Source organism: Rattus norvegicus, chromosome 1, assembly GCF_036323735.1.
Source record: "Rattus norvegicus strain BN/NHsdMcwi chromosome 1, GRCr8, whole genome shotgun sequence".
Taxonomy (NCBI): domain Eukaryota; kingdom Metazoa; phylum Chordata; class Mammalia; order Rodentia; family Muridae; genus Rattus; species Rattus norvegicus.
In genome coordinates this window covers 79,088,480-79,376,837 of record NC_086019.1, presented here as the reverse complement: position 1 = coordinate 79,376,837, position 288,358 = coordinate 79,088,480, and the positions used below count along the sequence as shown (strand labels likewise).

The window sequence follows — 288,358 nt, the reverse complement described above, 5'->3', positions numbered from 1 at the left end:
GAAAGCAGTGTTTCACATAAGCTCGGTTGGAAAGCGTGATGGAGGTCAATATTCCTGTTTATATGAGACCACTGCTGGCTGGTCAGTGCACAGTGACAAACTGGAGCTGGTAGTGACAGGTAAGTGGATACCAAGAGGTATCACCCTGGTTCCTAACTTCAAGTGGAGGTGTCTGGCCACTGGATGTCCCTCTATTGGCAGTTTAGCATTTTTTGCAAGGTGGTCTTTTGTGAGCATGTTTAAAACTCTAACTCTTTCTCTCTCCAAGGATTCTTTGACAATAAACCCAGCCTATCAGCCTTACCCAGACCTATGGTGACATCAGGAGAGAGTGTGACCCTCAAGTGTTTCTCACAAGAGAAATATGACAAGTTCATTGTGACCAAGAAAGGAGAACAGAAGCACTTCATGATAATGAAGTCACAGAAGACATATGTTGGACAGTTCCAGGCCCTGTTTTCTGTGGGTCCTATGACTCCAAGCAGTAATGGAACATTCAAATGTTATGGGTACTACAAGGCAAATCCACAGGTTTGGTCAGAACCCAGTGACCACCTGGTTATATATGTCTCAGGTGAGGCAGCCCCACCACAAACCCAATCATATTTTAAAATTCTAAGCTACTTTTTTTGAACCCTCCTGAGAGGTAGTTGAGGACTTTTGAGACCTAGTATCAGAAAGAGTCCCAGAGTGTGAGAGACAGTATCATAGGCAAGACAAGCTGGTAGGGAGAAAATGCTTGGCAGGACTTGACTCTGTAATCACATGCTTATGTTTCTTCCAGGGCTGTCTCGGAAGCCCACCCTATTGATTCAGAAAAACCATATCATGGCCCCTTTAGAGACACTGATCACCCACTGTACTGGTTCTATAATGGACTTTTTTGCCCAAGGAAGGGAAAACTTACCTTTCTAGCACTGTGGAATACACAGCAAGAATGGACTTTCCTAGGCTAACTTTACTCTGGATTCTGTGATCAGCTTCCATGGGTACCAGTTAGAGAAGAAAATGTATACAAAATCTCTACTCAAAAGTAGTCAGCTCCTAGTCACCCTGTGGATATCTGTTCACAGGTGAGAAGTCTTGTAAGTCAATTCAGGGACTCAGACTTCACGGGAACATCTATATAAATCTAAGAAATTATAGAATGAAAGTAGAGGGTCTTGAAAAGGAACCAACTCTAAGACTAGAAAGGGAGGGAGCAATAGGGTCAAGATTATAAAACATAAACTATTTTCTTGCAGACAGCCCCAAAATATGGTGGACAGCTCCTCATATACCCTTGTTTCTAGAAAAATTCCCTATGACACCATCTATTTCAGTGCAGCCTGCCTCTACAGTGCCCACAGGAAAGAATATTAAACTGGTGTTTAAGGCAAGGAACCCAGTGGACACCTTTATTCTGTACAAAGAAGGAATAGTACATCCACCCTTGTAACCAAATTCAAAGTTTAATGTTTAGCAGTTCCAGACAGAATTCCCCATCAGTGATGTGACTTCAGCAATTTGGAGTACCTAGAGATTCTATACTTCACAAAAATTGTTGCCCTAGCCATTGTCACTGCAGAGTGCCCTAGGAGAACTGCTGGTTCCGTGTGAGATAACCCAGAATTCTATAAGCTGAAAAGGTTATTCAGTATCCTGCATTACAAGGACTTTTTATTAGGGCAAGAATAAGAGACTCCAGGGGATTCTAGTCAGTAAGATATTCATCCTTCATGAGAGTGGAGGCCAAGAGAAGAGTTCATTAAAGAATACCCACAACGCTTCCCCTTTCTATAGTGAAATCCAGAAAATCCAAGGTACTCCGAAGGAATTACTGGCAGCCACAGGGAGTAGGTAAAACAATGTTGCCTCTGTTCAGATCTTTTGTTGAAAGATACCTCTATACAACACTATGCATGACAAACTCACACACCTTGATCATACAAAATCCATATTAAATGTGAGAAGAAAAGTGATGAGGAACAATCTATATCAGATTGATTTCCTTCCTATATTGCATGGACATAAAAATGTCTCTACGTCTTATAGGAGAAAGAACATAAGAACAACTTTGATAATAAGAAACAGGAGTTCCTCTTGTCTTCTTGCTCTAGCTCTGTCCTCTCCCTCCTGCTCACCCTCTCTCCACATTCACCTCTCCCTTCTTCTCCAGTGCTCATGATCAGCCTTTTCTCCTCTACTCTATCTTTGCCTTTCTCTGTCTCTACTACCTCTCAACTCCCTTCCCCATGCCCTTAGTAAACTCTATTCTCTAGTTTAACAAAAGAAACAGGAGCTCCCCTATAACAGATCATTTCTTACTTCTAAAAATCTAGCAGATACATCTCCCTTCCATATATACATATATATATATATATATATGTACATATATAATCTTGTTTCTGGAAACTTAGAAAAAGCCAGGGAGCTACTCACATCTTGCTGGGTCTGTGTAAGGGAAACACTGGGGAGAAATACACATTTAGGAGACCTCCAAGAGTATGGGTTTGAGTCTACACAGATCCTGCTGAGGACACTGCAAATGCCATAATTAAGGGCACTCATAAAGATGAAAGGATGGGAGTCATGTGTTTTCTTATGCAGTGACTTGAGATTTTTGCCTGTAACACATTCATCAAACTGTTCACTCTCAATGTTCTCCTTTCACTGTTTGTATTACTGTTTGAAACTGTCCAGAAAATACTTCTTATAAATGTTTTGTTTAAGGTTCATGGATTTTTATCTTAAGACATTAAAAGTCTCTAAATCTATTGCAAACTTCAGAACATCAGTTGATATTTAATTTCACATTTTATTTAATGTTTGTACCTGAATATGTTGCAGTCTAGTCAGAGTCCTAACCTGCCTGAGACTATGAAACCCAGATGGAGCTCATCTTTATTGAAGGAAGATCTTCCCACTCTTTCAGGAGTTATTAAAGGCCTGTAGCTATTTGTATAGTGATTGAGCCATATAAGAGTTCTCCCATCTACACTGGTACATTATTCATATTGCCATGGTACAGGTTGTCTTTCAATAACCATAACTTTAAGGAATTTTCACTACTTTTTAAATTGGATATTATATTTCAAATGTTATTCCCTTTTCTGGTTTCCCCTCTGGAAACCCCCATCCCATCCCCCTCCCCCTGCTATTGTGTGTGTGTTTCCCCACCAAATGCAGCTTCCTACCATATATAAGAAACACTATCTTCCAGGAGATGGTCTGATCCCCTGGCTCTTGCAATATTTCCACCATTTAACCAATATTTTTAAGCCTTGGATTAAAGCATTTGGCTGTATATATGTCAACTGGGGTTGGACAAACCATGTTCTGTGCATTTCTGGCCAATTGTGGATTTCTGTAATGATCTTCATGTTCTGCAAAGATAAGCTTGAGATACATATAGTAAGAACTACTCTTATTTGTAGATATAAGGATAGGTATTTAGAATTATATTTATCTAAAAAATGGTTTTTCCTCTAGGTACTTAACCTAATCAACCATGGGTATTTGGTTAGAATTACAGTACCTGATATGAATTCCCTCATTATTTAGTAACACTAAAGTCCTAATTGTCTGCTGTTGTTTACCCTTAATATTTAAGTGGCACTATTTCACCTTTCTGTACACCTTACCATAACAGACAATTTTGTAGTTAAATCCCACTAATTGTAAAGTTCATAAAATCATTTTTCTACATATTTTAAATGCATTTACTAATCCACCAAAAGTTCTTAAGATTTTTAAAGTTTTCATTATTTTAAGTATATGGATGTTTCTCTCTCTGTCTCTCTCTCTCTCTCTCTCTCTCTCTCTCTCTCTCTGTCTCTGTGTGTGTGTGTGTGTGTGCGCGCGTGTGCATGTGCATGTGCATGTGTATGTGTGTGTGCGTGTGCATGTGTGCGCATGTGCATGCCTAGTGTCTATGGAGGGTAAACAAGGAATTCCAAGTACACATGCTTGTGAGATGCTATCTGAGGTACAGAAATTTGAACCAAAGCCCTATGGAAGAACAGTCAGTGTTTTTCAACACTGAGTCCTCTATCCAGACCAAAATTTTTAGTTTTTAGACAAAAATATGTACATTACTGTACATATCTCATAACATAACTATTGAAATATTTCAAAATCTTGTACATAATGTAATTGAGTGCTTTTAATTTTCTAAGGAAATATAGAGATAACTTGGTTTGCATATATTAACTTCATTTCACACATACATCATGCTCTTTCCTTCCAAATGCCTCTCAATATTTCTTTGATTTGTTGGTAAAAGTCATGTCAATCACAACTTGGTCAAAATTTTACTCAGAATACTTTTCATTCACCTCCGGAACCTGAAGGAAACAGACCGGATAAACAGTTCTCTGCACCCAAATCTCGTGGGAGGGAGAGCTGAACCTTCAGAGAGGCAGACATGCCTGGGAAACCAGAAGAGATTGCACTCTGTGCACATCCAGACGCCAGAGGAAAACACCAAACGTCATCTGGAACCCTGGTGCACGGAGGCTCCCGGAAAGAACGGCGCAGATCTTCCCGGTTGCTGCCGCCGCGGAGAGGACTTAGGCAGGACCCCACGAGCAAACTTGAGCCTTGGAACCACAGGTAGGACCAACTTTTCCCCTGCAAGAAACCTGCCTGGTGAACTCAAGACACAGGCCCACAGGAACAGCTGAAGACCTGTAGAGAGGAAAAACTACACACCCGAAAGCAGAACACTCTGTCCCCATAACTGGCTGAAAGAAAACAGGAAAACAGGTCTACAGCACTCCTGACACACAGGCTTATAGGACAGTCTAGCCACGGTCAGAAATAGCAGAACAAAATAACACTAGAGATAATCTGATGGCGAGAGGCAAGCGCAGGAACCCAAGCAACAGAAACCAAGACTACATGCCATCATCGGAGCCCAATTCTCCCACCAAAGCAAACACGGAATATCCAAACACACCAGAAAAGCAAGATCTAGTTTCAAAATCATATTTGATCATGATGCTGGAGGACTTCAAGAAAGACATAAAGAACTCCCTTAGAGAACAAGTAGAAGCCTACAGAGAGGAATCGCAAAAATCCCTGAAAGAATTCCAGGAAAACACAATCAAACAGTTGAAGGAATTAAAAATGGAAATAGAAGCAATCAAGAAAGAACACATGGAAACAACCCTGGACATAGAAAACCAAAAGAAGAGACAAGGAGCTGTAGATACAAGCTTCACCAACAGAATACAAGAGATGGAAGAGAGAATCTCGGGAGCAGAAGATTCCATAGAAATCATTGACTCAACTGTCAAAGATAATGTAAAGTGGAAAAAGCTACTGGTCCAAAACATACAGGAAATCCAGGACTCAATGAGAAGATCAAACCTAAGGATAATAGGTATAGAAGAGAGTGAAGACTCCCAGCTCAAAGGACCAGTAAATATCTTCAACAAAATCATAGAATAAAACTTCCCTAACCTAAAAAAAGAGATACCCATAGGCATACAAGAAGCCTACAGAACTCCAAATAGATTGGACCAGAAAAGAAACACCTCCCGTCACATAATTGTCAAAACACCAAACGCACAAAATAAAGAAAGAATATTAAAAGCAGTAAGGGAAAAAGGCAGACCTATCAGAATCACACCAGACTTTTCGCCAGAAACTATGAAGGCCAGAAGATCCTGGACAGATGTCATACAGACCCTAAGAGAACACAAATGCCAGCCCAGGTTACTGTATCCTGCAAAACTCTCAATTAACATAGATGGAGAAACCAAGATATTCCATGACAAAACCAAATTTACACAATATCTTTCTACAAATCCAGCACTACAAAGGATAATAAATGGTAAAGCCCAACATAAGGAGGCAAACTATACCCTAGAAGAAGCAAGAAACTAATCATCTTGGCAACAAAACAAAGAGAAGAAAAGCACACAAATATAACCTCACATCCAAATATGAATATAACAGGAAGCAATAATCACTATTCCTTAATATCTCTCAACATCAATGGCCTCAACTCCCCAATAAAAACACATAGATTAACAAACTGGATATGCGGGAGACCCTCCGCCCAGAGATCACCGACCACCCACCGGGAGGTCTTCTTTACCACCCAGGAAAGACAGAATCCTACTAGAGGCCTGAAAGAATGTTCCAGACATGGATAGAAGGCCCTCACTTCTGCCTGCTCTCTTCAGACGCCTGAAGGTAGGGAGTGCCAGGTCTGCCCCCAGGCTCCAAGGGTGGGTCTCCTAGGGGCTGGAAAATGCCCCACCAATCTGGCTAAGATAAGGAAAGGGTATGAAGAGAAAGTTACAGAAATTTGAAGGGTTAAGCTAAGTTGCTGAGAGTTAGTATAAGTTACAGAGAAAGTAAGGTTAAACAAAGAGAAAGAGAAAAGAAGGTAAAAAGAGCAGAAAGCTAGGGAAGAAAAGAGACAAAAAGAAGAGGAAGCTAGAGAGCTAAAGAGAGATAAAAGACAAGAGAGGAACATATACTGGCCACAGTAGTTAGGGAACCTAGGAAGACAGTACCTGGCAACAGAAGAGAATTCCTGGCTAAAGATCAGTGTGCCTAATGCAAAGGAAAAAAAGACACTGGGTCAGGGACTGCCCCAGAAAGAACAAGAGGGGACACTGGAGAGCCTCTCGGTCCTGGAGTGCTGGCTATGTGCAGAGATAGGAGGGAAGCCTGCCCAGTTGTTTTATAGATACAGGGACCCAATGCTCTGTGCTCCTATGCTCCAGTGGGCCAGTATCCAAAGACCTTGGGTACAGGGGCCTACTGGCAACAAACAATACTTATGGACTGCCCGAAGAACAGTGGACCTTGGCGTGGGCCGGGTAACCCACTAGTTCATAGTCATCCCTGACTGCCCCCATCCCTTGCTCATGAGAAAATTGCTCCCCAAAATGGCTTGCGTGGGCTGAAATGGCTGGGTGAGGCCATGTGTATGCATATCTACAGACTGTGTATGCGGAGCTTAAGACCTGTCTCAGTGCACCAGTACCTGATGCTGGGAGATGAATGGCTTAGCGCTGTTCTACTTGGAACATATCACTCCTGCCAGCCGGGCACTAACAATTATCACCCAATCCAGGACTTAAACTGTGATAGAGTGGCTGATGTTTGCCTTTGAATAGAGTGTCCCAAAAGATGGGACCACTGGTCAGCTGCCATGGACTAGATTCTCCACCTGTTGGGGGCAATCTGGTCAACTTGCTGCCCAATCCTGACCTGGAGCCACCACAGCACGAGTGTCAAGCACTGGCAGAAGCACATGGGTGGAGGAAAGACCTCTGTGACTGGCTGATTGACCCCTGCTGAAAGCCGAGGCTACCTTGTCCACAGACGGGAACAGTTCTCTCCATGAAGGTCAGAGATAAGTGGGTGCTGCCATGGTGGACAACACAATGTCATCTAGGATGGCTGAACCTCAACCCCCCAGTACATCAGTGCCGCAGATGCCTTTGCCATCTCTTGGATGCCCTGGTGAAGCCAACAACTGTGAGTACTATTCATTGCTCAGGATATCAGGAGGGAAGAGATTCAGTGGCATTGGGCAGTAACAAAGCAGATAAAGTGGCTCAGGAAATGGCTATGCAGGATCCTATCCTGGTTGCAGGCCTGCAAGAGACAGCCACTGAGAACTAGGATCGGACTAAGGGATGGCCTCACTTAGAAAAGGCCCAAATTGCTTAAAAGATAAAGGACAATGGCACACTTGAGGGGAAAGCTATACTTCCCAGAGAACAAAGAAAAGACTCACTTTGCCAAATACAGAAATGGACTCATTTAGGAGATAAAAAGTTTGTCCAAGTAGTTAAGTGTATGTAATAGACTTTAAGATTTTAGCCAGAGAGGCAGTAGAAAGTATAAGGTATGTCAGTAAGTGAATGCTTAGCAAGCAAACAGGGCAAAGAGACCTAGAGAGTTTGGTGAAAAGTCGAAGTGAAATTCACTGAGATAAAACCAGAAAAATATAATCACAAGTATCTCCCAGTGCTTGTAGATACTTTTTCAGGAATAGATAGAAGCTTTCCTCACCAAACGAGAGACGGCCTCTGCAATCATCAAGAAGATACTGGAAGAAATCTTCCTCCGATTTGGAATGCCCAAGGTAATCTGGTCAGACAACGGCCCTACTTTTGTTGCCAAGGTAAGCCAGGGTGTGGCCAAGTATTTAGAGGTCGATTGGAAATTACATTGTATTTACAGACCTCAAAGTTCAGGACAGGTAGAGTAAATAAATAGAACTCTAAAAGAGACCCTGACCAAATTAACCATGGAGACTGGCGCAGACTGGGTGACACTCCTTCCCTCTTGCTCTCTTCAGAGCAAGAAATACCCCTTCCAGATTCAGCCTTACCCCCTTTGAGATCTTAAATGGGGCCTCAGCCCCCCTGACTGTATTAGATGATGTTACTGAACCAACATGTCATAGTAATAATGATTTGTGTGCCAGGCTAAAAGACCTACAGGTGATACAGAAAGAAATCTGCTCAGAGCTGGCAGCAGCCTATGCCCTGGGGACCCCTGAGACATCTCACCACTTCCAGGTCGGAGACTCGGCTATATACGATGGCACCGAACCCAGATACTCACTGGAAAGGACCGTACCTGGTGCTGCTGACCACCCTGACAGCCATCAACTCTCAGCCCTCACCAGCCGTGTACTAGCTGTTGGGGCTGAGAGCTGGGACCTAGAGGGAAACTCAGATCTTCAAAAAGCTCCCTAGACTTAATTTCATGTTTGCCCCGGGTTTTATCAAGATAGGTGTGGGGATAGGCTTGATTTCTATTACAAATGATGTAACATTGCATATGTTAGTACTCCTAACACTTCTTGGGACTGTGCCTCAGGGATCACAATCTGTATAAGTTTAGAAGTTCTAAAAGCTAGTCATGACCTTGGTGTGTAGGTTTAGATAGTGTCCAGATTGGAATCCTGATGCTAAAGACTTAGTAAGACACAAAAAAAGGAGTTGAGAATTACTTAGGGCTAAGGCTATCTAGGTGCTTCAAGGGCAGCACAAGGACATCTGCTGTTGCAATGCAAGGCTTATAGAGAATTCAGAACTGCCATTCAGGAGTAATTAAAGACTCCATGAATAAACTTAGAGAAAGGTTAGACAAAAGGCAGACAGAGAAGCGCATCAGGGATGGTTTGAGAGCTGGTTTAGTAGATCTCCTTGGATGACTACTCTGGTATTTTCCCTTATGGGACCCTTCTTAGTTTTGCTTCTGCTTCTGATTATAGGTCCATGTGTGTTAGAGAAACTAGTTAATAGGTTTGACTCCTACAAAAAGATAGAGACGCTCACAAGGTTGGTTTGAGTCTTGGTCCATTCGGTCTCCCTGGATGACTACCCTACTCTCTGCTATATGGCTGGGCCATTACTAATAATTTTCTTGGTTTTAGTTTTTGGACCCTGCGTGACAAACAGGTTAATTGCTTTTGTTACAAATCGAGTGAATGCTGTGCGGTTGGTTCTGAGACAACAGTACCAGTCAGTTAGGACAACTGGTGAGACCAAATACGAGACTTGATATCAAAATTCTAAGATTAGAATTACTTAGTAGAAGAAGAGGGGAATGAAAGGAAAATTATACAGATTTAAGGTTTAAAAATATGAAGTTAAAAGAGTATGTTTCAACTCAGGACTAAACACTGTGAAAAGCAAGTCCAGGCAGCCCCGCCCTGCCGCTAGAAGTAACAGACCATAAAAGGAAAGGAAAGCAGAACAGACCAGGAGTACCGGATCTGACTCACAGGCCACCTGGCAGGAAGAGATAAGCCCCCAGCCCCCGACATCCAGGACGCCCCAAACCTGCCAATGTGTGTAGCTATACCTTATTACCTCATCATGTGAAATAGCCAATCATATGTGAACATGTCTATGTGCCTCGTTTGAATCCACCAATCCCCATAACTAGGCATCTGCTTCTGTACGCCCGCTTCTGCTTCCCCAATCCCTGTAAAAGCCCCATGCTGGAGCTGCTGGGCACGCAAGTCCTCCGAAGAGACTGTGTGCCCGCAGGTACCTGTGTTTTCCAATAAACCCTCTTGCTGATTGCAAAAAAAAAAAAAAAAAAAAAAAAAACTGGATATGCAATGAGGACCCTGCATTCTGCTGCCTACAGGAAACACACCTCAGAGACAAAGACAGACACTACCTCAGAGTGAAAGGCTGGAAAACAACTTTCCAAGCAAATGGTCAGAAGAAGCAAGCTGGAGTAGCCATTCTAATATCAAATAAAATCAATTTTCAATTAAAAGTCATCAAAAAAGATAAGGAAGGACACTTCATATTCATCAAAGGAAAAATCCACCAAGATGAACTCTCAATCCTCATCTTCGGTTGGTTTATATACAAGTGTGCAATTTCTAGGCTTGAAAGTAAAATGATGCTATCTGGTGCTGGATAGAGGAGCCTTATTTTTTATTATGGCAGCTTGCTATTTTTGTAACGTGGTGATTTGGTTGAACACAATAAAGTACAGTAGTAACTGATCTCCCCTTCTTCCTGGATGAGTGAGAAGATGAATAAATGTTGATGTCAGCATCCTTGAGCATATTCAAATGAGCTTCTGCTTCTGTTGAAAAGGATGCTGTGTTTGATTGTGGTCCGAAGCTTTGAAGCACTACTTGGCATCTCCTTCCTTGGAGGTCTCACTGTTTAAACATAACAGATTTGATAGCTTGTTGGTAAGGTGAGGTCCAGCTTGTCTCCACTAGGTCATCTTCATGTGAATCCGGTGGTTATACGGTTTTGTTCTAGGGATATTTCATTTTTTTAATAACGGTTTTAGCTGACATTCATGGAGAGAATGAATCCTTAGAACTGTGCCACTAGTGAAAGGAAATCCTGCCTAGAGTATGTTTCTTTACAAAGCTGTGTCACACCATCCTTAGGGCCCTCTGCTGGAAAAGTAGAATCAAGTCTCAAATAATGCCTTTTAAATTGTATCCTCTAGTATTATAGATGTAGGACAGTACTGTATCATACCTCTGTGGATGTAAAATAGCTTGTACCTGCTTTATGATACGTAGTAGTGACCGTGCTTTATCAGAGCTGTTTTTAATGATGTTGCTCAGAACGTTTTCTTTCCAGATGATGATTGAGAAGCTAATTTTAAAAAAAATGGTGCCAGGTACCACAAGAGTAACAGAACTGTGCTGTTTTCTCGGGCTTTTTTTTTTTACTTTTTTTTTTTTTTGCTTTTTTTTTCATATTATTAACTTGAGTATTTCTTATATACATTTCGAGTGTTATTCCCTTTCCCAGTTTCCGGGCAAACATCCCCCTCCCCCCTCCCCTTTCTTATCGGTGTTCCCCTCCCCACCCTCCCCCCATTGTCCCCCTCCCCCCAACAGTCTAGTTCACTGGGGGTTCAGTCTTAGCAGGACCCAGGGCTTCCCCTTCCACTGGTGCTCTTACTAGGATATTCATTGCTACCTATGAGGTCAGAGTCCAGGGTCAGTCCATGTATAGTCTTTAGGTAGTGGCTTAGTCCCTGAAAGCTCTGGTTGCTTGGCATTGTTGTACATATGGGGTCTCGAGCCCCTTCAAGCTCTTCCAGTTCTTTCTCTGATTCCTTCAACGGGGGTCCTATTCTCAGTTCAGTGGTTTGCTGCTGGTATTCACCTCTGTATTTGCTGTATTCTGGCTGTGTCTCTCAGGAGCGATCTACATCCGGCTCCTGTCGGTCTGCACTTCTTTGCTTCAATCTTGTCTAATTGGGTGGCTGTACATGTATGGGCCACATGTGGGGCAGGCTCTGAATGGGTGTTCCTTCAGTCTCTGTTTTAATCTTTGATTCTCTCTTCCCTGCCAAGGGTATTCTTGTTCCCCTTTTAAAGAAGGAGTGAACAATTCACATTTTGATCATCTGTCTTGAGTTTCATTTGTTCTAGGCATTTAGCGTAATTCAAGCATTTGGGCTAATAGCCACTTATCAGTGAGTGCATACCATGTATGTCTTTCTGTGTTTGGGTTAGCTCACTCAGGATGATATTTTCCAGTTCCAGCCATTTGCCTATGAATTTCATAAAGTCGTTGTTTTTGATAGCTGAGTAATATTCCATTGTGTAGATGTACCACATTTTCTGTATCCATTCCTCTGTTGAAGGGCATCTGGGTTCTTTCCAGCTTCTGGCTGTTATAAATAAGGCTGCGATGAACATAGTGGAGCACGTGTCTTTTTTATATGTTGGGGCATCTTTTGGGTATATGCCCAAGAGAGGTATAGCTGGATCCTCAGGCAGTTCAATGTCCAATTTTCTGAGGATCCTCCAGACTGATTTCCAGAATGGTTGTACCAGTTTGCAATCCCACCAACAATGGAGGAGTGTTCCTCTTTCTCCACATCCTCGCCAACATCTGTTGTCCCCTGCGTTTTTGATCTTAGCCATTCTCACTGGTGTGAGGTGAAATCTCAGGGTTGTTTTGATTTGCATTTCCCTTATGACTAAAGATGTTGAACATTTCTTTAGGTGTTTCTCCACCATTCGGCATTCCTCAGCTGTGAATTCTTTCTTTAGCTCTGAGCCCCATTTTATAATAGGGTTATTTGTTTCCCTGTGGTCTAACTTCTTGAGTTCTTTGTATACTTTGGGTATAAGGCCTCTATCTGTTGTAGGATTGGTAAAGATCTTTTCCCAATCTGTTGGATGCCGTTTTGTCCTAACCACAGTGTCCTTTGCCTTACAGAAGCTTTGCAGTTTTATGAGATCCCATTTGTCAATTCTTGATCTTAGAGCGTAAGCCATTGGTGTTTTGTTCAGGAAATTTTTTCCAGTGCCCATGTGTTCCAGATGCTTCCCTAGTTTTTCTTCTATTAGTTTGAGTGTGTCTGGTTTGATGTGGAGGTCCTTGATCCACTTGGACTTAAGCTTTGTACAGGGTGATAAGCATGGATCAATCTGCATTCTTCTACATGTTGACCTCCAGTTGAACCAGCACCATTTGCTGAAAATGCTATCTTTTTTCCATTGGATGGTTTTGGCTCCTTTGTCAAAAATCAAGTGACCATATGTGTGTGGGTTCATTTCTGGGTCTTCAATTCTATTCCATTGGTCTATCTGTCTGTCTCTGTACCAATACCATGCAGTTTTTATCACTATTGCTCTGTAATACTGCTTGAGTTCAGGGATAGTGTTTCCCCCTGAAGTCATTTCATTGTTGAGGATAGCTTTAGCTATCCTGGGTTTTTTGTTATTCCAGATGAATTTGCAAATTGTTCTGTCTAACTCTTTGAAGAATTGGATTGGTATTTTGATGGGGATTGCATTGAATCTGTAGATTGCTTTTGGTAAAATGGTCATTTTTACTATATTAATCCTGCCAATCCATGAGCATGGGAGATCTTTCCATCTTCTGAGGTCTTCTTCAATTTCCTTCTTCAGTGTCTTGAAGTTCTTATTGTACAGATCTTTTACTTGATTTGTTAAAGTCACTCCGAGGTACTTTATATTATTCGGGTCTATTATGAAGGGTGTCGTTTCCCTAATTTCTTTCTCGGCTTGTTTCTCTGTTGTATAGAGGAAGGCAACTGATTTGAGTTAATTTTATACCCAGCCACTTTGCTGAAGTTGTTTATCAGCTTTAGTAGTTCTCTGGTGGAACTTTTGGGATCACTTAAATATACTATCATATCATCTGCAAATAGTGATATTTTGACTTCTTCTTTTCCGATCTGTATCCCCTTGACATCCTTTTGTTGTCTGATTGCTCTGGCTAGAACTTCAAGAACTATATTGAATAAGTAGGGAGAGAGTGGGCAGCCTTGTCTAGTCCCTGATTTTAGTGGGATTGCTTCAAGTTTCTCTCCATTTAGTTTAATGTTAGCAACTGGTTTGCTGTATATGGCTTTTACCATGTTCAGGTATGGGCCTTGAATTCCTATTCTTTCCAGGACTTTTATCATGAAGGGGTGTTGAATTTTGTCAAATGCTTTCTCAGCATCTAATGAAATGATAATGTGGTTTTGTTCTTTCAGTTTGTTTATATAATGGATCACGTTGATGGTTTTCCGTATATTAAACCATCCCTGCATGCCTGGGATGAAGCCTACTTGGTCATGGTGGATGATTGTTTTGATGTGCTCTTGGATTCGGTTTGCCAGAATTTTGTTGAGTATTTTAGCGTCGATATTCATAAGGGAAATTGGTCTGAAGTTCTCTTTCTTTGTTGTGTCTTTGTGTGGTTTAGGTATAAGAGTAATTGTGGCTTCGTAGAAGGTATTCGGTAGTGATCCATCTGTTTCAATTTTGTGGAATAGTTTGGATAATATTGGTATGAGGTCTTCTATGAAGGTTTGATAGAATTCTGCACTAAACCCGTCTGGACCTGGGCTCTTTTTGGTTGGGAGACCTTTAATGACTGCTTCTATTTCCTTAGGAGTTATGGGGTTGTTTAACTGGTTTATCTGTTCCTGATTTAACTTCGATACCTGGTATCTGTCTAGGAAATTGTCCATTTCCTGCAGATTTTCAAGTTTTGTTGAATATAGGTTTTTATAGTAAGATCTGATGATTTTTTGATTTTCCTCTGAATCTGTAGTTATGTCTCCCTTTTCATTTCTGATTTTGTTAATTTGGACGCACTCTCTGTGTCCTCTCGTTAGTCTGGCTAAGGGTTTATCTATCTTGTTGATTTTCTCAAAGAACCAACTTTTGGTTCTGTTGATTCTTTCTATGGTCCTTTTTGTTTCTACTTGGTTGACTTCAGCTCTGAGTTTGATTATTTCCTGCCTTCTACTCCTCCTGGGTGTATTTGCTTCTTTTTGTTCTAGAGCTTTTAGGTGTGCTGTCAAGCTGCTGACATATGCTCTTTCCTGTTTCTTTCTGCAGGCACTCAGCGCTAGGAGTTTTCCTCTTAGCACAGCTTTCATTGTGTCCCATAAGTTTGGGTATGTTGTACCTTCATTTTCATTAAATTCTAAAAAGTTTTTAATTTCTTTATTTATTTCTTCCTTGACCAGGTTATCATTGAGTAGAGCATTGTTCAATTTCCAAGTATATGTGGACATTCTTCCTTGATTGTTATTAAAGACCAGTTTTAGGCCGTGGTGGTCCGATAGCACGCATGGGATTATTTCTATCTTTCTGTACCTGTTGAGGCCCGTTTTTTGACCAATTATATTGTCAATTTTGGAGAAAGTACCATGAGGAGCTGAGAAGAAGGTATATCCTTTTGCTTTAGGATAGAATGTTCTATAAATATCCGTTAGGTCCATTTGGCTCATGACTTCTCTTAGTCTGTCTACATCTCTGTTTAATTTCTGTTTCCATGATCTGTCCATTGATGAGAGTGGGGTGTTGAAATCTCCCACTATTATTGTGTGAGGTCCAATGTGTGTTTTGAGCTTTAGTAAGGTTTCTTTTACATATGTAGGTGCCCTTGTATAGATATTTAGGATTGAGAGTTCATCTTGGTTGATTTTTCCTTTGATGAATATGAAGTGTCCTTCCTTATCTTTTTTGATGACTTTTAGTTGAAAATTAATTTTATTTGATATTAGAATGGCTACTCCAGCTTGCTTCTTCTGACCATTTGCTTGGAAAGTTGTTTTCCAGCCTTTCACTCTGAGGTAGTGTCTGTCTTTGTCTCTGAGGTGTGTTTCGTGTAGGCAGCAGAATGCAGGGTCCTCGTTGCGTATACAGTTTGTTAATCTATTTCTTTTTATTGGGGAGTTGAGGCCATTGATGTTGAGAGATATTAAGGAATAGTCGTTATTGCTTCCCGTTATATTCATATTTGGATGTGAGGTTATGTTTGTGTGCTTTCGTTCTCTTTGTTTTGTTGCCAAGACGATTAGTTTCTTGCTTCTTCTAGGGTATAGCTTGCCTCCTTATGTTGTGCTTTACCATTTATTATCCTTTGTAGTGCTGGATTTGTAGAAAGATATTGTGTAAATTTGGTTTTGTCATGGAATATCTTGGTTTCTCCATCAATGTTAATTGAGAGTTTTGCTGGATACAGTAACCTGGGCTGGCATTTGTGTTCTCTTAGGGTCTGTATGACATCAGTCCAGGATCTTCTGGCCTTCATAGTTTCTGGCGAGAAGTCTGGTGTGATTCTGATACGTCTGCCTTTATATGTTACTTGACCTTTTTCCCTTACTGCTTTTAATATTCTTTCTTTATTTTGTGCGCTGTGTTTTGACAATTATGTGACGGGAGGTGTTTCTTTTCTGGTCCAATCTATTTGGAGTTCTGTAGGCTTCTTGTATGTCTATGGGTATCTCTTTTTTTAGGTTAGGGAAGTTTTATTCTATGATTTTGTTGAAGATATTTACTGGTCCTTTGAGCTGGGAGTCCTCACTCTCTTCTATACCTATTATCCTTAGGTTTGATCTTCTCATTGAGTCCTGGATTTCCTGTATGTTTTGGACCAGTAGCTTTTTCCGCTTTACATTATCTTTGACAGTTGAGTCAATGATTTCTATGGAATCTTCTGCTCCTGAGATTCTCTCTTCCATCTCTTGTATTCTGTTGGTGAAGCTTGTATCTACAGCTCCTTGTCTCTTCTTTTGGTTTTCTATATCCAGGGTTGTTTCCATGTGTTCTTTCTTGATTGCTTCTATTTCCATTTTTAATTCCTTCAACTGTTTGATTGTGTTTTCCTGGAATTCTTTCAGGGATTTTTGCGATTCCTCTCTGTAGGCTTCTACTTGTTTATTAATGTTTTCCTGTGTTTCCCTAAGTGTGTTCATGTCTTTCTTGAAGTCCTCCAGCATCATGATCAAATATGATTTTGAAACTAGATCTTGCTTTTCTGGTGTGTTTGGATATTCCATATTTGTTTTGGTGGGAGAATTGGGCTCCGATGATGGCATGTAGTCTTGGTTTCTGTTGCTTGGGTTCCTGCGCTTGCCTCTCGCCACCAGATTATCTCTAGTGTTACTTGTTCTGCTATTTCTGACAGTGGCTAGACTGTCCTATAAGCCTGTGTGTCAGGAGTGCTGTAGACCTGTTTTCCTCTCTTTCAGTCAGTTATGGGGACAGAGTGTTCTGCTTTCGGGCGTGTAGTTTTTCCTCTCTACAGGTCTTCAGCTGTTCCTGTGGGCCTGTGTCTTGAGTTCACCAGGCAGCTTTCTTGCAGCTGAAAAGTTGGTCTTACCTGTGGTCCCGAGGCTCAAGTTTGCTCGCGGGGTGCTGCCCAAGGGCTCTCTGCGGTGGCAGCAACCAGGAAGACCTGTGCCGCCCCTTCCGGGAGCTTCAGTGCACCAGGGTTCCAGATGGCCTTTGGTGTTTTCCTCTGTCGTCCGAGCTGTATGTACACAGAGCAGTCTCTTCTGGTTTCCCAGGCTTGTCTGCCTCTCTGAAGGTTCAGCTCTCCCTCCCACGGGATTTGGGTGCAGAGAACTGTTTATCTGGTCTGTTTCCCTCAGTTTCCGGCGGTGTCTCAGGCAGGGGTCCTGCCGCTCCTGGGCCCTACATTTTTTTTTAATGGAGTGTGCTGGATGTCTCTACAGTTTTGTTCAGATGACTGCAGAACCTGGAAAAGCTGTTGCTGCTGTTGATGCATAACACACTGCTATTATTCGTCTTCTTATATAAATATAAATATATATATACAGATATATAATTTGAATTTTTTGAAACTTTAGCTGTGCTGTCAACTTTGGAAAAAAGTATACCCGTTTACTGTGTTGAGTTGGCACTGTACAGAAATTAACAGCCATATTGGTCTAGAAATGTTGAACTTAAGTTTTTTCCATTTGTACAGGGGTAACACACTGTATTAAATATTTAAGGTCTTATCTACGTGGGTTTGATTACAAAAACTAATAAAGTATTCTCTAAATTTAAAAAAAATACTTTTCATTAGCATATATCCATTGTTTGGTTTATGAAGACATTTCCAAATGATAACATCATGAAAAAAATTAGCATTTTCAATCTTCAACGCCTCTCTTTTCCCTACCTTTTGCTTTGACCATGAGCAAAGAAGTGACCAGTCTCACTTCTGTGTTAAATCACAGACACACAGTCTGGGTGTGTTTGTGTGTGTTTGTGTGTGTGTGTGTGTGTGTGTGTGTGTGTGTGTGTGTAGCATGAATGATGTGTGTATATGTGTGTGTGTATATGTATGATGTGTGTGTGTGAGTTGTGGTGTGTGTATATGTGGTGTGTGTGTGTGTTTGTGTGTGTGTGTGTGAGAGAGAGAGAGAGAGAGAGAGTCTGAAGATGAGAAATGACATAAGTGTCTAGTAATTATGAGTCTGATTGATTTGACTTACTACAAAAACCTCCAATACATCAACTTTCACACAGACATTTCTTTTTCTTGCCCACCAATTATTCTTGCTACAAATATATATGGCACATATTATATATAACATTATAGAAATATAATGTGCTTCCATACCGTATATATTGTATGTTTCATATCCTTATATTAACAAAACTTCAATCCATTATTATTGTCCTACTAATACTTCAGCAGTTTGATATTTTTTTGCTCTATAGATTCACAGAACTACACCTTACAGCATGTATGCATAGATAGTGCATGGGCATTTTTGAATCTCGATGGGTCTCATTGAGTGTATTTCTAATTGTATGATTATTAGTTAGTGAACTATTAAGGAAATCTATAACACCTAAAGAACTAGCTGTATTCAGGTCCATTGGTATTCAGATAAATAGTTGTTCTAAAGTTACTTAGTCATAGGTTTTGACTTTAAAGAATACAGTAACACTGAGGATTTTAATAAGCATGCCAGAGGGATACTTATTCACCTGTTACAGTAGGAGTATGATTAATCACAGACATTCATGAGTTTATATAATGAGAATGTTAGGCATTTAAGTACTTCATACATATTACTTCTCTTTTTCTGTCCTCAGAATCACCTGGAACCATCAGTCCATCACAGAACATGTCTAAACCCAAGCCAGGTAAATCAGAGACTTCAAATTCATAGTACTGGATGCAGAAAGTTCATGTCTTATCCAGAGAAGGCAGACTGTCTGGGTAGATAGCCAGTTATTGTGCAAAATATTGATCTCTTTTAATATTTGTGACTTCATAGCTTCAGAGACCCAGGTTCATACGGTGGAAAATCTCATCAGGATGGGGATGGCTAGTTTGGTCTTCATAATCCTTGGAATTCTGCTGTTTGAAGCTTGGCACAACCAAAGACAGACCCACCATGCACCTGGGAGGTAATCAGAAGAGAAAAAGTACATCTTTCTAGGTTCCAGAGTCTGAGCAGTAGATACAATAATCTCAAACTTTTGTGTAAAAAAATCCAAGTCCTTATGTTGGAAAACTGTTCTGAGAAGGTGTGGGGAGCAAATGTGTTTGGGGTTGCAGGGAAAGATGTGGGCTTTGTGATGAGATCCTTCATCACTATATGAAGTTTCTGTTCTTCCATCTACTATGAGCATTTGCTGACTGACTCAACTGTACTCTGTATAAACAATATGAGGAAAGTCCTCACATCTGTGCATCCTCTGCTTCCCATCCCTCTTATGTGACATTCTCTATTATTACAAACTACCATATTCATGATGACAGTAGACTCTTTATTTTGGACTACAAATAAAGATTCTGCCTCAATAAAAATAGACTACTAGAGTCAGAGTCCAGAATGAAAATCTCTTCATGCCTAGAATGATACAGTCCCAAGAGTTGAAAATGCAGATCTTCACCCTCAGTTAGCCTCTATCTCTATCATCATGGGAAATGTTCTTAGGCTTCTCATAATTTCATCAGAACATAGCAGTTTTATAGAGGTAGGACACATTTTTTACATCCAGATCTGTCATATTTGAAGTTAGCTATCCAGCCTGAAGCTCTAACAGTCACATGAGAGGTCAATAAAAGACAGTTTAGTGAGCATGGTCCTTACGTGCTGCCATCCACCTAAGGGGCTCCAGAATTCTCAGTGATTTGTGAATAACATTGGGTCCCAGAATGTCATGCAACATGTAAATAGTGGTAGATGGTAAATGAGCAGAATTCATTTTCCTTGCATTAAAAAATAAAGTGTCACCCTGACTTTACCCATTCCCAGTATTTTCTTATACCTCAGAGACCACTGCCTGAAGCTGTGAGAGAAAAGATGAGTAACATCAATGTAAAACAAGAAAGGAAGGGCAGGATGGATCCAGTTGAATTATTCAGGATTCCGAGAGTCCCATATCCACATCCTATAACTAGATCAGCCAACTACATTCTGGGATTAAGTAATGGTAGTGGCTCTGCCATAAGTTCCAGTATTTAGACCCCTGTCTTGTACTCTGTGTTGAACGGTAAAGAGCAACATTACTGAGGTCAGCTTGTACCATTAATTAAAAAGATATTTTATCTACAAGTAAACATGATCAAGGCAATTTCTTAATAGAGCATCCCTTTTCCAAAGTAACCCTAATTTGTGTCTAGTTAAAAAGAGCAGCACACTCTTTTTAATCTTGGGAATTATAAACTAGATTGCATGTTCCTGGGTTGAGTGTCACACTAGTCCAGAAAAGAAGGTTATTACCTTATTTTCATTTTTCTTGTAGCTTACATGGAATAAAATGTATTTCTCCTTCTAATCATTGATATCTGAGACATTGAGATAGAGCATGAAAAGTCAGATTGAAGATGCAGCCAGGAGAGAACAAAGGCTGAGAAAACAGAATTCCTAAAGAAATTTATATGCAGAGATGGGAGGGAGACAAGTTGGTCCATACAGAAATTAAGAATTTAGAAGAAAAAACAGAAAATACTCATTAAGAATGTACAGTCCCAGGACAGAGAGATCAACTCTCAGTGGGTCACTACAGCTTTAAAACTCTCCTTAAACTTTCTCTGGTACTGACTGTATAGCCAATTATGATCTTAAAATCAACTGAAGCAGGCAACAAGGGGTCATCCTCATCTTCTCCTCCTTTTCACATTCTGACATTAAATCCAAACAGTCCTAACCTTACTGTCAGTCCAGTCCAGGCACAGTGAAGAATCAAGGCATCAATACTATTATACCATCTACCTCCTGCATTTCTTTAGGCCCTGACTCAGTTCATGCTACTATCCACAACAGATCAGATACCATTTCAACAGTATACTATGGTTCATACCCTCCATCATGCAGAATCCTCTGTAGGGCTCTGTTTTCTGCATTATCACATGTAATATCCATGTAACATTCACAGTCAACAGATAATCTCTCCCTGAAGCGAATTCACATCTTGCTGCAAATCAAACTCATTCCAGAATACAAACTACTTCTACCACACATACACCAAACTCTCTTTCTCTCTCTCTCTCTCTCTCTCTCTCTCTCTCTCTCTCTCTCTCTCTCTCTCTCTCTCTCTCTCTCTCTCTCTGAAACATGCACATGCCCAGGCAGACACAGTGAGACAGATTCAGTTCATAAAATTTTGTGCTTTTAACAGTTGCTTCCCAGAGATAAGAGAGAACATAAAACATCACTGAAACCCTTGTCACTCTGATAAGGTCAGATGAACATCTTTAACTTAATTCACTGAATGTAATCCACTGAATGTAAATACATTCATGAACTCAGTTCCATAAAATGGATAAACTTGAAATTGACCTAAAAACTTACTATACTGATGGGAACATCATCTGTGTTCAGATTATTACTGGAAATGTATTAAGTTTCTATCAATAAGATCTTCCATCATCACTCCATCACAGTGATCTCCTCAGAGTATTAAAGTGGTCATATTCCTTTGCCTAAATATTTTCCATTGTTTAAAGGTCAAATCTTACAACACAATCATTGTATAAAGAGGAGATAATACCCTGGAAGAATTTCACTTCTTAGAGAAGCTGCTGATACTCATCAATGAGTAAGCACTCCTACATCTGTCTCCTACTCTTCTCAAGTCATCACTTGACATTTCTTAATGCAGTTTCAATTCAGAATTCACTAAATTTCCAATTTTGGAGTGATTTAACTTCCCCATATCTCTAGAGTCCCAATTTGTACAAAGCTGTGGCTGATTTACTCATCATTTCTGACTTTGCAAGTGTTTGCCTTCCTCAGTCTACAGAGCTGACCACTTTTCAGAACCAGTGACTCTCTGGTCTAGCACCAAGTGGATGTGACTTGAGCTCAGGAGACAACCATAACTATCTGGTTAATGGAAGGAATAGTTCTTGTCCTTAGAAAGACTGGGAAAAAGGACTGCACTCAAGTATTCAATCTGTCTCTGCTGCTTTGCAAGCTTCCTATATTACTGGCTTTTATATTCTCCAGACTAAAATTTTAAGGCTAGAAAGATAACAAATTATGCTATAAACTGAGTGCTGTGAAAATATTTGACGTGAAGGAAGGACACTTAGGAGGAACTTTGAGAGTCTAGCAACAATGCTCACTCACACTCATAGGGAAGTAACTGGCTTATGAAGAGAGAAGTTCTATCTGCAGCTATTTGTGATTATAGAGAAATGAGGTAGATGAAGCATGGCTTAAAGTGAAACCTTCTTGCTATCCATGGTGTCAGTAAAGGACTGGTGTTTATTCCACTAGCTAGGGTAATAAGAGCTTTGTTGTATTAATTAATTAACTGATTAATTAACATTCCAAATGCTGTCCCTTTTTGATGCACTCTCATAGCGCCCCTCCCTTCATCCCCCTATCCTAGTCTCTGAGAGGATGTGGCCCCATAGGTATCCTCCCAACTCTGGCACATCAAGTCTCTACAGCATTAGGTACACCCTCCCCACTGAGGCCAGACAAAGCAGTCCTATGCTATAAATATGCCGGGGTGGGGGTGTCAGTCTAGCCTGTATACACTCTTTGGTTGGTGGCTCAGACTCAAAGAGCTCCCAATGTCCAGATTAGTTGACAATCTTGGTCTCTTTCCAGGGTTTCTATCCCATTTAAGGCCTTTAATCCTTTCCCCAACCCTTCCATAAGGGTCCACAACCTCTGTCCAATGTTTTGGGTGTGGGTATTTGTATGTTTCAGTCAGATGTTAGGTAGAGCTTCTTAGAGGACAATATGCTAGGTACATATCTGTAAGCATTACAGAATATCATCAATAGTGTTAGAGACAGATGCTTGCCCATAGGATGGGTCTCAAGTTGGGCTGGTTATTGGTTGACCATTCCTTCAGTCTCTGCTCCATCTTTGCCCCTGCATTTCTTTTAGATAATATAAATTTTTGGTCAAAAAATTTTGTGGGTGGGATGGTGTCAATCTTCCTCCACTGGATGTCTCCCGCCTGTTATAGTAAGTGGTCTCTTCAGGTTCTATGCTCCTACTATTAAGCATCTCAGCTAATATCACCCTCATTGATTCCTAGGAGACTCATCCATCCCAGGTCTTTGGGAATTTCTAGGATTTCTATCCAACCCCCAACCCATGTAGCTACAGCTTCCCATTAATTCTTCTGGCACTATGGGCCTCTCTCCTGCCTTTCCACACATATTATCTTGCCTTCTATGCAACTCCTTTTCCATTGTCCCACTCAGTCCTCTCCCTCTGCCTCCCATGACTATTTTGTTCCCCATTCAAAGTGATATTCAAGCATACACATTGAGCTTTCCTTCTTGTTTAACTTCTTTGGGTCTATGGGATGTACCATGGGTATCTTGTACTTTTTGGTTAGTATGCACTTATCAATGAAGACATACCATGCATGACTTTTTGCGTCTGGGTATCCTCACTCAGAATGACCTCTACTAGTTCCATCCATTTGACTACAAAACTTATGATGCACTTGTTTTTAATAGCTGAATAGTATTACATTGTTTAAATGTACCACATTTTTTCTTTATCTATTCTTTTGTTGAGGGATATTTGGGTTGTTTCCAATTTCTAACTATTACAAATAAAGCTGCTGTTAATATAGTAGAGCATGTCCCTGTGGTATGGTGGAGCATGGTTTGGGTATATCCCCAGGAGCAATATAGCTGGCTCTTCAGGTAGAACTATTTCCAATTTTCTGAGAAACCACCAATTGGATTTTCAGAGTGGTTGTACAAGTTTGTTATCTTATCAGCAATGGAGGAGTGTTCCCCTTTCTCCATATCCTCACCAGAATGTGCTGTTGCTTGTGTAGGGTTCTAGCCATTTTGATGGGTATAAGATGGAATCTCAGATTCATTTGATTTGCATTTCCCTGATGACTATAAACTTAAAATTTCTTAAAGTTCTTCTTGGCCATTGGAGATTCCTCTGTTGAAAGTTTGCTGTTTAGCTCTGTGTCACATTTTTAATCAGATTATTTGGTTTGGAGGAGTCTAGCTTCTTGAGCTCTTAATATATTTTGGATATTAACCTGTCAGACATAGGATTAGTGGAGGTCTTTTCCTATTCGATAGGGAGGCTATTTGTCCTATTAACAGTGTCCTTTGCCTTATGGAAGCTTTTCAGTTTTAAGAGGTCCCCATTATCTTAAAGCCTCAACCATTGGTATTCTGTTTGGGAAATTTTCTCCTGTACCAATGCCTTAAAGACTGTTTCCCATCATTTTCTATTAAATTTTCTATTAAATTTAGTGTGCCTTATTTTATGTTGAAGTCTGTCAGTCATGTGGACATGAGTTTTTGTACAGTGATAAGTATGGTTTTATTTGTATTCCTTTACATGCAGACATCCAGTTAGATCGGCATCACTTAGTGAAGATGTTTTTTCCCATTGTATGCTTTGGAATTCTTTGTCAAAAAATGAACTGTCCTTGTGTGTATGAATTCATTTTTGGTCTTTGATTCTTTTCCTTTGAATAACCTGTCTGTCTCTGTACCAATGCCATGTGGTTTTTAATCACTATTGTATTATAGTTAAGGTTGAGGTCAGGGATGGATATGCCTCCAGAACTTCTTTTACTATTTAAGACTGTTTTGGCTATTCTGTGTTTTTTATTTTTCCATGTGAAATTGAGAACTGCTATTTCAAACTCTAAAAAAAATACTGTGTTGCTATATTGAATCTAATTGTATTGAATCTGTAGATTGCTTTTGGCAGGATGGCCAATTTCACTATTTTAATCTTACCAATCTATGAGCATGTGAGATCTTTCCAACTTCTAATATTTTCTTAAATTTCTTTCTTCGGGGACTTGAAATCTGTCACACAGATTATTCAACTGCTTGGTTCAAATTACACCAAGGTATTATTTTAATTTTATTTTTCTTGGATATTTTATGTATTTACATTTCAAATGTTATCTCCTCCCTCCTCCCATATCCTCTTCCTCCTTCCCCTACTTCTATGAGGATGCTCCCACTCCCATCCACCCACTCACACCTCAATACAGTGGCATTTCCCTACATTGGGGAAATAAGCCATCACAGGATTAAGGGTTTTTCCTCCTATTGATGCTGGACAATGTCACCCTTTACTACATATGTGGCTGGAGTCATGGGTCCCTCCATGTGTTCTCATTGGTTGGTGGTTTAGTCCCTGGAGCTCTGATGGGGTCTGGTTGGTTGATATTGTTGTTCTTCCTATGGTATTCTAAACCCCTTCACCTCCTTTGATCTTTTCTCTAACTTCTCCATTGGGCTTCCCTTGTTCAGTCCAATAGTTAGTTGCAACCACCTTCATCTGTATCAGTAGGGCTCTGGCAGAGGCTCTCAGGAGACACCCATATCTGGCTCCTATCAGAAAACACTTCTTGGTATCAGCAATAGTGATTCAGTTTGGTCGATGCATATGGGATGGATCCCGAGTTGAGGCAGTCTCTGGATGACCTTTTTCTTCAGTCCCTGCACCTCTCTTTGTCCTTGTATATCCTCCCATGAGTATTTTGTTCTCCATTCTAAAAAGGAATGAAACATTCACACTTTGGTCTTCCTTTTTCTTGAGCTTTATATGATCTGTGAATTTTTTCTTGGGTATTCCAAGCTTTTGGGCTAATATCCACTTGCTAGTGAGTGCATACCATGTGTGCTCTTTTGTGACTTGGTTACTTCACTCAGGATGATATTTTCTAGTTCCATTCATTTGCCTAAGAATATAGATGGTCATTGACACCAAGGTATTTTGTGCTATACGTAACTATTTTAAAGGGTGTTATTTCCCTAATTTTTTCTCAGTCCATTTATCCTTTGTTTAAAGGAAGGCTGCTCATCTGTTTGAGTTAATTTTATATCGAGCCACTTTGTTGAAGCTGTTTTTCAGCTGGAGCAGTTTTCTAGTACAATGTTGATGGTTAGTTATATATACTACCATATCAACTGTGAATAGCAAAATATTGACTCTTTCCAAGTTGTATGCCATAGACATCCTTTTGTTGTCTTACTGCTCTTGATTCAAGTATGACACTGGATAGTAGGAAGAATTTGTGCAGCCTTGTCTTATCCCTGAATTCAGGCATATTGCTTCAAGTTTCTCTGCATTTAATTTTATGTTATTTATTGGCTTACTATATATTGCTTTCTATTATGTTTAGTTATATGCCTAGAATCCCTGATCTCTTCAAGACCTTTACCATGAAGGGGTGTTGGGTTTTGTTGAAGACTTTTTCAGCATCTAATGAGATGCTCATGTGATCTTTTTCCCTTTGAGTTTTTTATATTGAGAATTACATTGATTGATTTTCTTATATTGAATCACCCCTGCATCCCTGGGATAAAGCCTACTTGATCATGATGTATGATGTTTTTATGTGTTCTTGAATTTGGTTTGTTTGTTAGAGTTTTACTGAGGTTACACATCAATATCCATAAGCAAAATTGGTCAGATGTTCTCTTTCTTCAGTCTTTGTGTGGTTTAGAGTAATTGTGTAATCAGGTAATTGTGAATAATCAGAGTAATTGTGGCCTTATAGAATGACTTAAGTAATGTTCCTTCTGTTTCTGTTTTGTGAAATAATTTGAGGAGTATTGGTATTAGCTCTTCTTTAAAAGTATGAAAAATTCTTCAGTAAGATCATCTAGCCTTGGCCATTTTTGGTCAGGAGGCCTTTTTTTTAATCTTTAAAACTTGAGTATTTCTTATTTACATTTCAGTTATTATTCCTCTTCCCACTTTCCGGGCCAACATCCCCCTAACCCCTCCTCCTCCTCTTCTATATGGGCTTCCTCTCCCCATCCTCCCCCCATTACCACCCTCCCCCCAACAATCACGTTCACTGGGGGTTCAGTCTTGGCAGGACCACGGGCCTCCCCTTCCACTGGTGCTCTTACTAGGCTATTCATTGCTACCTATGAGGTGGGAGCCCAGGGTCAGTCCATGTATAGTCTTTGGGTAGTGGCTGAGTGCCTGGAAGCTCTGGTTTATTGGCATTGTTGTTCATATGAGGTCTCCAGCCCCTTCAAGCTCTTCCAGACCTTTCTCTGATTCCTTCAACGGGGATCCCTATCTCAGTTCAGTGGATTGCTGCTGGCATTCGCTTATGTATTTGCTGTATTCTGGCTGTGTCTCTCAGCAGAGATATACATCCGGTTCCTGTCAGCCTGGACTACTTTGCTTCATCCATCTTATCTAATTAGGTGGCTGTATTTGTATGGGCCACATGTGGGACAGGTTCTGAATGGGTGTTTCTTCTGCCTCTGTTCTAAACTTTGCCTCCCTATACCCTGCCAAGGGTTTTCTTGTTCCCCTTTTAAAGAAGAAGTGAAGCATTCGCATTTTGGTCATCCCTGAGTTTCATGTGTTCTGTGCATCTAGGATAATTCAAGCATTTGGGCTAATACCCACTTATCAATGAGTGCATACCATGTGTGTTTTTCTGTGACTGGGTTACCTCACTCAGGATGATATTTTCCAGCTCCATCCATTTGCCTATGAGTTCCATAAAGTCATTGTTTTTGATAGCTGAGTAATATTCCATTGTGTAGATGTACCACATTTTCTGTATCCATTCCTCTGTTGAAGGGCATCTGGGTTCTTTCCAGATTCTGGCTATTATAAATAAGGCTGCTATGAACATAGTGGAGCATGTGCCTTTGTTATATGTTGGGGCATCTTTTGGGGATATGCCCAAGAGAGGTATAGCTGGGTCCTCAGGTAGTTCAATGTCCAGTTTTCTGAGAAACCTCCAGACTGATTTCCACAATCATTGTAACAGTTTGCAGTCCCACCAGCAATGGAGGAGTGTTCCTCTTTCTCCACATCCTCGCCAGCATTTGCTGTCACCTGAGTTTTTGATCTTAGCCATTCTCACTGGTGTGAGGTGAAACCACAGGGTTGTTTTGATTTGCATTTCCCTTATCACTAAAGATATTGAACATTCCTCAGCTGTGAATTCTTTGTTTAGCTCTGAACCCCATTTTTAGTAGGGTTATTTGTCTCCCTGCGGTCTAACTTCTTGATATAAGCCCTCTATCTGTTGTAGGATTGGTAAAGATCTTTTCCCAATCTGTTGGTTGCCATTTTGTCCTAACAACAGTGTGGTCAGGAGGCTTTTCATGACTGACTCTATTTCCTTTGAGGTTACAGGCTCTGGTTTAGATATTTTACCTTGTGTTTGTTTAACTTAGGTAAGACATATCTGTCTTGAAAAGTCATCTATTTGGCTTAGATAATTTTCTTAGATTTTTTTTAATTTCCTAATTTTTTGTTTTTCTGTCTCCTGTTTCACTTCCGATTTTGTTAATTTGAGTATTACATCTACTCTTTTTAGTTAGTTTATCTAAAGGTTTATTAATCTTGTTAGTTTTCTCATAGAACCACCTCTTGGGTTTGTTAATTCTTTGTGTTGCTCTCTTTGTTTCTAATTGATTAAATTGAACCATGAGTTCTACCATTGCTTAATATCTATTCCTCTCATGTGTGACTGTTTCTTTTGTTCTAGAGCTTTCAGGCATGCTGCTAAGTCGGTAGTATGAAATCTCTCCATTTTCTTCATAAAGGCATATAGAACCATGAATTTTCCTCTTAGCAATGTTTTCCTTGTTCTTGATAAGTTTGAGTATGTTTTGCCTTTATTTTAATTGAATTATGGAAAACCTTTAATTTCTTTCTTTATTTCTTCCCCAAAGAAGTGATCATTGAGTATAGAGTCGTTCAGTTTTTATGAGTATGTGGACTTTTTATTGTTTCTGTTTTTGTTGAAGTCCAGTCTTAATCCATGGTGGTCTGATAGAATTGAAGGTATTACTTCGATCTTGTTCCCAAATATATGATCAGTTTTGGAGAAGCTTCTGTGCAGTGCTGAGAAGAATGCATACATCTAGTATTTGGGTGTGAAGTTCTGTAGATATCTGTTAAATCTATTTAGTTCATAACACCTGTTAGTTTTCCTGTTTCTCTGTTTAGTTTCTTTTCAATAACCTCTTCCTTGATGAGACTGGAATATTGAATCTCCCACTATCATTGTGCCAGGTTCAATGTGTGAGTCAAGCTTCAATACATTTTCCTTTATGAATTTCATTGTCCTTGTATTTCAGGCACAGATATTCAGAATTGAGATGTCTTGGTGGGTCTTTCCTTTGATGAGTGTTCTTCCTTTTATGTACTCTTCCCCACCTTTTTTCATGAATTTTTGTTGAAAATCTATTTTATTAGATATTAGAAGGGCTACTACAGTTTGTTTCTTGGGTGTATTTGTTTGGAAAATTTTTTCAAATACTTTGATCTGAGGAAGTTTCAATTTTTGTTGCTGAGGTACACTTGCAAGGATGTGTTTCTTGTATGCAGCAGACTGATGGATTCTCTTTATATATCTAGTCTTTTAACATGTGTCTCTTTTTTGGTCTAGTGATTTATCTATTTAAAATTTTCTCTATTAAATACAAAAGAGTCTTCACATTCAAGGAGTGTTGCCCCTAACTAATAATTAAAGTGTGATATTCAACAAAAATATACATGCTATATCAGCATCTCTCTCCTAATTTTCGTTTCCTCTGATGCCCCTTGCATCAGAGCTTTCTGCTCTTCAGAGATTCTTGTGCTTTTTTTCTTTTAAAGTTAGATTTTACTTCTTAAGATTATTCACTTTACATCCTGCTCACCGCCCAACTCTCAGACACCCCACCCAACAATCCATCTCCCATCTCACCTCCCCTTATCCTGAGAGCTGATGGGGGGGCCCTGAGTATCCCCACCCAGTACCTTTAAATCTCGGCGAGGTAGACATTTCTTCTCCCACTGAGGCCAGCTAATAAAGCCCAAATAGCAAAACATATCGTATGTTCATAAAACAGCTTTGGGGATACTTCCCATTACAGTTGTTTGAAATCCGTATTAAGGTCAAGCACACATGTGTTACACATGTGTGGTGAGGCCTATATCCATATCATGTATGTTCTTTGGTTGGAGGTTCAGACTCTGAGAGACCCAAGGATCCAGGTTAGTTAATTTTGTCAGGACCTACCTATAGAGTTCCTACCTCACTCATCTGGATGAAAAATGAGCTCCAATCTTTATTCCATAGAGAAAGAAAAAGGTTCTACCACTTTATTGCTAAATGAATTAAAAGCAAGTCTGCATAAAGAAAGCCTTGTTCTCTTTAGTAATACTAAGCCTGCCTTGCTATTAAGAAAAGACCTGTTCTGTCCATTAGTAAGAAATCTGCCTGCACCTTCTGATTTCACTCTAGCTTCTTTTTTCCTCTGTCATCTCCATATTGCTCTCTTAATCTCTAAGTTATTCCACTCTGCACTATCCTTTTGATCTTGCTCTCTTGCCCTGCTCTGATGTAACAATTCTCTTGCTGCCAATACCTTACTTCCAAAAAGTATTCCTTTACCTCTAAGTTCTTGTTTAGTTCAACTTGTCTTTTAAAAATTTCTTTCCCTGTATGTCATCAGTACTTATATATTTTGCACAATACATGATCATATGATAAAACTTTATAAGAAGTTTACACACAAATTCAAATTATATATTGAATAAGAAGTTTACAACAGAGAATGTTTACATGCCTATCCATTAAGAACAATTATCTCCTTTAGATTTCTACCTGCTCCTGAAGCTAAATTGGTTCCACAGCTCTCGGTACTCAAATACTGTGGGAGAAAGAGCTAGATTCTCAAAAGTAGACACATTCCTGAGCGCTCATGGGAGACCTCCATGTATGCTCACATTCCTGGTCCAAGGGGAACTCACATAGTGCCCTCTGGACACAAGAAGATAGAAGCAGTCAGACAGGAACCTTCAGTTTCTTCCTGCACCCAGAACTGAAAGCCAGTCATCAGGATCCCTGACACACCTGAGAGCAAAAGTAAGACCAACTCATCTACACCTAGCAACCTGCCTGGAGGCTTCAGGTCGCACAAAACCAGGAGCAGCCCTCTGTTCCAGATCCAGCTGAAAGAAAATAGATCTACAGGAGTGCTGACACACAGGCTTATAGAAGTGTCAAGCCACTGTCAGAAACAATAAGACAAGCTAACACCAGAGATAACCTGATGACAAGAGACAAGCGCAGGAACCTAAGCAACAGAAACCAAGACTGCATGGCATCATCAGAGGTCAGTTCTCCTACCAAAGAAATTACTAGATATCCAAATATACTGGAAAAACAAGATTTGGATTTAAAATAATATCTCATGGCGAAGATAGAGGGCTTTAAGAAGAACATAAATGACCCCCTTAAAGAAATGGAGGACAACACAGGTAAAAAGGAAGCCCTTAAAGACAAAACAGAAAAACCCTTAAAGAATAATAGGAAAAAAACAACCAAACAGGGAAACAAAAAGAAGAAAACCATCCAGAATTTAAAAATGGAAATGGAAACAATAAAAAAAACACAAAGGCTTCCTGGTTGCTGCCGCTGCAGAGAGCCCCTGGGCAGCACCCCACGAGCGAACCTGAGCCTCGGGACCACAGGTAAGACCAAATTTTCTGCTGCAAGAAAGCTGCCTGGTGAGCTTGGGACACACGGAAGCAGAATTTCTCTAGGACCGGGCACGTTCTGTGTTTACCGGAAGTCCCACACCCGCGGATCCCGGCCCGCAGCAGCTCTCTGCTCCCAGACCCAGTGAGAGAGAGAGACCCAACCGCCTGGTCAGGTGGGCACTCCTGAGGCTGCAGAGCAGAAGAGACCACCAACACTGCTCACCCCTACCCACATCCCTGGCCCAAGAGGAAACTGTATAAGGCCTCTGGGCTCCCGTGGGGGAGGGCCCAGGAGCGGCAGGACCCCTGCCAGAGACACCGCCAGACCCTGAAAGAAACAGACCGGATAAACAGTTCTCTGCACCCAAATCCCGTGGGAGGGAGAGCTAAACCTTCAGAGAGGCAGACAAGCCTGGGAAACCTGAAGAGACTGCTCCCTGCACACACATCTCGGACGCCAGAGGAAAAAGCCAAAGACCATCTGGAACCCTGGTGCACTGAAGCTCCCGGAAGGGGCGGCACAGGTCTTCCTGGTTGCTGCCGCTGCAGAGAGCCCCTGGGCAGCACCCCACGAGCAAACCTGAGCCTCGGGACCACAGGTAAGACCAAATTTTCTGCTGCAAGAAAGCTGCCTGGTGAACTCAAGACACAGGCCCACAGGAACAGCTGAAGACCTGTAGAGAGGAAAAACTACACACCCGAAAGCAGAACACTCTGTCCCCATAACTGACTGAAAGAGAGGAAAACAGGTCTACAGCACTCCTGACACACAGGCTTATAGGACAGTCTAGCCACTGTCAGAAATAGCAGAACAAAGTAACACTAGAGATAATCTGATGGCGAGAGGCAAGCGCAGGAACCCAAGCAACAGAAACCAAGACTACATGCCATCATCGGAGCCCAATTCTCCCACCAAAACAAACATGGAATATCCAAACACACCAGAAAAGCAAGATCTAGTTTCAAAATCATATTTGATCATGATGCTGGAGGACTTCAAGAAAGACATGAACACACTTAGGGAAGCACAGGAAAACATTAATAAACAAGTAAAAGCCTACAGAGAGGAATCGCAAAAATCCCTGAAAGAATTCCAGGAAAACACAATCAAACAGTTGAAGGAATTAAAAATGGAAATAGAAGCAATCAAGAAAGAACACATGGAAACAACCCTGGATATAGAAAACCAAAAGAAGAGACAAGGAGCTGTAGATACAAGCTTCACCAACAGAATACAAGAGATGGAAGAGAGAATCTCAGGAGCAGAAGATTCCATAGAAATCATTGACTCAACTGTCAAAGATAATGTAAAGCGGAAAAAGCTACTGGTCCAAAACATACAGGAAATCCAGGACTCAATGAGAAGATCAAACCTAAGGATAATAGGTATAGAAGAGAGTGAAGACTCCCAGCTCAAAGGACCAGTAAATATCTTCAACAAAATCATAGAAGAAAACTTCCCTAACCTAAAAAAAGAGATACCCATAGACATACAAGAAGCCTATAGAACTCCAAATAGATTGGACCAGAAAAGAAACACCTCCCGTCACATAATTGTCAAAACACCAAACGCACAAAATAAAGAAAGAATATTAAAAGCAGTAAGGGAAAAAGGTCAAGTAACATACAAAGGGAGACCTATCAGAATCACACCAGACTTCTCGCCAGAAACTATGAAGGCCAGAAGATCATGGACTGATGTTATACAGACTCTAAGAGAACACAAATGCCAGCTCAGGTTACTGTATCCAGCAAAACTCTCAATTAACATTGATGGAGAAACCAAGATATTCCATGACAAAACCAAATTTACACAATATCTTTCTACAAATCCAGCACTACAAAGGATAATAAATGGTAAAGCCCAACATAAGGAGGCAAGCTATACCCTAGAAGAAGCAAGAAACTAATCGTCTTGGCAACAAAACAAAGAGAATGAAAGCACACAAACATAACCTCACATCCAAATATGAATATAAAGGGAAACAATAATCACTATTCCTTAATATCTCTCAATATCAATGGCCTCAACTCCCCAATAAAAAGACATAGATTAACAAACTGGATACGCAACGGGGACCCTGCTTTCTGCTGCCTACAGGAAACACACCTCAGAGACAAAGACAGACACTACCTCAGAGTGAAAGGCTGGAAAACAACTTTCCAAGCAAATGGTCAGAAGAAGCAAGCTGGAGTAGCCATTCTAATATCAAATAAAATCAATTTCCAACTAAAAGTCATCAAAAAAGATAAGGAAGGACACTTCATATTCATCAAAGGAAAAATCCACCAAGATGAACTCTCAATCCTAAATATCTATGCCCCAAATACAAGGGCACCTACATACGTAAAAGAAACCTTACTAAAGCTCAAAACACACATTGCACCTCACACAATAATAGTGGGAGATTTCAACACCCCACTCTCATCAATGGACAGATCATGGAAACAGAAATTAAACAGTGATGTAGACAGACTAAGAGAAGTCATGAGCCAAATGGACTTAACGGATATTTATAGAACATTCTATCCTAAAGCAAAAGGATATACCTTCTTCTCAGCTCCTCATGGTACTTTCTCCAAAATTGACCATATAATTTGTCAAAAAACGGGCCTCAACAGATACAGAAAGATAGAAATAATCCCATGCGTGCTATCGGACCACCACGGCCTAAAACTGGTCTTCAATAACAATAAGGGAAGCATGCCCACATATACGTGGAAATTGAACAATGCTCTACTCAATGATAACCTGGTCAAGGAAGAAATAAAGAAAGAAATTAAAAACTTTTTAGAATTTAATGAAAATGAAGATACAACATACTCAAACTTATGGGACACAATGAAAGCTGTGCTAAGAGGAAAACTCATAGCGCTGAGTGCCTGCAGAAAGAAACAGGAAAGAGCATATGTCAGCAGCTTGACAGCACACCTAAAAGCTCTAGAACAAAAAGAAGCAAATACACCCAGGAGGAGTAGAAGGCAGGAAATAATCAAACTCAGAGCTGAAATCAACCAAGTAGAAACAAAAAGGACCATAGAAAGAATCAACAGAACCAAAAGTTGGTTCTTTGAGAAAATCAACAAGATAGATAAAACCTTAGCCAGACTAACGAGAGGACACAGAGAGTGTGTCCAAATTAACAAAATCAGAAATGAAAAGGGAGACATAACTACAGATTCGGAGGAAATTCAAAAAATCATCAGATCTTACTATAAAAACCTATATTCAACAAAATTTGAAAATCTTCAGGAAATGGACAATTTCCTAGACAGATACCAGGTATCGAAGTTAAATCAGGAACAGATAAACCAGTTAAACAACCCCATAACTCCTAAGGAAATAGAAGCAGTCATTAAAGGTCTCCCAACCAAAAAGAGCCCAGGTCCAGACGGGTTTAGTGCAGAATTCTTTCAAACCTTCATAGAAGACCTCATACCAATATTATCCAAACTATTCCACAAAATTGAAACAGATGGAGCACTACCGAATTCCTTCTACGAAGCCACAATTACTCTTATACCTAAACCACACAAAGACACAACAAAGAAAGAGAACTTCAGACCAATTTCCCTTATGAATATCGACGCAAAAATACTCAATAAAATTCTGGCAAACCGAATTCAAGAGCACATCAAAACAATCATCCACCATGATCAAGTAGGCTTCATCCCAGGCATGCAGGGATGGTTTAATATACGGAAAACCATCAACGTGATCCATTATATAAACAAACTGAAAGAACAGAACCACATGATCATATCATTAGATGCTGAGAAAGCATTTGACAAAATTCAACACCCCTTCATGATAAAAGTCCTGGAAAGAATAGGAATTCAAGGCCCATACCTAAACATAGTAAAAGCCATATACAGCAAACCAGTTGCTAACATTAAACTAAATGGAGAGAAACTTGAAGCAATCCCACTAAAATCAGGGACGAGACAAGGCTGCCCACTCTCTCCCTACTTATTCAATATAGTTCTTGAAGTTCTAGCCAGAGCAATCAGACAACAAAAGGAGATCAAAGGGATACAGATTGGAAAAGAAGAGGTCAAAATATCACTATTTGCAGATGACATGATAGTATATTTAAGTGATCCTAAAAGTTCCACCAGAGAACTACTAAAGCTGATAAACAACTTCAGCAAAGTGGCTGGGTATAAAATTAACTCAAATAAATCAGTTGCCTTCCTCTATACAAAAGAGAAACAAGCCGAGAAAGAAATTAGGTAAACGACACCCTTCATAATAGACCCAAATAATATAAAGTACCTCGATGTGACTTTAACCAAGCAAGTAAAAGATCTGTACAATAAGAACTTCAAGACACTGAGGAAAGAAATTGAAGAAGACCTCAGAAGATGGAAAGATCTCCCATGCTCATGGATTGGCAGGATTAATATAGTAAAAATGGCCATTTTACCAAAAGCAATCTACAGATTCAATGCAATCCCTATCAAAATACCAATCCGATTCTTCAAAGAGTTAGACAGAACAATTTGCAAATTCATCTGGAATAACAAAAAACCCAGGATAGCTAAAGCTATCCTCAACAATAAAAGGACTTCAGGGGGAATCACTATCCCTGAACTCAAGCAGTATTACAGAGCAATAGTGATAAAAACTGCATGGTATTGGTACAGAGACAGACAGATAAACCAATGGAATAGAATTGAAGACCCAGAAATGAACCCACACACCTATGGTCACTTGATTTTTGACAAAGGAGCCAAAACCATCCAATGGAAAAAAGATAGCATTTTCAGCAAATGGTGCTGGTTCAACTGGAGGGCAACATGTAGAAGAATGCAGATCGATCCATGCCTATCACCCTGTACAAAGCTTAAGTCCAAGTGGATCAAGGACCTCCACATCAAACAAGACACACTCAAACTAATAGAAGAAAAACTAGGGAAGCATCTGGAACACATGGGCACTGGAAAAAATTTCCTGAACAAAACACCAATGGCTTATGCTCTAAGATCAAGAATCGACAAATGGGATCTCATAAAACTGCAAAGCTTCTGTAAGGCAAAGGACACTGTGGTTAGGACAAAACGGCAACCAACAGATTGGGAAAAGATCTTTACCAATCCTACAACAGATAGAGGCCTTATATCCAAAATATACAAAGAACTCAAGAAGTTAGACCGCAGGGAAACAAATAACCCTATTAAAAAATGGGGTTCAGAGCTAAACAAAGAATTCACAGCTGAGGAATGCCGAATGGCTGAGAAACACCTAAAGAAATGTTCAACATCTTTAGTCATAAGGGAAATGCAAATCAAAACAACCCTGAGATTTCACCTCACACCAGTGCGATTGGCTAAGATCAAAAACTCAGGTGACAGCAGATGCTGGCGAGGATGTGGAGAAAGAGGAACACTCCTCCATTGTTCGTGGGATTGCAGACTGGTAAAACCATTCTGGAAATCAGTCTGGAGGTTCCTCAGAAAATTGGACATTGAACTGCCTGAGGATCCAGCTATACCTCTCTTGGGCATATACCCAAAAGATGCCTCAACATATAAAAGAGACACGTGCTCCACTATGTTCATCACAGCCTTATTTATAATAGCCAGAAAATGGAAAGAACCCAGATGCCCTTCAACAGAGGAATGGATACAGAAAATGTGGTACATCTACACAATGGAATATTACTCAGCTATCAAAAACAACGAGTTTATGAAATTCGTAGGCAAATGGTTGGAACTGGAAAATATCATCCTGAGTGAGCTAACCCAATCACAGAAAGACATACATGGTATGCACTCATTGATAAGTGGCTATTAGCCCAAATGCTTGAATTACCCTAGATCCCTAGAACAAACGAAACTCAAGACGGATGATCAAAATGTGAATGCTTCACTCCTTCTTTAAATGAGGAAAAAGAATACCCTTGGCAGGGAAGGGAGAGGCAAAGATTAAAACAGAGACTGAAGGAACACCCATTCAGAGCCTGCCCCACATGTGGCCCATACATATACAGCCACCCAATTAGACAAGATGGATGAAGCAAAGAAGTGCAGACCGACAGGAGCCGGATGTAGATCGCTCCTGAGAGACACAGCCAGAATACAGCAAATATAGAGGCGAATGCCAGCAGCAAACCACTGAACTGAGAATAGGTCCCCTATTGAAGGAATCAGAGAAAGAACTGGAAGAGCTTGAAGGGGCTCGAGACCCCAAAAGTACAACAATGCCAAGCAACCAGAGCTTCCAGGGACTAAGCCACTACCTAAAGACTATACATGGACTGACCCTGGACTCTGACCCCATAGGTAGCAATGAATATCCTAGTAAGAGCACCAGTGGAAGGGGAAGCCCTGGGTCCTGCTAAGACTGAACCCCCAGTGAACTAGTCTATGGGGGGAGGGTGGCAATGGGGGGAGGGTTGGGAAGGGAACACCCATAAGGAAGGGGAGGGGGGAGGGGGATGTTTGCCCGGAAACCGGGAAAGGGAATAATACTCGAAATGTATATAAGAAATACTCAAGTTAATTAAAAAAAAAAAAAGCACAAAGGGAGACAAACCTGGAGATAGAAAACCTAAACACCAACAGACTACAAGAGATAGAAGAGAGAATCTCAGGGGCAGACGATACCATAGAAAACATCAACACAACCATCAAAGATAATGTACATTGCAAAAAGCTCCTAATTCAAAACATTCAGGAAATCCAGGACACAATGGGAAGATGAAACCTAAGGATAATAGGTGTAGAACAGAGAAAAGACTCTTAAATTAAAGAGCCAGTAAATATCTTCAACAAAATTATAGAAGAAAATGTCCCTAACCTAGAAAGAGATGCCCATAAACAAACAAGAGGCCTGCAGAACTCCAAATAGATTGAACCAGAAGAGAAATTTCTCCCATCAAAAAATAGCTAAAACACCAAATGCACAAAACAAAGAAAGAATATTAAAATCAATAAATGGAAAAGATCAAGTGACAAATAAAGGTAGATCTATCAGAACGACACCAGACTTCTAACCAGAGACTATGAAAACCAGAAGATCCTGGGCAGATGTCACACAGACAGAAAGAGAACAGAAATGCCAGCCGAAGCTACTATATCCAGGAAACTCACAATTAGCATAGGTGGAGAACCAAGATAACCAATGCAAAACCAAATTTACACAATATCTTTCTATGAATCCAGCCATAAAAAGAATAATAGATGCAAAACTCCAACCCAAAGAGAAAACAACACCCTAGAAAAATCAAGAAAGTAATCTTCTTGCAACAAACCCTAAAGAAGAGAGCCACCTCCAACAACAAAAAAACAAAAACAACAGTCACTATTCCTTGATATATCTTAACATCAATGGACTCAATAACACAATAAAAAGACATAGACTAATAGACTGGATAGTAAAAAGGATTTTAGTGGATCCAGGAAACACACAGAAGTGACAAGACAGACACTATCTCAGAGTAAAAGGAGAGAAAACAATTTTCCAAGCAATTGGTTCCAAGAAAAAAGCTGGAGTAGCCATTCTAATATGGCATAAAATCGACTTTCCATGAAAAGTTATCAAAAAAAGATAAGGAAGGATACTTCATATTCATCAAAGGAAAAATCCACCAAGATGAACTATCAATCCTAAATATCCATGCTCAAAATGCAAGGGCACTTACATTCATAAAAGGAACCTTAGTAAAGATCAAGGCACACATTGCTCCTCACAAAATAATAGCAGATTTCAAAACCCCACTCTCATCAATGGACAGATCATGGAAACAGATATTAAACAGAGACATAGGGAGATTAACAGAAGTTATGAACCAAATCGACCTAACAGATATTTATAGAACATTCCATCCTAAAACAACAGGATATACCTTCTTCTCAGCACCTCATGATACCTTCTCCAAAACTGAGCATATAATCAGTCACAAAACAGGCTTCCTAAGATACAGAAAGATACAAGAGTCCCATGTATCCTATCAAACCATCATGGACTAAGGATGGTATTAGATAACAAAAATAATGACAGAAAGCCCATATATACTTTGAAGTTGAAGAACGTTCCACCCAATGATAACTTGGTCATGGAAGAAATAAAGAAAGAAATTAAAGACATTTTAGAGTTTAATTAAAGAGAAGGCACAACATACCCAAATTATGGGACACAATAAAGCAGTGCTCAGAAAAAAACTCATAGTTCTGAGTGCCTCTAAAAAGAAACTGAAGAGAGCATACACTAACAGTATGACAGCACACCTGAAAGCGCTAGACAAAAAGAAGCAAATACAATCAAGAGTAGTAGAATACAGGAAATTATCAAACTCAGGGCTAAAATCAACCAAGTTGAAACAAAAAGGACTGTACAAAGAATCAACAAAACAAGAGCTGGTTCTTTGAGAAAATCAACAATATAGATAAACCCTTAGCCAGACTAACTAGAGGGCAAAGAGAGTATACCCAAATTAACAAAATCAGAAATAAAAAGGGGGACATAACAACAGATTCAGAAAAAAATCAAAAAAAATCACAAGATCCTGCAAAAAAAAAGTCTTCATTCAACAAAACTGGAAATTCTGGATGAAATGAACAATTTTCTACACAGTTACCAGGTACCAAAGTTAAATCAGGATCTGATAAACCTTCTAAACAATCCCATAACTACTAAAGAAATAGAAGCAGTAATTAAAAGTCTCCCAACCAAAAATAGCCCAGGACTTAGTGCAGAATTCCATCAGACCTTCATAGAAGACCTCATATCAATACTGTCCAAACTCCTCCACAAAATAGAAACAGAAGGAGCATTACCTAATTCTTTTTTATTAAGCCAATTTTACGCTTATATCTAAACCACACAAAGACCCAACAAAGAAAGAGAATTTCAAACCAACATCCCTTATGAATATCAATGCTAAAATACACAATAAAATTCTCACAAACTGAATCCAAGAACACATCAAAATGATCATCCAACATGATCAAGTAAGCTTCATCCCAGGGATGCAGGAATGGTTCAATATACACAAATCCATCAATATAATCCAATATGTAAACAAACTCAAAGAAATAAAGCCACATGATCATCTCATTAGATGCTGACAAAGCATTTGAAAAAATTCAACACCCCTTCATGTTAAAAGTCTTAGAAACATCAGGAATTCAAAGCCCAAACCTTAATATAGTAAAAGCAATATACAGAAAACCAGTAGTAACAAACTCAATGGAGAGAAACTTGAAGCAATCCCACTAAAATCAGGAATGAGACAAGGCTGCCCACTCTCTCCCTTCCTATTCAAGTCCTAGCCAGAGCAATCAGACAACAAAGAGAGTTACAATAGTATAATTAAATGACCCCAAAAGTTTCACTGCAGAACGACTAAGCCTGATGAACAACTTCAGCAAAGTGGCTGGGAATAAAATTAACTCAATCAAATCAGTAGCCTTCCTCTATTCAAAGGACACAGAAGCTGAGAAAGAAATTATAAGGAAATGACACCCTTCACAATATTCAAAAAATAACATAAAATATTTCAATGTGACTCTAATCAAGCAAGTTAAACATCTGTATGACATGAACTACAAGTCTCTGAAGAAAGAAATTTAAAAATATCTCACAAAATGGAAAAATCTCCCATGACCATGGATTGGAAGAACTAATAGAGTAAAAACAGCTATCTTGCCATTAGAAATATGCAGATTCGATGTGATCCCCATCAAAATTCCAACTTAATTCTTCATAGAGTTAGAAAGAGCAATTTGAAAATTTATTTAGAATAACAAAAAGCATGGGGTAGAGAAAACTATCCTCACAATAAAAGCATTTCTGCAGGAATCACCATCTCTGACCTCAAGCAATATTACAGAGCAATAGTGATAAAAACTGCATGGCATTGGTACAGAGACATTGAAGATCCAGAAATGAACCCATATACCTATGGTCACTTGATCTTTGACAAAGGAGCTAAAACCTACCAGTGGAATAAACATAGCATTTTCAACAAATGGTTCAAATGGAGGTCAGCATGTAGAAGAATCCAAATCAACCCATACTTATCACCCTGAACAAAGCTTAAGTCCAAGTGGATCAAGGACCTTCACATCAAACCAGATACACTCAAAATAATAGAAGCAAAAGTGGGGAAGAATCTCAAACACATGGGCACTGGAGAAAATTTCCTGAACAAAACACCAATGGCTTATGATCTAAGATCAAGAATCAACAAGTGGGACCTCATAAAACTGCAAAGCTTTTGTAAAGCAAAAGACACTGTCATTAGGACAAAGCAGCAACCAACAGATTGGGACATGATCTTTATCGACCCTACATCTGATAGAGGGCTAATATCTAAAATATACAAAGAACTCAAGAAGTTTAACTCCAGAAAGACAAACAACCCTATTAAAAATGGACTACAGAACTAAATAAAACATTCTCAGCTGAAGATTATCGAATGGCCAGAAAGCACCTAAAGAAATGTTCAACATCCTTAGTCATCAGGGAAATACAAATCAAAACAACCCTGAGATTCCACCTCACACCAGTCAAAATAGCTGAGATAAAAAAATTCAGGTGACAGCAGATGCTGGCAAGGATGTGGAGAAAGAGGAACACTCCATTTTTTGTGGGACTGTGCACTGGTACAACCACTCTGGAAATCAGTCTGGAGATTCCTCAGAAAATTGGACATTCCATTATCTGAGGGCCCAGCTATACCTCTCTTGGACATATACCCAAAAGATGCTCCAACATACAACAAAGACACATGCTCCACTATGTTCATAGCAACGTTATTTATAATACCCAGAAGCTGGAAAGGACACAGTTGCCCTTCAACAGAGGAATGGATTCAAAAAATGTGATACATCTACACAATATAATACTTCTCAGCTATCAAAAACAATGACTTTATGAAATTCATAGGCAAATGGAATTAACTAGAAAATATCATCCTGCACACCGGCGGATCCCGGACCGCAGCAGCTCTCTGCTCCCAAACCCCGTGGGAGAGAGACCTCACCGCCTGATCAGGTGGGCACTCCTGAGGCTGCAGAGCGGAAGAGACCACCAACACTGCCCACCCCTGCCCACATCCCTGGCCCAAGAGGCAACTGTATAAGGCCTCTGGGTTCCCGTAGGGGAGGGCCCGGGAGCGGCAGGACCCCTGCGCCTGAGACACTGCCGGAACCTGAAGGAAACAGACCGGATAAACAGTTCTCTGCACCCAAATCCCGTGGGAGGGAGAGCTGAACCTTCAGAGAGGCGGACACACCTGGGAAACCAGAAGAGACTGCACTCTGTGCACATCCAGGCGCCAGAGGAAAACACCAAACGTCATCTGAAACCCTGGTGCACGGAGGCTCCCGGAAGGAGCGGCACAGATTTTCCCGGTCGCTGCCACAGCGGAGAGGACTTAGGCAGTACCCCACGAGCAAACTTGAGCCTTGGAACCACAGGTAGGACCAATTTTTCCCCTGCAAGAGACCTGCCTGGTGAACTCAAGACACAGGCCCACAGGAACAGCTGAAGACCTGTAGAGAGGAAAAACTACACGCCCGAAAGCAGAACACTCTGTCCCCATAACTGGCTGAAAGAAAACAGGAAAACAGGTCTACAGCACTCCTGACACACAGGTTATAGGACAGTCTAGCCACTGTCAGAAATAGCAGAACAAAGTAACACTAGAGATAATCTGATGGCGAGAGGCAAGCACAGGAACCCAAGCAACAGAAACCAAGACTACATGGCATCATCGGAGCCCAACTCTCCCACCAAAGCAAACACGGAATATCCAAACACACCGGAAAAGCAAGACCTAGTTTCAAAATCATATTTGATCATGATGCTGGAGGACTTCAAGAAAGACATAAAGAACTCCCTTAGAGAACAAGTAGAAGCCTACAGAGAGGAATCGCAAAAATCCCTGAAAGAATTCCAGGAAAACACAATCAAACAATTGAAGGAATTAAAAATGGAAATAGAAGCAATCAAGAAAGAACACATGGAAACAACCCTGGACATAGAAAATCAAAAGAAAAGACAAGGAGCTGTAGATACAAGCTTCACCAACAGAATTCAAGAGATGGAAGAGAGAATCTCGGGAGCAGAAGATTCCATAGAAATCATTGACTCAACTGTCAAAGATAATGTAAAGCGGAAAAAGCTACTGGTCCAAAACATACAGGAAATCCAGGACTCAATGAAAGATCAAACCTAAGGATAATAGGTATAGAAGAGAGTGAAGACTCCCAGCTCAAAGGACCAGTAAATATCTTCAACAAAATCATAGAAGAAAACTTCCCTAACCTAAAAAAAGAGATACCCATAGACATACAAGAAGCCTACAGAACTCCAAATAGATTGGACCAGAAAAGAAACACCTCCCGTCACATAATTGTCAAAACACCAAACGCACAAAATAAAGAAAGAATATTAAAAGCAGTAAGGGAAAAAGGTCAAGTAACATATAAAGGCAGACCTATCAGAATCACACCAGACTTTTCGCCAGAAACTATGAAGGCCAGAAGATCCTGGACAGATGTCATACAGACCCTAAGAGAACACAAATGCCAGCCCAGGTTACTGTATCCTGCAAAACTCTCAATTAACATAGATGGAGAAACCAAGATATTCCATGACAAAACCAAATTTACACAATATCTTTCTACAAGTCCAGCACTACAAAGGATAATAAAGGGTAAAGCCCAACATAAGGAGGCAAGCTATACCCTAGAAGAAGCAAGAAACTAATCGTCTTGGCAACAAAACAAAGAGAATGAAAGCACACAAACATAACCTCACTTCCAAATATGAATATAACGGGAAGCAATAATCACTATTCCTTAATATCTCTCAATATCAATGGCCTCAACTCCCCAATAAAAAGACATAGATTAACAAACTGGATACGCAACGAGGACCCTGCATTCTGCTGCCTACACGAAACACACCTCAGAGACAAAGACAGACACTACCTCAGAGTGAAAGGCTGGAAAACAACTTTCCAAGCAAATGGTCAGAAGAAGCAAGCTGGACTAGCCATTCTAATATCAAATAAAATCAATTTTCAACTAAAAGTCATCAAAAAAGATAAGGAAGGACACTTCATATTCATCAAAGGAAAAATCCACCAAGATGAACTCTCAATCCTAAATATCTATGCCCCAAATACAAGGGCACCTACATATGTAAAAGAAACCTTACTAAAGCTCAAAACACACATTGCACCTCACACAATAATAGTGGGAGATTTCAACACCCCACTCTCATCAATGGACAGATCATGGAAACAGAAATTAAACAGAGATGTAGACAGACTAAGAGAAGTCATGAGCCAAATGGACTTAACGGATATTTATAGAACATTCTATCCTAAAGCAAAAGGATATACCTTCTTCTCAGCTCCTCATGGTACTTTCTCCAAAATTGACCATATAATTGGTCAAAAAACGGGCCTCAACAGGTACAGAAAGATAGAAATAATCCCATGCGTGCTATCGGACCACCACGGCCTAAAACTGGTCTTCAATAACAATAAGGGAAGAATGCCCACATATACGTGGAAATTGAACAATGTTCTACTCAATGATAACCTGGTCAAGGAAGAAATAAAGAAAGAAATTAAAAACTTTTTAGAATTTAATGAAAATGAAGGTACAACATACCCAAACTTATGGGACACAATGAAAGCTGTGCTAAGAGGAAAACTCATAGCGCTGAGTGCCTGCAGAAAGAAACAGGAAAGAGCATATGTCAGCAGCTTGACAGCACACCTAAAAGCTCTAGAACAAAAAGAAGCAAATACACCCAGGAGGAGTAGAAGGCAGGAAATAATCAAACTCAGAGCTGAAATCAACCAAGTAGAAACAAAAAGGACCATAGAAAGAATCAACAGACCCAAAAGTTGGTTCTTTGAGAAAATCAACAAGATAGATAAACCCTTAGCCAGACTAACGAGAGGACACAGAGAGTGCGTCCAAATTAACAAAATCAAAAATGAAAAGGGAGACATAACTACAGATTCAGAGGAAATTCAAAAAATCATCAGATCTTACTATAAAAACCTATATTCAACAAAACTTGAAAATCTTCAGGAAATGGACAATTTCCTAGACAGATACCAGGTATCGAAGTTAAATCAGGAACAGATAAACCAGTTAAACAACCCCATAACTCCTAAGGAAATAGAAGCAGTCATTAAAGGTCTCCCAACCAAAAAGAGCCGAGGTCCAGACGGGTTTAGTGCAGAATTCTATCAAACCTTCATAGAAGACCTTATACCAATATTATCCAAACTATTCCACAAAATTGAAACAGATGGAGCCCTACCGAATTCCTTCTATGAAGCCACAATTACTCTTATACCTAAACCACACAAAGACACAACAAAGAAAGAGAACTTCAGACCAATTTCCCTTATGAATATCGACGCAAAAATACTCAATAAAATTCTGGCAAACCGAATTCAAGAGCACATCAAAACAATCATCCACCATGATCAAGTAGGCTTCATCCCAGGCATGCAGGGATGGTTTAATATAAGGAAAACCATCAACGTGATCCATCATATAAACAAACTGAAAGAACAGAACCACATGATCATTTCATTAGATGCTGAGAAAGCATTTGACAAAATTCAACACCCCTTCATGATAAAAGTCCTGGAAAGAATAGGTATTCAAGGCCCATACCTAAACATAGTAAAAGCCATATACAGCAAACCAGTTGCTAACATTAAACTAAATGGAGAGAAACTTGAAGCAATCCCACTAAAATCAGGGACTAGACAAGGCTGCCCACTCTCTCCCTACTTATTCAATATAGTTCTTGAAGTTCTAGCCAGAGCAATCAGACAACAAAAGGAGATCAAGGGGATACAGATCGGAAAAGAAGAGGTCAAAATATCACTATTTGCAGACGACATGATAGTATATTTAAGTGATCCCAAAAGTTCCACCAGAGAACTACTAAAGCTGAAAAACAACTTCAGCAAAGTGGCTGGGTATAAAATTAACTCAAATAAATCAGTTGCCTTCCTCTATACAAAAGAGAAACAAGCCGAGAAAGAAATTAGGGAAACGACACCCTTCATAATAGACCCAAATAATATAAAGTACCTCGGTGTGACTTTAACCAAGCAAGTAAAAGATCTGTACAATAAGAACTTCAAGACACTGAGGAAAGAAATTGAAGAAGACCTCAGAAGATGGAAAGATCTCCCATGCTCATGGATTGGCAGGATTAATATAGTAAAAATGGCCATTTTACCAAAAGCAATCTACAGATTCAATGCAATCCCCATCAAAATACCAATCCGATTCTTCAAAGAGTTAGACAGAACAATTTGCAAATTCATCTGGAATAACAAAAAACCCAGGATAGCTAAAGCTATCCTCAACAATAAGAGGACTTCAGGGGGAATCACTATCCCTGAACTCAAGCAGTATTACAGAGCAATAGTGATAAAAACTGCATGGTATTGGTACAGAGACAGACAGATAGACCAATGGAATAGAATTGAAGACCCAGAAATGAACCCACACACCTATGGTCACTTGATTTTTGACAAAGGAGCCAAAACCATCCAATGGAAAAAAGATAGCATTTTCAGCAAATGGTGCTGGTTCAACTGGAGGTCAACATGTAGAAGAATGCAGATCGATCCATGCTTTTCACCCTGTACAAAGCTTAAGTCCAAGTGGATCAAGGACCTCCACATCAAACCAGACACACTCAAACTAATAGAAGAAAAACTAGGGAAGCATCTGGAACACATGGGCACTGGAAAAAATTTCCTGAACAAAACACCAATGGCTTACGCTCTAAGATCAAGAATTGACAAATGGGATCTCATAAAACTGCAAAGCTTCTGTAAGGCAAAGGACACTGTGGTTAGGACAAAACGGCAACCAACAGATTGGGAAAAGATCTTTACCAATCCTATAACAGATCGAGGCCTTATATCCAAAATATACAAAGAACTCAAGAAGTTAGACCGCAGGGAAACAAATAACCCTATTAAAAAATGGGGTTCAGAGCTAAACAAAGAATTCACAGCTGAGGAATGCCGAATGGCTGAGAAACACCTAAAGAAATGTTCAACATCTTTAGTCATAAGGGAAATGCAAATCAAAACAACCCTGAGATTTCACCTCACACCAGTGAGAATGGCTAAGATCAAAAACTCAGGTGACAGCAGATGCTGGCGAGGATGTGGAGAAAGAGGAACACTCCTCCATTGTTGGTGGGATTGCAGACTGGTAAAACCATTCTGGAAATCAGTCTGGAGGTTCCTCAGAAAATTGGACATTGAACTGCCTGAGGATCCAGCCATACCTCTCTTGGGCATATACCCAAAAGATGCCTCAACATATAAAAGAGACACGTGCTCCACTTTGTTCATCGCAGCCTTATTTATAATAGCCAGAAACTGGAAAGAACCCAGATGCCCTTCAACAGAGGAATGGATACAGAAAATGTGGTACATCTACACAACGGAATATTACTCAGCTATCAAAAACAACGAGTTTATGAAATTCGTAGGCAAATGGTTGGAACTGGAAAATATCATCCTGAGTGAGCTAACCCAATCACAGAAAGACATACATGGTATGCACTCATTGATTAGTGGCTATTAGCCCAAATGCTTGAATTACCCTAGATCCCTAGAACAAAGGAAACTCAAGACGGATGATCAAAATGTGAATGCTTCACTCCTTCTTTAAATGAGGAAAAAGAATACCCTTGGCAGGGAAGGGAGAGGCAAAGATTAAAACAGAGACTGAAGGAACACCCATTCAGAGCCTGCCCCACAGGTGGCCCATACATATACAGCCACCCAATTAGACAAGATGGATGAAGCAAAGAAGTGCAGACCGACAGGAGCCGGATGTAGATCGCTCCTGAGAGACACAGCCAGAATACAGCAAATACAGAGGCGAATATCAGCAGCAAACCACTGAACTGAGAATAGGTCCCCCGTTGAAGGAATCAGAGAAAGAACTGGAAGAGCTTGAAGGTGCTCGAGACCCCAAAAGTACAACAATGTCAAGCAACCAGAGCTTCCAGGGACTAAGCCACTACCTAAAGACTATACATGGACTGACCCTGGACTCTGTCCCCATAGGTAGCAATGAATATCCTAGTAAGAGCACCAGTGGAAGGGGAAGCCCTGGGTCCTGCTAAGACTGAACCCCCAGTGAACTAGACTATGCGGGGAGGGTGGCAATGGGGGGAGGTTTGGGAGGGGAACACCTATAAGGAAGGGGAGGGGGGAGGGTGATGTTTGTCCGGAAACCGGGAAAGGGAATAACACTTGAAATGTATATAAGAAATACTCAAGTTAATAATAAAAAAAATAAAGAAAAAAAAAAAGAAAATATCATCCTGAATGAGATTACTCAATCACAGAAAAACACACTTGGTATGCATTCATTGATAAATGGATATTAGCCAAAAAGTTCAAATGCACAATAGATGCAATCAACAGACCACAGGAAGATTAAGAAGAAGGATGACCAAAATGTGGATGCTCCCACTCCTTCTTAAAAGGGGAAAAATAGCATAAGAGGGGATATGGAAACAAAATTTAGAGCAGTGACTCAAGGAATGGCCATTCAGAGCCTCACCCACATGTTGCCCATGTATATACAGCCACCAAAACTAAGTAAGATTGGTGAAGCTAGAAAATGCATGCTGAAAGGGACCAGATATAGATCTCTCCTAAGAAATACATCCAGATCATGTCCAATACAGAGGTCAATGTTAGCAGCAAACCACCGAACTGAGAATAGGAACCCCTTGGGGGGATTTAGAGGAAGTAATGAAAGAGTTGAAGGAGCTTGCAACCCCATAAAAACAACAATGCCAAACAACCAAAGCTTCCAGGCACTAACGCCTACCAAAAGACTATACATGGACTGACCCAGGGCTCCAAATGCATATGTATCAGAGAATAGCCTTGTTGGGGCACCAGTGGAAGGGGAAGCCCTTGTTCCTGCCAAGGTTGGGCCCCCAGTGTAGGGGAATATGGGGGAGGGGCAATAAGGTGGATGTATAGAGGGAACACCAGTATGGGAGATGGAGAGGGGAGGGAATGGGGGCTTATGGATAGGAAACTGGGAAGGGGAATAACATTTGAAATGTAAGTAAAGAAACATATCTAATAAAAAATTTTTTAAATGAATAGAAAAAAAGGAAACCATGACTTTTACTTCCTGAGTATTAATACCCATGGCATGGAGAGAAGATCTGCAGTGTCTCATGAGGAACTGTCACCCAGAGATAAGAGGAACTAAGCAAAGATCGGCTTTGTGGAGTTTTAGTCTTAAAAATATAAGTAGGAGTTTCTGATTCTTACAGAAATGAGGAACTCTTTGTTGAGGGATGGGGCCACCCACCCATCTCTAAAATTTTAACCTCAAATTGCTCCTGTCTAAAGGAAATTCAGGGACCAAGAGTGGAGCAGAATCTGAAGGAAAGGCCATTAACAGACTGCCCCACCTGGGGATCCATCCCACATGTAGACACCAAATTCAGACTCTATTTCTGATGCCAAGAAGTGCTTGCTGATAGTAACCTGATACACCTGTCTCCTGAGAGGCTGTGCCAGATCCTGACCAATATAGATGTGGATGATTCAAAACCAACCATAAGACTGATCTCTGGGATCCCAATGGAGGAGTTAGGGAAAGGACTGAAGGTGCTGAAGGGGCCTTATCTGTCTTCGATGGGAGCAGTGCCCCTTGGTTCTATGAAGGTTTGATGCTTCAGCATAGAGGAATGCTTGGCCAGTGAGGTAGTAGTGGGTGGGTAGGTAGGGGAGTACCCTCAAAGAAGCAGGGTAAGGGGGATGGGATAGAAGTTTTGCAGAGGGGAAACCGGGAAAGGGAATAACATTTGAAATGTAAATAAATGAACTAGCCAAATAAGAAAAAAATAAGGAACTTGGGGAAATAAGGAAAATCCAGGTACAGGCTAGAAGATAAGTCATCTCCCCCATTTGAATCATCTATGGCTCTCTGATCATTTTCTTGTACTGTCTGACTATGGTAGCAATATTAGATCATCAATCATCCCCAGCAATAAAGAAGCATCCTAAGATTCTCCATTCTTCCATCTTCATTCGAAGATTAACTTCAAATAGTCCCAATCTGATCTGTTGCTCTCACTGTCCACTGGCATCAGCACAGTCCATGATCCACAAACTCAAACCATCTGTCCATACTATCAATCCAGCAATATTATGCAGCACTCCATGTTCCTGCCCATATTTATCACATTCCACTCAACTTTCTCAGTCTTCTAATACTCCAGTCTGATCCCTACCCTCTTCAATGCTGAGTCCTTCATTCATGACATTCTTCCTGTAGCATCACACAGAATCCATTCCATATGTTAATAGTCAACAAAGTCTATGTCTCCCCAAGCTAATAGACTTTCTATGAAAACAAAAACAAGATAAAAAAACAAAACTATTTCCAGAGCACAGTTGCTTCTACTAAACATACATGCACATATCCACGTGTACACACACATGCACCCGCGCGAACAGACATACACACACACAGAGATGGAGAAAGGGGGGGCAGAGAAAACAGACAGTGACAGAGAAAGTGAGCCATATTATTGCTTTGGGTGCTAAAATACTTGTGACTAGTACATTTGTGTAACAGGTACAAAGAGGAACTACAAAACATAATTGAAGACTACATATTTATTTGGGCAGAGAAGTATTCTTGTCTAGACCCATTAAATGGGTATATATTTATGAGATCAGTTCCATAATAGGGGGCATCTGAAACCCACATACACAACTAACCACATGGATGGTCAGATTGGTTGGGTTTAGATTATTGCTAGAGATTTATTGTTTACTACCAATATGTCCTTTATACCATCATCTCTACTTAACATTGGATTCCCTAGAGCAGTAACAAGGTCAAATATTCCTTTGCCTAAATATTACCCTTTATTTTGAGATGAAACCATGGATCACAATTATTGTGCAAAACTAAGACAGTGCCAAAACACTCTGTAAAAGTTTCAGTTCTCAGAATTTCTCATTCTTCTGAGTTAGCAATCCTAATTGTGTACTATCTTCTGTCCTGGTATGGAATACACCGATGTTCTATACAGCCTCAACCTACAACTTACTTGTTTTCCTTTATGAGAGAGACTTAATTTTTCTTTCCACATAACTCCCTGAAGTGAAGAAACCTGTATTTATTTCAACTACACCTTAGCACCTGTGTAAATACATGTTTTACCATCCCAGTAAGGAACTACTTGTTCACATCAGTCATTCTCCAGAAAGGAATAAGTAGATGTGACAATAGGTCATTAGCGATGTTTACATGAGTAATGGAAGAAAGGAACAATACTTGTATTGGCAAGAGCTTTGGAAGAAAAGATTTGGCTCAACATGAAGTGCATTCAGGGATCAGTGTATGTCTGCTGTTCTGCAAACTATGCACAGCATCAGCCTTCATTTTTGCCAAAGTATTTTTAAAACAAGAAAGATGACTACTTAAGATAAGGATACAAAAACTTTGTAAATGGACAGGCTGAAGGAATAAGGGATACACAGGAGGAGATTTTGGGAGAGTAGGACAACCCCTAACTCATAATCACTTAGAACTGGTTGGCTGAGAAACAGGTTCTTTCTGTAGATATTTCTGGCCTTCAGACAATATAAAGAAATAAGACACTAATCAGGGATTGTAAGGATACCTTGTTAATGTCTACAGTGTCAGTGAATATCTGATGATTGTTCCAGACCCAAGTCAGTAAAAACTGTCACCAAGAGTAAAGATTTTCCATGTCTCTAAGAACAACACAATATCAAAAGAAATAGAAAGATATTACCAAAGTGACAAGAAGGTAACGTTAGGGCATGAATAAGAAAGTTTTTTATGGTCAGTCTTAATGTGGAAGGAGACAACGTAGTTCATTTAGCATTACTTGCAGATACATTTTTTAGCACATTTCTTGCTTTTTCTAAGACCCTGATCATGTACCCTACATCAGGGTTCATTGAGTCCTATTAGGTCAGAATAGTTTCTGATTGTGAGACTATATGGAGCATCCTTGGCCTTTACATGCTTCAGAATAATCCAGAGTGACTTAGCAATGAATTTCTTTTCTCTGGACACATAATATGCACTCACCCAACAACAGGTCAATTTAGAGTTTTTAGAAAAAGACATTTCACTGACAAATGCTGTGCATGTGTCTTAATAAAGACATGAACCTTAGCTCTTGATGCATCTTTCCTCTGCATCATTCAACCTGCATAGTTCAATGCCAAGCCATGCATGGGGAATCCAAGAGAGACAAAGATCTTTTCCATATTTTCTGACAATCATTACTTACCACAGGAGTCCAGAGACTGGCACTGTCCACTCACTGGCCCTATTTTTCCTGTGAGCCATGGTACTAGATGCCCATCCTGTATGTACCAAGAACACCTCAAACATCATGTAACATGATGAAGAAGGCATCTGGAATAACATGTAAGAAGACTCTGATCCAACAGAATGGCATTTCTGAGAGCACTTGATAATAGAGATTCTGATCAAGAATCTAAAATCAATGTAAACATAAACAGAGTGCTTTTACCCTGTGTTCTGCATTTTGAAGATTCAAGCTGATTGATCTGCTTAAGTATACCTTAGAGATGGTAGATTTGTGTAGTTTAGATTTAGTTTATAATGTTTAATTAATTAGTTTTATGAATTAAATTAATTCCATGAGAACTCTTGGAAGTGTCTAGTGGTTTGAATAAAAAATGGCTCTACAGGTTAATATATTTGAATGCTTGATTATCAGGGAGTGGCACTACTTAAAGGGGAATAGGAGTTATGGCTTTGGTGGAGGAAGGGTGTCTCTGAAAGAGATATTTGAGGTTTCAAAAGCCCAATCCAGGCCGCGTCTATCTCCTCCTGCTACCTGTGGATCTGGATATAGAAGTATCAGCTGTCGTGTCTGCCTATGTGCCACCATGCTTTGAACCATAAGGATAAAGTATTAAAACTTTGATACTGTAAGTTAACAGCAATTGAATGTTTTCCTTTATAAGTACTGATAACTCTTCACAGCAACTAAAAACTGATTAAAGGTTTGTAAAAGATATGTGACTGTCCTAATCACATGGTATATGGATTTGGGAACTTTAAATTAAGATAGCAGTTGAATAGTTTAAGCAAGGTTGAATGGGCCATCATAGTAGGGAAAAGGGAGACAGTGGTGCTTGGAATATTATGGATTTATACATTTGAATGTTTGGTTATCTTGGCATGACACCACTTGAGAGGCATTAGTAGATGTGGCCCTGTTGGACTAGATGGAATAGATCCACTTGATGGAAAAGTGTCTCATTGAGGATTAGATTTGGGTTTTCATAATCCCAAGTCAGGTCCAGTGTCTTTCTTTTGCTGCTGTCTGTAGATACAAATAGAGAACTCTCAGCTGTTAAGTCTGCCTGTGTGTCATCTTGCTCCCTGCCATGACAATAATGAAATAAATTCTGAAATCATAAGCAGGTCCATGTTAAATGTTTTACTTTCTGTGGTCATGCTGACTCTTTATAGCAGTAGAACACTAAGAAAGCAAAACTAGTGTTTGCAGATATATAAAGTTACTTACATCATTGAACAAGGTAAGTTGGCCAATTTCACACCTACTTGAGAATCTGAGAGGTTTACAGGGTTGACAACTTACTCCATCAATATGTAGTTCTTCCCCTGGTATCATAGCCATGGAAACTTTTGCTATATGCAGAAACCTTATCCCCTCTATTTTACATATATATTTACTCTGACTTTGATCATTCACTATCCTTGTCAAATGTATATGAACTCCTCTCTTCTGTATTACTCTTTGTTAAACTTCTTTAAATAGAACAACTCTACAACTTAACTGTAACCACATAGCAAATTCTAATGCAAAACTTTTCTTTCTGAGATTCCATTTGACATGAAAAAAAAAATAATGCAACAATTATAACCTGTATACTTCCTTGTGGACCCAAGAGTCAGGACAGCTCATTTCTTTCAGGAAAGAGCTTAGCCTTAACTCTCCCATCATGGAGACACGCATGTAAATGTAAAGATTTGCATTTACTTCTAGTAAACAAAACCATCCAGTATATTGCCTCCCACAATAGATAAACATCCCAAAAATATGAATTCGAAATCAGTTCTGCACCTGACCTTTGTGATGCATGTTCTATCACTGTTAAAATGTATATAAAAGATTTACTGAGCCACACCCGCGGATCCCGGCCCGCAGCAGCTCTCTGCTCCCAGACCCGGTGAGAGAGAGACCCAACCGCCTGGTCAGGTGGGCACTCCTGAGGCTGCAGAGCAGAAGAGACCACCAACACTGCTCACCCCTGCCCACATCCCTGGCCCAAGAGGAAACTGTATAAGGCCTCTGGGCTCCCGTGGGGTAGGGCCCAGGAGCGGCAGGACCCCTGCCAGAGACACCGCCGGACCCTGAAGGAAACAGACCGGATAAACAGTTCTCTGCACCCAAATCCCGTGGGAGGGAGAGCTTAACTTTCAGAGAGGCAGACAAGCCTGGGAAACCAGAAGAGACTGCTCCCTGCACACACATCTCGGACGCCAGAGGAAAAAGCCAAAGACCATCTGGAACCCTGGTGCACTGAAGCTCCCGGAAGGGGCGGCACAGGTCTTCCTGGTTGCTGCCACTGCAGAGAGCCCCTGGGCAGCACCCCACGAGCGAACCTGAGCCTCGGGACCACAGGTAAGACCAAATTTTCTGCTGCAAGAAAGCTGCCTGGTGAACTCAAGACACAGGCCCACAGGAACAGCTGAAGAACTGTAGAGAGGAAAAACTACACGCCCGAAAGCAGAATACTCTGTCCCCATAACTGACTGAAAGAGAGGAAAACAGGTCTACAGCACTCCTGACACACAGGCTTATAGGACAGTCTAGCCACTGTCAGAAATAGCAGAACAAAGTAACACTAGAGATAATCTGATGGCGAGAGGCAAGCGCAGGAACCCAAGCAACAGAAACCAAGACTACATGCCATCATCGGAGCCCAATTCTCCCACCAAAACAAACGTGGAATATCCAAACACACCAGAAAAGCAAGATCTAGTTTCAAAATCATATTTGATCATGATGCTGGAGGACTTCAAGAAAGACATGAACACACTTAGGGAAACACAGGAAAACATTAATAAACAAGTAGAAGCCTACAGAGAGGAATCGCAAAAATCCCTGAAAGAATTCCAGGAAAACACAATCAAACAGTTGAAGGAATTAAAAATGGAAATAGAAGCAATCAAGAAAGAACACATGGAAACAACCCTGGATATAGAAAACCAAAAGAAGAGACAAGGAGCTGTAGATACAAGCTTCACCAACAGAATACAAGAGATGGAAGAGAGAATCTCAGGAGCAGAAGATTCCATAGAAATCATTGACTCAACTGTCAAAGATAATGTAAAGCGGAAAAGGCTACTGGTCCAAAACATACAGGAAATCCAGGACTCAATGAGAAGATCAAACCTAAGGATAATAGGTATAGAAGAGAGTGAAGACTCCCAGCTCAAAGGACCAGTAAATATCTTCAACAAAATCATAGAATAAAACTTCCCTAACCTAAAAAAAGAGATACCCATAGACATACAAGAAGCCTACAGAACTCCAAATAGATTGGACCAGAAAAGAAACACCTCCCGTCACATAATTGTCAAAACACCAAACGCACAAAATAAAGAAAGAATATTAAAAGCAGTAAGGGAAAAAGGTCAAGTAACATATAAAGGGAGACCTATCAGAATCACACCAGACTTCTCGCCAGAAACTATGAAGGCCAGAAGATCCTGGACTGATGTCATACAGACCCTAAGAGAACACAAATGCCAGCCCAGGTTACTGTATCCTGCAAAACTCTCAATTAACATTGATGGAGAAACCAAGATATTCCATGACAAAACCAAATTTACACAATATCTTTCTACAAATCCAGCACTACAAAGGATAATAAATGGTAAAGCCCAACATAAGGAGGCAAGCTATACCCTAGAAGAAGCAAGAAACTAATCGTCTTGGCAACAAAACAAAGAGAATGAAAGCACACAAACATAACCTCACATCCAAATATGAATATAAAGGGAAGCAATAATCACTATTCCTTAATATCTCTCAATATCAATGGCCTCAACTCCCCAATAAAAAGACATAGATTAACAAACTGGATAGGCAACGAGGACCCTGCATTCTGCTGCCTACACGAAACACACCTCAGAGACAAAGACAGACACTACCTCAGAGTGAAAGGCTGGAAAACAACTTTCCAAGCAAATGGTCAGAAGAAGCAAGCTGGACTAGCCATTCTAATATCAAATAAAATCAATTTCCAACTAAAAGTCATCAAGAAAGATAAGGAAGGACACTTCATATTCATCAAAGGAAAAATCCACCAAGATGAACTCTCAATCCTAAATATCTATGCCCCAAATACAAGGGCACCTACATACGTAAAAGAAACCTTACTAAAGCTCAAAACACACATTGCACCTCACACAATAATAGTGGGAGATTTCAACACCCCACTCTCATCAATGGACAGATCATGGAAACAGAAATTGAACAGTGATGTCGACAGACTAAGAGAAGTCATGAGCCAAATGGACTCAACAGATATTTATAGAACATTCTATCCTAAAGCAAAAGGATATACCTTCTTCTCAGCTCCTCATGGTACTTTCTCCAAAATTGACCATATAATTGGTCAAAAAACGGGCCTCAACAGGTACAGAAAGATAGAAATAATCCCATGCGTGCTATCGGACCACCACGGCCTAAAACTGGTCTTCAATAACAATAAGGGAAGCATGCCCACATATACGTGGAAATTGAACAATGCTCTACTCAATGATAACCTGGTCAAGGAAGAAATAAAGAAAGAAATTAAAAACTTTTTAGAATTTAATGAAAATGAAGATACAACATACTCAAACTTATGGGACACAATGAAAGCTGTGCTAAGAGGAAAACTCATAGCGCTGAGTGCCTGCAGAAAGAAACAGGAAAGAGCATATGTCAGCAGCTTGACAGCACACCTAAAAGCTCTAGAACAAAAAGAAGCAAATACACCCAGGAGGAGTAGAAGGCAGGAAATAATCAAACTCAGAGCTGAAATCAACCAAGTAGAAACAAAAAGGACCATAGAAAGAATCAACAGAACCAAAAGTTGGTTCTTTGAGAAAATCAACAAGATAGATAAACCCTTAGCCAGACTAATGAGAGGACACAGAGAGTGCGTCCAAATTAACAAAATCAGAAATGAAAAGGGAGACATAACTACAGATTCGGAGGAAATTCAAAAAATCATCAGATCTTACTATAAAAACCTATATTCAACAAAATTTGAAAATCTTCAGGAAATGGACAATTTCCTAGATAGATACCAGGTATCGAAGTTAAATCAGGAACAGATAAACCTGTTAAACAACCCCATAACTCCTAAGGAAATAGAAGCAGTCATTAAAGGTCTCCCATCCAAAAAGAGCCCAGGTCCAGACGGGTTTAGTGCAGAATTCTATCAAACCTTCATAGAAGACCTCATACCAATATTATCCAAACTATTCCACAAAATTGAAACAGATGGAGCCCTACCGAATTCCTTCTATGAAGCCACAATTACTCTTATACCTAAACCACACAAAGACCCAACAAAGAAAGAGAACTTCAGACCAATTTCCCTTATGAATATCGACGCAAAAATACTCAATAAAATTCTGGCAAACCGAATTCAAGAGCACATCAAAACAATCATCCCACATGATCAAGTAGGCTTCATCCCAGGCATGCAGGGATGGTTTAATATACGGAAAACCATCAACGTGATCCATCATATAAACAAACTGAAAGAACAGAACCACATGATCATTTCATTAGATGCTGAGAAAGCACTTGACAAAATTCAACACCCCTTCATGATAAAAGTCCTGGAAAGAATAGGAATTCAAGGCCCATACCTAAACATAGTAAAAGCCATATACAGCAAACCAGTTGCTAACATTAAACTAAATGGAGAGAAACTTGAAGCAATCCCACTAAAATCAGGGACTAGACAAGGCTGCCCACTCTCTCCCTACTTATTCAATATAGTTCTTGAAGTTCTAGCCAGAGCAATCAGACAACAAAAGGAGATCAAAGGGATACAGATCGGAAAAGAAGAGGTCAAAATATCACTATTTGCAGATGACATGATAGTATATTTAAGTGATCCCAAAAGTTCCACCAGAGAACTACTAAAGCTGATAAACAACTTCAGCAAAGTGGCTGGGTATAAAATTAACTCAAATAAATCAGTTGCCTTCCTCTATACAAAAGAGAAACAAGCCGAGAAAGAAATTAGGGAAATGACACCCTTCATAATAGACCCAAATAATATAAAGTACCTCGGTGTGACTTTAACCAAGCAAGTAAAAGATCTGTACAATAAGAACTTCAAGACACTGAGGAAAGAAATTGAAGAAGACCTCAGAAGATGGAAAGATCTCCCATGCTCATGAATTGGCAGGATTAATATAGTAAAAATGGCCATTTTACCAAAAGCAATCTACAGATTCAATGCAATCCCCATCAAAATACCAATCCGATTCTTCAAAGAGTTAGACAGAACAATTTGCAAATTCATCTGGAATAACAAAAAACCCAGGATAGCTAAAGCTATCCTCAACAATAAAAGGACTTCAGGGGGAATCACTATCCCTGAACTCAAGCAGTATTACAGAGCAATCGTGATAAAAACTGCATGGTATTGGTACAGAGACAGACAGATAGACCAATGGAATAGAATTGAAGACCCAGAAATGAACCCACACACCTATGGTCACTTGATTTTTGACAAAGGAGCCAAAACCATCCAATGGAAAAAAGATAGCATTTTCAGCAAATGGTGCTGGTTCAACTGGAGGGCAACATGTAGAAGAATGCAGATCGATCCATGCTTATCACCCTGTACAAAGCTTAAGTCCAAGTGGATCAAGGACCTCCACATCAAACCAGACACACTCAAACTAATAGAAGAAAAACTAGGGAAGCATCTGGAACACATGGGCACTGGAAAAAATTTCCTGAACAAAACACCAATGGCTTATGCTCTAAGATCAAGAATCGACAAATGGGATCTCATAAAACTGCAAAGCTTCTGTAAGGCAAAGGACACTGTGGTTAGGACAAAACGGCAACCAACAGATTGGGAAAAGATCTTTACCAATCCTACAACAGATAGAGGCCTTATATCCAAAATATACAAAGAACTCAAGAAGTTAGACCGCAGGGAAACAAATAACCCTATTAAAAAATGGGGTTCAGAGCTAAACAAAGAATTCACAGCTGAGGAATGCCGAATGGCTGAGAAACACCTAAAGAAATGTTCAACATCTTTAGTCATAAGGGAAATGCAAATCAAAACAACCCTGAGATTTCACCTCACACCAGTGCGATTGGCTAAGATCAAAAACTCAGGTGACAACAGATGCTGGCGAGGATGTGGAGAAAGAGGAACACTCCTCCATTGTTGGTGGGGTTGCAGACTGGTAAAACCATTCTGGAAATCAGTCTGGAGGTTCCTCAGAAAATTGGACATTGAACTGCCTGAGGATCCAGCTATACCTCTCTTGGGCATATACCCAAAAGATGCCTCAACATATAAAAGAGACACGTGCTCCACTATGTTCATCGCAGTCTTATTTATAATAGCCAGAAAATGGAAAGAACCCAGATGCCCTTCAACAGAGGAATGGATACAGAAAATGTGGTACATCTACACAATGGAATATTACTCAGCTATCAAAAACAACGAGTTTATGAAATTCGTAGGCAAATGGTTGTAACTGGAAAATATCATCCTGAGTGAGCTAACCCAATCACAGAAAGACATACATGGTATGCACTCATTGATAAGTGGCTATTAGCCCAAATGCTTGAATTACCCTAGATCCCTAGAACAAACGAAACTCAAGACGGATGATCAAAATGTGAATGCTTCACTCCTTCTTTAAATGAGGAAAAAGAATACCCTTGGCAGGGAAGGGAGAGGCAAAGATTAAAACAGAGACTGAAGGAACACCCATTCAGAGCCTGCCCCACATGTGGCCCATACATATACAGCCACCCAATTAGACAAGATGGATGAAGCAAAGAAGTGCAGACCGACAGGAGCCGGATGTAGATCGCTCCTGAGAGACACAGCCAGAATACAGCAAATACAGAGGCGAATGCCAGCAGCAAACCACTGAACTGAGAATAGGTCCCCTATTGAAGGAATCAGAGAAAGAACTGGAAAAGCTTGAAGGGGCTCGAGACCCCAAAAGTACAACAATGCCAAGCAACCAGAGCTTCCAGAGACTAAGCCACTACCTAAAGACTATACATGGACTGACCCTGGACTCTGACCCCATAGGTAGCAATGAATATCCTAGTAAGAGCACCAGTGGAAGGGGAAGCCCTGGGTCCTGCTAAGACTGAACCCCCCGTGAACTAGTCTATGGGGGGAGGGCGGCAATAGGGGGAGGGTTGGGAGGGGAACACCCATAAGGAAGGGGAGGGGGGAGGGGGATGTTTTCCCGGAAACCGGGAAAGGGAATAACACTCGAAATGTATATAAGAAATACTCAAGTTAATAAAAAAAAATGCTAAAAAAAAAAAAGATTTACTGACATTATCAAGGATCTTACATAATTCAAAAAAAAAAAAAAAACATTGTGTGCTTCCTAAATGTTTGCCGCTGTGATAATGTATTAAGGGTATATGCAAATTTCACCTAGCAGTAGATAGTTAGGGAATACATCAGGTTTGTTCACTATAATCACTGTCACTGAATAGGATGAGCACAGATGAGGCAGACATTAATAGTGTCATAGAACCATCATTTATGTAAGCACTGATTGCAGAGAGTCTACTATCAGACCTAGCAAGAGCACTAGTAGCACAAGAGCCTGGTACTTGAGAAGGACAGTTCCCTTTCCTGTGGGACTACTAAAGAACAACAACGTACTCAGGACTGCCCTGCCTCCAAAGACCATACCATGTTTTCTGTTACACCAGACATTCTTTGTATTTCTGCCTATAAGCACGCTACAGCCTCTGGGTGGGGATGTCATGACCTTTACCTTCACAGCACTGTTTGGATGAGGTGGGAAGAAAGGAGGGGATCTTGACCCTGACACATAACTGAGAACTCACTAATCATTAAACCACAGGGTCTTGGAAGGTTCATCTAATGGAAAGATGAACTCTAGCTTCAGGAACAAAATTTTCATGATTAATTCTTCCAGGTCTAACTCTAACTTGGGAATGTAGTACTAGCAGGTGAGTGTCTGCAGCTATCTTGTTCTTTTTATTATAACCTGGATCCATGCCTGGGAAATGAGGATGGAAAACAATGCCTGTATGCTGATAATTGGCATATCTGGAGAGTCTTGGAATTGAGACCTGCATTATCAAAAAGGGTATTTTTGGGTCGTAGCTGTCATTTTCTTGCAGGCATCCTCTCTATGACTATCATCAGAACATAGCCAGATACTGTAGACTGCAAGCAGAGTAAGATAATGATCTTGACTGAGGAGACCACAGAAGTCAAAGAGCACTGTATCTACAAACAGAGAGACCCATATAAAAGGTGCAAACAGAGTCCACTGTAATTTTAAATAGGGCTGGATTCTCTATCTGAAAAATTGTGCAGCACCATGCACTGTAATGTTATTCTTACTATCAAATTTGTGCTAGAGAACCAGAGGACAGTGAACCTCTATAGAACTACTGGTAACAAGTGAGAAAATACACAGTGTCTTCAGAGTCACATTTGACTGTAAGGAAATTGGCTTGCCCTGAAGACTGCACTTCACCTCAATATCCTAGAGTATAAGGATATATCTGAGTACATGGGCCTGGTTTTTCCTTCTCTCCTAGGAGCCTACAATAAACTCAGACTGCTGGCCTTGCCAAGCTCACTGGTGGCCATAGGAAGGAATGTTATTGTCCAATATGTCTCAAAACAACAATGTGACAGGTTATTCTGATTAAGCAAGAACCACAGAAGTTCTCATGGACCATGAACTCACAGTATAACCAGTCTTCTGAGCAGATTGAAACCTTGTTCTCTCTGAACTCCTTGACTCCCAACTAGAAGTGGACTGTCAGATGCTACAGCAATTACAGAAGCAGATCATAAGTATGGTCAAAACCAAATCTTTCTCTACAATAATGTTAAACTTGATACAGGTTCACATAGAGGACCAGGCATGTGGTGTATACAAGAATTCAAATATCTTTAGCCCATTGATGCAGAGCACAAGAGACAAGGAGACCCAAGATATATTATTGCAGACAGACAATGAGAGTAAAATAACAGGACGTCCAAGACAGAAATATAGACTCAGAAATTAGTCTATGTTGTACTCTCTCTTACTTTGGATCACCTTAAGTGACATCTCATTTTCAGTCAAACATACCTCCTTGTCTCCTATGTCTTGTAGGGACACTCCATAAATCCACCATCAAAGCTGAGTCAAGCTCTGTGATCACCTCAGGATTCCCCATGATTAACTGCAGTCAATGGACCATAGATTCAGAAATGTATGTTTTGCATAAAGAGGGAATCCCCCAAACCTGGACCACCCAAACCCAGGAATTGACTGGGAACAAGGATAAGTTTTCCAACCATTCTGTGACCATGCCAGATGATGTCATTGCTAATGTTATAGCTCAGCTTCTTTGTCAAACCATAATGTTATCCTTGAACTGGAGGAACAGTCAGGGTCTTAGGCCAATGCTCTGTGCTCCATGGGTATTTCCCTCCCAAAAGTCTAGCCATGGAGAGCATTGTGGGCTTGTGACAACATGTAGTTAGCTGTTTCTTTCTCTCCTAGGAATCTTCTACAATAAACCCAGCCTATCAGCCCTTCCCAGCCCTGTGGTGATTTTAGGAGGTAATATTAGAGTCTAGTGTCTCTCATAGGAGGGCTATAAAAAGTTTATTCTTGTGAATGAAGAGAAAAAGTTCCTCAATCCCCTGAACTCACAGTACATACACTTTATTGGGCAGTACCAAGCCTTGATATCTATGGATAACATGACCCCAGACCACAGAGGAACAGTCAGATGTTATGATTACTACAAGAATTTCCCACATTTGTTATCACTACCCAATGACACTCTGAAAATACACATCTCTGGTGGGTCAGATGCAACACTAAGCAAACTCTTTTTGAGGGTCTAAGCTCTTTGCCACAGCTTTGGCCTTTTTGGGGAGTTCCATGTAGAGAATGACTATTGAACAGCATGATTTCTTAGCAAAAGCCACACAGCTGGTTAAAGGCCATGACATGTGAAATGCAAGATGGGGGGGGGGAATACATCCTTGTAAAATCTAATTTCACAGTCCCTAAGCCATCTTCTTCCCTCGTGGGCTATTCCCAAACCCTTCCCATCAATACCACATACTGGGACTTGGAAGCACATTGGCCCTGCAGTGTTTCTTTGGCATCGACTATGGCATGTTTGATCTGTACAAAATGGGTGAGCTAGTCTCAGCCAACATTGTAGCCAACAGACAAAGATGGTTTCTCTTTGGGAAATTTATGCTTGGCAATTTGAACTGCTCCTTTGGGGTCCAATACAGAGGTTATGGTACATACAGCCTCTCTTCTGAGTGATCATATTCTATTGAAACTTTTAGTACCCTGGTCATAGGTGAGAGTCTAATAGATTCAATAATTTATTTGGATTCTGCATAGGACCTGACAGAGGGTCCAGGAGGAATGGATATCATAGATAGGAACTGATGAAAAGAAAGAGTTGATAAACAGAAGGGATGTAAGTCAGAGGAAAAAAAACATACCCCATGTTGTGAAAAGCAGGTTTTGATGATGTCTCAGCACAGAATAATAAAAATATCCCCTCATTTATTCTCTTCTCTTTAGGGCAGCTCTATTATACCATCCTTCTTAGTACATTAGTACTTAGTATATTGTTGACACAAGAGGAGATAGTCCTATTGCATTAACCAAGAAGCATTCTAGACCTTCCTTCTTTACTAACCAGGGATACATGATCATTTGCATCTACATAAGATCCATAGCTCAATCTTACCAGACAGAATAACCCCACTGCTCCTATCCCATCTTCCAATAGGTATATCAAGGAATTCCAACAGGAATGACTCAGAAAGAATCTGTCCTGGCACTGGTCCATCCAGTGTTTTTCTGTGATGGATTATCTTCATTCAAATATGGAGAAACTAATATCTCTATGTTCTCTGGCTTAAAGTCCTAGACTAGGTTCACTTTGAAGCCTTCTTCTGGGACCCCATGAGCAGAAATCAATTGATGAAAGTAAAATGCTATGATACACGTTGCTCTCTACCCCTCAGGGAGATGCTGAACATTCTATCAGAAAGTGGGATTCCATCCAGTCTAGACAAAGGTCTAAGCACAGTTAATATAGTAGCCACTGGGGGATTCCAGAAGGTGATGGCCGTGCTAAAGGTTAATTTTTTAATGGAAGAAGAGTTTTAAACATCAGAGTGATGGTGATAGAAAAGTAGGAGTAACCACAGAGACTCAAGTCCTCAGAAATGTGCAATAATTAGGTTTCACCTGAGAACATGTTAAGAAGTTCTTAAGCCATCCCTCTTCTCTCTCATACAGCTTTAAAAAAACCTTTTTCTCTGTCATTGCAACCAGGCCCACTGGTGTCCTTATGAAAAAATATGATCCTCCTCATTCAGTAATGGAACTGGATGAACAGTGTTTTCCTGTCCAATGATATAAACAAAATCTTTATCTAAATAATTGTAGGTAACACAACGTGGCATATGAGATGAAAAACATAAAAAGATCAACAGGAGTGTACTCCAGAAGTCGAGGATGGTTTAAAAGTGTAAAACTCCTCTCTCTCTCTCTCTCTCTCTCTCTCTCTCTCTCTCTCTCTCTCTCTCTCTCCCATCTATCTATCTATCTTTCCTCCCTCTGTGTATTTCATCCACAGAAATAAAGGGAAATGTGTTTTCTCAAGTAAAGAAAGAAACAATATTTAACTATAGGTGAATAATCAAGATCAAAACCCACTTACTCCCTTGGAGAAAGACAAAAATCCCCTCACTGTTCAAACCAACAAATTTCTGGATACAGTGAGTATACTCCATAAGGCAAGGTTTGCTTAAGAATGTGCTAAAGAATCATAAAGCTCACCTCTGTGTATGTATTTCATCCATAAAAGTAAAGGAGAAATGTTCCCTCAAATAAATGAAAAAGAAATGTTTGACAAAAAGTCAATAATCAAGATCTGAATCAGTTACCCACTTGGAGGACAGAAATTCTCTTGCTGCCCAAATCAACAAAACCTGGGATACAGGGTGACTGCACAGAAGTCACACAAATGTAGATTTGGCACTCAAAATCCAGCCATGTTATCCTACACAAGACTGACTGATTCAGGTCAGAGAATCCCCTACTTTCCATCATAACATTTCATGGGTAGCAACAGGTGCCATCTTTGGCTGATAAAACTCTAATGAATACATTGGACTGCAGGTCATACCCAGCAGAATCTATCTTATATATGCACAGTGATTTTGGTGTGTGAAGGGTGACAGGAATCAATGGAGTTATGTTGCATGTTTGGAGAATAAGCATGACCCAAAATACTGGACAATTCCATTCTACCATCAAATATGATGCCTTTAAGGGCTCTGTACATTTAATCCATCTGCATTAAAGTCATGTGTGGCTTTCAGATATCTGAAATGAATTCATCACATGGAGCTCACCTACCAGAAGAGGGCAGCATGTATTCACATTAAAGTTGTTTCCTGTGACCTAACCTGGCAGACTTGAAGTGTTAGGGGGGAAGGAAAAACCAAGGGGGGTCCCAACCACTTAGAGAAGAGGGTATGGAAGGGAGTATAAGGGAAGGATTGTGGGAGGGGGTAACCAGGAGGGAGGAAGTGAGCAAGGAAGTGAGCAGAATATAAAGTAGATAAGTAAAAAGGATTAAAAACAAAACAAAACAAAACAAAATCAGAATGCTTTCTGTGAAGAGGATGGTGTGAATAAGATCCCAGCAATGAGTGCATTGTCTGAGTGGCTCATTTGTAATGCCCCATCACTTATTTTCAAGTTAAGAAAATCAGCTGGTCATGAAATCTGTAAGAAAGAGATACCACATTTGTCTGAAACACTGGGCATATCAAGCCACAGAGATTCATAAGGCTGGGGTAAAAATGGAAATAATGAAATGCTTTGGATAAACTCCAAGTGTAAGAGACTTACAGAAATTATATTTTTAACTCTTTGAAGATAAACACATAATGTATTTGCTTGTGTAGACTAAATACTTCTACGCATATTTATTTCTCTTATGAGACAAGGCCTTAAATCGGGTGATTTCAAGTTTACATTAATAAGGATGACCTTAACCTTCTGATCCTCCTCATTGAACCTCCTAAATGCTAAAATTACAGACTTCAGAAAGCATATCAAATTTATTCAGTTCCAGGGGTCAAACAATGTCTTTGAGGATGTCAGACAGGTATTCTATAAACTAATATTCGTTCTTATTTAATAAAGGACATATCGATGAATATGCAAGGGGCAATGAAACAGTTTTTGAGTTCAGGAACATTTCTACATGCTGCATGAAACATGCAAAATAAGTTTTTGTCCAGTGCCCATCTTTTGCAGGGATGTTAAATTTGAATACTTACCTCATGTAAAAAAATTCCTAGTGTGGGGTTATTACTGGAGAACAAGCTCCAAAACTTTTTTATGGCCAGAGATGGTGTATGACTTCAAGAAAACTCTTCTGGAACCTGCAAAGTGGTTGTACATGTAAGATCACAGTGGTTGTAACAGTGCCTACAAGCCTAAAGGAAATGTAATTCATCCAAAGTCCAGCATGGAGGTGGGAGAGTGGGGCAAAGTCCCACCTGCAAATAAAGAATTATTTGAGTCTAATTCTTACTGGAAGAGAGAGAAAGAATAAGTTTTCTTTAAGGGTCTGGCTCTAGGTAGGATTTCCAAGACTATGGGCCACACAAATTGAGCTACAAGGGAAAACAGAGACAAGTTTGTATGAAGGGGTTGTTGAAGAGGCGGTTAAATCAAAACACATTTTGTAAAAATCTAAAATAACAGGTTTCTAAAAGCAAGGAAGAAAAATGGGAGTATTTAGTAAACGACTGAGGCTATACATAAACTTGAACTTCATTGAGAATTTGTACCTGTTACACAGGGATAATCAGATTATTCCTACGACAGAAAAATATTGTGTCAAACTACATATTTCCTGGTTTGCAATCACATATAACTTGGTTTCAGACAACACAATGTCCTCTGCTGTACACCACTAGCACAAGGAACATATGTGGTGCACATACGTAGCACATTCAAATATTCAAAAAAATAACCATGATATAAAATAAATACATAATTAAGATATTAAGACATAAACACCCACATAAAAGCATGCACTGGCTTCTGGTTTGCTTCTGTGCCTGGGAGCTTACAATGCACACCAGACCTTCCCATCCAAGTCATATGCAGAGACAGCTTGAGCCCCAGAACTTCTGACACACCCAGGCTCATAGGTGAGTCCACCACTACTGCCAAAACACCTGGACTAACTGGGACCACAACAGGGCCCAGGGAACACAGGAAACTCCACCAAGCTGATGACATATGATACAGGATACTTCTCATTTGCATATGCACTCTAGAGTGGACCCTGGGCTCCAACCGTCCCCAATACAATCACGCCCAGAGACAGTGAGATACCATAGAGTTCTAACACACCCAGACTCACAGGATCACAGGAAGGACTGGTTCCAGTCAGAGACAGCAAGGCCAGCTAACACCAGAGAAAATCAGATGGCAAGAGGCAAGCACAAGAACATACTCAATAGAAACCAATGTTAACTTGGCATCATCAGAACCCAGAACTCCCAACTCAACAAGCCCTGGATACCCCAACAGACCTGAAAAGCAAGAATCTGATCTCATATGACACTTCATGATAATGATAGAGGACTTTAAGAAAGACATATATATTTCCCCTAAAGAAATACAGAAGAACACAGGTAAATAAGTAGAAGCCCTTAAAGAGGAAACACAAAAATCCCTTAGAGAATTACAGGAAAGAAGCCCTTGGTACTGCCAAGACTGAACTCCCAGTGAACAGGATTGTTGGAGGGGAGATCTGTAATCGGAGGAGGATGGGGAGGGGAACACCAATATAGAAGGGGAGGGGATAGGGGGATGTTTGCCTGGAAACCGGGAAAGGTAATAACAATTGAAATGTAAATAAGAAATACTCAATTTAATAAAGATAGAGAAATAAAAGAGTTACAGGAAAACACAAACAGGTGATGGAATTGAAAAAGAACAATCTAGCTTCTAAAAATGGAAATCGAAACAATAGAGTTCCCTGCACCCAAATTCCCTGGCGAAGAGAGCAGACCACCCAGGAATACAGACATTCCGAGGCCACAGGACAGACTGCCACCTCTGCACACCTCGACCTACATCCCTGGTCCAAGGGGAAACTGCACAGTGCCTTTGGACAGAGGGATATAGGAACAGAGAGCTTCCAGTACACGCAGGCCTGTTCCATGCCCAGGACGGAACTAATCCCACAAAAGAGCTCCCTGCACCCAAATCCCATGGGGGAGAGAGCTGGAACCTCAGAATACTCGTGAGAAGTCAGAGAACACCAGACCAGACCCAAGAGGGAATCGCATAGTGCCAACTGTGCCCAAGGGGTGCAAGGACCTACACAAGCAATCAGGGGCAGAAACCTTTGATTCCTGCCCATGCCTAGAACTGGAAGACAGTCTCCAGGAGTGCCGCCACACCTGAGAGCAGAGGTAAGACCCACTTTTCTGCTACCAAGTGACCTGCCTGGTGGATTCAGTATACACAGAGGCTGACAGGAGCCTGGTACAGCTGTTCCCTGAGAGGTCCTGCTAGCACCTGACTAATACAGATGCAGATACAGCCAACCATCAGACTGAGCCCATGTATCCCAATAAAAGAGCTAAGGGAAGGAATGAAGGAGCTGAAGGGATTGCAATACCATAGGAACAACAACAATATCAACTAACCTAACCCCCCCCCCAGAACTCCCAGGGACTAAACCACCAACCAAAGAGTATATGTGAAGGGATCAATGACTCCCACTATATATGTACCAGAAGATTGCCTTATCTGGCATCAATGGTAGTGGAAGCCCTTGGTCCTGTGGAAGTTTGATGTCCCAGCATCGGGGGATGCTAGAGCAGTGAGATGGGAGTGGGTGGGTAAGTGAGGAGCACCCTCATAGAGACAAAGGGAAAGGAGGAAGGGATGAGGGATTTGTGAAGGGGAGACTGGGAAAGAGGAACAATAATTGAAATGTAAATAAATAAAATAGGTAATAAAAAAGTTGCCCTGGTCATATTGTCTCTTCACAGCAATGAAACTATAAAACACCATTGTTTCTTTTTTTTTACTACTTTAATTTACTTTCTTTGTAGATTTGTAGGTAAATGTCATAGTGGGGATTCTGTAGCAAAAATTTTCTCTATAAATTTATGAAAAATAATTTTTGGAACAAATTAAGAAACTATTTACTGTCACCACTATTCTCCAGTATTACATTTAAGTGCAAAGCGGTTTCTGGATTTTAAATCCCATTACTATATTTTAAAACTATTAGTTTTGTAATGCTGTGTGTTACACCTATATAATGGACCACACAGATCAACCAAGTGCTATATACTCCAAGCTCACTACCTGTTACTGTTCATGCAATAATTCATAATGAGTGTATGAGTCATTGTAGGATTAATGGCAGGGCAAGGAGGAAGGAGGGTATCCCATGTCCACTCCACCAAGCAGGAACTTTGACCACCATTTTTTTTCTTTTTGGGCATGATTATTGAACAGATTTTTTTAAATTTTTTTATCAGAGATATTTCTTTACTTATATTTCAAACGTTATTTCCCTTCTCGGTTTCCTGTCCATAAGCTCCCATCCCCTCCCTTCCCCCTCCCCCATACGGGTGTTCCCCCTAAATATCCCCCTTATTGCCTTCCCCTGCACTGGGGGTCCAATCTTGGCAGGACCAAGGGCTTTCTCTTCCCCTGGTGCCCTAACAAGTCTATTCTCTGCTACATATGCAGTTGGAGCCCTGGGTCAGTCCATGTATAGTCTTTTGGTAGTGGTATAATCCCTGGAAGCTCTGGTTGGTTGGCATTGTTGTTTTTAATGGGGTTGCAAGCTCCTTCAATTCTTTCTTTCTTTTTTTTACCCAATTGGTAAGATATAATTGCCCACCTAAATATACAAAGCCCAGTACCACACATCCCTTAAGAACATTAAGAACAACCTGTAAATACACAGAGCAGAATCTTAATGTCATCTGACATATTGTCATGCCATGGCTTCTCTCCCTCTCCCTCCTGTCTCTTCCTCCTTTTTGTTCCAGTCTCCTCCTCTTTCTACAAACTTCTCTCCCATCCATCCTTCCTTCTCCTCCAATGACAGGCCTCCTCCTACCCTGTACCTGCCACTCACCTATATTTTACAAATTCAACAGGGAGAAGGTTTTGGTGAAGTCACCTCAGTCCTGAGCACGTGACTAGGCAGCTGATGGGATTAACATCAAAATACAGATAACTCCAGGGCAAACCATAACATTTCCCCCTTTTTGTCCAGTTAAAAGGCCTTTTTACTTATATATAAATTGAGTACAATTATTACCATTCTACAATTTATAAAACATATGATACACTCAACACCCAGTCCATCAATTTTGTCCATTACCTAAAGCACCTTGTCACCTATCCCAAAAGACTATAATTCTATACCTGACTTATATCCTCGTTTGAGATTGTACACCATCTGAAAAACCATCTTTTCAAATTTATTAACTTTTTCAATGCTAAACAGCTTGGGTTGTCTGTAAGACTACCAGTTTTCAATCATGTCAGAAAGCTTTGAATGACCAAATATCTGTACACATAAGTCTAACACGGCTTGCAGAACTGAGAGGTTGTAGAGACATATCTCCACTAACACAGTCCTCTGTTAGCAACATGTGAACACAAGTCTCCAGCCTTCTGGCCCAAAATCAACTGACAGACTGTTGAAATGCAGATTTTGAAGGGCCAATCACAGAGTTGGGGATTTAGCTCAGTGGTAGAGCGCTTGCCTAGGAAGCGCAAGGCCCTGGGTTCGGTCCCCAGCTCTGAAAAAAAAAGAAAAAAAAATCATTGAAGGGCCGATCACCCTGTCTTGGCAGGGTTTATCAGTCAACTATTCTGCATAATTTGTCCTTTTCTGGACAGCATTAGTCTGCGGATGAAACAAGCAGTTCTGTCTAGTGGCTGCCTAGCCCCAAAGTATTGCCTCACCTGGAGGTAGAGATGTGCAAATTCTTCATTGAATCCACCAAAGGGGAACTGTTAGGAGCAGATATGCCTAAACAAAAGATAAAATAACTTTAAATCTCAAATTATGTGGATTTCTGACATTTCTGAAAACCATCTATCTATATAAGATAATCTGAACTGTTGTCTTTGTATCTTAGTATTATTTTGAAAGTACTCTCACAAAGTCAGAGCCATGAATTTGCTATTTGGCCTTTAACTCACATGTGTAATCAACTCAGAAGTTTGTAGTGACATCAATAGAATGACTGGTTCTAAACCTTGTACTTTTAAACTTGTTTGACAAATAAATTCTATACCAAAACAAAGGTATGATTTTAGCTTACTTACCAAATGAGATTATGACTGTACAATTCAATCTAGCTAATGCCTCCCTGTTAAATTACAATCAATTTTAAATTCCTCATAAAAACAACTTTAGAGTAACCACTTTCAGCCCCCCAAAAATCCAGAGAATTAGGGCAACAACTCCTCCATAACTTCTTCAAGCTGTACATGGGTGTTGAGATAGCCTTGTGGGTAGGGGATAACAAGAATGAAGAAATTGCTGTAGCAGGATGTATCCTGACTGGACCCACCTGAAAGTCCTTGAGACCAGGAATCCAAGTAGGCACACTCTGTAAAATACAACTCTCAAGACAAAAGTTTAGAATCGAGATATCTTTTTGTTTGATTCTCCTGAATCAATTTTTTCAGGTGATCTACCTCTTTTTGTTTGATTCTCCTGAATCAATTTTTTCAGGTGATCTACCTCTATCAAATCTGACCAGTATGAATCTGTCATGTTTCCAGAGCCTAATCACACTTTTTTAGAAACACAAAGGCAAAATCTTTCTCCCAAAATACTGTGTTCCTTAGTCTGGAACCAAAAAAAGCTTGTATCTTGCACTCTCTCCCAGAGTAATAATGTAACCATAAAACTCAAAGTCACACCCATTATGAAGATTAAACAATTTTTTTAAAAAGGAAGTAAGTTAAATAATGAGCCTGATAGGCTTTTGTACTCTATAATATCAGGAAATGAATCCAAAATTCCCATGGAGTTCACATTAAGAGAATCCAAACTTCCTGTTGTAGTAAATATCAAAAGTAACTACAACCCCTCACTAGCCTGCATCAATGAGCCACGTGGCCTTTAGCGGAGTGCTTCATAAAACAAACTAAACACCTTCTATCAGTTCTAGTACCAATAAGCAACTTAAAAATCAGGACTTTAGCCCAAAATATATCCATCTGTTAAGCTCTCTACCCGGAGCCACAGATTTTTATTTAACCTTAATAACTTCTATAATATATCTCTGTTTTCACTCTGCCTGGTGTTATAGACATTTATCACAACTCTCTACTTGGAGTTAGTGACCAATTTTTTCCTAATTTCCGAACCATGGATGAAAATTCCCATATGATTTGGATAATCTCTGTACTCTCCTTAAAACAAACTTAAACACCTTCTATCAATTCTAATACCAATAAGCAGCGTATCAAACAAGGACTTTAGCCCAGAATATATTCATCTGTTAAGCTTTCTACCCAGAGCCACAGATTTTTCTTTAACCTTAATTACTTGTAAATTCCTTCTATCAATTCCAACATCAACAAGCAACTTAAAATCAGGACTTTCATCCAAAATATATCCATCTGTTATGCTCTCTACCTGGAGCCACATATTTTTATTTAACCTTCATAACTTCTATATATCTGCATTCACTCTGCCTGGTGTTACGGACATTTATCACAACTCTCTACTTGGAGTTAGCGACTAACTTTTCCCTATCTAAGTTCTGAACCGTGGGTGAAAATTCCCACCTGATTCAGGTAATCTCTTTACTCTCTTCTTTCTAAAAACAAACTTAATCACTTTTTAATAATACCTGTCATTAAGAAGTAGCTTGTCTAACTAGGATTTCAACCCAAAATTCTCGTGGAGTCCACGTTAAAGGGAATATGAGTATCCTGAAAGACTTTCTAAACAACTTTCTTTAAAAGGTAACTTAATCTTTTACTCCTGATCTGCCATTACTATCACACAGCAGGGGACCTACAGTCTACCAGCCCAGGCTGCTTCTGTGTTTCTTTGTTTAAATTCCCCCATGCTTGAGATAGCACCTGGCTGGCCTCCTCTTACTTAGGAAACTTTCTCTCAACTCTTAGAATTACTAGTGGATTCTTGCCCACAGGTTGGTTTGCCATCTGTTGTTGTAAAATACAAAAAATAAAAAAGTAAGGTTGTCTTTTATCATCCTTAGTTCTGGCACCTCAGTGCCCCAAGATATCTGCTGGATATCTTGCCAGAAGCACACATTCCAATCCCGTGGCAGCCTAGAATAGCCGCCCCACATTTCATTACACTTAAATCTACACATGAAAGAACACACAACACAATAACCTTAGACCCAATTGCTAAGATATAATTGCCCACCTAAACATACAAAGCCCAGTACCATCCATCCCTTAAGAACATTAATAACAACCTGTAAATACACAGAGCAGAATCTTAACGTCACCTGCCATATTGTCCTGCCATGGCTTCTCTCCCTTCAACTCTTTCAATACTTCCTCTAATTCCTCCCAAAGGGGTCCTATTCTCAGTTCAGTGATTTGCTGGTAGCAATGACCTCTGTATTGGACATGTTCTGGATGTGTCTCTCGGGAGAGATCTATATCCATTCCCTCTCAGCATGCATTTTCTAGCTTCATCAATCTTATCTAGTTTTGGTGGCTATATTCTTACCCCACGGCCACTGCCAGGCAGGTGTCAGGCTGTGGGAAGTGGTGGGACACCGATGGGGATGGGAAGCATTGACTAGAAGCAGGACACAGCCATGGCTGGCTCTGGGATCCCCGGGCCTGCAAGGAGGCCAGCCCTGTCTGGTTCTCGGGCTCTTGGGCATCCAGGTGCTGCTGGGATGCCATGGAAAAGCTAAAAATGCAGTCGGGTCCATGGGGCTGGATCTAGCCTGGGGCTGAGAGGGAAAAGATGAGGGAAGTTCCCGCTGGTCCCGTGGGAGAGTCCGTGGCTGGACTGTGGTAGACTTGAACTTGGTGCTGCCACTGCTGGGAGCACAGTGAGGCCATGTTCAGGAGATTAGATGGAGGCTCTGTAAGTGAAGGCCTTCTCTGTGGCTCCCCTAGGTGGATCCTGATAAAAAGAGGCAATCTATGGTTTCAAGGCATTTATTGTCATGGAGGAAGGTGGATAAGTAAAACTGTACCCCACTTCTCAGAGTGAGCCTGAGAATAAATACATTTTGCAGGGAGGAGTGTCTGAAAAGGGAAATTGATTGGCTAAGTCTCCAGGCCTTTAAGTACCTCACTGTAATGGAGATCTGTCTTGAGCCTATGGGACTTGTGGTCATGTCCTATACCTGTGAAGGGACTTAAGACATTGCCTTTATGTGACTGACAGTCACAAATCTATGGAGGGCTGCAGGTTAATGACTGGCCTGGATTCCTGGGAGTTAGGCAAAATGCCTACCATCCCTCAGGGTCACCCGGGTTTCAAACATCCTCAACTAGGAACCAGGGCCCTTCACTGTCCCATAAGTCATCTCTTCTCATAGGCTGATCTATGTGTTACTGCAATGTTATACTTTGTGTGACCAAAATGCTATCATATGATTATTTGGCATCTGTCCCAATACCTTTCTCTGTTTTCCACGTTCTTTAGTCTTTTTTTTAAGATTTGAACTATCCCTCATCATATGTATGTTTCTGTTTCACTGACTCTGGGATCTGATTTTCAGAATTTTTCTCTCTCGCTGCCAGCTATTCATTCTGCTAATACAACACTTTCTCTCTTATGTTTTTATTGACTTTACATTTGAATCACAGCCTCCCTCTCTCTTTTCTTTCAAGTCTTACACTTACAAATCTCTCCTGCACTGCTTCTCCCCTTCTCTAGAAAAGGGGAAACCCCTTAGGTACCACTCCACCGTGGAGCATCTAGTTCCAGTGAGTCTATATACATCCTCTCCCACTTAAACCCAATGAGGCAGTCCAAGTAGGGATAAGGGGATCCTATGGCAGAGAACAGAGATGGAGATAGCCTAGCTGCACTTGCTAAGGAACTCACATGAACACCAAGCTGCACATTTGTTGCAAATGTGTAGCAGGCCTAGGTCCAGTTGCTTGATTTTCACTAGTTGATGGCTCAGTCTTTGTGAGCCACAAAGATCCCAGGTTAGTTAACTGTGTGTGTCTTCTTGTGGAGTCCATGACCCCACTGACTTACTTACTTCTTTCCTCCACTCTTCACAAGATTCTGGTGCTTTCTGCATCTGCCTCTATCTGCTGTTGGATGAAAACTCCCAGGAGACAGGTTTACTAGGTTCCTGTCTGCAAGCATAGCAGAGTATTATTAATAGTTTTCAGGGTTTGTTATATCTATATCTAGCTCATGGAATGGGACTCAAGTTATGGCAATCATTGGTTGGCTCTTCCCTCAGTCTCTGCACATCTTGTAGGTAAGACAATTTTTGGGTGGATTGATATCCCCTTTCCTCCTCTGGAAATCCTTCCTGGCTACAGGACATGATCCTTTCAGTCTCTATATTCAACTCTCAAAGCTAGAGCCACTCCTCCCTTATTTTTCATTCTGTGTGTGTGTGTGTGTGTGTGTGTGTGTGAGAGAGAGAGAGAGAGAGAGAGAGAGAGATCATATCTCCTCTTCCTTCTGCTCTTCCTATCTCTTATCTCTGACTCTTTCGAGTCCCTTCCCACATCTCTCTATTCCATGTATCTGACTTATCTGATCTTTCCTATCTCTGGTAGCATTGTCTCCAAAAGGTTTTTCTCTTTATTCACTGTTATGGGGGGAGGGAGTGTAGGTATACTTTTATAATGGAAGATTCAGCCACACAGGGATTGGTGTTTTTTCTTTCACCCAGAAAGATAATATTCTGGCATTAATTGTGGCTCAACACCATGAAAGAAAGTAGTGTTAAATTAAACACAGCATTTTTTTACTGCCAACTACACTTAGGGTCCATATTGACCAAGCTACCCTGTAATACAATTGAGATATGGAGCATGAATAGTTTTTCTGGAAAAGAATAAGATATTCTAAATTGATAACCTAATCTTTGAATTATATTAACAGTGTTAGAGTAGAATGACCCTTTCTCTGATGGGTCAGTATCTATAGTTGTGTCGTTCTTTGCCTTTATCTCTTTCTTAATTAGGGTTTATACATACTGACAAAAAAACAAGTCAGGGAAGAAATGGTTGATTTGGCTTACACTTTCATGTTGCTCTTTGTCTTAGTTATGGTTTTATTGCTGTGAACAGACACCATGACCAACAATGTAAGTTTTATAAACCAACATTTAATTGGGATTGGCTTACAGGTTCAGAGGTTCAGTCCATTATCACCAAGGAGGGAGCTTGGCAGCATCCAGGCAGGCATGGTGCAGAAGGTGAGCTCTACATCTTCACCCGAAGGAAGCCAAGAATAGATTCAGCATCCTCAGAAAGCTAGGAAGAGGATATCTAAGTCCACCCCCACAGTGACACACTTCCTCCAACAAAGCCACACCTTCTAATACTGCCATTCCCTGGACCAAACATATGCAAACTATCAGGCCAGAAACCTGGATGTATGTAGGAGCTGAGACAGAGGATATAGATGGGTGCTGCTTGCTGACTTGTACCCAATGGCTTTCTCAACATGCTTTCTTATTGAACCCAGCACCACTAGTCCACAGATAGAACCACCCAAAATTGATTGGGTTCTCCTCTATCAATCACTAATTATGAACATATCTTACAGCTGGATTTTATAGAGGTATCTTCTCTATAGAAGTTCTGTCCTTTCAGATAACTCAAGTTTATGTGTCAAGTTGGCATAAGACCAGCCAGTGCGAACTCCTTTCATGATTCCTCTGAAATGGCTGTATCCATACTTTATTGATGACCATATAGTGCATTCCTATGTCTCCTTTTCCACTTCTGTCTTTACATCTACCATCAAGACTACGTATCTCCATAGTAATCAAAACGTTTCAAATTAATGCCTTTCCAGAGCATCCAAAATTTACAAAGACCTGTTTACTAAAGAAAATGCAGAACAAATATCTCACCTGTGATCTTGACGTTCATGGCATTACTGAAATCTGACCATTCATAGGGTTGATTACTGACAGAACCATGTACCAAAGTCAGAGATGCTATGAAGATGTCAGCCTGGAAGACTCTTATCATAAGGAAAGGTACAAGGATTCATGCTTAGCCCATTTTTGTGCAGAACCAGGATGAAGGTCTCAAATACAGCCTTTGAGGAGCATTAGTATGTCACTGTTTCTCCTGATTTCATTTTCCACTTTTAAGGAGTGGGAGCATCCGCATTTTGGTCATCCTTATTCTTGAGCTCCCTGTGGTCTGTGGATTGCATCTCGAGTAATTTGAGACTTTTGGCTAATATCCATTTATTAATGAGTGCATACCAAGTGTGTTTTTCTTTAATTGGGTTGCCTCACTCAGGATGATATTTTCTAGTTCATTCCATTTGCCTATGAATTTCATGAAGCCATTGTTTTTGATAGCTAAGTAGTACTCCATTGTGTAGATGTACCACATTTTTTTAATCCATTCCTCTGTAGAAGGGCATCTGGGTTCTTTCCAGCTTCTGGCTATTATAAATAAGGCTGTTATGAACATAGTGGAGCATGTGTTTTTGTTATATGTTGGAGCATCTTTTGGGTATATGCCCAAGAGAGGAACAGCTGGGTCCTCAGGTAGTGGAATGTCCAATTTTCTGAGGAACCTCCAGACTGATTTCCAGAGTGGTTGTACCAGTTTGCAGTCTCACCAACAATGGAGGAGTGTTCCACTTTCTCCACATCCTAACCAGCATCTGCTGTAACCTGAATTTTTTTATCTTAGCCATTCTGACTGCTGTGAGGTGGAATCTCAGGGTTGTTTATCAGGTTAAGTAGTTCTCTGTGGAAATTTGGGGGTCAATTAAGTACACCATCATATCATCTGCAAATAGTGATATTTTGATTTATTCCCTTCCAATTTGTATCCCTTTGACCTGCTTTCACTGTCTGCTCTGGCTAGGACTTCAGGTACTTATATTGAATAAGTAGGGAGAGAGTGGGCACCCTTGTCTAGTCCCTGATTTTAGTGGGATTGCTTCAAGTTTCCTCCATTTAGTTTGATGTTAGCTACTTGTTTGCTGCATATTGCTTTTACTATGTTTAGATATGGGCCTAAAATTCTTGATTTTTCCAGGACTTTTACCATGAAAGCATGTTGAATTTTGTCAAATGCTTTCTCAGCATCTAATGAAACGTTCATGTGGTTCTTATCTTTGAGTCTGTTTATTTAGTGGATTATATTGATGGATTTTAATATATTAAACCATCCTTGCATCCCTGAGATGAAGCACACTCGATAATGATGGATGATCATTTTGATGTGCTCTTGGATTCGATTTGCAAGAATTTTATTGAGTATTTTTGTGTCAATATTCATAAAGGAAATTGGTCTGAAGTTCTCTTTCTTTGTTGGGTCTTTGTGTGGTTTTGGTATAAGAGTAATTGTGGCTTCATAGAAGAAATTTGGTAGTGCTCTGTCTGTTTCTGTTTTGTGGAATAGTTTGGATAGAATTGGTATGACATGTTCTATGAAGGTCTGATAGAATTCTGAACTAAACCCATCTGGTCCTGGAATCTTTCTGGTTGGGAGACTTTTAATAACTGCTTCTATTTCCTTAGGAGTTATGAGGTTGTTTAGATGGTTTAATTTGTTTTTTATTTAACTTTGGTACCTGGTATCTGTCGAGAAATTTGAACATTTCCTCCAGATTTTCCAGTTTTGTTGAATATAGGCTTTTGCAGTAGGATATGATGATTTTTTAATTTCTTCAGATTCCATTGTTATGTCTCCCTTTTCATTTTTGATTTTCTTAATTTGGATACACACTCTGTGACCTCTGGTTAGTGTGGCTAAGGGTTTACCTATCTTCTTGATTTTCTCAAAGAACCAGCTTGTCGTTTTGATGATTCTTTGTGTAGTCCTTTTCATTTCTACTTGGTTGATTTCAGCCATTCGTTTGATTATTTCCTACATACTATTCCTCTTGGTTTCATTTAATTCTTTTTGTTCTAGAGCTTTAAGGTGTGCTCTCAAGGTGCTGACATATGCTCTCTCCTGTTTCTTTTTGCAGGCACTCAGAACTATGAGCTTTCTTCTTAGTACCACTTTCATTGTGTCCCATAAGTTTGGGAATGTTGTATCTTCATTTTCATTAAATTCTAAGAAGTCTTTTATTTCTTTCCGTACTTCTTCCTGGACCAAGTTGTCATTGAGTAGAGCATTGTTCAACTTCCATGTATATGGGGGCTTTCTGTCATTATTGTTGTTTTTGAAGAACAGTCTTACAGTGAGGTGATCTGACAGGATGCATGAAGTTATTTTTTTCTTACTGTATCAGTTGACACCTTTTTTGTGACTGATTATATGGGCAATTTTGGAAAAGATACCATGAGGTGGTGAGAAGAAGGTATATCCTTTTGTTATAGGATGGAATGTTCTATGAATATCAGTTAAACCCATTTGATTCATAACTTCTGTTAGTCTCTTTATGTCTCTGTTTAACTTCTGTTTCTATGATCTGTCCATTGCTGAGAATGGAGTGTTGAAATCTCTTCCTATTATTGTGCAAGGTGCTTTGAGCTTTAGTAAGGTTTCTTTTATGTATGTAGGTGCCCTTGTATTTGGAGCATAGATTTTTAGGATTGAGAGTTCATCTTGGTGGATTTTTCGTTTAATATATATGAAGTGTCCTTCCTTATCTTTTTAGATAACTTTCGGTTGAAAGTTAATTTTATTTGATATTAGAATGGCAACTCCAACTTGTTTCTTCTGGCCATTTGCTTGTTTTCCAGCCATTTACCCTGAGGTAGTGTATGTCTGTCTCTGAGGTGTGTTTTCCGCATGCAGCAAAATGTTGGGTCCTCTTTATGTATCCAGTCTCTTAGTCTATGTCCTTTGACTGGGGAATTGAGTCCTTTGATGTTGGGAGATATTAAGCAATAGTGATTGTTGATTCCTGTTATTTCCTTTGTAAGAGGTGGAATTATGTTTGAGTGTCTCTCTTTTGCTTTGATTGCAAGGAAATTAAATTCTTGCTTTCTGTATGGTGTAGATTCACTCCTTGTGTTGGAGTTTTCCGTCTATTATCCTTTGAAGGACTGGGTTTGCAGAAAGATACTGTATAAATGTGGTTTTGTCGTGGAATGTCTTGGTTTCTCCATCTATGTTAATTGAGAATTTTGCTGGATACAGTAACTTGGACTGGCACTTGTGTTCTCTTAGGGTCCATGTGACATCTGTCTACAATCTTCTGGCTTTCATAGCCTCTGGTGAGAAGACTGGTGAAATTCTTATAAGTCTGCCTTTATATATCATTTGACCTTTTCCCATTGCTGCTTTTAATAATCGTTCTTCATTTTGTGCATTTGTAGTTTTGACTATAATGTGACAGGAGGAATTTCTCTTCTGGTCCAACATACTTGGAGTTCTGTGGGCTCCTTGTATGTTTATGAGGATCTCGTTCTTTAGGTTGTGAAGTTTTCTTCTATAATTTTGTTGAATATATTTACTGGCCCTTTAACTTGAGAGTCTTCACATTCTTCTATACCTATTATCCTTAGGTTTGATCTTCTCATTGTGTCATGGATTTCCTGTATGTTTTGGGTTAGGAGCATTTTTATTTTACATTATCTTTGACAGTTGTGTCTATGTTTTCTTTTTTCTTTTTTTTTATCTTTATTAACTTGAGTATTTCATATTTACATTTCTGTTGTTATTAGCCTTCCTGGTTTCCGGACCAACATCCCCCTAACCCCTCCACCTTCCCTTCTATATGGGAGTCCCTTCTCCATCCTCTGTCCATTATCACCCTCCCCACAACAATCACCTTCACTGGGGGTTCATGCTTGACAGGACCAAGGGCTTCCCCTTCTACTGGTGCTCTTACTAGGCTATTCATTGCTACCTATGAGGTTGAAACCCAGGATCAATCGATGTATAGTCTTTTGGTAGTGGCTTAGTCCCTGGGGGCTCTGGTTGGAAGGCATTGTTGATGATATATTGTCTCCAGCCCCTTCAAGCACTTCCATGCATTTCTCTGATTACTTCAACGGGGGTCCCGTCTTACTACAAAGGATTACTGCTGGCATTCGCCTATGTATTTGCGGTATTCTGACTGTGCTTTCAGGAGAGATATACATCCAGTTCCTGTCAGCCTGCACTTCTTTGCTTCATCCATCTTATCTACTTTGGTGGCTGTATATGTATGGGCCACATGTGGGGCAGGCTCTGAATGGGTGTTCCTTCTGCCTCTGTTCTAAACTTTGCCTCCCTATTACATGCCAAGGATATTCTTGTTCCCCTTTTAAAGAAGGAGTGGAGCATTTACATTTTGGTCATCCTTCTTGAATTCCATGTGTTCTGTGCATCTAGGGTAATTCGAGCATTTGGGCTAATAGCCATTCATCAATGAGTGCATACCATGTGTGTTTTACTGTGATTGGGTTACCTCATTCAGGATGATATTTTCCACTTCCATCCATTTGCTAATGAATTTCATAAAGACATTGTTTTTGATAGCTGAGTAATATTCCATTGTATAGATGTACCACTTTTCTGTATCCATTCCTCTTTTGAAGGGAATCTGGGTTCTTTACAGCTTCTGGCTATTATAAATAAGGCTGCTATGAAAATACTGAAGCATACGGCTTCTGGGACCCCGTAGATAAGGGCACTGGAGCAGCAGGTCCCCTGCGCCCAAGACATCACCTGAACCTGAAGGGACCGACCAGATAAACAGTTCTCTGCACCCAAATCCTGTGGGAGGGAGAGTTAAACCTTCAGAGAAGCAGACACACCTGGGAAGTCAGAAAAGACTACACTCTGCCCACATTTCTGACTCCAGAGGAAAACACCAAAGGCCATCTGGGACCCTGCTGCATGGGGGCTCCCGGAAAGGGCAGCGCAGGTCCTCCTGGTTACTGCCCTCAAGGACACATCATAAACAACACCCCATGAGCAAACTTGAGCCTCTGGACCACAGGTAAGACCAACTTTTCTGCTCCAAGTTACCTGACTGGTGGTCTCAGGACACACAGAGGCAAAATTCCTCTAGGACCAGACACTTCCAGTTTTTAGCGTGATTCCCACCTCAGGATCTCCGCCCGCAGGTCACTGCTCCCAAACCCTGTGGGAGAGAGAGCTCACCGCCTGGACAGGTGGGCACTCCTGAAACTGCAGAGCGGAAGAGACCACCAACACTGCCCACCTAAGCCCACATCCCTGGCCCAAGAGGAAACTGTATACAGCCTCTGGGACCCTGTAGATAAGGGCACTGGAGCAGCAGGTCCCCTGAGCCCGAGACACCGCCAGAACCAGAAAGAACCAACCAGATGAACAGTTCTCTGCACCCAAATCCCGTGGGAGGGAGAGCTAAACTTTCAGAGAGGCAGACACGACTGGGAAGCCAGAAGAGATTACTCTCTGCCCACATTTCTGACTCCAGAGGAAAACACCAAAGGCCATCTGGGACCCTGCTGCATGGGGGCTCCTGGAAAGGGCGGCGCAGGTCCTCCTGGTTGCTGCCCTCGAGGACAGCTCATAAGCAACACCCCACAAGCAAACTTGAGCCTCAGGACCACAGTTAAGACCAACTTTTCTGCTCCATGTGACCTGACTCATGAACTCAGGACACAGGCCCACAGGAAAAGTTGAAGACCTGTAGACAGGAAAAACTACACGCCCGGAAGCAGAACACTCCGTTCCCATAACTGGCTGAAAGAAAACAGGTCTACAGCACTCCTGACACACAGGCTTATAACACAGTCTAGCCACTGTCAGAAATAGCAGAACAAAGTAACACCAGAGATAATCTGATGGCGGGAGGCAAGTGCAGGAACCCAAGCAACAGAAACCAAGACTACATGGCATCATCGGAGCCCATTTTCCCACCAAAGCAAACAGTGAGCATCCAAACACACCAGAAAAACAAGATCTAGATTCAAAATCATATTTGATCATGATGCTGGAGAACTTCAAGAAAGACATAAAGAACTCCCTTAGAGAAACGCAGGAAAACACAAATAAACAAGTACAAGTCTATAGACAGGAATCACAAAAGTCCCTGAAAGAATTCCAAGAAAACACAATCAACCAGTTGAAGGAATTAAAAATGGAAATAGAAGCAATCAAGAAAGAACACAGGGAAACAATCCTGGATATAGAAAACCAAAGGCAAAGACAAGGAACCGTAGATACAAGCATCACCAACAGAATAAAAGGGATAGAAGAGAGAATCTCAGGAGCAGAAGATTCCATAAAAATCATCGACACAACTGTCAAAGATAATGTAAAGCGGAAAAAGCTACTGGTCCAAAACATACAGGAAATCCAGGACTCAATGAGAAGATCAAACCTAAGGATAATAGGTATAGAAGAGAGTGAAGACTCCCAGCTCAAAGGACCAGTAAATATCTTCAACAAAATCATAGAATAAAACTTCCCTAACCTAAAAAAAGAGATACCCATAGGCATACAAGAAGCCTACAGAACTCCAAATAGATTGGACCAGAAAAGAAACACCTCCCGCCACATAATAGTCAAAACACCAAATTTACAAAATAAAAAAAGAATATTAAAAGCAGTAAGGGAAAAAGGTCAAGTAACATATAAAGGCAGACCTATCAGAATCACACCAGACTTTTCACCGGAGACTATGAAAGATCCTGGACAGATGTCATACAGACCCTAAGAGAACACAAACGCCAGCCCAGGTTACTGTATCCTGCAAAACGCTTAATTGACATAGATGGAGAAACCAAGATAACCCATGACAAAACCAAATTTACACAATATCTTTCTACAAATCCAGCACTACAAAGGATAATAAATGGTAAAGCAAGCTACACCCTAGAAAAAGGAAGAAACTAATAGTCTTGGCAATGAAACAAGGGGAAGAAAAGCACACAAACATAACCTCACATCCATTATGAATATAACAGGAAGCAATAATCACTATTCCTTAATATCGCTGAACATCAATGGTCTCAACTCCCCAATAAAAAGACATAGATTAACAAACTGGATACTCAATGAGGACCCTCCATTCTGCTGCCTACAGGAAACACACCTCAGGGACAAAGACAGACACTACCTCAGAGTGAAAGGCTGGAAAACAACTTTCCAAGCAAATGGTCTGAAAAAGCAAGCTGTAGTAGCCATTCTAATATCAAATTAAATCAATTTAAAACTAAAAGTCATCAAAAAAGATAAGGAAGGACACTTCATATTCATCAAAGGAAAAATCCACCAAGATGAACTCTCAATCCTAAATATCTATGCCCCAAATATAAGGGCACCTACATACGTAAAAGAAACCTTACTAAAACTCAAAACACACATTACACCTCACACAATAATGGTAGGTGATTTCAACACCCCACTCTCATCAATGGACAGGTCATGGAAACAGAAATTAAACAGAGACATAGACAGACTAAGAGAAGTCATGAGCCAAATGGACTTAACAGATATTTATAGAACATTCTATCCTAAAGCAAAAGGATATATATTCTTCTCAGCTCCTCATGGTACTTTCTCCACAATTGACCATATAATTGGTCAAAAAACAGGCCTCAACAGGTACAGTCAGATAGAAATAATATCATGCGTGCTATTAGACCACCACGACCTAAAGCTGGTCTTCAATAACAATAAGGGAAGAACACCCACATATACATAGAAGTTGAACAATGCTCTACTCAATGATAACCTGCTCAAGGGAGAAATAAAGAGAGAAATTAAAGACTTCTTAGAATTTAATGTAAATGAAGGTACAACATAACCAAACTTATGGGACACAATGAAAGCTGTGCTAAGAGGAAAACTCATAGCTCTGAGTGCCTGCAAAAAGAAACAGGAGAGAGCATATGTCAGCACCTTGACAGCACACCTAAAAGCTCTAGAACAAAAAGAAGCAAATACACCCAGGAGGAGAAGAAGGCAGGAAATGATCAAACTCAGAGCTGAAATCAACCAAGTAGAAACAAAAAAGACCACAGAAAGAATCAACAGAACCAAAAGTTGGTTCTTTGAGAAAATCAACAGGATAGATAAACCCTTAGCCAGACTAAGGAGAGGACACAGACAGTGTGTCCAAATTAACAAAATCAGAAAGGAAAAGGGAGACATGTCTACAGAATCAGAGGAAATTCAAAAAATCATCTGATCTTCCTACAAAAGCCTATATTCAACAAAACTTGAAAATCTGCAGGAAATGGACAATTTTCTAGACAGATATCAGGTACCGAAGTTAAATCAGGAAGAGATCAACCAGTTAAACAACCCCATAACTCCTAATGAAATAGAGCAGTCATTAAAGGTCCCCAACCAAAAAGAGCCCAGGTCCAGAAGGGTTTAGTGCAGAATTCTATCAGACCTTCATAGAAGACCTCAAACTAATACTTTCCAAACTATTCCACAAAATTGGAACAGATAGAGCACTACTGAATTCCTTCTATGAAGCCATAATTACTCTTATACCTAAACCACACAAAGACCCAACAAAGAAAGAGAACTTCAGACCAATTTCCCTCATGAATATCGACGCAAAAGTACTCAATAAAATTCTGGCAAACCGAATCCAAGAGTACATCAAAACATTCATCCACCATGATCAAGTAGGCTTCATCCCAGGCATGCAGGGATGGTTTGATATATGTAAAATCATCAACGTAATCCATTATATAAACAAACTGAAAAATAAAAACCACATGATCACTTCATTAGATGCTGAGAAAGCATTTGACAAAATTCAACACCCCTTCATGATAAAAGTCCTGGAAAGAATAGGAACTCAAGGCCCATACCTAAACATAGTAAAAGCCATATACAGCAAACCAGTTGCTAACATTAAACTAAAAGGAGAGAAACTTGAAGCAATCCCACTAAAATCAGGGACTAGACAAGGCTGCCCACTCTCTCCCTACTTATTCAATATAGTTCTTGAAGTTCTAGCCAGAGCAATCAGACAACAAAAGGAGATCAAGGGGATACAGGTTGGAAAAGAAGAAGTCAAAATATGACTATTTGCAGATGATATGATAGTATATTTAAGTGATCTCAAAATTTCCACCAGAGAACTACTAAAGCTGATGAAAAACTTCAGCAGAGTGACTGGGTATAAGATTAACTCAAATAAATCAGTAGCCTTCCTCTACACAAAAGAGAAACAAGCCGAGAAAGAAATTAGGGAAACGACACCCTTCATAATAGTCCCAAATTATATAAAGTACCTCGGTGTGACTTAAACCAAGTAAGTGAAAGATCTGTACAATAAGAACTTCAAGCCTCTGAAGAAAGAAATTGAAGACCTCAGAAGATGGAAAGATCTCCCATGCTCATGGATTGGCAGGATTAATATAGTAAAAAATGGCCATTTTACCAAAAGCGACCTACAGATTCAATGCAATCCCCATCAAAATACCAATCCACTTCTTCAAAGAGCTAGACAGAACAATTTGCAATTTCATCTGGAATAACAAAAAACCCAGGATAGCTAAAACTATCCTCAACAATATAACGACTTCTGGGGGACCCACTATCCCTGAACTCAAGCAGTATTACAGAGCAATAGTGATAAAAACTGCATGGTATTGGTACAGAGACAGACAGATAGACCAATAAAATAGAATTGAAAACCCAGAACGGAACCCATACACCTGTGGTCACTTGATTTTTGACAAAGGAGCCAAAACCGTCCAGTGGAAAAAATTGCATGTTCAGCAAATGGTGATTGATCAACTGGACTTCAGCATGTAGAAGAATGCAGATCGATCCATGCTTATCACCCTGTACAAAGCTTAAGTCTAAGTGGATTAAGGACCTCCACACCAAACTACATATATTCAAACTAATAGAAGAAAGAGTGGAGAAGCTTCTCGAACACATGGGCACTGGAGACAATTTCCTGAACAAAATACCAATGGCTTATGCTCTAAGATCAAGAATCGACAAATGGGATCTCATAAAACTGCAAAGCTTCTGTAAGGCAAAGGACACTGTTGTCAGAACAAAATTGTAACCAACAGATTGGAGAAAGACCTTTACCAATCCTACAACAGACAGAGGACTTATATCCAAAATATACAAAGAACTCAAGAAGTTAGACCACAGGGAGACAAATAACCCTATTAAAATGGGGTTCAGAGCTAAACAAAGAATTCACAGCTGAGGAATGCCATATGGCTCAAAAACACCTAAAGAAATGTTCAACATCTTTAGTCATAAGGGAAATGCAAATCAAAACAACCCTGAGATTCCACTTCACAACAGTGAGAGTGGCTAAGATCAAAAACTCAGGTGACAGCAGGTGCTGGAGAGGATGAGAAGTAAGAGGAACACTACCCCATTGTTGGTGGGATTGCAGACTGGTACAACCATTCTGGAAATCAGTCTGGAGATTCCTCAGAAAATTGGACATTGATCAATGTGAGGACCCAGCTATACCTCTCTTGGGCATATCCCCAAAAGATGCCCCAACATATAAAAAAGACACGTACTCCACTATGTTCTTAGCTGCCTAATTTATAATAGCCAGAAGCTGGATAGAACCCAGATGCCCTTCAACAGTAATGGATACAGAAATTGTGGTACATCTACACAATGGAACATTATTCAGCTATCAAAAGCAATGACTTTATGAAATTCACAGGCAAATGGATGGAACTGGAAAATATCATCCTAAGTGAGGTAAGCCAATCACAGAAAAACACACATGGTATGCACTCTTTGATTAGTTGCTATTAGCCCAAATGCTTGAATTATCCTAGATGTACAGAACAAATGAAACTCAAGAAGGATGACCAAAATGCGAATGCTTCACTCCTTCTTTAAAAGGGGAACAAGAAAACCCTTGGCAGGGAATAGGGAGGCAAAGTTTAGATCAGAGGCAGAAGGAACACCCATTCAGAGCCTGCCCCACATGTTGTCCATACATATACAGCCACCCAATTAGATAAGATGGATGAAGCAAAGAAGTGCAGGCTGACAGGATCTGGATGTAGATCTCTCCTGAGAGACACACCCAGAATACAGCAAACACATAGGCAAGTGCCAGCAGCAATGCACTGAACTGAGATCGGGACCTCCATTGAAGGAATCAGAGAAAGGTCTGGAAGAACTTGAAGGGGCTGGAGACCTCATATGAACAACAATGCCAACTAACTAGAGCTTCCAGGGACTAAGCCACTACCCAAAGACTATACATGGACTGACCTTGGCCTCCAACCTCATAGGTAGCAATGAATAGCCTAGTAAGAGCACCAGTGGAAGAGGAAGCCCTTGGTCCTACCAAGACTGAACCCCACATTTAAGGTGATTATTGGGGGGAGGGTGGTAATGGGGGGAGGATGGGGAGGGGAACACCCATGTAGATGGGGAGGGGGAGGGGTTAGGTGGATGTTGGCCCGGAACCCAGGAAGGGGAATAATAATCCAAATGTAAATAAGAAATACTCAAGTTAATAAAGATTTAAAAAAAAGAAAAAGGGTTGGGGATTTAGCTCAGTGGTAGAGCGCTTGCCTAGCAAGCGCAAGTCCCTGGGTTCGGTCCCCAGCTCCGAAAAAAAATAAAAAAGAAAAGAATAAAAAAGAAAAAGAATCATTTAACTGGGGACTTGCTTAAAGGTTCAGAGTGGTAGTTCGACATCATTATGGCAGGGAGTGTGGCAGCACATAGGTATGGTGCTAGAGAAGTGGCTGAGAGCTCACATCTGACCTAGAGAAAGACACAGAGTTTGACATCGGCATTTGAAACCCCAAATTCCAACCCCAGTAACAGGCCTTATCCAATGAACCTACTAAATCCTCCCAAACAGTTCCCCTCGGGGCATCCACTACCAGGCAGAAGGGAAAGGCAAAGTTCAAGACAGGGGCTCAACTCGGTTAGAGTCTGAGTGAATGCCGAGAGTATGGAGGTGTTGGGGGAGAAGACTTCTCTGGGAGATTTAAATGAAGGCATTCCCTGCAGTGATCCTTGATGAAGAGAAGATTCTTGCTTGTTGTTACTGCTTTATTTGATGGCAGATGTGAATTCATACACTTTACTCAGGATAAACCAGGAATTAAATACCATTTGTGGCAAGAAATGGCCAGGGAGGAGAGGTCATTAGCTGAAAAGTCCGTGGCTAGATACCTCATTAGCATGGAGAACTCCAAATGCTTGAGACTTACTTTTATTGGTCCTCTCAGTGGGGCATCATGAATACCTGTTTCAGAGCAGGTACAGAAATGGATAGGGAGCAGCTCCATTCCTGCCCATCTCAATTCTCTGAAATTTTTTAAATCTGAGTTCAGTTGACCTTACCAGTTCTTATGTCTGTCTGGAAACAAGGTCCCATAGGCCTTCTAAAAGGAGTGTCTGAAACCTGCACAAAAGTCAGCACAGACATGAGCTTAGAAAGGCAAAACATCAGCTGTTCTGAGAAATAAAGCTGAACAAGCATGTTCTTGATCCACCTCACAGACTCCCTCAAGTTTATTTTGTGTTATTTGGGGGGGTTGTTTGTTTGTTTGTTTTTGTTTTATTTTGTTTTGGATGGGAGGTCTTTTAATGACTTCCTCCATTTCCAAATGGGATATGAACCTGTTTAGATCGTTTACCTGCTTTTTTTACCTTTGGTACATGTCATCTGTCTAGAAAATCACCCATTCAATTTACATTGGTAAAGATCTTTTCTATCTGTTGGTTGTCATTTTGTCCTAATGACAGCATACTTTGCCTTACATAACCTTGGTAGTTTTATAAGTTCCCATTTGTCAGTTCTTGAACATACAGCATAAGCCATTGGTGTTTTGTTCAGGAAATTTTCTCTGGTGCCCATGTATTCAAGGTTCTTCCCCACTTTTTCTTCTACTGGTTGGAATGTATCTGGTTTTATGTGGAAGTCCTAGATCCACTTGGACTAAAACTTTGTAGAAGGTGATAAGAATGGATCGATTTTCATTCTTCCACATGCTGACCTCCAATAGAACCAGTATGATTTGTTGAAAATGATATATTTTCCCCCTGGAACATTTTAGCTCCTTTGTGAACAAGTGACCATAGATGTATGGGTTCAGTTCTAGGTCTTCAATTATGTCCCACTGATCTACCTGCCTGACTCTGTACCAATACCATACAATTTTTATTACTATTGCTCTGTAATACTGCTTTAGGTCAGGGGTGGTGATTGCTCCAGAAGTTCTTTAATTATTGAGGACAGTTTTTGCTATCCTTTATTTTTGTTATTCCAAATGAATTTGCAAATGGCTCTTTCTAACCCTATGGAGGATTGAGTTAGAATTTTGATGGGAATTGCATTGAATCTGTAGATTGCTTTTGGCAAAATGGTCATCTTTACTATATTAATTTTGCCAATTGTGGAGCATGGGAGATCTCTCAATCTTCTGAAATCTTCTTCAATTTCTTTCTTCAGAGACTTGAAGATCTTGTCAAACAGATCTTTTACTTGCTTGGTTAGTCACACCGAGATATTTTATGTTATTTGGGGCTATTGTGAAGGGTGCCAGTTCTCTATTTCTTTCTCAGCCTGTTATCCTTTGAGGAGAGGAAGGCTACTGATTTGTTTGAGTCAATTTTATACCCTGACACTTTTCTGAAGGTGTTTATCCGGTTTAGTAGTTCTCTGGTGGAACTTTTGGGGTCACATAAGTATACTATCTTCTCATCTGCAAATAGTGAAATTTTGACTTTTTCCCTTCCAATTTGTATCCCTTTGAATTTCTTTTGTTGTCTGCTTTCTCTGGCTAGGATTTGAATAATATATTGAGTAAGTAGGCAGAGAGTGGGCAGCCTTGTCTAGACCCAGATTTGAGTGGGATTGCTTCAAGTTTCTCTCCACTTAGTTCAATGTTGCCTACTCATTTGTAGTATATTGATTTTACTATGTTTAGGTATTGGCCTTCAATTCCTGATGATTCTAAGACTTTTATCATGAAGGGGTGTTGAATATTGTCAAATGCATTCTGAGCATCTAATGAAATGGTCATGTGGTTTTCTTCTTTGAGGTTGTTTATACAGTGGGTTGCTTTCATGGTTCCATATACTGAACCATCCTTACACCCCTGGGATGAAGCCTACTTAATCATGATGGATGATTGCCTTGGTGTGTTCTTGGATTGGGAATGTGAGAATTTTATTGAGTACTTTTGTGTTGATATTCATAAGGGAGATTGGTCTGAAGTTCTCTTTCTTTGTTGTGTCTTTGTGTGGTTGAGGTATTATAAGCATAATTGTGGTTTTATAGAAGGAATTGGGTACTGTTCCTTCTGTTTCTGTTTTGAGTAATAGTTTGGATATTATTGGTATGATGTCTTCTATGAAGGTCTGATAGAATTATGCATGAAACTCATCTGGTCCTGGACTTTGTTTTTGGTTGGGAGACTTTTAATATCTGATTCTATTTCTTTCCTAGTTATGAGACTGTTTAGATGGTTTATCTGATCCTGATTTAAATTTGGTACCTTGTATCTGTCTAGAAAATGTCCATTTCATACAGGTTTTCAAGTTTTGTTGAATATAGGCTTTTGTAGTAGGATCAGATGATTTTTTTTAATTTCCTCAGATTCTGTTTCTATATCTCCCTTTTCAATTCTGATTTTCTTTTTTTATTCCACCACATTTATTAAATTGGGTATTTCTTATTTACATTAAAATATTATTGCCCCTCACAGAGAGTTGAAACACAGATCTGAGAAGTGACACGAGGCCTGAGGCCACAGGTAAGACCACCTTTTCTGCTCCAAGTGACCTGCCTGGTGGATTCAGGACACACGCCCATAGGAACACCTGAAGACTAGTAGACAGGAACGGCTACACGCCTGAAAGAAGAACACTCTGTTCCCATAACTGGCTGAAAGAGAACAGGAAAACAGGTCTACAGCAATCCTGACACACAGGCCTATAGGACGTTCTAACAACTGTCAGAAATAGCAGAACAAGGTAACACCAAAGACAAAGTGAGAGCAAAAGGCAAGAGCAGGAAACCAAGCAACAGAAACCAAGAATACATGGCATCATGAGAGCCCAACTCTCCAACCAAAGCAAACACTGAATATCCAAACACACCAGAAAAGCAAGACCTAGATTTAAAATCATATTTGATCATGATGATGGAGGACTTCAAGAAAGACATAAAGAATTCCCTTAGAGAAATTCAGGAAAATACAAATAAAGAAGCAGAAGCCTATAGAGAGGAAATGCAAAAGTCCCTGAAAGAATTAAAGGAAATCACAATAAAACAGGTGAAAGAATTAAAAATGGCAATAGAAGCAATAAAGAAAGCACAAAGGGAGACAACCCTGGATATAGAAAACCAAAGGAAGAGACATGGAGCTGTAGATACAAGCATCACCAACAGAATGCAGGAGATAGAAGAGAGAATCTCAGGAGCAGAAGATTCCATAGAAAATATCGAAAACTGTCAAGGATAAGGTAAAACAGAAAAAGCTACTGGTCAAAAAATACAGGAAATCCAGGACACAACGAGAAGATAAAACCTAAGAATAATAGGTATAGAAGAGAGTAAAGACTCCCAACAAAAAGGACCAGTAAATGTTTTCAACAAAATCATAGAAGAAAACTTCCCTAACCTAAAGAAAGAGATGCCCACAAACATACAAGAAGACTACAGAACTCCAGTTAGATTGGACCAGAAAAGAAACTCCTCCTGTCACATAATAGTCAAAACAGCAAATACACAAAATAAAGAAAGAATATTAAAAGCAGTAAGGGAAAAAGGTCTCTCCCGAGAGACACAGCCAGAATACAGCAAATACATAGGGGAATGCCAGCAGCAAACTACTGAACTGAGAACGGGACCCACTTTGAAGGAATCAGAAAAAGGACTTAAAGAGCTTGAAGGGTCTTGAGATGCCATATGAACAACAATGCCAACCAACCAGAGCTTCCATGGACTAAGTCACTACCCAAAGACTATACACGGACTGACCCTGGCCTCCAACCGCATAGGTAGCAAGGAATAGCCAAGTAAGAGCACCAGTGGAAGGGGAAGCCCTTGGTCCTGCCAAGACTGAACTCCCAGTGAACGTGATTGTTGGAGGGAGAGTAGTAATGGGGGGAGAATGGGGAGGGGAACACCCATGTAGAAGGGGAGCGGGAGGGGTTAGGGGGATGTTGGCCTGGAAACCGGGAAAGGGAATAACAATCAAAATGTAAATAAGAAATACCCAAATTAATAAAGATAAAAAAACTCATGTTTCTCATGTGACAATTTTTCTCTAACCCTAATGCAAAGAATAAACATACATTTTACTTATGGCTTATATTATCATACCTACCATGTTAAGTGAAATAAGACAATTACCACATCTTTTTGTTCACTTGTGAAATCAAGAAAACATCAACATAGATATACCATTTTTATTATTAAGAAGAAATGGATAATGAGAGTAGTAGGGTAATAAGATAAAGTGTGTTATATGTATAAATTAAAATGTCATAACAAAATCCATTATGTATATAATTAATATATAACAATTAAATTTATTCCATTATCTAACATACTTGCATATCACAGGGGTGTTAGACACATTGAGATCTCACACCTGATTTGTATTCTGTTTCCTAAGGTGGCTTTCCCATAGGTCAGCTATCAGGCCCTTCATTCTACCCACCTCAGGTAACAAAGACAGAGACTGTGGCCATCAAATATCCCTCATATGAGCTGAAAGCCCTTTTCTACAGACCAAAAAGCACTGAGATACTATGGGGCATTTACTTATGAGAAGAGTTTTTAGCACTGCCCAGTTTACAAAAATTCAAATAGATCTGATGTAGTACTGGCTTCTTAACTACAATACTAGACCCTCTGTGGTCCATTTATGGTACAGAAGAAAAACACAGTGTACACATCAGAGTGACCTTGTAACCTCATCCCCAACAACTCTGAGTCACTCAACACATCCTCTTTTTCCTTTTCTGTTAGACCTCCTTTGCTTTCTCCCATGGTTCTCATGTACATGATGCTTAGGATCTCAGGATAGTCACTAGGATGTGAGATCTTTACCATGGGGTCTCTGTCCAATAGTATGCTATTACCTCTTTCTCATTTCCCTCAAGTCTTGAGACATTATTCACTAGATGAACCTTCACTTCACTGTGTCCCAGAGGTATAGACAGATGGTATCTACACAGATGGTATTCTCTTTCAAGGAGCTCAGTGACACTCTTAGACTATTCTCCTCTACATCTCTCAAGGGAACTTGTAAATGGGGCTTCAAGTGAATGTTTCTCTCTCCTGCTTGCTTAACCCCACAAAGATGCTGTAGCCTAGCACTGCACTGGGCACTCTACAGATGGCACTCCAATGAAGGCATTGAGAATGTACCAACTAGACTTGGGAGCTCCCTAAATCTTGGCACATGCCAAGGCTCAGCCTCAGCATGAGGAGGGTCCTGGGAAAGGGGGAAATGGGAGCAGCGCTGATTCAATAATGACTCAGTCAGTAGTAGATGCAAGCTGTCAGTTCAGGTACTCTCTCTGTTCCCTAAAGATTCTCATCATTCATCCTTATTCTCCTTTCTGACCAGAGAGCCTGAGCTACTCTTTTATTTTTTACTTACATCATTATTAATTATTTTCAAAAACTTAAATGTTCATAAATTCTATGAATTCTACATCAATAGTTTCAATTCCCATTTCCTTAGAGCACAAACTAAAAACAAAACAAAACCACATTTCCATGCAGGTTTACACAGTCTGTTCTTCATGGGTAGCTCTTGCTATTTCCGGGTACAGCAGAGAGCATTCTTTAGTAACTATTCTCGTGTAAAAACAGAAAGATGACAGGCTACTAAAATTAAAATGATTCCTCACAAAGTTTTAAAATTTATGTAAGTAAAGTGATTAGCTCTCTCTAATATCTTTCCAGGCATTATCATCTCCCATTTTTCAAGCATTAGAGCAAAGCATTAACTTTTTATGTGCTTCTATATCATCTTTTAATTCTCTAATCTTCTTTTCCTCATCCTAGCAATTCCATAGCCTTATGCACTCTCTTTTAATAATATTTGCTCCTAAATCAAACATAAATTCCTATTTTTCTATCCATACTTTTCCTTCATGACAACACGTTAACTCTCTATCCTTGATATACCCAAGTTCACACTAGCTAGTTAAGGCAGCAGTCAGTGGATCAGAGGGTACATGTGTCTCCTCATGATTCCAAAATCAAGGCCCTATCTGGCAGTGAACTATTTATACAAAGGATCATGTAGGCTTTTATGGTTATGTTGTCTAGATGCTTTCCCATAGCCCTAAAGGCCAAATGGAAGGCCTGTTCCTCATCCTCCACAGCCTCATGACCAGTTCCATCCCTCATACTTGAAAACTGCACCTGTTTCACTTACAGATGTTTCATTCATTGGCACAACTAGCTCTGAGTAATGGAGGAAGTATATTTCCCACAAAGAAAGACTGAAGGTAGCATACTAAAGACAGCAGACCAGCTTCAGGGCAAAAACAACCATCATCATACATGGGGATCATGGAAATCAATGACCTGGCGATGCTCCAAGGGCAGTAAGTGTGTCACACCTCCCCTTATGCAGCCATGCCAAACCCATAAGGTACATGTGTCAAGTGGATGGAAGTCAGAGAAAGAAAGGTCAACACCAAGTTTGTTTTGCTCTTATGTCCTGTCTCTGCTTCTGCCTCCTTTCCTTCTTCCCACAAAAAGGAAAAAAAACTTTTCTCTTTATGTATAATTTCTGTCTCATCTTCCCCAGAGGCCTTGCTACTTGCACTGGCAACACTGAATAAGAAATGGTTCTACTCATTGTTTGTGGGCTGGCAGGAGCTGTGGTTCCACAGGTCTTATTTGTCCATGCTGCTGTCTCTCCTAAGAGCCACTTTGCCACCTAGCACCTCTGCCCACATGACTTTGGGAGAACCCAAGGAGATCATATTGAAAACTAATAAGAGACAGACACACACATGGAGAGGAGAAGGATATTGTGATACAGGCTGATATCATAGAATATTATGAAGAAAATAGAACGAGTTTGGAAAGCAGATACCTAGAGAAATTAAACATGTCATGTAACAAAAACAAGAATGTTTGGCATAAATAAAACACTTTGTGGCTGGACATCTACCTCTGACCCTGAACAGAAGCTCCCAGCAAAAGAAGCACAACCTGATTGGTTCAGGACAGTCAGACATCCTACATCCGGGAGCCCTTAAACCTGCCTTCTTTAGTGACTTGAAAATGAACCCTAGTGTTCCCACAGTAGGTGAGAGGGCTGTGCAGCATAAAGAACAACACAGAAAACTATGGCCTAATGGATGACCCCTGCTGAGATATTTATTCATTAATTTATTAATTCATCCAAAAGGGCTCTATATAGCCCCGGTCAAAACTGCTCAGAGATCCACCTGCATCTGCCTCCCAAGTGCTGCAATTATATACATGTACCATTATATCTGACACTTTGTTTTATTTTAATAGTGTTTCTTCATATACATTGCTAGTATACCAATTTCTTTTCTCTTCTTTTATTTAATGATTTTTTGCTTTTATTTATTTTTTCACAGAAGAAAGCATTTATTTTGGCTTGAAATTCAAGAAGGTAAGACTCCATCATCATGGGGAGACATGTTGCAAGTGGCAACTGTGTGGCAGGAGTGAGAAGCTGAGATATCACTTCTCAAATGCTGGCCCAAAGCAGAGAGTAAACTAGGCCTGAGTGAGACTACAGACTCCCCAAGTGCACCCCTAGCAACATACTTCTTCCAGCAAGGCCACAAACCCTAAACCTCCCCCAAACAGTGTCACCAACCAGAGGCCAAGTATTCAAATGCCTGGGCCTGTGGAATAGATTTCTCAGTCAACTACCACAAAGTTTTGGTGCTGCACAACCTATCTGAACCACTTGCTATATATTTTTCCAGACTCGGGTTTCGTCATTCTGACTGAGTGGGAAAAACAAATATTATCTGAACAGAAGAGCTGAACAATAGCCATGCTGCAGGTACCAGCACTGTACAAAGCCTGCCTTAACCCTGGATGCTATTGTTCTCTACAGCATGAGATAAGATGCTTGGGCTAGAAGGCCTTCCCTCCTTGAGGAATCCAGGGAAACATTTGTCTGTATGGGTGATGGAAATAGCAGTGACTTGTGCAGGATTTTAATTGTGTGTCTTGGGGACTGTATTTATTTATGGGTCTGAGTAATATTGTTTAGTAATTGGGTGACTGTGTGGAGAACAGTGGAGGTAACATGATTCTCAGCTTGGAGATATAAAACCTAAGAGGTTACAGGTCCTAATCTCAGCAAGGACAAACTCTGCTCTCCTTCTTTCACATTATTTGTATACCAGCATCCTTTAACAATTTTTTACTTATGTATTGGTTCTTATTTTTTAAATTTAATTTTTTAACTTTTTCTGTGTGCACACACACATGTATTAGTGCACCTGTTGAGGTGAGAGGACAACTTTTTGTATCATGTCCTCTTCCATATACAGATCCCAGGGATCAAAGTCAGGTCACTAGCATTGGTGGCAAGTACCTTTACACACAAAAGCATTTTGCAGGCCCTTAGGTTATTTTTTATTCTTTGACTAGTGCACATATGTTCACATTTTACATAAAATTATATGTAATTTATATATTAATATGAGCTGGATCCACAGGTGGTACAGGTTCTGAATGGTCATTCCTTCAGTCTCTGATCCAAAATTTGTCTCCATATCTCTTCCTGTGAATATTTTATTCCCCATTTTAAGAAGGACTGAAGCATCCATACTTTGGTCATCCTTCTTCTTGAGTTTCATGTGGTCTGTGGATTGTACCTTGAGTAATTTGAGCTTTTGGGCTAATAACCACTTATCGGTGAGTGCATAGCATGCGTTTTGTGTGTGTGTGTGTGTGTGTGTGTGTGTGTGTGTGTGTGTGTGTGTGTGTGTGAGAGAGAGAGAGAGAGAGAGAGAGAGAGAGAGAGAGAGATTGGGTTACTCACTTAGGATATTTTCTAGTTCCAGCCATTTGCCTATGAATTTAATGAAGTCATTGATTTTCATAGCTGAGTGATACCCCATTGTGTAAATATACCATATTTTCTGTATCCATTCTTCTAATAAGGGACATATGGGTACTTTCCAGTTTTGGGGCTAGTATAAGTAAGGCTGCTATGTACATAGGAAAGCATGTGTCCTTGTTAGATGTTGGAGCATCTTTTGGGGATACAACCAGGAGAGGTGTAGTTGGGTCCTCAGGTAGTATTAATATGTTCAATTTTCAGAGGGACCTCCAGACTGATTTCCAGAGTGGTTGTACAGTGTCCAATCCCACCAACAATGGACGAGTGTTCCTCTTTCTCCACATCCTTACCAGCATCTGTTGACACCTGAGTTTTAGATCTTAGCCATTCTGACTGGTGTGAGGTGCAATCTCAGGGTTGTTTTGATTTGCATTTCCCTAAAGACTAAGGGTGTTGAATATTTCTTTAGGCACTTCTGAGCCATTCGATATTTCTCAGATGAGAATTCATTGTTTAGTTTTGTATCCCATTTTTATAGTGTTATTTGATTCTCTGGAGTCTAACTACTTGAGTTATTTGTATATATTGGATATTAGCCCTCTATCAGATACAGGATTGGCAAAGAACTATTCCCAATCTTTTGGCTGCCATTTTGTCCTGATGACAGTGTCCTTTGCCTTACAGGAGCTTTTAAATTTTATGAAGTTCAATTTGTTTATTCTTGATCTTAGAATATAAGCCATTGATGTTCTGGTCAGAAAATTTCCTACAGTGCCCATCTGTTTGATGCATTTCCCCAATTTTTCTCCTATTAATTTGAATGTATCTGATTTTATGTGGAGGTCCTTGATCCACTTGGACTTGAGCTTTGTACAGGGCAATAAGAATGAATCGATTTGCATTCTTCTATGCGCTGATCTCCACTTGAACCAGCATCATTTTTTGAAAATGCTATCTTTTTTCCACTGGATGGTTTTAGCTCCTTTGTCAGAGATAAAGTGACCATAGGTGTGTGGGTGAATTTCTGGGTCTTCAATTCTATTCCATGGATTTACCTGCCTGTCTCTGTACCAATACCATACAGATTTTATGACTATTGCTCTGTAATACTGCTTGAGGTCAGGGATGGTGATTCTCCAAGATGTCCTTTTATTGTTGAGAATAGTGCTCACTGTCCTGGGTATTTTGTTATTCCAAATGACTTTATCTAACTCTATGAAGAATTGATTTGGAATTTTGATGGGAATTTAATTGAATCTGTAGATTGCTTTTGGCAAGATGGTCACTTTTACACTATTTATCCTGCCAATCCATGAGCATGGGAGATCTTTCCTTCTTCTGAGATCTTCCAAAATTTCTTTCTTCATAGACTTGAAGTTCTGGTCATCCAGATCTTTCACTTGCTTGGTTAGAGTCACAACAAGGTATTTTATATTATATTCATGACTATAGTGAAGAGGTCATCTCCCTAAATTCTTTCTCAGTCTGTTTAACCTTTGAGTAGAGGAAGGCTACTGATATGTTTGTGTTAATTTTATACACAGCCACTTTGCTGAAGCTGTTTATCAGGCTTAGTAGTTCTCTGGTGGAACTTTTAGTGTCACATAAGTATACTATCATATTCCTTTGCAAATAGTGATATTTTGACTTCTTCCTTTCCTATTAGTATACATTTGACCTACCTTCTTTTGTTGTCTGATTGCTCTGGCTAGTACTTCGAGTACTATATTGAAGAGGTAGGGAGAGAATGGCAGCCTTGTCTAGCTCCTGATTTTAATGGGATTGCTTCAAGTTTCTCTCCATTCAGTTTGATATTGGCTACTGGTTTGCTGTATATTACTTTTACTGTTTCCAGATGGGCCTTCAATTCCTGATCTTCCCAAGACTTTTAACATGAAGGCTTGTTGAATTTTGTCAAATGCTTTCTCATAATGATATGATCATGTGGGTTTTCTATTTTAGTTTTTTTACATAGTGTATTGAATTGATGGTTTTAAACCCCCTGCAAAACTAGGATGAAGCCTACTTGTTTTGTTGAATGATGATTTTTTTTCTGTTCTTGGATTTGTTTTGTGAGAATTTTATTGAATTTTTTTGCATAAATATTCATTTATTAGGGAGATTGATCTGAAGTTCTCTTTCCTTTTTGCATCTTTCTATTAAGCGTAATTATGGCTTCATAGAAAGAATTAAGTAGTATTCCTTCTGTTTCTATTTTGTGGAATAGTTTAGATAATATTGGTATTAGGACTTTTATGAAGGTCTGATAGAATTCTGCACTAAACCCATCTGGTTCTGAACTTTTTTTTTGTTGGGAGATTTTAATAACTGCTTCTATTTCTTAGGAGTTATAGGACTGTTTAGATGGTTTATCTGATCCTGATTTAACTTTGGTAACTGGTATCTGTCTAGAAAATTGTCCGTTTTCTTCAGATTTGTTGAGTACAGACTTTTGTAGTGGGATCTGATGATTCTTTGAATTTCCTCAGATTCTGTTGTTATGTCTCCCTTTTCATTTCTGACTTTGTTAATTTGGATACTCTCTCTGTGTGTCCTCTCGTTAGTCTGGCTAAGGGTTTATCTATCTTGCTGTCTACTCCTCTTGGGTGTATTTGCTTCTTTTTTCTAGTGCTTTTAACTGTGCTGTCAAGCTTGTAATGTATGCTCTGACAAGTTTCTATTTGGAGGCACTCAGAACTATGAGTTCTCCTCATACCACTATTTTCATTATGTCGCATCAATTTGGGTATGCTGTCCCTTCATTTTTATTAAATTCTAAAACGTCTTTAATTTCTCTACTTCTTTTTTGACCAAGTTATCACTGAGTAGAGTGCTGTTCAGCTTCCATGTGTCTGTGGTCTTTCTGTCATTTTTGTTGTTACTGAAGACAAGTCTTAGTCTTTGGTGATCTGAAATGACGCATGGGATTATTTCATTCTTCTTGTATCTGTTGAGGCCTGTTTTGTGTCAACTATAAGGGCTTTTTTGGAGAAGGTACCATGAGGTGCTAGAAGAAGGTATATTCTTTTGCTTTAGGATAAAATGTTCTATAGATATCTGTTAAATACATTTGGTTCATAACTTCTGTTAGTTTCTCTGTGTCTCTGCTTAGTTTCTGTTTCCATGATCTGTCCCTTGATGAGAGTGGGGTGTTGAAGTCTCTCACTATTATTGTGTGAGGTGCAATGTGTACTTTGAGCTTCAGTAAGGCTTATTTTATGAATGTAGGTGCCCTTGCATTTGGAGGCTAGATATTCAGGAATGAGAGTTCACCTTGGTGCATTTTTCCGTTGATGAATATGAAGTGTCGTTCCTTATCTTTTTGGACGACTTTTGGTTGAAAGCCAGTTTTATTCAATAGTAGAATCATTACTCCAGCTTGTTTGGGACCATTTGCTTGGTATATTGTTTTCCAGCCTTTTACTCTGAAGTACTGTCTGTCTTTGTCACCTTAGTGTGTTTCTTGTATGTAACAAAATCCTGGTTCCTCTTTTTATTTTGGGAATCCAGTCCATTGATATTGACAGATATTAGGGACCAATGCTTGTGGCTCCCTGTTATTTTTGTTGTTAGAGGTGGAATTATGTTTGTGTGCCTATCTTTATTTTGGTTAATTGAAATTATATTAACTTCTTGCCATTGTGTTGTCTCTGGTGTTTGCTTGTCTTGCTGTTTCTGGGAGTGATTTGACCCTGCTGTAGGCCTCTGTGTCAACACTCCTGTAGAACTGTTTTCCTGTTTTCTTTCAGTCTTTCCTGAGAACAGGTGCTCTGATTTCAGATATGTCAGCACTCCTGAAGACTGTCTTCCAGTTCTAGGTATGGGCAGAAATCAAAGGGTCCTGCCCCTGATTGCTTCTGTAGGTCCTTGCACCCCGCTGGCACGGTTGGCACTATGTGATTCCCTCTTGGGTCTGGACTGTGCGCAGAGGGTATTCTCTTCTGACTGCTCAGGAGAATCCACACTTCTGAGGTTCCCATTCTTTCCCCCATGGGATTTGGGTATAGAGAAATGTTTGACCAGATCATTTCTGTCCTGGGCGCAGACCAGAACCTAGGGTACCAGCGGCTGTCTGGTCCTATATCCCTGTGTCCAGAGGCACTGTGCAGTTTCCCCTTGGACCAGGGATATGGGCTGAGGTGTGCAGAGGTGGCAGTCTGTCCTGCAGCTTTGGAATGTCTGCACTCCTAGGTGCTGTGCCCCCTCCCCACAGGATTTGGGTGCAGGGAACTCTGTCCTGCATTTTTTTAAGGGAGTTATTTATGTACTTCTTAAAGTCCTCTAACATTATCATGAATTGTGATTTTAAATCAAAATCTTGCGTTTCCAGTTTGTTGGTCTATCTCGGGCTTCCTATCATTGGATAACTGGACTCTGATGATGCCAAGTACACTTGGTTTCTGTTGCTTAGGTTCTTGCGCTCTGCTTATCTCAGGTGTTAACTGGTCTTGCTGCCTCTGACAGTGGCTTGGCCCTCCGGTAAGCCTGTTTGTCAGAGTCCTGGAGACCAGCTTTCTTTTGGTGGCATCTGGGTACAGAGAGCTGTGTCACAGAATTATTCCTGAGCATAGGTGAAAACTGGAAGGAACCTGTCCCATACTGCTCCTCTGTTCCCATGTCCAAAGGGTTCTAGGGAGATTCCTCTTGGACCAGGAAATGTGAGCAGAAGTGGTGGTCTCACCTGTGCTCAGGATTGTCCTCACTTCTGAGAATCCAGCTCTCTCCCCAGGGGTTCTGAATATAGAGATCTGTGTCAAAGGATCAGCTCCAGGTGCAGGCCTACTTTTTATTTTTAATTAATTATTTTACTTATTTACATTCCAAATGTTGCCCCCCCCAGTCTCCTCTCCCAGAGGTCTTTGCCCCTCCTCCCCCCACCCTTTGCCTCTGAGAAAGTGCTCTCCATCCCTGTTCCCAGGCATCTGCCTTCCCTGGGGCAGCAAGCATATACAGGAATAGGCAATATTTATTTACTTATTTATTCATTTATGAAGCACAGTTCATAGTGAGATTTATTTCTAAATTTGCATTAGATTTATTTATTTTATTTTATGTGTGTTTTGCCAGAATGTATATCTGTACACCATATGCATGATAGGTGCCTGAATAGCTCCTTGTTTCTTTCCTAGATTTCAGGTAAAAATCTTGCTCTTCAGGTGTGTTAAGGTATACAGGGCTTGCTGTGGTAGGATAAATGGGTTCTGATGGAGTCAACTAACAGATTTTTGTTGCTTATGTGCTTGTGCTGGGTGGGAGAAGAGAGGGGAGGGAAAAGGGGGACGAGGTCATGTATGGGGAAGACAGAAGAGAAGCCCAGAAGGCCAGAACAATAAATAGAAATATGCAGCTGTAGGGGGTCGAGGTAAAGGAAAACCTCTAGAAAGTCTAAGAAACCTGAATGTGAGAGGTGTCCAGGACTCAATGGAGATTACCTTAGCCAAAATGCCCAACAGTATGGAGATGGAACCTAAAAAAACGACCTCCAATAGATAGACAGGGCCCACAGTGAAAGATTGGGGCACTCATCCATTTCAAAATAAGTGACCCAGAATTGTTTTTGTCTAAAACAACTTACCAAGCAAATGGTTGGAAGAAGCAAGCTGGAGTAGCCATTCTAATATCAAATAAAATCAACTTTCAACCAAAAGTCATCAAAAAAGATAAGGAAGGACACTACATATTCATCAAAGGAAAAATCCACCAAGATGAACTCTCTATCCTAAATATCTATGCTCTGAATACAAGGGCACATACATACATAAAAGAAACCTTGCTAAAGCTCAAAACACACATTGCACCACACACAACAATAGCAGGAGATTTCAACACCCCACTCTCATCAATGGACAGGTCATAGGAACAGAAATTAAACATAGATGTAGACAGACTAAGAGAAGTCATGAACCAAATGGACTTAACAGATATTTATAGAACATTCTATCCTAAAGCAAAAGGATATACATTCTTCTCAGCTCCTCATGGTACTTTCTCCAAAATTGACCATATACTTGGTCATAAAACAGGCCTCAACAGATGCAGACAGATAAAAATAATCCCATGCATCCTATCAGACCATTTAAACTATCAGGCTAAATCTGGTCTTCAATAACAATAAGAGAAGAACTCCCACATATACATGGAAGTTGAACAATGCTCTACTCAACGATAACCTGGTCAAGGAAGAAATAAAAAACAAATTAAAGACTTCTTAGAATTTAATGACAATGAAGGTAAAACATACCCAAACTTATGGGACACAATGAAAGCTGTGCTAAGAGGAAAACTCACAGCTCTGAGTGCCTGCAGAAAGAAACAAGAGAAAGCATATGTCACCACCTTGACAGAACACCTAAAAGCCCTAGAACAAAAAGAAGCAAATACACCCAGAAGGAGTAGAAGGCAGGAAATAATCAAACTCAGAGCTGAAATCAACCAAGTAGAAAGAAAAAGGACCATAGAAAGAATCAACAGAACCAAAAGTTGGTTCTTTGAGAAAATCAACTCAGACTAACGAGGGGACACAGAGAATGTGTCCAAATTAACAAAATCAGAAATGAAAATGGAGACATAACTACAGATTCAGAGGAAATTAAAAAAAATCATCAGATCCTACTACAAAATTTTATATTCCACAAAACTTGAAAATCTACAGGAAATGGAAAATTTCCTACACAGATTCCAGGTACCAAAGTTAAATCAGGAACAGATAAAACATTTAAACAACCCCAAAACTCCTAGTGAAATAGAAGCAGTCATTAAAGGTCTCCCAACCCAAAAGAGCCCAGGTCCAGACGGGTTTAGTGCAGAATTCTATCAGACCTTCATAGAAGACCTCATACCAATAGTATCCAAACTATTCCACAAAATTGAAACAGATGGAGCACTACTGAATTCCTTCTATGAAGCCAAAATTACTCTTATACCTAAACCACACGAAGACCCAAGAAAAAAGAGAACTTCAGACCAATTTCCCTTATGAATATCAACAAAAACAACTCAACAACATTCTGGCAAACTGAATCCAAGAGCATATCAAAACAATCATCCACTATGATCAAGTAGGCTTCATCCCAGGCATGCAGGGATGGTTTAATATACAGAAAAAAATCAACGTGATCCATTATATGAACAAACTGAAAGAACAAAACCACATGATCATTTCATTAGATGCTGAGAAAGAATTTGACAAAATTCAACACCCCTTCATGATAAAAGTCCTGGAAAGAATAGGAATTCAAGGCCCATACCTAAACATAGTAAAAGCCATATGCAGCAAACCAGTTGTTAACATTAAATTAAATGGAGAGAAACTTGAAGCAATCCCATTAAAATCAGGGACAAGACAAGGCTGTCCACTCTGTCCCTACTTATTCAATATAGTTCTTGAAGTTCTAGCCAGAGCAATCAAACAATAAAAGGAGATCAAGGGGATACAGATTGGAAAAGAAGAAGTCAAAATATCACTATTTGCAGATGATATGATAGTATATTTAAGTGATACCAAAAGTTCCACCAGAGAACTACTACAGCTGATAAACAACTTCAGCAAAGTGGCTGGGTATAAAATTAACTCAAATAAATCAGTAGCCTTCCTCTACACAAAAGAGAAACAAGCCGAGAAAGAAATTAGGGAAATGACACCCTTCATAATATAAAGTACCTCCCAAATAATATAAAAGTACCTCAGTGTGACTTTAACCAAGCAAGTAAAAGATCTGTACAATAAGAACTTCAAGACTCTGAAGAAAGAAATTGAAGAAGACCTCAGAAGATGGAAAGATCTCCCATGCTCATGGATTGGCAGGATTAATATAGTAAAAATGGCCATTTTACTAAAAGCAATCTACAGATTCAATGCAATCCCTATCAAAATACCAATCCAATTCTTCAAAGAGTTAGACAGAACAATTTGCAAATTCATCTGAAATAACAAAAAAACCAGGGTAGCTAAAATTTCCTCAACAATAAAAGGACTTCAGGGGGAATGACTATCCCTGAACTCCAGCAGTATTACAGAGCAATAGTGATAAAAACTGCGTGGTATTGGTACAGAGACAGACAGATAGACCAATGGAATAGAATGGAAGATCCAGAAATGAACCCACACACCTATGGTCACTTGATTTTTGACGAAGGTGCCAAAACCATCCAATGGACAAAAGATAGCATTTTCAGCAAATGGTGCTGGTTCAACTGGAGGTCAACATGTAGAAGAATATAAATCGATCCATGCTTATCACCCTGTACAAATCTTAAGTCCAAGTGGATCAAGGACTTCCAAATCAAACCAGATACACTCAAACTAATAGAAGAAAAAGTGGGGAAGCATCTCAAACACATGGGCACTGGAAAAAATTTCCTGAATAAAACACCAGTGGCTTATGCTCTAAGATCAAGAATCAACCAGTGGGATCTCATAAAACTGCAAAGCTTCTGTAAGGCAAAAGACACTGTGGTTAGGACACAACGGAAACCAACAGATTGGGAAAAGATCTTTACCAATCCTACAACAGAGGGCTTATATCCAAAATATACAGAGAACTCAAGAAGTTAGACTGCAGGGAGACAAATAACCGTATTAAAAAATGGGGCTCAGCCTAGTAAGAGCACCAGTGGAAGGGGGATCCCTTGGTCCTACTACGACTGAACCCCCAGTGAATGTGACTGTTTGGGGGAGGGCGGTAATGGGGGGAGGATGGGGAGGGGAACACCCATAAGGAAGGGGAGGGGGAAGGGTTAAGGGGATGTTGGCCCGGAAACCGGGAAATGGAATAACATTCGAAATGTAAATAAGAAATACTCAAGTTAATAAATATATATATATATATATATGTATTGCAAAAAATTACAACATTTAACAATAATAATAATAAAAGAAGGGGAGGGGAAGGGGATAGAGGGCTTATGGGCAGGAAATCAGGAAAGGGAATAACATTTGACATGTAAGTAAAAAAATATCCGATAAAAAAAAAATGGGGCTCAGAGCTAAACAAAGAATTCACAGCTGAGGAATGCCAAATGGCTGAGAAACACATAAAGAAATGTTCAACATCTTTAGTCATGAGGCAAATGCAAATCAAAACAACCCTGAGATTCACCTCACACCAGTGAGAATGGCTAAGATCAAGAACTCAGGTGACAGCAAATGCTGGAGAGGGTGTGGAGAAAGAGGAACACTCCTCCATTGTTGGTGGGATTGCAGACTGGTACAACCATTCTGGAAATCAGTCTGGAGCTTCCTCAGAAAATTGGACATTGAACTACCTGAGGACCCAGCTATACCTCTCTTGGGCATATACCCAAAAGATGCCCCAACGTATAACAAAGACACGTGCTCCACTATGTTCACAGCAGCCTTATTTATAATACCAGAATCTGGAAAGAACCCAGATGCCCTGCAACAGAGGAATGGATACAGAAAATGTGGTACATTTACACAATGGAATATCACTCAGCTATCAAAAACAATGACTTTATGAAATTCATAGCTAAATGGAGGGTACTTGAAAATATCATCCTGAGTGAGGTAACCCAATCACAGAAAAACACACGTGGTATGCACTCATTGATAAGTGGCTATTAGCCCAAATGCTTGAATTGCCCTAGATGCACAGAACATATGAAACTCAAGACAGATGATCAAAACGCAAATGCTTCACTCCTGCTTTAAAAGGGGAACAGGAATACCCTTGGCAGGGAATAGGGAGGCAAAGATTAAAACAGAAGCAGAAGGAACACCCATTCAGAGCCTGTCCCACGTGTGGCCCATACATATACAGCCACCCAATTAGGCAAGATGGATGAAGCAAAGAAGTGCAGGCTGACAGGAACCGGATGTAGATCTCTCCTGAGAGACACACCCAGAATACAGCAAATACATAGGCGAATGCCAGTAGCAAACCACTGAACTGAGATCGGGACCCCTCCGTTGAAGGTATCAGAGAAAGGACTGGAAAAGCTTGATGGGGCTCGAGACCCCATATGAACAACAATGCCAACCAACCAGAGCTTCCAGGGACTAAGCCACTACCCAAAGGCTATACATGGACTTACCCCCCACTCCAACCTCATAGGTAGCAATGAATAGCCTAGTAAGAGCACCAGTGGAAGGGGAAGCCCTTGTTCCTGCTAAGACTGAACCCCCAGTGAATGTGATTGTTGGGGGGAGGGCGGTCAGGGGTAGGATGGGGGGGAACACTCATATAGAAGTCAAGGGGGAGGGGTTAGGGGGATGTTTGCCCGGAAACCGGGAAAGGGAATAACAATCGAAATGTAAATAAGAAATACTCAAATTAATAAAGAAAAAAAAGAAATAATCACAAAATAGAAAAGTGCCTTAAGTTAAAATAAATCAGGGATCTAAAATATATAAACATACATGTAGATATAATGTCTACTATATGTTCAAACCTTTTAGCATACTCTATTGAAACTAACATGGCCATAATGGGAGAATCTTCTTTCAAAAATAAAAAATAAAGTTTAAAAAAAAGATAAAACAAAAAAATCACATCAAGGCAAACCAACAGAATAAAAAAGACCGCAAAAGAATGCAGAAGAATCAGAGATCCACTTGTTCACATGCTCAAAATTTCCATAAATACACTAAACTGCTTAACATAAATGGACTATTACTGAAGTTATTTATATTTAAATTTTTTTTTCATATTCAACTTTTTATTTTATTTTTTTTAATTCTTTTTTTTTTATTAACTTGAGTATTTCTTATATACATTTCGAGTGTTATTCCCTTTCCCGGTTTCCGGGCAAACATCCCCCTCCCCCCTCCCCTTCCTTATGGGTGTTCCCCTCCCAACCCTCCCCCCATTGCCGCCCTCCCCCCATAGACTAGTTCACTGTGGGTTCAGTCTTAGCAGGACCCAGGGCTTCCCCTTCCACTGGTGCTCTTACTAGGATATTCATTGCTACCTATGGGGTCAGAGTCCAGGGTCAGTCCATGTATAGTCTTTAGGTAGTGGCTTAGTCCCTGGAAGCTCTGGTTGCTTGGCATTGTTGTACTTTTGGGGTCTCGAGCCCCTTCAAGCTCTTCCAGTTCTTTCTCTGATTCCTTCAATACGGGACCTATTCTCAGTTCAGTGGTTTGCTGCTGGCATTCGCCTCTATATTTGCTGTATTCTGGCTGTGTCTCTCAGGAGCGATCTACATCCGGCTCCTGTCGGTCTGCACTTCTTTGCTTCATCCATCTTGTCTAATTGGGTGGCTGTATATATATGGGCCACATGTGGGGCAGGCTCTGAATGGGTGTTCCTTCAGTCTCTGTTTTAATCTTTGCCTCTCCCTTCCCTGCCAAGAGTATTCTTTTTCCTCATTTAAAGAAGGAGTGAAGCATTCACATTTTGATCATCCGTCTTGAGTTTCGTTTTTTCTAGGGATCTAGGGTAATTCAAGCATTTGGGCTAATAGCCACTTATCAATGAGTGCATACCATGTATGTCTTTCTGTGATTGGGTTAGCTCACTCAGGATGATATTTTCCAGTTCCAACCATTTGCCTACGAATTTCATAAACTCGTTGTTTTTGATAGCTGAGTAATATTCCATTGTGTAGATGTACCACATTTTCTGTATCCATTCCTCTGTTGAAGGCCATCTGGGTTCTTTCCATTTTCTGGCTATTATAAATAAGGCTGCGATGAACATAGTGGAGCACGTGTCTCTTTTATATATTGAGGCATCTTTTGGGTATATGCCCAAGAGAGGTATAGCTGGATCCTCAGGCAGTTCAATGTCCAATTTTCTGAGGAACCTCCAGACTGATTTCCAGAATGGTTTTACCAGTCTGCAATCCCACCAACAATGGAGGAGTGTTCCTCTTTCTCCACATCCTCGCCAGCATCTGCTGTCACCTGAGTTTTTGATCTTAGCCAATCGCACTGGTGTGAGGTGAAATCTCAGGGTTGTTTTGATTTGCATTTCCCTTATGACTAAAGATGTTGAACATTACTTTAGGTGTTTCTCCGCCATTCGGCATTCCTCAGCTGTGAATTCTTTGTTTAGCTCTGAACCCCATTTTTTAATAGGGTTATTTGTTTCCCTGCGGTCTAACTTCTTGAGTTCTTTGTATATTTTGGAAATAAGGCCTCTACCTGTTGTAGGATTGGTAAAGATCTTTTCCCAATCTGTTGGTTGCCGTTTTGTCCTAACCACAGTGTCCTTTGCCTTACAGAAGCTTTGCAGTTTTATGAGATCCCATTTGTCGATTCTTGATCTTAGAGCATAAGCCATTGGTGTTTTGTTCAGGAAATTTTTTCCAGTGCCCATGTGTTCCAGATGCTTCCCTAGTTTTTCTTCTATTAGTTTGAGTGTGTCTGGTTTGATGTGGAGGTCCTTGATCCACTTGGACTTAAGCTTTGTACAGGGTGATAAGGATGGATCGATCTGCATTCTTCTACATGTTGCCCTCCAGTTGAACCAGCACCATTTGCTGAAAATGCTATCTTTTTTCCATTGGATGGTTTTGGCTCCTTTGTCAAAAATCAAGTGACCATAGGTGTGTGGGTTCATTTCTGGGTCTTCAATTCTATTCCATTGGTCTATCTGTCTGTCTCTGTACCAATACCATGCAGTTTTTATCACTATTGCTCTGTAATACTGCTTGAGTTCAGGGATAGTGATTCCCCCTGAAGTCCTTTTATTGTTGAGGATAGCTTTAGCTATCCTGGGTTTTTTGTTATTCCAGATGAATTTGCAAATTGTTCTGTCTAACTCTTTGAAGAATTGGATTGGTATTTTGATGGGGATTGCATTGAATCTGTAGATTGCTTTTGGTAAAATGGCCATTTTTACCATATTAATCCTGCCAATCCATGAGCATGGGAGATCTTTCCATCTTCTGAGGTCTTCTTCAATTTCTTTCCTCAGTGTCTTGAAGTTCTTATTGTACAGATCTTTTACTTGCTTGGTTAAAGTCACACCGAGGTACTTTATATTATTTGGGTCTATTATGAAGGGTGTTGTTTCCCTAATTTCTTTCTCGGCTTGTTTCTCTTTTGTATAGAGGAAGGCTACTGATTTATTTGAGTTAATTTTATACCCAGCCACTTTGCTGAAGTTGTTTATCAGCTTTAGTAGTTCTCTGGTGGAACTTTTGGGATCACTTAAATATACTATCATGTCATCTGCAAATAGTGATATTTTGACCTCTTCTTTTCCGATCTGTATCCCTTTGATCTCCTTTTGTTGTCTGATTGCTCTGGCTAGAACTTCAAGAACTATATTGAATAAGTAGGGAGAGAGTGGGCAGCCTTGTCTAGTCCCTGATTTTAGTGGGATTGCATCAAGTTTCTCTCCTTTTAGTTTAATGTTAGCAACTGGTTTGCTGTATATGGCTTTTACTATGTTTAGGTATGGGCCTTGAATTCCTATTCTTTCCAGGACTTTTATCATGAAGGGGTGTTGAATTTTGTCAAATGCTTTCTCAGCATCTAATGAAATGATCATGTGGTTCTGTTCTTTCAGTTTGTTTATATAATGGATCACGTTGATGGTTTTCCGTATATTAAACCATCCCTGCATGCCTGGGATGAAGCCTACTTGATCATGGTGGATGATTGTTTTGATGTGCTCTTGAATTCGGTTTGCCAGAATTTTATTGAGTATTTTTGCGTCGATATTCATAAGGGAAATTGGTCTGAAGTTCTCTTTCTTTGTTGTGTCTTTGTGTGGTTTAGGTATAAGAGTAATTGTGGCTTCGTAGAAGGAATTCGGTAGGGCTCCATCTGTTTCAATTTTGTGGAATAGTTTGGATAATATTGGTATGAGGTCTTCTATGAAGGTTTGATAGAATTCTGCACTAAACCCGTCTGGACCTGGGCTCTTTTTGGTTGGGAGACCTTTAATGACTGCTTCTATTTCCTTAGGAGTTATGGGGTTGTTTAACTGGTTTATCTGTTCCTGATTTAACTTCGATACCTGGTATCTGTCTAGGAAATTGTCCATTTCCTGAAGATTTTCAAATTTTGTTGAATATAGGTTTTTATAGTAAGATCTGATGATTTTTTGAATTTCCTCCGAATCTGTAGTTATGTCTCCCTTTTCATTTCTGATTTTGTTAATTTGGACACACTCTCTGTGTCCTCTCGTTAGTCTGGCTAAGGGTTTATCTATCTTGTTGATTTTCTCAAAGAACCAACTTTTGGTTCTGTTGATTCTTTCTATGGTCCTTTTTGTTTCTACTTGGTTGATTTCAGCTCTGAGTTTGATTATTTCCTGCCTTCTACTCCTCCTGGGTGTATTTGCTTCTTTTTGTTCTAGAGCTTTTAGGTGTGCTGTCAAGCTGCTGACATATGCTCTTTCCTGTTTCTTTCTGCAGGCACTCAGCGCTATGAGTTTTCCTCTTAGCACAGCTTTCATTGTGTCCCATAAGTTTGGGTATGTTGTATCTTCATTTTCATTAAATTCTAAAAAGTTTTTAATTTCTTTCTTTATTTCTTCCTTGACCAGGTTATCATTGAGTAGAGCATTGTTCAATTTCCACGTATATGTGGGCATTCTTCCCTCATTGTTATTGAAGACCAGTTTTAGGCCGTGGTGGTCCGATAGCACGCATGGGATTATTTCTATCTTTCTGTACCTGTTGAGGCCCGTTTTTTGACCAATTATATGGTCAATTTTGGAGAAAGTACCATGAGGAGCTGAGAAGAAGGTATATCCTTTTGCTTTAGGATAGAATGTTCTATAAATATCCGTTAAGTCCATTTGGCTCATGACTTCTCTTAGTCTGTCTACATCACTGTTTAATTTCTGTTTCCATGATCTGTCCATTGATGAGAGTGGGGTGTTGAAATCTCCCACTATTATTGTGTGAGGTGCAATGTGTGTTTTGAGCTTTAGTAAGGTTTCTTTTACATATGTAGGTGCCCTTGTATTTGGGGCATAGATATTTAGGATTGAGAGTTCATCTTCGTTGATTTTTCCTTTGATGAATATGAAGTGTCCTTCCTTATCTTTTTCGATGACTTTTAGTTGGAAATTGATTTTATTTGATATTAGAATGGCTACTCCAGCTTGCTTCTTCTGACCATTTGCTTGGAAAGTTGTTTTCCAGCCTTTCACTCTGAGGTAGTGTCTGTCTTTTTCTCTGAGGTGTGTTTCCTGTAGGCAGCAGAATGCAGGGTCCTCGTTGCGTATCCAGTTTGTTAATCTATGTCTTTTTATTGGGGAGTTGAGGCCATTGATATTGAGAGATATTAAGGAATAGTGATTATTGCTTCCCGTTATATTCATATTTGATGTGAGGTTATGTTTGTGTGCTTTCATTCTCTTTGTTTTGTTGCCAAGACGATTAGTTTCTTGCTTCTTCTAGGGTATAGCTTGCCTCCTTATGTTGGGCTTTACCATTTATTATCCTTTGTAGTGCTGGATTTGTAGAAAGATATTGTGTAAATTTGGTTTTGTCATGGAATATCTTGGTTTCTCCATCAATGTTAATTGAGAGTTTTGCTGGATACAGTAATCTGGGCTGGCATTTGTGTTCTCTTAGGGTCTGTATAACATCAGTCCAGGATCTTCTGGCCTTCATAGTTTCTGGCGAGAAGTCTGGTGTGATTCTGATAGGTCTGCCTTTATATGTTACTTGACCTTTTTCCCTTAGTGCTTTTAATATTCTTTCTTTATTTTGTGCGTTTGGTGTTTTGACAATTATGTGACGGGAGGTGGTTCTTTTCTGGTCCAATCTATTTGGAGTTCTGTAGGCTTCCTGTATGTCTATGGGTATCTCTTTTTTTAGGTTAGGGAAGTTTTCTTCTATGATTTTGTTGAAGATATTTACTGGTCCTTTGAGCTGGGAGTCTTCACTCTCTTCTATACCTATTATCCTTAGGTTTGATCTTCTCATTGAGTCCTGGATTTCCTGTATGTTTTGGACCAGTAGCTTTTTCCGCTTTACATTATCTTTGACAGTTGAGTCAATGATTTCTATGGAATCTTCTGCTCCTGAGATTCTCTCTTCCATCTCTTGTATTCTGTTGGTGAAGCTTGTATCTACAGCTCCTTGTCTCTTCTTTTGGTTTTCTATATCCAGGGTTGTTTCCATGTGTTCTTTCTTGATTGCTTCTATTTCCATTTTTAATTCCTTCAACTGTTTGATTGTGTTTTCCTGGAATTCTTTCAGGGATTTTTGTGATTCCTCTCTGTAGGCTTTTACTTGTTTATTAATGTTTTCCTGTGCTTCCCTAAGTGTGTTCAGGTCTTTCCTGAAGTCCTCCAGCATCATGATCAAATATGATTTTGAAACTAGATCTTGCTTTTCTGGTGTGTTTGGATATTCCATGTTTGTTTTGGTGGGAGGATTGGGCTCCGATGATGGCATGTAGTCTTGGTTTCTGTTGCTTGGGTTCCTGCGCTTGCCTCTCGCCATCAGATTATCTCTAGTGTTACTTTGTTCTGCTATTTCTGACAGTGGCTAGACTGTCCTATAAGCCTGTGTGTCAGGAGTGCTGTAGACCTGTTTTCCTCTCTTTCAGTCAGTTATGGGGACAGAGTGTTCTGCTTTCGGGCGTGTAGTTTTTCCTCTCTACAGGTCTTCAGCTGTTCCTGTGGGCCTGTGTCTTGAGTTCACCAGGCAGCTTTCTTGCAGCAGAAAATTTGGTCTTACCTGTGGTCCCGAGGCTCAGGTTTGCTCGTGGGGTGCTGTCCAGGGGCTCTCTGCAGCGGCAGCAACCAGGAAGACCTGTGCCGCCCCTTCCGGGAGCTTCAGTGCACCAGGGTTCCAGATGGTCTTTGGCTTTTTCCTCTGGCGTCCGAGATGTGTGTGCAGGGAGCAGTCTCTTCTGGTTTCCCAGGCCTGTCTGCCTCTCTGAAGGTTTAGCTCTCCCTCCCACGGGATTTGGGTGCAGAGAACTGTTTATCCGGTCTGTTTTCTTCAGGGTCCGGCGGTGTCTCCGGCAGGGGTCCTGCCGCTCCTGGGCCCTCCCCCACGGGAGCCCAGAGGCCTTATACAGTTTCCTCTTGGGCCAGGGATGTGGGCAGGGGTGAGCAGTGTTGGTGGTCTCTTCCGCTCTGCAGCCTCAGGAGTGCCCACCTGACCAGGCGGTTGGGTCTCTCTCTCACCGGGTCTGGGAGCAGAGAGCTGCTGCGGGCCGGGATCCGCGGGTGTGGGACTTCCGGTAAACACAGAACGTGCCCGGTTCTAGAGAAATTCTGCTTCCGTGTGTCCCAAGCTCACCAGGCAGCTTTCTTGCAGCAGAAAATTTGGTCTTACCTGTGGTCCCGAGGCTCAAGTTCGCTCGTGGGGTGCTGCCCAGGGGCTCTCTGCAGCGGCAGCAACCAGGAAGACCTGTGCCGCCCCTTCCGGGAGCTTCAGTGCACCAGGGTTCCAGATGGTCTTTGGCTTTTTCCTCTGGCGTCCGAGATGTGTGTGCAGGGAGCAGTCTCTTCTGGTTTCCCAGGCCTGTCTGCCTCTCTGAAGGTTTAGCTCTCCCTCCCACGGGATTTGGGTGCAGAGAACTGTTTATCCGGTCTGTTTCCTTCGGGGTCCGGCGGTGTCTCCGGCAGGGGTCCTGCCGCTCTTAAATTTGAAAATGTTTAGTTTTTAACTGTGTGCAAAGATATAGTGTGATTGTATGCTCTATGAGATTTTAAACCAACTTTATGTCATTCTCCAAGTTTTATAACCTAGTATTCCATAAACATTAATGGTCTCTGCTATAATCAACTTTATTCTTAAATACAACCACTAATATGTTATTCTGATTTTGAGTTCAATATTGTGAATTTTGTTGTTTTTCTAATTTAAAGACTTATATTCATTTATTTGGAATAAAACAATTTATTATTCAAAAAATACACTAAACTGAAAGCCACTACACACACACACACACACACACACACACACACACCTGGTACAGAGTAATGCCGGCCCTGTACTTGCTGCTTCAGTCTCTGTAAGTTAACATGAGTATTTTCTTTTTTAATTAATATTTTAAATTTATTTTGAAATTTTTACAGATGTGAAGAATCAATGTTTGAAAATGATCAACCTATCTAACACTTCTTTCAAACTCCCTTCAGGTCTTACCATTGTAGTATTTGTCTCACACTGGACTTCGTGCCTTTTGGGGTAGATTCAGCTGTTTTTTGAAACAGGGTCTCACTATGTGGCATGCACTGGTTGGCCTGGAACATGATACAATAACAAGGCTTCCCTAGACCTCACAAAGACCACCTGCTTCTGTCTCCTAAGTAGCAGGATTAAAGCTGTGTGCCACCATGTCCTGGTATGTCCTGTTTTAAGTTACCACTGCTGTCAGTGTTGTTGTTGTTGTTGTTGTTGTTGTTGTTGTTAGTCAATCTCTGAGTCTAATTAGTGCTGACCATATCTAGTATATGTGTATAGGATCACTGAATCTGAGCCTGGATAAGGGGTGTGGAGCAGAGATACTGACAAATGTAATCTCACAGTGACTCAGTGCTCTCCTGCTCAATGTGCATAAATATACGTGTGTACACATGTATGTGTGTGTACATATTGGCATCTGTGAGTCTCCCTGTATATCCTTATATAGAGGTGTGTATAGGTAGAATAGCTCTACCCATTCTCAGTCTCCCTTTCCCTTTGACTGTTCATTTTTCTTATATTTCTGATCAACACATGCCATCAAGAAACACTGATCCAAAGTTCATCATCAGTGAACATGTTCAGACTATCCTGTGGGAGGTGGCAGTTGCGTTGAGTATTTGTGGTGACACACACAATGTCACACCAAGTACTGTCAGTTCACACTTAAGTATGCAGTCTTGGTCAATTAAACATATATTTTAAAGAAATGGGAATCATGTGCACCCTTTTGTAGTCTTCATTTCTCCACTCATCTCTGAACAGCAATGAAGACAGTCTTTGGGTCCTTACAGTCTGTATCCAAGACCTACACAGGCTGTAGATGCTCCATCATAAAAAATATCCATAAGGCACTCCATGAGTGCTGACACAGAGAAGGGACTCAGCTTTCAGCTGCATAAGTGTGGTGTTAAATAAGAAAATAGGAATACCATCTCATACTATCACCAGCTACCCTCTGGCACCAGTGCTCTCACTGCCTCCATGGCTAGCCCCAGCAGCAACCACCCATCTTGTAGCTTTCTTGCTGCAGACTCTGCTCACACTCCCTTGTGGTTATAGTCACTATCCGCAGTTACCTGATAAAATCAAAACTCTAGAGACTTGTAATTTATCAGATTTATATCAGTAAATTCTCACCCCACAAAATGTCCACATAACAAACTCAGAGCCAATTGATATTAATATAAACTGACCACCTAGATAAGAAAAATTGTCCTGTAATTAGCCATCCCTTATAAGATATTTATAGCTACCTGTGGCTATCTAAGGCCACATGGATCTGGGTCATCCTTCTCTTCCTCCATCCTCCTTTCTTCTCCCTTCTCTCCTCTCTGTCCTGCCTCTCAAAAACTATCAGCCAGCCCTCCTTTTCTACTGTCCAATCACAGGCTCTTGTCTTATCTTTCACCTGCCCTCTCCTGCTTACAGACAGCAATCTTCACATGAGTGCACTGTAGTCAGAGTCAGCAGAGAGATCCAAGGAAGACTTTAGGGTTCACTGGGCTCATTACACAACTGGGGATGTAAAGGCAGGTGGACAAACACAATGCTACTCATTAAATAATATGGGATGTAGATGGGTCTGAAGAAACAGCTAAAGAACTGTAACTGTGTCTCTGGAAACAGCTAGGTGAGTGTAATTGGGGCTCTGAAAGCTACTGCAATATAGTCTTTCCAAGGGCTGATACTAGCACATATATAATTCAACTCCTGGATGGGGAATAGGGACCTAGCTTCCACACTAGGCTGATCCCAAGAGAAGCATTTGGTGGCTTCTTCAGGCTTTCCAATAGTGACCATTTGTGTCTCCAGGATGCCCAGGCTCAGCATCTCATGATGGCTGCATATGTACTGGACTCAGCCATGATAACTCTGTTCTGTGGGGTCACATCTTTAACAGTCCTTTGTGTGAGGGAGTCATGGTCCAGCTGGGCATATGTCACCTCCTGAAGATCTCCTGCAACTGGGGTCTGGGAGAGAGGGGCCCAAGAGAGTTAAAGTAGCTGAGGGGAGGTGCTATAGAGTAAAAAGCTAACCTGCTCTATGAGTCATAGCCATGTTTTGTTGTGCTTCTCTCCCAATGATATTGGGATTGGATTACATAACCCAGAGACATGGCAGAAGTAGTTTCTGCCCTCTCTTGTCTTGGATTCTCTTTCTGGAGAAAGTAAAGTGCTGTGGAAAGCCCTGCTGTCTGTAGCCATTAGAATGTGCTGCTCAGAACAAGGATCCTCTATCCACTAGGCTTGAGGTGACAAAAGCTGCAGTCAACACTTTTTTAATTCTTCTGCCCCTAGATTCCTTACCCAAGAGACTGAAGATATGTAACTAAGCTGCTAAATTTGGGAGCAGTTTTGTTAGTTAGCACTAGATGACAAATACAAATACATACCCAAGTTTCTGTCTGTCTGTCCTCAGAAAGGCTGTCATCCATGACTATGTCTGTAAAAAAGAAACCTTAGAATAAGTGTTCTTTAGTGGACACTAGAAGACAATTATTACTACATTATATCACACCACTACCCTCTAGTAGGTTTCTAGATGTTTTTCATCCAAATTGGTTCCCAACAGACTGGGTAACCCCTTCAGTTGCCTTACCTGATGTCTTCTCCAGGCCATTAGTAGCTAGGTTGAGCCTGAGGAGAAAGGGTAAATTAACATTATAGACTCGATGGAGACAAAGGACTGGGCAATGCTATGGGAGTCATCCAGGGGTCTCACCTCTCCTGTGACCTCTGATGCTGGCTCTTATTGTTTGGAAGTCCTGAGAATAGTCAGTAGTCCACATTTAAGAGGGAGTTCTTATCACCAGCACTCCCAAAAGTCCCTGAAGGCCATCTTTCACCACAGATACCTACCCTGCTTTTTCTGACGGTGGCTAAGAAAGCAGAATAGAAAGAGGGAAAGACAAAGGAGGAAAATCACAGAGACCACAGTAAGAATGTGAATGCTGTACGTCTTCAGCCAAGATGTATCTAAAAAAGACAAGAACCAAATTATCATCAGCATGCATTTATTAAGTACCTACTGAATAGCACACATATGCTGGGTGGTATTCATAAACATGTGACTATGTAAAATTTTATATTTACAGTGATCTTGAAATATGTGATGAGTATCCTTGTGCTATCTGTCAGGAGTGTTGACCTGCTTTGTACTCTAGGGCTCGCAAGCCACTGGCAGGGTCATTTTATGGGCTCAGAAGTTAGATATGGCTAAAGACATCCATTAGGTTCCCAAAGATAAAAGCTCTAACTTTGTGATTGACATCATATAGAACAGCATTGCCCACCACACTCTGTAGAGCTTTGCAGAGACTAATAACCAATAAGAAGAGAATCAGGACTCCCTCACCAAACCCATCTTGGCCTCCCTCTCACTGAGGTCAAGAATTCCCATCTTGTATGTTCTTCTGGGTAGCCCTTCACAGGAACAAATTTAGTTCCAATATTGTCCTATTGCCTGATGCCCTGAAGACAGCATTTAATATCCATCTCATCCTCTTCCTTAAATGCACCTTTCTCCACTCACTGTACCACTATAGAGGTGACCACCCAAGATGGAATCCACCTGTCTCCTCTTCATGGATAGTACCCACTCTCCCTGCCACTTGCTCCTGAGGCAATCCTTTAATGAAAGTCAGACAATGTCTCTTTAGAGGCTGTTTCCTCAACCCCTTGCCCATGTCTAACTCAGTGTAATAATTGCTATTCTGTCCTTTCCACATACCATATCACAACTTAAATTAGACCTGTCATATGCATGTACATGATTTATTTAGACTTATATCTTACATATGTAAATGGAGTCACACATGATGTGCAATGATATTACAATTAACCATGGACCTGTAGTAAGATTATAACTGAGCTAAAAATGTTCTATGCCCTAGTGTCATTGTACCTGCCATGGAGTCTTGGTTACCTGCAGCATTTGGATTAACGTTTCTGTAGGACTGCAGTTTAAAAGTTGCTTGCTCTATATACCATATGGTCACATGTGCAAAGGACTGTTTCTCCTAAGCTGCTATAAATACTATTTTGTTCACACAATGATATAATGGCTACCAATGATGCATTACTCAGAGCACAGATGTCACTTGACCACAATACCTAATGAACACAAGTCTAGAATAAAGAAGAATTAAGTGACGTATGGATGTACATTCACATGTACTGTAAATAAATACGTCTAAGGTGCTATGGATATGGCTCAATGAGTAAAATAATTGGTATACAAGAGTGAGAACCAGAGTTTGGATTCCCAGAGCCCACAGAAAAAGTTAACCAGCAATCTCAATTTAACCTGGACCCCCAAGATCTCTTAATCACTGAATCACCAATGAGGTAGCATACACCAGCTGATATGAGGCCCCCAACACACATACAGCAGACGACTGCTGGGTCTGGGTTCAGTCAGAGAAGATACACCAAACACTCAAGAGACTGGAGGCCTCAAAGAGTTTAGAGGTCTGGTGTGGGAGGACACCCTCATGGAGACAGGGTCGACAGAGAGGAGGTATGGGATGTAGAACAGTCAGAGAGTGAACCTGGAAGGGAATAAAATCTGGAGTGTAAAAAATATATATATAAAAGAAAGTGTTAACTGGACATGACTGTCTACCTATAATCTCAATTTAAGGAAAGAAAGACTGAAAATCCACCTGAGCAAACTGGCTAACCAGACTAGCTGAAACAGTAAATTCTGTGATCAGTCAAAGATTATACCCCAGTGTGGAAGGTGGATAGCAGTTAAATAATAAGTTTAGCATCATTCATGGATTTACACACACATACATGCATATATGTTCACCTGCACCCACATGCATATCAACACAGTGAACATACAAACACACATATCTAGATAAATAAAAATGCAAGGAAATATAAAATAAAGTTATATGCTGACTATAGAGAGAGTATCTCAGGTATTCTATGGATGCATCACCTGTCAATTAAAAAAAATCTATGGCCAGGCTGGAGAGATATCTCATAAGGTAAGAGTACTGACCACTTTTACAAACATCCTGAGTTCAATTTCAAACAACACATGGTAGCTTGCAACCATCTGTAATGGGATCCAATGCTTTCTTCTCATGTGTATGAAGGTAACTACAGTATACTCATGTACATAAAATAAATAAATGAATCTTTAAAAATTTATGGCCTTTAGAAAAGGTAGAATAGAAGGTGGGACATCCATTAGGCAAAAGGAATTCTGAGATACAGAGGCTCAGAGTCACCTGAGAAGATAGGAGGACAGACACATGGTAACTGAGCAGAGGTAACCAGCCATGTAGCAGAATTTAGATTAGTACAAATGGGTCATTCTAAATCATTTGCTAGTGAGGAAACAAGCTTAGCTATATGGCCTTAGTACTTGTAAATATATATTTGAGTCTGAGTTGTTATTCCAGGAGCTTGGGGCCAGAAAGAAAATAGCACATTACAGCTAACTTCTATCACATAAATTAATATATAAACTTATGTTATTTAATACTGAACATTATCTTCCAAGGATATAAAATATACAAAGCTATAATAATAAATGATGTTTACCTATATGTAGATTATAGTAATAAATAATATCTGTTAAATTATATAGTGCAGATATTAAATAGCATATTCAAAATGGAATAACATGCATTATATTTATGTATCAAGATATATTATACCTCTTTCAAGTCCACAACTGTCCCTAGGAGCAGATCCTGTACTCAGCCCCCCTCCCCACAAACCACCCATACCCTGAGAGAGTTTGACCCCCAGGAGTTCTGACACCACCAGGCTCACAGGTGAGTTCTCCCACCACCACAATACCTGGCCTAACTGGGACCCTCTGGGGCCCAGAGGACGCAGGACCTCACACCCAGCCAGAGACAAATCTACTTTCTAGTCCAAAACTACACTGAGAGCAGATCCTGTGCTCCAGCCCTCCCCAAACCCATGCACAGAGATAGCTTTAGCCCCAGGAGATATGACACCAACTGGCACGCTCCAACACTTGGCCTAATGAGAGTCAAGACCTCCCACACTGCCAGAGACACATCTTCCTTCTGGTCCTCAATTGTGCCAGGAAACAGATCTTGTGATCCAGCATGCACAACCCTGCCCACACCTGGAGCCAGTTTGACTCTAAGAAGGGGTGCTCCAGACCCTATCCCATACCCAGAGACATCCTGACCCACAGAGGCCCAAAATAACCATGCTCACAGGAGGAACAGGCTCCAGTCAGAGACAGCAAGGCCACCTAACACCTGAGATAACCAGATGGAAAGAAGAAAGTGCAAGAACATAAGCAACAGAAACCAAGGCTTTCCCAACACAGCAAGCCCTGAACACCCTAAAACACCAGAAAAGCAAGATTATGATCTAAAATCTCATCTCATGAAGATGAAAGAAGACCTTAAGGAGGGCATAAATAACTTTCCTTAAAGAAATACAGTAGAACACAGATAACCAGGAGGAAGCCCCTAAAAAGGAAATACATATATTATTTAAAGAAATATGAATAAACACAATAAAAAAAAGATGAAGGAATTGGAGAAAACCATCCAAGATCTAGAATTGGAAATAGAAACAAAAAAGAAATCACAAACAAAGACAACCCTGGAGAAGGAACACCTACAAAACTGATCGGGAGTCACAGATACAAGCATCACCAATAGAAGAGATAGGAGAGAGAGTCTCAGGTATAGAAGGTGCCACAGAAATCATTGAAACAGAAATCAAAGAAAATACAAAGTGAGTCACCAGGAGTGCCAACACACCTGAGAGAAGAGGTAAGACCAACTCTTCTGCTCCAAGCAACCTGCCTGGTGGCCTCAGGATATACAAAGGCAGAAGTCATATGGGACAGAACATTTCAGGTTTCTGGCTGTTCCCAGAGCTTTGATACATAAAAAGGAGATTTCAACACCATACTCGTATCAATGGACAGACCAAGGAAACAGAAACTAAAGATAGATAGACATAAAGAAACTAACAGAAGTTATGAACCAGTTGGATTTAACAGATATTTATAGAACATTCCATCCTAAATCAAAAGAATATACCTTCTTCTAGCACTTCATGGTACCTTCTCCAAAACTGACCATACAAATAGTCACAAAACAGGCATCAACAGATACAAGAAGATTGAAATAATCCCATTCATCTTATCAGATCACCAATGACTAAGGCTGGTGTTCAATAACAACAATAACAAAAAAACGCCCACATATACATGGAAGTTGAACAACGCTCTGCTCATGATCAGGGTCATGATCTTGGTCAGGGAAGAAATAAAAAAAGAAATTAAAGACATTTTAGAATTTAATGAAAATAAAGGCACAACATACCTAAACTTATGGGACACAAAGAAAGCATTGCTAAGAGGAAAACTAATAGCTCTGAGTGCCTCCATAAAGAAAAGGAGATAGATGCCTAGAACAAATGAAACTCAAGACGGATGATCAAAATGTGAATGCTTCACTCCTTCTCTAAAAGGGGAACAAGAATACCCTTGGCAGGGAAGAGAGAGGCAAAGATTAAAACAGAGACTGAAGGAACTTCCATTCAGAGCCTGCCTCACATGTGGCCCATACATATACAGCCACCCAATTAGACAAGATGGATGAAGCAAAGAAGTGCAGACCGACAGGAGCCGGATGTAGATCGCTCCTGAGAGACACAGCCAGAATACAGCAAATACAGAGGCGAATGCCAGCAGCAAACCACTGAACTGGGAATAGGACCCCCATTGAAGGAATCAGAGAAAGAACTGGAAGAGCGTGAAGGGGCTCGAGACCCCATATGTACAACAATGCCAAGCAACCAGAGCTTCCAGCGACTAAGCCACTACCTAAAGACTATACATGGACTGACCCTGGACTCTGACCTCATAGGTAGCAATGAATATCCTAGTAAGAGCACCAGTGGAAGGGGAAGCCCTGGGTCCTGCTAAGACTGAACCCCCAGTGAACTAGACTGTTGGGGGGAGGGCGGCAATGGGGGGAGGGTTGGGAGGGGAACACCCATAAGGAAGGGGAGGGGGGACAGGGATGTTTGCCCGGAAACCAAAGAATTATTATTAAGTATTAAATAAATTTTTTAAAAAAAAGGAGAGAGCATACATCAGCAGGTTGACAGCATACCTAAAAGCAATGGAACAAAAAGAAGCAAATACACCCAAGAAGTGTAGATGGCAGGAAATAAACTCAGGGCTGAAATCAACCAAGTAGAAATGAAAAGGATTATACAAAGAATCAACAAAACCAGGAACTGGTTCTTTGAGAAAATCAAAGATAAACCCTTAGCCAGACTAACCAGAGGGTGCAGAGAATGTAGTCAAATTAGGAGAATCAGAAATAAAAAGGGAGACATAACAACAGAATCTGAGAAAATTCAAAAAATCATCAGATCCTACTACAAAAGCCTATATTCAATAAAACTAGAAAACCTGGATGAAATGGGCAATTTTCTAGACAGATACCAGATACCAAAGTTAAATCAGGATCAGATAAACCATTTCCACAGCCCATAACTCCTAAAGAAATAGAAGCAGTTATTAAAAGTCTCCCAACCAAAAAGACCCCAAGACCAGATGGGTATACTTCAGAATTCTATCAGACCTTCATAAAAGACCTCATACCAATACTGTCCAAATTATTCCACAAAATAGAAGCAGACAGAACACTACCCAATTCCTTCCATGATGCTTATACCTAAACCACACAAAGATGCAACAAAGAAAGAAAACTTAAGACCAGTTTCCCTTATGAACATTGATGCAAACATAATCAACTAAATTCTTGGAAACCAAATCCAAGAACAGATCAAATCTCAGTATAATAATAATAATAATAATAATAATAATAATAATAATAATAATAATAATGATGATGATGATGATGATGATGATGATGATGATGATGATGAAATAAAATAGCAACAAAAATAGTATCAATGACATCCTGATGTCTGGTTCCAAAGCTAAACAAAAGGCTGATTGTGACATCAACCCAATGTATGAGCTCCAATAAACTACTACACAGCAAAGAGGCAGGAGGAAATATTGAGAGCTTATGAGAGAGGCTATGTAGACCTCTTCTCCATCTTAAGTATTGTTCCAAAATGGGTGAATTGCCAATTACTCAATTGCAGACTATGAGAAACACCTAAAAGGACAGGGCAGGGAAAACAGGAAACCTGACAGAGCTCCTCCTCAATCCCTTCTGCTGGGGGGAGTCAGGGTGGGGTGACCCTTCCTTCTGTTCTTTTCTCATTTGCTCTGCTTGGCCTCGCAGAATCAGTACTAAACAACTTCTTGGAAGACCTGGAAGAACATGGAAGTAGACTAAAACTCCAGGACATTCTGGAGCCTAGCCACAGAGAAATTTCATGTGAAAACACCCCCCAGAACAGTGGTCTAGGCCACATTACCTGTCTAGTAAAATGGGACCTCACTAGAGATTATTTCCTAAAGCCATGACAGGCTCTGACTTGGTAGAAGAACAAGATAATTTACTGTGATCAGTGAAAAGACATAAATCACTTTAAGAGCAGATTGCCTCTACCACTGCTGAGGCACAGTTGCTACCCAGTAAGAAGTGACAGCTCTGTACTCTATCCCTCAGACTGTAACTGTATCCAAGTCATTCATGATGTCTGATAAGAGTAAAGCTCCAGGCAATCTGGACTGTTAGATTAAGGGAGACATGTGATGAGGGAGGTAAGGTAAAGGAGCCTGGTGTTATGAAAAACCAAAGGAGATGGAGGCAGGGAATAACAGCTATGGTTAAAACCCAGGGTTCTAAGAACAAACCTGAGGTCATTGATGGACCTGGGGCAAGACCCTGGGTGACATTTTCTTTGATCACTTTTAGCTGCAGATCATTACTTCGTTGAGACCATACATAATTTTTTTCAAAGATACAGTTATAATATCCAGTAATGGTTTCATTCACTGGCCCAATACGGAATCTATGCTGTTTTCCATGAGGCTCTGTTTTCTTTTCCATAAAGGTGCTGCCTTCCTTCTCCAGGCGGACCGTGTCATATTCACCAGAGGTTGAGCACACAATGGTTATGAAATTCCCTTGAGGAATCACAGGACCTGGCTCAGCGCAGATAGTGAAATCGGACAGAGATTCTAAAAAAGAGCAGAGCAGGAATCTTAGTATACACAGTGAGGACAGTGCCATAACACAAAACCAATTTAAGTGCACCATTCCACATTCTTACCAAATTTAGAGTTCTCTAGACATGATCAAACTCCAGCATTAAAACATCTCCTCTTTCTGTGTGCATTAATAACCATCACATGGCAATAAGTACCTTACTGAGCATATGTTGGGTCTGGTAAAGATCAATTCAAAGCAATCTCAGAACAACAGTCTAGACATGTCTGCTGCAGAGAGCACTAGCTCCCTGCTTACTCCAGGGACCTCTGCATTCTCTACCTTTATCTCCACCTTCTTTCCATTCTGTTACAGCAGCTTTAAACCCTACCTGCTTCAACCTATCTAGATATAGGAGCACCCCCATAAAATCATAGAGATATATACTTATGTCAAGAGACAAATTTAAAAAATGTGAATTTGGCTGCCGCTGCAGAGAACCCGTGGGCAGCACCCCACGAGCGAACTTGAGCCCCGGGACCACAGGTAAGACCAACTTTTCTGCTGCAAGAAAGCTGCCTGGTGATCTTGGGACACAGGGAAGCAGAATTCCTCTAGGACCGGGCACGTTCTGTGTTTACCGGAAGTCCCACACCCGCGGATCCCGGCCCGCAGCAGCTCTCTGCCCCCAGACCCTGTGAGAGAGAGACCCAACCGCCTGGTCAGGTGGGCATTCCTGAGGCTGCAGAGCGGAAGAGACCACCAACACTGCTCACCCCTGCCCACATCCCTGGCCGAAGAGGAAACTGTATAAGGCCTCTGGGCTCCCGTGGGGGAGGGCACAGGAGCGGCAGGACCCCTGCCTGAGACACCACCAGAACCTGAAGGAAACAGACCGGATAAACAGTTCTCTGCACCCAAATCCCGTGGGAGGGAGAGCTGAACCTTCAGAGAGGCAGACAAGCCTGGGAAACCAGAAGAGACTGCTCTCTGCACACAATCTCGGACACCAGAGGAAAAAGCCAAAGACCATCTGGAATCCTGGTGCACTGAAGCTCCCGGAAGGGGCGGCACAGGTCTTCCTGGTTGCTGCCGCTGCAGAGAGCCCGTGGGCAGCACCCCAGAAGCGAACTTGAGCCCGGGGACCACAGGTAAGACCAACTTTTCTGCTGCAAGAAAGCTGCCTGGTGAACTCAAGACACAGGCCCACAGGAACAGCTGAAGACCTGTAGAGAGGAAAAACTACACGCCCGAAAGCAGAACACTCTGTCCCCATAACTGTCTGAAAGAGAGGAAAACAGGTCTACAGCACTCCTGACACACAGGCTTATAGGACAGTCTAGCCACTGTCAGAAATAGCAGAACAAAGTAACACTAGAGATAATCTGATGGCGAGAGGCAAGCGCAGGAACCCAAGCAACAGAAACCAAGACTACATGGCACCATTGGAGCCCAATTCTCCCATCAAAACAAACATGGAATATCCAAACACACCAGAAAAGCAAAATCTACTTTCAAAATCATATTTGATCATGATGCTGGAGGACTTCAAGAAAGACGTGAAGAACTCCCTTAGAGAACAAGTAGAAGCCTACAGAGAGGAATCGCAAAAATGCCTGAAAGAATCGCAAAAATCCCTGAAAGAATTCCAGGAAAACATAAATAAACAAGTAGAAGCCCATAGAGAGGAGACACAAAAATCCCTGAAAGAATTCCAGGAAAACATAAATAAACAAGTAGAAGCCCATAGAGAGGAGACACAAAAATCCCTGAAAGAATTCCAGAAAAACACAATCAAACAGTTGAAGGAATTAAAAATGGAAATAGTAGCAATCAAGAAAGAACACATGGAAACAACCGTGGATATAGAAAACCAAAAGAAGAGACAAGGAGCTGTACATACAAGCTTCACCAACAGAATACAAGAAATAGAAGAGAGAAACTCAGGAGCAGAAGATTCCATAGAAATCATTGACTCAACTGTCAAAGATAATGTAAAGCAGAAAAAGCTACTGGTCCAAAACATACAGGAAATCCAGGACTCAATGAGAAGATCAAACCTAAGGATAATAGGTATAGAAGAGAGTGAAGACTCCCAGCTCAAAGGACCAGTAACTATCTTCAACAAAATCATAGAAGAAAACTTCCCTAACCTAAAAAAAGAGATACCCATAGACATACAAGAAGCCTACAGAACTCCAAATAGACTGGACCAGAAAAGAAACACCTCCCGTCACATAATTGTCAAAACACCAAACGCACAAAATAAAGAAAGAATATTAAAAGCACTAAGGGAAAAAGGTCAAGTAACATATAAAGGCAGACCTATCAGAATCACACCAGACTTCTCGCCAGAAACTATGAAGGCCAGAAGATCCTGGACTGATGTCACACAGACCCTAAGAGAACACAAGTGCCAGCCCAGGTTACTGTATCCTGCAAAACTCTCAATTAACATAGATGGAGAAACCAATATATTCCATGACAAAACCAAATTTACACAATATCTTTCTACAAATCCAGCACTACAAAGGATAATAAATGGTAAAGCCCAACATAAGGAGGCAAGCTATACCCTAGAAGAAGCAAGAAACTAATCGTCTTGGCAACAAAACAAAGAGAATGAAAGCACACAAACATAACCTCACATCCAAATATGAATATAACGGGAAGCAATAATCACTATTCCTTAATATCTCTCAATATCAATGGCCTCAACTCCCCAATAAAAAGACATAGATTAACAAACTGGATACGCAACGAGGACCCTGCATTCTGCTGCCTACAGGAAACACACCTCAGAGACAAAGACAGACACTACCTCAGAGTGAAAGGCTGGAAAACAACTTTCCAAGCAAATGGTCAGAAGAAGCAAGCTGGAGTAGCCATTCTAATATCAAATAAAATCAATTTCCAACTAAAAGTCATCAAAAAAGATAAGGAAGGACACTTCATATTCATCAAAGGAAAAATCCACCAAGATGAACTCTCAATCCTAAATACCTATACCCCAAATACAAGGGCACCTGCATACGTAAAAGAAACCTTACTAAAGCTCAAAACACACGTTGCACCTCACACAATAATAGTGGGAGATTTCAACACCCCACTCTCATCAATGGACAGATCATGGAAACAGAAATTAAACAGTGATGTCGACAGACTAAGAGAAGTCATGAGCCAAATGGACTTAACGGATATTTATAGAACATTCTATCCTAAAGCAAAAGGATATACCTTCTTCTCAGCTCCTCATGGTACTTTCTCCAAAATTGACCATATAATTGGTCAAAAAACGGGCCTCAACAGGAACAGAAAGATAGAAATAATCCCATGCGTGCTATCGGACCACCACGGCCTAAAACTGGTCTTCAATAACAATAAAGGAAGAATGCCCACATATACTTGGAAATTGAACAATGCTCTACTCAATGATAACCTGGTCAAGGAAGAAATAAAGAAAGAAATTAAAAACTTTTTAGAATTTAATGAAAATGAAGATACAACATACCCAAACTTATGGGACACAATGAAAGCTGTGCTAAGAGGAAAACTCATAGCTCTGAGTGCCTGCAGAAAGAAACAGGAAAGAGCATATGTCAGCAGCTTGACAGCACACCTAAAAGCTCTAGAACAAAAAGAAGCAAATACACCCAGGAGGAGTAGAAGGCAGGAAATAATCAAACTCAGAGCTGAAATCAACCAAGTAGAAACAAAAAGGACCATAGAAAGAATCAACAGAACCAAAAGTTGGTTCTTTGAGAAAATCAACAAGATAGATAAACCCTTAGCCAGACTAATGAGAGGACACAGAGAGTGCGTCCAAATTAACAAAATCAGAAATGAAAAGGGAGACATAACTACAGATTCAGAGGAAATTCAAAAAATCATCAGATCTTACTATAAAAACCTATATTCAACAAAACTTGAAAATCTTCAGGAAATGGACAATTCCCTAGACAGATACCAGGTATCGAAGTTAAATCAGGAACAGATAAACCAGTTAAACAACCCCATAACTCCTAAGGAAATAGAAGCAGTCATTAAAGGTCTCCCAACCAACAAGAGCCCAGGTCCAGACAGGTTTAGTGCAGAATTCTATCAAACCTTCATAGAAGACCTCATACCAATATTATCCAAACTATTCCACAAAATTGAAATAGATGGAGCACTACCGAATTCCTTCTACGAAGCCACAATTACTCTTATACCTAAACCACACAAAGACACAACAAAGAAAGAGAACTTCAGACCAATTTCCCTTATGAATATCGACGCAAAAATACTCAATAAAATTCTGGCAAACCGAATTCAAGAGCACATCAAAACAATCATCCACCATGATCAAGTAGGCTTCATCCCAGGCATGCAGGGATGGTTTAATATACGGAAAACCATCAACGTGACCCATCATATAAACAAACTGAAAGAACAGAACCACATGATCATTTCATTACATGCTGAGAAAGAATTTGACAAAATTCAACAGCCCTTCATGATAAAAGTCCTGGAAAGAATAGGAATTCAAGGCCCATACCTAAACATAGTAAAAGCCATATACAGCAAACCAGTTGCTAACATTAAACTAAATGGAGAGAAACTTGAAGCAATCCCACTAAAATCAGAGACTAGACAAGGCTGCCCACTCTCTCCCTACTTATTCAATATAGTTCTTGAAGTTCTAGCCAGAGCAATCAGACAACAAAAGGAGATCAAGGGGATACAGATCGGAAAAGAAGAAGTCAAAATATCACTATTTGCAGATGACATGATAGTATATTTAAGTGATCCCAAAAGTTCCACCAGAGAACTACTAAAGCTGATAAACAACTTCAGCAAAGTGGCTGGGTATAAAATTAACTCAAATAAATCAGTTGCCTTCCTCTATACAAAAGAGAAACAAGCCGAGAAAGAAATTAGGGAAATGACACCCTTCATAATAGACCCAAATAATATAAAGTACCTCGGTGTGACTTTAACCAAGCAAGTAAAAGATCTGTACAATAAGAACTTCAAGACACTGAGGAAAGAAATTGAAGAAGACCTCAGAAGATGGAAAGATCTCCCATGCTCATGGATTGGCAGGATTAATATAGTAAAAATGGCCATTTTACCAAAAGCAATCTACAGATTCAATGCAATCCCCATCAAAATACCAATCCAATTCTTCAAAGAGTTAGACAGAACAATTTGCAAATTCATCTGGAATAACAAAAAACCCAGGATAGCTAAAGCTATCCTCAACAATAAAAGGACTTCAGGGGGAATCACTATCCCTGAACTGAAGCAGTATTACAGAGCAATAGTGATAAAAACTGCATGGTATTGGTACAGAGACAGACAGATAGACCAATGGAATAGAATTGAAGACCCAGAAATGAACCCACACACCTATGGTCACTTGATTTTTGACAAAGGAGCCAAAACCATCCAATGGAAAAAAGATAGCGCTTTCAGCAAATGGTGCTGGTTCAACTGGAGGGCAACATGTAGAAGAATGCAGATCGATCCATCCTTATCACCCTGTACAAAGCTTAAGTCCAAGTGGATCAAGGACCTCCACATCAAACCAGACACACTCAAACTAATAGAAGAAAAACTAGGGAACCATCTGGAACACATGGGCACTGGAAAAAATTTCCTGAACAAAACACCAATGGCTTATGCTCTAAGATCAAGAATCGACAAATGGGATCTCATAAAACTGCAAAGCTTCGGTAAGGCAAAGGACACGGTGGTTAGGACAGAACGGCGACCAACAGATTGGGAAAAGATCTTTACCAATCCTACAACAGATAGAGGGCTTACATCCAAAATATACAAAGAACTCAAGAAGTTAGACCGCAGGGAAACAAATAACCCTATTAAAAAATGGGGTTCAGAGCTAAACAAAGAATTCACAGCTGAGGAATGCCGAATGGCTGAGAAACACCTAAAGAAATGTTCAACATCTTTAGTCATAAGGGAAATGCAAATCAAAACAACCCTGAGATTTCACCTCACACCAGTGAGAATGGCTAAGATCAAAGACTCAGGTGACAGCAGATGCTGGCGAGGATGTGGAGAAAGAGGAACACTCCTCCATTGTTGGTGGGATTGCAGACTGGTAAAACCATTCTGGAAATCAGTCTGGAGGTTCCTCAGAAAACTGGACATTGAACTGCCTGAGGATCCAGCTATACCTCTCTTGGGCATATACCCAAAAGATGCCTCAACATATAAAAGAGACACGTGCTCCACTATGTTCATCGCAGCCTTATTTATAATAGCCAGAAAATGGAAAGAACCCAGATGCCCTTCAACAGAGGAATGGATACAGAAAATGTGGTACATCTACACAATGGAATATTACTCAGCTATCAAAAACAACGAGTTTATGAAATTCGTAGGCAAATGGTTGGAACTGGAAAATATCATCCTGAGTGAACTAACCCAATCACAGAAAGACATACATGGTATGCACTCATTGATAAGTGGCTTTTAGCCCAAATGCTTGAATTACCCTAGATCCCTAGAACAAACAAAACTCAAGACGGATGATCAAAATGTGAATGCTTCACTCCTTCTTTAAATGAGGAAAAAGAATACCCTTGGCAGGGAAGGGAGAGGCAAAGATTAAAACAGAGACTGAAGGAACACCCATTCAGAGCCTGCCCCACATGTGGCCCATACATATACAGCCACCCAATTAGACAAGATGGATGAAGCAAAGAAGTGCAGACCGACAGGAGCCGGATGTAGATCGCTCCTGAGAGACACAGCCAGAATACAGCAAATACAGAGGTGAATGCCAGCAGCAAACCACTGAACTGAGAATAGGTCCCCCGTTGAAGCAATCAGAGAAAGAACTGGAAGAGCTTGAAGGTGCTCGAGACCCCAAAAGTACAACAATGTCAAGCAACCAGAGCTTCCAGGGACTAAGCCACTACCTAAATACTGTACATGGACTGACCCTGGACTCTGACCCCATAGGTAGCAATGAATATCCTAGTAAGAGCACCAGTGGAAGGGGAAGCCCTGGGTCCTGCTAAGTCTGAACCCCCAGTGAACTAGACTATGGGGGGAGGGCGGCAATGGGGGGAGGGTTGCGAGGGGAACACCCATAAGGAAGGGGAGGGGGGAGGGGGATGTTTGCCCGGAAACCGGGAAAGGGAATAACACTTGAAATGTATATAAGAAATACTCAAGTTAATAAAAAAAATGTGAATTTACTTTTTTGTGACAATAACATGTATCATTTACCACCCCTGCCCTTATCTATCAGTTTCCAAGTTTACAAATGCATAATGGCTACTCATGATGCACAATAAGTCTCCTGTCCTTATTTATGAGTAAATAAGATTATGTGTCCTTAGATCAACAATCTAGTCTGCTCTCCTCCCTTGACACGTTCTTTCACCATTTTTTTATTAACTTGAGTATTTCTTATTTACATTTCGAATGTTATTCCCCTTCCCGGTTTCTGGGCCAACATCCCCCTAACCCCTCCCCGTCCCCTTCTTTATAGGTGTTCCCCACCCCAACCTCCCCCCATTGCTGCCCTTCCTCCAACAATCATGTTCACTGGGGGTTCAGTCTTAGCAGGAACAAGGGCTTCCCCTTCCACTGGTGAACTTACTAGGATATTCATTGCTACCTATGAGGTCAGAGTCCAGGGTCAGTCCATGTATAGTCTTTAGGTAGTGGCTTAGTCCCTGGAAGCTCTGCTTACTTGGCATTTTGTTCATATGGGGTCTCGAGCCCCGTCAAGCTCTTCCAGTTCTTTCTCTGATTCCTTCAACGGGGGTCCTGTTCTCAGTTCAGTAGTTTGCTGCTGGCATTCGCCTCTGTATTTGCTGTATTCTGATTGTGTCTCTCAGGAGAGACCTACATCCAGATCCTGTCGGCCTGCACTTCTTTGCTTCATCCATCTTGGCTAATGGGGTGGCTGTATATGTATGGGCCGCATGTGGGGCAGGCTCTGAATGGGTGTTCCTTCTGTCTCTGTTCTAATCGTTGCCTCTCTATTCCCTGCCAAGGGTATTCTTGTTCCCCTTTTAAAGAAGGAGTGAAGCATTCGCATTTTGGTCATCCTTCTTGAGTTTCATGTATTCTATGCATCTAGGGTAACTCAAGCATTTGGGCTAATAGCCACTTATCAATGACTGCATACCATGTGTGTTTTTCTATGATTCGGTTACCTCACTCAGGATGATATTTTGCAGTTTCAACCATTTGCCTATGAATTTCATAAAGGCATTGTTTTTGATAGCTGAGTAATATTCCATTGTGTAGATGTCCATTCCTCTGCTGATGGGCATCTGGGTTCTTTCCAGTTTCTGGCTATTATAAATAAGGCTGCTATGAACATAGTGGAGCACATGTCCTTGTTATACGTTGGGGCAACTTTTGGGCATATGCCCAAGAGAGGTATAGCTGGGTCCTCAAGTAGTTCAATGTCCAATTTTCTGAGGAAGCTCCAGACTGATTTCCAGAATGGTTTTACCAGTCTGCAATCCCACCAACAATGGAGGAGTGTTCCTCTTTCTACACATCCTCCCCAGCATTTGCTGTCACCTGAGTTTTTGATCTATCCATTCTCACTGGTGTGAGGTGAAATCTCAGGGTTGTTTTGATTTGCATTTCCTTTATGAATAAAGATGTTTAACATTTCTTTAGGTGTTTTTCAGCCATTTGGCATTCCTCAGCTGTGAATTCTTTGTTTAGCTCTGAACCCGATTTTTAATAGGGTTCTTTGTCTCCCTGTGGTCTAACTTCTTGAGTTCTTTGTATATTTTGGATGTAAGCCCTCTATCTGTTGTAGGATTGGTAAAGATCTTTTCCCAATCTGTTGGTTGCCGTTTTGTCCTAACCACCGTGTCCTTTGCCTTACAGAAGCTTTGCAGTTTTATGAGATCCCATTTGTCGATTCTTGATATTAGAGCATAAGCCATTGGTGTTTTGTTCAGGAAATTTTTTCCAGTGCCCATGTGTTCGAGATGCTTCTCCACTTTTTCTTCTATTAGCTACATTGTATATGGTTTGGTGTGAAGGTCCTTGATCCACCTGGACTTAAGCTTTGTACAGGGTGATAAGCATGGATCGATGTATGTTCTTCTACATTTTTACCTCCAGTTGAACCAGCACCATTCGCTGAACATGCTATCATTTTTCCATTTGATGGTTTTATTTAGCTCTGAACCCCATTTTTAATAGGGTTATTTGTCTCCCTGCGGTCTAAATTCTTGAGTTCTTTGTATATTTTGGATATAAGGCCTCTATCTGTTGTAGGATTGGTAAAGATCTTTTCCCAATCTATTGGTTGCCGTTATGTCCTAACCACAGTGTCCTTTGCCTTACAGAAGCTTTGCAGTTTTAAGACATCCCATTTGTCGATTCTTGATCTTAGAGCATAAGCCATTGTTGTTTTCCTCAGGAAATTTTTTCCAGTGCCGATGTGTTCCAGATGCTTCCCTAGTTTTTCTTCTATTAGTTTGAGTGTGTCTGGTTTGATGTGGAGGTCCTTGATCCACTTGGACTTAAGCTTTGTACAGGGTGATAAGGATGGATCGATCTGCATTCTTCTAAGTGTTGCCCTCCAGTTGAACGAGCACCATTTGCTGAAAATGCTATCTTTTTTCCATTTGTTGGTTTTGGCTCCTTTGTCAAAAATCAAGTGACCATAGGTGTGTGGGTTCATTTCTGGGTCTTCAATTCTATTCCATTGGTCTATCTGTCTGTCTCTGTACCAATACCATGCAGTTTTTATCACTATAACTCTGAAATACTGCTTGAGTTCAGGGATAGTGATTCCCCCTGAAGTCCTTTTATTGTTGAGGATAGTTTTAGCTATCCTGGGTTTTTTGTTATTCCAGATGAATTTGCAAATTGTTCTGTTAACTCTTTGAAGAATTGGATGGGTATTTTGATGGGGATTGCATTGAATCTGTAGATCGCTTTTGCTAAAATGGCCATTTTTACTGTATTAATCCTGCCAATCCATGAGCATGGGAGATCTTTCCATCTTCTGAGGTCTTCTTCAATTTCTTTCTTCAGAGACTTGAAGTTCTTCTTGTACAGATCTTTTACTTGCTTGGTTAAAGTCACATCATGGGACTATTATGAAGGGTGTCGTTTCCCTAATTTCTTTCTCGGCTTGTTTCTCTTTTGTGTAGAGGAAGGCTACTGATTTATTTGAGTTAATTTTATACCCAGCCACTTTGCTGAAGTTGTTTTTCAGCTTTAGTAGTTCTCTGGTGGAACTTTGGTATCACTTAAATATACTATCATATCATCTGCAAATAGTGATATTTTTACTTCTTCTTTTCGAATCTGTATCCCCTTGACCTCCGTTTGTTGTCTGATTGCTCTGGATAGAACTTCAAGAATTATATTGAATAAGTAGGGAGAGAGTGGGCAGCCTGTCTAGGCCCTGATGTTAGTGGGATTGCTTCAAGTTTCTCTCCATTTAGTTTAATGTTAGCAACTGGTTTGCTGTATGTGGCTTTTACTATGTTTAGGTATGGGCCTTGAATTCCTATTCTTTCCAGGACTTTTATCATGAAGGGCTGTTGAATTTTGTCAAATGCTTTCTCAGCATCTAATTAAATGATCATGTTGTTTTTTTTTTCAGTTTGTTTATATAATGGATTACGTTGATGGTTTTCCTTATATTAAACCATCCCTGCATGGATGGGATGAAGCCGACTTGATCATGGTGGGTGATTGTTTTGATATGCTCTTGGATTCGGTTTGCCAGAATTTTATTGAGTATTTTTCCATCGATATTCATAAGGGAAATTAGTCTGAAGTTCTCTTTCTTTGTTGGGTCTTCATGTGGTTTGGGTATAAGAGTAATTATGGCTTCATAGAAGGAATTCGGTAGTGCTACATCTGTTTCAATTTTGTGGAATAGTTTGGATATTATTGGTATTAGGTCTTCTATGAAGGTCTGATAGAATTCTGCACTAAACCCGTCTGGACCTGGGCTCTTTTGGTTTGGGAGACCTTTAATGACTGCTTCTATTTTGCTAGGAGTTTTGGGGTTGTTTAAATGTTTTATCTGTTCCTGATTTAACTTTGGTACCTGGTATCTGTCTAGGAAATTGGCCATTTCCTGTAGATTTTCAAGTTTTGTGGAATATAAGCTTTTGTAGTAGGATCTGATGATTTTTTTTAATTTCCTCTGATTCTGTAGTTATGTCTCTCTTTTCATTTCTCATTTTGTTAATTTGGACACACTCTCTGGGTCCTCTCATTAGTCTGGCTAAGGGTTTATCTATCTTGTTCATTTTCTCAAAGAACCAACTTTTGGTTCTGTTGATTCTTTCTATGGTCCTTTTTCTTTCTACTTGGTTGATTTCAGCTCTGAGTTTGATTATTTCCTGCCTTCTACTCCTCCTGGGTGTATTTGCTTCTTTTTGTTCTAGAGCTTTTAGGTGTGCTGTCAAGCTGGTGACATATGCTCTCTCCTGTTTCTTTGTGCAGGCACTCAGAGCTATGAGTTTTCCTCTTAGCACAGCTTTCATTGTGTCCCATAAGTTTGGGTATATTGTACCTTCATTTTCATTAAATTCTAAGAAGTCTTTAATTTCTTTCTTTATTTCTTCCTTGACCAGGTTATAGTTGAGTAGAACATTGTTCAACTTCCACGTGTATTTGGGCATTCTTCCTTTATTGTTATTGAAGACCAGCTTTAGGCCGTGGTGGTCTGATAGCACTCATGGGATTATTTCTATCTTTCTGTACCTGTTGAGGCCCGTTTTTTGACCAATTATATGGTCAATTTTAGAGAAAGTACTATGAGAAGCTGAGAAGAATGTATATCCTTTTGCTTTAGGATAGAATGTTCTATAAATATCTGTTAAGTCCATTTGGTTCATGACTTCTCTTAGTCTGTCTACATCTCTGTTTAATTTCTGTTTCCATGATCTGTCCATTGATGAGACTGGAGTGCTGAAATCTCCTACTGTTATTGTGTGAGGTGCAATGTGTGTTTTGAGCTTTAGTAAGGTTTCTTGTATGTATGTAGGTGCGCTTGTATTTGGGGCATTGATACTTAGGATTGAGAGTTCATCTTGGTGGATTTTTCCTTTGATGAATATGAAGTGTCCTTCCTTATCTCTTTTGATGACTTTTACTTGAAAATTGATTTTATTTGATATTAGAATGGCTACTCCAGCTTGCTTCTTCCAACCATTTGCTTGGAAAGTTGTTTTCCAGCCTTTCACTCTGAGGTAGTGTCTGTCTTTGTCTCTGACGAGTGTTTCCTGTAGGCAGCAGAATGCAGGGTCCTCATTGAGTATCCAGTTTGTTAATCTATGTCTTTTTATTAGGGAGTTGAGACCATTGATGTTGAGAGATATTAAGGAATAGTAATTATTGCTTCCTGTTATATTCATATTTGGACGTGAGGTTATGTTTGTGTGCTTTTCTTCTCTGTGTTTTGTTGCCAAGACAATTAGTTTCTTGCTTTTTCTAGGGTGTAGCTTGCCTCCTTATGTTGGGCTTTACCATTTATTATCCTTTGTAGCACTGGATTTTTAGAAAGATATTGTGTAAATTTGGTTTTGTCATGGAATATCTTGGTTTCTCCATCTATGTTAATTGAGAGTTTTGCTGGATACAGTAACCTGGGCTGGCATTTGTGTTCTCTTAGGGTCTGTATGACATCTGTCCAGGATCTTCTGGCTTTCATAGTCTCTGTGGAAAAGTCTGGTGTGATTCTGATAGGTCTGCCTTTATATGTTACTTGACCTTTTTCCCTTACTGCTTTTAATATTGTTTCTTTGTTTTGTGCATTTGGTGTTTTGACTATTATGTGACAGGAGGAGTTTCTTTTCTGGTCCAATCTATTTGGAGTTCTGTAGGCTTCTTCTATGCTTATGGGTATCTCTTTCTTTAGGTTAGGGAAGTTTTCTTCTATGATTTTGTTGAAGATATTTACTGGTCCTCTGAGCTGGGAGTCCTCACTCTCTTCTATACCTATTATCCTTAGGTTTGATCTTCTCATTGAGTCCTGGATTTCCTGTATGTTTTGGACCAGTAGCTGTTTCTGCTTTACATTATCTTTGACAGTTGAGTCAATATTTTCTATGGTATCTTCTGCCCCTAAGATTATCTCTTCTATCTCTTTTTATTCTGTTGGTGATGGTTGCATTTTTGAATCCTGATCTCTTTCCTAGGTTTTCTATCTCCAGGGTTGTCTCCCTTTGTGCTTTCTCTATTGTTTTTATTTCTGCCTTTAATTCCTTCACCTTTGTGGTTGTGTTTTCCTGTAATTCTTTAATGGGTTTCTGTGTTTCCTCTTTAAGTTAACTTACAATGATGATATAAAACACAAAAAGCTCCTAGCCGAAAACTCCCAGGAAATCTAGGACACAATGAGAAGATCAAACCTAAGGATAAGAGGTGTAGAAGAAAGTGGAGACTCCCAACTTAAAGGGCCAGTAAATATCTTCCACAAAATTATAGATGAAAACAACACTAACCTAAAGAAAGAAATGCCAATAAACATACAAGAAGATTGGACCAAACTACAGAACTCAAAAGATTGGACCAAAAATGAAATTCCTCCCATCACATACTATTCAAAACACCAAACACACAAAACAAAGAAAGAATACTAAAAGCAATAAGGGAAAGATGTCAAGTAACATATTAAGGCAGACCTATAAGAATTACACCAGACTTTTCACCAGACTCTAAAAGACAGAAGATCCTAGGTAGATGTCATAGAGACCCTAAGAGAATACAAATGCCAGCCTATACTACCAAATCCAGCAAAACTCTCAATTAACATAGATGGAGAACCAAGATATTCCATGACAAAATGAAGTTTACACAATATCTTTCTACAAATCCAGGCCTACAAAGGATAATAGATGGAAAACTCCAATACAAGAAGGTAAACTACACTCTATAAAAAGCAGGAAAGTAATCTCCTTACAATGAAGCCAAAAGAAGAGAGACACACAAACATAATTCCACCTCTAACAACAAAAATAACTGGAAACAACAATCACTATTTCTTAATATCTCCTGATATCAATGGACTCGATTCCTTAATAAAAAGACATAGACTAACAGACTAGATGCGTAAAGTGGACCTAGCATTTTGCTGCATACAGAAAACACACCTCAGAGACAAAGACAGACACTACCTCAGAGTAAATGACTGTAAAACAACTTTCCAAGCAAATGGTCCAAAGAAACAAGCTGGAGTTGCCATTCTAATATCAAATAAAACTGAATTTCAATCAAAGTCATCAAAAAAGATAATGAGGGATACTTCATATCCATCAAAGGAAAAATCCACCAAGATGAACTCTCAATCCTAAATATCTATGCTCCAAATACAAGGACACCTACATTCATAAAGGAAACCTTACTAAAGCTCAAATCACGCATTGCACCTCACAAAACAATAGTAGGAGATTTCAACATCCCACTCTCGTCAACTGACCGATTGTGGAAACAAAAATTAAACAGAGACATAGAGAAACTAACAGAAGTTATGAACCAAATGGATTTTACAGATATTTATAGAACATTCCATCCTAAAACAAAAGGATATACCTTTTTCTCAGCACCACATGGTACCTTCTCCAAAACTCCATATAATTGGTCACAAAACAGGCCTCAACAGATACAGGAAGATAGAAATAATCCCATGTATCCTATAAGATCACCATGGACTAAGGTGGGCCTTCAATAACATAAAAAGTGACAGAGAGTCCGCATAAACATGGAAGTTGAACAATACTCTACTCAATGATAACTTGGTCAAGGAAAAAATAAAGAAATTAGATACTTTTTAAAATTTAATGAAAATGAAGGCACAACATACCAAATTTATGGGACACAATAAAACCAGTGCTAATAATAAAAACTTATAGCTCTGAGTGCCTCCAAAAAAAAAAAAAACAGGAGAGAGCATATATTAGCAGTCTGAAGGTTCCTCAGAAAATTGGACGTTGTACTACCTGAGGACCCAGCTATACCTCTCTTGGGCAAATTACCCAAATAATACTCCAACATAAAACAAAGACACATGCTCCACTACATTCATAGCAGCCTTATTTATAATAGCCAGAAGCTGGAAAGAACCCAGATGCCCTTCAACAGAGGAATGGATACAGAAAATGTGGTATATCTACACAATAGAGTACTACTAAGCTTTCAAAAACAATGACTTCATAAAATTCATAGGCATATGGAATGAACTAGAAAATATCATCCCAATTACAGAAAAGCACACATGGTATGCACTCACTGATAATTGGATATTAGCCCAAAAGCTCGAATTACCCAAGATACCATCCATAGACCACATGTAGCTCAAGAAATAGGACAACCAAAGTGCAGGTGCCTTAGGTATATGGGGACCAATTGGAAACCAAAGGGAACAGGTGGAGGAGGGGAGGGAAAAATACTAGGAGAAATTAATAGAATTGGGGTGAGGGGCATTTTGCAGACAAGATTAAAAACCTAGTGCAATGGAAACTCCATGGAATCAACTTGAGTAAGCCTAACAAAAACTCATATTAATTGGGCATACAGAGCCTGAACCAGCCATGTTTTATAACCAGGCAAGGCCTCTGGTGGAGGACCTTAACCCAGCCATAAAACCTTCTATCTATAGTTTGTCTTGCCTGAAATGTGTTTTGGAACTGAAGCCAAGCAGAATCATTATAAAAGAGACCAGAGAGACTTCATTCAGCAACTGATAAGAGCAGATGCAGAGTCCTACAGCCAAACAGTAGAGAGAGCTTGGGGAGTACTTTGGAAGAGGGAGAGGAAATATTGGAGGAATCAGAGGACTCAGGGACACTATAGGAACATGGCACACAGAAACAACTGACTAAAACTCATGGAATCTAGCAGAGATCATGGAGCCTGTAGGGTCTGATCTAGATACACACAGAGAGAGGGGGGTAAGTACCTTGATGCTCTTGACTCCTAACAGTGGTAACAGGCCTTTTCCCTGATTCTTTTGCCTGCTTATAGGACCCTTTTCCTTCTACTGTGCTGCCTTCTCCAGTCTTGATGTGATGGTATGTGTCTGGTCTTATTGCAGTTTATTAAACTATTCGGTTGATGTCCCTGGGACACCTGCACTTTTCTTAGGGGAGGCAGACACTGGGTGTAGGGGAAAGAGAAGACTCTGGGAAGGATGGAAGGGGAAACTGCACTCAGGATGTGATATATGAGAGAAGAATTTTAAAGAAGTAAAATAAGGAGAGATGTGGTAGATGGTGCCCAGTTCACAGGACCAGAAAAGACTGTTTGGGGAGTTAGAGGAAGTTGGAAAATAACATGTAAAGCCTCTAAGATAAAACAAAAATAAATGCTTCTGGATGAAACTTTCAGATTTCATTAAGTAGAAAGATGATATTTGTGCTTCTGTATGGCAAGGAGCAATCTTTGTGGTACCAAGAAGGGTGAGAGTCAAGCAGTGTAGACAAGCAGACTAGACATAAGGGAAGGCAACAAAGAGTAAGGAAGGGAGGACTTAAGAGAGAAGTAAACATAACTTTATGCAAACAAGTGGGTTAAGGCTAGTTGTGGTGGTACATACATTTAATCTAAACAATCAGGAGGCAGAAGCACTGCCAGCCTGGTCTGCATAGCAAGTTCCAGGCTATTCAGGAACACATAGTGAGAATCTGTCTCAAAACAAACACATTAATTAAACTATCTAATGGACTTAAAAATTAACTGGAGGGGGGCTGCATCAAGGACATGGTGACATAATACATATAGGAACATGGACAAGAGAGATCAAGTGTGAATTTTTATGTTCTATCTGTAGGGACTGTCAAAGTCTTCCTAAAGGGATCCTAAGAGAGGTCTGGATTGTGGGGAGAAATCTCTCAGGAGCAGGCTTGGTCACACTGAATTAAACTGTCTTTGCAGACAGCCTGTTCTAAATATATCTCACCCCACATTCTTTACAGCACAACTCCAAGTATAGAAGTAACTTGGGTAGATAAACAGATAAAGAAAATGCGGTGCACAAACATGTTAGAACACTGAACATTCTTTAGAAGGGAAATGCTGCTGTTAATGACCACCAGAACAAATCTGGAGGGATTAAGTACAATAAGCCAATCAAAAAATGACAAATATCATAGGATCTCCCTTATGTACGGAATATAAGGTGTTCATCTCAGAAATGGATATAATGATAGTAGACCAGTTATCTGAGGACTAAAGAGAGCGTGGATGAAAAAAGAGAAGATGCTGGTCAAAGGTACAAAATTCCATTTAGACAGGAGAAATGCATTTCTAAAGATCTACCAAGCAGACAGTGACAGGTTGTTCCTTTCAAAATTCCAATAATGGTAGATATGTAACATTCTCAACCTTAAAAACAATGAGTGTCAGAAGTGATTTGCATTCAATTTAGCCCAATTTATTCATAGCATAAAATAAAATACATATCAAAACAGCAGGCTGCATTCCAATTGGTGTATATCATTGTTATTTGTCAGTTAAAAACATTATAAACAAGAAAACAAAGGAAGACAGGTAAAAAAAGAGAAAGATGAAGCTTACAGAGTTAGAAGTGTTTATGATTACAGGGAATATTTGAGGGTCTCTTTCCATACATTCCAGATGCATGTGATCCCCTCCAAAGCTACCCATTGGTACAAAAGCAACAGAATACATAACTCACCCTCCTGTGTGTTACTTTTCCATCCCAGGCACAGTACTGAAAGAGAAATTCCAGTAAGAAAAACATCTCCCACAGTTTGCTTGGAAATGAGAATCTAGGAAAGACTAAATGTAGGTAGGGACATCCAGCTTCCTGTGATTATGCAGCCATTGACCCTCCACTCCTCCACATTAACATCAGAGTATAATCTTGTATCTTGTTTTTTAAGAACTCTAAATTATCCCCAAAGCCACAGATGTAGACATTCAAGTATTATTTGAGCTACAACGTGAGTTCAGGGTCAATCTGAGCATATTAGAGAGACTGTGTCTCAAAACCAAAAGTAAAATGAAGGCTGGGTTTGGGGGATAGAGGTTCACAAGCCCTCACCTCTATCTGAGAAGCTGTTGACAGATGATAGCTTCTGGGGAAGGGAGGGTCAGTTTTCTCGGAGGATATGGCCTGTGGTAGGTTGACCATGCTCCAGAAGATGGTCATACACCCTTGTGTAGATGGATAGCACAAATTATATTCATGGGATTTTTTTAAAAAATGACACAATATTGGGATAGGGAGGGAGTGGACATGGAGTTACAGGCAATAATGGAGGTGAATGTGATCAAAACACATTGCATGCACCTATGAAATTCTCAAAAATATTTAAACATATCTAATAAAAGAATTATTTATCACTATGCCCATAGATTGATGCACCCCAGCCCTCATTTCAGCAGCTCCTATGGAGATTAACAAAGACCTATAACTGGCCAAGGTGTAGATAAAAACAGGCTGCAAAATGTTCGGCCTTAAAGGGAACATACAAACTAAATATAATCTCCTCCTCATAAGACTTGGGGAGCATTTAGGAAGAGTAGATAGAAATAATGCTAGAGCCAGATGCAGTAGATGGCTTCATGGAATACACAAACGTCAGCTGCATACATTAATTCAGAGCAGTTGTGAGAGCATTCACAAGACCTATGCAAGGTCAAACAAGACCAAATACCAGAGTTGGAAGGAAGTTAGGCATACACTCCCTACTTTAGCCTTAAAGCTATTGGGAATTGCTGACTGCTGAAATAGGGAGAGTCAGTTCTCTTTGTTTTATTTAAGAGTGTAGCCCATAAAGCTAATCTTAATGGCTCATAAATCTAATCCCAGGAATGGGAGGGAGAGGCAGGTGGAACTATGTGTTTGAAGCCAGCCTGGCCTATATAATGAGTTCCAGGACAAGCAGGGCTACATAGTGAGACCAAGCCTCACAAATATAAAATAAAGTATAGTCCCTATTGAGTCAGCCTCGCTCTAGTGCTAGACCACATACTTAAGAGTATTTGATCAGAAAAAAAAGAGTATTAGATGAGCACAAATTGGTCTTAAAGTGCTTAAAAATGGAACAAAGTTAAGAGTAGGGAGGAGAGGTAGATCCTGGAAGAGTTAAGGATGAATAATGTAAGAAACTCTCAAAGAATTAAAAAAATTTAATTCTGAGAAGGATAATCAATACTACATAACATTTGTGATTGTGAAAAATAAAGAGGGTTGGGGTGTAGGGGATACAATTAGGTGATAGCATGCTTACCTAGCACACATGAGGCCCTGAGTTCAACCTCCAACACCAAGAAAAACAAATGTTCCCCATTCATCTTCCCTTCTAAACAGGCTCTTCCTAACTACTTTTAAAGATGAACTGGACTTCATGCCCCGTCCCTGTTACTAACAGTAAGTCTGCAGAGATATCTTCCAAGTAGGAGATTGGGGGTGGAGAGACTGAGTGAGGAACAGACTCCCTTTCCCATCCCTCAGTTTTTCCCAGGACTCACCAAGCACCAGCACGATGACAGAATGAAGTGGCATGACTCAGGCTCCAGCAACCTTACCAGGTCTGGCTGGAGCAGAAGCCCTGCAGCAGGCACAAGAAACAGGATGTGTGCACTGGATCTCTTCACAGGGTTTCAATATGAGGTTCCTCACATGAAGAGGAAGAGGTTTCTCTTCTGGACATTTTACTCTTTCCGTTAGTCACTGGCTTCACAAGAAGGTGTCAGGTTCTAAAACATGTTTCAGGCCCCTAAGTTTAGATGCAGCTGAGCTCATTCCACAACTTGTTTGCCTCTCTGTAAATATTCAAGAATAAGATGGTACATATCAGGTTCCCATCATAGAAAGTAAAAGCAACCAATTCATGCAAGACATTTCAATACCCAAAGCTGCTCATGTTATGATTTTTGTAAAACATCTTAACAGATATTTCACACATTAAATGTGTCCTGCTAAAGATAATGTTTTTACTGTTAAATAATATTGGGCTCTGTGTGTGTGTGTGTGTGTGTGTGTGTGTGTGTGTGTGTGTGTGTGTGTGTATCTGTCTGTCTGAGGACAACTTGCCAAAGTCATTTGTCTCCTTCACAATGTAAGGTCCTAGGAATCAACTTCAGGTAGTCAGACTCAGAAGTAAGCATCTGTACCCACTGAACCATCTCACTGACAAAGGTAATATTTTTCAAAACTAATAAATATTGTCAGAAGTGTGCACAAATTGATCTTTCTCTTCCCGTTATAAGAACATGGGCTCTTGAATATTCTGAGGAATGTTGCCTCTGAGTTAATGAGTCAGGATCATTTTAGGTAAGCAGACACCCTCCCTCCGTGCCGCTAGAGGGGAAAAAAGTAGAAATCACAGGAAATATTGCTCTTTCTCTTTGGAAATAGCATTATGATTTCAGACACACACACACACACACACACACACACACACACACACACACACACATGCATACAAAGAAATTAAAAATAGAACCCTGGTAAAGGGGAAAACAAGTATGAAAGAAAGATGTCAGCACTCATGTAATCATTGCAACTCTATTCCCAAGATCTGTTGCTAGGAAAAATCATTCTGAAAGTAGTTGAAGAAAGTATGGTGTACATAGACAGTGTAATGAAGATGGTGATGATGCCATGTGAAAATCCATGGCTGAACATTCAAGAAATGGATATAGGTGAAATAAACAAGACCAAGAAGAATGGGTGATGAGTTGTTCTTCTCATTGAAAGTATGTAAATTAGCCATATTCAAGCTGGGCATGCTGTTCCATTCCTGTAATCCCTACACTTGGGAGGGTGAAGTAGGAGGATTGCCATGAGTACAAGGCCAGTCTGCACTACATAATGAGTTCTGAGCCAACCAGCGCTATATAGCAAGGTTTTTTGTCTCAAAAATTAAATAGTCCAAGTCAAATTCATAAAAGCAAAATTTGGAATGTTATCTACCAGAAGGGAAAACATTGGGAAGTTATTTATCAAGAGGCAAAAACTTTTGGTCAATTAATATAAGTAATTCTAAGACAACATAGCACCTATAGTCAATATTAGTAAATTATGCAGTTAAAATGTTAATAGAACAAATATTATGGGTTTTTTTTCTGTCTTAGCTATGATTTCTAATGCTGTGATAAAGCACCATGAGCAAAAGTGAGTGGGAGAGAAAGTGGTTTATGTCATCTTAGACTTCCAGTAAGACTTTAACTGAGCTCAAGGCAGGAGATTAGAGGCAAGAATTGAAGCAGAGGCTATGAAGGAAAGCTGCTTACTGGCTTGTTCCCCATGGCTTGCTTAGTCTTCTTTCCTATGTAACCCAGGTGCACCAATAGGCTGACATATACCCATCATTAATCAAGAAAATGTTTCACAGCCTTGCTCACAGGCCAATATGATAATATGATAGATGTATTTTTTTCATTTGGGGTTCCCTCTTTCTAAAAACTTCTGCCTTGTCTTTTCCTCTCCTCCTTATTCTCTCTTCCTCTCTATATTCTTTCATTATCATTGAAACTAGGATAGAATGAAGTAGAATAAGCAAAATTCTAAAGATACTGAAATCTAAAGAGACAGACCTGGGGTTTGAGGACAAATGGATGACCATCTGTCAAGATGAACAAAAGTAGAGTAGTGTGGCATCCTCTTAGAGAGTCTCTAAAGTTGTCTGTGTCTGGAGATGGTGATTCCCCACTTTCCCTCTAGCTGAAACTGTTGGTGGTTGACAAAACAGCATATACTCAATTGACCTACTCATAAAGTCTTATCTCTGTGTAAGTAGTTCTGTTCTGAGCCTGGGAGGGTTGAACTTTGACCTAAGACAATTTCAACAGTCCAACATTTCACCCACACTTGACCTTGCAATTGTCCTACCTCAGCCTCCTGAGTAGCTAGGATTGCAAGGCCTATGCCACCAGGGCCAGTTTGTCCACAGCAGCTCAGATGGCCAAAGTGATAAAGTAAATTAAACTTTATGTATTGAGGATTGGTGGGAATAAACCCTCTCTTTCTTTTTTTTTTCTTTTTATTATTAACTTGAGTATTTCTTATTTACATTTCGAATGTTGTTCCCCTTCCTGGTTTCCGGACCAACATCCCCCTAACCCCTCCCCTTCCCCTTCCTTATGGGTGTTCCCCTCCCCATCCTCCCCCCATTACCGCCCTCCCCACAACAATCACATTCACTGAAACCCTCTCTTTCTTACAGAGGGTTTTACAAGGAGATCTTTACCCTCGTGAGTGTCTGTCCATCACTGACAACTGCATCATCAGGATGTGGCATCTGTAGGTCACACATACAGTCATTGTATAGCAGAATGAACTACCACCAACAAAAATACTAACCTGGGTCGCTGGAAAATTGCTGAGCTGCTAAACCAAACTCAAGATGATCCATTTTTGGAGTTCCTTCCCTCCCTCCCTTACACTCTCGCTCCCATCTTTCACATTCCCTTTTCTTCCTTTCATTAGAAATGAATGAATTTAGGGTCTCCCGCCTGCCAGGCAAGTACTCTGCTGTTGTGTTATAGCTCAAACCCTTTAAACTTTTTTAACATAGTTTTCATTTTGTTTTGTGTATATAGGTATTTTGACTGCATGTATGAAAATTAAAAAATATAAACCAACTCCTAATGACTTATCATTACACTGATAAATTACTATATTTCTCAAACATCAACAGAGAAACTTTTTTTATAGTCTATGGAGTAGAATTCAATATTTTTATATTACACTTTTTAGTTTTCATACAAATACATATTACATTTTAATTTCTCCTCCTCCTTATTCTCCTGTTTCTTTAAAATCATGGCACCATAATTTTTTTGGTTGGTTGGTTGGCTTCTTTTTGTTTTTTTGGTTTTTTTTTTTTTTTTGGTGACATGTTTTTAAACCTTGAATTCACTATAGTTAAGCCTTGAATTCACTATAGTTAAGAAAGACCTTGAATTCCAGATCCTATTGCCTTTACCTCCTAAATTCTAGAATGGCAGGCATGTTCCACCATGCTGTGTTGAGTTTACTTACTTACTTATTTATTTATTTACCCACTGAATCCAATTAGTGCTTTCAAAATATCCATGGATATAAAGCCATCAACTGGCACATTGTTAACCAGCCATAGGCCACACCCTTAAAGAAAACTAACTTTCCCACTCACAGAAGTCATCAATAGCCAATTGAGCCTAAGCTAGAGGTTGAACCTAGGCAGCTCTTTCGCCATCCATGCTGGATTTCCAACTGGCTTGATCTTGTGCAGGTCACCATAGCTGCTACAAGTTTGGGAGTCTAATAGCCATAGCATGTCCAACATTTCAAAGCACTTCTCCCCATCTTCTGATGTCAGGCTGTGTGTCTGCCTTGCCTCTTAAATGCCCAAATGCTACTGGCAAACCACTCAGTGGAGGCAGAACACAATCCATAAATGGGGGTCCTCATTCTGAGTTTTCTTGGATGGGAAAGAGCAGGGTCTGGGATGGATGATGTGGTTCCCAGTCTCCTGTGTACCCAGGTGTCATCTGCATACTGCTAGAAATTGGGAACTGGGGTTCATGGGTCAGGGCTTCCTATCAGGGCATCTACTAGCCAGGCACACAGTGTAAGGCTCAACTCTGGTCGGATGAATCTGGTTTGGTTTCAAGAGTACAAAGGAGCTGGGAGAGAAAGCCACCTCCTGGAGATTTAGGCCAGCTCCTGATGAAGACCCCCTCACACCCCAACCTGGTCCTAGCATTCCTTGATGAAAGAGATGTCCCTTGATTTACCAAGCTGTTTTATTTGATGGCAAATGAGAATGCATGCACCCTCCTCAGTGAGCCAGGAATTAAATACCTTTTGTGGAAAGGAATGGCCAGAAAGGGAAGCTCATTGGCTGAACACTCAGAGACTATTTAGATACCTCATTAGCATGGAGAACTGTGGATTTTTATGCTACATGACTAATTGTCATGGTCTTCTTAGTGGGGTTCCATGGTTATGTGTTCCAGATTAGGAAGTTTGTCAGGGAATTGGCACCACTTCTGCCATTCTCAAGTCTGAGATTCTCCAGGGTCTGAGGCAGTTCTTCTGTCTAGTGCCTCAGTCCCCAAGTTCTGTGCCCACATGTGCTTGCCCTACATTCTGGCTTTAACCCCACTTTTATGGTGTTTCCTGAGCCTTGAGACAGAAGATAGTTATCCCATCTATTGCTGAGTATTCACTACTGCTTATCCTCAGTATTTTACATAGTTATGAGTGTCAACATTAACCACTAGGCACTGCAATGAGAAGCTTCTCTGGCCAAGCTAGAGAGCAGCACAAATATATGGCCATAAACACAAATATTTAGGGGCACTTTGAAAACACATTCATTTAGCAAAACAATAGTTTTCTTCCCTAAGACTACTGACCTAGGTAGCCATAGATTGGAGTCATGTTAGGGTTCAGTTTCTAGTCATGGGATTTGACCATGTTCAAAGTACCTGCCTTTGGAAGGGGTTGCAGGGGCCATGTTGATACACCATTGGCTGAATCCATGAAGGCAGAACTTGGGCCTGCATGCTCGTTTCTGTTAGTGTGAGCTTAGCAGTTGTTGTATGTGGCCTAAACAGTCAATTTTACTGAGTGATGCATTTATATTAATGGGAATAGACAGTTTTGTACTCTGTTTACCACTTTAGCATGAGTTATGGGTTGGAGAGTTACTGGCTCCTTTATCTTGTCAAGTTACACTTGTAAGAGCATTGGAGTTTCACCTGCACCTGAATTGTGCCTATACTGAGGATGCTTATATATGATTCAAAATGACAGGGAAATCACCAGAAAAAAGTCTAATTTCTTTTCCTGTCTGTTCTGAAGTTTGTACTCTGAGGCAAGCATGGGCTTATTAAAGAGCTACTGTTCCCTTCTGTGGCAACAGAGGAAGAACTTGTATCTGGGGAGTTGGAGGAGTGTGCACATCTATTTCCCAGAACTGCTAACACCAATAAGGCGTCTTCTACAGGAGGGAATATTGAGTCATATGGCCATATGTGTCTCTGTATTGAATATGACTGAGGGCTTAGGTATGTACTATGGGACCCATCTTCTCCTAACCTGGGGCACTCAAGACCTATGAACTTCCTGCACTGAGTGGACATATGATTTCTCTGACTATGCACACTCAGCTCGAACCACTGATTTAGAAGTTGCAGGAAATGATTAGCATAACTTCTGGGATTTTAGTTTCAGTGGTGATTGCAGAGAAATCCAGCCTCTCCAGTTCTTCCTTTAACCAACAGTGAGATCTCCATGTTAAGACAGGAGAACAGATTTTATGTGTTAAGGGAAGAATTTTCCTCTGCCAGGCTTAAAGAGTAATAGAGTGCAATGCTTTACCACCTCAGCCAGAATCCGCTCTTGCTTAGACCTCCCAGCTGTGGGTCCAGTCTGCTGGCCTATAGCACATAACTCTCATGATTTAAGGGCACTTGCCTGAGATGTGTCATCCCTCTTCTCCCCCAGACCCTCTTAAGTGGAGAAGCAAGTAGTCTGCATGTGCAGGGTCTGGTTCCTACCACATGAAGGCTCCAACTGGCACTATCTTTACTAAAATTGTCTCTGGACGCTGTATTTCTGAGGGGTAAAGGTAAAGGTATAGGAAATGATGCTCTGAGCAATCATAGACAGAGCAGTATGCTATTTTCAGCATCTGACGTCTCAAAGGAACAAAAGAAGAAAGTATCCACTTAAACTTGACTCCTCTTACCTCTGATCTCACTACACTTAGAAGGTATTTTTGTTTTGTTTTGGTTTGGTATTTGTATCAGTAATTTATTATTTTTTTTAGTAGTAGTGACAACAATGCTACATTCAGGATCAGTGGCTATCAATAAACCAGTTGGTTAATTTTAATGCTGTTTCTTACAGCTATAATAAGCAAAATATAATGTATAATTTTACATACTGTTTTGTGAGTAAAGGTGGCTGCATCCAAACCCCACCCCCAGATTTAGCTTAAGATTGAGTTTCCTCCTTTTTGCATTATTATTATTATTATTATTATTATTATTATTATTATTATTTAATCTTTTTTACAGTCCAGTCATTATTCTCCTCCTGCTCCATCCTCTGACAATTACTAATCCCATTCCTCCTCCCCCATCTCCAAGAAGATCCCCCATTGCTCCCCACCAGACAAGGGGACACTCTAGAATGTACCAGAGACCTGGGAAGTGAGAGACGCTCAGGACTCACAGGGAGAGACCTCAGATGAAATGCCCTACAGTAGGGAGAGGGAGCTTGTAGAGTCCACCTCCAGTAGAAAGACAGGGAATCAAGTAGAGGGATGGGCTTGCCAACCCACAGTCCAAAACTCTGACCCAAAATTATCCCTATCTAAAGGAACTGCAGTGACAAAAACCGAGAGGAGGCAGAAGGAAAGGAGTTCCAGTAACCAGTCTAAATGTGAATCCAGCTCAAGAAGGTTTTTATTTTAAAGTGATCAATGTCTGAAGTTTCAGAAGCCCCACCTACCCAATTAATCTCCAACAGCAGACACCAAACTCAGATGGCTCATTTGACTCCATTTTTCAAAAAGTTTATTTATTTTACATAAATGAGCAGTGTTGCTTTCTTCAGACACACCAAAAGAGGGCAACGGATTCCATTACAGATGTTTGTGAGCCACCATGTAGTTGTTAGGAATTGAACTCCTGACCTTTGGAAGAGCAGTCATTTGAGTCATTTTTTTATCTACATTTCAAATGTTATTCCCTTTCCCAGTTTCCCACTATAAGCTCTGTCTTCCATCCCCCTCTCCTTTCTTCTATAAGGGTGTTCCCCCTCCCCAGCCACCCCTTTCCTGCCTCCCTGCCCTGACATTCCCCTACACTGGGGGGGGGGAGTCCAGCCTTGGCAGGACCAAGAGTTTCTCCTCCCATTGGTGCCCAACAAGGCCATCCTCTGCTACATATACAGCTTGAGCCCTGGGTCTGTCCATGTATACTCTTTGGGTGGTGGTTTAGTCCCTGGCAGTTCTGATTGGTTGGTACTGTTGTTCTTATGCAGTTGCAAGCCCCTTGAGCTCCTTCAATGCTTGCTCTAACTCCTCCAATGAGGATTCTGTTCTCAGTTCAATGGTTTGCTGCTAGCATTCACCTCTGTATTTGTCACGCTCTGATTGAGCCTCTCAGGAGACAGCTATATCAGGCTCCTGTCAGCATGCACTTCTTGGCTTCATCAATATTGTCTAGGTTTGGTGGATACACACACACACACACACACACACACACACACAAACACACACACATATATATATATATACATATATATATATATATATACATATGCTGGATCCCCAGGTAGGGCAGGCTCTGAATGGCCATTCCTTAAGTCTTTGCTCTGAACTTTGTCTCCATATTGCCTCCTATGATATTTTGTTCTCCCTTTTAAGAAGGAATGAAGCATACGCAGTTTAGTTATCCTTCTTCTTGAGCTTCATGTGGTCTGTGGATTGTATCTTGAGTAATTAGAGCTTAATAAAAACTTGAGTTTCCAGAAAATTGGACATTGAACTGCCTGAGGATCCAGCTATACCTCTCTTGGGCATATACCCAAAAGATGCCCCAACATATAAAAAAGACACGTGCTTCACTATGTTCATCGCAGCCTTATTTATAATAGCCAGAAGCTGGAAAGAACCCATATGCCCTTCAACAGAGGAATGGATACAGAAAATGTGGTACATCTACATAATGGAATATTACTCAGCTATCAAAAACAACGGCTTTATGAAATTTGTAGGCAAATGGTTGGAACTGGAAAATATCATCCTGAGTGTGCTAACCCAATCACAGAAAGACATACATGGTATGCACTCACTGATAAGTGGCTATTAGCCCAAATGCTTGAATTACCCTAGATGCCTAGATCAAATGAAACTCAAGACGGATGATCAAAATGTGAATGCTTCACTTCTTCTTTAAAGGGGGAACAAGAATACCCTTGGCAGGGAAGAGAGAGGCAAAGATTAAAACAGAGACTGAAGGAACACCCATTCAGAGCCTGCCCCACATGTGGCCCATACATATACAGCCACCCAATTAGACAAGATGGATGAAGCAAAGAAGTGCAGACCGACAGGAGCCGGATGTAGATCGCTCCTGAGAGACACAGCCAGAATACAGCAAATACAGAGGCGAATGCCAGTAGCAAACCACTGAACTGAGAATAGGACCCCCATTGAAGGAATCAGAGAAAGAACTGGAAGAGCTTGAAGGGGCTCGAGACCCCATATGTACAACAATGCCAAGCAACCAGAGCTTCCAGGGACTAAGCCACTACCTAAAGACTATACATGGACTGACCCTGGACTCTGACCTCATAGATAGCAATTAATATCCTAGTAAGAGCACCAGTGGAAGGGGAAGCCCTGGGTCCTGCTAAGACTGAACCCCCAGTGAACTAGACTGTTGGGGGGAGGGCGGCAATGGGGGGAGGGTTGGGAGGGGAACACCCATAAGGAAGGGGAGGGGGGAGGGGGATGTTTGCTCGGAAACCGGGAAAGGGAATAACACTAGAAATGTATATTAGAAACACTCGTTAATAAAAAAAAAAAAAAAAAAACTTGAGTTTCACAGAAAAACGGACCAGACCAGGGTAAAGAGAGTTTCCTATGTACTTCCTGCCCTGCTCTACCCAACCAGAGTGATACACACTCAAACTGATGAAACTACATGAACATATAGCTGCCATCCAGGATCTGTAGTTCATAATCTGCTGTATACCCTGTGGGTTGGATAAATGTCTAGTGACCAATCTAGAACCATACAGAGTAGTTTTGTGGCCCTTTAAAACATCAATTTCTCTATCAGTGACCCATTTATTTCTCTATGTGTCTCTATCTCTCTGGCTCTGTTCCTCTCTCTCCCTCTTGTGTGTGCATATGTGTGTGTGTGTGTTTCAGAGAATGAAACTTGTGTTAGTTTTTTTTTCATTGTTTTGGCACAGTATCTGACAAAAACAACTTAAAGAATGAAGAGTTGGATGCACAGAGGCCCCAGGAAAAGGCAGCGAAGCTTTTTGCTGTGCAAGCTGCCTGGTTGCTGTCCTCATGAAGAGCTCAAAAGCAGCCGCCCAGAAGCAACTTCAGCAGCCGGAACAGAGGTAAGACCAACTTTTCTGCTCCAAGCCACTTTCCTGGGGGACTCAGGGGACACGCCCACAGAAACAGCTGAAGAGAAGTAAACAGAAAAGACTACACCCCTGAAAGTAGAACACTCTGTTCCCATAACTGGCTGAAAGGAAGGAGGAAAACAGGTCTACAGCACTCCTGACACACAGGCCTATAGGACTGTCTAGCCACTGTCAGAAAGAGCAGAACAAGGTAACACCAGAGACAACCTGATGGCGAGAGGCAAGCACAGGAACCGAAGCAACACAAACTAAGACTACATGGCATCATCGGAGTCCAATTCCCCACCAAAGCAAACACTGAATATTCAAACACACCAGAAAAGCAGGATCATGATTTTAAATCACATTTGATCTTGAAGATGGAGGACTTCAAGAAAGACATAAGGAACTCACTTAGAGAAACGCAGGAAAACATAAATATACAAGTAGAAGCCTATAGAGAGGAATCACAAAAATCCCTGAAGGAATTCCAGGAAAACACAATCAAATAGGTGAAGGAATTAAAAATGGAAATAGAAGCAATAAAGAAATAACAAAGGGAGACAACACTGGATATAGAAAACCAAAAGAAGAGACAAGGAGCTGTAGATACAAGCATAACCAAAAGAATACAAGAAATAGAAGAGATAATCTCAGGAGCAGAAGATTCCATAGAAATCAATGACACAACTGTCAAAGATAATGTAAAACAGAAAAAGCTACTGGTCCAAAACATACAGGAAATCCAGGACTCAATGAGAATATCAAACCTAAGGATAATAGATATAGAAGAGAGTGAAGACGCCCAGCTCAAAGGACCAGTAAATATCTTCAAGAAAATCATAAAAGAAAACTTCCCTAACTTAAAGAAAGAGATGCCCATAAACATACAAGAAGCCTACAGAACTCCAAGTAGATTGGACCAGAAAAGAATCTCCTCCTGTCACATAATAGTCAAAACACCAAATGCACAAAACAAAGAATATTAAAAGCAGTAAGGGAAAAGGTCTAGTAACATATGAAGGCAGATCTATCAGAATCACACCAGACTTCTCACCAGAGACTGTGAAAGCCAGAAGATCCTGGACAGATGTCATATAGACTCTAAGACAAAACAAATGCCAGCCCAGGTTACTGTATCCTGCAAAACTCTCAATTAACATAGATGGAGAAACCAAGATATTCCATGACAAAACCAAATTTACACAATATCTTTCTACAAATCCAGGGCTATAAAGGATACTAAATGCTAAAGCCCAAGAGAAGGAAGCAAGCTACACCCTAGAAAAAGCAAGAAACTAATTGTCTTGGCAACAAAACAAAGAGAAGAAAAGCACACAAACATAATCTCACATCAAAATACAAATATAACAGGAAGCAACAATCACTGTTCCATAATATCCTTCAACATCAATGGACTCAATTCCGCAATAAAAAGACACAGATTAACAAACTGGATATGCAATGAGGACCCAGCATTCTGCTGCCTACAGGAAACACACATCAGAGACAAAGACAGGCACTTCCTCAGAGTGAAAGGCTGGAAAACAAATTTCCAAGCAAATGTTCTGAAGAAGCAAGCTGGAGTAGCCATTCTAATATCGAATAAAATCAAATTTCAAACAAAAGTCATCAAAAAAGATAAGGAAGGACACTTGATATTCATCAAAGGAACAATCCACCAAGATGAACTCTCTATCCTAAATATCTATGCTCCAAATACAAGGGCACCTACATACATAAAAGAAACCTTACTAAAGCTCAAAACACACATTGCACCTCACACAATAATAGTAGGAGATTTCAACACCCCACTCTCATCAATGGACAGATAATGGAAACAAAAATTAAACAGAGACATAGACAGAGTAAGAGAAGTCATGAACCAAATGGACTTAACAGATATTTATAGAGAATTCTATCCTAAAACAAAAGGATATACCTTCTTCTCACCACCTCATGGTACTTTCTCCAAAATTGACCATACATTTGGTCAAAAAACAGGCTTCAATAGAACAGAAAGATAAAAAAAATCCCATGCATACTGTCAGACCACCACTGGCTAAAGCTTGTCTTCAATAATAATAAGGGAAGAATGCCCACATATACATGGAAGTTGAACAATGCTCTACTCTATGATAACCTGGTCAAGGAAGAAAGAAAGAAAGAAATTAAAGAACTCTTAGAATTTAATGAAAATGAAGGTACAATATACCCAAACTTATGGGACACAATGAAAGCTTTGCTAAGAGAAAAACTCATAGCTCTGAGTGCCTGCACAAAGAAACAGGAGAGAGCAAATATCAGTAGCTTGACAGCATACCTAAAAGCTCTAGATCAAAAAGAAGCAAATACACCAAGGAGGAGAAGAAGGCAGGAAATAATGAAACTCAGAGCTGAAATCAACCAAGTAGAAAGAAAAAGGACTATATAAAGAAACAACAAAACCAAAAGTTGTTTCTTTGAGAAAATCAACAAGATAGATAAACCCTTAGCCAGACTAATGAGAGGACACAGAGAGTGTGTCCAAATTAACAAAATCATAAATGAAAAGGGAGACATAACTACAGGATCAGAGGAATTTAAAAAATCATCAGATCCTACCTCTAAAGCCTATATTCAACAAAACTGTAAAATCTGCAGGAAATGGACAATTTCCTAGATAGATACCAAGTACCAAAGTTAAACCAGGAAAAGATAAACCATTTAAATAACCTCATAACTCCTAAAGAAATAGAAGCAGTCATTAAAGGTCTCCCAACCAAAAAGAGCCCAGGTCCAGATGGGTTCAGTGCAGAATTTGATCAGAATTTCACGGAAGACCTCATACCAATACTATCCAAACTCTTCCACAAAATTGAAACAGACGGAGGCTACTGAATTCCTTCTATGAAGCCACAATTACTCTTTTTTTCCATCATTATTAATTTGAGTATTTTTTATCTACATTTCCATTGTTACTCCCCTTCTCGGTTTCCAGGTCAACATCCCCCTAACCACTCCCCCTCCCCTTCTATAAGAGTGTTCCCCTCCCCATCCTTCCCCCATTACTGCCCTCCTCCCAACAATCAGGTTCACTGTGGGTTCAGTCCTGGCAGGACAAAGGGCTTCCCCTTCCACTGGTGCTCTTACTAGGCTACTCATTGCTACCTATGAGGTTGGACCCAACAAAGAAAGAGAACTTCAGACCAATTTCCCTTATGACTATCAATGCAAAAATACTCAATAAAATTCTTGCAAACCAATTCCAAGAGCACATCAAAAAAATCATTCATCATGAACAAGTAGGCTTCATCCCAGGTATGCAGGAATGGTTTAATATTCGGAAAACCATCAACGTGATTGATCCATTATATAAACAAACTGAAAGAACAAAACCACATGATCATTTCATTAGATGCTGAGAAAGCATTTGACAAAATTCAACACCCCTTCATGATAAAACTCCTGAAAGAATAGGAATTCAAGGCCCATCACTAAACATAGTAAAAGCCATATACAGCAAACCAGTAGTTAACATTAAAATAAAAGGAGAGAAATTTGAAACAATCTCACTGAAATCAGGGACTAGACAAGGCTGCCCACTCTCTCCCTACTTATTCAATATAGTTCTTGAAGTTCTAGCCAGAGCAATCAGACAGCAAGAGGAGGTCAAAGGGATACAGACTGGAAAAGAAGACTTCAAAATATCACTATTTGCAGATGATATGATAGTATATTTAAGTGATACCAAAAGTTCCACCAGAGAAAAACCTTCAGCAAAGTGGCTGGGTATAAAATTAACTCAAATAAATCAGTAGCCTTCCTCTACACAAAAGAGAAACAAGCCGAGAAAGAAATTAGGGAAACAACACACTTCATAATAGTCCCAAATAATATAAAATACCTCTGTGTGACTCTAACCAAGCAAGTGAAAGATCTGTATGATAAGAACTTCAAGCCTCTGAAGAAAGAAATTGAAGAAGACCTCAGAAGATGGAAAGATCTCCCATGCTCATGGATTGGCAGGATTAATATAGTAAAAATGGCCATTTTACCAAAAGCAATCTACAGAGTCAATGCAATCCCCATCAAATTACCAATCCAATTCTTCACAGATTTAGACAGAACAATTTGCAAATTCATCTGGAATAACAATAAACCCAGGACAGCTAAAACTATCCTCAACAATAAAAGGACTTCCAGGGGAATCACTATCCCTGAACTCAAGTATTATTACAGAGCAATAGTGATAAAAACAGCACGGTAATGGTACAGAGACAGATGGATAGACCAGTGGAGTAGAATTGAAGACCGAGAAATGAACCCACACACCAATGGTGACTTGATTTTTGACAAAGGAGCCAAAACCATCCAACGGAAAAAAGATAGCATTTTCAGCAAATGGTTCTGGTTCAACTGGAGGTAAATATGTAGAAGAATGCAGATTGATCCATGCTTATAACCCTTTACAAAACTTAGGTCCAAGTGGATCAAGGACCTCCACATTAAACCAGATACACTCAAACTAATAGAAGAAAATGTGGGGAAGAATCTTGAACACATGGGCACTGGAGAAAATTCCCTGAACAAAACACCAATGGCTTATGCTCTAAGATCAAAAATCAACAAATGGGATCTCATATAACTGCAAACCTTCTGTAAGGCAAAGGACACTATTGTTCAGACAAAATGGCAACCAACAGATTGGGAAAAGATCTTCACCAATCCTACAACTGATAGAGGGCTCATATCCAAAATATACAAAGAACTCACAAATTTCGACTCCAGGGAGACAAATAACCCTATTAACAGATGGGGTTCAGAGCTAAACAAAGAATTCACAGCTGAGGAATGCCAAATGTATAAGAAACACCTAAAGAAATGTTCAACATCTTTAGTCATAAGGGAAATGCAAATCAAAACAACCCTGAGATTTCACCTCACACCAGTGAGAATGGCTAAGATCAAAAACTCAGGTGACAACATATGCTGGCAAGGATGTGGAGAAAGAGGAACACTCTTCCATTGTTGGTGGGATTGCAGACTGGTACAACCATTCTGGAAATCAGTCTGGAGGTTCCTCAGAAAATTGGACATTGAACTGCCTGAGGATCCAGCTATACCTCTCTTGGGCATATACCCAAAAGATGCCTCAACATGTAAAAAAGACACGTGCTCCACTATGTTCATAGCAGCCTTATTTATAATAGCCAGAAGCTGGAAAGAACCCAGATGCCCTTCAACAGAAGAATGGATACAGAAAATGTGGCACATCTACACAATGGAATATTACTCAGCTATCAAAAACAATGCCTTTATGAAATTCATAGACAAATGGTTGGAACTGAAAAATATCATCCTGAGTGAGGTAACCCAATCACAGAAAAACACACATGGTATGCACTCATTGATAGTGGCTATTAGCCCAAATGCTTGAATTACCCTAGATGCATAGAACACATGAAACTCAAGACAGATGATCAAAATGTGAATGCTTCACTCCTTCTTTAAAAGGGGGAACAGCTTCTTCTTTGCCTGTCTGCCTTATAGGACTGGGCCACTGCTAGATCCTTAGACTTCCATTCACAGCTGCGCTGACCATGGTTGGGGAGTTGGACTACAGACTGTAACCCAGGAACTAAGAAGATATACACTACGATACTAAAGAAACTCCGGAATGGAAGGAATGCTTCTGTGGAAGCTGGTGTCTGTGAGGGTATAAAAGGAAACCCTGGATAGAAACAGACCGGATAAACAGTTCTCTGCACCCAAATCCCGTGGGAGGGAGAGCTAAACCTTCAGAGAGGCAGACAAGCCTGGGAAACCAGAAGAGACTGCTCCCTGCACACACATCTCGGACGCCAGAGGAAAAAACCAAAGACCATCTGGAACCCTGGTGCACTGAAGCTCCCAGAAGGGGCGGCACAGGTCTTCCTGGTTGCTGCCGCTGCAGAGAGCCCCTGGGCAGCACCCCACGAGCGAACCTGAGCCTCGGGACCACAGGTAAGACCAACTTTTCTGCTGCAAGAAAGCTGCCTGGTGAACTCAAGACACAGGCCCACAGGAACAGATGAAGACCTGTAGAGAGGAAAAACTACACGCCCGAAATCAGAACACTCTGTCCCCATAACTGACTGAAAGAGAGGAAAACAGGTCTACAGCACTCCTGACACACAGGCTTATAGGACAGTCTAGCCACTGTCAGAAATAGCAGAACAAAGTAACACTAGAGATAATCTGATGGCGAGAGGCAAGCACAGGAACCCAAGCAACAGAAACCAAGACTACATGGCATCATCGGAGCCCAATTCTCCCATCAAAACAAACATGGAATATCCAAACACACCAGAAAAGCAAGATCTAGTTTCAAAATCATTTTTGATCATGATGCTGGAGGACTTCAAGAAAGACATGAAGAACTCCCTTAGAGAACAAGTAGAAGCCTACAGAGAGGAATCGCAAAAATGCCTGAAAGAGTTCTCTGCACCCAAATCCCGTGGGAGGGAGAGCTAAACCTTCAGAGAGGCGGACAAGCCTGGGAAACCAGAAGAGACTGCTCCCTGCACACACATCTCGGACGCCAGAGGAAAAAGCCAAAGACCATCTGGAACCCTGGTGCACTGAAGCTCCCGGAAGGGGCGGCACAGGTCTTCCTGGTTGCTGCCGCTGCAGAGAGCCCCTGGGCAGCACCCCACGAGCGAACCTGAGCCTCGGGACCACAGGTAAGACCAAATTTTCTGCTGCAAGAAAGCTGCCTAGTGAGCTTGGGACACACGGAAGCAGAATTTCTCTAGGACCGGGCACGTTCTGTGTTTACCGGAAGTCCCACACCCGCGGATCCCGGCCCGCAGCAGCTCTCTGCTCCCAGACCCGGTGAGAGAGAGACCCAACCGCCTGGTCAGGTGGGCACTCCTGAGGCTGCAGAGCAGAAGAGACCACCAACACTGCTCACCCCTGCCCACATCCCTGGCCCAAGAGAAAACTGTATAAGGCCTCTGGGCTCCCGTGGGGGAGGGCCCTGGAGCGGCAGGACACCTGCCTGAGACACCACCTGAACCTGAAAGAAACAGACCGGATAAACAGTTCTCTGCACCCAAATCCCGTGGGAGGGAGAGCTAAACCTTCAGAGAGGCAGACAAGCCTGGGAAACTAGAAGAGACTGCTCCCTGCACACACATCTCGGACGCCAGAGGAAAAAGCCAAAGACCATCTGGAACCCTGGTGCAGTGAAGCTCCCGGAAGGGGCGGCACAGGTCTTCCTGGTTGCTGCCACTGCAGAGAGCCCCTGGGCAGCACCCCACGAGCAAACCTGAGCCTCGGGACCACAGGTAAGGCCAAATTTTCTGCTGCAAGAAAGCTGCCTGGTGAACTCAAGACACAGGCCCACAGGAACAGCTGAAGACCTGTAGAGAGGAAAAACTACACGCCCGAAAGCAGAACACTCTGTCCCCATAAATGACTGAAAGAGAGGAAAACAGGTCTACAGCACTCCTGACACACAGGCTTATAGGACAGTCTAGCCACTGTCAGAAATAGCAGAACAAAGTAACACTAGAGATAATCTGATGGCGAGAGGCAAGCGCAGGAACCCAAGCAACAGAAACCAAGACTACATGCCATCATCGGAGCCCAATTCTCCCACCAAAACAAACATGGAATATCCAAACACACCAGAAAAGCAAGATCTAGTTTCAAAATCATATTTGATCATGATGCTGGAGGACTTCAAGAAAGACCTGAACACACTTAGGGAAGCACAGGAAAACATTAATAAACAAGTAAAAGCCTACAGAGAGGAATCGCAAAAATCCCTGAAAGAATTCCGGGAAAACACAATCAAACAGTTGAAGGAATTAAAAATGGAAATAGAAGCAATCAAGAAAGAACACATGGAAACAACCCTGGATATAGAAAACCAAAAGAAGAGACAAGGAGCTGTAGATACAAGCTTCACCAACAGAATACAAGAGATGGAAGAGAGAATCTCAGGAGCAGAAGATTCCATAGAAATCATTGACTCAACTGTCAAAGATAATGTAAAGCGGAAAAAGCTACTGGTCCAAAACATACAGGAAATCCAGGACTCAATGAGAAGATCAAACCTAAGGATAATAGGCATAGAAGAGAGTGAAGACTCCCAGCTCAAAGGACCAGTAAATATCTTCAACAAAATCATAGAAGAAAACTTCCCTAAACTAAAAAAAGAGATACCCATAGACATACAAGAAGCCTACAGAACTCCAAATAGATTGGACCAGAAAAGAAACACCTCCCGTCACATAATTGTCAAAACACCAAACGCACAAAATAAAGAAAGAATATTAAAAGCAGTAAGGGAAAAAGGTCAAGTAACATATAAAGGGAGACCTATCAGAATCACACCAGACTTCTCGCCAGAAACTATGAAGGCCAGAAGATCCTGGATTGATGTCATACAGACCCTAAGAGAACACAAATGCCGGCCCAGGTTACTGTATCCAGCAAAACTCTCAATTAACATTGATGGAGAAACCAAGATATTCCATGACAAAACCAAATTTACACAATATCTTTCTACAAATCCAGCACTACAAAGGATAATAAATGGTAAAACCCAACATAAGGAGGCGGGCTATACCCTAGAAGAAGCAAGAAACTAATCGTCTTGGCAACAAAACAAAGAGAATGAAAGCACACAAACATAACCTCATATCCAAATATGAATATAAAGGGAAACAATAATCACTATTCCTTAATATCTCTCAATATCAATGGCCTCAACTCCCCAATAAAAAGACATAGATTAACAAACTGGATACGCAACGAGGACCCTGCATTCTGCTGCCTACAGGAAACACACCTCAGAGACAAAGACAGACACTACCTCAGAGTGAAAGGCTGGAAAACAACTTTCCAAGCAAATGGTCAGAAGAAGCAAGCTGGAGTAGCCATTCTAATATCAAATAAAATCAATTTCCAACTAAAAGTCATCAAAAAAGATAAGGAAGGACACTTCATATTCATCAAAGGAAAAATCCACCCAGATGAACTCTCAATCCTAAATATCTATGCCCCAAATACAAGGGCACCTACATATGTAAAAGAAACCTTACTAAAGCTCAAAACACACATTGCACCTCACACAATAATAGTGGGAGATTTCAACACCCCACTCTCATCAATGGACAGATCATGGAAACAGAAATTAAACAGTGATATCGACAGACTAAGAGAAGTCATGAGCCAAATGGACTTAACGGATATTTATAGAACATTCTATCCTAAAGCAAAAGGATATACCTTCTTCTCAGCTCCTCATGGTACTTTCTCCAAAATTGACCATATAATTGGTCAAAAAACGGGCCTCAAGAGGTACAGAAAGATAGAAATAATCCCATGCGTGCTATCGGACCACCACGGCCTAAAACTGGTCTTCAATAACAATAAGGGAAGAATGCCCACATATACGTGGAAATTGAAAAATGCTCTACTCAATGATAACCTGGTCAAGGAAGAAATAAAGAAAGAAATTAAAAACTTTTTAGAATTTAATTAAAATGAAGATACAACATACCCAAACTTATGGGACACAATGAAAGCTGTGCTAAGAGGAAAACTCATAGCGCTGAGTGCCTGCAGAAAGAAACAGGAAAGAGCATATGTCAGCAGCTTGACAGCACACCTAAAAGCTCTAGAACAAAAAGAAGCAAATACACCCAGGAGGAGTAGAAGGCAGGAAATAATCAAACTCAGAGCTGAAATCAACCAAGTAGAAACAAAAAGGACCATAGAAAGAATCAACAGAACCAAAAGTTGGTTCTTTGAGAAAATCAACAAGATAGATAAACCCTTAGCCAGACTAACGAGAGGACACAGAGAGTGCGTCCAAATTAACAAAATCAGAAATGAAAAGGGAGACATAACTACAGATTCAGAGGAAATTCAAAAAATCATCAGATCTTACTATAAAAACCTATATTCAACAAAATTTGAAAATCTTCAGGAAATGGACAATTTCCTAGACAGATACCAGGTATCGAAGTTAAATCAGGAACAGATAAACCAGTTAAACAACCCCATAACTCCTAAGGAAATAGAAGCAGTCATTAAAGGTCTCCCAACCAAAAAGAGCCCAGGTCCAGACGGGTTTAGTGCAGAATTCTATCAAACCTTCATAGAAGACCTCATACCAATATTATCCAAACTATTCCACAAAATTGAAACAGATGGAGCCCTACCGAATTCCTTCTATGAAGCCACAATTACTCTTATACCTAAACCAGACAAAGACACAACAAAGAAAGAGAACTTCAGACCAATTTCCCTTATGAATATCGACGCAAAAATACTCAATAAAATTCTGGCAAACCGAATTCAAGAGCACATCCAAACAATCATCCACCATGATCAAGTAGGCTTCATCCCAGGCATGCAGGGATGGTTTAATATAAGGAAAACCATCAACGTGATCCATTATATAAACAAACTGAAAGAACAGAACCACATGATCATTTCATTAGATGCTGAGAAAGCATTTGACAAAATTCAACACCCCTTCATGATAAAAGTCCTGGAAAGAATAGGAATTCAAGGCCCATACCTAAACATAGTAAAAGCCATATACAGCAAACCAGCTGCTAACATTAAACTAAATGGAGAGAAACTTGAAGCAATCCCACTAAAATCAGGGACTAGACAAGGCTGCCCACTCTCTCCCTACTTATTCAATATAGTTCTTGAAGTTCTAGCCAGAGCAATCAGACAACAAAAGGAGATCAAGGGGATACAGATCGGAAAAGAAGAGGTCAAAATATCACTATTTGCAGATGACATGATCGTATATTTAAGTGATCCCAAAAGTTCCACCAGAGAACTACTAAAGCTGATAAACAACTTCAGCAAAGTGGCTGGGTATAAAATTAACTCAAATAAATCAGTTGCCTTCCTCTATACAAAAGAGAAACAAGCCGAGAAAGAAATTAGGGAAACGACACCCTTCATAATAGACCCAAATAATATAAAGTACCTCAGTGTGACTTTAACCAAGCAAGTAAAAGATCTGTACAATAAGAACTTCAAGACACTGAGGAAAGAAATTGAAGAAGACCTCAGATGATGGAAAGATCTCCCATGCTCATGGATTGGCAGGATTAATATAGTAAAAATGGCCATTTTACCAAAAGCAATCTACAGATTCAATGCAATCCCCATCAAAATACCAATCCAATTCTTCAAAGAGTTAGACAGAACAATTTGCAAATTCATCTGGAATAACAAAAAACCCAGGATAGCTAAAGCTATCCTCAACAATAAAAGGACTTCAGGGGGAATCACTATCCCTGAACTCAAGCAGTATTACAGAGCAATAGTGATAAAAACTGCATGGTATTGGTACAGAGACAGACAGATAGACCAATGGAATAGAATTGAAGACCCAGAAATGAACCCACACACCTATGGTCACTTGATTTTTGACAAAGGAGCCAAAACCATCCAATGGAAAAAAGATAGCATTTTCAGCAAATGGTGCTGGTTCAACTGGAGGGCAACATGTAGAAGAATGCAGATCGATCCATGCTTTTCACCCTGTACAAAGCTTAAGTCCAAGTGGATCAAGGACCTCCACACCAAACCAGATACACTCAAACTAATAGAAGAAAAACTAGGGAAGCATATGGAACACATAGGCACTGGAAAAAATTTCCTGAACAAAACACCAATGGCTTATGCTCTAAGATCAAGAGTCGACAAATGGGATCTCATAAAACTGCAAAGCTTCTGTAAGGCAAAGGACACTGTGGTTAGGACAAAACGGCAACCAACAGATTGGGAAAAGATCTTTACCAATCCTACAACAGATAGAGGCCTTATATCCAAAATATACAAAGAACTCAAGAAGTTAGACCGCAGGGAAACAAATAACCCTATTAAAAAATGGGGTTCAGAGCTAAACAAAGAATTCACAGCTGAGGAATGCCGAATGGCTGAGAAACACCTAAAGAAATGTTCAACATCTTTAGTCATAAGGGAAATGCAAATCAAAACAACCCTGAGATTTCACCTCACACCAGTGAGAATGGCTAAGATCAAAAACTCAGGTGACAGCAGATGCTGGCGAGGATGTGGAGAAAGAGGAACACTCCTCCATTGTTGGTGGGATTGCAGACTGGTACAACCATTCTGGAAATCAGTCTGGAGGTTCCTCAGAAAATTGGACATTGAACTGCCTGAGGATCCAGCTATACCTCTCTTGGGCATATACCCAAAAGATGCCTCAACATATAAAAGAGACACATGCTCCACTATGTTCATCGCAGCCTTATTTATAATAGCCAGAAAATGGAAAGAACCCAGATGCCCTTCAACAGAGGAATGGATACAGAAAATGTGGTACATCTACACAATGGAATATTACTCAGCTATCAAAAACAACGAGTTTATGAAATTCGTAGGCAAATGGTTGGAACTGGAAAATATCATCCTGAGTGAGCTAACCCAATCACAGAAAGACATACATGGTATGCACTCATTGATAAGTGGCTATTAGCCCAAATGCTTGAATTACCCTAGATCCCTAGAACAAACGAAACTCAAGACCGATGATCAAAATGTGAATGCTTCACTCCTTCTTTAAATGAGGAAAAAGAATACCCCTGGCAGGGAAGGGAGAGGCAAAGATTAAAACAGAGACTGAAGGAACACCCATTCAGAGCCTGCCCCACATGTGGCCCATACATATACAGCCACCCAATTAGACAAGATGGATGAAGCAAAGAAGTGCAGACCGACAGGAGCCGGATGTAGATCGCTCCTGAGAGACACAGCCAGAATACAGCAAATACAGAGGCGAATGCCAGCAGCAAACCACTGAACTGAGAATAGGTCCCCTATTGAAGGAATCAGAGAAAGAACTGGAAGAGCTTGAAGGGGCTCGAGACCCCAAAAGTACAACAATGCCAAGCAACCAGTGCTTCCAGGGACTAAGCCACTACCTAAAGACTATACATGGACTGACCCTGGACTCTGACCCCATAGGTAGCAATGAATATCCTAGTAAGAGCACCAGTGGAAGGGGAAGCCCTGGGTCCTGCTAAGACTGAACCCCCAGTGAACTAGTCTATGGGGGGAGGGCGGCAATGGGGGGAGGGTTGGGAGGGGAACACCCATAAGGAAGGGGAGGGGGGAGGGGGATGTTTGCCCGGAAACCGGGAAAGGGAATAACACTCGAAATGTATATAAGAAATACTCAAGTTAATAAAAAAAAATTGAAAAAAAAAAATAAAAGGGGAAACAAGAATACCCTTGGCAGGGAATAGAGAGGCAATAATTAAAATAGACACAGAAGGAACACCCATTCAGAGCCTGCCCCACATGTGGCCCATACATATACAGCCACCCAATTAGACAAGATGGATGAAGCAAAGAAGTGCAGGCAGACAGGAGCCGGATGTAGATCGCTCCTGAGAGACACAGCCAGAATACAGCAAATACATAGGCGAATGCCAGCAGCAAACCACTGAACTGAGAACAGGACCCCCATTGAAGGAATCAGAGAAAGAACTGGAAGAGCTTGACGGGGCTCGAGACCCCTTATGAATAACAATGCCAAGCAACCTGAGCTTCCAGGGACTAAGCTACTACCTAAAGACTATACTTGGACTGACCCTGGACTCTGACCTCATAGGTAGCAATGAATATCCTAGTAAGTTCACCAGTGGAAGGGGAAGCCCTTGTTCCTGCTAAGACTGAACCCCCAGTGAACGTGATTGTTGGGGGGAGGGCGGCAATGGGGGGAGGATGGGAAGGGGAACACCCATAAAGAAGGGGAGGGGGAGGGATTAGGGGGATGTTTGCCCGGAAACTGGGAAAGGGAATAACACTCGAAATGTAAATAAGAAATACTCAAGTTAATAAAAAAAAAAAACCAGAGGAATGGATACAGAAAACGTGGTACATCTCCACAATGGAATATTACTCTGCTATCAAAAACAATGACTTCTTGAAATTCATAGGCAAATGGATCGAGCTGGAAAATATCATCCTGAGTGAGGTAACCCAATCACAGAAAAACACACATAGTATGAATTCATTGATAAGTGGATATTAGCCCAAATGCTTGAATTACCTTAAATGCACAGAACACATGAAACTCATGAAGGATGACCAAAATGCAGATGCTTAACTTCTTCTTTAAAATGAGAAAAAGAGTACCCTTGGGAGGGTATAGGGAGGAAAAGTTTAGAACAGAGACTGAAGGAATGCCCATTCAGAGCTTGCCCCACATGTGGCCCATACATATACAGACACCAAACTAGATAAGGTGGATGAAGCAAAGAGTTGCAGGCTGAAAAGAACCAAATATAGATCTCTCCTGAGAGACACAGCCAGAATATGGCAAATACATAGGTGAATGCCAACAGAAACCACAGAACTGAGAATGGGACCCCCATTGAAAGAATCTGAGAAAGAACTGAAAGAGCTTAAAGGGGCTCGAGACCTCATATGAACAACAATCCCAACCAACCTGACCTTCCAGGTACTAAGTCACTACCCAAAGACTATACATGGACTGACCCTGGGCTCCAACTGCATAGGTAGCAATGATTAGCCTAGTAGGACACCAATGGAAGCAGAAGCCCTTCGTCCGGCCAAGGATGGACCCCAAGTGAACGGGATTCTTGGGGGGAGTGCGGTAATGGGGGGAGGATTGGAAGGGGAACACCCATATAGAAGGGAAGTGGGAGGGGTTAGGGGGATGTTGGCATGGAAACTGAGAAAGGGAATAACATTTGAAATGTAAATAAGAAATACCCAATTTAATAAAGATGGAAAAATCAATCTTTCAGTTAAGACAAAAATAAAATATAAAGTCTAATGAGTTCCAAATAAGAATCTAGACTTCATATCATTTTGAACATTACCCTAATAGCCTTTTCTCCTCTAACACCAGCTCTGTTGAAATAGACCAAGTGAAGATAGACCTTCACACCTTATTGTAAAACCTGCCCTCTCTTCTCAGACTACATGAAAAGAAACTCCAACTTTAAATGTTTGGTATTTTACTCTAAATCTAGGCTTGATTTAGCCTCATGGTTTTTGGTTCTAGCTAGGGTCAGGAAAACAGGAAGCCTGAATGGAAACTACCCCTCTATCACTTTCTGTTCTCCCCTTGAACCAGGACAGGTCTACATCATGGACGAAAGCAGAACTTGCGTCTAGGTGCCTGTCTTTCCAGCCTCTGAAACTCACAACTTATAGGCTCTCATGATTCTAAAATATGCCAAGTGAAACTCAGGAAGCACACACAGTAAGTATTATGCTGTCTCTCTTAGCTTCAGCCTGGTCAATAGCTGTACAGCTATGGCTACCAGATGCCACATCATAACTACTATGGTTTTCTTACCAAGTGTTTCACACATGGCTTGGTTCCTCTTTCTTGACAGGGTTATAAAGGAGAATTGTTCTCTTAAAATATTCTTGTGCCTGCCCATGTCCTCCATAAACACCATCTCTGATCAATATATCAGGTTTACATCAGCTATGTTGGCCTTGACCTGCCAAGAGAGACACAGTTAAATTTGAGCTTGCCATCACTGTGCTTGGCATGCCTAAAATAAAATGGAGAGGCTTAAATCAGTCATGCTTTTATATAACCGTATATAGATTTGTTCATTTTTCTGATCAACTGGACCATTTTCACAGTGGTGGCTATGTATTGAACTAGGTCTATGTGTACATGACACTTGAATTATACAAGTCAATGAAATCCATAGTCTAAGAAAAATATATATCAAACTTCCTCAAAGATTATATAACTTGAAGTCATGTTTTATGCCTTTTAAAATGGACCAGGCTGGACCCAGAAAGGATAGCTAGTGGTAAAGAATTTATACTGTCCTTAGAAAGGACCCAAGTTTAGTTCTGAAAACCTACATCAAGAAACTATATCAGTCTTTAACTCCAGCTGCAAGTGATCTGATGTCATTTTTTGGCCTCCATAGGCACATATATGTATATGCATAAATGTATACATACACACATAGTTCAAAACAAAATCATAAACAGGAAAAAAGAATGGACATGATTTTTATTCCTCCATGGTGTGAGACTGCCATGTGGAAGATCCATGCTAGCATATGAACTTCTTCTGGGGTAACTCAGGTACCCAGTTCTCTGGCTTCATTTCACTAGGCCTTGAACCTGAGAAAGACAATGGTATATCCCTTCATTATCTTTATCTTTACATTTTTTAAATTTCTATAGTAATGGATTTAATCATGATGTTTTCACACATATATATCCTTGTACTTCTTTCATGTTCACTCACCCATTACCTACTTTTATATATACAAATACATCAATGCACATTTACATATTAGTCTATATATAAGATTTGTTTTTCTGAGTCTGTCATATTTCCACAGTTCCATTCATTTTCCTAACAGTGCCACAAATTTATTCTCCTTCATGGTTGGGTAGAAATCCCACTTTGTATATGTGCCATATTTTCTTTTATCTATTCATTTATTGGTAGACATCTGGCTTTGATCTATAACCTGACTATTGTAAATAGTGCTATAATAAGCATAAATGTGCAGGAATAACATGGTTCCTTTGGGCATATATCCTTGAGTGGTTTAGCTGGATCAAATAGTAACTTTATTTTTAGGAGTTTTGTTTTGGAGGGGGGCTTCCATATTGATTTCTGTGGTGATTTCACAAATCTTTATCCTCACTGCAGTGTATACGGATTCCTCTCCCACTGCACCCACCCAGCATTTCACTCTTAGAACAGTGAAGTGGCACAAGTCACTTCTGTACACATTCCACTGGTTAGAATCGATTAAGAGCGTACAGCTTGGTCTGCTTTGTCTGGCCTCAGTGGGAGAGGAAGTGCCTAGCCTTGCAAAGACTTGAAGTGCCAGAAGGGGGTAGCCAGGGTGCCCAACCTGCTCAGAGGAGAAGAGGAGAGTTCACAGCTTGCCATGAGAAGGGAGGAGAGTAATCCTTGTGGCATCTGCCTGAAGGACAACACTGCACAGTGTTACAGACTAAAAGGTTGTCCTTCAAGAATGCAGTGAGCCACAGTGGAGGGTGCAGCCAGTACACCAATGGAAAAGACATCCACCCTGTGGTCCAAAGCAAAAATAAAATAAAATAAAATAAAGTACAACAAAAACGTGGGCTTGAGAAAGATGTCAGGAAGATCTTGCTGCTGTTGCAGAAATGTGTAGTTTGAGAAATGGTGAGCTAGCTCAGGCGGAAGTAAGATGGATGGCTGAAGACACTGAAGCAACTCACCCATAGCTAGGAGTTAGGAAAATCACTGTTCTGAGAGCTGAGTCAATTCCAAATCCAAAAGTGATAATTAATAAAGATAGTATAATAACCTAAGGGAATATTTGAGATTTCTTTTCATTGTTTTGAATAGTTTCAGATATTTATATAAATAATTTTGGCCATTTTCATGCCCTCTGGTCCCCTTTCTTCCTCCATAGAAACCCTTTTCGCTAAGTCCCCTTTTTATTTCTATGTCTTCTTGGTGTATGACCCACTATATTTAATTAGGGTTGCTTGCTCCAAGACCAGGAAGCGGTACATGTTTACTGGAGAAAGAGAAACTTATCAGTGGTTACACTGTTCAAAAAGCAGAAACACCTTCTCCCAACAACTGTTAGTTACCAATAGTACCTGTGAAGCCCATCTCCTGTCAGCAGTAAAATATTGACGGGCCTGTGGTGATTTAAATATGCTTGTCCCAGGGAGTGGGATTATTAGGAGGTGTGGCTTTGTTAGGGTAGGTATGGCCTTGTTGTATAAAGTGTGTTATTGTGGGTGTGGGCTTTAAGACCCTCCTTCTAGCTGACTAGAAGTCAGTCTTTTCCTTTTCCTAGTGGCCTTCAGATAAAGAAGTTGAACTCTCATTTCCTCCTGTGCCATGCCTGCCAAGATGCTGCCCTGTTCCAACCTTGATAATAATAATGAACTGAACCTCGGAACCTCTAAACCAGCCCCAATTAAATGTTGTCCTTTATAAGAGTTGCCTTAGTCATGGTGTCTGTTCACATCAGTTGAGCCCTAACAAGACAGGGCCCAACCTTGTGCAACTCTTGTGAAGATAACCACAGCTGCAGTGAGTTCGCAAAAGCAAAGGCTCTATCCAGATGGCATCCTCTTCAAGCACATCTCCCCATCTTCTCACTCTTACAATCTTTTGGGCCCTGCTCCTATGACATTCTTTATTACTTTAATATGCATTTGTATTTATCTTATATGTGTTTTACCTACACTTATGTATACCACATGCATACAGTGCCTACAGAAGGCAGAAAAGGGCATCAGGTCCCCTGGCATTAGCACTTCAGACAATGGCTGGAAGCCACCATATTGGTACTAGGAACCAAACCCAGGGCCTCTGCATGAGTTGCAAGTGCTCTTAACTACTTACCCATCTCTTCAGTTCCATTGTGATGTTCCTTGAACCCTGCAGGGGCTGATATGAATGCCCCACTGAAGGCTTAGCTCCTCACCATCACTGTCCACTTTAGCCAATTACAGATTTCTACATTACCTGATGCCCAGTACACTAAGAAGTTTCTCTGGTGATTTGGTGTTTCATCTTTAAGAAAATAAGATAAACTAGAGACATATATATTGCACAATCATGTTCTTTGAATATATCAGTGGAACCACTTCATGGAAACAGAATTGAGGGAGGCAATAAAAATAACAGCTGATGTTTCCTAGCCCTTTCTCTATGCCAGGCATATCTTTAAATACCTTTCAGGCAGTTTGCTTGAATCCCACTGCAGAATACCAGTGCTTCAAACTTAACGATAATCTTGCCTCTGCTCCGAGCATACTGGGATAACAGACATGTGCCACAGTGCTCAACATCAATTTTTATTCTATTGTGATAAAACTGTTTCTATTGTGAGACCCTTTTTGTAGATGAGCACACTGTGGTTCAGTGGCTTCATTCATTTGAAAAATGTTTTGCATGAAGACATGGGGCTGGATTGCAACCTGTGCAAACATCCTATCCTTACCTTTTGCTACTCCACTGTTACCTTTATTAAATGAAAAACAAATAGTAATTTAATTAGGGAAGAGGTCCTTGCCTTCCAGAACCAAATTCAGGTACCTGAATCGAGATGACAGCTGTGGATATTTCAACAACCATACAGCTGTGCCTGGGGAATCAGGCTCATAGAAGCTTGGCTCCCGGGAATATCTGAATAGGTGGGTTTTTTTTTTCTTTAATTTTGGTGGGTTAAACAAAATGGATTCATTTGCAGTTTTAGTCAAAATTAAGAGGAGAAAAAAAGCACCTGTTTCTCCTCACCTTACCTCCAACCGTGTTTCAGTTTATAGAGAAGATTAAACAAGAAGCTAGTAGGTAACATCATAATAAGCTAGTCCTAACAACCTCCTGAAACACAGACATGGTTACAAGGTGGAGGTAACAACACATAGTCATAACAAGGCTATTGAAACAGAAGTAGGTTTGCAAGATGGTTATAAACAACTTTTTGCAACAAAGACATGATTTCAATTCCTGCAACAGGCAACATGGAACCATTTGTAGTCAAAGTTACAGATGGTGCATAGCCCAGTCCTGCAGAAACATAGGTTTAATCATGAACAGGAATGAACCTAGTTTATCCTTAGTGTAAAATGGCTTATAAGCCTAATATGTGGGGATGCTGGTTCTTCAAAAGGAGAGAACTGACTCCTAAGTTATCTTTTGACCTCCATGTGCATACCACAGCACATGCAGGCTGATACACATACATCATGCACACAAATGCACAGTAATCATGAGTATTTTAGAGTTGCCTTAATTCTGGCTTTAAATTGTCTTAAATAATGTTTGGGTGTAGAAATGTTGGCTGATGATTATTTCCTTTCAAAGCCTGAAGTTCATTGTTTCATAGTCTCCTAGCTTGTAGTATTGTGTACAACAGACCCAACATTATCCTCATGTTTTTGCCTTCTTATGGGACTTTGTATTGTCATTTACAGTTTTTAATGCCATTTTATTTGAATTTTAATTATGGTAATGTCATAGAGGAATTTTTTCTGATAGTGCTTATTTGAAGTTAAGAATGCTTCCTCTGTTTGGATGTCTATTAATTTTCTAGGTATGGGAAATTATTGATAATAATCTCATAGGAAAGCTTGTTTCAACAATTTGATTTTATTCTTCTATCCAAGATATTCGTAAATTTTGTCTTTTGAATGTGTCCTAAAATTTTGGTCATGTTCTTACATACATTTTCTTTATATATACATATGTGTATTATTATATTGATCTTGCCCTTCATTTGTGATATTTTGGTGTTTTTTTTCTGTGTAATTTTATCTGATACCAATGCTTTATATTGCATTGTTTTACTGATTGATGTTTTTATTTACAAAATTCCCATATAGTTCTTTACAGTGTTTCTCCATATTTTAAATTTTTATACCAAGATACTATTTCATTTGTACCCTCTGAAAACTTTCTTCTCTCTGTGTTAAATTCTTTGGACTTAATTCTATTTGATTCGTCTACTTGGTGTTTATCTTAGTATTTTACTGCTATGAACAAACACCATGACCAAGGCAACTCTTATAAGGACAACATTTAAGTGGGGCTGGCTTACAGGTTCAGAGGTTCAGCCTCTTATCATCAAGGTGGGAGCATGGCAGCATTCAGACAGGTATTGTGCAAGAGGAGCTGAGGGTTCTACATCTCATTCTGAAGGCAGAAGGGAAAGACTGGTTCCCGTGAGCTAGGATGAGGGCCTTAAAGCCCCTTGCCCACAATGACACATTTCCTACAACAAGGCCACACCTACTTCAATAAAGTCACACCTCCCAACGGTGCCACTTCCTGGGCCAATAATCACTTGCAATGAAATAAAAAATGGAGATCCAAAGTGAGAGACTGGAAATGGGGCTTCTAACCATCATAGTGTTTAAAACTGCGTAACATTAGTTCACCACAAACTTGATCTGGCAATCTAATTACATCATCCTCTTTGTCTTCTGATGCTGTGAAGTAATCACTTATGTAGATGTGAGAGTGGAGTTTTGACTCCCATGTGTTGTATCTTTTTTCATCTGTTGGAATGTGTAAGTCTTAGGTTGAAGTTCCTTCTTCCTTTTTCCACAATTTCTTTCTTTGATATGAGTCTTACAGATTAGTTATTTTCACTTTGATGTATGTTAATGTGAAAAACTGACTAGAGTAATGACTGTGGTCCTTTGACCAAATTCTCAATGTGGACTGCACTAGGAGATACTGTTCTCTTTACTCATGTTCCCTGTGGTGTTTGTAAACAGAAATACCAGAGTCCTGTTTGTCCATATGGTAGTAAGATGCCTTGCCAAGCAGAATTCCTGCCTTCGGTGTCACTCTTTCTAGGGTTCCTGAAGATGCAGTCACAGAAAGTCCCAAGTCAAGAGTCCTTAGGAAATGGCACCCAACCAATTCTACATCAATGGTCACATCAGAAGCCTCATTTCCGGTCAGCACTCTTATCATTACATGTTGTCCCCTTCCATGCCTGAGGGTCCTGGCTACCATCTATCCCATGGCTCTATGAGCAAACAACTACCATCACTGTCACCAACTCCACTATTCCAATCCTTATGTCCTAATGCTCTCTGCTGATTGGAGCTCCACTGCTGGCTGTTCTATAACTAGGACTTTACTCTTCACAGCTGTGAATTTCTTTAAATTTTGGTGTATGCAAAATTATACTGGCAGTATATACCCTGGTTTGATTATTACACAGGTATTCATGTATAAAAATAGCATACATAATTCAATAAGTATGTAATCATGTCATTAATACAAAAACTGACATCTTTGCCGATGTTTAAAATGATAGCTTTCTCTGCAACACTAATTTAAGAAATGCCAGATGTCTCTTACCTCCAAATTGATATTCATGTTTTTGAAGTGATTATACAGAAAAATGATCTTCAAATGTTTTTTTCTATAATGAAGAGTGGCCCACATTTTTATTCTCTCAACAGAGACAAAACTTTTTAAAAAAAGATTTCACAGAACATTTGTTACAGGATATTTTTATTTACATTTCAAATGTTATTTCCTTTCCCAGTTTCCTAGTCATAAGTCCCCTATCCCATCCCCCTCCCCTTTTTCTCTAAGGGTATTCCCTCTCCCCAACCACCTTCCCTTCCCGCCTCCCCATCCTGACATTCCCCTAAACTGGGGGGGGTCTAGCCTTGGCAGGATCAAGTGCTTCTCCTACCATTGGTGCCGAACAAAGCCATCCTCTGTTATATATGCAGCTGGAGCCATGAGTCAGTCCATGTATATTCTCTGGGTAGCAGTTTAGTCCCTGGGAGCTCTGGTTTGTTGGTATTGTAGTTCTTATGGGGTTGCAGAAACATAAGTTTTACAATAAACAGAGATCTCACTGTTTAAACCTCTATCAAAGAGCTACAGTATCAAAGTGGTTCCTGACTACAAAATAGAATTGAGCTGGTTTCTCAAAGCTTGTGTAGCTCAGGTTGGCCTAGAGTTCTCTATGTACCCAAGGAACTTCTGATCCTCCTGCCTCCTCCACCTCTTGAGTTTCTATGGGGGGAAGGGGTACATTTTTTATTGGATATTTTCTTTACTTACATTTCAAACGTTGTCCCCTTTCCCGATTTCCCCTCTGGAATCCCTATCCCTTTTCCCCTAACCCTGCCTTTATAAGAGTGTTCCCCCACCCACCCACTCCCTACCATCTCCCCGCCCTGGAATTCCCCTTACATGGGGCATTGAGCCTTCACAGGGCCAAGGGCCTCTCCTCTCATTGATGCCAGATAAGGCCACTCTCTGCTACCACTTCAGGCTAAATAAAGCTTCAACCAAAGATTTGCTTCATACATGCTAAGTGTAAATGCTCTTTTAGCTGAGCTCCATCCCCAGCCCTGGGGCGCCATTCTCTAGGGGACAGATAGAGAGATAGCCCTGTTTGAGACAAGGTTTCGATATGCAGCTCAGGCTGGCTTCAAACAAATGACCTTCTGGTTTGTGTACTATTATGTCATCGACTCATTTTGATTCTGACTACTTCTTCCCTTTTCTATGACAAAGTTGCTGACAAGCTATCTTGTGGTTTATTCCTTGTTTTCAAGTAAACTTTTAACTCTCCTAAACCACAGCCTAGCTTACTATGGACTAACCTTTTCACTATTGAAAAAAAAATGGATGAAGGGCCGAAGAGAATACAATTTTGATTCCCAACATACATGGCGGCTCACGACTCTAGCTGTAACTCTAGGTCTAGCGGATCTTACACCCTCTTTTGCTTTCCAAGGGTACCAGAAACATGATGTGATGCATAGATATAATTAAAGGCAAAATACTCATACATATAGAAACCATTTTTTAATGGATAGAAGTGCAGCTTTGTGATAAAGCAAGTTGCCTTAGCATGTTTCAGCCCCTGAACTTGACCCTCAACATTGAAAAACATGGAGAAAAAGGACAAACAAGACAGAACATTATATATATACTGGAGTCTCTCTAAGACAGAAAGACCAAGAGTTTGCAATTTTGGAATAAGCAAGGAGGTGGGCTGTGGCAATGAATACCTTTAATCCCAGCACTCAGGAGGCAAGGGCAAGCAGACCTCTGTGAGCTAGAGACCAGCCTGGTCTATATAACAAGTTGGAAGACAGCCAGGGCTACACAGAGAAACCCTGTCTATAAATAAATAAATAAATAAATAAATAAATAAATAAATAAATAATAGAACAAGGAAGGATGTTGAAGAGGTAATCACACTTTGGGTAAGTATACAACTGTCTGGGGTTTGCTGATTCTAAAAGTGAAAGTAGCCAGTGTGGGACAAAGACAACTGACAAAAAACAGGAACTGGAATTTCAGCTAAGCCACAAAATGAGATGGGTAGAGATACTAGAGCTGAACATTGCAGTTAATGGAATTATGGAACTTCAGCAGAAGATGAGGTCCTCAGCAAAATGGACTCAGATAGGTAGAAAGGGCCCACTGAAACAGGTAAGGAGGACCTACAATTAGCCTTGGTTTTAGAGGAAGGAAAACAAAAGACACTGCTCAAACTACAAAAACTAAACTAAAAAAACAGGTGGGACTAACTTGTTCTTCTATCACTTAGGAGGCAGGCAGAGGTAGGAGAATCAAGAGTTGAACACCCTGGGTTACATAGTAACAATGTTGTTTAAAAGCAAGAAAAAAACAAAACAAAACAAAACTGGGGACTGGAGAGATGTCCAGTGGTTAATTGTTGAAAGCAGTTGCTGCCCTTCCAAAGGACTCAGGTTCAATTCCCAACATCCACATATCTTCAGTTAGAGGTGACTCAGTGTCTTCTTCTGCCCTCTGTGAATAATAGACAGACATGTAGTACAAGAATTACACATAGGCAAAACACCCATGCACATAATTTTTTAATAGAATTGGAGAGATGGCCCAGCAGTTACCATCACATACAGAGCACCTGGGGTTTGGTTCTCAGCACCCATATCAGGTGGCTCAGAAGCTCCTGTAACTACAATTCCAGGGAATTCAATTCCCTCTTCTGAACTCCATGAGCACCTGAACATGCATACATACACATAAAAATCTATTTTAATTTGCAAAGACTATATCAGATGTGCAGATATGGTGGTGTCTTGCATGTATATAAACAGAGTGAAGGTTGGAGGGAGGCAAGGAGGAAGAAGGTGGGAGGGAGGAAGGGAGGGAGGGAGAAAGAGAGGGAGAGAGGGAGAGAGGGAGAGAGAGAGAGAGAGAGAGAGAGAGAGAGAGAGAATATGGAAACGAGACAGGCATGCTCCTAAGCTCCTCTTCCTGTGCTGCTTCCTGTGTCAAATAATGAGAATTCCAATCTTCTAGTATTGCAGTCTACAATAAAATACAGCACTACTCTCCACACTTTCTTTTCCTCACAGCTTAGCAAATTATGTGGGTCTCCTCCTCAGAACTCTCCAAAACTAGCACACATCTCACAACCTCCACTATCACCTATCATTTACAGCGTTGCACGGATTCCCCTTGGTGTCTCCTAAGATGTTACCATTAATCTGCCCTGAATGTGGTGGCCTAATTAATCTGTTAAAAGTCTGTCAAATTGCCTGAGAATTGGGGGCATTCTGGCAAGCAGAGTGACAGAAGACATAATAGCATGAAGTGCCAGGAAGGGCGCCCACACACTGTACCAGCCTAGTTCATCTCAGAGTTTGTGCTCTTCCAGATGAGAAAGGGTAATGTGCCAACTTCATTTCTGTCATTCTTGGAAATCATTCCCTTAAGAGCAAAACTTTGTCAGGAGCAGGAGATGGGTGCTGGGGAGATGCCTCTGTGGATAAAGGTTTCTGAGCAAGCATGACAACCTGAGTTCAATTCCTAAAACCCACAAAAAGCCAGATATGGCAACTAATGTCTGTAATCCCAGCAATTCTGCATTGAGATAAGCTACAGAGGCAGGAAAATCACTTGGAAGCAAGAAGACAGAAAGAGAGATCCTGTCTCAATGAGATGGAAGGAGAGGACCAACTCATGAAAATTTTCTTCTGACTTCCATGAAGGTACCATAGCATACACATAAAGCACTTGTGCACATATATTCACACACAAACACACATATACACACATACACACATACATACACAACACACACACACACACACACACACACACACATTAAACTACCGAAACTTCACAAATAGCTGAAGAATTATTGAAAACTGATGGTTTCTTGGAGAAGTAAAATTATTTTTCTGTGGAAGAGTGATAACTTGTATGTTGCCTATCTATGCTTCAGTGGATTACTTCACACATTTGCATGTATGGGCAGCAACTACCTGGACTTAGGGTTTAAAACTAATGAACAAATAACTAAATACAAAATAATTTTTTGAAAGAGGTCATAAAATTGGAATGGAGATCTGTTGGAGATATGTTGGAATGGAGATTATATTATAAGAAGACTTGGACTCCCCAGCCCACAGCTCCCTGCTCCTAAACCCTGTGGGAGAGAGAGATCACCGCCCAGACAGGTGAGCAATCCTGAAACTGCAGGGTGGGAGAGACCGCAAATACTCCCACCCTTGCCCACATCCCTGGCCCAAGACGAAACTGTATTGGGCCTCTGGGAACAGCAAGATAGGGGGACTCAAGAGGCAGGTCCCCTGCAATCCAGACACCTCCCGGATCTGAAGGGACATGGTCAACAGCTCCTTGCACCCAACTCACATGGGAGGGAGAGCTAAACCTTCAGAGGGCAGACACACCTGGGAAGCCAGAAGAGACTACACTCTGCCCACATTTCTGACTCTAGAGGAAAACACCTAACACCATCTGGGATCCGTGTGCACAGGGGCCTGAGAACAGGCAGGGCAGGCCCTTCTGGTTGCTGCCCTCACGGAGAGCTGAAGCACAGCCCCTCATGAGCAATTCTAGGCCTGATACCAGAGGTAAGACCAACGTTTCTGCTCCAAGTTACCTGCCTGTTGGACACAGTACACAGACCCACAGGAACACCTGAAGACCAGTAGACAGGCCTAAAAGCAAAACACTCTGTTCATATACCTGGCTGAAAGAAAACAGGAAAACAGGTCTAGAGAACTCCGGACACACAGGCCCATAAGATGGTCCAGCCACTGTCAGAAATAGAAGAACAAGGTAACACCAGAGACAATCTGATGGTGAGAGGCAAGTGCAGGAAGCCAAGATACAGAAAACAAGAATACATGGCATCATGGGAGCCCAATTCTCCCACCAAAACAAACACACCAGAAAAGCAAGATCTTGATTTTAAATCTCATTTGATCATGATGATGGAGGACTTCAAGAAAAACATAAAGAACTCCCTTAGAGAACCACAGGAAAACATAAATAAAAAAAAAACCAAAAACAAGCCTATAGAGAGGAATTACAGAAATCCCTGAAAAAATTACAGGAAAAAAACAATCAAACAGGTGAAGGAATTAAAAATGAAAATAGAAGCAATAAAGAAAGCACAAAGGGAGACAACCCAGGATATAGAAAACCAAAGGAAGAGACAAGGAGCTGTAGATACAAGCATCACCAACAGAATACAAGAGATAGAAGAGAGAATCTCAGGAGCAGGAGACTCCATAGAAATTATCGACACAGCTGCTAAGAAAATGTAAAACGGAAAAAGCTACTGGGCCAAAACATACAGGAAATCCAGGACTCAATGAGAAGATCAAACCTAAGGATAATAGGTATAGAAGAGAGTGAAGACTCCCAGCTCAAAGGACCAGTAAATATCTTCAACAAAATCATAGAAGAAAACTTCCCTAACCTAAAGAAAGAGATGCCCATAGACATACAAGAAGCCTACAGAACTCCAAATAGATTGGGCAAGAAAAGAAACTCCTCCTGTCACATAAGAGTCAAAACACCAAATGCACAAAACAAAGAAAGAATATTAAAAGCAGTAAGGGAAAAAGCTCAAGTAAAATATAAACACAGACCTATCATAATTACACAAGACTTCACACCAGACACTATGAAAGCCAGAAGATCCTGGAGAGATGTCATAAAGACCTGAAGAGAACACAAATGCCAGCCCAGGTTACTGTATCCAGCAAAAATCTCAAGTAACATAGATGGAGAAACCAAGGTATTCGATGACAAATCCAAATTTACACAATATCTTTCTACAAATCCAGCCCTACAAAGGATAATAAAGGGTAAAGCCCAACATAAGGAGGCAAGCTACACCCTAGAAGAAGCAAGAAACTAGTCATCTTAGCAACAAAACAAAGACAAGAAAAGCACACAAACATAATCTCACATCCAACCACGAATATAACAGGAAGCAACAGTCACTATTCCTATTCTCTCAACATCAGTGGACTCAATTCCCCAATAAAAAGACACATTAAAAAGCTGGGTATGCAATGAGGACCCTGCATTCTGCTGCCTACAGGAAACACACCTCAGAGACAAAGACAGGCACTACCTCAGAGTGAAAGGCTGGAAAACAAATTTCCAAGCAAATGTTCTGAAGAAAAAAGCTAGGGTAGCCATTCTAATATCAAATAAAGTTGATTTTCAACCAAAAGTCATCAAAACTGATAAGAAAGGACACTTCATATTCATGAAAGGAAAAATCCACCAAGATGAAATCTCTATCCTAAATAACTATGCTCCAAATATAAGGGCACCTACATACATAAAAGAAACCTTATTAAAGCTGAAAGCACACATTGTACCTCACACAATAACAGAAGGAGATTTCAACACCCCATTCTCATCAATGGACAGACCATGGAAACAGAAATTAAACAGAAACATAGACAGACTAAGAGAGTCATGAACCAAATGGACTTAACAGATATTTATGGAACATTCTGTCCTAAAACAAAAGGATGTACCTTCTTCTCACCACTGTACTTTCTCCAAAACTGACCATAAAATTGGTTATAAAACAGGCCTCAACAGATACAGAAAGATAGAAATAATCCCATTCATCTTATCAGACCTCAACGGGCTAAAGCTGGACTTCAATAACAATAAGGGAAGAACACCAACATATACATGGAAGTTGAACAATGCTCTACTCAATGATAACCTGGTCAAAGAAGAAATAAAGAAAGAAATTAAAGACTTCTTAGAATTTAATGAAAATGAAGGTGCAACATACCCAAACTTATGGGACACAATGAAAGCTGTGCTAAGAGGAAAACTCATAGCTCTGAGTGTCTGCAGAAAGAAACAGGAGAGAGCATATATCAGCAGCTTGACACCACAACAAAAAGATCTAGAAAAAAAGAAGCAAATACACCCAGGAGGAGTAGAATGCAGGAAATAATCAAACTCAGAGCTGAAATCAACCAAGTAGAAACAAAAAGGACTATACAAAGAATGAACAGAACCAAAAGCTGGTTATTTGACAAAATCAACAAGATAGATAAACCCTGAGCCAGACTAATGAGAGGACACAGAGAGTGTGTCCAAATTAACAAAATCAGAAATGAAAAGGGAGACATAACTACAGAATGAGAGGAAATTCAAAGAATCATCACATCCTAATACAAAAGACTATATTCAAAAAAATTTAAAATCTGCAGGAAATGGACAATTTCCTAGACAGATACCAGGTACCAAAGTTAAACCAGGAACAGATAAACCATTTAAACATCTCCATAACTCCTGAAGAAATAGAAGTAGTCATTGAAGGTCTCCCAACCAAAAGGCGCCCAGGTCCAGATGGGTTCAATGCAGAATTCTATCAGACCTTCATAGAACAACTCATACCAATACTATCCAAACTATTTCACAAAATTGAAACAGATGGAGCGTGACTGAATTCATTCTATGAAGCCACAATTACTCTTATACCTAAACAACACAAAGATCCAACAAAGAAAGAGAACTTCAGACCAATTTCCCTTATGAATATCGACGCAAAAATACTCAATAAATTTCTGGCAAACCGAATCAAAGAGCACATCAAAACAATCATCCATCATGAAAAAGTAGGCTTCATCCCAGGCATACAGGGATGGTTTAATATATGGAAAACCATCAATGTGATCCATTATATAAACAAACTAAAAGATAAAAACCAGATGATCATTTCATTAGATGCTGAGAAAGCATTTGACAAAATTCAGCACCCCTTTATGATTAAAGTCCTGGAAAAAAAAAGGAATTCAAGGCCGATACCTAAATATAATAAAAGTCATATACAGCAAACCAGTAGCTAACAGTAAACTAAATGGAGAGAAACTTCAAGCAATCCCACTAAAATCAGGTACTAGACAAAGCTGCCCACTCTTGCCCTACTTATTCAAGATAGTTCTTGAAGTTCTGGCCAGAGCAATCAGACAAAAAGAGGAGATCAAAGGGATGTAGATTGGAAAAGAAGAGGTCAAAATATCACTATTTGCAGATGATATGATAGTATATTTAAGTGAGACCAAAAGTTCCACCAGAGAACTACTAAACCTAATAAACACCTTCAGCAAAGTGGCTGGGTATAAAATTAACTCAAATAAATCAATAGCCTTCCTCCACACAAAAGAGAAACAAGCCAAGAAAGAAATTAGGGAAATGACACCCTTCATAATAGTGCCAAATAATATAAAATACCTCGGTTTGACTTTAACCAAGCAAGTGAAATATCTGTATGATAAGAACTTCAAGCCTCTGAAGAAAGAAATTGAAGAAGATCTCAGAAGATGGAAAGATCTCCCATGCTCATGGACTGGCAGGATTAATATAGAAAAATGGCCATTTTACCAAAAGCAATCTACAGGTTCAATGCAATCCCCATCAAAATACCAATCCAATTCATAGAGTTAGACAGAACAATCTGCAAGTACATTTGGAATAACAAAAAACCCAGGATAGCTAAAACTATCCTTGACAATAAAAGGACTTCTGGGGGGAATCACTATCCCTGAACTCAATATTGCTATTACAGAGCAATAATGATAAAAACTGCATGGTATTGGTACAGAGATAGAAAGATAGACCTGTGGAATAGAATTGAAGACCCAGAAATGAACCCACACACCTATAGTTACTTGATTTTTGACAAAGGAGTCAAAACCATCCAATGGAAAAAAGATAGCATTTTCAGCAAACGGTGCTGGTTCAACTGGAAGTCAGCATTTAGAAGAATGCAGATCGATTCATGCTTATCACCCTGTACAAAGCTTAAGTCCAAGTGGATCAAGGACCTCCACATCAATCCAGATACACTCAAACTAATAGAAGAAAAAGTGGGGAAGAATCTCGAACATATGGGCACTGGAGAAATTTTCCTGAACAAAACACCAATGTCTTATGCTCTATGATCAAGAATCGACAAATGGGGTCTCATAAAACTGCAAAGCTTCTGTAAAGCAAAGGACACTGTTATTAGGACAAAATGGCAACCAACAGATTGGGAAAAGATCTTTACCAATCCTACAACAGATAGAGGCCTTATATCCAAAATATACAAAGAACTCAAGAAGTTAGATGGCAGGGAAACAGATAACCCTATTAAAAATGGGGTTCAGAGCTAAGCAAAGAATTCACAGCTGAGGAATGCCATATGGCTGAGAAACACCTAAATAAATGTTCAACATCTTTAGTCCTAGGGGAAATGCAAATCAAAACAGCCCTGTGATTTCACCTCACACCAGTGAGAATGGCTAAGATCAAAAACTCAGGTGACAGCAAATGCTGGCGAGGATGTGGGGAAAGAGAAACACTCCTCCATTGTTTGTGGGATTGCAGACTGGTACAACCATTCTGGAAATCAGTCTGGAGATTCCTCAGAAAATTGGACATTGAACTACCTGAGGACCCAGCTATACCTCTCTTGGGCATATACTCAAAAGATGCCCCAACATATAACAAAGACACATGCTCCACTATGTTCACAGCAGCCTTACTTATACTAGCCAGAAGCTGGAAAGAACCCAGATTCTCTTCAACAGAGGAATGGGTACAGAAAATGTGGTACATCTACACAATGGAATATTACTCAGCTATCAAAAACAATGACTTTATGAAATTCATAGGCAAATGGATGGAACTGGATAATATCATCCTGAGTGAGGTAACCCAATCACAAGAAAACACACATGGTATGCACTCATTGATAAGTGGCTATTAGCCCAAATGCTCGAATTACCCTAGATGCACAGAACACATGAAACTCAAGAAGGATGACCAAAATGTGAATGCTTCACTCCTTCTTTAAAAGGGGAACAAGAATACCCTTCGCAGGGAATAGGGAGGCAAAGATTAAAACAGAGGCAGAAGGAACACCCATTCAGAGCCTGCCCCACATGTGGCCCTTACTTATACAGCCACCCAATTAGAAAAGATGGATGAAGGAAAGAAGTGCAGGCCAACAGGAACCGGATGTAGATCTCTCCTGAGAGACACAGCCAGAATATGGCAAAAACATAGGCAAATGCCAGCAGCAAGCCACTGATTTGAGAACAGGAACCCCATTGACAGAATCAGAGAAAGGACTAAAAGAGCCTGAAGGGGCCTGAGACCCCCATATGACCAACAATGCCAACCAACCAGAGCTTCCAGGGACTAAGCCACTACCCAGACTATACATGGACTGACCCTGGACTCTGACCTCATAGGTAGCAATGAATAGACTAGTAAGAGCACCAGTGAAAGGGGAAGCACTTGGTCCTGTCAAGACTGAACCTCCAGTGAACGTGATTGTTGGGGGGAGGGCGTTAATGGGGGGAGGATGGGGAGGGGAACACCTATATAAAAGGGGAGGGGTTAGGGGGATGTTGGCCTGGAAAGCGGGAAATGGAATAACAATCGAAATGTAAATAAGAAATACCCAAGTTAATAAAGATGGAAAAAAAAAAAGCTATACTACAAAAAAAAAAAGAGCTGGACTGGGAAAGTGGAGGATGGATATGACATTGGACATACATGATACATTATATATGTGTGTGAAATTTTAAAAGATTAAATAATTAAATAATTGATATTAAAACTATGTATAGGGCTAGGCATGGAGGCACAAGTCTTTAATCCAAGGCAGGGCAAGTGGACCTCTGTGAGTTCATGATTGGGCCTGGTCTACATAGTAAGTTTCAGGACAGCCCAGACATGTCTCCAAAAAACAACAACGTAAATGTATGAAACTGGACGCCGTGGCATACATCAGTAAATACTGATGTCGAAATATGTTATCATTGTAAGCATACCTCTGATACTTAACCTCCTGAAAATAAACATGTTGGGAGATATGGGACAATCTGACTAAGTGACAACTGTTAAGTCAAACAACCTAGCTAACCTTTACCAGCACAGACAACTTGGAGTACTCTAGAGATACATTATAGAAGCTATGCAACAGTTGGAGCTACCTACTGTCAACACACAACCCTAGCTCCCAAATTTGTAGCCCTAGCCATAATTGGTTGGAAAATCTACAGTGAAGTGTCTCTCCAAATATTCTTACTTAGGCCAGTCAAGGAGCACTTACCCTGATGGTCCATCCAAGAGAATGTTGTGATTGGTACAAAAAGAACAGTGCTGTAATTGGGGTGAATACTGTTGTGGGAAATCCACCAGAGAAGACCTCTCAGACATGGGTTTAAACCAATAGAAAATTTTTAATTAGCCAGTCTGTAACTACACTGGGTGTTCAGGATCCCAGTGTAGAATGGACTGAGAAGTTCTTAAGCTTTTAAGCACAAAAAAGATATCCTGAATTAATATACTTCAGTCAACAAGAACATTTAACCAGAAACAGACTACAGAAGTGAAAAGGAAAGGTTAGTACTTTGTAGATTGTCCTAGAACTATGAGTTTTGATGGGTTAGGTCTTCATTATGGTACTGTCTACTTGCTGAGTTTTATGGCCTGAAGGTATTTCCATCATGGAAGCAGTTGAAAGAAGATCTGGAGGCCTGTTACAAATTACAGTTAACACAACAACTGGTATGTGTGTGTGTGTGTGTGTGTGTGTACACAAATAAAAGTTGTTTATAAAAGTTGATAAGTCTCAACAACTAATACTTTTTTAAAATATTTACACTGTATTTAGTTAAAGTGTACAACACGAAGAGCTTTTAAAATAAATTTTGCATATATTTAAGATAAATAGGATATGATGTCTTAATTAAAATATACAATTGAAAGATCTTACATCGTCTTACAAAGTAATCCATTCTCCCAAGCAAATAGCAATAATCCACTCACAAAGCAAAGTTCATGAAACAATACACTGCTACTAACTCCAGTCCTCATATTATACATTAGATCTTTCTCCACAGGCAAGAGTATTTGGAGAGTACACTTGGTGATGGAGCACTTGACCAGCATGCACTAGGTCCTAGGTTCAATGCCCAGTAGAAACAAAAGAAACTGTCAACTTCTTTATATCTGTTGTCTCCGTCTGTGCCACTGATGGAGAAGTAGAGGATCATGGGAGACAGTTAAAAGTCACTAGGCTGAGGCACCCAGTTTCCCAATGCAAAAACTTAATCTGTGTCTTGGGCTCCCTCTTGTGACCAAAATGGGAAAAAGCCCCCCCCTTTTTTAAATATAGTATAATATTTAAAACAAATGTAAAGAATCCCAAGTTAAGCAAATATTACATGTACTACAAAAATTGTGTGCACTTTTAATTTACAAACATATTACTCATTTTAATTTTAATATATCATTAGGTTTTGAGAATTTCATATGGGCACACAGTGTTTTTCATCACATTCATCCTCCACTCCCCCCAATAGCTCATCCCAGTTCTACTCCCACTTCTACTAAAATTTGTGCCATCTTTCCTACTCCCCCAATGGTTCCAGTTTGTGCTACACATATGCTAATAGAAGTGGGACTATCCACAGGAGCAGGGTTGGCCTACTATAAGTCATACATTCAAAGAAAAATATCATTCCCAGACAATTCCAAAATTCCAATCCATTATCTAAGTTGTAAAGAAAAACCTCGTTATTAAATTTGAAGATACGTATATAGAACTGGGAAACAGTACATAAGCTAACTTTTTTTTTCATCTTTATAAAATTGCGTATTTCTTATTTACATTTCAACTGTTATTCCCTTTCCCGGTTTCTGGACCAACATCCCCCTAACCCCTCCTGCTCCCCTACTATATGGGTATTCCCCTCCCCATCCTCCCTGCATTACCGCCCTACCCCCAAGAATTCCATTCACTGGGGGTCCAGCCTTGGCAGGCCCAAGGGCTTCCCCTTCCACTGGTGCTCTTACTAGGATATCCATTGCTACCTATGCAGCTGGAGCCCAGGGTCAGTCCGTGTATAGTCTTTGAGTAGTGGCTTAGTCCCTGGAAACTCTGGGTGGTTGGCATTGTTGCTCATATGGGGTCTCAAGCCCCTTCAGCTCTTTCAGTCCTTTCTCTGATTCCTTCATCGGGGGTCCCGTTCTCAGTTCAGTGGTTTGCTGCTGGCATTCGTCTATGTATTTGCCTTATTCTGGCTGTGTCTCTCAGGAGAGATCTACATCCGGTTCCTGTTGGTCTGCACTTCTTTGCTTCATCCATCTTATCTAATTGGGTGGCTGTATATGTATGGGCCACATGTGGGGCAGGCTCTGAATGGGTGTTCCTTCTGCCTCTGTTTTAATCTTTGCCTCCCTATTCCCTGCGAAGGGTATTCTTGTTCCCCTTTTAAAGAAGGAGTGAAGCATTCACATTTTGATCATTCCTCTTGAGTTTCATGTGTTCTGTGCATCTAGGGTAATTCAAGCATTTGGGCTACCCTGCAGTGGGTCAGGCACACACACAAAGACATGCATAAATGTATGAAAAATGTAAGGGAGACTTTGCCAGGAAGATCAGCAAAAAAAAGAGGGGGATAGAAAATAGTGATAAGGGGTTTTGAAAACTACTACAATCTTGTGTGTGTGTGTCTATGTGTCTGTGAATATGTGTGTCTGTGTGTTTGTATCTGTGTATATGTGTTTCTATGTGTGTCTGTGTCTCTGTATGTTTGTGAAGTGTGTGTTTGTGTGTTTGTGTCTGTGTCTGTGTGTTCCTATGTGAGTCTGTTTGTGTCTGTGTATGTGTCTCTGTGTGTGTGTGTCTATGTGTTTCTGTGTGTCTGTGTGTGTCTGTCTATGGGTATATCTGTGGATGTCTGTGGGTGTCGATTTGTGTCTGTGTGTCTATGTGTGTCTGTGTGTCTGTCTGTGGGTGTGTCTGTGGGTATATCTGTGGATGTCTGTGGATGTCTATGTGTATGTATGTGTATGTGTATGTATATGTATGTGTATTTGTGGGTGTCTCTGTGTATGTGTGTCTGTGTGTCTATATGTCTGTATCTCTCTCTCTCCATCTGTGTGTGTGTGTATGTGTGTGTGTATGTGTGTGTGTGTATGTGTGTGTGTGTGTGTGTGTGTGTGTGTGTGTGTGTGCATGGAGCTTTCAGTGAATTTTGTAAAATGTGGTAATCTGTCAAATACTTTTCCAGGTTCCTGGTATCTACCAAGATAGACAGCAGACAGACAACCCTCTCTTGTTACATTTGTATTCTTGCAGACCAACAGAAGAGAGAAGGTTGAAAGACACAGGTACAATACAGGAGTCCTCCTTACCATAGTTCAACCTCACTGCAGTTCATCACCCACTGTTACCCATAACCAGAAAATACTGAATGGAAAATTCCAGGAGTAAACAGATTATACCTTTTCAATCATGTGCCTCTCTGAGTAAATTTGATGACATTTTTCTCAAAACAATACTCTGTCCAAAACAGTGCTAATAAGGTATGGTGGGGGGAGTACCTCATTCTCCATAACTTCTATTACAGTGTTTTATGGTTGTCCTGTTATATTTTTATGATGACTGCTAGGCCTTGTGCCTGGTTTATACACTGAGCTTTGGTTGGGGTGGGAGACTGGGGGGGAGGGGATGTAGGCACATAATAGATAGATAGATAGATAGATAGATAGATAGATAGATAGATAGATAGATAGATAGATAGATAGATAGATATAGATTCAATACTCAGTGTGGTTTTAGGCATCTGCTGGGTGTCTTGAAATGAATTCCCTATAGATGGCAGGCTGATGTGAGTTTGCTCACAGTCTGCTTAATGTGACCAGAAAAGATATTTGAGAAGCTTGTACTGAATAGCTAGAGGGTCACAGAACTTCAGGAAGTACAGAGTGCTGGGTCTTGAGGAAAGAGGTAGGAAAAGAGAAGGTACCAGGTGGCTAACTCCAGATCACGTGGGACCCTGTCACTCTCTAAAGTTAACCTGAGTAAAAGGGTATCACAAACTGTCCCAAGTTGAAGACACCTCCAGCAATGAGTCTCCTTTTCCTCAACTTCTTTTATAAAGCTGACCTACTCAAACAAGAGGCCTTTCATTGCAGTAACCTTCAAACAGTCTCGTCCATCTTCCTCAGCAGCCTCCCACCCCTTCTTTCTCATGGCTCTGCATTAAGTTGACTTTTGAATGCCTAAGTTGGGGAAGGGAGTCTCAGGGGGATCCTCCTGAGTTGTACAGTACACATGTCACAGATCTGTACATGGTGAGTTTATAATACTCCTTTTTGTGTATCTGCAGAGGTCTGTGCCTGTACTATTATTTTACCAGGTGATAAGATGTCTTAACTTCTCTCACATGTAAGAAAAAGCTAGCATTAGAAACACCCAGAAGAGGAACATAAACACAGGAGCTTCGATGTCATTCTTAATTAATAAAATAAATTGCTATACAGGGCTGGGTAATTATGACAGGATTTTAGACACCAGATTGCAACTATGTACAGTCACTGAGATCAGATGAGGAATTGCAGCCCAGCTGGCTCATTGTACCAGGAACTCCCACAGCCAGCAGAGTAATTATAGCAGAGACATTAGATTTGCTGGGTGATTACCATGCAGTCATGGAGTCCAAAGAAATAATAGCACGGTTCCAAACACAGGCACTAGGTAATAACTAGAGACATGATCACAACTCAGAGACAGAGGGATGTTCCTGAAACATCAAGCCTCAAGATTCCCAGGAGAGCTCCACCACCCACAGAAGTCCCCCAAAGTTGAATGATTTTTCCTCTATTTATTTCGTTCTTAGAATTAAATCTACCTCCTTACACGTGATATCAAGGACTCTACCACTGAGCCATGCCCCTAATGTCTCAATGATGGAGCCTAGGCAGGTGCTCTACCACTGAGCCATGCCCATAGCTCCTCACTAGGAGATTCTAGTTAAGTGTTCTACCACTGATCTATACCTTTTAATTCCCCTTCCTGTAACAGCACAAGTCTTTTCTTCATACTCATGTCCTTCTGCTTTGTTTTGTGGCACACTAGGTTTAACTAGGGCCATCTGTGGGACCATGGGTTTAAAACTATTCACTGGAGTCTGACAGACTCACCAGTGGATACAAAGCAGAGAAAGGGAGAGCATCAAAGCAACTCCTCGATCCAAAACTGATTGATGACTAGCCCAGTCTTGTGCAGGGACCAGTGCAGCTAATCACAGTTGTTGGGAGATCATGATTATAATGGCTAGCTCCTGCTTGGGAGATGGCATTTCATGGCTCTTCTCCCTATCTTCTAGCTCTTACATTCTTTCTACCCCTCTTCTTCAATGCTCCCTGAGCCTACAAGGGGGATAGTGTGAATATCCTATCTTAGGGCTGAGCGTTCAACAGTCACCCTGAACAGGCATGAGTCTCTGCATTCACTGTCATTCATTGCAAAGAAAAGCTTCTCTGGTTCAGGCTTAGTACAGAAGTTTTGGTGCTAGGACATAGCTTGGTGCCATTTCAATTTAGCTAGAAATTGGAGCTTTTCATTTTTATTGCTGAGTAGTATTCTACTGTATGGATATACCATAGTTTAGTCATTTCTCCACTGAAAAACAGCATGGCTATTTTACAAAAAACTCTGCTCAAGAACTTATAATTAGGGGGCTGAAGATATGGCTCAGCAGTTAAGAGCACTGACTGCTCTTCCATAGTTCTTGAGTTCAATTCCCAGCAACCACATGGTGGCTCAAAACCATCTGTAATGGGATACAATCCCTTCTTTGGGTGTGTCTGAAGACAACTACAGTGTACTCATATCCATAAAATAAATAAATAAATCTAAAGGAAAAAAACCTATAATTAGAAAGGTCATAGGCCACATTGGAGAACCTATAACTGTTATTCTGCTAAATGGACATTGTATTAAGCTGACTCATTATGTAATGACTTATCATTTTTTAATTTTTTTTATTTATTTAATACTTAATAATAATTCTTTGGTTTCCGGGCAAACATCCCCCTCCCGCCTCCCCTTCCTTATGGGTGCTCCCCTCCCAACCCTCCCCCCATTGCCGCCCTCCCCCCAACAGTCTAGTACACTGGGGGTTCAGTCTTAGCAGAACCCAGGGCTTCCCCTTCCACTGGTGCTCTTACTAGGATATCCATTGCTACCTATGAGGTCAGAGTCCAGGGTCAGTCCATGTATAGTCTTTAGGTAGTGGCTTAGTCCCTGGAAGCTCTGGTTCCTTGGCATTGTTGTACATATGGGGTCTCGAGCCCCTTCCATTTCTTTCTCTGATTCCTTCAACAGGGGTCCTGTTCTCAGTTCAGTGGTTTGCTGCTGGCATTCGCCTCTGTATTTGCTGTATTCTGGCTGTGTCTCTCAGGAGCGATCTACATCCGGCTCCTATCGGTCTGCACTTCGTTGCTTCATCCATCTTGTCTAATTGGGTGGCTGTATATGTATGGGCCACATGTGGGGCAGGCTCTGAATGGGAGTACCTTCAGTCTCTGTTTTAATCTTTACCTCTCCCTTCCCTGCCAAGGGTATTCTTGTTCCCCTTTTAGAGAAGGAGTGAAGCATTCACATTTTGATCATCCGTCTTGAGTTTCATTTGTTCTAGGCATCTAGGGTAATTCAAGCATTTGGGCTAATAGCCACTTATCAGTGAGTGCATACCATGTATGTCTTTCTGTGATTGGGTTAGCTCACTCAGGATGATATTTTCCAGTTCCAACCATTTGCCTACGAATTTCATAAAGCCGTTGTTTTTGATAGCTGAGTAATATTCCATTGTGTAGATGTACCACATTTTCTGTATCCATTCCTCTGTTGAAGGGCATCTGGGTTCTTTCCAGGTTCTGGCTATTATAAATAAGGCTGCGATGAACATAGTGGAGCACGTGTCTTTTTTATATGTTGGGGCATCTTTTGGGTATATACCCAAGAGAGGTATAGCTGGATCCTCAGGCAGTTCAATGTCCAATTTTCTGAGGAACCTCCAGACTGATTTCCAGAATGGTTGTAGCAGTCTGCAATCCCACCAACAATGGAGGAGTGTTCCTCTTTCTGCGTATGCTCGCCAGCATTTGCTGTCACCTGAGTTTTTGATCTTAGCCATTCTCACTGGTGTGAGGTGAAATCTCAGGATTGTTTTGATTTGCATTTCCCTTATGACTAAAGATGTTGAACATTTCTTTAGGTGTTTCTCAGCCATTCGGCATTCCTCAGCTGTGAATTCTTTGTTTAGCTCTGAACCCCATTTTTTAATAGGGTTATTTGTCTCCCTGCGGTCTAACTTCTTGAGTTCTTTGTATATTTTGGATATAAGGCCTCTATCTGTTGTAGGATTGGTAAAGATATTTTCCCAATCTGTTGGTTGCCGATTTGTCCTAACCACAGTGTCCTTTGCCTTACAGAAGATTTGCAGTTTTATGAGATCCCATTTGTCCATTCTTGATCTTAGAGCATAAGCCATTGGTGTTTTGTTCAGGAAATTATTTCCAGTGCCCATGTGTTCCAGATGCTTCCCTAGTTTTTCTTCTATTAGTTTGAGTGTATCAGGTTTGATGTGGAGGTCCTTGATTCACTTAGACTTAAGCTTTGTACAGGGTGATAAGCATGGATCAATCTGCATTCTTCTACACGTTGACCTCCAGTTGAACCAGCACCATTTGCTGAAAATGCTATCTTTTTTCCATTGGATGGTTTTGGCTCCTTTGTCAAAAATCAAGTGCCCATAGGTGTGTGGGTTCATTTCTGGGTCTTCAATTCTATTCCATTCGTCTATCTTTCTGTCTCTGTACCAATACCATGCAGTTTTTATCACTATTGCTCTGTAATACTGCTTGAGTTCAGGGATAGTGATTCCCCCTGAAGTCCTTTTATTGTTGAGGATAGCTTTAGCTATCCTGAGTTTTTTGTTATTCCAGATGAATTTGCAAATTGTTCTGTCTAACTCTTTGAAGAATTGGATTGGTATTTTGATGGGGATTGCATTGAATCTGTAGATTGCTTTTGGTAAAATGGCCATTTTTACTATATTAATCCTGCCAATCCATGAGCATGAGAGATCTTTCCATCTTCTGAGGTCTTCTTCAATTTCTTTCTTCAGAGGCTTGGAGTTCTTATCATACAGATCTTTCACTTGCTTGGTTAGAGTCACACAGAGGTATTTTATATTATTTGGGACTATTATGAAGTGTGTTGTTTCCCTAATTTCGTTCTCGGCTTGTTTCTCTTTCGTGTAGAGGAAGGCTACTGATTTATTTGAGTTAATTTTATACCCAGCCACTTTGCTGAAGTTGTTTATCAGCTTTAGTAGTTCTCTGGTGGAACTTTTGGGATCACTTAAATAAACTATCATATCATCTGCAAATAGTGATATTTTGACTTCTTCTTTTCCGATCTGTATCCCCTTGACCTCCTTTTGTTGTCTGATTGCTCTGGCTAGAACTTCAAGAACTATATTGAATAAGTAGGGAGAGAGTGGGCAGCCTTGTCTAGTCCCTGATTTTAGTGGGATTGCTTCAAGTTTCTCTCCATTTACTTTAATGTTAGCAACTGGTTTGCTGTATATGGCTTTTACTATGTTTAGGTATGGGCCTTGAATTCCTATTCTTTCCAGAACTTTTATCATGAAGGGGTGTTGAATTTTGTCAAATGCTTTCTCAGCATCTAATGAAATGATCATGTGGTTTTGTTCTTTCAGTTTGTTTATATAATAGATCACGTTGATGGTTTTCCGTATATTAAACCATCCCTGCATGCCTGAGATGAAGCCTACTTGATCATGGTGGATGATTGTTTTGATGTGCTCTTGGATTCGGTTTGCCAGAATTTTATTGAGTATTATTGCGTCGATATTCATAAGGGAAATTGATCTGAAGTTCTCTTTCTTTGTTGGGTCTTTGTGTGGTTTAGGTATAAGAGTAATTGTGGCTTCATAGAAGGAATTCGGGAGTGATCCATCTGTTTCAATTTTGTGGAATAGTTTGGATAATATTGGTATGAGGTCTTCTATGAAGGTTTGATAGAATTCTGCACTAAACCCATCTGGACCTGGGCTCTTTTTGGTTGGGAGACCTTAAATGACTGCTTCTATTTCCTTAGGAGTTATGGGGTTGTTTAACTGGTTTATCTGTTCCTGATTTAACTTCGGTACCTGATATTCGTCTAGGAAATTGTCCATTTCCTGTAGATTTTCAAGTTTTGTTGAATATAGGCTTTTATAGAAAGATCTGATGATTTTTTTAATTTCCTCTGAATCTGTAGTTATGTCTCCCTTTTCATTTCTGATTTTGTTAATTTGGATACACTCTCTGGGTCCTCTCGTTAGTCTGGCTAAGGGTTTATCTATCTTGCTGATTTTCTCAAAGAACCAACTTTTGGTTCTGTTGATTCTTTCTATGGTCCTTTTTGTTTCTACTTGGTTGATTTCAGCTCTGAGTTTGATTATTTCCTGCCTTCTACTCCTCCTGGGTATATTTGCTTCTTTTTGCTCTAGAGCTTTTAGGTGTGCTGTCAAGCTGCTGACATATGCTCTTTCCTGTTTCTTTCTGCAGGCACACAGCGCTATGAGTTTTCCTCTTAGCACAGCTTTCATTGTGTCCCATAAGTTTGGGTATGTTATACCTTCATTTTCATTAAATTCTAAAAAGTTTTTAATTTCTTGCTTTATTTCTTCCTTGACTAGGTTATCATTGAGTAGAGCATTGTTCAATTTCCACGTATATGTGGGCATTCTTCCCTTATTGTTATTGAAGACCAGTTTTAGGCCGTGGTGGTCTGATAGCACGCATGAGATTATTTCTATCTTTCTGTACCTGTTGAGGCCCGTTTTTTGACCAACTATATGGTCAATTTTGGAGAAAGTACCATGAGGAGCTGAGAAGAAGGTATATCCTTTTGCTTTAGGATAGAATGTTCTATAAATATCTGTTAAGTCCATTTGGCTCATGACTTCTCTTAGTCTGTCTACGTCTCTGTTTAATTTCTATTTCCATGATCTGTCCATTGATGAGAGTGGGGTGTTGAAATCTCCCACTATTATTGTGTGAGGTGCAATGTGTGTTTTGAGCTTTAGTAAGGTTTCTTTTACGTATGTAGGTGCCCTTGTATTTGGGGCATAGATATTTAGGATTGAGAGTTCATCTTGGTGGATTTTTCCTTTGATGAATATGAAGTGTTCTTCCTTATCTTTTTTGATGACTTTTAATTGAAAATTGATTTTATTTGATATTAGAATGGCTACTCCAGCTTGCTTCTTCTGACCATTTGCTTGGAAAGTTGTTTTCCAGCCTTTCACTCTGAGGTAGTGTCTGTCTCTGTCTCTGAGGTGTGTTTCCTGTAGGCAGCAGAATGCAGGGTCTTCGTTGGGTATCCAGTTTGTTAATCTATGTCTTTTTATTGGGGAGTTGAGGCCATTGATGTTGAGAGATATTAAGGAATAGTGATTATTGCTTCCTGTTATATTCATATTTGGATGTGAGGTTATGTTTCTGTGCTTTTCTTCTCTTTGTTTTGTTGCCAAGACGATTAGTTTCTTGCTTCTTCTAGGGTATAGCTTGCCTCCTTATGTTGGGCTTTACCCTTTATTATCCTTTGTAGTGCTGGATTTGTAGAAAGTTATTGTGTAAATTTGGTTTTGTCATGGAATATCTTGGTTTCTCCATCTATGTTAATTGAGAGTTTTGCAGGATACAGTAACCTGCGCTGGCACTTGTGTTCTCTTAGGGTCTGTATGACATCTGTCCAGGATCTTCTGGCCTTCATAGTTTCTGGCGAGAAGTCTGGTGTGATTCTGATAGGTCTGCCTTTATATGTTACTTGACCTTTTTCCCTTACTGCTTTTAATATTCTTTATTTTGTGCGTTTGGTGTTTTGACTATTATGTGACGAGAGGTGTTTCTTTTCTCGTCCAATTTATTTGGAGTTCTGTAGGCTTCTTGTATGCCTATGGGTATCTCTTTTTTTAGGTTAGGGAAGTTTTCTTCTATGATTTTGTTGAAGATATTTACTGGTCCTTTCAGCTGGGAGTCTTCACTCTCTTCTATACCTATTATCCTTAGGTTTGATCTTCTCATTGAGTCCTGGATTTCCTGTATGTTTTGGACTAGTAGCTTTTTCTGCTTTACATTATCTTTGACAGTTGAGTCAATGATTTCTAGGGAATCTTCTGCTCCCGAGATTCTCTCTTCCATCTCTTGTATTCTGTTGGTGAAGCTTCTATCTACAGCTCCTTGTCTCTTCTTTTGATTTTCTATATCCAGGGTTGTTTCCATGTGTTCTTTCTTGATTGCTTCTATATCCATTTTTAATTCCTTCAACTGTTTGATTGTGTTTTCCTGGAATTCTTTCAGGTATTTTTGTGTCTCCTCTCTATGGGTTTCTACTTGTTTATTTATGTTTTCCTGGAATTCTTTTTTGCGATTCCTCTCTGTAGGCTTCTACTTGTTCTCTAATGGAGTTCTTCACGTCTTTCTTGAAGTCCTCCAGCATCATGATCAAATATGATTTTGAAACTAGATCTTGCTTTTCTGGTGTGTTTGGATATTCCATGTTTATTTTGGTGGGAGAATTGCGCTCCGGTGATGCCATGTAGTCTTGGTTTCTGTTGCTTGGGTTCCTGTGCTTGCCTCTTGCCATCAGATTATCTCTAGTGTTACTTTGTTCTGCTATTTCTGACAGTGGCTAGACTGACCTATAAGCCTGTGTGTCAGGAGTGCTGTAGACCTGTTTTCCTGTTTTCTTTCAGCCAGTTATGGGGACAGAGTGTTCTGCTTTCGGGCGTGTTGTTTTTCCTCTCTACAGGTCTTCAGCTGTTCCTGTGGGCCTGTGTCTTGAGTTCACCAGGCAGGTCACTTGCAGGGGAAAAGTTGGTCCTACCTGAGGTTCCGAGGCTCAAGTGTGCTCGTGGGGTACTGCCTAAGTCCTCTCCGCGGCGGCAGCAACCGAGAAGATCTGTGCCGCTCTTTCCCAGAGCCTCCGTGCACCAGGGTTCCAGATGGCGTTTGGTGTTTTCCTCTGGCGTCTGGATGTGCGCAGAGTGCAGTCTCTTCTGGTTTCCCAGGTGTGTCTGCCTCTCTGTCGGTTTAGCTCTCCCTCCCCCGGGATTTGGGTGCAGAGAACTGTTTATCTGGTCTGTTTCCTTCAGGTTCTGGCGGTGTCTCAGGCGCAGGGGTCCTGCCGCTCCTGGGCCCTCCCCTACGGGAACCCAGAGGCCTTATACAGTTGCCTCTTGGGCCAGGGATGTGGGCAGGGGTGGGCAGTGTTGGTGGTCTCCTCCGCTCTGCAGCCTCAGGAGTGCCCACCTGACCAGGCAGTGAGGTCTCTCTCCCACGGGGTTTGGGAGCAGAGAGCTGCTGCGGGCTGGGATCCGCCGTAATGACTTATCATTATATCTGTAGATTAATGCATCTCTCAACCCTCAGAGAAGCTTTTTTCTTTAGTAGATGGGGATTAACGTGGAGACCTACAACTTGTCAAAGTTCAAACAATAAAACACTATGTAGTGCTCAGCCCTAAATGGCTGAGGTCATTACACAAGAAGGGACAGAAAGATTTTAAGAGCCAGAGATGGTAAATGGCCACAAGGAAACAGTGTTTTCCAAAACTGCAGGGCAGTTGTACCTATGAACTCAGTGATTGTTACATCATGCACAAGACCTGTACAGGCTCAAGCCAGATGAAACGCCAGCATGGGGCCAGAAGGTAAATACAAAAATCCCAACCCCAGCTAAGGATCTATTGACTATTGCTAGCTGCTGGGAGAAGGAGAGTCAATGTTCTTCAAGGGTGTGTCCCCTGATAGGTTGATTTCACATCATCAGATAGCCACACAGCCAAGGGTATGGTGATAGCACCAATGGAACTCAGTGAATTTTTTAAAAAAAGAAACAAAGAAAACAAGTTGGGTGAGAGTGGAAGAGAGTATATCTTGGAAGAGATGGAAAGTGACTATGATCATGTATGATGTATGAAATTCTCAAAGAATTCATAAAAACTATTTTTATAGAGAAGAATTCACAGTTATGGTATTACAGGCTCTTCCAACCTTGCCTTCCTGGTGAACTCTCATTATTTCACTTGGCTAAGAGTCCTTTTGTTCAACTGAGATGGAAGTCATGAACGGGCAAAGAGCAGCTCTCTTAGCATCAGGTCCCTCTGATGTCCTTAATCAGGACATTGCTCAGCAGCACTCAGCAGCAGTGTCCATGGCAGCTGAAGAAAGGAACTCTCTGAGGCTTTCTGAATGCTCAGTGGTGGGGGCTTACAGCTCTGCCTTCTCTGACCTCTGCAAGACTGTTGAGTGTGCCTGGGCCTGGCATCCATAGATATCTTGTGCTCTTTGTGTTACTAACCCAACTCACTTTATGCACAATAGAGACCACAACTAGGCAATGCAATCATTTACAGGAGGTCTTACTGTGGCCCATGATGCACAAACATGCATGACAGAATGAAGAAAAGGGGTGTGTGTGTGTGAGTTAGTTAGTTAGTTAGTTAGTTAGTTAGCTAGCTAGTTAGTTGTAGCGCCCACCTTGACCAGCAAGGAAGACGCAACAGCCTTTATTGTAGGAACACCTCATTCTTGATACGGGGGACCCCGGGGAACAAAGGCACTCACCTTAAATATAAGACAGGCTGAAGTTGTAAACTTGTCCTCTGGGGATTGGTGGAGTATGAAATACCTTATTACCATGAATATCACTCCAGTCTGATAACTGCCAGAGAAATGCCAACACATGCGCATTGCAGGTGTTTATCACTAACGACCACCGGATGTCGGAGCCATCTTTAGCCACCCCCAACAGTTAGTTAGTAAAGTTAGTTAGTTAGTTAGTTAGTTAGTTAATTGTAGTAATAAAATTCCCTGACAAAAGCAAATTAAGAAAGAAGGGGGTTTATTTTAATTTACAATTCCAAAGGGATCAAGTCCTTCATATCAGGAAAACAACCTAAACATGCAAGGCTAGATATGGTAGCAGGAGTAAGAAGTGGGCTAGTCACAACACAGGAGGAAAAGAGACAGATAGTCAGACTGAGACAGAAACAAGAGAGAGAGAGAGAGAGAGAGAGAGAGAGAGAGAGGGAGATTGGGAAGTGGGGTGAGGCTATAAAACCTCAAAGCCCACCCCTGGTGACTTCCTCCAGCAAAGTTCTACTCCCTGAAGGTTCCATAACCTCTTCCAACAGAACTACCAATCAGGAATCAAGTGTTCAACTACATGAGCCGATGCAGGAGGGAGCATTTTTCATTCAAACCACAGTCAGGGAAGTCTCCCTGACTTCTCTATAAATAGTGAGAGAAACCCTGCTTTTATAGCCAGTCAAGACTGCACACTAGCTGTCAGGAGTTGGAGATGTTCCTCCCCGATCAGAGTAACACAGCTGTGAAGGAATAGGAGCGGTCACTGATAGGAGCGGTCACCTGGAGCAGTTACTGTCAAGGGTTTTCTAAAGCTTCCAAGGCTTAAGCAAAGTTCCTCAAAGCAGAGATGTTGTTGGAGTGGCAACCACAGTGATAACTGTGTTTCCTACAGTGAGGGGAAAAGTACCTCAAGGAGCCTGTCTGATCTGAAGTCTCTTCCAGGTGTCAGTGGCTGGATTGGTGACTCTCAGCAGCCACAGGGTATTTAAAGCAGTCAACAGTCACAATGATGACTGAGGAAGCAGCTACTTGATTGGCAGCTCCCATGATTCCCCCAGGGAGTGGCTATCTACCTCCAGTGAACCTTCAGACATAGCAGCAGTGGCACTCACAGACAGGCTAGATACTTATCTTTTTAACTAAGAAGATAACTGTCATGATTCTGAACCAGCCTTTGTTACTGTCCTCCCTGGGACAGTCGCCCATTCTGCTCCCAGGAAGCTGCTGGCATAATCTAGGAAAAGATGAAATGTCTAGACAGCTGTCAGTCAAGCAACTAAATTGCTGGTACCTCAGGGAAAACATTATGGTAGGCTGGCTGAAAGATGTGGTATAGAAGTAATTAATTATCTTCAGTGAGCTTTATCTAAGAACCAGTAACCCCCATCCAGTATCCTAGGATCAGTCTTAATTCTTGGCATTTCTTTTTTTTTCCCTTGCTCCTCAGTCAGCTGTGCCCTGTGCTCAGAAATGATGGACGCAAAAATAAATCTTCCCAATTCAGCTCTTGGTGCAAAGGAAAACCATTTTTCTTTCCTTTTTTATTTTTTAATATTTTTATATAGTTCTGATGGTCTTGAAACTCATTATGTAGACCAGATTGTATTCAAACTTAGAGATCTTCCAGCCTCTACCTCCCAAGTACTACACTATTTATTATACCTGGCTCTCTTCCTTGTTTTTTTAAATGTGTATGTATTTAGTGTGTGTCTATAGGTGTGTGTGTGAGTGTGTGTGTGTGTGTGTGTGTAGACTTGCATGTGCCACACTTGTGAAGGGCAAAATACAACTTGTGAGAGAAGATTCTCTACTAGCCATGTAGGCCTAACACTAAGCACATTTTTCCTCTGTGGTGATTTGAGTGTGACGTGAGAATAGCCCTGACATGCTTATACATTTGAATGCTTGGTGCTCTGTTAGTAGAACTGTTTGGAAAGAATTAGGATGTGTAGTCTTGTTAAATGGAATGTGATTGGGGAGGGGCTTTGGGGCTTCAAAAGCCCACAGCAGGCCCAGTATTTCTCTCTGTCTCCTGCCTATGGATCAGGATGGTAGTTCTCAGCTACTTTTCCAGAGTAGGCCTGTATGGTGGTTTTAATAGGTATGGTCCCCTTAAGCTCATGTGTTTGAATGTTTGGCCCAAAGGGAGAGGCACTGTTAGAAATTGTGGCCTTGTTGGGGTAGGCATGATCGTGTTGGGGGAGGAGTGTCACTGTGGGAGTGGGCTTTGATGCCTCATGTTCAAGCTTTGCCCAGTGTGGCACACAATCTCTTCTGCTGTCTTCAGCTCAAGGTGTAGAACTCTCGGCTCCTTCTCCAGCACCATGCCTGCCTGTACTCTGCCATGTCTCCCACCATGAAGATAATGGACTAATCCTCTGTAAGTCAGCCCCAATTAAATGTCTTCCTTTATAAGAGTTGCCATGGTCACTGTGTTTCTTCACAGCAATAATACCCTAAGACAGCCTGCCTGCATGTTGCCACATTTCCCACTATGATAATAATGGACTAACCCTCTGAAGCTGTAAGCAAGACCACAGTTAAATGTTTTCTTCAACTTAGTTTGGTCATGGTGTGCCTTCATAGCTATAGAACAGTAGCTGAGAAACCTGCTAAGCCATCTCACCAACCTGCGGCAAACTGGTTAAGCATAGCTCAGGCCCCAACAGTGGGAAAGGGGCTCTAGAGTGGATAGTGAAATCACAAACATGAGCTTTCACTGAGCACTTTAACAGGTCAGGGACAGCCCTAGCTGACATTATAGATAATACTGTTTTCCCTCACTAAGGTAGGTTTTAGGGTGCATAGAGAGGGCTCGTGCTAGACACAACAATGGGACACAGCCTGGATGCACCTGAAAGATGTGGAGGAGTTCACTTTGTTTAGAGACTTGCAGTGCAGCTGTCATGAGGACCTCACCATAACCAGGTTTAATATGGCTACTGTCTTATCCCTTCTAGGTCAGTCATGCTAGCAGCTTTTGTATCCCACAACTTAGCAATGCCCTGCACAGTCCACAAACTCCACACTTAAGTGCATACCTAGAGAAACCGAAACCAGTGTCAAAGAGACACCTGCACTCTCATATGCACTACAGCATTGTTCACAATAACCAAGAGGTGGAGTTAATCCAAGTGCCTGTCCTGGTTGGTTTTATATTAACTTGACACAAGCTAGGTTCATCTAGAAAGAGGGAACCTCAATTGAAGAAATGACTCCATCAGATTGGCCTATAGCAAAGTTTGTGGGCATTTTCTTGATTAATGATTGATATGAGTGGTCTCCCTCTGATTTAAGGGGTGGGAAGTGGTACCCCTGGATAGGTGGTCCTGGGGTGTATAAGAAAATAGGATGAGCAAGGCATGGGGAGCAAGCCAGTAAGCAGCACTCCTCCACAGTTCCTGCTTTACTTCCTGTCTCTAGGTTCCTTCCATGCTTGATTTCCTATCTTGGCTCCCCTTAATGATGAACTGTCATCAGAACATGTAGGTCAAGTCAATCCTTTCCTCTTCAAGTTTCTTTGGTCATTGGTTTTTATTACAGCAAAAGAACCTAACTAAGGCAGTGATGTCTGTAAATGGATGGATAAAGAAAATGTGGTATGCATACATAATGAAGTACTATTCAGCCATAAAAAGAAGGAATCCACAAGATTGCAGAGGGCTTAACAATTAAGAGCATTTGCTGCTTGAATCTGGGGACTGGAGTTTGGATCTCAGTGTCCACACAACAATCTGCATGTCCTGCATAATCTTGTTAACTCCAGTTCTGAGTGTTCTGGTGCCCTCTTCTGGCCTCTGCACACAGGCACACAAACACTGCATACATGTGCCTATACCCTCAAATAGATACATACACGTATATAAAAAGATAACATAAAAACTAAAAGGAGAGGAATTTTGTCATGTGTGTCACCATGGATAAACCCAGAGGATGTGTGAAATATATCAGGCCACATAATAATTGGGATCTACAAAGGCTGAGTTCATGGGTAGAACAGAAATTGTCAGAAGATGAGGCAAATGGAGGGAGTGGGGTACAGTGAGATGCTAGTCAAAAGATACATAATTACTGTTATATGAGGAGTCCAAGTTATAGAAACAGAGAGAGAGAGAAAGTAAGTAAGAGATTGCCTGGGGCCAGGAGGGATGAAGAAAGTTAAGGGAAGAGAGAAATAAGGAATGAGTGCCAACAGTTTTACAGTTTCCTTCTTGGGTGATTAAAATATCCACAGATTGACTGTGGCAAAAACAGCCCAATTCTGTGAACATAGTAAAAGCAGTTGTCTTGTGTTCTTTAAATTAGATAACAGGGAGCCAGAAAGATGGCTCAGCAGCCAAAGAGGACCCAGGCTGTATATTTATTATACACAACCATCTGTAACTCCAGTTCCAGGAGACCTTACACCTTTTTCCTGGTCTCTATAGACTCCTGCACACAAGTGGTGCACATACGTACATTCACATACACACATACACATAAAAGAATGGCAAATAAGTTAGGCAGCATAGCAAGATCAATAATATAAAATTGTTTTAGGCTGGCAAGGTGGCTAAATGAGTAGGGTGCTTGCCTCCAAGTCTGACAACCTGAGTTCAATCCCTGGGACCTATTTGATGGAAGGAGAGAATTTGCCCTTTGACCTTTACACACACACACACACACACACACACACACACACACACACACACAATAAATGTAACAAAATATCTGAAGAAACGAGAATTTTCTAAAGGCTGGTGTGGTAGGCTATTTTTGTATGGAATCTCAGCATTTGGGAGAACCCAGACTTCAAGGTCATCTTTAAGTTACATAGTTTGAAGCCAGCCTGAGCTACATGAAACCCTGTCTAGAGGAGAAAAAATGATTGCAAAGATGTTGGGCAGTTCTTGAAGTCTAAGTAAAGGCTGGAGAATCAAGCTCTGAGGCCAGGCTTGGTAGTTTACGCCTGTGGATAATTCCAACACTCAAGAGGGTTGGGTAGATGAATTTCCCAGATTTCAGAGGCAGCCTGGGCTACAGAATCCTATCCCTTACCATCCTCACTCAAAATGACTCAGAGGAAGCAAAACAGAGGATATTGAGCCAAATTTGGACCAGTGGGACATCCTAGTATGAAAAACACTCCTGTTCAGAGATGGAGGTATAACTCAATGTTAGGGTCCTTGCTGAGCATTCACAAAGCACTGGTTTTCATCCCCAGCATCACACAAACCAGATGTCAGAGGGCAGGAAGTCAGAGTTCAAGATCAGCCTGAACTCCCTGAAACCAAGAGACATTGCCTCAAGGAAGAGGGAAGGAATAAGTTGAGGGAGAGAAGAAAGGAGAAAGGAAGGAAAGAAAGGGGAGGGACAGAAGGAAGGAGGAGAGAAAGAAAAGGGAAGGGGCAACTAGATACATCATCATTCCTTGTATCAAAGCCTTACCACTCCCCAGGGAAGTCCCACATAAAACCATAAGATAGGTGAAGTCCAGAACGGACTCTAAACAAAACTCAATAGAGTAACAGTGGGCAAGCAAGGCTTCCATAAAAGGAGGCAAAGCAAGACTTCCCAACAAGCCCCAGATGGATGGAAACTTTTTCCAAACAGGAAAAGAGCTTCCACATTCAGATCCAAAGATGGCAACCGTGATCTGTCTCTGCACACCAGCCAAGGTGATGCTTTAAATAAAACCTCCTGTACCTCCTGCCTTCCCACACACTTTCTGCCAGGTGCCCAAGGAGGATTTTTTTTTTCTGTAAATAAGAGACTGACAGCCCTGTGGGTGAGAAGGTTGAGCTCTTCAACAATTAAATATGCAGATTTTCAAACATAATGGTTGAAAGAATTTGACAATGACTGTCTACTCATATCCTGCTTGAGTTCTTCCAATAGCAGCTTACCCTGAATGGTTTTATAATATAGCATATTTTTAATCCTTTGTGAATCTCAGACTTTCATACAACATACTTTGATCCACCTCCTCTCCCCGCCCCCCAACTCCTCTCAGATCCATCCTTCACCCTTTCTTACTTTGAGTCCTCTTGGGTTTTTTGTTTGTTTGTTTGTTTTTATTTCAGTAACCCTAAAAGTGCGATTTCTGCTGCTTATACACTCATCCATATAGGGTCATACATTGGAGCCTAGGGAACCATGCCTTTAAATAAAAACGACTCTTCTTCTCCCAGAAGCCATCAGTTATCAACAGTTCCTCAGCTAGTTAGGGGGACTGGTGAGCCCCTCCCACTTGTCAGTTACATGATTTTTGAACAGGCAACACCTGTTCCTGTCTAGTTCATAACATACTGAAGTTCTGTATTTTAAGTCATCCTTGGGGCTCTCGGAGTCTGAACCACCAACCAAAAAGCATGCACAGGCTGGACCTAGGACTCCCCATACATATGTAGCAGATGTGTAGTTTGGCCTTCATGTGGGTCTTGAACAATTGGAATATCCCAAAAGCTGTTGTCTGTATATGGAATATGGTCTTCTAGCTGGGCTGCCTTGTCTGGCCTCAGTGGGAGAGAAAGAACCTAGCCTCACAGTGGCTTGAAATGCCATGGTTGGGGGATAACCAGGGGCGTCCCACCCACGCAGAAAAGAAGGGGAAAGAGGATGGGGAAGGATTGTGGGAGGGGGGACTTGGAGTGAGTAGTGAGCAGATGTAAAGAAATAAGTAAAAAATAAATAAATAAATGTTAAAAATTACAGCAGTCCTACTGTATCCAGAAGGCACTGTTTTACTTACATCCTCCCTAAGCTCTGGTTCTTAGAATCTGCCTATCTCCTTTTGCATGACAATGATCCTTTGTCCTTGGAGAATGAGTGTGATAGAGACGTCCTATTTATGAGCAGTCCACACTCACTTATACTCTGCTGAGGTATGAATGGCACACTAATCATAGAGATGGAAATGCAGAGGGCAGTTTGATAGATACTAGGCCCATGTCTTAGTTAGGGTTTCTATTGCTGCGATAAATACTATGAACAAAATCAACTTGGGGAAGAAAGGGTTTATTTTAATCTTATGTTTAAGTATCAGTCCAACAATAAGGGAAGTCAAAGCAGGAACCGAAAGTAGAGGAATATCACTCACTGGCTCGCTCCTCGGGGCTCACTCATACTGCTTTCTTATACATGTCGGGGTCACCTGCCCAGGATGGGCACTACCTACAGCAATCTGAGACCTCCCAAGTCAATCATTAACCCAGACAATGCCCCACAGATTTGTCTAAAGACCAATCCTATGGAAGCATTATTTTTTTAATTAAGAGCTCCTCTTGCCAGTTTTATGTCTAGGTTTTTGATAAGTTGACAAAAGCCGGTACAATCCAGTTAGCAGAATAATAGTAACAGGGCCTGTGAGCTCAATATGTTCCTCAACAGATTTTCAGTACCAGGTGTGAGCTTCCTTCTATCAACATTGTGTATCAGCTGCATGTATGAATGCTTGTTTGAATTTCTGTTGGGTGAATGCTAAGCTCTAGAACTCTTAGGTCCTGAGAAGAAATTGGAATTTCCTTTCTCTGGATATGCCTCTCATGCATAGTCATATAGGGTTATTTTGTTTTGGTTTGTTTTGGGGGGATTTTTTTAGACCAAATTCACAAAATGTGGTGCTAATATGACTATTTTAAATTTTTCTTTAATATCAACTTATTATATAGTGGGGCAGGGTTCAGGGAAACATTGTATGTGAGTGTCAGAAGACAACTTGAGTGAGACAGTGGGTTTCAAGAACTGACATAAGGTTGTCAGGTTTATCATAAAATGCCTTTACTCACCAAGCTATCTCACTTGCCCACCCACCAGTGACCATTTTAAAATGTGTAAATTGGTGGGTATACCCACACGTAACCTAACTACAAGATAAATTCATCACCCTGACCCACTAAACAATCATTCCAAGTCCTGACCAACTACTCTGAAAATCAGTTATCTACTTCTATTGGCATGGATTTTGATATCCATGGACTTATATGTCCTGTGACCTTGTGTGTCTGAATTCTCTCACTCATCATGTGCACCCATGTTCTAGGTATCAATACTTCATCCCATTTCTGGCTGAGTAATATTCATTTTTGTGGGATACTGGATGGAACCTAAGGCCTGAAATATGCTAGGTAAGTGCTCTATCACTGAACTACACTCCCAAATCCTCACTAGGGCATTCTAGGCAAGTGCTTTACCACTGAGATACATCTCTGACCCCCTTTTCTTTTGTTTTGAGACAGGGTTTCACTAAATTTCCTAGGAAGATCTTTAGATTACTCTGGAGCTCAAGCTGGTTTTGAACTTGTATTCTCTCCTGTGTCAATCTTCTGAAAAGTTGTACTAACAGATCTATACCACCAGGCTGGACTGAATAATATTCCATTGCATGTTATTCCACATTTTGCTTACACTTTCAACCACTGATGGGTTGCTTCTAATAATTTTCCAACTTCCTTGTGGAGCCCAAGAATTAGAGGATTTAGCTGTAGGTCTATGCATCTGGCCCTCAAATCCCAGCTCTACTATCCCTTATTTGGGTAATGGTGGCCAGATGGATCACCTTCTCTGAACATCTGTTTTCTTGAGCACAGAATGGTAGTAATGACTGTGTCTGACTCATAGGATGGGTGTGAAGGTCAAGAGGGTTGGTCTATGATGAGTGTCTGTGGAAGAGCCATTAACTCATTTCACTAGAATGAAAGCTGATGTGTTTGTGCAGCCAAGCCACAAATGCACTGAGAGGGAATCAAGCTTAAACTCATACTCAGGTTCCACAAATAGACTTAGTCTCCCACCCCACCCTTCTCCTCTCCTCCTCCTCTTCCTTCTCCTTCTCTTCCTCCTCCTTCTCTTGGTCCTCTGGTTCTCCTTTTCCTTTTCCTTCTTATTCTTTTTCCTCTTCCTTCCTCTCCCTCTTCATTTGGAAGGCCCATATCCCTAGGAGATACCCCAGAAGTCATAATAATGGTAGCAGCATCTGAAAAAAATATGACCACTGTGGAGGGTTGATAGGAATACCCCCCGTAAACTCATGTATGTGAATGCTTGACTATAGAAAGAGGCACTATTAGGAGGTGTAATCTTGTGGGAGTAGGTGTGGCCTTGTTGGAGGAAGTTTGTCACTGTGGATGTAGGCTTTGAGGTCATACATGCTCAAGCTACACCCGGTATGAGACACAGTCTCCTCCCACTACCTTCAGATCAAGATGTAGAACTTTCAGCTCCTCCTCCAGCACCATGTCTGTACTCTGCCTGGTTTCCTGTGATGATGATAATGAACTAAACCTCTGTAAGCCGGCCCCATTACATGTTTTCCTTTATAAGATTGAATGGTCATGGTGTCTCTTCACAGCAATGAAACCCTACCTAAGACAACCATCATGGCAGAAAAAATAAGAATAGTGAAACACACACAATAGATCATTACCCAGTCGCATAAAAAAAGTGAGGACTAATATGTCCCTGTTTTAGTCTGCTTCTCCGTTGGTGTGATAAAATGCTGACCAAAAACAACTTGGGAAGGAAAGGACGTCTTTGGTTTACAAATGGAAGTCCAACATGGAGGGAAGCCAGGGAAGACACTAAAGTGAGAACCCCAGGGATTGGGGGACAGGAGCTGAAGCAGAGACCATAGAGGAACACTTACTGGCTGGCTCAGATTGTGTTTATATACACCCAAGACCCACCTGCACAGGAATGGCCCTCCCTTCACACATCATTCATCAATCAAGAAAAATACCCTAAGAGACATGCCCACAGACCAGTCTGATGGGGGGGGGGCAATTCCTTTGTTGCAGTTCCCTCTTCCCAGGTGACTATAGTTTGTGTCAAGTTGACAAAAACTAACCTACACATTTCACTATTACTAGGGGATCCCTGAAAATATTTTTGCTCTATGACTAGAAAGTAGACTTCATAGGACATTGTTAACATGACTCCAATCCATATGAAACACCCAGAAGGCAAATTCAAGGATCAGAAAGCAGATTAACAGGGGAAAGAAGTAGAAGGGAATTAATTATTTAGGCCACAGATCATTTTGTGGGCTTGGGGAGATGCTCCTACCTCGCAAGAGTGAGAACATGAGTTCAAATCTCTAGAACCCACATAAGCTGGAGAAGGTAGCATGGGTCTGAGATCCAAGCACACCTACAGTAAGATAGGAGATGGAAACAAAAGAACTCCTGGAAGCTTGTGAGACAGCTAACCTGGTGTACAGAGCAGCAAACAAAAAGACCCCATCTCAAACGAGGTAGAAGGCAAGAACCAACACTGGAGGTTGTCTTCTGGCCACCATATCAAACACAGAGACACAATTACAATAATGTGTATATGTGTTTGTAGAGATCAGAGGGTGATTTTCAGGAGTTGGTTCTGTTTCCACCTTGTTGAGGCACACTTGCTCTTGTTTCCCCGATGCTGTGTATTCCAGCCTACCTGGTTCATAAGGTTCTACATGATAGAATTGAACCTGGGTCCTCTAGAGGAGCACCCAGTGCTCCTAGCTGCTGAGCCATTTCTCAAGCTGCCTGTTTTCCTTTAAAGTGTTTCTTCTTTCTGTGTTTTGAGATAAGAGTCTCTGTATATAGTTCTGGCTGTCTTGGAGACTAGGCTAGCCTCAAACTCATAACTGCCTCTCTCTCATCTTGCTATAAGAGTAATAGGATTTCACATGCATCCTACCACAGCATCTGTCTTTTAAATTTTATTTACTTTTACATTCCAGATTTTATTCCCCTCCCAGTCCACTCCTCAACTGTTCCACATCCCATACTTCCTCCCCACCACCCCCAGTCTCCACAAGAATGTCCCACCCCACCCACCCCAACAGACCTCTCAACTTCCTGGGGCCTCCAGTCTCTTGAGGGTTAGGTGCATCTTCAATGACTGAACCCAGACCCAGGAGTCCTCTGCTGTTTATGTGTTGGAGGCCTCATCTCAGCTGGTGTATGCTACCTGGTTGATGATCCAGCACCTGCCTTTTTTACATGGGTTCTGGGCACACAACTTCAGCCTTTAAGTTTGCAAAGCTTTTTTACCCATTGAGCCATCTCTCTGGTCATGAACAATTTAGGAGGCAGTAATGCTAGCAAAGAAATGTGCATAAAGTCCTAACCTAAGACTGGCACTGGCTGGCTGGCACTGAGGACACTACTTGCAAACATCCACTAGCAAAGGGACTTGGGTTTTCCCATCCCTTTCTTGCTCAAATCATCTTGTGGGGCTTTCTCTCACTCTATGAGCTTCTAACCAATGTTCCTTTTTTCCTTTCTTTGTTTTCTTTTTTTCTTTTCATTTCTCTCTTTTATTGTTTTTGGTTGGTTGGTTTTGTTTTTGCTATTCAGTTTTGTTTTTGCTTTTGTTTGTTTGTTTGTTTTGGTGTACATGCATGTGTGCATGTGTGTTTGAGGCAAGCAAGGTCTCTCTATGTAGCCCTGGCTGTCCTTGACCTTGATATAATACTAGGTTGGTCTTGAACTAACAGACATCCACCTGCCTGTCTCTCAAGGACTGAGATTAAAGGCATGTGCCATCAAGTCCAGCACACCACATCTTTAAAAATGATTTCATTGTATTCCTCAATGAGCCTACAAGGGAAAGCAAAACAGAGAGTGGAGAAAGACAGACAGAATATGCATTTTAAAATACAAGAGTTGCTAGGTTCTGCTGCCTTTTTCTTAGTTGGTGGCACATCGCTCCATGCCTGTCATACTATAAATAAAATGATTTAATTTTATCTCACCTGCTGGAGCGAATGCATCTGCAGCATCAAGGCCCACACACATTTCTTGCCAAGTTCCATTCAGAACCTTACTGCTGTGCTTGGAATCCCCCAGTAGCTTCTTTTGACTGGAAATAAAATCTGAACTCTCTACCACCATACATCTGACAACTGCAGAGTTCACCCTGCCTGCTCCCAGACCCAGACTTTAACAATTCTCCAGCTCACTCCCACCTGCTCTCTCCAAAATGTCCTCAGTCTTCAGCCTTGTGCATGGCCTTTGCATTTGCTGAGATATCTGCCTGGCACCCACTAGCCATAGGTGCTTCTCATGCTTGCTGTGCAACCTTGTGTTGCTACCTTAAAATACCTCTCCTGGAGACCTCAAAATACCCTGAGAGATGGCTCAGTGATTAGGTGCACATGTTACTCTTTCAGAGGACCTGGGTTCAGTTCCCAGCACCCATGTAGCAGCTCACAGTCTGCAACTCTGGTCTCACTCGATCTGATGCTCTCTTCTGGCCTTGTGGACACTACATACACATGGTACACATTCATACATACAAGCAAAACAACCATACAGTTAAATAAGTTTTAATTAAAAATGTTTTAAATACTTCTCCTGGTTATTCCAAATAAAGCAGATCCCTCATTTTGTCCCTGGTCAGACCTCCATATTCATATTCTATCTCTCCTCTCACATGTATGGTCAAGTGGGGATGGTTGTGTGGTGCTCCCAACCCACAGCCACCACATCGGAGTCAACAGCAGGAAACAGAGTGACTCTTCTAAATTTTATTCCTAAAATTTGTATCAGGATACTTAGCTAGAAGAGGAGATACCAGGATCACAAAGGTTGTTTTCCCAGGGTGAGGCTTATCTACCACATCCAGAACATCTGGATATTCTTGCCCCTACAATTTGCCCAAATTCAGGAAACTCAACTGCATATTTGGTGATATTGGGGAACTGTATTCATGCTCTCCTGTGGAAAAAATAAAAACATTTATATTATGAATTCCAACCCTGAACTAAATGGCATTTATAAGCCTTTTTGGGTGGTTGGTTTTAGATAAAAATCATGAGAATGAAGCTTCTGTGATGGCATTAGCATCCTATGTGATGGGAAATACACTAGAACTAGATATATCTATCTATCCATCCATCCATCTATCTATCTATCTATCTATCTATCTATCTCTCCATTTCTTGTTCTCCACACTATGTGAGAATTAATATAGCCACATATCTGCAGTTCTGACAACTTTCAGATCATTCTAGAATTTCACCATCCATTTTACCCACTTCCAGGGAAGCCAGATGTAAGGTAGTCCTTTGCAGCAGCCTACAGTGTGTCAGGAAAGTTAAACATGAAGGTCCTGAGAGACTCTTCCCTTTCTGCAACTGTCTATTGACAAGCCTAGTCTTGTGCAGACCCAGTGCAGGTGATAGAATCTACAAGAAGCTCAGGATTACATTGTCTACATCATAACCAGAAGATGGTATGTCATGGCCTGTCTCTCCACAGCTTCTGGCCCTTACATTCTTTCTTCCTCCTCATCTGTAATGTTCCCAAAGCCCAAGGCAACAAGATATAAAAATCTTGTTGAGAGATAAACACTCAACTGTCAATTACTCTCAGCACTTTATACAGTATGAGTTTCTGCTTTTAGAAAACTGAAATCAAAAATTTCTTCATTAAGTAAAAATTATCTATGTGTATGAATATATTTAGAAGGTAGTTTGAGGCTGTGTCAACCTAGCCAAGCAACAGTATGAAGTGTCCTCAGAGAGCCCATGAGTTCCCTAGCTGAGTGTTTCTGACCAGATTTGCAGTGCCAAGCATGGATTCCCTCCTATGTAGCAGATCCCAAATCTAATCAGAGAATGATGGGTTATCCCAATAACAGTCATGCTTCTATTACACAATAGGACTAATCTTGCCTGACAGGTTGGCACTGTGTTTAGAGATTTCACATCCTCTCTCATGAGTTATTAGATATTGATAAATTCTGGCAGAGAGGGAGTCATCGTCTTTAGTTCTGAACCTACTGGTGAATCTACCAGGTTCCAGTGGATACTTTCCAAGCAGATGGTGCAAGCACTGGTTAAGTTTGAGTCTCCAAAGAAAACCAAAGGCATGAGTGGAAGAACAAGAGTTGAAGGATGGGAGGGACATCAGAGAGAGTAGATGAGAGTCACAGCAACCTTAATGTAGTATACACATGTATGAAATTGTCAAAAAAAAAAAAAACCTATTAACTAAAAATAAAGCAAAAAAGGAAGTAGATTTCTAGGACCATATGGAAACAGTGCAGTCTAGCTGTTTCTTCTACAGTTCCAAGAGGAAGGATCCCAGAGAACTCCTGGAAGTAGTGTTTCTCAAATGTTCCTATCTGAGGCTGAAACATTCCAAGAGTAAGCAGGCTGCCCTGTTTCAAAGGACATTGACTGCCATTTTAGATAAGTACCACTAGATGCCAGTATTCAGCATGCCAGTGTTGTGACAAAAACAAAAACAAAAAACAAACAAACAAAAAAAAGGCAATAATGAACAAAGTATCTTGGAGGCTAAAATCCTATGAAGGGTTGCTTATGGATTTCTTAGAGATAATCGATGCAACAAATTACTGCAAACCTAATAATACCTTGCAGAAAGATTTACGATAGCAAGGTAAACATCTCCCTTCAACACCAATGGATTCCTGACTAACAGGCTTTGCATGTGAATCATGTACTTTCAGTCCATATGTTTTTGTTTGTTTGTGCTCTGACATCTTGTGGTCTCAAAAACTCTGAAGAGGACTAACTTTCTAGACATGTCAAACAACTCATCTATTGTGAGGTTTAATCTGGTGGTCAACTTGATTGGACCTGGGCTCAACTAAGAGACTTGCCTGTCTGAGGCAGGTCATTTGCTGTGACCTGTGGAGTGAAGGTCAGTGGCCTTCAACACGAGATTAAGAGAGCTGAGGTGGACTAGGCTAATGGATCTCACCCTTTCTAGTGTCCAGACAGCCATTATTGAACTACCCTGTCCATATTGAATAAACCAATCTAATAAACCCCCTATATAATATCCATTCTTGGGCCCTGTTTCAAAACAAAACAACAGCAACAACCAAAACAATCTGTCATTTGTGTTCCTCTAAGTCATCTGTTTACAAGGTGTGGGTTGTAGCCCCTTTGGGGGATTAAAGATCCTTTCACAGAGGTCACATATCAGATATCCTGCATATCAGATTTTTCATTATAATTCATAACAGTAGAAGAATTACAGTTATGAAATAGCAAGGAAAATAATTTTATAGTTGTGGTCACCACAACATGAACTGGATTAAAGGGTTGAAACATTGGGTTGAAAACCATTGCTCTTAAGTAAACCTAGCTAATATGATTTTAGTTTCCCTATACAGACTACACAGTCTAGAACCCACCCTCCAACACACACACACACACACACACACACACACACACACACACACACACAAAGCATCTACCCACTTCTCTGTTGGGTCTGTCATGCTCTGGGTGATTTTTCTCTGTCACCAAGGTTTAGGACTCTGGGGCTTAGTTTACATATCAAAACAGACCTGGCCTCCAAATTCTCCTAGCATCCCTCAGTCCTTAGCTGGCATACCCTTCCCCCAACCTGGAACTTTTCAGCCCAGGGGTTGGGCTGTCCTTCCCCCAGAGGCTCTTCCTTATATAATCCTCTCCCTCTCCCTCTCTCTGTGTGTCTGTGTCTGTGTGTGTCTGTGTCTGTATGTGCACACCCTTTTCCCCCTCCACCCCCACACCAGACCTCCCTGGCCTCCTGGGGCCACTGAACTCTCTTGAGTGCAGCTTCCCAATAAATCTGCCTTTAATATAATCTAATCTGGCTTGAATTGGCTCATTTCACTAGCGGTGGAGAAATGACCAATCAATCAGCACTCCAAAAAAAGGTGCCAGGCATTAATGGCACTCTTGTCCTCAGAGCCACCCAAACTATTCAACATTAACTAATCCTAAACTTGATTTTCACAAAATACAATAATGCCTCTTGCTTACCAAGTCCCCTATTGCCAGTACCTTCTGATCAGTCTTGTGCTTCCCCATACAGTTATGTGTGACACTGCATGTCGCTAAGTCTACTGAAAGCTACCCTTTCAATGGCTGTTCTCTTCTTATCTGTTGATTTCATCATATCTATATTCTTAAACATTCTGACGCCTGCATGAAATGAGAAAATAAGGATGTGCATCCCAGAGGTTTGGGATGGGAAGGGTGCCATTGTGAACACTGGGCCAAGCCACCTTTGCAGGGATCACAGAGGGCTCAAAGTTGGATCTGTGTCTGGCAGTGAGAAAGCTACCTAAAAATGAGAACAGCCAGAAGGCTGCCTGAGGGAGAGATTGGCCCAAGGAAAGGTACAGTAAACAAGAGCAGAGAGGGTCAAAGCAGGACAGCAAGAGCTAGCGCATCATCCACAGGAAAAAGAAGTACCTTAGAGGAGAGAGGTTCAGGGAACAGTAGAACTCCTCCTAGCCAGAGTCCTGACACCATCCAAGCTTTCTTTCTCACTTGCAGATGCCACTCCTTTGTTGCCTGTGATGTTGCTGCAGATGATTAGACAAAGATAGATAGAGCTACAGAGACAAATATTCTTGCCCAAGCCTGGAGATGACAGTCTTTGCAATCTTCCAAGCCTAGAATAGCCACAAGATCACATCTGAGGAAGAGGGAAAGCAAGACTTAGGGGTGGCATCTTTTTGGGATGCTGCCTTCCACAGGAGCTGAGGATGTAACTCAACTGTTAGGGCACTCACCTGGTATGAACAGAGCCCTGGGTTTGAACCCCATCACAGCATAAAATTGCATGTGGTGATATAGACCTGTAATACCAGAACTCAGGAGGTAGAGGCAAGAGGATTAAAAGTGTAAGGTCACTCTGCCATATAGCAAGCTTGAGGGAGGCCAGAGTGGACTACTTAAAACTGATTTGATGAAACAGAAGAAAAGGAAGGGAGGGAGGGAGGAAGGGAGGGAGGGAGGGAGGGAGGGAGGGAGGGAGGGAGGGAGGGAGGGAGGGAGGGAGGGAGGGAGGGAGGATACACAAATCATGGCAGCCTCCCCAGGAGTCTAACAACCCCACAGGATGCTTTTCTGAGTTGAACTTAAAATCCCCACCCACACCCACACCCACAACCCAGGTCTCCAGCTCAGACCTGCTCTTGTAAAAGCTTATCTCCTGGTGGTGGCACTGTTTAGGGAAGCTGTGGAATCTTTAGGTGAGGTCTAACTGATGAAGTCGGTCACTAGGTGCAAACCCTTCAAGGTTGTACCTGATTCCTACTTTCTCTCTGGTTCCTGGTCTCCCTGTGGCACTGCTTCTGCCACGTGCTCCAGCCACCAAGAACTGACTCCACCCCCCTCACCCACCCCCCACCATGTCTTCCCTACCATGATGAACTGAAACCCTCTGATACCAAGCCAGGATAGTTTCTCTAACTTGTGTTGTTTCTGCCAGGTATTTTGGTAATGGGAATGCAAAAATAACTAATACAGATGTCACTTAAGATGGATTCAAAATCCCAGACAGTTTCTTCTCCAGTCAAGTGATGATTTCTTTGCCTGGCATGTCTGCCCTCTTATAAAGTAGATGTATTAACACACCAAATCACACACACCCAGTGTCCAGCTAGAGCTAGCCTGCTGCCTTATTTTCAGCTTCTAACTCTCTTACAGACTTTTAGTTTGCAGTGGTGGATAAGGGCATAGAAATATATTCAACAGTGAAAAGTGTGAAATCCAGTATGAAGTTCCACAGCCTCTATTTCTTTTTTTTTTTTTTTTTTTTTTGGTTCTTTTTTCGGAGCTGGGGACCAAACCCAGGGCCTTGCGCTTCCTAGGTGAGCTAAATCCCCAGCCCCCACAGCCTCTATTTCTAATGGCAACTTTTAGCTGTGTAGTTTCACTGAGCTGTGTAAACTTTGCATGATATATATTTCTATTTGTAAGGTTTTTACAATAAAACAATAAAATTTTAAAAAATAAAAATAATAACCCCAACATCTTAGTCTGCATTACTATTGCCGTGATGAAACACCATGACAATGGGGGAAGGCTTGCCCAGTCTGCTGCTTTCTTATAGAACCACATCCCAGGGTTGGAACCTCCAGCATCCTCCACCATCAATCACAAATTAAGAAAATACCTTCTGGGGTTGGGGATTTAGCTCAGTGGTAGAGCGCTTGCCTAGCAAGCGCAAAGCCCTGGGTTCAGTCCCCAGCTCTGAAAAAAAAAAAAAAAAAGAAAAGAAAAAAAAAAAAAAAAGAAAATACCTTCTGCCCCATCTTCTAAAGGAATTTTTTCTTCTTTTTCTTTTGTTCCCTTTTTTTGTTAATTTTAACTTTTTATTCACTTTACATCTTCATCACTGCCCTCCTTCTACCTTTCCTCCCCACCCTTACAAATCCTTCCTCCCACTGCCCCTTCTCCTCTGAAAAGATGGGGAAGCCTGTAGGTTCTACCTCAGCCTGGGGCATCTAGTCCCAGTGTGCATTCCCTGAGGCCCAACCAGGCAGTCTAGGTAAAGAGAAGGGGATCCAATGGCAGAAAAAAAGACGGAGAGAGCCCCAACTCTGCTTAGGGGATCTATATGAAGACCAAGCTGCACACTTGCTACAAATATGTAGGGGGTCTAGGTCCAGCTCCTACCTGCTCCCTTGTTGGTGGCCCAGTCTCTGTGACCCCCCACAGTCCCAAGTTAGTTGACTCAGTGGGTTTTCTTGTGGTGTTCTTGACCCCTCTGGTTTCTTTACTTCTATCCTCCGCTCTTCCACAAGATTCCCCAAGCTCCGCCTGATGTTTGGCTGTGGGTGGCTGGATGGATGAAGCCTCTTAGGCTTCACCCTTACAAACCTGACAGTTACCCTTTGTTCCTGTCTGCAATGTGGCTGAGTGTCACTAATAGTGTCAGGAATTGGTTGTCTCACATAGGGTGGGCCTCAAGCTGGAAGCTCATTGGTTGGCTGTTCTTTCAGTCTCTGTTCCATCCTTATCCTTGCACATCCTGTAGTCAAGACAAATTTAGGGTTGAATATTTTAAAGGGTGGATTGATGGCCCCTCCCTGCTCTGGAAGCCATGCCTGGCGTGGAGAAGTGGCTACTTCAGTTTCTAAATGCCCCTCTGGTAGGAATCAGAGTCATTTAACTTAACTGAAGTTCCCTCCTCTCAGATGACTTTTGGCTTATGGCAATGAACGTAAACCCAGCCAGCATACCGAGTAAATCCATGTCCCATGATGCTTTCTTTCTTCCTGCTTTCCTTTTATTCCTCCTTGACATAGTCTTATGTAGCCCAGTTGGCCTTGAACTGACAGTAAAGCTAAGCACGACCTTGCATTTCTGTTTCCCCTGCTTCTGCCACCCATGTTCTGGCGTTATTGGTATACAGCAACGTGCCGGATTTATAAAGTACTAGATGTTAAACCCAAGGCCTTGTGCATGCTAAGCTAGCACTCTGTCCACTGGCCTTCATCCCAGCCATGCAGATGTGGGAGTTTTGTATATGTGTGTTTTGCCTACATGTAGGTGTATAACTACCTTGCCTAAACAGTCAGAAGCAGTCAGAAGAGGGCATTGATTCTTTGAGACCAGAGTTACAGATACTTGCAAGCCACTACATTCGTGCTGGGAATTGAACCCAAATTCTGTACAAGAGCAAAAGAAAAAAAAAAGAAAAAGGAAAAAAGAAAAAGAAAAGAAAGAAAGAAAGAAAGAAAGAGAGAGAGAGAGAAAGAAAGAGAAGAAGAAAAAGCTTTTAACCACTGAGCCAATTCTCCTGCTCTGTATAATTTTTACTAAAATGTAATTGCATCACTTTCCCTTTGCTTTCCTTGTTCCATCGAAGGCCCCTCTCTCCAACGGAAAGACTTTTATTTTTATTTTTATCCCCCCCTTTGGGTGTGTGTGTGTGTGTGTGTGTGCATGCGTGCATGTGTATGCTGGTGCCTGAAGGCCAGAAGTGTTGGCTCCCTGGAAGCTGGAGTTGCAGTCAAGTGTAAGACACTTAATAGAGGTGCTAGAAATGGAACCCAGGTCCTGTAGGAGAAGCAGCCAGCCTTTTCAACTGCTGTGCTCTCCCTCTCTCTAGGCCCTATTTATTTTGACACTCGTTAACTTTTTATGTATACTATACGCATGCCATAGCATGCATGTATAAGTCAGAAGACATGTGGGAGCATGTTCTCTCCTTAAACCTTGTGGGTCCCAAGGTCAGAACTCAGGTCCTCAGGCATGGCAGAAAGCACCTTTACATGATGAGCCATCTCACTGGTCCTTAATCTCTTTTGACAAGAATTCCAGTTGTGTTAGAGCCCACCCTTGTGACCTCATTTTCTCCAGTCATCTCCTTTAAAGATACAACCACATCTGACATACTGGGTCTACTGGTTCAATAGGAATTTTGGGTGGTAGACATACATCAGCTAAAACACACTTTTACTTCATGTGAATTATCCTCTGACTTCTAATACCATAATGTGGTTTCTCCCAGAGCTTTGGAGCAATTTACTCAATCTGATTGACCCCAGAGTCACTTAGCTGTTAACCTCCAAACTGAAATAGTTTTTCTACAGGGAGGTAGGAAGCTCGTGAAACCCACAAAAAACTTACAAGAAAGACTTTTAGCCCCCACCCTCACCCTAGTCAGAGGTTCCAATAGAAGCAAGAAAAATGATGGGGTTGAGGAAAATAGTCAGTTGAACTGTCTGGAAGATATCAGGGATCTCCAGGAATGTAGGATTTATGCAAGCAACATCACCCATGCTGAAATCGGCTTTGCAGTGACACAGCTGCCCAAGTTGCCTATGCTCCTATGAGTGCCCCTTAACCATGCTCCTGTAAGTATCTCTAGCATGTGCATTATTAGTTTACCAGGGTGTATTTGGATGGACCCTTTCCTCCCCACTGTCTGCACTCTCTATTCTGGATGACCCAAAAGATTCCCATGTGAAGTAACACACAACAGAGCTGCTTTCCTGGTGATCTTTGGATGGAGGACATCAAAACAGTGTGAGCTGGAGGTGAGGGGGAGGAAGACAGAGAAAGGAGAGAAAAGACAGGAGCTGCAGCTCTGTTAAAGATTCTACAAGGCCAAAGGACTGAACTTGAAGAGTGTAGATTAAAATGCTTCAAACCAGAACCCCAGAGCCCAATTACCTCAGACTATTTTTATTCCCTTTGAAAGCAATCCACTGGCCACCCCCGTGTCTGACCTAACATACTGTGACTATCAAACCTTCCAATGTTATCATCAGAAATGAATTGAATTATTTGATATCCAGCTGGTATCAGAACTAGGATCCCAGGTAGAGGAAATGTATTATTAAGGGTTTCATGAAGGAATATGAGGAATGAGAGCTGCCTATTAAAAGATCCTAGGAAAATAAAAACCCTTAAAATGTATTCTTAGTACACCACCAACTTCCACCAACCTAAAAGCTCGGAATGGTGTCAGATAGCAACAGAAACCTGTAGCAGGGTTTTCCTGCAAGGAAAAGTATTGGCTCAAGACCCCCAAGACCAAGCTCTCAGCACAAAGGAGATTTATTTGCCTCAGAGGGATGGGTCAGGAGGATAAGAGACAAAGATAAGAGATAGAGTTGAGGGAGAAGAGAAAGGAAACAAAGCAGAGGGGGCAGGAGTATTTGTCCTGAAGTGGGACAAAGGCCTGCCTCCAGATAGAGAGGAAACAGACGTGGCCCATAGGAAAATGTCATTTTATAAAGGTACAAGGGGAAATCCCATGTGTGGATGTGGTGTTTGATTTTAGTTGGGCATGTTTATTAGGTGAGCCAAAGTGAACTTTTGATTGCTGGACTTCAATTCTTAGATAGCTGGACCTTGGTAGTCAGTCTCAGGAAGAGGAAGTGGCCACATAAGAAAATAGGGGGCTAGTTTTAGGAATATAATGTAATGATTTTAAGCAAGGCAGAGGGAATGGGGGGAAGGGTACAGCTTGTGAGAACCATACTCCACACTCAAGTTAGCCAGAGTCCCTTTGTTTCCCCCATTTTACCATAATTCACTTATCTGTGGCCTGCAGCAATGTGTTTGGCAATGATTTATGGCTGGTTTTCTATAAGTAATAAAATCTAATGAAACTAATTCCACAGTAGAACATGGCTTTGATGAGGGGCAGGGAGGGAGAGGGAGAGGGGAGAGGGGAGGAGAGAAAGAGAGAGAGAAAGAGAGAGAGAGAGAGAGAGAGAGAGAGAGAGAGAGAGAGAGAGAGAGAGAGAGAGAGAGAGAGGAAAAAGAGGAAGAAGAGGCCAAACAGTCCCTTCCTACCTGGCTGTTGCTAGGTAACTGTTGGGCAGAGCATAGAAGGAATGCCAACACTATGCATTTTGGGCTCTGTAATAACCTATCGCTTATTCCCTTTGGAGAAAGGAGTGTGTTTTGGAAGTAAGGGTTCTGGTTTTGCCTTGCTGTCAACAGTAGCTGGCACTAAGGAAAGGACTCATTCTTAGAAGACTGATCAAAAGAGAAGAGGACTTCCCAAGTGTTTCACCAGACAAAGATTCCAGCTGCTTTCCTGGCAAGATGTGGGAGAGAACAGCCAAAGTGAACCAGCACCAGTCAGAGCACCCCATATTCCTTGTCTTGACATCAGAAATTGGAGCAGTGGAGAAAGGGAGAGAATAAGGGGACAGAACAGGACAGTCTGTGCTCTGGCCCCTCCTTTGTCCTGTGAGGGTCTCATTCAGCCTTCCACTGGGTTAAGAGATGCAACTTTGAGCCAATTCATAATTAGCCATTTTCATAAGAGGCTTGATGATAAGGCCACTGAAATTCCAACCATCAGACAACAATAAAATAGAGAAGGAATTCTGTAGATTTTGACCCAGGGGTGAAAAGGGAGATGAGGACAAGAAGAAAGAGGAAGAGGAGGAGTAAAAAGGAAGGAGGGAAGGAGGGAAGGAAGGAAGGATAAAACTGGGCCTCAGCTAGGCAGAATGCCACATATGTTTAACTACAGCACTTGGGAGCCAGAGACAAACAGATCTCTGTGAATTCGAGAACAGCCTGGTCTACATAGCAAGTTCTAAGCTAGCCAGGACTACATAAGGAGACCCTGTCACAAAAAACATGTGTGTGGTGGGGGATAGAGAAATGACTCAATGTTTAAAGGCACTGGCTGCCCTTCCAGAGGCCCTGGGTTCAGCTCCCAGCATATATAGTGTTTCACAACTATCTGTACCTCCAGTTCCAGGGGTTGTAATCTGGCTTCTGAGGGCACCAGGCACATACATTTTTGCAGTCATACAGAAAGCCAAAATAATCATACACATTTAGAATAAATAAAACAAAAAGGAAGGCTCAGACACATAGAGTGCATGAAGATAGATGAGAAAGGTAAAGTGTTTTTGCTTACACAGGGATCCCTCAACTTCATTTTTGAAGATATTTGCAACATTTGTTTGCTTGTTTGTTTATTTATTGTGCACATGTTGGGGGGGGGCGTTGAAGTCAGCTCTCTCCTTCCACCATGTGGGTTCCAGGAATCATTAGACTTGGTAGCAATCCCTTTTTGAATCTTTTTATAGCTTTCTTTGTTTATTTTTTTTTTTTTTGCATTTTTTTTTTCGGAGCCGAAGACTGAACCCAGGACTTTGCGCTTGCTAGGCAAGCGCATTACTGCTGAGCTAAATCCCCAACCCTATTTATTTTTTATTATTGTTAATCGTTCCATTCATTTGATTAATGATTCCATTCACATCTCAAATGATATCCCCTTTCCTGGTCACCACTACACACACACACACACACACACACACACACACACACACACACACCTTTCCACATTTGCCCTATCCCCAGCCACTTTGCCCCTATGAGGGTGCTCCCCCACTCACACTCTCCTGCCCCACGGCTCCAGCATCCCCCTACATTGACAATCGCCTTATTATCTGAGCCCTTGCACTAATGCAAGACCTCATATTTAAAATTCTTCTATTGTGTTTTTTTTAATTAAGGCTGCTTTTTAAAGAATATTTTAATTTTAGAAATATATCAGATTATTAATATTAGTATTAACATTGTTCAGTTGCCTAGGTAGGTTACCAACTGTAGAATTCCTAAACATCTTTCCCAGATTCCCTCCAGTTATCATCTCACATTCCTAAGATACCTTGTCACAGCTAATGAGCAACATGGTCACATTGTCCTCGATTGTATTCACAGTGTACTAAGATTCCCTTTGCTTTGACTTAATGTCACTTCTGTCCCAAGATTCTGTTACATTTGTCCCTCCTATCTCCTTGGTCTCCTCTTGGCCTTGGCAGTTTCACAGGCTTTCATTGTTTTAGTAACCTTGACAACTTTGAGAGCACTGGTGAAGGATTTTGTAAAATGTTCCTCATTTGGGGTACGCTCCACTGTGTGTGTGTGTGTGTGTGTGTGTGTGTGTGTGTGTGTGTGTGTGTGTGTGTGTAGTGTGCCTATGTGTAGACATCTATACATGAATGTACGTATGCATGTTCGCATATGTGAGGATTCTTGTGCATAAAGGTACACATACATGTGGAGGTCAGAAGTTGATAACAATTTTATGTGGAGGTCAGAGTTGATAACAATTGTCTTCCTATATCTCTCTTCTGTTTATTCACTGAGGCAGAATCTCTTGCTGAATGCAGGGCTTGAAGAGTTTGCTAGCCACCTAGCGGCACAAATTCCCCTGTCTCTGCCTCCCAAGACCTGAGATTAAAGATCGGCCACCATGCTTCCCTAGCTTACCCACTGATTGTTTCCTCCATCAGAGCTAAGTGTCCCTCAACAGAGCCACCAAACTGGGAGCCAAGTTTTCCAACGTCCATGACTATGGAGGACATTTATCATTCATCCAACCACAGACATGGAGTCATTATCCTCATGGCTGGTACCACTAGCCTTGGTCATTGGCTGAGGGAGCATATGTCAAGTTTCTCAACTTTAATGTTTTTTTCTTTTTATTTTTCCTTTCCTGGAATGTTTATTTTAGAAGGGAGTCAACATGTTCAGCCCATTCTTTGGGACCAAGCTCCTACCATTCTTTCTTTGAGACCAAGCTCCTACCACTCTTTGTTGCCCAACTAGTCTTAGGATTGAGGCTTGTTACAGCATTTGGTCACAGGGGTCACATAATGTTTTAAAAAGGGACACTCCCTCTGCTAGCAGCTATAAAATGTCAATAGCTCCTCAATTAGTGGTGGCATTATGTGCTAACCTTTCCTCCTCTACACTGGTACTTTAGCTGGAGCTTGAATGAGTTTTGTTCTTAATGTCACATCTCCATAAAGTCATAAGTTTATCTGACCTGTTATGTCTGGGAAATACTGTTTACTTGAAGTTACCCACCATTTCTGGCTCTTACCATCTGTCTACCTCTTCTGAACAGATCCCTGAACCTTGGAAGGTCGGATGTGATGTGAACATCCAGTCTAGGGCAGACAACCCCAGAGCATTTTGTTCTCTATATAGTGGCCAGTTGAGGGTTTCTATGTTAATTGCTATCTCCTGGAAGGAGAAGCTTCTCTAATGAGAACTGAGAGAGTATCTGATCTATGGGATACAGTAATAAGTCAATGTTTTAATATTATGTTCATTTTGGAGAACATTATTGGTTCTCCCCTGGGGCCTATGACCTATGTAGCCACAGATTCTTGGACCTTTAGTAGTTCTAGGTATGGAATCTCTGCCATCCTCTGTGGATAGATATTCAGACTGTTTCTATCCCTAGATTACTATAGCTGTATGGATGTTCTTTCATAGTTTTTATTGTGGATGGATGTCTTCATTTTTCCTGAATAAACAAGTACCTAAGAGTAGACTTGCCAGACCAAGGTAGGAGTTCTGCAGAGAAACAGTGCAAATGGATGGACGAGTGATAGATGGATGAGTAAGTATACACAGGAATGGATGGATGGATAGATGGATGGACGGACGGACAGACAGACAGACAGACAGACAGACAGACAGAGAGAGACAGATAGGTGGACAGACTGACCACACTACTGGTACCAAGTTCTGTATTGGTTAACTTTTTATTTGAACTTAGGATTCTAAAGAGAGAAGCTGTAATGTTGGGTGGGGATGGGGGTTATGACAGCAGGAGACTGGAGCTTAAAGCTGAGAGATTACATTTCAACTGCAAGCATGAAACACAGAAAACAACCTGAAAGTTTCATGAGGCTTAAACTCTCAAAGTCCATCCCTAGTGACATACTTCCTCAAGCAAAGTACCTCCTTCTAAAGGCTCCATAACCTCTGCCACTAACGTGGGACCAAATGTTCAAGTCCATGAGTCTGGGGGAAAGGAAGCAGGCATTTCTCATTCAGTGCACCACAAGCAGACAAGCAGGCAGGCAGGCAGGCAGGCAGGCAGGCAGGCAGACAGACAGACAGACAGACACATACATACATGCATGCACACATACACGTATACATACACATAGATGGACACACAGATACAAATATATATTGAATTAAGTTTATGATGGGAATTGGCTCAAACAATTATGGAAACTAAAATGACCCAGAGAAGCAATAGGTTGGCTTTACCTTGTGTCTAAAGGCCAGAGAATCAGGTGTTCAAGTGTCCTACACCAGAAGAAGAGAATGTTACAGGTATGGTGAATTTACCCTTTTCTAATCCTCAATAGATAGGGGAGAGGCAAGAAACTTGCATCTGTGAGATGGGACTGAAATCTAGTCTCTAACAACTGCTCTCAGACATACCAAATGTGGATAAAGAAACAAAGTTGTACTAATAATCCATGTATCCCCCAACCCAGTCATATTAGCACATATAATTAGCAACTCTACCATCTGGACTCACACCAGGTAGCTCAGCTGTGACATCTAAGCTGTCAGTCACAACTATATGCTGGAAGGTCACCTATTCTCAGGAAGAGCCATTTCCTAAGTGTTTTTTATATCAAGAAGCAATCATTTCTTCCCATTACATACTCAAATAGAATATTTACTTATTTTAATTATTAATAGTACTTATGCATTGTACACTACAATATATATGATCTAATTCCACATATGACAGAAAACATGCAATATTTGCCCTTATAAATCTGGCTTATTTCACTTAACATGAGGATGTCCAGTTCCATCTAATTTCTTGCAAATAATGATTCATTCTTCCTTACTGCTGCACAAAATTCCATTGTATGTATACATAACACTTTTTTTAAAAAATCCATTCATCTGCTGACAGATATCCTGGCTGATTCTGTAACTTGACAATTGTGCATAGTGCAGTAGTAAATACAGATGTGTAGGCTTCTCAGGGATACCCTCACTTAAATATTTCCTTTTTCCTAAAGTCATAAACTATATTTCCTCTTTGCCTTACTTACTGCATGAACATGGGTAGCTATTATCAATAAGAGAGTGTGTTGCTTGTTTTTAGAACAAAAAGCAGTACCTGGAACAGAGCGGAGACCTGTATTGTGTATGAGGCATGCAGGACAATGAACATAGCTGATTACATTTAGTGAGAACCTACTATGTGCTAGAAGTGGGAAGCTGAACGTGGTGATATTTCCAGGGATGTTCACCTGCCTGGCTAACCAGTAAGGCTCTTATAGTCTCTCAGCAGAGACCTGCTCTCACCTTCCGTCAGGAAGGGCCAGGTACGAGGGCTCCCTAGAGAAGGTACATTACTACCCCTCCTGAGCCTCTCTCACATTTCTCTGCCTCAGCGTCACCATGCGCCCCCTTCGTCTGCTTGCCCCTTGCATGCCAGTGAGGCACAGTGTCTGGATAGACCAGAGCTTGCAGACCAGCCAATTCCAACCCACAGACGGGTTTTATTTGGCCCACACAGTCATTTTTTTAAATTTGAATTCACTTTAACATTTAAAAGCTGAGGGATTTTGCTTTAAAAATATCCAGATTTCAGTCTTGTTTGGAAATTTGGAACATCTGGTAAGGCTGGGTTCCTCTTCCCATATGGCAACCCTGGCTGAAACTAAATGGCATCACCATGTGTCCAGAACCAGCTTCTTTACACGCTGCTTCAATTAATGCCTGTGGGACCTGAGGTTATTTGGGAATAGTGTCCCCAGCTGGGGACTCTAAAAACAAACAAGGACCATATTTCCATATCCAGGTGAAAGAAACAGAGCAATGCCAGATGCAGGTCAAGCCAATAGACCTGTATCAGACAGTACCACACATCTTGATGTAATAGGACATGCGTCTTGAGTTTAGTCAATACCAACTGAAGCAATTCCTCAAAGAGGCTGCCTTCTGGGACCAAACCACACATGCAGGAGGCAGAGAGATGGAGACAAATAGAGTGTAGGAGCAGACAGAGAGGCAATCAGTTCAAATTCCCAACCTCTCTCTCCATCTCTTGCCCTCTCCCTCCTTTCTCTCTGTGTGTGTCTGTGCATCTGTGAATCTGTGCCAGATTACGGTTTCTCGTTGCAGCGTTTGGTCCTAGAAGTTGAGGTGCCACTACTTACCTTCTCTGGCCCTCACTTGTTTTTAAACTGACACAAAACATTTATCTTCTCGCTTTTATAGATAGGGAAATAAAGACTTCAGATTCAGAAGTCACTTCAAGTCGGTTAAAATGCCTCCAGCTGCTCATCTCAGAGTCTTCGCCTTTTCTAAGCTCCATGCAGACCATTTGGTTGGGATGGTAGGGGGTACAAGTCCATCCAACTTCTTACTTCTACTTGTTATTGTCATTATCATCGCCACCATCGCTGCCAGTATCACAAGCATCATTATTGTCACCACTAGCATTCTGGTCACCATCACTATCACCACCACGAACATTACTGACACCGTCGTCATGATCATCATCATCATCATCATCATCATCATCACATCACCATCAATCACTATCACCATCATTACCATCGCTAGTATCACCAGCAACATCACCACCCCCTCTTCAGCCACTATTATCAATACCATGGAGAATCTTGTCATCTGCCTCATCACCATCATCATTATCACCACCACCACCATCATCATCAGGAGCTGCATTAGGTTCACCATCATTATGACCATTATCACCACCACCATCACAATTCTGCCATCTCTATGACTACCATCTATATCACCAGGACCATCATAGTCAGCACCAACACAATCACCATTACTTCTCATGCTAGCCCTTCTCTGCTATCCTCAACCAAATGCAGGGAAGGGATAGGGAGGTCAACTCTTACTCTTTTCCATCCAACGCCCTCCTCAGTCAGACAGAAACACTACTGGGCATTCCAGGGGCAAAGATTAGCCCTCCTCTACACCAAAGGGACACTTGAACAGCAGCCTAGGGATGTTTGTTTTAGGTCACGCCAGAGACTGAGTGTGACCTAAATTCTTAGTGAAGGTCTGAGTGATGATTTCACGGTGGCCAGGTTCCCTCTAGGGTCTCCATAACTGCCTCCCATCATCTCTCTGTGTAACTTTAGTAGCTTCCCATAAGACCCAACACAAGTATTTTGGCTAGAAGATAGCTTTACAGTGAGTGGCAAGAGATGGGGGTTATTATATAGACTGAAGCAGTTTGGAGGAGATCGCAAACATGTGGGAAGTCACCATACATAGATGGGATGGGTCCCTATATAGCTAACTAGGGTCCTATTCAAAGCAGGTGGGGTCCTTATAATAAACAGTCTTCACAACGTGTGTAGGTCTTTCTGGAAGGGTCTGCCCACACAGGAGGATTTCTCTCTAGAAACTGTGTCCATATACAGGTTATGACAAAATGTGTCGCGGGGAAGGAGACTTTTACCTAAGCAGAAGCCGTCTTTACAACATTAAAATGAGGGATTTTTCATTGGCGCGCCTGGCTAAATGCTGCTCAAATACTAATGACCTTTATGGCAAGGTGAAGGTTTTACATAAGGATAAAGAGCTTGTGTGCTTCAAAGAGAAATCCCAGTATCCTGGCTCTTGTACGGACAGGGACAAGGCAGGCTAATCCATTTTGCTCTCAGCAAGCACAGCCCCTGCATACCACTGACTCGCAAAGACCACCCGCACCTGCTCAGGCAGCAGGTGGGAGCCCAGGAGAGGGCGGAGCAACGGGGCCCATTGCTCACGCCGCATTGCCTCCGGTGGCCACCAGAGGCAGCACTGAGGCGCTGCCTCGCCTCCCCCTCCCCAATCTCCACCCCCCGCCCTCCGGGCTCCTGCTCCCGGGAGCCCCGCAAACCCGGCTCCGCCCGCGCCCCGCACAGCACCGAGGCTCCCGGCCCGGTCCGCCCCGCTGCCCCTCCCCGGGGCCATGGGGGCACCCCCGGGCTACCGACCCTCTGCCTGGGTGCATCTCCTCCACCAGCTGCCCCGTGCCGACTTCCAGCTCCGCCCGGTGCCCAGCGGCTTTGCTCCCCGCGACCAAGAGTACCAGCAGGTGGGATGGCAAACCTGGGCCAGGTCCCCTGGGAACAGGAGGTTGGGTCAGAGTTCCAGCGTCTTAGGGGCTGGGGACCTGGCCTGCATTTGTGAGTACAAGTCCAAGATTAGAGGTAGAGAGCTCATACCTTGAGGTTCCCCTAGGTCGTGCGCTGGGGGGTGCAGACCCCTCTCTTCCTAGATAAGGAGAGCTGGGATCCTAGACTTCCCAGAGTCCTGAATGGGAGGAGATGGGGCCCCAGGATTTGGGTTTCTGAGACTTGCCTGGAAAGCCAGTCTCTAGGGTCATCTAAGGAAAGGTCCGTTCTTGAGGTCCCAGGAGAGAAGGACCCCGCCCCTACAGGATCCCAACTGGTAAATATGTCCCAGATTAAAAAAAGGGGGGGGGTGTGGTGGGGGAGAAAGGACTGAGAGAGGGAAGGCAGGGGAGGCAGCTGAGGTCTAGGACGAATTGATATCCTGAAATAGGGAATAGAGACCAGGGCTGGGGAAATCAGATGAGGTGAGATGAGGATTCAAGGTGCCTTCCGCCTGTCCCAGGAGGGAAGGGGTCTTTAGGGTGCCAGAGAGGGTTAGGATAGAGATGTGGTTAGGTTCTGGGCTAAGGAAGACAACAGGCCTGGGTCCGAGGTGGGTAAGGCTGGTGGTGGACCCTCACAGACTCTGGGGTCCGTAGGGAAAGAGGCACAGCTGCAGCTAGTGGGAGGTTGGTGGGGGGGGGGGGCAGAGGTGCTGTCCCCTGACCCAGTTTAATTCAAGTCCTTCACTTTGAGATTAATGAGGAGAAAAGCTTGGCTGAGCTGAGGGCCTAGTGGGGGGGCTGGGTGTTGGCCCTGCCCTCCCCTCAAGTGAGAACCTCTGTAGCTGACCCGGATGGCTTCTGGGAAAGGGGCACAGGGTTGGGAGAGCTTTGAGGGAGGGGGTTGTTCCCAGAAAAGCAGCAAGGGGGGTCGTGTGCTGGTGTGCTTGCTATTTGGGTCATGGCTGGCACAGCCTGAGCGGCTCCTCCCTGCCTACTCCACCCGCCCCCTCTCCCCTCCAAAGGAGGACCGCCATCCCCGCGCCCACAGCCACTTATACAATCACAGCCTCCAGCCGGTTGGTCCACCCACTCCCAGCCAGATTCACGGGGCTCATGGCTCTGGAGAGTTCCTCAGTCACTAGGGATCCCCCCAGAGCCCCCAATGCCACCATAGTTGCTTAGAACAGTTCACTCAGCCTGATACTCATCAGTCATAGTCGCAGCTGAGGCACACACAGTTTCTTCCCCGGGACACTATTCTTCATGGAAATGACCACTGTGAGCACAGAAAGACACACTATAAGAGACTCTCGGATAGGACCTGCACAAGCGTAATACCAGTCACATATAAGCAACACACTCACGTGTACACCATCACACATGGGCACACTCATACATTATACATACCTACCCCACCTCACATGTGTACAAGAGCGCATGCGCGCGCGCACGCACGCACGCACGCACACACACACACACACACACACACACACACACACACACACATGCTCAGTCTACTTAACACAACTCAATGACTGAAGCAGATCTATTCAGAAAATATTAATGCCCACAGGTATTCTGTCATATAGTCATGTAGCATGATCTACACAGACACCTTATGCTCCATATGCCCTCATCTGGTGGAAGGCAAATTCACAGCCACATCCGATACACTGCACACACGTGTCAGGTACACAAGTACTCGGGACAGGCAGCCATGGTTTAGGGACAGGAGCCCCTGGGATTGCTTGGTTGTAATTTCAGACCTCACACTGCCACTACCCTGCTATGTAACTCTAGAAAAACCATGTCCAGTCCTGGGCCTTTGAGAAGACATGAGACACAGATCTTCTAAAAGACCCTATCATATGCAGAGTCCACTGTTCTATAGTTTATTTGAGACATGGCCTCACTCTCTAGTCCAGACTGGCTGGAGTATATGTATATGTATATGTATATGTATATGTATGTGTATGTGTATGTGTATGTGTATGTGTATGTGTATGTGTATGTGTATGTGTATGTGTATAGCCTGAAATTGTGGCTGTTTTCTTGCCTCAGCTGCCAGAATGCTGGGGTTATAGGCATGTACCTGTAATCAGAGCCACCCTGCTCTGCAAGGTGTTTCCAGCTATCAACATCCTTTCTGCCTACCTTTTCTTTCCTCTATCCTTTGGGTCTCACTATATACTCTGCCCTGTCTGGTTTTTTTTTTTTTTATATATATATAGTTCTTTATATGCCTCTGTCTGTCTGTTCATCTCTGTTTGTCTCTCTGCCCTAAACCTTCTGGTGTTTTCTGTGTCTTATCTCTACATCTCTCTCTTCTTTCCTTAGCTGCCTCTTTCTGTCTGCATCTTCATCTCTTTTGCTCATTCAGCCTTCCTTCCCTATCTCCATTCCTGAGCCTTCTCTGTCTCTGTCTGTCTGTCTGTCTCTGTCTCTGTCTCTGCACACCCCCAACACACACACAAACACATGCACACACGAGTTGTCATGCCATCCCTGTTTCCATTCCCCAGCTCTGGGGTGACAGACTCAGTTGCAATGGGTGTGTGAGCTCAGCAGCAGGAGGGAAAGGGGTAAAAGGAGGCTACCTCTCCTGTTCTCCTGAAGTACAAAGATGGAAGCCTTCCTGCCTTTTATTCCCATATAGTTCATCAGCAAGTCCCTAGAATATGTTTCAGTTCAATTGCCTGGATGCAATGAGGAGGAAACCCAGGCTCAGAGAGAGGGGAGATCCCTTTGAGAGCACACAGAACTGAGCAGGGCTGGAACCCAAGGTTTATGTCCCCTACCTGGATACTGCCTCCAGAAACTTAGCCCTAAAATCTAGAGGGACCTCAGCTGTTAATGTGAGAGGAAATAGGTATTTCATCTTTCTCCTCAACCTGAGTACCATCAGAGGCTGGCTTGGGCCCCATACAGCTGAGGAGGAACTTCTTGTCTGGGACATGAAAGTGCTTTCTGAGGCTTCTCAACACCTCTTCCTCAGGCCCTGCTGCTGGTGGCAGCCTTGGCTGGGCTGGGTTTGGGCCTGAGCCTCATCTTCATCGCTGTCTACCTCATCCGCTTCTGCTGCTGCAGGCCTCCAGAACCCCCTGGGGCCAAGAGTCCCCCACCCGGAGGAGGCTGTGTCACCTGGAGCTGCATTGCTGCCCTTCTCGTGGGCTGGTAATGGGGCCCCAGGGTGGGTAGGGGGTGGGGACAGAGTTTCCTATACTTGCTGTAAGTCTTCTTCAGGCTACCTTGGGGGTACGAGCCCAGAGTTAGGAAGGAGAATCTCTAGCCACTAAGAGTGCCTGCCTGTCTTGTGAGTGAACTGATAGAGAGGCTTAAGGAGGATGAAGAGGTCTGCCTAGGAGTAGAATAGACAGCCTGCTACAGGTTTGGGGGTTTCAGTGGTTCTCTCATTGGCCAATGGTGCTACCTAGGGGAGTGAGATACTCTCTCTAGACTTCATTTTCTCCATCTATAACATGTGTTTTGCAACACTACCCATACCCTAGTTACACTAAGAATAGACTAGAGTGCACAGTGTGTGAGTCCTGGAGGTCCCCTCTGAATGTTAACACTGATCAAACTCATTCATTCATTCATTCATTCATTCATTCATCAACTTATTAATTCAACAACTGAGCATAACTAGTCTGTGCCAGGCACTGGACATGCCACAGTAGGCACTCTGTGATTTCAGACAGAGTTCCAATCAGGCAAACAGACCTCACAGGGTCATCACCAGGAGCACCTACTCAGCCTACACTAAAGCTGTGTCTGAATCCTTCTGGTGATGAGAGCTGTGCTCAAGATTGCCACATCTGGTCCTGAATGAGGGAGCCTCAGGAAAGGGAAGTACATGACTTTTCAAGCCTATGTGGTTTAAGGCAAGTGGAGAGTCAGACTCAGGGTATAAGAAGCCTCCAGAACCCTCAATAGGAACTCCCTTCATCAAACCAAGATTGCTGGCTCTGAGTCCAGCCCCTAGGTCATGGCTAGTTAGGGTGCTGAGACTTTCTGGGGACCTCATAGATGGCCAGCACAAGTCCTTTAGGAATATGGTGTCCCCTCCTCAGTCTGGGCTCAGGGCCACTCTTCCTCTTTGTAGGAAGAAGAGGGTGTGTGTTTGGGAGTATATGGGGGTTGGGTGCCCTATATCCAAGATTTTTTTTCTCATAGGGCTCTCCAGAATGGGGGTGGATGGGGTGTGTTAACAAAGGCCCAGTGGGGGAGAGACACAGCCCCAGCCCCCTCAAAGCCTGGGAACAAGAGGAGCTTTGTAGGGTTCAGAACAATGGGGCAGGGGCACTAGGCTCCCATCCAAGGTTTGGGGTGGGGCCTGTGTAGCCCAAGACTGGGAACTGTGAGGGCATCAGGCTCTCGCCCCCCTCCAGTGTGAAGTACAGACTAAGGGAGGAAAGTGGGTCCCCATATTCAAGCTCTACAATGGAGGTCTGTGTGTTGGCTGGGCAGAGACAGGGGCCCAGCTCTTGGCCTGGCCTCCAGCCCTCCCTCCCACATTCTCTCACTCAGTCTCTTCCAGCTGGCCAGATGCCAAGATCCCTGGGCATCATAGGGGAAGGCTTAGAGCTCCAGGCACAATGTCTTTTACAAAAGAAAAGGGTCTAGGGCCTGGAGGAGGAAGGGGCAAGGAACACCTGGGCTAGAATAGACAGCTGTTGGCCTAATGATTCCTAAGACAAGGCTGTAAATACTGAATGCCTTTGCAAAGGATGTGGGAGTTGGTTGTGAGCTGATCATAATTAGGAACTGATAACCTTTAATCCAGGGCTAGCAAGGCAAAAACCAGGGTTCCACTCTGGGGAGGTGTGAGTTAAATCTGGGGGCTCCTTCTTTTCCACCACTCCACCCACCATTAGCATCACAATGACGTCTCTCCAGCAGGGGGGAGCGAGGTCTTCCGGTTACCTTGGCAACTGGTGGAGGCCAACCTTGACTGTTCTTTTTCCCACGGAGGATGAACCAATAGGGTGGATGCAGAGATTGGATAGGCAAATGAAGAAGCGGGGAGGACGGGTATGTGTGGAGGCATGGTGCCACCCTCCAGGGTCTGAGACTGGTTGGTATTTCTTCTTTCCTTTCCCTTCAGTGCAGGCATTGGCATTGGTTTCTATGGTAACAGCGAGACCAGTGATGGGGTGTCCCAGCTCAGCTCAGCACTGCAGCATGCCAACCACACGCTCAGCACCATTGATGACTTGGTGAGGGATCCAGCCACTGACCAGACTGCAGACTCACACCCCAGTTGATCTTCACATGGGGATGTGGTCCCCCACTGGAGACCAAAAGCAACCAAATCGAAGCAGATTTCAGACCAAAAATTGAATCCCCAGATGCAGAACTGCAAACCTTAGACCTGCAGACCTTAGACCATATGTTCAACCCCAACCCAGCAAACTGGAGCTGGATCTAGAAGATTCAGAGTGAGCCTAAGGACTCACATCCAGCTCCAGGCCTGCACTTCAGTTTATATTCCAAGCTAGAGACCCTGTCCTTGGCCCAAATGCAAGTTCAGGATCCCCCACCCCCAACCCCACCCCCACAGTGAGATTTTATGCTCCCAGGATTCCAGAGCTCAGGGCTAAGATTGCAGCCCACTTCCAACCTTGAAGTTCAGTACCTACTAATCAGATTTAGACCCCAACCTCAAACAGGCAGATGCAGGCTTCAGACCTAAGATTCCCCCACCCCTTTCTTTTCTACCTAATTTCAATGCTGGGATTAGAATCTTCACCTTGGACTCAAGCACCCTGACCAAATAGAGCTCTTGACAAGACCTGGGAGCCTCACCTTGACTCGCCTTCTCCTCAGTCTCCAGATGCCCCAGACCCCAGATCTCAGGCACTCCTCAATCCTCATCAACATCCCCTGCCTCCCCCCCCCCCCACCTTATCCCTCATCCACAACCCTAGACTTTGGGAAAATATGATGACTATGTCCCCTTCCCAGGTGCTGGAAACGGTAGAGAGGCTGGGTGAGGCTGTGAGGACAGAGCTGACCACCCTGGAGGAAGTGTTGTCAGAACGCGTGGAGCTGGTGGCTGCCACCCGGGGAGCCAGAAGGCAGGCTGAGGCAGCAGCTCAGCACCTGCAAGGCCTAGCCTTCTGGCAGGGAGTGTCCCTGAGCCCAGTACAGGTGGCTGAGGATGTGACTTTCGTGGAGGAGTACAGGTGAGAGAAGGATTTTCCTATTTATTTTTTTTTTAAGCATTGTGGTCTCAAACTCTATCCTGGGGCATGTGGGATAATAGCTAAAGATAGTTTAATTTGTCCCACTGATTGAAAAAGAAACTGCTGGCTCCTGGTGGGTGGAGAACGGATGCTGTCCATCATCCTGTAGGCCAGCCCCATTGTGGAGAATTACCCAGTTGTGAATGTAAAACAAGGCTGATATACTCAGCTGTGACAACATCGGCCAAGTGATTGAGGGCCCACCCTCATAGTTATATACCCCATCAGTGATCAACCACTTCTCTCATTCATTCACTCACTCAGCCATTCCATGAATCATTCATCAGGTACATCACCATTCCACACAGTTGCTCCTGGACTAACCCTAGTAGCAATCCTACGTAGATTATTCCGAAGGCAACAATGTTCATAGTGCAACTAACTACTTAATTTAACACCTGGTGATTGAGGACCTCAGCTTCAGGAGGCCATTCTAGATTTGTAGGTCTTAAACAAGTTTCTTTCCATCCCTGAGTCTCAGTTTCCCCACCTTAAAGTGAGTCCCATGGTGCATAGCTCAAAATGGATTGTGGTGAGTTAGTTAATAACTTAGAGTGTCTGAAACAAAGAGCACACAATGACAGATAAGACAGTAGCAGTAAAATAGATATACCAAGCAGTGGAGATAACATAGGAAATCCCACATAGGAGGGACTCTTCTCAGCTGGGAGAGCAATATAAAACAGGTCTATGAAGCTAGGCCTGGTGGTAAAGGCCTGTAATCTCAACTGCTCCGGAACTCAAGGCCTGTTTGGGCTACAGGTTTCAAGGCCAGTATGAATAACTTAGTGAGACATTGTATCCAAATAAAAAGTAAAAAGGCTGAGGATGTGATAATGGAAGAATATTTGCCTAGAATCTGTTGATAAGGGATTGAGGGTGTGGCTCAGTGGTAGAGCCCCTGCCAGGAATCCCCCAGTTGAAGAGCTAGGAATATGACTCAGGGATAGAGTTGCCTACCTAGCTTGTGTGAGGCTCTATGTTTGGTTCGGTGGTTAACAGCACTTGCTGTGCTTTGCTTGTAGAGGACGTAGGTTCAGTTCCCTGCACTCATATGGTGGCTCACGACTATCTATAACTTCAATTCCGTGGGATCCAAGATTTTCTTCTCACCTCTGCAGACACCAGGCATGAATTTGGTAGACATACCAACAAAACATATGTAGGCAGAATACCTGTACATATAAAATAAAAATACTTTTAAAAAGCAAACACATTTTCTGTAAGGTGGGTAATGAGTGCTTTGGAGCAAATTAAATAAGAAGGGGCTTGTCTGGAGACAGCAGGGTGTTTGGAAGGGCCATACTAAAGGGTGGTACTTGAGGGGACAGGACAAGCTATGTAGCCCTCTGAGGCAGCCATCTATCTCAGCAGCCAACACAACCAGGCTTCACCTACTCATAGTTATCCCATTCCTGCTGGCTTTGAGCTGATACCCCTGAATCTACTATTCCCGAGCAGGGGGCCATGCTCCCTGGTCCAAGCACACTGGGGCTGAAACAATCCCAGCTGAGGATACATGGTGGGGCATCAATTCAGTGGGAGGCAGGCAGGTTCTGTGTCATGGTTACTAGGATCCTGGGAGCTTGGTTGGGAAGGTAGTGGTAGGTGTGAGTATGATTCTAGGAAGATGCTCTGTAAAAGTGTCTGACATTAGACAGGCCCTCAGCAAATGCATCAAGGCCACAGAGGTTGAGTCTGGCGGTGTGGTAAGGGACAAGGACTCAGGCTGCAAACCACACCTCCATGGGAACTGCTGAGAATGACACCATTATTGAGCATTTATATTGTGCCAAGCACTGAACTGGGGCCGTCCAAGCATCCCCCCCTGCAGTACTGGTGTGTTACTTACTTAAGTACTATATAGTGTTCAAAGCCCCCTGGATAGTGATTTATCCAACATAACTGCACCCACAAACCAATTCATCCACCTGACAACAAATTTTGAGGTTGATCCTGTTATGCCCCCTCATGTTACTGGTAGGGAAACTCTGTGAACCATCAAACAGTTCACAGAGCTAATTGGGTAGTTGAGACCTATGCGCCATACCTCTGAAATATTCAGATAGGTCCCAGGTGACTGACCCTAAAGTGCTGGGTTGGGGATCCTGTTCAGAGAGGCCAATGACTGTGCCCACTACCACAGAACTTCTATGTGAATTGGGTAGGGTACCAGGTGCTTCACTTCCACACCTATGCTGCAGAACACTCCAGAGTCTTGTGAGCCATTTCACCAGGTAGCAGGGAGGTTACAGGACCAGACTGGGTTGGGGTGCCACTAGCCTCTAAGATTCACTGTCTTGGCCCTTCTTTCTACAGGTGGCTGGCCTATGTCCTCCTGCTGCTCTTGGTGCTTCTGGTTTGTCTCTTCACCCTCCTGGGCCTGGCCAAGCAGAGCAAGTGGCTGGTGGTTGTGTGAGTGGAGCAAATTTCATAGGAGAGGGAAACAGGCCCCACCATGTATCCTCAGCAAGCAACGTGCTAAAGCCAGGAGAAAGACAATGATAGCATTTGCCGTAAAGGGGGTGGGGAGGGGTTGATCTCTGATATGCCACATATGTTTTTCCCTTTGGTCACCTCAAACCCATGGAGGAAATGCTACCAGGTCCCCTGTATGGCAGGTGAGAGACCTGAGGTAATATTCGGGCATGTAGGACCTATGCTCTTACTGCACAGTTCTCTGTATGCCAGACACAGCCCTTAGGATTTCATAGAACTCTCACACTAATCCTTGCAGGGAGGTAGGCACTGTTCTCTAGTAGTAGGAGGTGGTGGACCCAGTGTGACTGGGTTACTTGTTCAGGACCACAAAACCAGGAAGTACTGTGATAGGGCTTAAATTCAGCCTGCCCATCATTGGCAGAACCCATGCTCCTTCTGCCCTGGTACCCACTGTCTTTGGAATCTCCCTGAGAAAGATGTCCAGCTACTGCTTCAAAGCCAGGAGACTGATAAAAAAACACACTGTGCTGAGCAAGTATATGACCTGGTCTTTCAGTTTACAACAGCTGTCAACCTCTCCTACCACCCTATGACCCAGAATTATTCTACCTGTCACAGCCCTGGACATAAGCCAAGCCTTAAATAGTCAAGCTCTTAATTTCAGAAATCAACTCTGAACCAATCCCCATACTTTACAGCTTGGTGGTGGAGAGGAACTAGCTAAATAAAATGGGCTGTGGAAGGGCCTGGAAGCTATCTCAGAACCTACCAGACCCTGTGCAGTTAAATCCCAGGAAATTCAGCCCAGCGGTGAACAGCTGCCTCCTAGGGTTCAGGAACAGTTGGGATAGTGGCTACTGACCTGGCAGCCAAGGCCTTCCTCTTTCCTTTTCCAACTGAACAGATGTTGTATTTGACGTCAGTCAGTCATGGGTCTTACCCCACCCTTTACTCCCATGCGCCTGACTCTAATCCCCTAGGCTACAGAGGTTGGTGGGTACTGGGGAGGGCTGTGATTAGATATGGGGTGTAGAAAGAGGCAAGGCTGATTAAGTTCAACCACCTCCCCCCAAGGATGACCGCCATGAGTCTCCTGGTGCTTGTCCTGAGCTGGGGTTCTATGGGCCTAGAGGCTGCCACAGCTGTGGTGAGTATGGGGCTCTGGATTCAGGGGTTCTGATCCGGGGGTGGTTGTGACCTGGTTAATGCCATAAATCCTAAGGTGTAGGGGATCATGATCACAGTTCTGAGATCTCGGCCTTAATTGCTGGATCCAAAGAGAGCAGAGGCTGGTGCTTAGACTCATCAGCCTCAGCAAAGCTTAAGTCTGGACCCCTAGGTCTGAGGGAGGAGGGTTGGGGCCTGGACCTCTGAGTTCCGTGGAAATATGAAATTGAACATTCTGATCCTTTCCTGCTTCCTTCATCAGGGTCTCAGTGACTTCTGCTCCAACCCAGACACCTATGTGCTGAACTTGACCCAGGAGGAGACAGGAATCAGTTCAGGTGATTCCGAGAAATCCCTGCTGTCCTCAGCACTCCCTCCTATCCGCCCCCCCCCCCCGCCCCTTCCATTGTAAGGTAGAGAGCAGCAGCATCTACCAATCCTGGCAGGATGGGGAAAGGGTAGAATCAAAATGCCTGTGGGTATGACCAGACAAGGGGAAGTGGGCCCTGGGCCTCAGTGATAGGAAGGTTGGACTGTGGCACAACAAGGAAGCATAATTAGGTCAGTTGAATCTGCTTCCAGATATGGCCGAAGCAGAAGGGGTGAGCGTATGGGGTGTGATATTATCCACCTATAATCCCAGCAATTAGGAGGTTGAGGTGTGAGGTCAAGGACAGCCTGGGTTATCTAGACTTGGTCACACCTTGTTCTGAAACAAAAACAAACAAACAAACAGACAGACAGACAAACAAAAAAGAATGGAATTGAGGATGTCCCTCCATTGGTAGAGTGCTTGTCAAAGCTGTTTGATCCCCAGCAACACATAAAGCTTGCCTTGTGCCCAGCACTCAAGAAGTAGAGGAAGAAAGGTCAGAAGAGTTAAAGGTCATCCGTAGCTACATAGAGGGTTCAAGGCAAATCTGGGTTACTTGAAACTGTCCCCAAAACAACAGACTGAACTGAACAAGACGGAGGAAGAGGAGGGATCGAAAGGAAAAGGGAGGGTGAAGGGGAGGGAAGAACAGAAGGAGGGGAAAGCAAAGGGGAGGGAGGGAGAGAGGAGGGAAGGAGTGGGGAAGAGAGAGAGAAAAGGGAAAGCATGGAAAACGACTAGCAGGTCTTTGAGACCCCAATAAAGTTTCAAACTGGGTGTGGAATGTCCCCAGGGCTTTAGCCCTCCAGATTTGCCCAGGGAGAGCCTGGGCGCCCAGGCTTATAGCCTGCTCCTTTCTCTCCCTCCACTTCAGACATCCTCAACTATTATTTCCTGTGCAACCAGGCGGTCTCCAACCCCTTCCAACAGGTTAGGACTGTGGGCAAAAGATGTGGGCACTGAGGCGATGGCTAATGTGGAGCCTCAAGGGCATGTGCTGGGCTATGCTAGAGGCTCCAGGCTTCCATGGGAGGTGGAGGGTACTGAGGCCCAGAGTTGTATAGTCAATGGCATGATGGACACCTTGACCTGAGTCCTCCTTTCTTTTATCACCCTGCAGAGGCTGACTCTGTCCCAGCGTGCTCTAGCCAGCATCCACTCTCAGCTGCAAGGCCTGGAGCGGGAAGCTAGCCCTCAATTTCCTGCTGCACAGGTTAGGTCAATGGACCAGCCGGAGAGGAAAAAAGGGCTGAACCCGGTGAACCTCTGGGATGCTGGCCCCACTCACATAAAGGGGCAGATTGACTGGGTCAGATAGACTCGAGGAGCTGGCCCTTCTCCAAGTAGGCAGGATTTCATGTTATGTGCAAACTTTTGGAAAGAGGTGGAGTAATAGAGTTGAGCTAGTCTCTGGGACAGAGCCTACAGGAAGGGGTTGCAGCAAGAAAAATCCACATTTCTTTTAGTTGTAGGACAACAGTGGAGGTAAGAGGGTCTAGGGTGTGTCTGAACCTATATAAAGAGGAAGGGCTGGTCCCTTTGGGAGGTAGGGTCCTTGGGTTGAGGACAGGGCCTACTTTACTGGGTAGCAAAAGAGAAGAAGGTAACTGTGTCCCCTCCCTCCCACTGCAGAAGCCCTTGTTATCCTTGGAGGAGACGCTGAATGTGACAGAAAGAAGCTTCCACCAGTTGGTGGCACTGCTGCACTGCCGCAGTCTGCACAAGGTACTCTCTAGGTGCTAGCCAACCCAGTCTCTTTCTCCCCCTCCCCTTTGCTTTCTCTTCTCTTCCCCAGTCTCCTTCCCTTCCTCTCCTCCTCCTCTCTCTTTTTCTCCCTCCCCTTCCCTCTCTCACTACCCCCTTCTCCTCTCTCACCACCACCTCACCACCCTGCTCTGTGTTCATCTTCCACCCTCTCCCCTCCTCCTTGAAAGCCTCTCAGCCACTTAAGCCCTGCAATGAAAGCCCAGGCAAGCCCCCGGTTCCCTAGATTGAACGCTAGCTAGCCAGATATCTCTTGATGTGAAAGGGGCAAGAAAAGGTGAAGGCAGGGGCAAGGCAGCCTGTGAGCCCACCATGGGCTCAGCTGTGGTCTATTTGGCCTCAGGAGCAAGCCAGCATTTCTGAGTGTTGTGAAGTAAGACTCTCACCCTCACCACTTTCCCTGGTTACAGTCTCCCACAGTGACACCCTCCATGCACATAGGCTTTGCCATGATCCTGGCTCTACAGGATTCACTGGTCACTGACCCCTCCATAAACAAGATCAGGATGACTTTTTTCTTTTATAATTCTGGGGGGACTGTATTCAGATACCCCTGCCTATTATATTTATACCACTGATTTATACCTGTGGGATGGGGGAGGGCAGGCGGGGGGCGGGGGGATGGGGGCCTTGTCTAGCTTAGGCTTGCTTCAAACTAGCTGCATAGTAGAGAATGACTCTAAGTTCTGATCGTTCTGCCCATACCTCCCTCCTGAGATTACAAGTTTGTGGCATCTCACCCAGTTTATGAGGTGCTGAGGATGGAACCAAGTGCTTCATGCATCTCAGACAAGGATTCTACTAGCTGAGTGCTACATCTTCAGCACCCAGACTTTATAAAAAGTACATTTCATCTTGAGCCAAAGTCTCAGTAAGTGGCCCAGCTAGGCCTTGGACTCTTCATCGTCAGACTTTAGCCCTCCGCCCCACCCCCCACTAGCTGGAATGAGAAGTGTTTCCAGACCCAGCAGGAAATGTTATGACCTTGTTTTACAAACCCAGAGGCTGGAGAAGGTGATTGAGTGGTTTGCCCAGAAGGCAAAGACCTCATGGAAGGGCACTGAGCTGCTTCTGAAACTGTTTTACCCAAGGGCTCATTGTAACTCAGATCTGAAGGACACCAGCTTCTTCACTACCTTCTGGGCAGCTTGTCTGCCTTAGAATTAGGATACAGACTCAGCAAACAGACTCTTCCCCACAAGAAGACCCAAGCAACACTAGGATATCCTTGTCCCAAACCACTATTTGCTGGGTATCCAAAGTTTGAAATTAATGGGGCATCCTGCCCCAGAGGAATCAGTGTATAACACAATACCAAAGAGGAAGCCAAGGGGCAGGAAGTTGGGGGTCCTTGCTCTATTGCACCCCAAGTCCTGCTTTATGACTTATGCAGATGTTGATCTCCAATTCTGATTCCAAGATGACCAAGGGGAGGGGTGAGGGGTCAGAGTCTGCACCCAACATTGATAAACCACATGACCATGTATTGGTTCCCCATGTAGGCCTTAGTTTCCTCACATGTTAAAATTAAGGACATGACGGAGGACATTGCTCAATCAATTCAATATTTGCCACACAATTATGAGGGCCTGAGTTCAATCGCCAAGAAACCAGGTAAAAAGCCGAGAATATGGTGCTGGTTTACAATCCCAGCACTGAGGAGGCAAGAGACAGGTGGCTATCTGAGGTCTGCTGCCTGCCAGCCTATCCCACTCAGTGAGTACCAAGTCCCAATGAGAAAGCCTGTTTCAAAACCAAACAAAATCTTGCTGGCTGTGGTACGTGGCTTTAATATAGGCACATGGCAGGCAGTGCCAGACATATGTCTGAGTTTGGGGCTAGCCTGGTCTGCAGAGCAAATTCTAGGACAATGGGTACTACAAAGAGAAACTCTTGTAACGAAACAAAACTGTGTTTGACCTTTGACTCTTTCTCCCACCTGACATGAAAAGGCATAGAAACATCTCTTCCACACAAGCATAAAAACATAAACATACACACAAAATGGAGATAAGAGACACCAGGCTAAGAAAGGGTGAGCTGGGTATGGGCTCTCATCACAGCCCTGCCAGAGGCTGAGGCAGAGGCAGGCAAATCTCAGTGAGTTTGAAGCCAGCCTAGTCTACAGAGGCAAGGGGAGATGTCTCTGAAACCTAAGGGACTTGGTACTGGATGCAGCTTTACCCTTTCTGGGCCGTGTATAAACAGATTAGCTACTCTGGGCTCTAGCGTCTCTCCACCATTGCCAAAGGCAGCATTACATGGGGTTGCAAGAATGTAAGGACCTGACGCAAACATAACTGGTTATTGTCCTGGTCGCCTTCTCACCCCATGCCTTCCTAACTCAACAGTATTTACCCCAATGCTTGAACCAGGAAGTCAGGACTCCCTATTCTCACATTCCGCTGCATCTGCTGCTCATAGAGCCCGCACTGCATCAGGCCCCAGCCCTCCTCACCTCTTGCATGCCCATTTTGCTCATTCCATCTGTCCAATAACAGCTGGTGATCCTTTCAAACACAATCGGATCAGTCTTCATCTAAAAACCCTTTCATGAATCCCCCTCCACATGGATTAAAGCCAGGGCTCTTGGCACTGACCTAGTAGGGGCCTGTATAGACACTCAGCCTTGGTGTTTCTACCTGTCCCCCACATCAGCCCAGCCACGTGCCTCTGACTGGACCTGACCATCTCTGCCTGTCTCCTGGTGTCCTTTTCGCATGGCCTCTGCTATGTACTGCCTTAACATCTTCCTGTCTTACCAGCTCACTGACCTCCACAGTAGTTGCCCGGGTCCCATGCACTTAAGGTTGCCAATGCTGGTGGCATGCCTGGAACAAGGGAGGACTAGTCCATCCTGGCAGAATGTTGGCTGTGCCACTGGGCATCGAGGTTACAGAGGCTCTGCTGGCCTCCACGATGGTGGTCACAGTAGCCAGTCCTGTTTGCATGTCTATCATGTGGACACCCAAACCTAAGTGTTATGTAAGCCAGCAATCTGCAGGAGCCAGGGGACATCTGACAATGTGTGAGCATGTGGCTGCCACAAGTGCAGGAATAGATGCTGCTGGCGTCCTCGTCTGTCAATAGCATGTGGACAGAGCAAAGATAGGCAGGGTTGAAGATGCTGGGAGAGCAGTTCGTTCTCTAGGTGCTGAGTGGAGATGCTAGGTCACTTTGCATGTGGGGAGCAGGGACTAAGATAAAATAGGGGTGGGGTGGGTTGTTGGGCTGCTGTTCAGCAACGGCACAAGCTGAGTATACAGATGACTTTCCATGTTCAGAACAGCTCTCTGACAAAAGACTACACTTGGGCATAGTCTGGGTGACAGCCAGGTAAATGGATGGTTGGCCCTATGTATGAAATGCATGTGTACACACGCTGAGCCTCCTTACCCTCTGCCTCAGGACTATGGCTCAGCACTCCGAGGCCTGTGTGAAGATGCCCTAGAGGGCCTGCTGTTCCTGATGCTCTTTTCTCTCCTGTCTGCCGGGGCCCTAGCCACCACTCTTTGCAGCCTGCCCCGTGCCTGGGCTCTCTTCCCACCCAGGTCAGCAAGGGAGAGAGGGTAGGGTCCCCAGGGAGGGGACAGGAGGCAGTACCCAGGGCCACTGATGGGGATGGGGCAGCCTCCTGATTGGTTTCCATCCTGCTTCTCTGCCACTCCCCACATCACACTTCAGTGATGACTACGATGACACAGACGATGACGACCCTTTCAACCCTCAGGTATAAACCCTCCTCTGAAGGGAAGAGGACTGGGGCCTGGGATCCTGGGTCTAAGAGAAGAAAAAATGAGTATTGCATTCCTAGGTCTGGGAAGAGAGAAAATGAGACCAAACCTCTGGTCTGAGATCCTATGGGAAGAGGGATGAGTCTTGGGCGTGAGGGAGGAGGTCTGGGGTCTAGATCCTGGGCCTGAGGGAAGAAGGAAGGGCTCCACAGTCCACAAGAGATTCTGTATGTCTTTTCTGTCCCTGTTATCCTGCCAGGAATCCAAGCGCTTTGTGCAGTGGCAGTCTTCCATCTGAGCCCCCCTGCCAGTGTGGCCTGCCTCTCCTCTTTGGTAAGCTTCAAGTACCGTCATGTGCAGTTGGGTCTTGGATCTCCCCTACAGTTGTAGTAGCTCTCTTATGCTGGGTGGGTGTCCACGGGAGTATCTCCTGCCAATGTCAGCTCTTCATCTCTCCCTCTTTCTCTAGCTCCTTTCCTTGGCTGCTGGAGAAGGCCCCACTAACCTGACCTTGGCTGGGCTCTGACCATTAACACTGCTGGCTATGGACACCTCACATAGGATGACATCCTGTTCTGGCCCTAACACTCCCCCATTCCCATTTCTCCTTAGCACAGGTGGTTGCTGGGGTGGCACAATAGAGACCAGGGCTGTCTGGGAAGGGAGCTGACCATACAGCGTGGTGTTCCTCACCTCCGGGTACCAGCCCTGTCCTTGGAGGGATAAAGCTGGACACAGGTGCAGGCATGGCCATTTCCTGCCATATGCCAGTGATCTCAACTGATGGCACTAACTTGGAAGAGGGCGGATTTGAAATAAAAGGGAAGACTTTATTTTACAAGTACCTAGGTCCTTCTTATCACCCCTGCCCCAATCCTGGAGAAAGAAGTCTTGACTGGGCTAGGGGACTCCTCTGGTGTTTGAAAGGCAACTCTCCTCTTGTCCAGGCTCAGCACTGCTTTGCTTCTGAAAGTCACGTGTGAATCCTGACAAGGGGGAAGAAGCAGATCCCAGAAGAGAGTAAGCCTAACACTAAATTAAACATGCGTGCATCCACAGGAAGAGTCAACCTTCCAGTCACGTGGAATGTTCAAAGCCTGCTGGGATTAGGAACGGTGTGGAATCGAATCAACTTGCTTCCTAGCAGCTCATATCCTACACAAGAACGTCAGAAAACTAACGCTTGTTTCAGGATAGGGACAGAAATCTTCAGAGAGAAGTAGAATATTTGCTCGTAATGCTACCACGGTGATGTAAAGGGAGAAGGTTTAAGGAAGATAATATAAATCCAGACAGGAAAAGATGAGGCAATCATCAAGTTGTCAAGTAAAAACAAACATGGCAGAGTCAAAAGGGAAATTTATTGTCTGGGGAACAATTCCTATGTAGTTCTTATTTGTTAAAAAAAAAAAAAGTAGCACACATGACAAAGGAAAACATTGTTGTTAATAGATAAACATAATTCAAAAAGCTTCTATTATCTAACAAAAAACAGACCAACTCAATTTAGTAATAAGTAACTGAGATGAACGTACAAGGAAACAAAATCCCCAAGACAAAGGATAAAACTGGGGATTTTTGGTTTTCATTTTGGTTTTTGGTTTTTTGAGACAGGCTTTCTTTGTAATAGACCTGGGTGTCCTGGAACTCTTTGTAGACCAGGCTGGCCTTGACCTCACAGAGAACAGCCTGCCTCTGCCTCCCTAGTACTGAGATTAAAGCATGTATCACCATATCACCAGCTAAAATGTTCAAGTTCTAATGATTAGCAAACACGATGTGCTACTTTCCCCTTTCTAGTACCTACTTGTTGTGGACTTTAAAGTGGGGTGTTGGCTGGTGCTAGTCTGGAGGCTCAGGGAAAAAGTTCTCTGAATATGCTGCTCAGAGGCGGTGAATCACCAGCTATGTGAAAATAATAATTAAAACAAACAAACAAAACAAAACCCTGCTCACATCTCTTAACCTGGTAATCCTTTGGGGCACAAGCTTCCAGTAAGAGATGAACAGGCAACCCTTGGCTCAGTTAAACCCTGGAGACAGAAATGTTCACAAAAGGAAGAACAGTAATGTAGAGCAGGATCCTCAAGTTCACAGTGGCAAGTGGGGTACAGAGGCACCAGGGGTATCCCTGGCCCTGTGCTGGTTGGAAGCCTCTGGGTCCTAGACCTGGCACCACTATGTTAATGTGGACAAGTTATCTGACTGGTTGAACCTCAGTTGAATGGTGAAGCAAATGGGTATCATAAATCCAGAAAACAGCTCTTGACATGATAGGTAATAAGCAGGATAAATGCAGCATGATGTTCTGGGTTACATTCTGGTGCACAGAAAACATTAGTAGGAAAAGTACCCACTTCTAAAGTCTGCGGCTTAGTTCAGAGTATTAAAGCAATGTCAATTTCTTACTTTTAACAAATAAACCATGGTGAATTCGAGGTGTGGAATCTAGCAATAGGGGAAACTGGGCAGTGTGCTCAATTCCTGTATTACCTTTGCAATTTTTATTTCTGTAAACTTAAATTTATTCTAAAATAAAAGTTCATTATAAAAAGGAGATGGGAAGAAACCTACCAACCTAACACTAGCAAATGATACAAAATTAACCAAGTGTTGTTTCATTACCAAAAGTTGCTTGTACAATGTGAGACCAGAAATTGGTCTATAAGGTACTGTCTCATAGATTATTTAACCGGGGATCCCAAATTGGACTGCACAATTCAATCACTCTCACTGTAAACCGTGGGCTTTAAGTGGCAGCTCACACTTTACATTTCATAGGAAGGAGGCGGATTTCTGAGTTCCAGGTCATCCTGATCTTAACAGATACAGTTCTGCCAGCTGCCTCTCTGTCCTGTCCATATCTCACCATCCCAAAACCCTACAGGATACCTTTCCAGCGTCACGGTTCAGTGGCTACTCCCATTCCTCAAACGACGCGTTTCCCGCTTCCTTTGATTCGCACTCGCTATTCCCACGCCAGGTGCGCCATTCCAATTTTATTCACTAAACAAGCTTTCCAAGGGAGGATTCATCTTTATGCCTCTTCTCTCCACCCAATTTGTTTTTATCGTCATAGCGCAGGGCGCAGTCTCACAACTCCTGTTCCTATTATTTTACACTTGAGGGCCTATTGACTACTGTAGATTGAGTCAAAACTAGCCTATTGTGTACACGTACGAGAGACTGGGAGGGCTCGCGGTTCTTGTCCCCACGGGGCTACCGTCTAAAGCCAGCTTCCGGCTTGCCGACAACGCCCACACGCGATTGCGTCGCGGGACGAGTGGAGGACGGTTCAAACCCAGCGGTGACTTCTATTGGCTGTGCGCGACACGAGGCGGGGTCGGACGTCCTTGTAACGTCATCACGCCGCGGTCCGGACGTTCGAGCCCCAGTCTAGAGCCCGCCGGTGACTGAACGCACTCTTGGTTGTCTTGTATCTTCTGCTTTGGGCCGCCGGCAACGAATCCCAGGAGCGAGTGGTTCTAGTGAGTGTGGGTATTGGTGGGAGGCCTGGCAGGCGAGCACAGGAACTCTTTCGGGTTCCGTACTCCGCGAGCCCTGGCCTGTTTGGTGAGGCCAACCGACGCCGCGCCCTGCGTCTGTAAAGGGTGTGGCTGCCGGAGCGCCGTCGCGCATGCGCGCTGGGTGGGCGAGGGGGAGCGCTTCTTTGCGCGTGCGCGTCCGCTTCCGCTCTGCCACAGACCCTGGGAACGCTGCGGGCCCTAGTACCCTAGACGCTCCCCTTGCGGCCCCATTGACCCGCTGTTACGCCGGCCTCCCTGTTGCCTGGGGCAACCTAGAGAGGCCACCCTCGCAGCCTGGTGCGCAGGCGCGGCCGGGCCGGTGGCTGGCCGCAGGGACAAGGGAGGTCGCTTGAGTTCAGGGCGGCCTCAACTTCCACCTAGCGTCGTGGACCCCATGCCTGCGGGACAGCCAGGTGCTGTTGAACTTACAGTTCATGTTGTCCTCGTCCATCTGACCCTTTCCCTCAGGCCTCCTCCTAATACCAATTAGTAACCCGAGGCTCTCTTATCTGCTTCCCTAGTTAGGACCCCTTGACTCCACCCAACGTTTTTGTTTTTGTTTTTAAGGCCTTTGAGACCTGTCAGTGCTCCTTAGACTTCCTGTAAGATTTCGGGTTCTCCAGTAGGCTTCTTTGATGTAAATCTTAACTGTTGTTTGGACTGCTCCAGCCCTATTTCCAAAGTGGTCCTTCATATTTTTTTTATGGTATTCGCCTCACCCCTAATAGTTTATTAAGAATGTTGCGCGCCTCCCACAATTTCGTCAAAGTTTTATCTGCAGACACCTTACTTGAGTAATTGCCACTTGTTTTCCCCCTAACCAACTCCTGCTCCTAGGAACATCCCATACAAGTCTCTTCTCTGTCCTCTGGAGACTAATTGATTAAGTCTGGTAGGTGCTGACAGCCAGTGACTTAAAATAGGGGGAGTCTCCCGCTCCTGCTCACTGGGACATCCATAGATTACCTTTTTCTTTGAAAACTTTGTTTTCCAATGTTCTCCCAGTCTCAGTCCCTTACTCTTCAGTGTGTCCCCAGAGGCGGCTTTCTTGCCAAGCTTCTTCGGTAGCTAGTACTTTAGTCACTGGTAGTTACACATCGGAGAGCCGCCTTCTTGCTATATCAATATACTAGGGGATTCTCTTGATTTCCTGTCCAGGACTGGTTTCTGCATCCATCACTTGAGCCAGGTTTCCCTCACATCCACACAGAATGTAATGCAAGTTTTAGTTTCTTTGTTTTCATTTTCATATCCCACAGTTTAGTCTTAGAGCCTTCCAAGGGAGGTCTTTTCCTTTCATGCTCAGGTCTCTTCATTCCACACTAGGAATTGATTCTCTCTGATTCTTTTGGCTGTTTGTTTTCGAGACAGGATTTCAACATGTAACCCAGATAAGTGTTGAACTCCCAGCAATCACCACACTTGGATTCTTTTCCATTCTTTACCAGTGTTCCCTTCTGAGATACCCTCCCTTTCCAGCCTAGCTTCTCTTGGGTCTTCCTGATTCATCTCTTTTCTTCTAGGCAGTGAAAAAGCAGTCTGGCTCCCGAGGTCTACTCCCTACACCCCAAGGTCCAGATGGCGGCCAACGTGGGTGATCAGCGCACTGCAGACTGGTTAGTAGGGGTAGGGGAACATAGCCCATTGAGGAGGACAAAGAGGAACAAGAAGACACAGTGGGACCTTGTACAGCTTGGGGGAAGAAATGCACATTCTGGGGGCTGGGATGGAGGGGCAAGCTTCCCCTTTGAGTTTTTCTATGTTTGTGAATTTGGGCATGTGTGGGTGTGAGTAAGTGTGTGTCACCCGTGCTCATCAAGGTCAGAAGAGGTATCAGATTCCTTGGACCTGGAGTTACAGGTGGCTGTGAGCCGTCTGACATGGGTGTTGGGAACAGAATCTGTGACAATGCAAGACTACTAAATGCTCTTAAACACTGAGCTACCTCTCCAGCCCCCTCTTTCTGACCATTTTTCTTTCCTTTTTTTTTTTTTTAATTTTTTTTCATTGTTGGCCATATCAGGATTTACTGGCTTATAAAAAACAGTTCTCCTAAGGTCATGTTTAAAGTTATGTACATATTGGTCAGCCTTCTGTTTGATTGGTTATGTGCTACCTTCAGCTTGGGCTGTGGTGAGAAGGGAGTTTAGCTCTAGAATTCAAGCCTTGGGTTTGCTTTCCCTCCCGAACTTTGTCTACCTGTATACAGTGGGAGAACATAGCTCTGATTCACTTTTACAGGTCTTCTCAGTACAGCATGGTGGCTGGGGCCAGCAGAGAAAATGGAATGGAGACTCCTATGCATGAGAACCCAGAGTGGGAGAAGGCCCGCCAGGCCCTGGCCAGCATCAGCAAAGCAGGGGCTGCCAGCAGTTCCAAAGCCAGTAGCAGTGGGCCTGTGGCCAGTGCACAAGTGAGAATGGAATGCAGGATTTGGGAGTACCTTAGGGAGTCTGTAAACATGTTTTCCTATTAACTAAATCTGATGAAGTGAAAATGTTAACTTCTTTGGGTCAATCAGGGCCTGACTGATCTTAAAGAGAATCTTCCCCATCTTTAAGATGCGTAGTCATACTATACAGAGTCTGCTCCCTTCCTGCAGTTACTCTGCAGTGAAGGCCTGCCCTCTTGGGACTGTAGTGCCCATGGGCTCCTGTGGCTGGTACTGACAGACACTTCTGTTTTTCTAGTACGTTTCTCAGGCAGAAGCCTCGGCTTTGCAGCAGCAGCAGCAACAGTACTACCAGTGGTACCAACAGTACAACTATGCCTATCCTTACAGCTACTACTACCCCATGGTGAGGACCTGACTGCAAGGGGTGGGTGAGTGGTTGGTTGGGGTGAAGATAGATAGCAGCCTCCCCCACCCTTCCATGCCCCCCAAACCACCAGATTTCTGCTCAGGTCTCACAGGGTCCGGCATATCCATTCTGGTCCATTTCACTGTTGATGCTGACATTCCCGCTGCCTCCAGACCCCAGGACATTAGCATGTCCTCGTCCCCTATGCTTTGCTCTGCTGCAGCTCTTTGTTTTATCATGCTCACTTCAAGGTTCCTTGCTGCCCAGAGAACACCTTCAGAGAGCCTCCCATTGCCTTTTAAGTCATCTTCCTGCTTCTCCTTTTCTCTGCCTAGTTCTCTTTCATGGTACTTACTGCAGGACATTACCCACTCATACCTGTAGTTGTGTGTAAACTTTATTGAAGTCTAGGTTCTTGCTTTTCTTTTTGAGTCGGAGTCCATATAGCCCAGGTTAACTTCAGCCTTCTGCCTCAACTGCCTGAATGTATACCAACCACCACATCACAATAGCTTGATTTTTTTTTTTTTTTTTTTTTGGTTGGTTGGTTGGTGGTTTTGTTTGTTTTGTTGTTCTGACTTTTTGTTTTGTTTTAAGACGATGTCTCACTGTGTAAGTCTGGTTGGCCTAGAACTCATTGTGTAGATCAGGCTTACTCAGACTCCACAGCAATTAACCTGCCTCTCCCCCACGCCCAAGTCCTGTGATTAAAGGGGTGAGCTGTTGCCCCTATCACTTTATCATAGCATTTAAAAGTGTTGGCACTTACTATTTCTTACTACCTATTAACAAGGACTCTGAGCATGAGCATAAGTAGAATAAAGAGATTTTTGTTTTAGATTATTATTTTATTTTGGAAAATACTTGATTGGTGCATTTGTGTGGTAGAAAAAAATAAGGGCCTGGAGTCTATAGCCTCTTGAGTTGTACACAGTTCCAAGGGAGGCCAAAGGCATGGTGAGCAGCATCCACTAACTCTGACTTCCACTGTGCCTTGGCAGAGCATGTACCAGAGCTACAGCTCCCCCTCTCAGTATGGGATGGCCAGCTCCTACGGCTCAGCTACAGCCCAGCAGCCATCGGCTCCCCAGCACCAAGGGACTCTAAACCAGGTAATGCTGTGCCTAGCTGCTCCTGGTCAGCTGCGAGAGAGCCTGGGTTTTGAGAGGACATGCAACCAATGGTCTGCACGATTTCAAAGCTGTTCCCTCCCTTCCTCCTTGTTCTTTGTTGCCAAGAAGCTGCTAATCTAAAAGCTTAACTTTTAAAAGTAGAATGGGCATGAGGCTAGCAAGGCCAAGGGGCTATATATGTGCGGTATTGGGGAGGTAGCAGGAGTAGTTTGTAGTTTGGCAATCTGTCTTCTCTTTTCCTCCAGCATGTGCACTCATATCTGCATTCAAGAGCATGTCCCCTCAGCCCCTGCCCCTGCCCCAGGCCCCACACAGCAAATGGTGCACACACACCCATACTTACCCAACATGTGCCTTTGCATCTGGCACAACCTAGAGGAGTAGAGGAGCCTTAGACCATGGGAAGTACATTGACCTGGGTTTGAGTGCTTGGTTAGCCTCTTCTTTGGACCTCTCGAGTCATGACTACCACGCCTTAGTGGCTCTTCAGAGTCAAGAGGGTGCAGTCTTGTCATAGGGATTGGACAGTTTTGTTGTCATGTGTTGATATGCTCAAGAAAAGGAACCTTAGTTAGTGGATGTACCGTCAGTGTAGTAGAGTCAGGCCCCAGTGTTGGCATTTTTGGTAGCTGCTCCTTGACAGCTAGGCTGTGTAAAGTTGTTCAGTCCCTTAAGGCTTAATCTTCTCAGTTGTGAAATGAACTGCTAGTGAAAGTAGATACCCCAGGTAGTCACTGAGCACACATAATGGCAGCCCATAAGAGATTGTAGTACTGAGTGCTAAAGAGATGACTATAAAGACTGAATACCATGTGACTCAGCCTCAGGATGCTGCCTGCTGCTTTCAGCCTCTGCTTTTTCCCGCAGCCTCCAGTCCCTGGCATGGATGAGAGTATGGCCTACCAGGCTTCCCCTCAGCAGCTACCTGCAGCCCAACCCCCTCAGCCCTCAAACCCACAACATGGGACACATAGTTTAAACAACGGCCCTCAGTCTGGAACAGCCCCAACCACTCAGCACAATCAGGCAGGGGCTCCTACAGGACAGACCTATGGGCCACACAGCTACAGTGAACCTGCCAAACCCAAGAAGGGTCAGCAGTTGTGGACCCGCATGAAACGTAAGTTAGAGGATCTGTGGGGGATTTCAGAGGGTTGGAGCTTGGCTGTAAGCCACACAGGGTGTCTGGACCTTTGTCTAAGTATTGCGATGGGCCCTAGTTAAGGGGAAAACTGTCCTAGAATAGGTATGCTCATGTTAGGAACTTGTTCTCTAGAGCTTGGCCTGTTTGAATGTCTGGGGAAGGGCCCAACTCTATCTCTGCTATTGTCCCACAGCAGCCCCTGGGACTGGAGGTCTAAAATTTAACATCCAGAAGAGGCCCTTTGCTGTCACCAACCAGAGCTTCAGCTCCAATTCAGAGGGTCAACACAGTGGCTTTGGACCCCAGCCCAATTCCGAGAAAACTCAGAATCACAGGTGACTATCATGCTTGACCCTGCCCACTCATCCTCTATGTTCCAGGGGTCCCTCTTTAGGGAACATAGAAATGTACAGAACTGCCTTCTTAGATCACAGTGATGAAGTTCTGCTGATGTGTGGGTCCTCCTACCTGCGTGCCCTCATCTGTCCCCCCTTCCCACAGTGGGCCTTCTGGCCGGGGAAACCTGTCTGGGAAGCCAGATGATTGGCCTCAGGACATGAAGGAATATGTGGAACGGTGTTTTACCGCCTGCGAGTCAGAAGAGGACAAGGACCGGACAGAGAAACTGCTCAAGGAGGTGCTACAGGCCCGGCTCCAGGATGGCTCTGCCTACACCATCGACTGGAGCCGAGAGCCTCTGCCTGGGTCAGTCTGCATGACACTGTGAAACAGTGGGGTTGCTGAGTGTGGGTTGGGGACATGGACACCAAAACTAGCAGCTTCAGAGACATGATCCCGAAATCATATCTCATGTCTCCATGGGGTGGGTAGGAGGTCTAGGAGTGATCAAAGTTGGGTTTTAGGATATGGGAAGGGATTGCTAGGGAGGTATGGGTGGCTCAGTGGCTAAGAGCATCCCCTGGACACAGACAATCTTGGGCTTGGTCCCTTTCCTGCACCACAGTGGCTGAGTTGCCGGGGTAAGTGCCTCTCCTTTCTGAGGTTTTGTGGGCCTGGGCCATGGGGTGGGGTCTGCAGAACTGCAGGTCGGTGGCTGATTGGTAATGCCCTGCCCTGCTATATCCTCAGGCTGACCAGGGAGCCTGTGGCTGAGAGCCCCAAGAAGAAGCGGTGGGAGGCCCCTAGCAGCCTTCACCCTTCCAGGGGGGCAGGCTCTGTGACAAGGGGCGGGGGTGCCCAATCCCAGCGAGGGACACCTGGGGCTGGGGGTGCTGGCCGAGCTCGGGGTAGCAGCTTCGCCAAGTTCGGCAACCGCAACGTCTTCATGAAGGATAACAGCTCTTCCTCCAGCACGGATTCGCGCTCCCGCTCCTCATCTAGGTCTCCTACCCGACACTTCCGGAGAAGGTGTGTGGGTTTGGACTGGAAGGCAGCTGGGAGGGAGCTGCTTGGATCCTGACCCTTGTGCTTCAGGCCTGACTTTTCCTCTTTCTTGTGTAGTGACTCACACTCAGACTCTGACAGCTCCTACTCAGGGAATGAGTGCCACCCTGTAGGCCGCAGGAACCCACCCCCCAAGGGTCGGGGAGGTCGCGGGGCTCACATGGATCGAGGTCGAGGCAGGGCGCAGCGTGGAAAGAGGTAAGTTGCTTTGGGTGGGATTTCTTCCTAGGTATAGGTTAGTGGTAGTGGGTCTCACAGTTGGGGTAGATGGCCTTCAGAGTGGCTGAAGATATTGGCTTTCTTTTTAACCCTTTCTCCCCAGACATGACCTAGCTCCCACCAAACGCAGCCGCAAGAAGATGGCAGCACTGGAGTGTGAGGACCCAGAGCGTGAACTTAAGAAGCAAAAGAGGGCAGCCCGCTTCCAGCATGGGCACTCACGTCGCCTGCGCCTTGAACCTTTGGTGCTACAAATGAGTAACCTGGAAAGCAGTGGAGCTGACCCTGACTGGCAGGAGCTGCAGATTGTGGGCACCTGTCCTGACATCACAAAGCATTATCTGCGGCTCACCTGCGCCCCAGACCCATCAACTGTGCGACCTGTCGCTGTAAGTCCCAGGCAGAGTGTGTCTGCCCCAAGGATGTGTTGGCATTAGGACAAGGAGCTAACATAGCAAGAGGGGTACATGGGACATGTCAGATGTCAGAGGTGGTAACTCTGACTATGAGAAAATCCTCTCATGCAGACCCTTCACATCTGGGGCATAGCCCGGCCACAATCTGCCTTATGACCAGCAAAGTTAAGGGAGATTTGTGTGTGGGGCCCTAGAAAAAGATAGCCTTGGGAAGGTAACTGGTGTTGTGCATCAGGATGGCATAGCCAATACCTGCTGCATATTGGCTCAGTTTTGTTTGTCATAGCTGTGGTGAGTCATTGATAGTGGCTTTGATGCAGCTCTTGTTGAGTGGGGACACAGTGGCTTTGGCCTGTCAGCTCTCCTCTCCACTTAGCTTTAATTCTGTTCCCTGGAGGTTTTGAAGAAGTCTCTGTGCATGGTCAAGTCCCACTGGAAGGAGAAGCAGGACTATGCCTTTGCCTGTGAGCAGATGAAGTCCATTCGACAGGACCTGACAGTAAGGCAAATGCTGAGAGGGTTCTGATGTCAGCTGTCTTAACTTGTTCTGCTCTGCCTGACGCTGCTGTTTTGTTTTTTTTGTTTGTTTTTTGTTTTTTCCTAGGTGCAAGGCATCCGGACGGAGTTCACTGTGGAGGTGTATGAGACCCATGCCCGCATTGCCTTGGAAAAGGTAGGGAGCTTGGTAGCTTCCTCCCACTCCTTTCTTGAAATCACCTGTATTTGGCCTGTGCCTCACACCCCTCCCTCTATGCTCTACCCTCAGGGTGACCATGAAGAATTCAACCAGTGCCAAACACAGCTTAAGTCGCTGTACGCGGAGAATTTAGCAGGCAACGTGGGTGAATTTACTGCATACCGAATTCTCTACTACATCTTCACCAAGAACTCTGGAGGTGAGATGCCCATTCCCAAGATGGAGGGTACCATGCCCAAGATGGCACCCTGCCACCTGACCTCCAGTTATCTCCTGTGCAGACATCACTACGGAACTGGCATACCTCACGAGGGAGATGAAGGCAGACCCCTGCGTGTCACACGCATTGGCACTGAGGGCAGCCTGGGCCCTGGGCAACTACCACCGCTTCTTCAAGCTCTATTGCCATGCACCTTGCATGTCTGGCTACCTTGTGGACAAGTTTGCAGACCGGGAGCGCAAGGCCGCCCTCAAGGCCATGATCAAAACGTATGTGGCACTGCACTCTGCTGCCTTCTGTGCTGTGGCTCTGCCACATCCCCTCCACATCCTGGTCAGCCTTCAGCTTCTCTGCTGGAGTCCCCTCCCAATCCCCTGTTCACACCCCTGGCCCTCATTGCTTTCCTCCTCAGCCACCTTCAGTTCCAGGTTTTCTCCCACTGTTCTGACCTCACTGCTCCTGGTGTCATGTCCTGTCCTTCCCTGTACTCCTGTTACGTCAGTTTGGAACCTGGTTTATTTTCCCTTTTCAGGGTCTTTGCCTGCAGCTAGATGCTGCTCTTCCTGACACTAGAAAGGGTGACTTGGCTCATATTGCTAGCAGTCTCTTGAGATGACACCTTGTGCCCATTCCATTTTTGACTGTCAGAAGTCTTGGACTGGGGACTTGTGGCAACAAGGGTGGTATTGCAAGGCATCAGATGGCATGATGCTTGCCCATATGAGGAAGAGATTCCCAACACCACTGCACACACCTCTCCAGATATTTTTGCTTGTGGATGCTGCTGCCATATAGTGGGTAGGGACCAGGGATGTTGTGCAACAAAATGACCGGCAGCAGTGTGTGCCAGTCTTGCCAAGGTTGAAAAACCCTGGTCAAGAGCTCTGTCAAAAGTCTTGAGGGGCCTTAAATGCCAGGCTAGGCAGCAGTGTTTTGTCATTAGTGGTTCCATTATAGTAGGATTTACAATCTATGGCATCAAGGGGGGGGACTGGCTCCAGATTTGATTAGCTGGAATGAATGGACATCAGGCTACTCTGCCTTTTGTAATCTAGTAAGCCACTTGGTGGGCAGCTTTCAAGCTCTGGCCTGTGTTGACCTCATTCTCACAGCACCTTTTCTATGAACTTAGCACAGCAGACAGATATCCGACTTGTGTTCCTGCCATAGCCTAAGGCAGGCTGTTCTGTCCCAGGGCCATGGGTTGCCTGGGTTCCATTCTAAGTGGTTAAAGGGTTTTGGTGGCCTTCAGGAGAGGTTCCCCAGAATTAGTACATGTACACAATTAGGGCATCTTAGTAGCAACCTGAAGGCACTGCTGAGTGTAACACTCTGTGCGAACATCCTGTGGGGAGGGGCGCCATTGTCCCTACCCTCTGAGCCCATGTACCACTTACTCTGTCTGGCTCCAGCTCCTCAGTCAGCAGAGGAGCCAAGCTGGGCCCTTTCCCTCCTGCCCCCTCCTTCCTGAACAGGTAAGTGTGGGCAAGGGGGGGCACAGCTGGGCACTGGGGCTACCAACCCCATCCCTTGCCCCCCCAAGCCCCTGATAATGGGGAGGTTGGGAGGGGCTGCAGAAGCCAGCAGGTTCCTTGCTGAGGAAAATGCAAGCCCAGATGGGGAGCATTGCTCTCTGCTCTTGGGCCCTCCCTTGTCTGCTTGCCTCATCATTTTCTCCTCTTGTCTCCATAGCTTCCGCCCTGCGCTGCCCGTCTCCTACCTGCAGGCCGAGTTGGCCTTCGAGGGCGAGGCCGCCTGCCGGGCCTTCCTAGAGCCCTTGGGCCTGTCCTACACGGGCCCGGACAACTCCAGCGTGGACTGCCGCCTCAGCCTGGCGCAGCTGCCAGCCTTCTGAGCACCCATCGAGCACGGGCGGGGGCAGGGCTGTGGCCCAGCGCCGCCTTTTCAAATTTTGTTTTTGAGCCATGGACATGGGTTGTAAAAATTTGTGGGGAGTAGGCTCCAGGAAGAGCCAGCATCCCTACCCCCGTTTCCCACCGGGGACCTGTACAGAGATTTTTCTACGTTTTTATTTTTTGTCTCAGAGGGGATAATTGGGAGTATATAGTGGAGCAGGGTGGGGTGGGGGCTACAGGTTCTGTGTCCACCTCTCACCTCCACTAATGCTGTCTCAGTGTTTTTTCTCTCTCTCTCTCGAGCTTGTACTCCAGCACCTGACTCTGCGTGCTGGCCCATCCCATGCTGGGGGGCCAGCAGAAAGAAGACAGGCTGTCCAGCCCGCACCCGCCTGCAGTGGGCCACCAGCCAGCCACACCCATTGCCTCATCTGCCTCTTCATAGACTCTTGCTGCCCAGCCATTGGGGCCTCAGTGTTTGGGGTGAGGGAAGCCACTTAAAGACTATGCCCCACCTTCAGCTCCTCACCCCAGAAACGCCAGCCAGCACCACCAACACAACCAGACCAGCGCCGCACCGCACTGAGGACTCCAAGGCCTTCGCGGGACCATGCCAGCCGGGCTGCCTCGTCTTACTCAAGTTGTATTAAGTTGTCTCCGTGTCCCTTCCTCCCTCTGCCCCAATGTTTCTTCTGATTTTTTTTTTCTTTCCCTCCCTCCCTCTTCCTCTTCCCTTCCTACTCCCTGGTTCAACACAGGTAAAATGGTTACCCTCCCTTCTTTCCTCCCCTCTGCCTTCATGGATCACCAGCTCACGTCACGTTTCCTTCTCTTTTCTCTGTGTGTGTGTTTATTTAAGTTACTTTTCTTCCTTCTCCCCTTTTCTTTTTGCCCCCCCCCCCCTTCTGCCATGTAACTGGAGGATGTGCTATGAGGTTGCAAACAGCTGGACTGTCAGGCTGCTTTTTTTCCAGATGCCTCCCTGCCTCCCCTCCCTACCTCTCCCCTCCCCTTCCTTCATTCTCCTTGAGCATTGAGTACAGTACATTTTGGAAGCTTGAAACCAAAATTAAAGAGAGAGAGAGTGAGAACCTGTTTCTTTTCTGAAATTTGAAACCTTGGTCAGTTCAGGGGAATTTGAGCCAGGGGCAGGTAGCTCTGCCCTGCTCTGCCCATTCTGCACAGCCAGAGTTTCTCTAGGGGCTGCCTTCCTAGCTCCTCATTCAGGATATACTCAGGCTTGGGGAGGCAGACCTGGGTTCCATGTGGTACCTTAGCCAGCGTGAGGTGTGGTTGTAGTTCTGGCAGCTGCACCACTCTAAGCCCTTCGGCCTCTAGCCTCTGATTCAGTGTTTGGACCATGCTTGCCAGTGTTGGGGAAGGTGTGGCACAGAGCACATGATGGCCCAGAAGAATCAAGTCCCGGAACTGTAACTCGGAGGGTGCCTGAAGCCCTGGTTTCAAGATGGCTCTCCGAAGAGCTCTAACCGCTGCAGCCTCCTCCCCAGGGCCTGTTATCCTTAGCAAGACCACTGTCAGGTGCAGGGCCTGTGCTGGTACCAGGAACTCGGCACAATAAGGGGCAATCCGGACCAGATGCTCTTGGGCCTTGACCACCTCAGCCCTAAGCCCAGGCTCTGTCACCATCAGTGCCACAAAATGTGTAGGCCGGGGTTTGCGAGGGGCCCTTCTGTCATCAGGCCAAGCACCTGGATCCCACACACTTTCCATCTCGTCTGCAGAAAGACCTGAAGTTTCCAAGACCTGCACCTGCCACTGTGAAAGCACTGTGGCTTTGGGCACTTGTACAGAGATCTCCTTTACTCCTGAGCAGCATATGCTTGGGTCTGGTGTTTCTAACTCAGTGGTCCCATTCAGTACAGTCTCTTTGGTTGGCCCATCTACTTCCGGTGTCTCCAGGCTGGAATCAAGCTCAGTTCTGGCCTCTTTGATTGTCCCACCTTCTTCGGGTGTCTCTAGGCCCGAATCAAGCCCAGTTCTGGTCTCTTTGATTGCCCCACCCTCTTCCTGTGTCTCTAGGCCCGTATCAAGCCCAGTCGTGGTCGGGTTTCCACCCCCTTCCTCAGGGGCACCCTGGGTGTCCAGATCCTCGAAACCCACCCCTGTTTTCTCTGTGTCCGGAATTTCTGCCTTAACCTCTCTCCAATGCTCGTCCCGGTCGTCCAGCGCATCGAGGATGGTGGGTCCCCGTCCAGCCACAGAGCCCGAGCCAAAAATAAGGTCAGTACGGGAGGCACGGTCCCACACCAGGCGGCCGCGGAAGCGGAAGTAGCGAATGCGGTGCTGCGGCACCGCCAAAACGCCGGGTCCGAGCGCTGCTAGCGGCTCGTCCCAGCAAAAGGCACAGAATGGCTCTTCCTGCACACCCAGGAAGCGGTCAGTGTAGCCCACAGAAAAGTCAGCGGGATCCAGGCGCGGGTCCCAGCGGATACGCCGGATGACGTCAGCAGCAGTACGCAGAGCAGGCTTCTTAGACCGGGCCTCAGGCTGCGCAACCTCGGGGGACGGCGCCGGGGCCCCGGGATGTGGCTGACGGCAGCGCGCACCAAAGCGACAGCGGCCCTCTAGGAAGAAGCGGCAGGCGGCGGAGGCCTCAGAGGAATCGGCCGAGGCCTCCATGGTCCCCCACGCACTAAGTGGTCTCTGTCCGCAGCGTTGATCACCAACTGTGACGCCAGGAGCTCCGCCCGCCTCAGGTGGAAGGACGCCAAAGGAAGAGGCGGGAGATCGGAATGTAACAGGGGCTCCGGTGCGCCAAAGTCAAGCCCAGCTTTTCTGTACTATCCGGCTTGTAAACTGCTGGGAACACGGTCTTGCCCCGCCTAAAATGATTTACATAGTCCGGCCCATCAGAGAACCTTTGAGAATCTGGCCCTGCCCAACCAGCCAATTAACGTGAGTGTGGAGCTTTTCTCTGGAACCCAAGGGAGCCATGTCACATTCCATCCAACTACTTTCTATGTGCTCCTCCCTTTTGGGACTTTAGCGAGACAGTTTCGCAAATATTTGACACGTGCCTCATCCGCTGTTGGGGCCTCAAGAAAGCCTAGGAGCTAGACTTCTCCGCATCTGATTTACATATACTCCTCAGCCTTGGTGTGGGTAGGACTTAGAAAACCCCGCCCGCAGCCTCCAGATACTTTGCATCTGCCCAGACCTTTGAGACTTCTAGGAAGCCTGGCAGGGCATCATCTGATTAGGCTTAGCGGTCCTGGCCCCGCCCCCAATCATCCTTAAAGTTGGTAGCCAGCCCCCATACCACTGATTAACTTACATACCATACCTCATAATGAGTAAAGTGACTTCTGGTCCTGTCTATATTAAGTTACTTACAGACGTCCGCTCCGGTCTTTCCTGGGAGCCTCACCCCTCTAACTTGGCCCCACCCCCCCCCTGAATATTTTACATATGCTCCGTCCCCCGTTGGTCTAACCCTGAATTCACCAAGGTTCAATGGTTTTATCTATTCCTGTTTGTAGGGGTCCGGTTTTACTCCCGTCCCCAGCCTAAGGGTTGACATATACGACCTACCCATTTGGACCTGCCTGTGGTCCGGTTAATTTAAATTGATCTCATCCCTCTAGGGACCTAAGATAGCTCCATCCCAAACCCCAGAGACCAAGTCTAGATGTTCCTTCCCTCTGGAAACCTTTGAGAATCTTGCTTCACCCTCAGTCCTGATATAGGTTCAGACAGCCGTGCACCTCTGGGATGTTAAAATATTTCGACATCGGTGGGCTCAGGCTGAACTTTGTGCCCAGATTTGGAACACAACAGCCACCCACAGGGTGACACACAGTTGGTGGGACCCGAAGCCCTTCACACAGGAACCACACCCTTCCTGGCTCCAAAGGTTACCAACCACTTCCCTTTGAGCTGCTCCCTGAAAGTGGAGCGGTGCCACCCAGTCAGAGTGCACCTGGAGGGAAGGGGAAGGCCAGGTGACTGTGACTCTTTAGGCCAATTTTTCCTGTAGCAGCTGCCACCAGGTCTAGACTTTATCCAGGTGGCAGTGAGGATGGGTCAATATATAAGGAATGAATAGGGCTGTGGGAGAGGTCAGGAACGAGAGTCCGCCTTTTGGGAGAGACATTACATGAATACACCTTCAAACTCTTAAAAGAGGCATCACTGAGGACAGATTTGACTTTTAGTTGGTGGCACCCCACCACTGTCCTGCTTCTGCACCCCTTCCCGCGTAAAACTCGGCTATTTATGTGTACAAAAGTGGAGTGCAGGGAGGGAGGAGTTGCGGGAATCAAGATACTACAGACCAATGACATCATCCAGCTGGAAGTCAGCATTGGAGCAGCAGTGGGCATTGGGATGCTGCATTCCAGTGAGGGCATCCCCACTGGGCTTGGTGGCCGTCGTCTCGCCGCGCTCCGCGTCCATGACGCCTAACACTGCGTCCAGCATAGAGGGGCCCAGGTCCAGGTGGAAGGACAGTAGCGGGTCTGCAGGTGAAGGAACTCGGAGACCAGGCACAGAGGCCTGTGGAACTGCAGGTGGAGGGACAGAATGTGGGGCCACAACTGGTGGGGCTCCAGCCTCCGGAGGTGGACCACCCCCGTGCCTATTCAGGAATGAGGTGTCTCCGAAGGCATCGCCACTGCTTCCCACGTGCAATGTGTGCCTGAAGTCTCCAAGGGGTGCTGAGATAGAGAGTGCTCCACGCTCCAGTCGCTTCTTTGGCTGTGCAGGGCCCACCTGCTTCAACAACGCCATCTGTGGGGACATAGGCATATGAGCTGCCTCATCCAGGAGCCCCAACTCTGTGTCTCTATCCCACATAGTCAGCCACAGAATGCTCTCATAAAACAGGATTAGGTGGGACTGTTACCGGTTAACAATGAGGAAGCAAGGTCACTACTGCTGAACTCAGTGACATACTTAGGTTTTCCTGAGTCTAACATGTCCATAACTATATCTGGTCTTTGCTACTTTGTGGGTTGTTCTTATCACCCTTTATAACCCTCCCCACCCCATTTCATCCCCTAACACTAATTTCTTTACTTTTGTTTCTTCTTTTTTCTTTGATCATGGCTACCAGCATACTGCAAACAGCCTCCCTAAACAACCAAGAACTACCAGCCTCTCTCAGGGCCCTCACATTTATGTAACCCTTGAAAAGTTTCCAGAATTCCAAATGTCACAAAATCACAAAATCACAAAAAAAAAAAAAAAAAAAAATCTGCAGCTGGCAAACCCACACTTCTGCTAGAGCTCTAGGCAAATCACAGCTGCTGAAGAAAGTCTGAAGCAGCCCCACATCCCTACACCGGGGATTAAAATGAATGAACATTCTAATATTTTTTTAAACAAAAATTCCAAAAGTCTCACTATGCATGACGATTATGCTATTTGGGTCACCCCAACAAAAATATTTGAGCATTCCTGGAGAACAGGTACCAAAAAATTATTTTTGGAGTGCTTTCCATCAAGGCTAATAAAAAATATAACTTCAGTTAGCATTAGCTACGGGTTTAGAATAGATGATTACCAATGCCCATTCTCAGAGCAGGGGAGTCTCTGTCCACTTAATATCCAAAACACTGGTCTAAGGCCAACCACACATTCAATCACCCTCCCCTCCGTACACATTGAAGAAGTGGGCTGCATCAGAGACTTCAAAGGCCCTGGTCTGTTTGGTAACTAGTCTGTCTCTTTTTTTTCTCTGGTTGAAGACTCCTGCGCTCCTCACCTCGTGGTCCAGACTGAATTGTAATCCGGCTTAAACTGGGGTCTCTCCTGGCCTTGGAGGCTACCTCTCTGACGCCTTTTTCCTTCTTTCTCCCGGCGGGATCTCACCTGACAAAACAAGTATCGCGTCCTACCTGGTAGGGGTTCCAGGACCTAGGCATGTGGCCTGAGTGCCACCGCTGCACGCTGGGTCCTGCACCCTTGAGTCCCAGGAGCCCCACCTCCGAGCTCTCTGGTTTCACAAGCTGGGAGTTACCCTGCTTTCCTCCCTCACATTCCAGGAGTCCGGGGTTCTTCATTCTCTATCGTTTACTGCCCTCCTCCTTCAGACTCAGGAAATTAGCCCCCAGAGTCTGGCAAGCCCCCACTGTGGTTCCTTCTTACCTGCACCGGGAATAAGCTTCAGCCCCTCTCGGGGGCCATAGCAGCCTCCCAACCCAACACCGAGTCAACGCCCAGTGAGAGTTGGCCTCTTGTCCCAGACTGAGAGGGTTAAGCCATAGGCCCCTCCCAACCTTCCTTATTCCCTCAAAATTTGCCTCTAGGATTTAAAGGACTAGAAAGCCTTGTTGGTAGTAAACCTAAAGGCCCTTTGAAGGGATTGTGGGGGTAGGTGGAGATCAGGACTGAGCATAGTGGAAGCCAGAGCAGAGCTAGGGGGGGATGGACCGTCGCGCCCCCAGCCTGGCCCCTCCCCCGCCTAGCCTGGAATTTCCTGAAACCAGGGAAGTCTGGCTGTTTAGAAGACTAATTTTTTCCAGACTACAGCTGTTGGGGCAGTGGTGACCGCGCGTGCTTGTGCGTGTGTGTTGTGTGTGTGCGCCCGTGCGTGTGCGCGTGTGCGTGAGAGGGGGGAGTGGAGTGGAGGGGGAGAGGAGGAGAGGGGGGAGTGGAGGGGGAGAGAAAGAGAGAGAGAGAGAGAGAGGTGAGAGGGGGGAGTGGAGTGGAGGGGGAGAGGAGGAGAGGGGGGAGTGGAGGGGGAGAGAAAGAGAGAGAGAGAGAGAGAGAGAGAGAGAGAGAGAGAGAGAGAGAGAGAGAGAGAGAGAGAGAGTTGAGAAGAGAGAGATGGATGGGAAAGAAGTGCTATAGCGCTGTGAGATTGCCCTGGAGAGTTCCCCAGGATATTCCTATTTGCAACCATCTTCCAAAGAAGGATCTTTACTCTGAATGTCTGTGTCTGTAGACAACACACTAGCATCCAAAACACTCTTCTGAAGTTGATGGAGCATAGCAGGAGTGAAGGTGTTTGGGGGTTGTGAGGTGTGTGTGCTGTTCCCAAGTGTGGTGTGGTTTATGATAAAATCTCCAGAAAGTTGGAAGGCTCAGAGGGAGACCCAGTTACACATCTAATAAATAAGCCCCTTTGAGACACGCTGAAGGTCTATACTGGGAACTTGTACAGCCCAGGGAGGAGGGAGCACATTCAGAGAAAGTTAGAGGTAGGCATGGTAGTTAGTATAGGCCTTGATAGTACAGGGAGAATTCCCCAGTGTTTATAGAGATACTTTGGGAGGTCTGCAGGAGGCACTGGAGTCAGGGACTCTGGACAGGATACACAGAAAGCACATGGAACACAGACACACAGGAAATCAAATAGAAAAGAAATGACTTTGGTAGACTCAGAGGTCACCTTGAAAGCCACTAGGAGAAATCTAAATCAGAATGACACATAACTGCTGGTCCATGTGTTTGCAGCTTTTTAACAGGAGCCAGCTTACTGAATTAGTCTAGACACCTGTCAACAGATAGATGATTGGATAAAGAAGTGGTGGTGTATGTTCCCAAAGGGGTTTTGGGCAGCCTTGAAGAAAAGCATAATTATGTCATTTTTGAGAAAGTGAATAGAACTGGAGGTTCAACAATCCCTACTTATAAAGAAGACAACTATAACTCATTTGCACAATCACCCCCACACAACTCCACCCCCACCTGCACACATTGCTGTTGATGAATTGTTTTGTTGGTGAGAGTAGGGATTGAAACTGGGGCCTTCTACATGCTAGTTAAACTCTGTACCACCGAGCTATAGACCACTCCCTCCTGTAGGAATAATGTTTTTGTGCACAGTGCACAGATTATCCTCTATCCTGTACCCTGCTTTTCAGACAGGGTCTTTCATTGAGTAACCCAGGCTGAACTTAAATTTCACTTCCTTCCACTTCAGTATCCTGGATAGCTGAGGTGACAGTGTCTCACTATGTAGCTCTGGCTGGCCTGGAACTTTCTATGTGGGTCAAATTATTCTCAAAGTCACAGAGATCTGATTGCCTCTATTCTCCAAAGTTCCAGGATTAGAGATGTGTCACTTTGCCTGGCTGTTTATGAATTTTATTAGCTTTATTGAGTTACCTATTCTGGGTGTGCATGTTTTTACACTTCATCAACATTGCAACAAATATATAGTTAAGATATATAATGTAATTATAACATTTGTAACATGTGACAAAAAATGACATATGTGACAGGTCAAGGGGGCAATGTACACACACAACTCTTGTCTGTTGTGTGAGGTAACCCACACAAGGGCTCAGAGGCTAGTGTGAGGATGTCTTTGATTCAATTCATTCTGCCAGCTTCAATGACCCTCAGAGATCATCCAAGAGCAGTGGTTCTCAATTTTTGGGTTGAGACCTCTTTGGGGGTTAAAAGACCCTCCCACAGGCATCAGATATCACATATCCTCCCTATTCAGTATTTATACTACCACTCATAACAGTAGCAAAATAATTACAGTTATAGAGTAGCAACAAAAATAATTTCGTGGTTAGGGTTCACCACAACGTGAGCAACTGTATTAAAGGGTGGCAGCATTAGGAAGGTTGAGAACCACTGATCTTGGAGGATGTAGTGGGCTGGAGCAGAGCCAGCTACAAGAGCATACACTTTGTGTGCCCAGGGATATGTGATCACAAATGCCTGGAGCTTGTTTTAATGCTCAGCAGACCCCCACTTGCAATTCCTCATTTTAGAGAACAGGCTCCTTTATGCTTGAACTAAACACTAAAACTCATAGATTATGAGGCTGATTTCTCAGGGAAAAGAAAAAAGAAGGTAAGGCCTGGAGCAAAAATCTACCCAGAAGTGCAAAGTTTGAGTGATAAGAAGGAGGGAACCCCTGAGGCAAGGCCACTGCAGTAGCAGGAGAAAGGGGGAGGAGGGATTGAGGGTAGGCCTCTTGAGTCCAAGAAGAAATCCAGTGACAATAAAATAATAAACATAAACAAAATCAACAGAGTTGCCAGATTTAATAACATCCCAGGCTGGGGGTGTGGGTAGGAGATGGTTGAAGAGGACCAATGGGGGAAAGCAAGGCTAGAATCAGGAAAAGAGAGGAAGGGAGGCTCCAAGGAGGCCAGGTCAGGCTGGGGAAGTGAGATAGATTATCTACAGGGAGGATTAGGGTCATAGAAGGGTTTCCTTTCTTTCTTGGTTTTGATACATTCACTACGATTTTGGCCTTGTCTGCCCTCAGTAGAAGAGGAAACACCTAGCCTCAAAGAGACTTTGTGTGCCAGGGTGGGGGGCTACCAAAGGAGCCTGCTCAGAGGAGTAGGGGAGGAGGAGGGAGGAAAAAGGATTGTGGGAGGGCGTGACTGGGAGGGAGGTGGTGAGCAGGATGTAAAATGAATAAGTAAAAAAATAAATAGTTTTGGGCTGGAGAGATGGCTCAGTGGTTAAGAGCACTGACTGCTCTTCCAAAGGTCCTGAGTTCAAATCCCAGCAACCACATGGTGGCTCACAACCATCTGTAATGAGATCTGATGCCCTCTTCTGGTGTGTCTGAAGACAGCTACAGTGTACTTAAATATAATAAATAAATAAATCTTAAAAAAAATAAATAAATAGTTTTAGTTTTATTTCTTTTCTTTTTCTTTTCTCTTTATATTTTTCAAAACAGGGTTTCTCTGTGTAGACCTGGCTGTCCTGGAACTCACTCTGTAGACCAGGCTGGCCTAGAACTCAGAGATCTCCCAGCTCTGGCTACTAAGTGCTGGGATTAAAAGGCATGTACCACCACTGCCTGATTTTGTTTCAAAATAATTCTTTTTCAGAATAATTTTTCAGTGATATTGAGGATACACAAATACATCATTCTCTTGTGGAGGAATCTTCAATAAGGCTTTCATGACTGCTGATCTAGTTTCTATCTTATTACTATTTTTAGTAATTTTTGAAAGTATAATATAATTATATTATTTCTCCCCTTTACTTTCCTCCTTAAATCTCTTTTTTGCACCACCCTTTCTCTCAAACTCACAGCCCCATTTTTGTCTTCAGTTGTTGCTACATACTTACATACACATACATAATTATAAACTCCTAAATACATAAACCCAAGCTGTTCAGCTTGTGTCAGGTTACCTGTATGCATATGATCTTAGGGCTGACCACTTGGCATTGGGAAACCAATTTGGTGTGGGATGTGGGGGTGGGAACTAATCCTTCCCTGTGGTATTCCTCCTTCTTCTTGTATAAGGTAGCAACCTTATGCATGTCTTGAAGTTAGTTTTCAGGGTACAGTTCCTGACATGGGCAGGGACTCTTACAATTTGGGAATTTGGGCTGAACCTTTTCACTCTCAAATGTTTTTATTTGGGGCTGAATAATTTCCTATCTCTTTTTTACTCTCTCTCTCTCTCTCTCTCTCTCTCTCTCTCTCTCTCTCTCTCTGTCTGTCTTTCTTTGTCTCTATTACCCTCTCAACTCCCTTCCCCATGCCCTGAATAAACTCTATTCTATACAATACCACTGTGTGGCTAGTCCCTCAGGAGGGAAGGATGCCTCAGCATGGGCCCACACTGACTGCACATCCACCAAACATATTCCTCTCTATATCTGTTTTTATAAAACACAGCACCCAGAAGAGCAAACGTTCTTAATTGTTGATCTATATCTCCAGATCCTTACTTACTTACATACTTGCTTATTTATTTATTTATTTATTTAGTTAGTTAGTTAGTTAGTTAGTTAGTTAGTTACATAATCTCTTACTGACTAAAGCCAGAGCTCACACATGTGGTAGGCTGTCTGGCCAGCAAACCCCTGAGGTCCATCTATTTTCACTCCCTCAATGCTAGGTTTATAGGCAATGTTATTCTGTATGGGTTGTGGGTTTTTGAAACTTTTTTTAAAAAATTGCAGTTAGAGAGGTGGCTTAGTGGTTAACTGTTTCTGCAGAGGACCCAAGTGCTATTCCTAGTAGCCAGGTCAGATGGCTCACAATCACTTGTAATTCCAGTCCCAGGAGATCCAGCGTCAGGTTCTATGGCCTCTCTGGGCACCCTAACTCATGTGCATACACATACAGACACACAAGCACACAGATAATTAAGAATAAAAGTACACCTTAAAATTCATTTGTGTGTTTAGAGGGCAGTAAGAGGGCAATCTATGGAGGTCAGAGGATAAGCCTATATAGTTGGTTCTCTCAGTCCACATTTCTATGGGGCTGGATATTTTTTGTCCCAAAGGTCACCCTGTGAGCGTCTGTTCAGCAGAAGTCCCTAGGCTCTGACTGTGAGATTCTTCCAGATATTTCTCACATGTCTCATTTGCAAGGCCAAAAGTGTTTCCAGGCTTTCTCTAGACTTCTATAGAGAGAACATCTTGTGTATTCTGTGGATGCATCACCTGTCAATTAAAAAACCTATGGCCTATAGGAAAGGGTAGGATAGAAGGTGGGACACCAGGAGGCAGAAAGGATTCTGAGATAGAACCAGACACTAGGAGATTTGCCCAGAGAAGATGTAACTAGACGGATGCATAGTACCTGAGTAATCTGGATATGGAATCTAATCTAGGAGTCATAAGTCCAAGATCAGAACAGATCTGGGGTTGGGTCCTCAAAATGCTAGGGCCCATGGACACAAAGTCCAAGCATTTTCTCACCTATCCTCTCCATAACCTTGGGGCGCACACTTCAGTGGGACGGGAGGAGTTAGAAAAACTCAGATCACAACACAGACACTACTGCCAAATATTCCTGAGTAGGAAAATCATCTTTGGGGTATTCAACACTCATATAGATTGTGTTTAAAGAACATGCACTGTTCTTTAAGTAATCAGAAATCGTATGAGATGATTTTTGAAAACTGCTTGTATAGTAGCACACACCTAGAATCCCAGCACACGGGTGTCAAGAATATCAGGTGTTCAGAGTCAGCCTCAGCTCATAATCCAGCTGAGAGATGTGTGTCTGTGTTTGTGTTTGTGTGTGCATTGGGAAGAGGGCAGTGTATGAGACAATGACTCACTATACTTCTTTCTTACATTTAATTATTTTTTGCATTACTCACCATATATAAAAACAGTTTTAAAGAGAAAGAAAGCATAAACTTTAGTGAAACAAAAGTAAGGAATAAAAAAACAAATGGCTGGGTGGTGGCGGTGCACAGTTTAAATCCCAGCACTCAGGAGGGAGGCAGAGGTAGGCAGACCTCTGAGTTTGAGGCCAGCCTGGTCTACTGAGCAAGTTCCAGGGCAGCCAGGTCTACACAGTGAAACTCTGCCTCAAAAAAATCCAAATACCAAACAACAAACAAAATCACAGTAGCATCTGAGAGTTATTCAAAGCTCAAAACCTTCCAAAAAATATCTTAAATCCCTTCCTTATAATTATGGGGATGGTAGGAGTTGATTAGTTGCTGCAAAAGTATTTGTGTGTGTGTGTGTGTGTGTGTGTGTGTGTGTGTGTGTGTGTGTGTATGTGTGTCATTGTTGATATTTGCCATTTGATATTGGAATATACTTTTTTTTAATTTTCTTGACTCATTCATTCACTGTGTGCACACACAAACGCACGTGCCATAGCACAGCACATGAGTGAAGGCTGGTGGACAACTTGATGAGGTTGGTTCTTCTTCTACCATGTACGTCCTGGAAATCCAACTCAGGTTGTCAGACTTGGCAGCAAACACCTGTACACTGAGACATCTTGATATCCTTGAATTCATTCTTAATAGATTTAGTTATGACATAACTAAAATAATAAATGTGATTACATCATCATCATCATCACCATTATCATTGTTCTGTAGATTGAACTCAGGCTTTGCCTCATGTACCACATTCTCCCCACTTCTCATCAGCCCTCAAACACTTATTCAAGCTTCTCAATTACTTTGCAGGGAAAACACTTCCATAAACAGCAGGATGCAGAAAACATTTCCCAAGAGTCTTTCAAGTTCTAAAACTAAGATTTCTGTGCAAAGAAGTAAACAAACATCTCATGGCAAAACATGTAGATTGTCCTGATTCCTATTCTGATTTAAAAAGATGTGCTTGAGTCTAGATATAATGATTTTAATAACTCTAGTCTAAAAATGCTATTCATTTAGCTCAAACCTATTGATGAAAATAAAAGCAGGCAACCCTGGGGTCTCAAATTCAGGCCAAGCACAACATAACCAAACCAAACAAAAGGCTCAAAGGATTTAGTAATAACCCAGAGAATTGCTGTGGTTTTGAGTGAGAGCTGGGTTCTGAGGGTTGAGTGGGAAGCAAGGTTGGGGTAGGAAGAGAGGAAAGAGTATAACACATAAAAGAGAGTCGGAGGACTGGAGAGATGACTCAGTGGTTAAGAGCACTGGTTGCTCTTCCAGAGGTCCTGAGTTCAAATCCCAGCAACCACATGGTGGCTCACAACCATCTGTAATGTGATCTGATGCCCTCTTCTAGTGTGTCTGAAACAGCTACAGAGTACTCATATACATTAAATAAATAAATCTTTTTTTTAAAAAAGAGAGAGAGTAGGAAACACTGGGTGCCTTGCAGGAGGTGAAGGCCTGGGAGATAGAATGGGTAGGCTAAGAAAAAGTTCTTTTCTATTTTATGGAATAGTTTGAGGATTATTGGTATTAAGTCTTCTTTGAAAATCTGATAGAATTCTGCACTAAACCCATCTGAGCTTTTTGTTGTTGTTGTTGGGAGACTTTTAATGACTGCTTCTATTTCTTTATGGTCTATGGGACTATTTAGATGGTTTATCTGATCCTGATTTAACTTTGGTACCTGGTATTTGTCTAGAAAATTGTCTATGTCATCCCAGACTTTCCAGTTTTGTTGAGTATAGGCTTTTGTAGTGGGATCTGATGATTTTTTTTAAATTTCCTCAGTTTCTGTTGTTTTGTCTCCCTTTTCATTTCTGATTTTGTTAATTTGGATACTGTCTCTGTGCCCTCTGGTTAGTCTGGCTAAGGGTTTACCGATCTTGTTGATTTTCTCAAAGAACCAGCTCCTGGTTTTGAAGATTCTTAGTATAGTTCTCTTCATTTTTTGTTTGTTTCAGTGCTGAGTTTGATTATTTCCTGCCTTCTACTCCTCCTGGGTGTATTTGCTTCTTTTTGTTCTAGAGCTTTCAGGTGTGCTGTCAAGCTGCTAGTGTATGCTCTCTCCAGTTTCTTTTTGGAGGCACTCAGAGCTATGACTTTTCCTCTTAGCACTACTTTCATTATGTTCCATGAGTTTACTTTTAGTAAAGTGCTATTGCATTTGGAGTACAGATGTTCAGAATTGACCCTTTCATTTGCTGGATTTTTTCTTTGATGAATATGTAGTGTTCTTTATCATCTCACTTCATAACTTTTGGTTGAAAGTCTATTTTATTGCAAAAGCAGTGGATTCAATTCCCCAATAAAAAGACACAGATTAATAAACTGGATTCCTAATGAAGACACAGCATTTAGCTGCCTACAGGAAAGACACCTCAGAGACAAAGACAGACACTAACTCAGAGTAAAAGGCTGGAAAACAACTTTCCAAGCAAATGGTCTGAAGAAGCAAGCTGGAGTAGCCATTCTAATATCGAATAAAATCGATTTTCAATCAAAAGTTATCAAAAAAGAAAAGGAAGGACACTTCATATGCATCAAAGGAAAAATCCACCAAGAAGAACTCTCAACGCTCAATATCTATGCTCCAAATACAAGAGCAACTACATACATAAAAGAAACCTTACTAAAGCTCGAAGCACACCTTGAACTTCACACAATAATAGTAGGAGATTTCAACAGCCCACTCTCATCAATGGACAGATCATGGAAACAGAAATTAAGCAGAGACATAGACAGACTAAGAGAAGTCATGAACCAAATGGATTTAACAGATATTTATAGAACATTCTATCCTAAAACAATTCTTCTCACCACCTCATGGTACTTTCCCCAAAATTGACCATATAATCAGTCATAATACAGGCCTCAACAGATACAGAAAGATAGAAATAATCCCATGTGTTCTATCTGACCACCACGGGCTAAAGCTGGTCTTCAATAACAATAAGGAAAGAATGCCCACATATACATAGAAGTTGAATTATGCTCTATTCAATGATAACCTGATCCAGGAAGAAATAAAGAAAGAAATTAAAGACTTCTTAGAATTTAATGAAAATGAAGGTCCCAAACTTATGGGACAAATTGAAAGCTGTGCTAAGAGGAAAACTCATAGCTCTGAGTGCCCACAGAAAGAAACAGGGGAAAGCATATATCAACAGCTTGACAGCACACCTAATAGCTCTAGAACAAGAAAAAGCAAATACACCCAGGAGGAGTAGAAGGCAGGCAATAATCAAACTCAGAACTGAAATCAACCAAGTAGAAACAAAAAGGACTATACAAAGAATCAACAGAACCAAAAGCTGATTCTTTGAGAAAATCAACAAGATATATAAACCCTTAGCCAGACTAACCAGAGGACACAGAGAGTGTGTCCAAATTAACAAAATCAGAAATGAAAAGGGAGACATAACAACAGAGATAGAAGGAATTCAAAAAATCATCAAAATTTACTACAAAAGCCTATAGTCCACAAAACATGAAAATCTGGAGGTAATGGACAATTTCCTAGACCGATACCAGGTACCAAAGTTAAATCAGGATCAGATAAACCATTTAAACAACCCCATAACCCCTAAAGAGATAGAAGCCGTCATTAAAAGACTCCTAACCAAAAAGAGCCCTGGCCCAGATGGGTTCAGTGCAGAATTCTATCAGACTTTCATAGAACACCTCATACCAATACTATGCAAACTATTCCATGAAACTGAAACAGACGGAGTGCTACCGAATTCCTTCTATGAAGCCACAATTACTCTAATACGTAAACCACACAAAGACCCAACAAAGAAATAGAATTTCAGACCAATATCCCTTATGAATATCGACGCAAATATACTCAATAAAATTCTAGTAAACCGAATCCAAGAGCACATCAAAGCAATCATCCACCATGATCAAGTAGGCTTCATTCCAGGGATGCAGTGATAGTTTAATACATGGAAAACCATCAACATAATCCACTATATAAACAAACTGAAAGAACAAAACCACATGATCATTTCATTAGATGCTGAGAAAGCATTTGACAAAATTCAACACCCCTTCATGATAAAAGTCCTGGAAAGAACAGGAATTCAAGGACCATACCTAAACATAGTAAAAGCCAAATACAGCAAAACCTGTAGTAATATTAAAGTAAATGGAGCGAAACTAGAAGCAATCCCACTAAAATCAGGGACCAGTCAAGGCTGCCCACTCTCTCCCTACTTATTCAACATAGTTATCAAAGTCTTAGTCAGAGCAACCAGACAACGAAAGGAGATCAAAGGGATACATATTTGCAGATGATACGATTGTATACTTAAGTGATCCCAAAAGTTCCACAAGATAACTACTAAACCTGATAAACACCTTCAGCAAAGTGGCTAGGTATAAAATTAACTGAAATAAATCAGTAGCCTTCCTCTACACAAAAGAGAAACAAGCTGAGAAAGAAATTAGGGAAACGACACCCTTCATAATAGTCCCAAATACTATAAAATACCTTGGTCTGAGCTTAACTAACCAAGCAAAAGATCTGTATGATAAGAACTTCAAGCCTCTGAAGAAAGAAATTGAAGAAGATGTCAGAAGATGGAAAGATCTTCCATGCTCATGGATTGGCAGGATTAATATAGTAAAAACATCCATTTTACCAAAAGTGATCTACAGATTCAATGCATTTCCCATCAAAATCCCAACCCAATTCTTCATAGAGTTATACAGAACAATTTGCAAATTCATCTGGAATAACAAAAAACCCAGGATAGCTAAAACTGTCCTCAACAATAAAAAGACTTCAGGGGGAATCACTATCCCTGAACTCAAGCAGTATTACAGAGCAATAGTGATAAAAACTGCATGGTATTGGTACAGAGACAGACAGATAGACCAGTGGAATATAATTGAAGAGACAGAAATGAACCCACACAACTATGGTCACTTGATTTTTGACAAAGGAGCCAAAACCATCCAATGGAAAAAAGATAGCATTTTCAGCAAATGGTGCTGGTTCAACTGTAGGTCAGCATGTAGAAGAATGCAGATCGATCGATTCTTATCACCCTGTACAAAGCTTACGTCAACGTGGATCAAGGACTTCCACATCAAACCAGATACACTCAAACTAATAGAAGAAAAATTGTGGAAGAATTTCGAACACATGGGCACTGGAGAAAATTTCTTGAATAAAACCCAATGGCTTATGCTCTAAGATCAAGAATCAAGAAATGGGGTCTCATAAAACTGTAAAGCTTTTGTAAGGCAAAGGACACTGTTATTAGGACAAAATGGCAACCAACAGATTGGGAAAAGATCTTTACCAATCCTATAACTGATAGAAGCCTTATATCCAAAATATACAATGAACTCATGAAGTTAGACTACAGGGAGACAAATAACCCTATTAAAAAAATGGGGTTCAGAGCTAAACAAAGAATTCACAGCTGAGGAATGCAAAATGGCTGAGAAACACCTAAAGAAATGTTCAACATCTTTAGTCATAAGGGAAATGCAAATCAAAACAGCCCTGAGATTCCACCTCACAACAGTCAGAATGGCTAAGATCAAAAATTCAGGTGACAGCAGATCCTGGCAAGAATGTGGAGAAAGAGGAACACTCTTCCATTGTTGGTGGAATTTCAGACTGCTACAACCATTCTGGAAATCAGTCTGGAGGTTCCTCAGAAAATTGGACATTGAACTACCTTAGGACCCAGGTATACCTCTCTTGGGCATATACTCAAAAGATACCCCAACATATAACAAAGACACATGTTCCACTATGTTTATAGCAGCCTTATTTATAATAGCCAGAAGCTGGAAAGAACCCAGATGCCCTTCAACAGAGGAGTGGAATCAGAAAATGTGGTACATCTACACAATAGAATATAACTCAGCTATCAAAAACAATGACTTTATGAAATTCATAGGCAAATGGATGGAGCTGGAAAATATCATCCTGAGTGAAGTAACCCAATCACAGAAAAACACACATGGTATTCATTCATTGATAAGTGGATATTTGCCCAAATGCTCGAATTACCCTAAATGCACAGAACACATGAAACTCAAGAAGGATGACCAAAATGCGAATGCTTCACTCCTTCCTTAAAAGGAGAACAAGAATGCCTTTGGGTGTGGGGAGTGAGTGTAGCAGTAATCCCAAGATGGCGCCCGGGACTGATGCAGAGTTTTAGGACTAGCACCTGAAAGTAAGCCACGCCCCATCATGAGAGCTGCGCAGGCGCACCATGACGATAGATCAGGGCGTGTGACGTGGACCTATGAGCAGAAGTTAAGCAGACTGGACGGTTGAGGCAATTGAGGGAGGTTTTAAGGGAGTGCACTCGGGGGCTGGAGAGAGATTGTTGCTGCTTGCATGCTAAAAGGTTCCTGAATTAACTGCTTTGAGAACAACATCGTGGTGTTGCTCCTTTCCTGCTGGTCAGCGTTGGAAGCGACAAATGGTAGCTGTACGGGGAAATTCGTTCAGAACTCATCGCAGTCAGGGTGGCTAGCCGGTAAGTTCCCAGGTAAGTGGGACAAGTTCTCGGATTGAGACAATAAGGTTCCAGGTTTTGGGACAAGGGTTAAGTTCTCAGATTGAGGCAATAAGGTTCCCGGTTTTGGGATAAGTTGCATCAAGCGCAAAAACAGTTAGAAGTGTTGTCAGCCACAGTAGATGATTGGGCTATTGTGAGGTGCAGTTTTCAAGGTAACATTGATAATCATTTTCCCAAGGATCCAATATTGCAATTGATTATAGCTCATCCTGTGATTTTTCCTCATATTACTTCTAAACATCCCTTAATGGATGCTCTGCTCATCTTTACAGATGGTTCCAAGATAGGTTGTGGAGCATATGTAGTTGCAGGAGCAGCACCAGTTACTATACAATTTCCCCCTGCATCACCCCAAATTATTGAGTTACAAATTGTGATTAAGGTGTTTGAATTATTTCCAGGCCCTTTAAATTTGATCTCTGATAGCCAATATGTTGTTAATATGTTACAATGTTTGGAGGTGGTGGGCAAAGTTAATTTAAAATCTACCATTGGAAAATTGGTTCTAGCATTACAAGATTTAATTTTGCGTAGGTCTTCACCTTTTTTTGCACAACATATCCATGCTCATACCGGGTTGCCTGACCCCTAGCTGAGGGGAATGATATTGTAGATAAAGCCTCAAAGGCATGCGTGGCCTTTTTCATTGCTTCACCTGTTGCATTGGCTCGAGATTTTCATTCACATTTTCATGTTAATTCAAAGACTCTGTCATCCTGCTTTAATATTTCTTGAGCGGAGGCAAGGGATATTGTAAAAATGTGCCAAACATGTGCCCCATTATTGCCTCAGACTGGAGTGTGAGTCAATCCACACGGGTTGCGCCCTCTACACCTATGGCAAATGGATGTTACCCACTTTCCAGAATTTGGAAAGTTAAAATATCTTCATGTTTCCATTGATACAGCTTCTGGAGTTGTTTTTGCCTCTCTACAGACAGGAGAGAAGGCACGTCACGTGATTGCACATTGCTTTGAAGCTTGGAGTGCCTAAAGAATTGAAAACTGATAATGGGCCGGCTTATACTTCTGCCTCTTTTGTGTCCTTTTTGTAAAATGATGGGTGTTTGATTGACCCATGGATTACCCTATAGCCCTCAGGGTCATGGCATTATTGAACGAGCCCATTGCACCCTAAAAGAATGTTGAATTAAACAGAAGGGGGGAATTGCCTCCGCTGGCTCCACTCCTAGGGAAAGATTAGCCATTGCTCTCTTTACCTTGAATTTTTTAAATGAAGATAAGTAGGGTCGGGTTGCAGCCGAGCTTAGCGTCAACCCTGTTGTTTCTCCTAAGGGCATGGTGATGTGGAAGGATGTTTTAACTGGTTGTTGGAAGGGTCCTGACCCAGTGTTGGTCTGGGCGAGAGGGTCTGTTTGTGTGTTTCCCCAGGATCATCGGCAGCCGCTGTGGGTCCCAGAGAGGCTGACCAGAGCGGTCCAAGATGAACGAAAGGAGGATACTATGGATCTTCCTAGTGTTGCCGATGCTTCCTGTGGTGATGGCTGAAGACCTACGCTGAGGACTTTTATCTGTATTTCCCAAACCCCTGCCATTGACGCATTTGGCACAAGTGTTTCCCCGGTTTTTCTCTTCTAATGCTTCATTACCGTTACCATTTTTGCCATGGGATGGAGAAATAGCGCCTGTCAATGATTCATTGAAGCTTCAGCTAAAATGATAAACAATCAGCTGCATGGTTTGACATGCCTATCAATAGTTCTACCAAAGCTAATGCCACATGGATTCGAGGGGTGTTGCCTGCCAGTATTTCCAAAGGCAATGATACCATGCCTTCCCAACCTAGATGGGCTCCCTTTTGCAAGGGTACCCATGAGTCACTTCCGCCATGGACTGGGTGTCAGGCTAGAAAGGCAACATGGGCTGTAAAGAAGTATTTTACCTTTTTTCCTTATATTAGCACAACCCATCATGGCTCATTTTCAGGGTATAATTGGACCTATCAGAATCCTGCTCAGGAAGTAGCTAGTAATCCTTTCAATGTGTGGTTGTTATGTGGAGTGAATGGTATTTACACAGATATTTCTCCTCTGAGCATGTTAGTGGGAGGGGGTTGGGGTAACGTAAGTTTTCATTGGAATGGATCTATGGGGTTTGAAACCTCTGTTTCTCAACTTGCTTATGGGCTTAATGTTTCCTTTAAGGCTACACCTGTCTGTATGTGGCCTCCTTTTGTGTTTATTTTACTGGTTCGGGAGCTTAGACAATCTATCGTCCATATCAACTCCACCTATGTGGACGTATCTTTAGCTGGAGGACTGGCTGATTGGATCACCACAGCTGCCTCTCAGCTAAAAAAATGGGCAGGACTCGCTGGACTTGCCCTGTGCCTGATTCTTATGAGCGTCCTGGCCTTTTGGTGCACTTGCTGTATGCGGTTTCATCAATGAAGAATTCAAGCCTTAATGATTCAGGCTTTTGCAGCAGAGGAGACAGGACAGTCTCCTTAAGTGTGGCTTGGTATTCTAGAGAAGTGTGGTGTCACTCCTTTCCTGCTGGTCGGGGTTGGAAGCGACACTTGGGAGGGAATAGGGAGGCAAAGTTTAGAACAGAGGCAGAAGGAACACGCATTCAGAGCCTGCCCCACATGTGGCCCATACATATACAGCCACCAAACTAGATAAGATGGCTGAAGCAAAGACGTGCAGGCTGACAGGAATCGGATGTAGGTCTCTCCTGAGAGACACGCCCAGAATATGGCAAATACATAGGCTAATGCCAGCAGCAAACCACTGAACTGAGAATGGGACCCCCATTGTAGCAATAAGAGAAAGTACTGAAAGAGCTGAAGGGGCTTGAGCTCCCATATGAACAACAATGCCAACCAACCAGAGCTTCCAGTGACTAAGCCACTACCCAAAGACTATACTTAGAGTGACCCTGGGCTCCAACCTCATAGGTAGCAATGAATAGCCAATTAAGAGCACCAGTGGAAGGGGAAGCCCTTGGTCCTGCTAAGACTGAACCCCCAGTGAACGTGATTGTTGGGGGGAGGGCACTAATGGGGGGAGGATGGGGAGGGGAACACCAATATAGAAGGGGAGAGGGAGGGGTTGGGGGGATGTTGGCCCAAAAACCGGGAAAGGGAATAACAATTTAAATGTAAATAAGAAATACCTAAGTTAATAAAGATGGAGGGAAAAAAGAGAAAGAAATCAAAGAAGAATTCAGAAAATGGAGAGATCTCCCATGATCTTGAATTGGCAGAATTAACATAGTAAAAATGACCATCCTACCTATAGCAATCTACAGATTCAATGCAATCCCCATCAAAATCGTGAAACAATTCTTCAAAGACATGGAAAGAACAATTCTCAAATTCATATCAAAAGGCAAAACCCCCAGAATATTGAAAACAATTCTTAATAATAAAAGAACTTTTGGGGGAATCATCATCCCTGACCTCAAGCTATACTACAGAGCAATAGTGATTTAAAACTGCATAGTATTGGTACAGAGCCAAACACGTTGATCAATGGAATAGAATTGAAGACCCAGAACTCAAACCACATACTTAGGGACACTTGGTCTTTGACAGTGAAGCTAAAAATATACAATGGAATAAAAAAAATGCATCTTTAGTAAATTGTGCTGGCCTTACTGGCAGTCTGTATGTAGAAAAATGAAAATAGATCCATATTTGCCACCTCACACAAAGCTCAAGACCAAATACATCAAGGACCTCCACATAAAACCAGATATACTTAATCTAATAGAGAGAAAATGAGGAAGAGCCTTGACTCATTGGCACAGGGGAAAATTTCCTAAACAGAACTTTAATGGCTCAGGCTCTTAGATCAAGAATAGATAAATGGGACCTCACGAAACTGAAAAGTTTCTGTAAGGTAAAGGACATAGTCAATAGGACAAATTGGCAACCTACAGACTGGGAAAAAATACTTCACTAACTGCACATTGATAAAGGGCTAATATCCAAACTATATAAAGAACTCAAGAAACTAACCACCAAGAAACCAAACAACCCAATCAAAAGATGAGGTATAGAACTAAACAGAGACTTCACAACAGAGGAATCTCAAATGGCTGACCCTGGTATTTCATCTTACTCCAATCACAATGGCTAAGATCAAAAACTCAGGTAACAGGACATGCTGGCGAGGATGTGGAGAAAGAGGAACATGCCTCCATTGCTGGTGGAATTGCAAACTTGTAAAACCACTCTGGAAATCAATCCGGAGATTCCTCAGAAAATTGGAAATAGATCTACCTGAAGACCCAGCTATACCACTCTTGGGTATATACCCAAAAGATGCCCCGCTATGCCACGGGCATGTGTTCCACTGTGTTCATAGCAGCCCTATTTGTCTGGGAAGCTGGTGTGGTGGCAGTCCCAAGATGGCGCCCGGGACTGCAGCTAAGTCTCATGACTAGCAACTGACTTCCTCACACACCTGAAACTAGCCACGTCTGTTGTGAGAGCTGCACAGGCACACCATGATGTAAGATCAGGTCAAGTGATGTGGACCTATGAACTGAGATTACGCAGTCTGGACTGAGGAGGCAGAGTTGAGGGAGGATATAAGGGAGTGTGCTCAGGGGCTGGGAGAGAGAGAAGAAAAGAAAAGAAAGATTGCTGCTCCATGCAGAAAGAAAGGTTCCTGAATAAACTGCTTTGAGAAGAACATCGAGGTGTCGCTCCTTTCTGCGGGACGGAGACAGAGGCGACATATTTGTAATAGCCAGAAGCTGGAAACAACCCAGATATCCCACAACAGAAAAATGGATACAGAAAATGTGGTTGATTTACCCAATGGAATACTACTCAGCTATTAAAAATAATGACTACATGAAATTCTTAGGCAAATGGCTAGAACTATAAAATATTATCCTGAGTGATTGAAGTTGGAGAGTCCCAAAAGGATATGCATGATATGTACTCATTAGTAAGTGGATATTAGCAAAAAATGTACAGAATTCCCAAGATACAATCCATAAAACTCAAGAAGGCTAACAAACCAATGGGCCCAAGTAAGAATGCTTCAATCCCACTTGGGAGGGAGAAGAAAGCAAGCACAGGAGGGCACGGGAGGGAGGGAACTAGGTGGAAAAGGTGACAGGGATGGGAAGAGGTGAACATGATCAGGTATTGATGGTGGTGGTGGGGACACAGGACTGAGGCCCTGAGGGCCAGCAGAAAGATTCTAAACAAGAACCTCAGGTGATAGGAGGTAGGGGGACCCTCTAGAATGTACTAGAGACCTGGGAATTGAGAGACTCGGTCTTTAGATGAAATAAATGTTCTAGAGTTGTGAGAGAGACCTTATACAGTCTACCCCAGTAGAAAGATAGGGCATCAGTGGAGGAATGGGATTGCCATCCAACAGTCAAAAACTCTGAGAATTGTTCCTGTCTGAAAGAACTGCAGGGACAAAAATGAAAGAGAGCCTGAGGAAGAAGAGGTCCAGTGACAGGCCCCAATTGAGATCCAGTTCAGGGAGAGGCTCTAAGACCTAACACTATTACAGATTCTATGGTGTGCTTACAAAGAGGGGCCTATCATTACTACCCTCTGAAAGGCCCAACAAGCAGCTGAAGGAGTCAGATACAGATATTTACACATAACTAATGGACAGAAGCTCGTGACCCTGAGGTTGAACTAGGGAAAAGTTGGAAGAAGCTGAGAGGGAGGGCGACTCTATAGGAAGACCAGCAGTCTCAACTAACCTGGATCCACTGAGCCACCAACCATCAGCATACACCAGATGATATGAGCCCCACAAGACATATACAGAAGAGGACTGCTGGATCTTGGTTCAGTCAGAGAAGATGCACCTAAACCTTGAGAGACTTGGGGTCCCAGGGTGTGGGCAGTGTGGTGGGGTGGGGTGTGAGGTGGGGACATCCTCTTGGACACAGGGTATGGGGTGGGTGAGAGGGGTGTGGGATGTGAAACAGTCAGCGGTGGGAACAGGAGGGTGATAGAATCTGGACTTTATAAAAAGATTAAAGAATAAATAAATTTTAAAACACAAAGAGTTCTTTTCTTTCTTCCATAGTTTGGTTGCATTAGCTACTATTCTGTTTTCTTTGCCTTCCTTTTGTTAGAATTTAAACCTGGGACAGATGTCTGAGGTACCTATTTAACATGTCAAAATGGACACTGCCCTCTAGGTTCTCCCTCAGTTCCTCAGTCCCTATATGTTACAGGCTTCTCCTGGCTGACATCCTCTGCCCTGCCTGCTCTTCTCTATATAATCCAACAGTTTTGGTTACCGACATTCTTTGTACCTTTAGGCTTTCTGGTTGCTGCACCTGGTCCCTCTCCTTCCCCTCTTTTCTACCCTCCCACTTTCCCCACATGGCCCAAGATCGTGTCCACTCTGCACTCGCCCAGATGTCCATGTCTCTGGCTATATTCTCCCATATATGTGTAATAAACTTTCTCCATCGTACTGGGGACCATTTATGTTCCTTTCCTTTTTCTCCTTTTTCCCACTCACCTCCCTTCCTTCTTTTCTTTCTTACATGTTCAAGATACATTGCATATGGTCTGAACATTTCAAAGAAGAAAAGAAAAAATAAAAATGAGCTTCTTTTAAAATTTGTTTACATTTTTATTTATTTATTTATTTGTTTATTTATTTTATAGGTGTGGGGCATGATATACTCTGTGTGTAAGTTAGAGGAGGACTTGTAGAAGTTGGTTCTGTCCTTTCCAGGGATTGAACTCAAGTCTTCAGGCTTGGCAGTATGCACCTGTGTCCACTCAGCCATTTTGCCAGTCCTGTTCTCCTTTCAAAGAGTAACTTTTAATGACATTCAAGATACATGGACATATCTTTCCAAATTTTACAATAGTTTTAGATCTTAGTGCAATTAATTTGTATGAGCAAGATTTCTACGTAGGCCAGCTAATGGTCTGTTCAGAGAGGTCACCTAGGAGCAATTAAGAAATAGATTAGTGATAAAATTTTCTGGAATGATGAGATTCACTTTTAACATTGTCTAAGATGATGGTCACTAGTGGCTAGTGGGACTGAGAAAATGGAATTTAAGTTGATCTAATTATTTTAATTGACTCAAATTGTAATGGTCATTGCTACTTGGGGCCCATTCCACAGTAACTGGCTCAGGCCCAAGGAATTTACAGAGGGTTTATCCAGGGACAGGAGCACCCTGTTGGTAAAGAGGAAGGAATGAGAAACATAAGGACACAGTTCTAAGGCATGTACTATTTAGGCTCATCTCAGAGAAAGGAATTCTGCCTTGGCTGGAGTGAAGAAACAGAATCTGGCCCACCCTAGCCCAGGAGGAGCACAGCAGGGAAGCATCTTTTGAGCTTTTGCTGATATGGTGGCACAAGCCTATAATTCCAGTACTCTTAAGTGGGAAGCAGGAGGATGGCAAATTTGAGGCCAGCCTGGGTTATACAGCAAGACTCTGACTCAAAAAAAAAAAAAAAAAAAAAAAAAAAAAAAAAAAAAAAAAAGCAAGGAAATGGAAACACACAAGGAAGTGTGTTCCTTAGGTGTGTTCCACACATGGTATGTTATCTCTTTCCATCCTATCAGGCAAACTGAGTCATCTAGGCAGAGTCTGTACTGAAGTCCATAAAGCCAGAGGCCATAAGTCTGCAGTG

The 288,358-nt window shown here is 42.2% G+C and overlaps 5 protein-coding genes and 1 long non-coding RNA gene across 27 annotated transcripts; 2 read left to right on the top strand and 4 right to left on the bottom strand.

The window, feature by feature from the left end:
• Window positions 1-61,216: 61,216 nt before the first annotated feature.
• Window positions 61,217-104,056, bottom strand: LOC134482886 (uncharacterized). The gene is made up of 3 exons (XR_010059569.1): window positions 72,708-104,056; window positions 72,094-72,160; window positions 61,217-67,511 (listed from the first exon to the last, which is right to left on the bottom strand). It is a non-coding gene; the product is annotated as an uncharacterized LOC134482886 (long non-coding RNA).
• An 11,235-nt stretch (window positions 104,057-115,291) lies between these two features.
• Window positions 115,292-235,988, bottom strand: Lair1 (leukocyte-associated immunoglobulin-like receptor 1). 4 transcript variants are annotated; one of them, XM_063272104.1, is made up of 9 exons: window positions 233,096-235,988; window positions 146,863-147,156; window positions 145,061-145,096; window positions 127,107-127,433; window positions 120,161-120,277; window positions 120,024-120,066; window positions 119,901-119,938; window positions 119,695-119,744; window positions 115,292-116,750 (listed from the first exon to the last, which is right to left on the bottom strand). In XM_063272104.1, exons 2-9 carry the CDS (start codon window positions 146,894-146,896, stop codon window positions 116,694-116,696), a joined length of 702 nt encoding a protein of 233 aa, XP_063128174.1. In that variant the 5' UTR covers window positions 146,897-147,156; window positions 233,096-235,988; the 3' UTR covers window positions 115,292-116,693. The 4 variants fall into 4 exon arrangements, with proteins under 4 accessions (XP_063128174.1, XP_017445112.1, XP_017445109.1 ...); XM_017589623.3 differs by lacking the exon at window positions 115,292-116,750 and adding an exon at window positions 118,404-119,272; XM_017589620.3 differs by lacking the exons at window positions 115,292-116,750; window positions 233,096-235,988 and adding exons at window positions 118,404-119,272; window positions 171,849-178,557.
• Ttyh1 (tweety family member 1) lies at window positions 232,701-251,274 on the top strand. Of its 6 annotated transcripts, none has more exons than XM_006228216.5 (14): window positions 232,701-232,965; window positions 235,985-236,163; window positions 238,097-238,208; window positions 238,957-239,177; window positions 241,557-241,652; window positions 242,754-242,826; window positions 243,109-243,184; window positions 244,094-244,149; window positions 244,340-244,432; window positions 244,852-244,944; window positions 248,392-248,534; window positions 248,668-248,713; window positions 248,977-249,050; window positions 249,665-251,274. In XM_006228216.5, exons 1-13 carry the CDS (start codon window positions 232,840-232,842, stop codon window positions 249,013-249,015), a joined length of 1,353 nt encoding a protein of 450 aa, XP_006228278.1. In that variant the 5' UTR covers window positions 232,701-232,839; the 3' UTR covers window positions 249,016-249,050; window positions 249,665-251,274. The 6 variants fall into 6 exon arrangements, with proteins under 6 accessions (XP_006228278.1, XP_063139114.1, XP_063139109.1 ...); XM_063283044.1 differs by having other exon boundaries at window positions 249,777-249,949; NM_001106225.1 differs by having other exon boundaries at window positions 232,747-232,965; window positions 249,187-250,662.
• Window positions 251,275-251,969: 695 nt separating this feature from the next.
• On the top strand, window positions 251,970-263,800 carry Leng8 (leukocyte receptor cluster member 8). Of its 11 annotated transcripts, none has more exons than XM_008758946.4 (17): window positions 251,970-252,205; window positions 253,768-253,860; window positions 254,486-254,657; window positions 254,935-255,042; window positions 256,047-256,157; window positions 257,046-257,298; window positions 257,516-257,657; window positions 257,824-258,027; window positions 258,252-258,302; window positions 258,412-258,690; window positions 258,784-258,924; window positions 259,049-259,334; window positions 259,759-259,860; window positions 259,966-260,034; window positions 260,128-260,257; window positions 260,340-260,547; window positions 261,971-263,225. In XM_008758946.4, the coding sequence occupies exons 2-17, from the start codon at window positions 253,823-253,825 to the stop codon at window positions 262,131-262,133; spliced, it is 2,457 nt and encodes an 818-aa protein (XP_008757168.1). In that variant the 5' UTR covers window positions 251,970-252,205; window positions 253,768-253,822; the 3' UTR covers window positions 262,134-263,225.
• On the bottom strand, window positions 262,957-264,774 carry Leng9 (leukocyte receptor cluster member 9). The gene has a single exon (XM_006228227.5). The coding sequence runs from the start codon at window positions 264,772-264,774 to the stop codon at window positions 263,257-263,259; it is 1,518 nt and encodes a 505-aa protein (XP_006228289.1). The 3' UTR covers window positions 262,957-263,256.
• Window positions 264,775-266,287: 1,513 nt separating this feature from the next.
• On the bottom strand, window positions 266,288-268,802 carry Cdc42ep5 (CDC42 effector protein 5). 4 transcript variants are annotated; one of them, XM_008758944.4, is made up of 3 exons: window positions 268,243-268,695; window positions 267,860-267,966; window positions 266,288-266,883 (listed from the first exon to the last, which is right to left on the bottom strand). In XM_008758944.4, exon 3 carries the CDS (start codon window positions 266,881-266,883, stop codon window positions 266,422-266,424), a length of 462 nt encoding a protein of 153 aa, XP_008757166.1. In that variant the 5' UTR covers window positions 267,860-267,966; window positions 268,243-268,695; the 3' UTR covers window positions 266,288-266,421. The 4 variants fall into 4 exon arrangements, with proteins under 4 accessions (XP_008757166.1, XP_008757167.1, XP_006228279.1 ...); XM_008758945.4 differs by lacking the exon at window positions 267,860-267,966 and having other exon boundaries at window positions 268,243-268,802; XM_006228217.4 differs by lacking the exons at window positions 267,860-267,966; window positions 268,243-268,695 and adding an exon at window positions 267,993-268,212.
• Window positions 268,803-288,358: the final 19,556 nt, after the last annotated feature.

Excerpts from the sequence above, each read along its gene's own strand:
- Leng9 (XM_006228227.5), bottom strand. The coding sequence starts at position 264,774 with ATGGAGGCCTCGGCCGATTCCTCTGAGGCCTCCGCCGCCTGCCGCTTC.
- Lair1 (XM_017589623.3), bottom strand. The coding sequence starts at position 146,896 with ATGCCACTTCATTCTGTCATCGTGCTGGTGCTTG. Across the intron at positions 127,434-145,060 it reads GAAAAGTAACACACAGGAGG|AATCTCTGTCCGATTTCACT; the intron begins GTGAGTTATGTA and ends GCTCTTTTTTAG. Across the intron at positions 120,278-127,106 it reads AGGTCCATCAATGACCTCAG|ATACATCTTGGCTGAAGACG; the intron begins GTTTGTTCTTAG and ends TGTCTTTTTTAG.
- Leng8 (XM_006228218.4), top strand. The coding sequence starts at position 253,823 with ATGGCGGCCAACGTGGGTGATCAGCGCACTGCAGACTG. Across the intron at positions 253,861-254,485 it reads GATCAGCGCACTGCAGACTG|GTCTTCTCAGTACAGCATGG; the intron begins GTTAGTAGGGGT and ends TCACTTTTACAG. Across the intron at positions 256,158-257,045 it reads ACCAAGGGACTCTAAACCAG|CCTCCAGTCCCTGGCATGGA; the intron begins GTAATGCTGTGC and ends TTTTTCCCGCAG.
- Cdc42ep5 (XM_006228217.4), bottom strand. The coding sequence starts at position 268,157 with ATGAAGAACCCCGGACTCCTGGAATGTGAGGGAGGAAAGCAGGGTAAC. Across the intron at positions 266,884-267,992 it reads GGTCCTGGAACCCCTACCAG|ATGGCGTTGTTGAAGCAGGT; the intron begins GTAGGACGCGAT and ends ATGTCCCCACAG.
- Ttyh1 (XM_063283039.1), top strand. The coding sequence starts at position 232,840 with ATGGGGGCACCCCCGGGCTACCGACCCTCTGCCTGGGTGCATCTCCTC. Across the intron at positions 243,185-244,093 it reads GGAGACAGGAATCAGTTCAG|ACATCCTCAACTATTATTTC; the intron begins GTGATTCCGAGA and ends CCTCCACTTCAG. Across the intron at positions 248,535-248,976 it reads TGGGCTCTCTTCCCACCCAG|GAATCCAAGCGCTTTGTGCA; the intron begins GTCAGCAAGGGA and ends TTATCCTGCCAG.